Below are 252,735 nucleotides of genomic sequence, written 5' to 3' on the forward strand. Positions count from 1 at the left end.
CACGATCAGCCACCTTGACCACATAGACATATACAGAACACTCCACCCAACAGCAGCCAAGTGTACTTGCTTCTCCAACACACATGGAACATACTCCAGAATAGACCACATATTAGGTCATGAAGCAACCGTTAGCAGAATCCAAAGCATAGAAATATTACGAAGCATATTTTCTGACCATAAAGCCATAAAAGTAGAAATCAATAACTGAAATAGCAAGGAAAAAAAAATCAAGTACATAGAAACCAAACAACACCTTTTTCAAAACTACTGGGTTATAGAAGAAATTAAGGGCGGAATAAAGAAATTCATAGAATCCAATGAGAATGAAAACACACCCTACCAGAACCTTTGGGACACAGCAAAAGCAGTGCTCAGAGGTCAATTTATAGCAATAAATGCATACATTCAAAAAGAAGAAAGGGCCAAAATCAAAGCATTAACCCTACAACTTGAACAAATAGAGAGAGAGCACCAAACGAAGCCCTCAGACACCAGAAGAAAGCAAATAATAAAAATTAGAGCAGAATTAAATGAAATAGAAAATCGAAAAAACAATTGAAAGACTTAAGAAGAACAAAACTGGTTCTTTGAAAAGATCAAAAAACTCAATAAACCACTGACCAAACTGACAAAAAAACAGGAGCACAAGCAAATAACACACATAAGAAATAAGATGGGTGATATCACAACAGACTCAACTGAAATTAGAAAAATCATAACAAAATACTAGGAAAAAATTGTACTCTAACAAATTGGAAAACCTAGAGGAAATGGACAAATTTCTAGAAACACACTACCTACCTAAACTAATACAAACAGAGTTATAACAACTAAATAAACCTATAACAAGAGATTGAAAACGTAATTTAAAAACTCGCAACAGCAACAATAAAAAAGCTCTTGCCCTGACGGCTTCACTGGAGAATTCTACCAAACTTTCAGAGAAGAGTTAACACCACTGCTACTAAAGGTATTTCAGAGCATAGAAAAGGATGGAATACTCCCAAACTCATTCTAGGAAGCCAGCATATCCCTGATACCGAAACCAGGTAAAGATACCACAAAAAAGAAAATTACAGACCAATATCCCTCATGAACTTAGATGCAAAAATCCTCAACAAAATTCTAGCCAATAGAATTCAACAACATGTCAAAAAATAATTCACCATGACCAAGTGGGATTCATACCAGGTATGCAGGGATGGTTCAACATTAGAAAAACAATCAATGTAAGCCATCACATAAATAAAACAAAAGACAAGAACCACCATGATCTTATCAATTGATGCAGAAAAAGCATTTGACAAAGTCCAGCACCCATTCATGACACAAACACTCAGCAAAATAGGAACAGAAGGGAAATTCCTCAACATAATAAACAGTATTTGTACAAAGCCATCAGCTAACATCATCCTAAATGGAGACAGTCTGAAAGCATTCCTCTTGAGAATGGGAAGCAGAAAAGGATGCCCTTTATCTCCACTCTTATTCAACATTGTGCTGTAGGCCCTAACCAGAGCAATTAGGCTAGAAAAAGAAATAAATGGTATCCAAATTGGTAAGGAAGAAGTAAAAGCATCTCTATTAGCAGATACATGATCTTATACACAGAAAACCCTAAAGGATCCACAAGAAAACTACTGGAACTAACAGAAGAGTTCAGCAAAGAATCAGGATACAAGATAAATATACAAAAACCAGTTGGATTCCTCTACACCAACAAAAAAGAACATTGAAGAGGAAATCGCCCAAATCAATACCATTTACAATAGCCCTCAAGAAGATAAAATACTTCAAAATAAATCTAACCAGAGAAGTAAAGGACATATACAAAGAAAACTACAAGACGATACTGCAAGAAAGCAAAAGAGACCTACATAAGTGGAAAAACATGCCTTGCTCATGGATAGGAAGACTCAACATTGTGAAAATGCTTATTCTGTCCACAGCAATCTACAGATACAATGCAATCCCTATCCAAATTCCAATGGCATTTTTTAATGAGATAGAGAAAGAAATTACCAACTCCATGTGGAAAAGGAAGAAGCCCCAGATAAGTAAAGCATTACTGAAAAAGAAGAACAAAGTGGGAGGCCTCACACTACCTGATTTTAGAACATATTATACCACCACAGTAGTCAAAACAGCCTGGTACTGGTACAACAACAGATATACAGACCAATGGAAAAGAATTGAGAATCCAGACGTAAAATCAACCACCTATGCGCAGCTGATATTTGACAAAAGCCCAAATTCCTTTAAATGGGGAAAAGACAGTCTCTTTAATAAATGGTGCTGGCATAACTGGATATCCATCTGCAAAAAAAATGAAACAAGACCCATACCTCACACCATGCACAAAAAATAACTCAAAATGGATCAAAGATCTAAATATAAAATCTAAAATGATAAGGATCATTGAAGAAAAATAGGGACAAAGCTAGGAGCACTGATACATGGCATAAACAGAATAGAAAACATTACTAACAATGCACAAACACCAGAAGAGAAACTAGATAACTGGGAGCTCCTAAAAATGAAACACTTATGCTCACTCAAAGACTTCACCAAAAGACTAAAAAGATAACCTACAGACTGGGAAAAAAAATTTGACTGTGACAAATCCGATCTAAAATCTCTAAAATCTACAATATACTGCAAAACTTCAATGACAAAAGACAAATAACCCAATTAAAAAATGGGCTAAGGATTTGAACAGACACTTCACCAAAGAAGACATTCAGGCAGCTAATGATGCTTACGATCATTAACCATTAGAGAAATGCAAATCAAAACTACAATGAGATTCAATCTCACTCCAACAAGGCTGACATTAATCCAAAAAACTCAAAATAATAAAAGTTGGAGAGGTTGTGGAGAGACTGAAACACTTGCTACTTACACTTTGTCTGTAATTTTCTTTTTTGTGTATCTTTACCTGGTTTTGATATGCTGGCTTCATAGAATGAGTTTGGGAGTATTCCATCCTCTTCTATGCTCTGAAATACCTTTAGTAGCAGTGGTGTTAACTCTTCTCTGAAAGTTTGGTAGAATTCTCCAGTGAAGCTGGAATGTAATATGGTACACTCACTTTGGAAATCAATTTGGTGCTTCCTTAAAAAGCTAGAAATAGAAGTACCATATGATTCAGCAATTCCATTCCTTAGAATGCATGCGAGAGAAATGAAAGCCCTCACACCAATAGATATATACACGTCCATGTTCATTGCAGCACTGTTCACAATAGCAAAAATGGAAACAACCTAGGTGCCCATCAGCAGATGAATGGATAAACAAATTATGATATATTCCCAAAATGGAATACCACACAAGGAAAACAATGATGAATCCACCAAACATGTCATAACATGGATGAATCTGGAAGGCATTACTCTGAGTGAAATTAGTTGCAAAAGGACTAATATTATATGATACCAGCATTATTAGAACTCAGCAAAAGGTTCAAACATAGAAGAAAACATTCTTTGATGGTTATGAGGGTGGGAAGGAGGGAGAGGGGTATTCACTAACTAGATAATAGACAAAAATGATTTTAGGCAAAGGGAAGAACAACACACAGTACAGGGGAAGTCAGCACAACTGGATTAAACCAAAAGCTAGGAAGTTTCCTGAATACAACCAAACACTTCAAGAGATAGAGTAGCAAGGGTGGTGGTCTGGGGACCACGGTTTCAGGGGACACCTAGGTCAATTGGCATAGCAAAGCTTATTAAGATAACGTTCTGCATCCCACTTTGGCGAGTGGCGTCTGGGGTCTTAAAAGCTAGCGAGCAGCCATCTAAGATACATCAATTGGTCCCAATCCACCTGGAGCAAAGGAGAATGAAGAACATGAAAGATGTTAGGAAAATACGAGCCCGAGAGACAGAAAGGGCCGCATAAACCGGACAATCCATCAGCTTGAGACTGAATGAACTAGATGGTGCCTGGCTACCACCAATGACGACTCTGACAGGGAACACAACAGACAGCCCCTGATGGAGCAGCAGAAAGGTGGGATCCAGAACTCAAATTCTATTAAAAAACACCGGACTTGATGGTATGACTGAGACTGGAGGGACCCCAGAAGACATGACCTCTGGACTCTCTGTTAGCCCAGAACTAAAACCATCCCTGAAGGCAACTCTTCAAAGATTATACTGGACTATAAGACATAAAGTGACACTGGTGAAGAATGTGCTTCTTGGCTTAGATACATGTGACTAAACTGGGCAGCTTCTGTCCGGGAGTGCGATGAGAAGGCAGAGGGGGACAGGATCTGGTTGAGTGGGCTCGGGAAGTACAGGGTGGAGAGGAAGAGTGTGCTGTCACATTGTAGGGAGGGCACCTAGGGTCACATAACAATGTGTGTATAAGTTTTCGTATGAGAGACTGACTTGAATTGTAAACTTTCACTTAAAGCACAATTAAAAAAAAAAACAAGGTTGGCGGAAGACTCATTAACAACCTGCGATATACAGATGCAAAAACCACAGCCTTCGATGTATGTTACACCTCAACCTAAAGAAAACAAAAACCCTCACAACTGGACCAATAAGCAACATCATGATATACAGAGAAAATATTGAAGTTGTCAAGGATTTCATTTTACTTGGATCCGCAATCAATGTCTTTGGAAGCAGCAGTCAAGAAATCAAATGACTCATCGCATTAGGCAAATGTGCTCCCAAAAAAAAAAAAAAAAAAGACTTCTTTAAAAAGTTAAAAAGCAAAGATGTGACTTTAACCACTAAGGTGTACCTGACCCAAGCCATGGTGTTTTCAGGCACCTCGTATACATGTGAAAGCTGGACAATAATAAAGACAGCTGAAGAAAAATCGATGCCTTTGAATTATGGTGTTGGTGAAGAATATTGAATATACCATGTACTGCCAAAAAAACAACAAATATGTCTTGGAAGAAGTACAGCCAGAATGCTCATTAGCAGCAAGGATGGTGAGACTTTGTCTCACATACCTTGGACTTGTTATCAGGAGGGACCAGTCCCTGGAGAAGGAGATCATGCTTGGTAGAAGGTCAGTGGAAAAGAGGAAGACCCTCAATGAGATGGACTGACACCGTGGCTGCAGAAATGGGCTCAAGCATAACAAGGATAATGAGGATAGTGTTGTACATATGGTCGCTATGAGCCATATTGACTCTAAGGCACCTAACAACAACATGTGTGCTTTGCCTTTCACTGATTTCTGCTTTTATCTTTATTATACCTCTCCTTCTACTTTCTTTAAGTTTAATTAGCTGATCTTTTTCTAACTTCTTGAGATCGAATTTTAAATAGTGAATTGTAGCCTTTCTTTTTTTCTAATATGTGCCTTTAAAGCTGTATGTGTCCTTTTAAGCACTGCTAGTCTCAGGATTTGTTATATTGTATCTTCATTTTCATTTAGTTCTAAAGATTTTCTAATTTCTATTTTAATTTATTGATTGGTTGTTGATTTAAAAGTTATTGTTTAACTATCAGGCAATTAACATTATTCTAGTTACCTTTTTTGTTGATTTCTATCTTGATTCTATTGTGGAAAGATAACATAGTGAATGATTTTTATTTTCCAATTTTTTGAGGCTTTTTAAAATAATTTTGATAGGCGATCCATTTGCATTTGAAAAGAAGGTAAATTCTATCATTGTTTGATGCAACATTCTATATAAGCCAGTTAGGTTAAGTTGGTTAATTGTGTTGTATCTTTACAATTTTTTCGTTCTTTGTTTTATAGCTCTTTTAATGAGTTATGTTAAAGTTTTACTATGAATGTGGATTTGTTTCTCCTTTGGTACTCTATCATTTTTTTTGCTTTGAATTCTCTCAATTTTTTGCTTTAATATTTGAAGCTGAAGCTCTTTATGGATTGCAGTATCTTCCTGCAGGACTGGCCCTTTTATTATTATGAAATGTCCCTTTTTATGGTTATCCTTTTTGAATTCAAGTCTACTTTGTCTGATATTGGAGCCCTGGTGGTGCAATGGTTAAGAGCTCATCTGCTATCCAAAAGATCAGAGTTCAAATCCACCACCCACTCCTTGAAAACCCTGTAAGGTTGCTATGAGTTGGAATTGACTGGACTGCACTGGGTTTTTGTCTGACATTGGTATAGGTATATCACCTTTCTTTTGTTTAGTGTTTGTGTAGCATTTTTTTTCACATTCTTTATTGTCAACTTTTCTGTCTTTATATTGAAAGTGTAACTCTTGTAGGCACCATATAGTTGTTGTTTTGATCTAACCTGACAATCATGAGCCTTTGTTTTATGAAATCCACTTAGAAAGTTACAGTAATTACTGACATAGTTGTGTTTATATCTAATGCATTAATATTTGTTTTCTACCGGGACCATGATTTTATGTTCCTTTTTTTCTCCTTTCTTTCCTTTTTTTTCAGGTAATCAAACTTGTTATGAAACGATGGAAAGTTTAGCAATACTGTTGCCTGAGATAACATGAAAATTATAAAATATGCTTATTGAACTGGAAGATCTAGCTAAGAGGGCTTTAAGGTAGTGTGTTAAAGGTGTCGCCTGGTGTCTCCTTGCTGTTACTATTAAAATACCAGAGAAAAGAGATAAGCTAAGAACTCTGAAGGATAAAGAATCTAGAATTTGCTGGGTTTAAAAATAAAACAACTTCTTATTCTAAGCCTTTACAGATGGCAAACAATGCTAAAATTAAGAAATAACTTCCAGCCATATATCAATCCAGGGCACTCTCAAGAAAAACATGATCTAAAGATGAAGCAGATGGTGTGACTGTAATACCCTTTGTTAACATTTCAGAAAAAAGTATGAAAATTTCTCATAGAACTCTTCAGTTAGACAAAAATCCCTCCTATAATTTTAAGTATGTACTTCATAGATTCTCTCTGTTAAATAACAAGGCTTCTAAGAATTCTTGGAATATTGTCCTTCAGCATTTTCAGAAGAAGTCTAAGATCAAGAAGGGCTCGTAGCAAAGACATTTGTGGGTGTGATTTTTTTCTAATGGAGTAAACTCCAATTTGACTCATAGGATACCCATGAAATTTTTAAGTGAATTGTATTTGTAGGCAACAGTGCTTGCATGGACTGAAAGAGACAGTACAAAATAACAAGAGAACTTTGGACCCCAAAATTTCTATAGTAATAAAGCAGGTTAATAAAAAAAAAAAAATAGCAACCCTACTCAGCTGTAAATTTGGGCTACCTTTTATAGAAGAGGAAGGATGAGTCAAAGGGCGGAATTAACAGCCCTGAGAGTGGATTTAAGTGCCATAGATAATAATTTCTAGGCAATAACATCAGTGAGTCTTAATAAATGAACTGCCAACGTGTGCCCAGCTAGATTTCAGATTTGCTGAATACCTGTGATTCCTATCTACCTCTCATTTTCTCCCATTTTGAATTGGAAGGTATATAGTAGTTATCCTTTTCCTGCCTCATCATTGTAAGTTGGATGCCTGGGGAGCAGAAAACTTGTCTCTTTACTTCACAGGTCTTTGTATCAATGGAAACTTTAATCTGGAAGGTATACTTCAAGAATTGCGACCAAGGAGTCTCACCTATATCTGGACCTGATTTAGATAATGATAATCTGAGCTTCAGGCTGATGTTTTCATGTGATGAGAATTTTGAGAGCCTTGAGAGAGGATGAGTATATTTTGCACATGAAAGGGACGTGAATCATTGGGAGCCAGAGAGCAGACTGTGGTAGTCAGTCAATACTGCATGGCTATGTGACTTATAGGCTAGGTCATAAAAAGCATAACAATTTTTTCTTGATCTCTTGGATCAATCTCTAGGAAGGACAATAGTCACCATGCCATGAGGTCACTCAAGAAGTTCCACAAACCCTGGAATATATCCTAGAGTAATAAGAGCCGTGACATGCAAACCCATTATTATGCAGCATTATTCACAACAGTGAAAAGATGGAAACAACCTAAGTGCCCATCAACAGAAGAATGAATAAGCTGTGGTACATACACACAATGGAATATTATGCAACATTAAAGAGCAATAATGAATCTGCAAAACCTGTAACAACAGGGACGAACTTGGAGGGCATTATGCTGAGTGAAATAAGTCAATCACAAAAGGACAAATACTGTATGAGACTACTATTATAAAAACTCAAGAAAAGGTTGAACACAGAAACTATCTTTGATGGTTACCAGGGAGGAGAGAGATGGGGAAAAACACTAACTAGATAGTAGACAAGTGGTAACTTTGGTGAAGGGTAAGGCAGTACACAATACTGAGGAAGACTCACAACTTGACCAAGGCAAAGTCATAGAAGCTTCACAGACATATCCAGACTCCCTGAGGGACTGAGTTACTGGGCTGAGAGCTGGGGACCATAGTCTCAGGGAACATCTAGCTTAACTGGCATAATATAGTTTTAAAAAATTGTTATACATTCAACTGTGGTGAGTAGTGTCTGGGGTCTTAAAAGCCTTCAAGCAGCCATCTAAGATACATCTACTGGTTCCATCCTGGCTGGAGCAGAGGAAAATGAGGAAGACCAAAGACACAAGGGAAAGATTACTCCAAAGGACTAATGGAACACAAGTACCACAACCTCTGCCAGGCTGAGCCTAGAACAACTAGGTGGTGCCTGGCTACCACCACCGACTGCTCTGAAAGGGATCACAGTAGAGAGTCTCAGACAGTACAAGAGAAAAATGTAGAGCAAAATTCTAACTAACAAAAAAAGACCAGACTTGCTGGTCTGACAGAGACTGGAGAAACTCCAAGAATATGGCCTCCAGACATCCTTTTAACTCAGTACTGATGTCACTCCTGAGGTTCACCTTTCAGCCAAAGATTAGACAGGTCTATGGGGCCAACAATAATACACGTGAGGGATTTGCTTCATAGTTCAATCACATATATGAGACTAATGGGCACACCAGCCCAAATGCAAAGATGAGAAGGGAGGAAGGGACAGGAAAACTGGAAAAATGGAAAAAGGGAACCCAGAGTAGGAAAGGGGAGAATGTTTACACATTGCAGTGTTGGAAACCAATGTCACAAAACAATTTGTGTATTAACTGTTCAGTGAGAGACTAATTTGCTCTATAAATTTTCACCAAAAGCATAATTAAAAAAAAAAAGAAGTTCCATGAAGAGGCCCACATAGAGCAGAGGCCAGCACTAATGTGCTAATCATGCCACTTAACAGCTTTGAAGGTGAATCTTCAAGCACCAACTGAAATTTTTAAAAAATCTAATGATTGCAGCCTCAGCCAACATCTGACTGTAACTCTATAAAAGACCCAAACCATAACTTTCCAACCAACCTCCTCCCAAATCCCTGTTCCACAGAAACCATACAAGCAATAAGAATACTGATAAATGTTAAACATATTTTTACCACAATTAATAAATAAATAAGCACTGAACTGTAAAAAAAAAAAAAGAGAGAGAAACTGCTACACACATGTTCAAAACAGTTCTATTCATAGTCGTGAAAAACTCAAAGCAGTCCCAATGTACCTCAGCCAAAGAACGAATTAACAAACTGGTGTACCCACGCAATGAAATATTAGTGACAGAAGGAACAAACAACCAATACAGGAAACGACCTGGTTGAATGTGAAAAACATTACGCTGAGAAAGAGTACAGATGTGAAAGAGTACATGCAGTATGGAATTTCATTTCTTTGAAATTCTAGAAAGAGCAAAACTAATGTACAGTAACAGAAAACAAATCAGTGGTTTCCTAGGTCCAAGGTAGATTACAATGACTTCAAAGGAACACAAAGGAACTCTGGGTAGTGATGGAAATGTTTTGTATCTTGATTATAGCGGTGGTTATATGAGTGTATACATTTGTCAAAACTCTTCAAGTGAACTGTTCACTTAAACTAAATACTCCCAAACCCATTGCCATCCAGTTGGTTCCGACTCATAGTGATCCTACGGGACAGAGTAGAACTGCCCCGTAGGGTTTCCAAAGCTGTAATCTTTATGGATGCAGACTGCCACGTCTTTCTCCCCAACCTGTGTATTAGTACACCCTATAATGACTTTTTTTCCCCCCTTTCTCTTTTCCTCACTCCCTTACGGATGTTTTCTGGATTCCTCCTAGATAAGCTTGTTGTCATTGTTAGTTGCTGTTGAGTTGATTCCAACTCATGGCAACCCCACGTGTGCAGAGTAGAACTATTTCATAGGGTTTTCAAGGCTGTGATCTTTCAGAAGTAGATCTCCTGGTCTGCCTTCCAAGTCGTCTCTGGGTGGGTCCAAACCATCAACCTTTTGGCTAGTAGCCCAGCACCTAACCGTTTCCAGCACCCAGTGCCTGTGTAAAACATCCCTCAAAATTCTTCTAAAAGGAAAATGTCTGTGGGATATTGAACTCTAAACAAACAAACAACAAAAACAAAAAAACCAAACCCATTGCGGTTGAGTCAATTCCAACTCATAGTGGCCCCAAAGGACAGAGTAGAACAGCCCCATAGGATTTCAAGGCTATAATCTTTATGGAAATAGACGGCCACATCTTTTTCCTTCAGAGCAGCTGGTGGGTTCAAACTGCCAACCTTTTGGTTAGCAGTCAAGTGCTTTAACCACTGCACCACCAGGCCTCCTTATTGAATTCTGTCATTCAGATATTCACAGCCCTGCTCTCCAGCCTCCCTGTCCACCCAACCCCCACTGCAACACAGCTTCAAATTTAACAAATATCTTGAGGTGTAGACTGGCTCTGTGCTTGAGACAGGATCTCTTCCCCAGCTGATCTTTTTTCCTAAGTTGTGAAATGCAGGAGATGACACTTTACCCTTTAGAAGCCTTTATCCTAACTCCCCAATCTCCTCCACCTCCAGAATTCACAGTGCTTTTCAGACCCTTCAGTTTCCAGTTTCTTACTCCAGTCTACATGGCCACTAATGGTTTTACTGGTTTCTCTTTCCCATAGCAGAGGCACCCCATTTGTGTTAAGTCCAATCTTTATCCTTACCCAGGATCAGCAGATGCCTCCAGGGAAAGAACGATTGGTGATCTACAACTCGTCTTGAAAAGATTCTCCACTCTCTGTGAATTCATCTCTTTCATCTAGTTCTCACTGCTTCTCTGATGCTTTTAAAAATATGATTTTGGGAGACTTATTTGACCGTTTCTAGTTGTTCCAGTGGGAGCATTGGCCTGACATGACCTACCACATCTTATTGGGAAGTGGTATTATTTGTTGAATTTTTTTAAAACTGCATTTTATGTTACTCTTGGTATGCAAATTATTTATTTGGTTTCCTTACGTGCTTAATGCCCCCGCAATATCCAATATGCCTTCTTCCATAGTGAAGGAGCCCTCAGCTGTTAGCTGGGTTCATAGCATTTCAGAAGAAAGACTACATTCTCCAGTAACCTTTGCAGCTGGGTAGGACCATGTGACTAAGTTTTTCCTAATAGGAATAAACAGATTCATCTGGAAAGTTTCCTGGTGGTATCTTCAAAGGGAAAAAGCCTGCTTTCCCTTTCTTCTTTCCCTCTTTTTCCTGGTTGGAATACACATGTGGTGGTGTGCCATCTTGAACTAGGTGGACAAAGGCAACTCCTTGAAAAAAAAAACAGCCAAAAATGTACTTTTTTCTTGTTTAAGCCGTTAATATTTTGTGTTCCTATCACATGTAGCTGAATTTGCATCCCAACTAATATACTTACAATGTCCTCTTTATTTGGGGTTAGACTGTTTGTATTTGTGAATACATTCATTCATTCAACAAAGTATTACGTGTTGTGCCAGGCACTAATTAAGCAAGAAAACCTGTAATCTTGTGGCCAACAGACTAAATCTGAACCTCAGATATGTTTTATATGGCCCCAATTTTTTAAGCTAATGTTATTGATTGAATTGTGTCCCCCCAAAATGTGTGTCAACTTGGCTAGGCCATGATTCCCAGTATTGTGTGGTTGTCTACCATTTTGTGATTGATGTGATTTTCCTATGTGCTGTAACTCCTGACCTCTATGAAGTTAATGAGGAAAGAATAGAGATAGTTTTGTTAATGAGGCAGGACACAATCTACAGGATTAGGTTGTATCTTAAGTAAATCTCTTGAGATATAAAAAGAGAAGCCAGCTGAGAGGAAGGGGACCTCCTACCACCAAGAAGGAAGAGCTAGAAGCAGAGAAGGTCCTTTGGACCCCGGACCCCTGCACTGAGAAACGGCTAGACCTAGGAAAAGATTGATGACAAGAGCCAACAGAGAAGGAAAGCCTTCCCCTGGAGTTGGCTCCCTGAATTTGGACTTCCAGCCTAGATTGTGAAAGAATAAATTTCTGTTTGTAAAAGCCACCCACTTGTGGAATTTCTGTTACAGCAGCACTAGATAACTAAGACACCTAATGTGACAATAATTGCCCGGAGCTAAGTAGAAGTTGTCCCCTTTAGATGACGGTTTCACTTTTTCATTTAGCCTATTTCACTTATTTAAATTGTCTCCTGGTCGTTATTGGAATTAAAGTTTGAGACTGCTGAGTTAGAGGTTCCAAGGTATAAGAAATACTTCCTGTGTTCAATATGCATACACTCTAGAAAAGAGATAAACAGGTATGACAGTCACCATACTATAGCATGGGTTGGCAAACTGTAGCCTGTGGGTCAAATCTGACCTGCCACCTGTTTTTGTAAATAAAATTTTATTGGCTTACAGTCATAGCATTTTTGTGTGTGCGATAATATATACAGCAAAACATGCATCAGTTCAACAGTTTCTACACGTACAAGCCATTTATTTACCTATTGTCTCTGGCTGCTTTCACACTTCTATGGTAGAACTAGGTAGTTATGACCGAGACTACATGAGCCACAAAACCTAAAATATTCATTATCCCATCCTTACATAAAAAGTTTGCCAGGCCTTGCACTATAGTGTATTGCAAAGAAGGCCATCTAACACAGACTGATACAAGTGGGGAGATCAAGAATGTCTTTCTGGAGAAGATGACATTTGAGCTGAATCTTGATGGCTGAGTACAAACCAGCCAGGTTTGGCATGTGTTGGGGAGATACGAGAGTAAATGATAGAGGGAAGATGCTTCCGGCAGACTGAACAACGTGTGCAAGGCCCAAAAGAATGAAACTGTGTGGTACGTTGTTACATAAGTAAATACAAGTAGCTCAGCATGACTAGCATGTCAATTACATATGGGAGGGAGGCTAGAGTCAAATCATGAAGAATTGTAGGGTAAACCAGTATTATACAGAACAGTGATGAATTTTAAACTGGGGAGTAAGATAATGAGACTTGCGTTTTATAAGGATAAGTGACACAAAAATACAGAAAAAAAATTGGAGAAGAGCAAGAGTTGACTCCGGAGACAACTGAAAGACTGTTAACTCCAGACTTTCTAGAGCCCTGGGGGCTGGGTGAACCGCTGGAACTATTGCCCTGAGATAATCTTTAAAACGTAAACCAAAAATATCCCCTGAAGTCTTCTTAAAACCAAACAATAGTTTAACTTAAAAAAAAAAAAAAAAAATTTTTTTTTTTTTTTTTTTAAGTTAAACTATTGTTTGGTTTTAAGAAGTAACAAATGTTGCTTTGAGCATTTTGCTCTTTTAAGGGTTATCTATAGGGACACAGGGGACCCCGGGGTGGAAGGGAGGAGTGTGCTGTCACATTGTAAGGATTGGAACTAATGTCACATAACAATATATGTGTAAATTTTTGTATGAGAGATTAACTTGAGCTGTAAACTTTCACCTAAAGCACAATTAGAAAAAAAAAAAAAAGAAGAATTATCTATATGGGATCTATGAGTCTGAATCGACTTAGTGGGAATAGATTTGTTTTTTGTTTTGTTTTTTTTTTTTGGATTACATGGGATCAAAGTGACAACAGTAACTCAAAGATTAGATAGGAAGTTTAGGGAGTTTATGTTAATGGTGAAGGAATAACTCAGAAAAGGAGGGTGAGAATGGTTATACAACTCAAAGAATGTAATCGATGGCACTTAATTGTACATGTAGAAACTGTTGAATTGGTGTATATTCTCAACAACAAAATGATTAAAAAATAAAGGGCTGTTAATCAATTACCCACAAGTCAATTCTGACTCATGGCAACCCCAAGTGTGTTAGAATACAGTTGTGTTCCATAGGTTTTTCAATGGCTGAATTTTTGGAAGTAGGTAACCAGGCATTTATTCTGAGGTACCTCTGTGTGGACTCAAAACTCCAAACTTTTGGTGAGTACATTAATTGTTTGCACTACTCAGGGGCTCCAAGAGACTGTTACAGGAATTTAAAAGTTGTAAAGAAGGCCCAAACTAAGGTGGTGGCAGTAGAGATGGAGAGGATGTGAGATTCAAGTGTAATTTAGGAGGTAGAATCAATAGGACATGGAGACACATTTTCTCTGAACATGACAGGATTTGGAGAGATAAGATGGCTCCCAGATATCAGGCTTGGAAAAGTGAGTAGATGTCTGTGCTGAATATGGAGATAGAAAATACAGAAGAGCAGATTTAAGGAGAAAGACAGTGAGTTCCATGGCATATCTATTAAAACTGGGGGTAAGATGATGTCTAACATCTTGAACATGTTTAAGTTGTGAATATCCAAAAAAGTCTATTCAGTAATTTCCTATATCCCTCCACAAAGGACCAAAGTCCATTAAATGAGAAAAAAGGTAATCTTTTTAACAAATGGTGCTGGTAAAACTGGATATTCATCTGTAAAAAAATGAAACAGGACCCATACCAAACACCATACACAAAAATTAACTCAAAATGGATCAAACACCTAAATATAAAACCTAAAACAATAAACGTCATGAAAGAAAAAATAGGGACAATGCTAAGGGCCCTAATGCATGGCATAAATATAATACAAACCACAACTAACAATATACAAACAACAGAAGACAAACTAGATAACTGGAAATTCCTAAAAATGAAACACACTCATCAAAAGACTTTGTAAAAAGAGAACTTACAGATTGGGGAAAAAAAATGGATATGACATGTCTGACAAGGATTTAATCTCTAAAATGTATAGAATACTTCAACATCTCAATAAGAAAAAGACAAATAACCCAATTAAAAAATGGGCAAAGGATGTGAACAGACATTTCACCAAAGAAGATATTCAGACAGCTAAAGACACAACATGAGGAAATGCTCGTGATCGTTTGCCACTAGAGAAATGGAAATCAAAACTACAATGGGATACTATTTCACCCTGACATTACTGCTGTCACAAGAATAGATGTATGCCCACCCATGTTGATTCACTGCAGCATTATTCACATTAGCAAAAAGATGGAAACAACCTAAGTGACCATCAGCAGATGAATGGATAAACAAACTATGGTACGTACACACAATGGAATACTACACAACTTTACTACTAAAGAATTATGATGAATCTCCAAAACATATCACAACATAAATGAATCTGGGGGCATTATTCTGAGTGAAATAAGTCAATCACAAAAGGACAAATACTGTATGAGACCATTATTATAAAAGCCCAAGAGAAGGATTTTATACAGAAAAAAATAATCTTTGATGGTTACAAGGGAGGGAATGGGTAAGGAGAGGAAATCACTAACTAGATACTAAAAAAGTGTTAACCTTGGTGAAGGGAAAGACAACATACAATATAGGGGAAGCCAACACAACTTGACGAAGGCAGTCATAGAAGCTTCCTAGACACATCCAAACACCTTGAGGGATGGAGTTGCTGGGTCTGAAATCTGGGGACCATAGTCTCGGGGAACATCTAGGACAGTTGGCATTACATAGTTCATAAAGAAAACTTACATTCTACTTTGGTGAGTAACATCTGGTGTCTTAAAACTTGCAAGTGGCCAACTAAGCTACATCTGTCGGTCTCATCCCATTTGGAGCAAAAGAGAATGAAGAAAACCAAAGACAAGAGGAAAACAGTCCAAAGTACTAAAGGACCACGTGAACCACAGCTTTCACCAGCCTGAGACCCGAAGAACCAGATGGTGCCTGGATACCACCACCAATGCCTCTTACAGGGGTTACAATAGAGGGTTCCCGATAGAGCAGGAGAAGAACGTAGAGCAAAATTCAAACTCACAAAAAAAAGACCAGACTTACTAGTCTGATAGAGACTGGAGGAGCCCCTGGACTATGACTCCTGGACACCTGGCTAACTCAGAACTGAAGCCACTCTTAAAATCCACTACTCAGTTTGTTTGTTATTAGATGCCCTTGAGCCCATTCTGACTCATAGCCATCCTATGTACAATGGAAGAAAACACTGCCCAGTCCTTTGCCATGCTCATAATCGTTCTTATGCTTGAGCCCATTGTGTCAATCCATCTCACTGAGGTTCTTCCTCTTTTTCAAAGACCTTCTACTTTACCAAGCATGATGTCCTTCTCCAGGGACTGGCCCTTCCTGATAACATGTCCAAAGTATGTGAGACAAAGTATCCTTGCTTTTAAGGAGATTCTGGCTGTACTTCTTCCAAAATAGATTTGTTTGTTCTTCTGGAAGTCCATGGTATATTCAATACTTTTCACCGATACCATAATTCAAAGGCATTAGTTCTTCTTTGATCTTCCTTATTCATTGTACAGCTTTCACATGCATATGAGGAGATTGAAAATACCATGGCTTGGGTCAGGTGTACCTTAGTCTCCAAAGTGACATCTTTGCTGCTTTCTAATACTTTAAAGAGGCTTTTTCAAGTAGGTTTGCCCAAAGCATACATCCTTTGATTTCTTGACTGCTACTTCCATGAGCATTGATTGTGGATCCAAGTAAAATGAAATCCTTGACAACTTCAAACTTTTTCCGTTTATCATGATGTTGCTTATTGGTTCACTTGTGAGGGTTTTTGTTTTCTTTATGTTGAGGTGTAATCCATACTGAAGGATATAGTCTCTGATCTTCATTAATAAATGCTTTATGTCCTTTACACTTTCAGCTAGCCAGATGCGTCATCTGCATATTGCAGGTTGTTAATGAGTTTTCCTCCAAACCTGATGCTGCATTTTTCTTCATATAGTCCAGCTTCTTGGATTATTTGCTCAGCATACAGACCGAATAAGAACTGTGAAAGCATACAACCCTGACGGACACCTTTCCTGACTTTAAGCCACACGGTATTCCCTTGTTCTGCTGGAACGACTGCCTCTCGGTCTAAGTACAGGTTCTTCATGAGCACAATTAAGTGTTCTGGAATTCCCATTCTATACAATATTATCCATAATTTATTATGATTCACACAGTCAAATACCTTTGCATAGGGATAAACATCTTTCTGGTATTCTCTGCTTTCAGCCAAGATCCATCTGACATCAGCAATGTTCCATGCCCTCTTCTGAATCTGGCTTGAATTTCTGGCAGTTTCCTGTGTAATACTGCAACCACTAATGAATGATCTTCAGCAAAATTTTATTTGGGTGTGATATCAATGATATTGTTCTATAATTTGTGCAATTGATTGAATTACCTTTCTTTGGAATAGGTATAAATGTGGTTCTCTTGCAGTCAGTTGGCCAGGTAGTTGTCTTCCAAGTATCTTTGCATAGCCATGTGAGCGCCTCCAGCACTGCATCCGTTTGTTGAAACTTTTCAATTGATACTCTGTCAATTCCTGGAGCCTTGCTTTTCACCATCCCCTTCAGTGCAGCTTGGACTTCTTCCTTCAGTACCATCAGCTCTTGATCATATGCTACCTCCTGAAATGGTTGAATGTCTACAAATTCTTTTTTGTACAGGAACTCTGTGTATTCCTTCCATCTTCTTTTGTTGTTTTCTGGGCCGTTCAATATTTTCCCCATAGAATCCTTCAATATTGCAACTTGAGGCTTGAATTTTTTCTTCTGTTCTTTCAGCTTGAGAAATGCTGAGCATATTCTTCCTGTTTGGTTTTCTAACTACAGGTCTTAGGCAAAGACTAGACAGTCCTATAGAACAAACAATAACACACATGAGGAATGTGTTTCTTAGTTCAACCAAGTATAGGAGACCAAATGGGCAACACCTGCCCAAAAGCAAAGGCAGGAAGGGACAAGAAAACTGGACAAATAGACACAGGGAACCCCAGGTGGAAGGGTGGAGACTGCTGACACAATGCAGGGATTGCAACCAATATCACAAAACAATTTGTGTATAAATTTTTGAATGAGAAACTAATTTGCACTTTAAAGTTTTACCTAAAACACAGTGGAGATGCCAGGACTAGGAGTGTACATTTCATTATTATTTTTTATTCCTGTTGAAAGTAATATTTTATTAATTGTCCTTACCTGTTCAAAATTCTTCCATGGAGAGTGAAATATTCATTTTTGTTACCTTGGCAAGATGAAAGGACAGTAGGAAGTTATTGTTTACAATTATATTGTGATATGTTCATTACTATTAAGTAATGAAAATCAACACCACTTTACTCCTGTTTCTCCTCCTACTTTACGAACACTAATTAGTACTTATAGCACTCATGCATGGCGAGTAAGAGCTTCACAGAGATTACTCATATACTTCCTGGTTGCTGGGATCCACTCCATCTGTGTAGTAGGTTGGGCACACAGGAAGTGACTAACACATGTGTTCATTTGCTTGATAAAATAAGCAAAGCAAGTAGAATTTTCTCAATTGAAAAACTCAAAAGAAAGAAAGAAAAATTTTCCTTTTGGAATAGGTGTTCAGATATTATCAAGAACCTGATTATCCAGTTTGTAGCTTATCTGACATATATTTCATCGTTCTGCTTATTGCCCCTCATGCCTATTTGCAAAAATATTTTTTGTGACATCATTCATTCATTCCTTCAGGCACTGTGTTACCTAGTGTGATCTGGGCCCCTTTGTTTAGTGGGTCCTAGGCACTGAAACTGGATTTTTTTTTTAAACACATCGTATTATTTCTGACCTCAAAATCATTGGAGAGCTTTTCACATCATCATCCCCAAATGTCCTAGAATTAAACTGATTCCTTCTCGTCCTTAGATTAGAAAAATTTTCTCCCACCATGATATATTTATTAGTTCACCTGTATTATTTTACCATCAAAGAATCCTGTTTACTGCCTCCTTAGAATTTGGGAATTATCTATTGTTTAAAAAAAAAAAAAAAAAAAAATTTTTTTTTTTGTAGATATAATTATTGTAATTATCTACTCTCCCTGTTTTTTCTCAATCAAACTCAAGAGGAGCTTCATTTTATTGATTTTTTTCACTTTGAATTTATGTTTCAAGTTTTTAAACTTTATTAATTTCTGCCTTTGTATATTAAAATCAAGCTTCTAGTTCTTTTGCTTTATTTTGTTGGTCTTTTTTCAATCTTCTTAAGATGTATACTAGGAGAGGGGGCCAAGACGGTGGAATAGACAGATGTTTCTGGCCAGACCTCTTACAACAAAGACTCAAAAAAATGAGCGAAACGAGTATGTTTATGACAAGCTAGGGTCCCTGAACATCAAAGGCAAACTTAGAAAATGAACTGAGCAACAAGGGGAGGAAGAGACCATTCAGAAGCGGAATCCTGAATCACCAGGATCCCTCAGGCATCATTCCCTGGAGGGACGTGGTGAGCTGGTACTAGCATTTGGCTGCAGTTTCTTCTGGGAGAAGCAGCCAGCCACACAGCCTATTCACACCACCAGAACAAGAAGAATGGCACTTTCCACAAAAGCTAAGTACTTGCACATATTTTACCATGCTCCCTGCCCCCAAGCTGGGGTCAGCGGCTATTGATTTCTCTGGGCCTGAGATAGGCCCTGTTGAGAGCCTAGAGCCATCCTCCTGGTCTTGGAGAAGGAATAAATTTGCAACTGGGGGAAAAGGTAATTTGCCAGCTCCACTCCTGGGGGAGCTCAGGACAGAAACGGCTCCTGTTAAGGCATAAACAGTCCATGGACTTTGAGCATCTTTCCCCCCACATAGACATGTGTAGGCCTATTTCAGGAGAATAAGCCCTTGCTGGCAGACTACAACTGCTTTAGCTGTGTGGTAGGGAGGTGGGTGTTTGATGTTTGACACCACCTTGCCTATTAAACAGGGTCCTCACCTACCCACATCAGGGGCCTAAGGACTGGTGACTCCACACAGGTCGTCCAGTCACCCACGACAGGGGTCCAAGGATAACTGATACCTCCCAGTCCTTACAACCAAAAGCATTGCATGCCCATGGTCTGTCTGCAGAACCCACCCACCTGTACACTTTAGGGAACAGGGACACACTTTCCTCAGAGACACTTGGGAGATGATTCTCAGCCCTCTGCCTTGTTCAGAGTGTGACCCCCTGCTGCAACCAGATACCGGTACCTACACCGATCACCACTGCCCCTCTAAGACTGTAGGACAGAGCCTGTACCACACACTTGATGATCAGCTACCTGGACACCTGGGCTGAATTCGTACAAGAAAAGTGAATGGACTCCTAGACTGGTATACCTGATAACAGCTCTAGCCATCTGAGGACAGGATGTCAGAGCTCCAAAGGTAAAAATAATCAAACTAACACACTCAAGCAACCCATTTGGGCATATCAAAACAAAACAAAGGAAGAAGCTACAATACAGTAAGCAAACATAAAATAAACTAATACAATAACTTATAGATGGCTCAGAGACAACAGTCAATATCAAATCACATAAAGAAGCAGACCATAATCCCTTCAACAATCTCTCAAAACAAAGAATCAAAGGATCTTCTGGATGAAGTTGCCTTCCTGGAATTACCAGATGTAGAATACAAAAGATTAATATACAGAACTTTTCAAGACATCAGGAACGAGATCAGGAAGGAGATCAGGCAATACACAGAACAAGCCAAGGAACACACATACAAAGCAGCTGAAGAAATTATAAAGGTTATTCAAGAACATCATGAAAAATTTAATAAGCTGGAAAAATCCATAGACAGCAATCAGAAATTCAAAAGATTAACAATAAAATTACAGAAGTAGACAACTTAATAGAAAGTCAGAGGAGCAGAATTGAGCAAGTGGAAGGCAGAAATTGGTGAACATGAAAATAAAGCACTTAGCACCAATATACTGAAGGAAAATCAGACAAAAGAATTTTAAAAAATGAAGAAAACTTAAGAATCATGTGGAACTCCATCAAGAAAAATAACCTACGAGTGACTGGAGTACCAGAACAGAGAGGGATGACAGAAAATATAGAGAGAATTGTCGAAGATTGCTTGGCAGAAAACTTCCCTGATATTGTGAAAGATGAGAAGATCTCTATCCAAGATGCTCATCGAACTCCACATAAGGTAGATTTTAAAAGAAAGTCACCAAGACATATTATAATCAAACTTGCCAAAACCAAAGATAAAGAGAGAATTTTAAGAGCAGCTAGGGATAATTGAAAAGTCACCTACAAAGGAGAGTCAATGAGAATAAGCTTGGACTACTTGGCAGAAACCATGCAGGCAAGGAGGAAATGGGATGACTTATATAAAGCATCGATGGAAAAAAATTGCCAGCCAAGAATCATATATACAGCAAAACCATCTCTCAAATATGAAGGTGAAATTAGGACATTTCCAGATAAACAGAAGTTTAGGGAATTTGTAAAATCTAAACTAAAACTACTAACTCTGGGTTTTTTTTTTTCGGGTAAACTAAAACTACAAGAAATACTAAGAGAGTTCATTCATTAGAAAATCAATAATATCAGGTGTCAACCTAAGACTAGAACACTGGACAGAGCCATCAGAGGTCAACCCAGGCAGGAAATCACAAACATAAATGAAGATAAAAAAATGCTCACAACAAACAGCGATGTTATTATGTAAAAGAAAACAACATTAAAACGATAAAGAGGGACTAAGAAATTTAGCCATAGATCTTTCCGAGGGAGAGGGAAAAAAAAGTGATATAAAGAAAAAAGCGTTAGGTTTAAATTGAGAAAAATAGGGGTAAATAATAAGGTAACCACAAAGGAGACAAACTGTCCAACACATCAAAATAAAATACAACAAAAAAACAGAGACTCAGGAGAAACAAAATCAACAACAAAGAATATGAGGAAAAGACAATATATAAAGTACTCAGCACAAAAAATTGAGTGGGAAAAAGAAACTAAATAACACACAAAAAACGACATCAAAATGATAGCATTAAACTCATACCTATTCATAATTACACTGAATGTAAATGGACTAAATGCACCAATAAACAGGTAGTGGCAGAATGGATTAAAAAACACAATCTGTCTATATGCTGCCTGCAAAGGACATGCCTTAGACTTAGAGACACAAACAAACTGAAACTCAAAGGATGCAAAAAAATATATCAAGCAAACAACAATCAAAAAAGAGCAGGAGTGGCAATATTAATTTCTGACAAAATAGACTTTAAAGTTAAATACATCATAAAGGATACAGAAGGACACTATATAATGATTAAAGGGACAATATGTGAGGAGGATATAACCATATTAAATATTCATGTACCCAATGACTGGGCTGCAAGATACATAAAACAAACTCTATCAGCATTGAAAACTGAGATAGACAGCTACACAATAATAGTAAGAGACTTCAGCACACCACTTTCAGTGAAGAACAGGACATCCAGAAAGAAGCTCAATAAAGACATGGAAGATCTAAATGCCACAATCAACTCACTTGACCTCATAGACATATGCAGAAAACTCCACCCAACAGCAGCCAAGTGTAATTTCTTTTCTAGTGCACACGGAACATTCTCTAAAATAGACCACATATTAGGTCAATAAAGCAAGCCTTAGCAGAATCCAAAACATTGAAATATTACAAAGCATCTTCCCTGACCATCAGGCCATAAAAGTAGAAATCAGTAACAAAAAAAGCAGAGAAAAGAAATCAAGCACTTGGAAACTGAACAATACCCTGCTCAAAAAAGACTGGATTATAGAAGACATTAAGGATGGAATAAGGAAATTCATAGAATCTAAAGAGAATGAAAACACTTCCTATCAGAACCTTTGGGACACAGCAAAAGTGGTGCTCAGAGGTCAATTTATATCAATAAATCCACACATCCAAAAAGAAGGAAGGGCCAAAATCAAAGAACTACCCCTACAACTTGAACTAATAGAAAGAGAGCAACAAAAGAAACCCTCAGGCACCAGAAGAAAGCAAATAATAAAAATTAGAGCCAGATTAAATGAAATAGAAAAATAATTGAAAGAATTAATAAACCAAAAGCTGGTTCTTTGAAAAAATTGATAAACCATTGGCCAAACTGACAAAAGAAAAACAGGAGAGGAAGCAAATAACCCAAATAAGAAATGAGATGGGAGATATTACAGCAGACCCAACTGAAATTAAAAGAATCATATCAGTTTACTACAAAAAATTGTACTCTAACAAATTTGAAAACCTAGAAGAAATGGATGAATTCCTAGAAACACACTACCTACGTAAACTAACACAGAGATAGAAAAATGAAATAGACCCATAACAAAAGAAGAGATTGAAAAGGTAATCAAAAACCTCCCAACAAAAAAAAAAGCCCTGGCCCTGATGGCTTCACTGCAGAGTTCTACCAAACTTTCAGAGAAGAGTGAACACCACTACTACTAAAGGTATTTCAGAGCATAGAAAAGGACAGAATACTCCCAAAATCATTCTATGAAGCCAGCATATCCTTGATACCAAAACCAGGTAAAGATACCACAAAAAAAGAAAAGTACAGACCTTTAGTCCTCATGAACATAGATGCAAAAATCCTCAACAAAATTCTAGCCAATAGAATTAAAAAAACATATAAAAAAATTAATTCACCATGACCACATGGGATTTATATCAGGTATGCAGGGATGGTTCAACATTAGAAAAACAATTTATGTAATCCATTGAAAAAATAAAATAAAAGACAAGAATCATATGATCTTATCAATTGATGCAGAAAAGGCATTTGACAAAGTTCAACACCCATTCATGATAAAAAACTCTTAGCAAAATAAGAATAGAAGGAAAATTCCTCAACATAATAAAGGACATATAAGCAGTTGATATTTGACAAAGGCCCCAAATAAGTTAATGGGGAAAAGAGAGTCTTTTTAACAAATGGTGCTGGCATAACTGGATATCCATCTGCAAAAAAATGAAACAAGACCCATACCTCACTCCATGCACAAAAATGAACACAAAATGGATCAAAGATCTACATGTAAAATCTAAAATGATAAAGATCATGGAAGAAAAAATAGAGACAATGTTAAGAGCCCTAATACATGGCATAAACAGTATACAAAACATTATTAACAATGCGGAAGAAAAACTAGATAACTGGGAGCTCCTAAAAATCAAACACCTATGCTCATTCAAAGACTTCACCAAAAGAATAAAAAGATTATCTACAGACAGGGAAAAAGTTTTTAGCTATGACATTTCTGATCAGGGCCTGATCTCGAAAATCTACTTGATACTGCAAAAACTCAACTACAAAAAGACAAATAACCCAATTAAAAAATGGGCAAAAGATATGAAAAGACACTTCACTAAAGAAGACATTCAGGTAGCTAACAGATACATGAGGAAATGTTCACGATCATCAGAGAAATGCAAATCAAAACTAAAATGAGATTCCATCTCACTCCAACAAGGTTGGCATTAATCCAAAAGACACAAAATAATAAATGTTGGAGAGGTTGTGGAGAGATTGGAACACTTCTGCACTGCTGGTGGGAATGTAAAATGGTTACATCCACTTTGGAAGTTGATTTGGCACTTCCTTAAAAAGCTAGAAATATAACTACCATAGGATCCAGCAATCTCAGTCTTTGGAATATATCCTGGAGAAATAAGAGCCTTTACATGAACAGATATATGCACACCCACGTTCATTATGTTTACAATAGCAAAAAGATGGAAGCAACAATGGTGCTCATCAATGGATGAATGAATAAATAAATTATGGTATATTCACACAATGGAATACTACACATCGATAAAGAATGGTGAGGAATCTGTGAAACATTTCATAACATGGAGGAATCTAGAAGGCATTATGCTGAGTGAAATTAGTCAATTGCAAAAGGATAAATATTGTATGAGACCACTATTATAAGAACTAGAAAAGTAGTTTAAACAGAGAAGAAAATATTCTTTGATGGTTACAAAAGTGGGGAGGCAGGAACCGAGGGAAAGGAGTACTCACTAATTAGATAGTGAATAAGAACTAATTTAGGTGAAGGGAAAGACAACACACAATACAGGAGAGGTCAGTACAACTGGACTAAACCAAAAGCAAAAAAGTTTCCTGAATAAACTGAATGCTTCGAAGGCCAGCATAGCAGGGGTGGGGGTTTGGGGACCATGGTTTCATGGGACATCTAAGTCAACTGGCATAATAAAATCTATTAAGAAAACATTCTGCATCCCACTTTGGAGAGTGGCGTCTGGGGTCTTAAACGCTGATAAGCAGCCATCTAAGATGCATCATTTGGCCTCAACCTACCTGGAATAAAGGAGAATGAAGAACACCAAGGACACAAGGTAATTATGAGCCCAAGAGACAGAAAGCACCACATAAGCCAGAGACTACATCAGCCTGAGACCAGAAGAAATAGATGGTTCCCAGCTACAACTGATGACTGCCCTGACAGGGAACACAACAGAGAACCCCTCAGGGAGCAGGAGGGCAGTGGGATGCAGACCCCAAATTCTCATAAAAAGACCAGACTTAATGGTCTGACTGAGAATAAAATGACCCTGGTGGTCATGGCCCCCAGACCTTCTGTTAGCCCAAGACAGGAACCATTCCCAAAGCCAACTCCTCAGACAGAGTTTGGAATGGACAATGGGATAGAAAAAATGCTGGTGAAGAATGAGCTTCTTGGATCAAGTAGACATTTGAGACTATGCTGGCATCTCGTATCTGGAGGGGAGATGAGAGGGTGGAATGGACACGAAAGGAGAGAGCGGAGGGAAGGAGAGGGCTGTCTCATTAGGGGGAGAGCAATTAGGAGTATATAGCAAGGTGTATATAAATTTTTGTATGGGAGACTGACTTGATTTGTAAACTTTCACTTAAAGCACAATAAAAAAAAATTTTTTAATGTATACTAAAAGATGATTCTCAAATTCAAATAGAATTTGCAAGGGACCCTGAATCGCCAAAACCATCTTGCAAAAGAAGATCAAATTTTGAGGACTCACACTTCCCAGTTTCAAAAATTACTATAAAACTACCATATTCAAGACAGTGCAGTACTAGCATAAGGATTGAAAAATCAGTGGAATAGAACTGAGAGGCCAGAAATAAATCCATAAGTCTATGGTCAATTGATCTGGCAAGGGTGCCATGACCACTCCATGGGGAGACAATAGTCTCTTCAACAAATAGCACTGGATAACTGTACCCTCACATGCAAAAGAATGAAGTTGGACCCTGCCTGACTCCATATATGGAAATTAACCCGAAATGGGTCAAATGAGCTAAAACTACAAAACTACTAGAATAAAATATATGGGTAAATATTTAGGACTTTGGAATTGGTAATAATTCCTTAAAGATGACACTGAAAGTATAAGACAGCAAAGAAAATAAATAAATTGTACTTTATCGAAATTTAAAACCCTTGTGCCTCAAAAAAAAAGACACCCTCAAAAATGAAAAGATGACCTATAAAATGTGCTGAAATATTTGTAAATCACACATCTAATAAGGGTCTAATAGCCAGAATATATGAAGAACTCTTAAAATTCAACAACAAAAATTTAAACAACCCAGTTCAAAAATGGGCAAAGTCACATGGGGTTTTTAAAAAAACTTATGGGCAAGGGACATGAATAGACATTTCTTCAAAGAAGATATACAATAGTCAACAAGTATATGAAAAGATATTCAACATTATTAGTCATTACCCATTGCCATCAAGTCAATCCCGACTCGTAGTGACCCTATAGGAGAGTTAAAAAAAAAAAACTAAACCCAGTGCCGTTGAGTCGATTCCGACTCATAGTGACCCTATAGGACAGGGTAGAACTGCCCCATAGAGTTTCCACGGAGTGCCTGGCGGATCTGATTTGCCAACTCTTTGGTTAGCAGCCCTAGCACTTAACCACTACGCCACCAGGGTTTCCATAGGACAGTTAGAGAAATGCAAATCAGAACAACAATGAGATTCTACATCAAAAAATCCATTTAAAAAGCCCTTTTCCATCAAGTCAATTTTGACTCATGATGACCTTATAGGACAGCGAAGAACTGCCCCATAGGGTTTCCAAGGAATGGCTGGTAGATTTAAAGTACCAACCTTTTGGTTAGCAGCCAAACTCTTGACCATTGTACCATGAGGGCTTCACTATATCATAAAAAATAGGATGGCTATAATAAATAAATAAATAAATAAATAAACAGACAATAGCAAACGTTGGTGAGGATGTGGAGAAACTGAAACCCTTGTACACTGCTGGGAGGAATGCAAAATGTTGCAGCTGCTGTTGGAAACAGTCTGGTAGTTTCTCCATGAATTAAACATAGAATTACAGTAAGATCCAGCAATTCTACTGACTAGTAATATGCTCAAAAGAATTGAAAACAGGTGTTCAAACCAAAAACTTGTGCAAGAATTTATTCATAGCGGCACTAATAGCTTCCAAAAGATGGAAACAACCCAAGTGTCCATCAACTGATGAATAGATAAACAAAATGTGATGCAATGGAATATTATTCAGTTATAAAAAGGAATGCTATGACGTGGGTGAACCTCGAAAATATTCTACTAGGTGAAAGAAGTTAGACACAAAATGCCACATACTATATCATTTCATCTATATGAAATATTCAGAATAGGCAAATTCATAAAGACAAAAAGCACATTAGTGGTTACCAGGTGCTGGGAAGGAGGGGAGAATAGGAAGTGATTGCTTAATGGGTAAGGGGTTGTCTTTTAGGGTGATGAAAATATTCTGGAACTGAATAGCAGTGATGGCTGCACAGTATTGTGAGTATACTAAATGGCATTGAATCATACACTTTAAAAATGTTATATGCATTTTACTACAATAACAGAGTAAGTGAAATAAAAGTATCTGGGCTCTTTTTGGGTCATTGCTTCTGCATATAAGGTTTTTTTACATAAGCCTATCAATATCCTTCGGAAACGCAGGTGGCTTAGTGGTGAAGTGCTACGGCTGCTAACCAAAAGCTTGGTAGTTCAAGTCCACCCACCAGGAGCTCCTTGGAAACTCTATGGGGCAGCTCTACTCTGTCCTATAGGGTCGCTATGAGTTGGCGACTCGACCCAACGGGTTTTATCAAGATCCTTGACGTCACTCCAGTTTTGAATCTTCCAATCCATTAACATAGTTCTGAAACAACCAAAAATCAAACCCGTTGCCATCGGGTCGTTTCCAACTTACAGTGACCCTACAGGACAGAGTAGAACTGCCCCCATAGGGTTTCCAAGGAGTGGCTGGTTGGTTCAAACTGCTGACCTTTTGGTTTGCAGCTAAGCTCTTAACCACTGAGCCACCAGTCTTCTTTACATCTGTCATTGGAGTTTTAATGTTTTCTCTCTAAAGAAATTGCATATTTTTTGTTAGATTTATTCCTTGTTGTTGCATGCTGTGGAACTGATTCCTACTCCCAGCGACTTTATAGGACAGAATAGAACTGCCCATAGGGTTTCCTAGGCTATAATCTTTTTTTAAATATTAATATTCTGATGTGTTTTCAGTGAAAATTATGTTCCCACTTGGCAATTCCTATGCAATGTTTTCAGTGACATTAGTTGCATTTTCCCAATGCGTCAACATTCTCTTTCATTGTTTTCTGTTTGTCCCATTTTTGGTACTCTAGTTTTCCTGCCCCCTTATTGTCTCATCTTTATTTTAGAGTAATTATTGGCCTTTTGATCTCATATAGATGTTTTGTTTTTTAATAGAGCACCATACTTACGGGTAATATCTTTTATTTTGTAAGCCACTCTGTTATTTCACTAAAACGTAGCCTCAGGGGATAGTTTCAGCTCAAGGTATAAAACGTATCTCAGGGTGACAGTCTCAGGGAGTCCTCTGGTCTCAGTTGGTCCAGCAAACTGGACTTTTTAAGAATTTGAGTTCTATTACATGTTTTTCTTGCTTTCTATCAGGGTTCATCTATTGTGGCCCTCGTCAGAACAGTCAGTAGTGGTAGCCAGGCACTATCTAGTTCTTCTGGTCTCAGGGTAGATGAGGCCGTGGCCTGTGAAGGGTATTAGCCCTGTAGACTAGTTTCTTCTCTGGAGCTTTGGTTTCCTTCTTTCTCTTTTGCTTCTGACAAGTAGAGACTAATAGTTGTAACTTAGATGGCTACTTGCAAGCCTTTAAGGCCCTAGATGCTACTCACCTCACTAGGATGTAGAACATGAACTTCTTGAACTATATTATGCCAGTTGACTGAGTTTCCCCATGAGACTAAGGTCCTAAGACTTCAAACCCAGAAAACCAATATCTTAAGGTATTAGGTTATGTCTAACAAGTATCTATAACTGTATCTTCTATGATTATATGTGTCTGCACACACATATCTTTACTGACACATATATACAGTTACTTATCTGTGCACATATATGTATACACCAGTACACCTGTATGCCTATATACATACATATGTGACCATACACTTATTTTTTTGGTCATTGTTGGCTTTGTTGCCAAACTATATATGTCAAATTCTTTAGTACAAACATCTTTTTCTCTTCTAGGCTGTAATCTTTATGGGAGCAGATTGCCAGGTCTTTTCTCCTGTAGAATGCCTGGTGGGTTCAAACTGCTAACATTTCTGTCAGCAGCTGAGCACTTAACCATTGCACCACCAGGGCTCTTTGATTTATTCCTTTTTTTTTTATTATTCCTAGATACCTTATATTATACTATAAATTTTGTTTATAGTTAAAAAGGAACAAGTTCTTATGTCCAGCTACTTAGACTAATGGGAAATAAAAGTCATCTTTCTGGAAAACTTCTTATTTCACCATGGCCTTTTCTTTCTCCTTGGACTTTATTAAGATATAGTAATTTCTAGTGGGAAACTTTAAACTTCATCAAAATAGAATCTGAAGAATGTTCACCAGAGTAAATTGAGACAACTGAGAAATAAATTTCCTTTAAGATTTTTATACTAAATACCTCTTCCTACTTACAAGGAAATACACAATAAATAAATCAAGCTGATTGCCTTCACATGGAAAGCCAGCCTGGTATTTGTCAGAGGCCTTTGTCAAATGTAGACAAAGACTATTTTTTACCACTAACAGATGACTTTTCTATTTCCATCCATGGACCAACAAATATTTGGGGAAGTAATAATTCAGTATGTACATTTCTGGTCGAGTGGGAATATTTTCAGTGTGAAACCAGATAGCCTATACGAAAAAAATTTTTAATTAAATGTTTCTTAAAAAAAACATTGGTCTGACTGAGGGGAGATTTCTGAACGAAATAAGTTTGCTAGCATGTAAACCTGTCCAAGGATATGAACCAGCAGTCTTCAGGTTTGGGATCAACTAACAAGGCTGTGAGCACAGAGATATAAAAAAAGAATGCCTTTGGGAGGGCATTCAGCAAGAATTGTCTTTTGTAGGCTGATCTTGGAATAGATTTAATGGAAACTAATATTTCCCTCTATTCCATGAGTTGTGAGGCACCCCTAAGTATAGATCCTAGGACATATGTACAGGGATATTAAAAATACTGTTTACCAAATGTTGGAGCTCCATTCTTTATAACCAATATAATATTGTTGTTGTTGTTAGGTGCCGTTGAGTTGGTTCCAACTCATAGTGACTGTAATGGATTGAATTGTGTCCCCCAAAAATATGTGTCAACTTGGTTAGGCCATGTGTGGTTGTCCTCCATTTTGTGATTTTCCTATGTGTTATAAATCATAATCTCTTCCCGTGGTTAAAGAGAATTAAGGTGGGACATAACACCCTTGCTAAGGTCACATCCCTGATCCAATGTAAAAGGAGTTTCCCTGGTGTGTGGCCTGTACCACCTTTTATCTTACAAGAGATCAAAGAAAAGTGAAGCAAGCAGAAAATTGAGGACCTCATACCACCCTGAAAGCAGTGCCGGGAGCAGAGCGCGCCCTTTGGACCTGAGGTGCCTGTACTGAGTTACTCCCAGACCAGGGGAAGACTGATGACGAGGACCTTCCTCCAGAGCTGACAGACATAGAAAGCCTTCCCCTGGACCTGGAGCCCTGAATTTGGACTTATAGCCTACTAGACTGTGAGAGAATAAATTCTCTTTGTTAAAGCCATTCACTTGTGGAATTTCTGTTACGGCAGCACTAGATGACTAAGACAATGACCCTATGTACAACAGAACGGAGCTTTTCCCTATTTTCAGATGAAGAAATTGAAGTTGATATGAGACTTTTCAAGTCCGCACAGATTGTTTATAGGTAATGATACCAGCAATTCTTTGCTGAGCAACTGCTATGAGGCAGGCAGTATGCCAAGTACTTTTCCAAAATAACCATCCTCATGATGAGCCTGCAAGAAAGGTATAATTATATCCATTTGACAGTTGTGAAAATTGAGATTCGGAAAGCTTAAGTGACCCATATAAGGCCCTACGCTAAGTGCTGTGTGGCTGTGGTTTTGTCAGGGATGGGTCTGGCTCCAAAGCCTATAGTCTTTCTTGTGTATTGTGAAGCCTTGACTATCTTGTGTTTCAGATTAAAATGATCATTTACCTACATTCATATGGGATAATTTTAGAACACAGTACCTTTAAAGTTTTCTTTTTCCTTTTCTTTGTCAATTGTTTTATTTCTTTGCCATTTAATTTTTTTTTAGTTGTAAAAGTAGTGCTCACTTGTGGTTTAAAGAAAGACCAAATAAGAAAGGTATAAAGCCAACAGTAAAACTTCCTCCTTCTCCATTCCATTCTTTTTCCAAGATGATCACTATTAAATTGATGCATAACCCTTCTCTGAAATTATGCACACACATATATATACTCAAGGACACATTATTTTCTTTTACTCAGATGAATTCCCATTTTGCATACTGCTCTGTACCTTTCTTTTTTCACTTATCGTTTCTTGCACATCTTTCCATACAAATGCATACAGTTCTACGTTTTTGTTTTAAAATATGCTTGTGGATTCAAACTACCAACCTTTTGGTTAGCAGCTGACTTCTTAACCACTATGTCACCAGGGCTCCTTGTTTTAATAGATAGATAGACAGACAGACAGATAGGTAGGTAGGTAGGTAATTACCATACCACCCATTGCTGTCAAGTCAATTCTGACTCATAGCCACTCTATAGGACAGAGTAGAACTGCCCCATAGAGTTTCAAAGGAGTGCCTGGTGGATACCAACTGCTGACCTTTTGGTTAGCAGTTGTAGGACTTAACCACATACCACCAGGGTTTCCAGGTAGGTAAATGAAAAAAAAAATTTTTTTTTTTTTTATAGATAGGTAGATATTCCATATTCCATTGTATGGAAGTACATAATCCATGTAACCAGTCCCTACTGATGCTTCCTTTTTCCTATTGCAAACAATGCTGCAAAGATCAGTCCTGTATGAATATCTTTGCATACTTATTTGAGTTTATCTGTTCAATTTGAATCAGATGTTTACAAAATCAAAGGTTGCCCTCTAAGCAAGTTCTAATTTCAGTTATGATAAGTAACAGGGCAAAAATTTCAGGGACACTAGATCCACAAATCAATTTTAAAAAGTTATGCTACTCTATTGTCTACTCAAAGCAACGTTGTTCAAAGCTCAGATATTACCAAATTGGCATCAGTCCACTGCTGGTGAACAGAACTCTTGCAAACATCTAAGCTATCTGGACTTGCCAAGTTTTGCCAGTATGCTTACAGAGGGTTTTGCCTGTATGTGAGTGCCTTAGTTATCTAGTGCTGCTGTAACAGAAATACCACAAGTGGATAATGTCAACAAAGAGAAATTTATTCTCTCACAATCTAGTAGGCTAGAAGTCCAAATTCAGGGCATCAGCTCCAGGGGAAGGCTTTCTCTGTTGGCTCTGGAGGAAGGCCCCTGTCATCAATCTTCCCCTGGACTAAGAGTTTCTCCACATAGGAACCCCAGGTCCAAAGGACATGTTCTGCTCCTGGCACTGCTTTCTTAGTGGTATAAAGTCCCAGCTCTCTGCTTGCTTCCCTTTCCTTTTGTCTCTTGTAAGTAAAAGGTGGTGCAGGCCACACCCCTGGGAAACTCCCTTTACATTGGATCAACGATGTGACCTGAGCAAGGGTGTTACATCCCATCCTAATCCTCTTTAGCCACAAGCAGAGATTATGGTTTATAATACATAGGAAGATCACAAAATGGGGGACAACCACACAATACTGGAAATCATGGCCTAACCAATTTGACACATATTTTGGGGGGACACAATTCAGCCCATGACAGTGAGTGACAGCTTTAAAGAAAGGGTGAGTATGTTCCGGCTCTTTTGATTGCTGTCCTTAAGGCAGAAATCATGTAGGAGGTCTCTTTGAGGTTAGTTCACAGAAATGTCCCTCTTGCTAATTTATTAAAATAATGTTAAACACCACCTGTGAACCAGGCAGTCATGAAAGGGTTATTAACCATCCCATAATAGTTGTTTTCCAGAAAAATTCTACTCTTGTTGCATTTTTGTTACAACTTTTACAGCACTTCACCATGACTGGTTGAATCCCCAGGTTTCTTCTCTTCTTTTGGCAGGGGGCCGAGGTGCAGACACACTAACTCCAAATCGCCCCACTATACAACCTTCCTGGGATGGCAGTAGTAAGCCATCGCCAAATTTTTAGAGCTGTGCACAATATTTTTAGAGCCATAGGCAAAAACTCATTGACAAAAATTATGGGAACTGAGCGTGCATCACAAGACTGAAGATCTCCCCTTGCTGTTCATGCATATGTGTGTCACTCCCTATAAAATGAGCAAATCCGCCCTGGTTCAGGGAGCTGGCAGCCTTAGGTCAAGAGACCCTGCCTGTCTCCCAGTTTGCAAACTGGATAAACTTTTCTGTTCTTCCAATCCCGCGTCTGGCTGACTTCAATTTGCTAGTCTGCTTGACAAAGACCTATTAGTTGACAGCTTCACCTGGAACAATTTTTTTTAACAAACTTTCCAGAAACTTTGCAATTATTACATGTTCAATTTGTGGCAACAATGTGAAGTTGTTCTTTCTGAGAAAGGGGCTTAACAATGATATTACTTCCTTGAGAACAACGATTATCTCAGTTTAATATTTCTCTTTTTTCCTCAGAGAGACACACACTCAAAAAAATCATTAAATGTACAGTAAGTGTTAAAAATGGGCATTTGGCTACAGATTTATTGGGATAAGGGTGAATTCCTAGAGGTGGAAATGCTGAGTTGAATGGGATGCATTTTAAATTTTGATAAACATTATCAAAATACCTTCTAAAGATTACTTAAATTTATGTTCCCACAAGCTTGTATTACCCTCAACCCTGCCCCCCAGCAGCCCTCAACACACAGCTTTCTAATCCTGAATATTATTGATGTTTTAATTGTGGAAAATATAATTTAAAAATATGATATCTTGGTTTTGGATTGCATTCTTAAATTATGAATGAGATTTAATGTCACATATTTCTTTACTTAAGAACTGCCTACCTTAGAATTTAAAAGCAAAGCAAGGGGAATCATCTCATAATGGATAAATATGAAGGAAGACAAGTCCAAATTCCTTTGAAAAAAGTTTCTCTTCTGCAGATCAGCTCAGAATTTTTCATGTACTCACTGGGAGTCTCCAAGAGGGAGTGTGCAAAAGAAGGAATTTGAAGGAAAATCTTTGTTTCACTCCTCCTTTCCCTTCACCTTTCTTATGACAACAGTTTATAATGACTCCATCTATGAAATCTCTGGGTGGCACAAATGGCTAAGTGCTGAGGTACTAACTGAAAGGTTTTTGGTTCAAATCTACCTGGAGGCACCTTGGAAGAAAGGCTTAGTAATCTACTTCCAGAAAAATCACAGCCATTGAAAATCTAATGGAGCACAGTTTACTCTGATACATAGTGGATTGCCATATGTCTGAGTTGACTTATCAGCAACTTTTTTTTTTTTTTTTTGGTTTAATTCCTAGATGCTGTGGAAATCATATTTATGAGTATATATTATTATATTTGGGAACCCTGGTGGTACAGTGGTTAAGCACTTGGCTGCTAACCAGAAGGTCAGTGGTTTGAACCCACCAGCCCCTCTGTGGGAGAAAGATGTGGCATTTTGCTTCCATAAAGATTACAACCTTAGAAACCCTGTGGAGCAGTTGTACTCTATCCTATAGGATCACTAGGAGTCAGAATCAACTCAACAGTGGTAGAATATATTACTATATTTAAAAATAATAAGGTAAAAGGTTATTTGCTGTTAAATGCATTAATTATATAGTTATATATTTATCTTTAAGAACTGTTCAAGTAATGACAAAAAAAGTGGGTTCAGAGAAAATGGTAAATAGTGTGGTAGATTGTGTACAAAGATGACTATCAAACATTTATCCCATCATTGTACAAACAGATAACTCCTTCCATCAAAAGTAGAGTCTATTTCTCCTCCCCTTGATTCCAGCTGGCCTTGTGACTTGCTATAAACTTACAGAATGTGATAGAAGTGAAGCTGTGCAAGCTCTAGGCTCAGCATTTAAGAAGGCCAGCAACTTCCTTTTTCACTGACTTGGAGTCCTCGTGTATGAGAGAGGTCCAGCAGGCACCCAGCATTCTTTCAACCTCCCCAACCTAAGTGCTCGACATGTAGGTGAAGCCATCTTGGGCATTCCAGCTCAACCTAAGCTCTCTGCAGATTGTAGCTGCAGAAAGATCCTAGTCAAGACCATGTCAAGATGGAGAACTGCCCAACTGAGCCTAGCTAACTCACAGGATCGTAAGAAATAAAATAGATAGCTGAAAAACTAAAGTAGAGACTAAGATAGTACCCAGAGAGAAAAATAATCTGAAATATGAAATAAAAACCAACTGTCAAGACAGGGAGCTCAATGCAGATGCATGGGGGAGACCCCAGACCAATGGGAGAGTACAAAACTCATGTCCTGAGTGAAGCTTCAAGAAAAAAAAGCTTCAATAGCTGGGATCAATATCCTAAACCAGTATTTTCTAATAGAACTTTCTGTGATGATGGAAATGTTTACATGTGGCTATTGAGCACTTGAAAGGTAGCTAATGCATCTATGGAGCTGAATTTTAAATTTTATTTCATTTGAATTAATTTACATTTAAATAACCACGTGGCTAATCACGTTTATGTTGAACAGTACAGTCACTACATTATACGTTGAATTTCACCGTGATAAAAATCTCCAACAACTCACCCCAATATTTCATTTTCTGCACCTGATTCACTCTCAGAATTCTGAGAGGAACCTCGCTACTCAGACCTTGATTTGCCTAAAAGTCCGAGAGAGCTTCTTAGAATTACCACATAATCTGTGGGTATCTCCATATCCAAAACCAAGAATCAGAAGAGAGTCCCCCCTTGTTGTGGTCTCTGAGTATTGAACTGAGGTAGGGCTGGGAGTAACAGATTTTGAAGAAAATCTGTCCCTGCCTTCTATTCTAAGCCTTTAGTCTTGAGGTAAAAAAAAAAAGGCTGTTACTAAGGAAATGTCTAAGAACTTTAACTACAATATTCGAAATTCAAACCCATACTTATATATATGTATGCTGTGTTTCCCAAGCTCCTTTCAATATAGAAATGTTTTGTATGTGCGACCTCTATTAACTTCTTGCAACAGCAACAAGACACATTTTGGGAATGCTCTTTTAGAAAACCGCAGAAGAATTTTTATTAAACTGGGCTAAATGTCATAATGAAATATTGAACACTTCAACCATGAATACTACATGATAACTTTTGAAAATCAATTCCATTTCCTTAATTAGAAAATTAATCATTTGAGATTATTAAACAAATATGAGGCAAGATTAAAATGATGATTTTCATTTCCTTACAGGTTAATTTTTAAATATTTTTAAAAAATAGAATAATAGTCTTCTCAGAGAAGGCAAGATTGTAGCTGAGATTTAATTATACAGTAACTATGTTCCAAAAATTTTCAAGCACTATTTTGAAAATTCCTAACTTCTGAAAGCAATATTGACATTAACATGATTAAAATCATCTTTCTTCTATATCGACCTGGCAATGAGCCAAGATTTTCCAAGGAGCCGAGGACAAGTAACTATTTCAAGGACTCTTTCTGCTAGAGAAAATTTCTCACTTTTTTAGGACAACAGAATTTGTTCTGCTTCGCTGTCTAACACCCTAAAAATGTATTACTTCTACTTCCTGTTTTTATGGGTCCTCAATAGACTCTTCTACTCTCCAGAGTATGTTCCAATTGGATCATCAAATGAACGTAAACTGGCTAAAGATTCCAACTGGTTAATGATGAGGTTAAAATCTGAGAAGGTGTCTCTTCTTCTAAATTCTATTCATGGTATTTTATTGTTGGTAAAAGCCCTCAAAGATCTTCTTCATTCAAGATTCTTATCCTGGCTGTATAGTAACATAAAAACAGAATAAAAGGTGGGGAGAGAAGCTTATTAAAATGCTGATTCCTGGGCCTCACCCCAGACTAACCTCAGGCATAGATATCCTTAAAGTCATTCAGGAGATTCTAATGACCACGCACCCTTGAGCTAGTACAACCTGCTCGCTTTATGAATGTGGGACTGAGGACCAGCTGAGAGCATTGTTGCCTTTTCATTTTTTATTCATGAGGAGTGGAGCACACCAAGTCTCATTTTCAAGCCTGTTTACAAGTCACCAGGGTTACAAAGGAGTGCTACAAGCAGGCATCTCCAAAGCCACCTCAGGAGGTGAAAGGCGGATAGTGAGGGGGTAGGCTGCTCCTGATTTCCCACCAGTGTACCCCTCATATTTGGATATATATTGTTGTTGTTGTTAGCTGCCTTCAAGTCAGCCCCCACCTCATGGCAACCCCATACACAGCAGACTGAAATGCTGCCTGGTCCTGGGCCATCTCCATAATCAGTTGGGGATTAGATCATTGTGACTGGTTTTCATTTGCTCATTTTCCAAAGTACATTGCTAATCCTTTTTTCCTCGTCTGTAAACTCTACTGAAACCTGTTTAGCATCATAGTAACACACACACAAAAAACCAACCCCCCCCCCCCCAAATTGCCATCAAGTCGATTTTAACCCATAGTGACCCTACAGGACAGAGTAAAACTGCCCCTTAGAGTTTCCAAGGAGCTCCTGGTAGATTCAAACTGCCAACCTTTTTGTTTGCAGCTGTCGCACTTAACCACTACGCCACCAGGGTTTTTTCGTAGATGCTAATATCTGAGCTCAGATATCCCCTGAGAGCTCATCAAATAGCTGAACAAATGTGACTCGAGAATAAACACTCCTCTGTTCTTTTAAGTGTTTTCACATTTCATTAATATTTGAACTGGTGTCTGGCTCCTAAGATATTTTGATAAACATTTCAGAAATGGACGTTTTCACAGCATGTTCTCATTTTTAAAGGAGTGATTTTCAGGTGGTTTATTTGAGCAGTGGAACCCTCTTTTCAGAGAAAACATTAAGAACTTTGGTGTAAAGAGGAGACAATGGTGGTTCAGTGATGCAACTCTTGCCTTCTATATGGGAGACCCAGATTGGATTCCCAGACGATGTACCTCATGCAAAGCCACTGCCAATCTGTCATTGGAGGCTTGTGTGTTGTTGTTGTTTGTGTGTTCATAGCCTCCAATGACACACTGGCAGTGGCTTCGCATGAGGTACATTGGCTGGGAATTCAATCTGGGTCTCCCATATAGAAGGCAAGAGTCCCACCACTGAACCGCCATTGTCTCCTCTTTATATTGAAGTTCTTAGTATTTTCTTTGAAAAGGGGGTTCCACGGCTCAAGTAAACCATCTGAAAATCATTCCTTTAAAAATGAAAACAAGCTGTGAAAATGTCCATTTCTGAAATGTTTATCAAAATATCTTAGGAGCCAGACACCAGTTCAAATATTAATGAAATGTGAAAACACTTAAAAGAACAGAGGAGTGTTTATTCTCAAGTCACACTTGTTCAGCTATTTGATGAGCTCTCAGGGGATATCTGAGCTCAAATATTTGCACCTATGAAAAATATGTGTAGCAGGTAAGCATCTCAGGCCGCAAGTGCAAGCTTTTTCTGCAATTGACCTAGTTTCTACTTCATGTTCCATTACCCTCATGCCTAATATTGAGGATGCCTTCCTTGCCCCTGCTCCAGGTTGTGACTAACCTGGGGGAATTTCAGCAGTGCCACGACATGAGGGAGGGGCTCTTGTCTCTGATCCTCGCCTGTCATTGCTGGCATTGCCTGAAACATGCCCCTTCCTTCCTAGCCTCTGGTCACAGGTATGTGCAGATCCCTTGTATTCCTGATGGCAAGGCCTCTGAGGTCAAGCTCTCTATCAAGGGCTTCTGCCTAATGCCTGGTATCTCAGGAACACAGCCCTCCTGGGTTTTAGGGCCCATGTGAGGGTGTCTCAGGGTCCTCTGCTCAGATATCCCTGCACCATTTCTCTGTATAGATCACCCACCACACTGGCGAAAAGGGGACCCATTCAGGTTGCTGCCTGTCTTGGCTCCACATTGGAAATGAGACAGAGGTCTTCTCTGATGGTGGTTCTCCAAAGCCATATGGAGAGCAGCCCCAATGGCGTGGACCAAGGCACAGGGTCTTTCTCCAGAGAACACCACTGTTTAGGTTTTCCTCTGACTCTTCTTTCTTACGGAGACTGTACTTGAGGGGGGCGGGTAAAAGGGTTTGAACTGAGAACATTTTCTTCCAGAACCATTATTTTTGTCCTGAAGCCTTTAGAAGCCAGGCTTTTGAAACTCAAAATACGTTTTCTCTCCAGACAATTATTTCTGCCATTATTTCAAAAGCTTCTTTTAAAACTTAAATGCAGAGAATTGCTTGCTTGTTCTTCTTTTCTCTTGTGTCATCTCTGCCCCAGTGGCGGTGGGGAGAATCACAGGAGACAAAAAAGACAGGGGGAAAAAAAAAACCTGACATCGGTTAATACATCTATATTTTATCTTTCTGCACATGCATAAAGGGAAAATATTGATTAGGTTCTGACTTCCTAACAGTACTTTTAGGAGTATCAAGATTACAAAAAAAAAAAATTAAACCCATTGCCGTCGAGACGATTTTGGCTCATAGCCACCCTGCAGGACAGAGTAGAACTGCCCCATAGGGTTTCCAAGGAGCAGCTGGTGGATTTGAAGTGCTGACCTTTTGGTTAGCAGCCATAGCTTTTAACCACTGTGCCATCTGGGCTCCACCAAGATTAGGTGGCTTCTTTATTTCTTCGTTATCTGACATGACCCCCTAAAAAGATACTGCCCACCGGCTGCCAGAGACAATTAGACTTGGCAATATACCAACCTTCTGTGGCATAAGCGTCTCTTTTCAACATACACATTCAGCTATTTAAAGTTTAACCCCTAGGTTTTTATTAAAGATATACCTGCATGTACACAAATAACATATTTATAAGATTATTCATGCTATATTATTTGTAACAGAATTTTATCTATTCCATCAATAATGAAAGTGCTAAATAAATTATTAAGCATACTTACAATGAAATATTCTCCAGAAGACAAATAAATAAAAGAATGAGCACAATTTCTTTATAATAATATAGAAATCCCTATGACATATGTCAAACGGAAGAAAAGATCCGAAACATTACGCTACCTTTCATTTAAGACAAGGGAAAAATAACATTCAGGCTATATATGCACTTTTGCTAGTGATAACATAAAAAGAAAACTCTGGAAAGATACTTAAGAAACCAATTAAAATGGCATCCTTCAGGAGGATGCTATTGGGGGACTAGGAATGGGGTAGATGGGAAAAAAATTTTTCCCGTAAACCTCCGTATACGGTTTCAATGTATGAACCGTGTGAATATTTTACGATAAAAACGAAGCATATTTTAAAAAGTAATAACATTCAACCTCCTATCAGAGAGATTTAAATAGTATCTTTTGTGTGACTCTGATTAAAATGATGAGTCCCTCAGATTTACCTAAGTCTCCCTGAACAGCATCCAGTTGGGGGTAAATTATCTGTGGCAACAGAGTGCAGAGAACTTCTCTGCCTGGTCATGCTCTCTGTGCTGGCATCGGCAGCTGCAGCTGGCAGCTGGTGTACTTCACTGTCTGTTCTTTCTTAATGTTGCCAAGGCCAAGTGGAACTCTTGGCTGACTTGGCCTTACCCCCACTAGTCTCTTCCATATCCTCCTTCCGGCCGCTGCTTTAAGCCTGATCCCACAGCCTGTGCTCTAGAGGCATCCTGCCCAGGCCTGCTGACTTCCACTGAGCAATCTTCTGATTCCACCCCACTCCTTCCCTATCTTCCCCTATTTGTGGCTTTCGGGAACCCCTGGGACTAAAAAAATCCATAGCACCCAGAAATGAGAAGAGCTTTGGAAACCTAAACATCAGTCCTTCCTATACCTACCATCGAGAGGGCCTCCAAGTCCACAGTGATGTGGCCAATCTCCAGGTTGGTGTGTGGGAAATTTGCAAAGCTCCTGCCCGCCAAACCCAATGTGAATCTGGCAAAAACCCTGCCCTTAGCGCTCCCCTCTACTTTTCTTACACATTTGGCTTTGGCCCACAGAGGGCAGATTTTGTTTTATATTCTTAATTTTAAAAAGGAGGGAATTTTATAAAATGTTCATTTTCCAATACAACTGGTAGGAACACAGGAGTTTGATGTATTATTCTTTGTACTCTTCTGAATTATTTCTCTTATTTAAAAAAATATTAAACCCATTCTTATTTTGAATAAAAAAATGTAAAGACAAAAAATGCAATTCAGTCCTAGGTCTACTGAGGGTTCAGGGTCATTTTTAGAACTATTTTGGGGGACAAGCTGGGATTTGATGCAACCAAATGATTGGTTTGTGGTCTGCACAAAAAGTGACGCAATGAGGAGGTGGCCTAGAGAAATTAAAAATGAGAAATAACATACCTCCAATAGCTCAGTCATTGTTTATTTTTATTCTACTATCTAGACAATCGTTTCAGATGACTAGTTTATTTGGCTAGTATAGACCCAGTCTAGAAAGCAGATAAGGAAAAATAACTTATATGGCCCTTCCGTAACTATCTTTTCTCAGTAAACAAAATATGGTCTTGCTTGTCCATCCTGTCTGGTTGAGCGAATGCTGACCTTATTCCTCAGTAAGAGCAGATTTTATCTGAGGTAATAATGCACTTATAAAAAGATCACCTTTTCCCTCCTCCTTTGTGGATAGTTGTGTCCATGCAACTAAATCCTGGGCAATAAGATATAAGAGGAAATGTCAGATGAGACTTCCAGAAAAACAGCTTCAAGAAAGCTGGCTTCCCTTTCCTCTCCCTCCTTCCCCTTTCATGAATGAAACGTGGATATAATGTCTGGAGATCTGGTATCCATCTTGGACCATAAAGTAAATTCAAGGATGATGCTAGCCCAACAGAGCAGAAAGAAGAAGGAACCCAGGTCCCTTTTGACCTCATGGATCCCTCATATCAGTCCTGGAAAATCTACCTCCAGATTTGTTTTATGTACAAAATAACCATTGTGTTTTTAAGCCATTGTAGTTGAGTGTCTTTTAATACCAACGCAATTCAGTTCCTAACTAACACAATCATTCATTCATTTATTCAATAGATTTTTATTGACCTTCTAGGTTCTAGCCACTGTGCTAAGTATGGAATATTCCATTATTAGCCAAAGGAATAGTAAAAACAATAATAATTATGGATACTGTGCTTCACTTTTATTCCAACTCTTCCTGCAAATTCACTCCCCCACAAACCCTGCTTTGTACCCCCAGGGTGCTGACCTCCATAGATGTCATCAATGGGCTCCCTTACTCTCTGACGTCTGGTTGGATTCAGTCAGTGAGGAGTGCCAGTGGGGCACCAGAGGGAAAGAGAAGAGTAAGGATGGGGTATTTATTCCTTCAACTCTCTCCCTATGAGCTTGGTATAAATTGGCTTCACCCTCTACTCAAAGTCCTCTCCGGGCAGTCCTCTCCATACAATTCTCTCTGTCTCCAGGTTATGGTAACTGTTCTCTTTTCTTGTCTCTTCGGGGCTTGGGTGATCATAGTGGCATGCTGCCTGGGCTTTCATTATACCCTTCCCATGCCTTCATAAGATTCCTTTTCAAAACTTTCCTCAAATTAATCATTTGGAGTGGGTCATCTCTTTCTTTCTGGGGACCTTATGACACAGCTATTGTTTATCAAGAACTCCTTTTATGCCAGGCACTGCTAGGAGTATCATATCCTTGAATCTTTACAATCTTGCCCACGCTTTACAAAAGAAGGCTGAAAAATAGAGAGGTTAACTTTGTCGTACTGTGGTGTCTCACATGTTGTTATGATGCTGGGAGCTATGCCACTGCTATTTCAAATGTCAGCAAGGCCACCGATGGTGGACAGGTTTCAGCAAAGCTTCCATACTAAGACAGATTAGGAAGAAAGCTCCAGTGATCTTCTTCTGAAAATTGGCCAATGAAAACCTTAGGAATCACAACAGACTACTGTATGCTACAGTGTTGGAAGATGACCCCCCCTAGGTTGGTAGGCACTCAAAACACACAGTAGCCACACCAATGGACTCAGGCATACAAACAATCTTGAAGATGGTGCCTGACCATGCAGCACTTCAGCCTGTTATACATTGAGTTGCCATGAGTGGGAGCCCACTAGACAGCAACTAACAACAACGAAAGTAAACTATAGCCAAGCTGTTGACTAGGTGTTTTCTTTTCCCCCTTACCTTGAAACTTACAGAGATAAAAACCCTTAGCCTTTGAGTCAATAGATATCCTACCGTCAGAGATAGGCTCGACCTGATATAAAACAGTCCAATAAGCATTTTATCATACATGTACCCTCTGCGCCACGCACACCCCTCCCCTCTCCTCCCCTCCACCCGCCTCAGCTTTCCCTTTTGTGCTTCTTGTTCATAGTATCCTGGAGCTACTTCTTCAAGTTCAAGGTTCCTTTCCACGGCGCCTCCCTGTGCTCTGCCCTTTCAGCAGTGATTCTTGCTCCACAGTCCATATCTATTCTCTGTCAGCCACCGCTACCCTCCCTGAGCCCCAGGCTCTCAAAACCAGCCTTCCTTTCCCTTCAGTAATGGCAGTTACCTGGACAGTAATACTGAGCTCTGCAGTACTTGCTGACGAGTATTAATTATTTCCTCCCTGGAGGAAAACAAGAACACTACCTTAATTTAAACAAAGGGCTTAAAATGTACTGGTAGTTTCAGAGACTGATGTGATGATTAAAAGAGACATTTTGGTGGTTGTGTCCTCATTGGCTGCCTACCAACTTTGTATAAATTGGTCTTGTGCAAGACACAAGAAAAGTCTATCAGTATTTAGTTCTGTGAAAAAAAAAAAATCAATGACAGTTCTCCACCACTGTTTTCCTTTATGTGTCTTTAAAAATTCTGAGTGATACAGTCCACACTAGAAGAGAAATTCTCCAGGCAACACGTGGAATTAACAGAAAATTTAAAAAAAGATCTTTTTAGTGGTGAAACAAGACTCCCTGTTACCTTCCGTTTACGTAGAAAAAGCCCAGACAAGTCCATTTATCATTATCAGCTAACAATATGTAATTTGGCCTTCTCAACACTTTCATGTTCTTTTTCCATATAATAATACATTTTAAGAAGAGTTGACTGTGTCAAAAGTACATATATTTCTCCAGACAACGTATACTCAATAGTTTAAACTTACTTGTCCCTATTATTACCGGGAGGCGGGAAAAAAAATATCCAAATGGTGCAAGTGATATAACCCAACCTACAAGCGAGGAACTTTTACAACTGCAGTTCCAAAAACAGCCCTCCAAAAATGCATGTCCTGTGTCCATTATCCAAACACTGCTTGAGTGATTCAGCAGCACACTCTCCACGGAGAAGCCTTGTTTATATTCAGTGATTCTGATGGCCAAAATTTCTGCCACAAAACATTCTCTAACTGAGGCTCAAGTCTTGCCTGAAGCACAGAACTCAAGAGACATTTGGTTTGGCTTAGTATATTTCATCCTGATTTAAATTTTTAAGAGAGTATGGAATCTCTCACAATATCTTCATCCTATTACACTGGAGGGAAACCCTGGTGGTGTAGTGGTTAAGTGCTATGGCTGCTCCCTCACAATATCTTCATCCTATTACACTGGAGGGAAACCCTGGTGGTGTAGTGGTTAAGTGCTATGGCTGCTAACCAAAGGGTTGACAGTTCGAATCCGCCAGGGGCTCCTTGGAAACTCTATGGGGCGGTTCTACTCTGTCCTATAGGGTCACTATGAGTCGGAATCAACTTGACAGCACTGGGTTTAGTTTATTTTTTTATTACAGTGGAGAGAGATGTTTTACTCAGTTCTACCAATTTTCATTGACTCTTTCCAGACTTCTGGAGTAATATGGCAGACACTGATCAGTACAACTGTGACAGTTTTAAAACATGGCTGCAAATTCTTTGACATTCCTCCCATTGAGAGATGGGGTCTCTTAACCCTTTCCTTGAATCTTGTGCCAGCTTCAACTAATAGAGTATGGAGGAGGGGACACTATGTAGTTTTGAAGGCTAGAATATACAAGGCCCTGTAGTTTCTTCCTAATTTGCTGGAACATTCTTCCTGGAGCCCTGAGCCACCATGTAAGAAACCTGACTACCCTGAGTTTGCCATGCTGGAGAGGCCTGTTGTAGACATTCCAGTTGGCAGTCCCAGCTGAGTCCAGGCTTCCAGGCAGGCATTGCTGCAAGGAGACAGATGTGAGAATGAAGCTGACTTGACCCCCCCAGACCAGCCCATTTTTCAGCTGAAAATATCATCAAATGAACAGGAAAAAAAAAAAGCCACAGGTAAACCCTGCCTGAAATCCTGACTGACAAAATCATGAGATTCTGTTTTGGCCACCAAGTTTTAGGAAGTTTGTTTTATAGCAATAGATAACTGTTTTGTGGGGGTTTTGTTTTAAAATAAATGGACACACGCTCAGGTTTGTTATGCATAAATTAATTTAGTTTATTGTAAGGTAGTCAAGGCACAGCACACAGGTAAGACTCAAAGACATTCATTCAAACCTGGTGAACCGGGGTGGGGTAAAGTTAGTCCAATAATGAAAGTACAAATCTTCAGGCATTTACCTTTAACCAGTGGTGTTGGGAGGAAAGCTCTCTCATCCTCGTTGGAGGTCACTCCTTGCTAGGGTCTAAGGTCAGGGGACTGGGCAGAGTCTCTTCAGAGAGAGTCAGAGACTCAGTTGCTCTTCTCTCACCAGAAGAGCAAAAGCCCGGGGTTTTTATGTTGTTCAGTCCCTCTGGTCTTACACGATAAGGGAGGGTACAGCTCACGTTGCATCAAGGTAATTGATGTCATATCTTTATAATCAGGGATGTTCATTTGGAATGTCTAACTTAGACAAACTAAGGGTCACGTCACACCATATCACAGCAAAGTCATCATCTACAACAAAGAAGTTGCTTATAAGATTCAAAAACCAGTTGCTGCCGAGTCGATCCAACTCATAATGACCCTATACGATAGAGTAGAACTGCCCCACAGGGTTTCTAAGGAGTGGCTGGTGGATTCAAACTGCTGACCTTTTGGTTAGCAGCCAAGCTTTTAACCACTATGCCACCAGGGCTCCACTTATAAGATTAGAAATTGTTTATATGAGAGAAGTTGTTTAGTTGTTGGTTGGTTTTAAGTTTTTTACAACTTAGCTTAAATGTTCAAGAGATACATGTTTCACAGATTTGTGTTTGGGGATCACTACATTGCAAGCATACGTTACAATAACCAGAACAATTACCTCATAAGTCATGTAGTCACTGACGAACACAACGGCTGGTGGGTTCGAACTGCTGACCTTTTGGTTAGCAGTGGAGTGCTTAACCATTGTGCCACCAGGGTTCTGTACCCCACTATTAGGTAATATAAGTTCATTTGACAGACCAAGAAATTGAACCATAAAGTCACATCATCATAGCAATGCAGGGTCAGAGATTGGTTCCACTGATCATTGAGAAACTATGTGCTCACTCTTCGTTGCATCTCTTCCTGTCGATCATAAAGCGTTTAAACTCTAACACAGAAGATAACTAAATCCATTTGCTTTCAAAGTGTGTTCTCTGGAGGCTCAGGTTCAAAAAACGGTAACCCTGGGTGAAGAGACAATTGGGGTAGGATAGCTAAGCAAAGGGAGTTCTGGGCCTGTTTCAAACCAAATCATTCTGCTTTTACTAGTTGTATAAAAAACGTTGGTACTCTGCCTAAGATAGCTTTTTAAAACAAATATTCCATTACTAAAAGAAAGAGTAAAAAAACAAAAAGTTTTCAAAACAGTTATCTAGTCTAAGGTCCTTGTTTTAAAATTGAAAAGCTGCATCCTGAGAAAGAAGGCATCTAGCCATATCACCTTTCTTAGTCTCCTAGTGCTGCTGTAACAGAAATACCACAAGTGGATGGCTTTAACAAAGAGAAATTTATTTTCTCACAGTAAAGTAGGCTAAAAGTCCAAATTCAGGGTTTCAGCTCCAGGGGAAGGCTTTCTCTCTCTGTCGGCCTTCTCACCAATATTCCCCTAGACTAGGAGCTTCTCTGCGCAGGGACCCCGAGTCCAAGGAGTGCTCTGCTCCCAGCACTGCTTTCTTGGTGGTATGAGGTCCCCAACTCTCTTCTTGCTTCCCTTTCATCTCTTGAGAGATAAAAGGTGGTGCAGACCCCACCCCAGGGAAACTCCCTTTACATTCGATCAGGGTGGTGACCTGAGTAACATCACCCATCAGGTTCCCTGACTTCCATTCCAGTGATTTCACCAGGCTTATATAATTAGCCTATATCATGTGTATTAGCAAGTGCCAAGATTGAAATGAGTTCATTTATCCAACCAATGTTTTTTGCACTCCTGTCAGGTACCAGGCCCATTAATAAGTCCCAGGGATATAGTGTGAAACACAATGGCCATGGTTGTTGCTCTCATTGGGTGTACAACTCAGGTAGGAAATAATTATCAGCCGATAATCCATGAGCTTCATTTCTGTCAATACCTTCTGTTTCTGTCCACACCTTATTTGTAACAAGACCTATTGATAGAGGAACTCTTAAAAGTCAGATTACTTGGTCTCTTGCTGAGGACAAAATTTAGGCTATAACAGGTGAAAGGAAGGAAACCCATCCAGTTGCTGTAGGGTCAACACCAACGCATGGCCACCCATACATGTCAGAGTAAAACTCTGCTCCACAGGTTTTTCAATGGCTGATTTTTCAGAAATAGTCGGTGTACTGGGCCCTCCAAACTTTTTGTTAGCAGCCAAGTGTGTTAACCATTTGTGCCACTCAGGGACTACATAATAACCCAGAAATAGGAATAATTAGGTGGAAATTAAGCAGAGTAGGCCCATGTGTATAAGATCGTAAGGCAATACAGAATTTTTAAATTCCTATAAAATTGCCAGGATGAATTTCAAGGAATTTTATCCAGTTCTTTGTATTGTTTATTTAGTTTTGCTTGAGAATTCCCCCTTAATTATTTCAAGAATGTTTTCAAGTACCACACTATTCAGGTGGCATTTTTAGAGTATGTCTTATAAAGCTCAAACTAAATGTAAGTAGGAATGTGAGATAGGTTTTAAAAATAGAAGTAGGCCGCCTGAGAGGATATGTGGACATGGTGATTTTTAAGCTCCTATGGAAACCCTGGTGGCATAGGGGTTAAGTGCTATGGCTGCTAACCAAAGGGTCGGCAGTTTGAATCCACCAGGCGCTCCTTGGAAACTCTATGGGGCAGTTCTACTCTGTCCTATAGGGTCACTAAGAGTCAGAATCGACTCGACGGCACTGGGTTTGGTTTTGGTTTTTTGGTACTGTTATAAAGACAACAATCAAAACATCTCCTCAATTCAGTCATAAAAATTCAAGCCCTTTAGGCAAATCAGTTGTAGAACTTGTGAACCAAATAACAGCTAATGAGTGTGAAAACACCACAGATTCTTCATTCTAAAATGTGCAAAAGGGGTACTTTAAACTTTCTATTTTCATTTTAATTAAAATAGATAAAAGCTCTGCTTCAACACTTGAGAAATTCCAGCTGCAGGAACAATGCTTCCAACTCGTACTCTTCTTTAAAAGATTCCTGTTTTGGCAAAATCATCTTTTGACTCATCGCCAAAACAATAATTCATCATTTAACATAAAATGTCTCTTTTTAATAGATGTTATAGATTGAATTGTGTCCCCAAAAATGTGTGTCAACCTGGCTAGCCTGTGATTCCCAGTATTGTGCGGTCCTCCACCATTTTGTGATCTGATGTGATTATCCTATGTGTTGTAAATTCTAACCTCTGTGATGTCAGTGGGGCAGGATTAGAGGTAGTTATGTTAATGAGACAGGACTTAATCTACAGGATTAGGTTGTACTTTGAGTAATATCTTTTGAGATAGAAAAGAGAGAAGGGAGCAGAGAGGAAATAGCCCTCATACCACCAAGAAAGAAGCACTGGGAGCGGCATGAGTCCTTTGGATTCAGGGTCCCCGAACTGAGAAACTCCTAGACCAGGGAGAGATGGGTGATGAGGACCTTCCCCTAGAACTAACAGAGACAGAAAGCTTTCCCAAGAGCTGGTGCCCTCAATTCGGACTTCTAGCCTCCTAAGCTGTGAGAAAATAAATTTCTGTTTGTTAAAGCCATCCACTTGTGGTATTTCTGTTACAGCAGCACTAGATAACTAAGACAATAGAGAAAACTATATTATATGGTGTGATCATGAAACAGTATATTTTGACAACTAAAACTCTAGAGAGTGACCCTGTTTTAAAAATGAATTACTGATGTTCAAATCTATAAATGCAAACATAAATATATTACGCAAATTTATACTGACAATTATTTAATGTTTGGTAATTGAAATGGCACTGCAAAGACTGGGCTTCAGCATCACCATGAGAAAGTTTATTCTTAGTCTAAGATTAAAAAAAAAAAAAGTCTAAGATAATACATATAAATGACGAAAAAGGTCAGTTTGGGTCTCTACTAATATATCAGCAAAACTTTGAAAAAACTGTTTGCTGCCTCTAAACTTTATCCTTCAAACACCACTCCCTCTCCTTGGGTAATGTTGAAGAGAAAAATCAATTACAGACATTTTACTTTGATTTTTACGGTTTTTCTTACCTCAAAACCAAATATTTACCAAAAAAAAAAAAAAAAAAAAAACTGACCCAAACTGCAAATGCCTGCCGGAAGCTGCTCTATAGCAATGTAAATTTATTTTATCTTGCTAGAAAAAGGTAGTTTGTCAAACCATTGCCTCCTAATGTACATCTCAAAAAGTGTCTTTGCTGCAGGTGGGTGGAGGGCCTAATTATTAGCAGCTGGGCCAGAGGTAAACTGGTATCCGTTGGTCTCAGTAAAGGCAGAAGGCAGGGTTCATTAATCATATTAAAATTACCCAATGGTGATCTTCTATATTTATCCCTCCTCTTGTCTTTATAAGCCCCACTGTAGGTAGCTTCTTAGAGCCATTTGCTTTTTCTGGAATCAAAATGGCCTCCCTAAACGCACATGGACAACTGCTCATTTGATTATTTTTAACAGTTGTTGCAAATTCGTGTGAGTAGTTCACCTCTATTGTTAGCCTAAAAAAAAGAAATTTTTTATGAATAAAATGATGTTCAATCTAAAACCGAAACTCGCTGCTGTTGAGTCGATTCCAACTCATAGTGACCTTATAAGACAGAGTAGAACTGCCCCATAGGGTTTCCAAGGAGCAACTGGTGGATTTGAACTGCCAACCTTTTGGGTAGCACTGAATTCTTAACCACTGCGCCACCAGGGCTCAAATGATGAACAAATGTAGGGAAATTGGTAGCATCCTGCTTGATTCTGTGTTGCACAGTTGTACCCACTAAGTAGAGAACAGTCTGTGAGGTTGGGGGTGGAAACCAAAAGATAGGACAAATTCCCCTGTCCCTGTTGGGCACGGAACATCTGTTCCATTATATTAAATCAGGTTCACCACAGCATGATAACCAACTTCGGAGCTACAATTGGATATTTAATGTTAAAAATAATCGGTATGCTCTGTAAAAATAAACAATTTAACAACTTGCTCTTGGTAAGTGGGACTTTACTTTGGAAAGTAAATAACCTCTTAACACCATTTCAACATTGGATCTCAACATAGACCTAAAAGTGTTTTGTACTCATTTAATCTTAAAATATTAAACAAGGAGATGGCTATCTCCTTTTTATTCCTCTGATCTGGTTCCCAGGTGCACATACTTGTGGACATATTAAACCAATAGGAGCTGAGTATCTATTAAGAGCCATACACTGTAGATAGAAATGATGGTGTCAGACCAACATGGTCCTTGCTTTTGGAGAGCATATACTCCGGAGGAAAGTGACAGTAAAATAACCATCAAATCAATAGCAGAAAAATAAATATGAGATAGAGATGAATGCTGTAAAAACCCATTGCCATCGAGTCAATTTTGACTCATAACAACCATCTAGGGGATGAAAACAGATTGATTTGAGAGCCATTTTAGATTAAGTGATCAAAGAAGCCATCTCTAAAGAGGTATCATTTAAGATGAGATCTAAATGACAAGAAGTAGCTAGTCATGGAAAGGTCAGCAAAGATCGTCATTCCAGGAAGAGGAAACACCTAGGTCAAAGGCCCTGATGTAGAGTAGTGAAACATATTAAGAACAGAAAGATCAATTGGCTAAAGCAGAATGAAACAGGAGATAGTGTTGGTGAGGTGAGCAGAGCAAGTTCACATACGGCTTTGTAAACTGAGGTAAGGCATTTAGATTTTATTCTAGTCATTGTTATATAGGATCCACTGGAGGACTGTAACTTCATTTTATTTACCCATTCTACTGTTGATGACACTGAAGTGTTTCTGGTGCTATAAGGAGGGATTTTATAGTGAAGGGGTGTGTATATGCACCCCAAACTCCCTTGCATATACTTACACTCTTAATCCCTAACACACATTTAGCTAGGGTTTCATACAATTTGTTTTCCATTTAATAAGTATTACATGTTCTTCCTTAAAATATGGGAGAAAAAAAAACTATAAAGAAGAAAATCATCATCACCAATAATCCTATTACCCAGATGTGCCAGATACCTAAAAAGCTAGTCTCCCATTCTCTGTCCTGCTCTGTGTCCTCGGAGAGTGATCTGTATGGGCTACACTGACAACTTCCCTTGCTTTCTGGTCGCTAAGCATATGACTGAAAAACAAAAAACACTGAGTAAATATTAGCCACTTCTGCTGTTATTATATGCAAGGTCTCTAGCTCACACTTTATATCATAGGGCTACTGAAAATAAATTAGGCTACAATTCCATTTTTAAGTAGGGAGAATACTTAAAGGGTGTAGAAAGCACTAAAAAAAAAAAAAACCTACACTTTGTAGGTACCTGAACTATGAACTCAAAGCCATTAGAAAAAAAAACATTCCACTAGTCAGTACGTAGGTGACTAAGGAATTGGCCCCAATTAAGCTATAAGGAAAAACTTAACATTAAGAATAATTGGTTGGTGGGATTTTCAAAGAAAGAATTGTGTTTTCAGGACAATGATTCTGCTTATCCTTGTTCTGCAGTAACTTTCACTTTTTTCCTTTTTAACATTCATCTGTAACTTCTCAAATGCTAAATGAAGCGGTGAATTCTACAAACACAGAAAGCGAATGACCTTTCTCAAATATAACAGCCGTGGAAGAAGCTTAACCATTTGTCAGGAAACAGCATCTCTTCAGCATGCCTAGACTTCAAGGTTTCTTAATCCATCTTTCAAATATAAATTTTCTGCTGAACCTTGCTAGATAATTATGATTATTGCCAATATTATATCCCATGCTAAATGGATAAAGAAAATCAAGTTGTTTGATTTTTAACCTCTTCAATTCTAACTTAAATTAATGAGAGATTTGTGTACCAAAATCCAAAACAGAACCAAAGACGATTAAAGACATTGTTATGGATTGAATCGTGTCCCCCCAAAACATCTGTCAACTTTGGTAGGCCATGATTCTCAGTGTTACGTAATTATCCTCCATTGTGTGATCTGATGTAATTTTCCTACACAAAACCAATAAAACCAAACCCAGTGCCGTGGAGTCCCTAGGTGTTGTAAATTCTAACCTCTATAATGTTAATGAGGCAAGATTAGAGGCAGTTATGTTCATGAGGCAGGAAACAATCAACAGGATTAGGTTGTATTTTGAGCCAATCTCTTTTGAGCTACAAAAGAGATTAAACAAACAAGCAGAGAGATGGACTTCCTACCACCAAGAAAGAAGAGCCAGGAGTAGAGTGCATCCTTTGAACCTGGGATCCCTGCATTGAGAACCTCCTAGACCAGGGGGAGGCTGATGCCAAGACACACGGAGATCTCCAAGGAACACCAGGCCCACAGATATTGAAAGGAGAGAAAAGCCTTCCTCCAGAGCTGATGGAGAAAGAAAGCCTTCCCCTATAGCTGGTGCCCTAAATTTGGACTTGTAGCCTCCTAAACTGTGAGAGAATAAGTTTCTGTTTGTTATAAAGTCATCCACATGTGGTATTTCTGTTATAGCAGCACTAGATAACTAAGACAGACATTAATGTCCTTGTTTTATACTTCTAACTAGATAACTTGAAAGTAAGTTCCTCCAATCAATAGTGTAATAATGATGAGGCTGTTTGTACCCCTTAATAATCATGTAGTCCCCAAATAATGATGGGACTATGAAGTCAAATGTGATTAATTTTAGGATAAATGTATTTATATAGGATGTATGTATTAGAAGTAGAACTAATAAAATTACTGAGGTATGTTAATACACAATAATTAAAAAGAAAATGAACATGTCAAATTTAAGGGATGAAAACATGATTTATAATGTCTAAAAGGATTAATAACTTACAAGAGAACAACTCATTTCTCTGAACAGTTTTGCTATATTAAAAAGTTTAAGTGTGAAATGACTAAGGCTCATTTTATATTGACCTATTTTAGAGGAAAGCAAGTTAATTGTTAGGAAAGCAAATGAGAGCCAAGAGAAATAATCTATCCTAATTGATCAGTAATTAATTATGACTGGTTATTCTTGCTAGACATCTGTATGAAATTATTAATATTGAAAATGCTTCAATAATTTAGCCAAGTATTTGACATAAGTTATTTTAATGATACATGAAAGACATCTTGTTAACACTCTGGAATGAATGACTTCATTCATACAATCATAAATAGGATGATCATAGAAACAGATTCATATTTGTAATTTCATTTCTTTAAACTGATTCTTATAGCAGAAGTCTGACAGTTACCTGGTGTTGTGTAACTTTTCAATATGAGTTTGTCAATTTGAGGTTTGAAATGTAGCTGCAGAAATAAATGACAGTGACCTTGATAAGTTATTTGACTTAACATATAGAATTTAATTTATCATATAGCATTTTACTAAATATATGAGAGTATTGAAACTAGGGATGGAGATGGTCAGGCTTTTTGCTGTTACTTTTCATCTGAAAAATTAAAGGCCAGAAATTCAGCTGATGAAATAATACGTCTAGTCATACTTCTGACCTCTCCAATAAAAGCTGGGAATGAATTCAGCACCGTGGAGGCTAACTCTTGACTTTAGAGAGATAGAGATGTCTGTTGTTCAAGAGCTCTACCTTAAAAGCTAGATTTTGCTTTATTTTCGAAGGGAAAAATTGCTGCTTACTGTAAGGAAGACAAAAAATGATTTTCTCAGTGGACAAATGGATACGTTGCTGTGTGGCGGGGGCAGCTGCACCATTGTACTGTCACAGCACTGTTAAAGAAGCATTTTATTCCAAAGACGTTGCGTCTGTCACAACCACTGAGCTCCTGGTCGATTAATGAATCTCATATGAACTATGACAAGCGGGTATGGAGGGCAGAAAAACAAGTAGCACAGCAGGGTCTTCAGCAGTGGGCATCTTTTCTTTCTCACTCTCTCTTTTCTTCCCCTTTAATTGTCTACACCTTCAAATGCACTTACAACTTAGAAGCTCACAGCTACAAAGACAAACCATGGCAAGAACCCTTTATATATCAGTGTAGCCGAGAGATGAGCATAATGAGATGCCCCTTGGTGAAATAGTGCATTGCTACCTAGAGAAAGCCCTTGCCAATTCTTCAAGCAGCCGTTTTAAAATGATGGAAAAATATTGTGGTAGCCCACCATTAACAACCAATTCATATCTTTTAGTAAATGTCATCGAAAAGGCTACATCAAAACCACTTTGTAAAATGTTCTTTTATCAGATATGGGACTTGTACTTCACGATAACATATAGTACACACTAATATTTATACAAATGCATAATAAATGTACAACAGCAATTTGTCATATGAGTGTACATCTTTAGGGAGAGATTGCCAGTAAGCCCCTAAAAAAATAGTGTATTAAAAGTAAGTTACTACTTTTGTAAGTAACTTTTGTTAGTTTTATGACATTTTGTAACGATTGCATTACACTTACCGTGTTCTATAAAGTTGTGGAATAGAACTAGGTAGATACTCTCTAAGACTTGTTTGAATTTCTAAAATCCATGATTGAATCTTCTTTGCTCTAAAAGTCCCCTAATACCCTTCCACCAAGTCATAAAAATCCTGATTAAGCCTTAAAGAATTGTAAATCTCTTTTGCTACCATTGTTACACAATAGGTTTTATTCTGTGGCTTGGAAAATTGTAGTGTAACATCCACCTTACACATTTTATAATAATTACTAAGTCATTCTTATATTTAAAATAAAACAAAACCTGTTGCCATCAAGCAGCCCTCATAATGACCCTATAGGACAGAGTAGAACTGCCCCATAGAGTTTCCAAGGAATGGCTGGTGGGTTTGAACTGTCGACTTTTTGGTTAGCAGCTGAAGCTCTTAACCACTGTGCCATTAGCCATTACCATATGTATGTTCAAAATACACGTGGTAAAATCTTCTCATTACTCCACAAATCTAACCAGTCTAACCAGTCATATTAAAATGAATTTTCTGGGATAACCTAAACTTACATTTTTCCCTAAAATTTTTTTTATTTGAAAATAAAAATGACAGAAATGTTTCTCTTTTGTTTCCTCTATTAATAAATTAAGGAGCCCTGCTTAAGTGCTCTGCTGCTAACTAAAAAGTTGGCAGTTCGAACCCACCCACTGGCTGTGCAAAAGAAAGACCTGGCAATCTGCTCCCATACAGATTACAGCCTAGAAAACCTCATGGGGGAGTTCTATTCTGTCTACAGGGTTGTTATGAGTTGAAAAACCAACTCAATGCCACATAACAAAAACAACATTAATAAATCATTAGAAAAAATCGATAAGATACACAAAGGGCTATTATGAATTATTTGATTTCTTTCTACAGACATTTTCAATTTCTAAAAATTAATTTTTGTTAAAACTACATAATGTTCAGAGTAATTTATGGTAATCTTGATTCCTTTAATTATTCTTTTTATTTTATTAATTTTATGAATTTGAAATACCCGTAATGAAAGCAAATTTAGTTTCAGTAAATAAGTAATGTCCAAAAAAAGGAAAAACCAGTTTTAATTTAGATAATAAAGTTCATATCATTCTGTAAGTAATTTCTATAATTAGCTCAAATATAAGAAGCTATTAAGCAAAGAAAAGCCAAGTAGAATTTCTATGTACAAAACTACATAGAAAAATAAAATATTGGACAAGTTGTTGTTGTTGTTAGGTGCCATTGAGTCAGTTCCGACTCATAGTGACCCTATGCACAACAGAACGAAACACTGCCCGGTCCTGCGCCATCCTTACAATCGTTGTTATGCTTGAGCTCATTGTTGCAGCCACTGTGCCAATCCACCTCGTTGAGGGTCTTCCTCTTTTCCACTGACCCTGTACTGTGCTAAGCATTATGTCCTTCTCCAGGAATTGATCCCTTCTGACAACATGTCCAAAATATGTAAGACGCAGTCTTGCCATCCTTGCTGCTAAGGGGCATCCTGATTGTACTTCTTCCTATACAGTTTGTTCTTTTGGCAGTCCATGGTATATTCAATCTCCTTCGCCAATACCGCACTTCAAAGGTGTCGGTTCTTCCTCGGTCTTCCTTATTCATTGTCCAGCTTGGGTCAGGTGCACCTTAGTCTTCAAGGTGACATCTTTGCTTTTCAACACTTTAAAGAGGTCCTTTGCAGCAGATTTGCCCAATGCAATGAGTCTTTTGATTTCTTGACTGCCTCTTCCACAGGTGTTGATTGTGGATCCAAGTAAAATGAAATCCTTGACAACTTGAATCATTTCTCCATTTATCATGATGTTGCTTACTGATCCATTCGTAAGGCTTTTTGTTTTCTTTACGTTGAGGTGCAATCCATACTGAGGGCTGTGGTCTTTGATCTTCATTAGAAAGTGCTTCAGGTCCTCTTCACTCTCAGCAAGCAAGGTTGTATCATCTGCATAATGCAGGTAGTTAAATGAATCTTTCTCCACACCTGATGTCACATTATTCTTCATATAGTCCAGCTTCTCGGATTATTTGCTCAGCATACAGATTGAATAGTATGGTGAAAGGATACAACCCTGATGCACACTTCTCCTGACTTTAAAACACTCAGTATCTCCTTGGTCTGTCTGAACAACTAACTGCCTCTTGATCTATGTACAGGTTCCTCATGAGCACAATCAGGTGTTCTGGAATTCCCATTCTTGACAATGTTATCCATAATTTATTATGATCCATACAGTCTAATGCCTTAGCATAGTCAATAAAACACAGGTAAACATCCTTCTGGTGTTCTCTGCTTTTAGCCAGGATCTGTCTGACATTAGCAATGATATCCCTCGTCTACGTCCTCTTCTGAAACCAGCCTGAATCTCTGGCAGTTGCCTGTCATATACTGCTGCAGACATTTTTGAATGATCTTCAGCAAAATTTTGCTTGCGTGTGATATTAATGATATTGTTCATTAATTTCCACATTTCATTGGATCGCCTTTCTTAGGAATAGGCATAAATATGAATCTCTTTCAGTCAGTTGGCCAGGAAGCTGTCTTCCATATTTCTTGGCATAGATAAGTGAGCACTTCCAGTGCTGCATCTGTTTGCTGAAACATCTCAATTGATATTCTGTCAGTCCTTGGAGCCTTGTTTTTCTCTAGTGCTTCCATTGCAGCTTGGACTTCTTCCTTCAGTACCATCAGTTCCTGATCATATGCTACCTCTTGAAATGGTTGAATGTTGACTAATTCTTTCGGATATAATGACTCTGTGTATTCCAAATATTGGACATAGGAAAGAAAATCTTTCCAGCAGGGAGATTTCTATTTCAATTTGATATTTATACAGTATCTGTTTCTGGACACAGAAACATTTTAAAAGCATATTTTGGTTAGACAGTTTTCAAATATGAATCAAGTGTATGACTAGTATATAGAATTCTTCAAAGTATTTGCAGCTATACAGTAAGGAACATACTTGAAAACTACAGGTAAAATCTTACATGGTGGTGCAGTGGTTAAAGTGCCTGGCTGCTAACTGAAAGGTCAGCAGTTAGAACTCACCAGCTGCTCCTCGGAAGAAAGATGTGGCAGTCTGCTTCCATAAAAATTACAGCCTTGAAAACCTATGGGGCAGCTCTACTTTGTCCTTTAGGGTCACTATGAATTGGAATCAACTTAATGGCGATGGGTTTGGTTTTTTGCTTTTTGGGTTTTTTTTTTTAGAGAAAAAAAGGTTGACATTGTTACACCAGTTTCCATGAAACAAAAAGGTGAAACTCCAAAAGATGAAGATATTGTCAGGACATTAAAAAATGAAGATATGTATTTCATGGCTGTGTACTGGGACTGGGATTATCATGCACAAACATCTTTCAAGAATTCAGGGCCCACATTATTTGGGGTTACAATGACAAATGTGTTCTTGTAGGTATTATATGCTATTTTACACTTTATTTATTTCAACAAAATAATTTAGTGCACAGATGATTGTTGTTGTCATTGTTGTTGTTGTGAGGTGCCTTCAAGTTGATGCTACCAGGACTCTTTAAATGGATGATTACTCTTCTGTAAGTAAAAGAAATGGCTTGAAGAAATGAAATCTTATTCATGGCAGAGTTAATAGATGTAAAGAAAATGGAATAGTGACCAGCAAAAGGTAAGCTTTCACTCAGTGTTAGCTAATATTTAACACCTACTTTGAGCATAAGGTCCCCAGGTGGTGTAGACAATTTGTGCTTGACTACTCACCTAAAGATTGGCAGTTTAAGCCCACACAGTGGCACCACAAAAGAAAGGCCTGATGATCAGAAAGTTTATACAGCTCAAAATAAAACCTGAATCATCTAGATTTCCCCATGCAAAAATAGGAGAGAGATAAGTAATCAGGTCCAGATGTCTTAAAAGAGAAGTAGCCCAGGGTTTCATGTACAATTACTCATGACACAACCTCATCATTACTGTGATAGCACCAGTCAACACAGGACTTTATAGAATTAATAGGGAGCCCTGTCCAACCTGCCTGGGCATTCATACCACAGCAAATGCCAAGCCTAAAGCAACAACTCCATATGGCCCCCAGTTCCTTCTCACCGACAGTTTTAGTGATCGGTTCATATTTTTTTGACAATGAAGACAATGAAGAACTGCTAAACAGGCTCATATCCTCTGGAAAGTGGTCACAGGATGTTTACTTGCCTTTCAGTTTTCGGAAAATAATAGGAAGGGCGTTATAGATGACTCTGTGATTTATTCTTTTTAATGTGGAGATTTCAATGGAAGACAAGGGTCAACTCCAGGGCGTCTGAATTTGGGCGTGAGGGAGAGGCAGATGGAGTTTCAAAAAAAGCAGTTTAATAAGCTTGACTCTGGAACTCGTGCTAAGCAAGTCAATTCAATGTTCACCTTGATATCACACAAAGGTATAATTCTTGCTAAGGTAAAAATAAACTTTTCTTCTTCTAAAATTATCTCTGGTTTTCTTTTTATTGGTCACAATTCTTAACTTGTAATTGAATTTCAAGCATTAAAGACTCTTTAAAAGAAGTTCATGATTATAAAAGAAGGTGTGCATAGCCATTTTGATATTTTAAATGGGAATATCAGGACTTCATGCTAACAATATCAAGTCTTTCATTCCACTGTTATCTGCTCTAAATCTTGAGTTTTCATAGCTCCCCCAGTATTTTCCTCTTGCGAATGGCTTTGTATAAGTGGGAATAAACCAATTCAAGATTATTAATGATACTACTTAATGTGAAGCATGTATTTATACATGCTTCACATTTTTCAAATACTTCCACATACACAGGATATTCAAAACAAGGCTGTGAAACAGGAAGAGAAAAAATTATTGGTCCTACATTACGTACAGATGAAGAAACATAGGTTCAGAGAGAGACTTAGGTTCCGTGACTTGCCGTATGGATGTTAGGTAGCGGGGATAAGACCAAACTTTAGATACCTTATCTCACAGTTGTGGTTGGAATCCACCAGCCACTCTGTGGGATAAAGATGTGGCAGTCTGCCTCTATAAAGATTTAAAGCCTTGGAAACTCTATAGGGCAGTTTTGTTGTGTCCTATTGTGTTGCTATGAGTTTGAATCCATTCAGCAGCAATGAGTTATCTTCCAGTTTAGTACTTTTATTAATCGAGACGACTTAGATAATGCTGCTAGAACAAACAATCCCCAGATCTCAGAGTCTCAGAATGACAAAGGTGTGTTTCTTGCTCTTAATACATGTCCATTGCAAGATGGCCTGAGGCTCTCATTAGTTTTCTCACTCTGAAACCCAGGATATTGGATCATCTACTATCTGGAAAGTTGCCTGCCACTGGGATAGAGAGAAAGAAAAGCAATAGCAAATTACACACTTGTTCTTAAAGCTGCTGCACAGACACTTCCGGTCATGGTTTATCAGCCAAAGCAAGTCATGTGGTCATGGCTAGCTTCAAACAGGCAAACCTATGAGGAAGTGAACCAAACCATAAATATTTTGTAAATATCACTGACTAAAACAATCAGTTCTTCTAGTCACTAAATATTCAGTTCATTTTTCTTCCCATAGACAATGTGTACTCATCCCCTTCCTGAAGGAGAAAACCCAAAAGTCCTATTCAGTAAGAATATCAAGCTCAAGGAACATGATCTTTGCATGACACATAGCAGTCACTACATCACAGAGAGATGCATATCACGTCTGAATGTGGCTCCTTATGAACCAAAAACCTATGAGCAAAAAAAGCAAGCCATCTACTTCCCACGTATCTAATATGTACACAGGTGGAGCGATTCTCATTCAGAAAGGAGAAGAATAGGAGGCACACAACAGCCGCTGGTCATGAAATCCCAGTGGGCAGATATCGTAAGGATACTCTACTATAAGGTGTGAAGAATGTTCCTTGATTAGATCCCAAAAGGGGCTCCCCAGTCCATTGTTCTCCAGGGTTCTTTGTTCTACCAGCTGAAAAATTCTTCCTTTTCCATTTTTCTCCTTGGCCATATTCAAACAAGTCATGAAGGAATATGGCTGTGTTGAGACACTGAGCAGCTTTTTCAGTCCCCTGCATTGTAGGAGGAAAAACAAAGATAACATAGTGAGTTTTCCTTAAAACAAAATGTGTTAAGCTTAAAAGACTGCTCTTTGTTCTGCAGTTACCCACTTTCTAGACTTTTGGTGCCAAAACATATTTTCCTGAGGAATTCTTCACCAGCAGTATGGTGAAATTAATGAATAGGGGGTCCCCCCACTATGGAATAAGAGTGCTACCACTGCTAACCAAAGGGTTGGCAGTTCGAATCTACCAGGCGCTCCTTGGAAACTCTATGGTACAGTTCTGCTCTGTCCTATAGGGTCACTACGAGTTCAACAGCACAGGTTTTTTTTTTTTTTTCCACTGTGGAATAATTTTGTATGAAGTATAATTTTTTGCATGAAACATAACTTTTATAGCATCGTTAGGAGTCCAGGAAAAAAGTAACACTTCTAAGGGGTTAAAAATAGAATAACAATAAAAACAACCAACCAAACAAAAAACCTTGAGTTTAAACCAGAGCTGTCGGCATGTGCACGTGTACAGATTGTTTTGCTCTGGCTCTGGCAAGTGGAAGGATCATCACTTAAGATTCTAATATTAAGCTTAGGAACCTGGGCTAATTGTTGGATTCACTTGCTTTGGACACATCATCAGAAGGGATTGATGATTAGAGGAGGGAGTCATATTTTGTGATGTAGAGAGCCAACAAGGGTGTGGGAGACCCTCAGTGAGGTAGATTGACACAACAGCAGCATCGATGAACCTGAACATGTTGGTGATTGTGAAGATGATGAAGGACTGGGCTACATTTCATTCTGCTGCGTATGCATGGTGTCCCTATGAGTTGTGGTCACTATGAGCAGAAGTTGACTAGGCAGCTAACAGCAACAATCTAGCCCCCTTAAGGCTCCCAGCAGAAGTGTATGCAAATTCTCTCTGGAAGAAAACTTAGATTAGCTAAACATAAACATCCAATCAAAGATTAAAAACCCCAAGGAAACAAATCACTATGAGTAAGAGTCAGCAGAATCAATATCAGATTAAGACTCCAAAAACTACAAATATGGGAATGATTAGACACTGAATATAGAATAATTGTGAAAAAGATTTAAAGAAATAAATGATAGAGTCACAGAAGTAAATAGGTGACAAAAGATTACATAAAGTGGCCAGGAAGATTTTTAAAAGTAGTTAAAGTAGAGCTCTTACAAAAGAAAAATGTAACTGCTGAAAAAAAAAAAAAAAAAAAGCCCTCAATGGATACATTTAAGACCAAAAAGGAGAGGAAAGATGCAAAAATAAAATCTCAGAATGTAGCACAAAAAGGCAAGGAAATAGAGAATATAGAAGAGAAGTTAGGAGATAAATTAGAATATTTAACCTAGGTCTAATTGGAATTCCTGAATGAGAGAATAAAGAGAATGGAAAAGAGGCAATTTTAGAAGTTAATGCTTGAGAAGGAAGTGCATAAATCCAAGGCTACAGGGTGAACAACATATATTTAGTAAGATAAAGAAATGGTTAGAGGCGGAGCCAAGATGGCGGACTAGGCAGACGCTACCTCGGATCCCTCTTACAACAAAGACACGGAAAAACAAGTGAATCAATCACATACATAACAATCTACAAACCCTGAACAACAAACACAGATTTAGAGACGGAGAACGAACTAATACGGGAAAGCAGCGATTGTTTCCAGAGCCTGGAGCCAGCGTACCAGTCACGTACGGCACAAGCACAGAGAGCTGCTCCACCCCCCTGAACTAACCCCGGGAGGGGGACCAGCCGGTTCCACGGGCGGCGTGGGGCGCAGCCGGTAGGAGAAGTCCCCGGGAGGCAGTGACTGGTCTTGGAGCAGGAAGAGCAGCGTCCCAGCCGGGCAACCGTCCCGCCGGGATTTGGACTGGACGCAGGTACGGCATAAACACGGAGAGCTGCTCCACCCCCCTGAACTAACCCCGGGAGGGGGCCCAGCCAGGTTGCGTGGGCGGCGTGGGACGCAGCCGATAGGAGAAGTCCCCGGGAGGCAGCGACTGGTATTGGAGCGGGGAGATCAGCGTCCCAGCCGGGACACTCGGTCACGGCACAAGCACAGGGAGCTGCTCCACCCATCTGAACTAACCCCGGGAGGCGGCCCAACTGGTTCATGGAGGCGACACGGCCACGCGGATGGAGGGACGAGAAGTCCCCGGGAGGCAGCGACTGATTTTGGAGTCGAGAGTGCACCGTCCCAGTAGGGGAGCCTTGACGCTGGGCGTGGGGCTGGAAGCAGAGGATCTGACCTTGACTCCAGCGGGCCAGATCCCCCAGGGGCAATCTCCACACAGCCAGCACACATAGGCGACGCGCCCGTGGGAATCTCAGATATAATAGTCATTCTAAGCAAGACAAGCAACTCTGGCTATATTCTGAGGTGCTACTCTCCTATCTCTCTGTTCCCTCCCCCACCCTCCCCAGGCGGCTTCATTAACATCCGAATAGCCTGAGCCAGAGGGAGAACTCTGATAGGGATCTGACTGCATTTTTTTTTTAGTGGATTTTCTGGAAAAACTAGTTTCCCAGTGATGGCTCGGAGACAACAATCTATATCAAACCACTTAAAGAAGCAGACCATGACAGCTTCTCCAACCCCCCAAACAAAAGAATCAAAATCTTTCCCAAATGAAGATACAATCCTGGAATTATCAGATACAGAATATAAAAAACTAATTTACAGAATGCTTAAAGATATCACAAATGAAATTAGGATAACTGCAGAAAAAGCCAAGGAACACACCGATAAAACTGTTGAAGAATTCAAAAAGATTATTCAAGAACATAGTGGAAAAATTAATAAGTTGCAAGAATCCATAGAGAGACAACATGTAGAAATCCAAAAAATTAACAATAAAATTACAGAATTAGACAACTCAATAGGAAGTCAGAGGAGCAGACTCGAGCAATTAGAATGCAGACTGGGACATCTGGAGGACCAGGGAATCAATACCAACATAGCTGAAAAAAAATCAGACAAAAGAATTAAAAAAAATGAAGAAGCCCTAAGAATCATGTGGGACTCTATCAAGAAGGATAACCTGCGGGTGATTGGAGTCCCAGAACACGGAGGGGAGACAGAAAACACAGAGAAAATAGTTGAAGAACTCCTGACAGAAAACTTCCCTGACATCATGAAAGACAAAAGGATATCTATCCAAGATGCTCATCGAACCCCATTTCAGATTGATCCAAAAAGAAAAACACCAAGACATATTATCATCAAACTCGCCAAAACCAAAGATAAACAGAAAATTCTAAAAGCAGCCAGGGAGAAAAGAAAGGTCTCCTTCAAGGGAGAATCAATAAGAATAAGTTCAGACTACTCAGCAGAAACCATGCAGGCAAGAAGGGAATGGGACGACATATACAGAACACTGAAGGAGAAAAACTGCCAGCCAAGGATCATATATCCAGCAAAACTCTCTCTGAAATATGAAGGCGAAATTAAGATATTTACAGATAAACACAAGTTTAGAGAATTTGCAAAAACCAAACCAAAGCTACAAGAAATACTAAAGGATATTGTTTGGTCAGAGAACCAATAATATCAGATATCAACACAACACAAGGCCACAAAACAGAACGTCCTGATATCAACTCAAATAGGGAAATCACAAAAACAAACAAATTAAGATTAATTAAAAAAAAAAAATACACATAACAGGGAATCATGGAAGTCAACAGGTAAAAGATCACAATAATCAAAAAGAGGAACTAAATACAGGAGGCATTGAACTGCCATATGGAGAGTGATACAAGGCGATATAGAACAATACAAGTTAGGTTTTTACTTAGAAAAATAGGGGTAAATAATAAGGTAACCACAAAAAGGTATAACAACTCTATAACTCAAGATAAAAACCAAGAAAAACGTAACGACTCAACTAACATAAAGTCAAACACTATGAAAATGAGGATCTCACAATTTACTAAGAAAAACGCCTCAGCACAAAAAAGTATGTGGAAAAATGAAATTGTCAACAACACACATAAAAAGGCATCAAAATGACAGCACTAAAAACTTATTTATCTATAATTACGCTGAATGTAAATGGACTAAATGCACCAATAAAGAGACAGAGAGTCACAGACTGGATAAAGAAACGATCCATCTATATGCTGCCTACAAGAGACACACCTTAGACTTAGAGACATAAACAAACTAAAACTCAAAGGATGGAAAAAAGTATATCAAGCAGACAATAAGCAAAAAAGAAGAGGAGTAGCAATATTAATTTCTGACAAAATAGCCTTTAGACTTAAATCCACCACAAAGGATAAAGAAGGACACTACATAATGATAAAAGGGACAATTGATCAGGAAGACATAACCATATTAAATATTTATGCACCCAATGACAGGGCTGCAAGATACATAAATCAAATTTTAACAGAACTGAAAAGTGAGATAGACACCTCCACAATTATAGTAGGAGACTTCAACACACCACTATCGCAGAAGGACAGGACATCCAGTAAGAAGCTCAATAGAGACACGGAAGATCTACTTACAACAATCAACCAACTTGACCTCATTGACTTATACAGAACTCTCCACCCAACTGCTGCAAAATGTACTTTTTTTTCTAGGGCACATGGAACATTCTCTAGAATAGACCACATATTAGGTCATAAGACAAACCTTTGCAGAGTCCAAAACATCGAAATATTACAAAGCATCTTCTCAGACCACAAGGCAATAAAACTAGAGATCAATAACAGAAAAACCAGGGAAAAGAAATCAAATACTTGGAAAATGAACAATACCCTCCTGAAAAAAGACTGGGTTATAGAAGACATCAAGGAGGGAATAAGGAAATTCATAGAAAGCAACGAGAATGAAAATACTTCCTATCAAAACCTCTGGGACACAGCAAAAGCAGTGCTCAGAGGCCAATTTATATCGATAAATGCACACATACAAAAAGAAGAAAGAGCCAAAATCAGAGAACTGTCCCTACAACTTGAACAAATAGAAAGTGAGCAACAAAAGAATGCATCAGGCACCAGAAGAAAACAAATAATAAAAATTAGAGCTGAACTAAATGAATTAGAGAACAGAAAAACAATTGAAAGAATTAACAAAGCCAAAAGCTGGTTCTTTGAAAAAATTAACAAAATTGATAAACCATTGGCTAGACTGACTAAAGAAATACAGGAAAGGAAACAAATAACCCGAATAAGAAACGAGAAGGACCACATCACAACAGAACCAAATGAAATTAAAAGAATCATTTCAGATTATTATGAAAAATTGTACTCTAACAAATTTGAAAACCTAGAACAAATGGATGAATTCCTGGAAAAACACTACCTACCTAAACTAACACATTCAGAAGTAGAACAACTAAATAGACCCATAACAAAAAAAGAGATTGAAACGGTAATCAAAAAACTCCCACCAAAAAAAAGCCCTGGCCCGGACGGCTTCACTGCAGAGTTCTACCAAACTTTCAGAGAAGAGTTAACACCACTACTTCTGAAGGTATTCCAAAGCATAGAAAATGACGGAATACTACCCAACTCATTCTTTGAAGCCACCATCTCCCTGATACCAAAACCAGGTAAAGACATTACAAAAAAAGAAAATTATAGACCTATATCCCTCATGAACATTGATGCAAAAATCCTCAACAAAATTTTAGCCAATAGAATCCAACAACACATCAAAAAAATAATTCACCATGATCAAGTGGGATTTATACCAGGTATGCAAGGCTGGTTTAATATCAGAAAAACCATTAATGTAATCCATCACATAAATAAAACAAAAGACAAAAACCACATGATCTTATCAATTGATGCAGAAAAGGCATTTGACAAAGTCCAACACCCATTTATCATAAAAACTCTTACCAAAATAGGAATTGAAGGAAAATTCCTCAACATAATAAAGGGCATCTATGCAAAGCCAACAGCCAATATCACTCTAAATGGAGAGAACCTGAAAGCATTTCCCTTGAGAACGGGAACCAGACAAGGATGCCCTTTATCACCGCTCTTATTCAACATCGTGCTGGAAGTCCTAGCCAGGGCAATTAGGCTAGACAAAGAAATAAAAGGTATCCGGATTGGCAAGGAAGAAGTAAAGTTATCACTATTTGCAGATGACGTGATTATATACACTGAGAACCCTAGGGAATCCTCCAGAAAACTACTGAAACTAATGGAAGAGTTTGGCAGAGTCTCCGGTTATAAAATAAACATACAAAAATCACTTGGATTCTTCTACATCGGCGGAAGGAGCACCGAAGAGGAAATAACCAATTCAATACCATTCACAGTAGCCCCCAAGAAGATAAGATACTTAGGAATAAATCTTACCAAGGATGTAAAAGACCTATACAAAGAAAACTACAAAGCTCTACTACAAGAAATTCAAAAGGACATACTTAAGTGGAAAAACATACCTTGCTCATGGATAGGAAGACTTAACATAGTAAAAATGTCTATTCTACCAAAAGCCATCTATACATTTAACGCACTTCCGATCCAAATTCCAATGTCATATTTTAAGGGGATAGAGAAACAAATCACCAATTTCATATGGAAGGGAAAGAAGCCCCGGATAAGCAAAGCACTACTGAAAAAGAAGAAGAAAGTGGGAGGCCTCACTTTACCTGACTTCAGAACCTATTATACAGCCACAGTAGTCAAAACAGCCTGGTACTGGTACAACAACAGGCACATAGACCAATGGAACAGAATTGAGAACCCAGACATAGATTCATCCACGTATGAGCAGCTGATATTTGACAAAGGACCAGTGTCAATTAATTGGGGAAAAGATAGCCTTTTTAACAAATGGTGCTGGCATAACTGGATATCCATTTGCAAAAAAATGAAACAGAACCCATACCTCACACCATGCACAAAAACTAACTCCAAGTGGATCAAAGACCTAAACATAAAGACTAAAACGATAAAGATCATGGAAGAAAAAATTGGGACAACCCTAGGAGCCCTAATACAAGGTATAAACAGAATACAAAACATTACCAGAAATGATGAAGAGAAACCAGATAACTGGGAGCTCCTAAAAATCAAACACCTATGCTCATCTAAAGACTTCTCCAAAAGAGTAAAAAGACCACCTACAGATTGGGAAAGAATTTTCAGCTATGACATCTCCGACCAGCACCTGATCTCTAAAATCAACATGATTCTGTCAAAACTCAACCACAAAAAGACAAACAACCCAATCAAGAAGTGGGCAAAGGATATGAACACACATTTCACTAAAGAAGATATTCAGGCAGCCAACAGATACATGAGAAAATGCTCTCGATCATTAGCCATTAGAGAAATGCAAATTAAAACTACGATGAGATTCCATCTCACTCCAACAAAGCTAGCATTAATCCAAAAAACACAAAATAAATGTTGGAGAGGCTGCAGAGAGATTGGAACTCTCATACACTGCTGGTGGGAATGTAAAATGGTACAACCACTTTGGAAATCTATCTGGCGTTATCTTAAACAGTTAGAAATAGAACTACCATACAACTCAGAAATCCCACTCCTGGGAATATACCCTAGAGATACAAGAGCCTTCATACAAACAGATATATGCACACCCATGTTTATTGCAGCTCTGTATACAATAGCAAAAAGTTGGAAGCAACCAAGGTGTCCATCAACGGATGAATGGGTAAATAAATTGTGGTATATTCACACAATGGAATACTACACATCGATAAAGAACAGTGATGAATCTCTGAAACATTTCATAACATGGAGGAACCTGGAAGGCATTATGCTGAGCGAAATTTGTCAGAGGCAAAAGGACAAATATTGTATAAGACCACTATTATAAGATCTTGAGTAATAGTAAACCTGAGAAGAACACATACTTTTGTGGTTACGAGGGGGGGAGGGAGGGAGGGTGGGAGAGGGTTTTTTATTGATTAATCAGTAGATAAGAACTGCTTTAGGTGAAGGGAAGGACAACACTCAATACATGGAAGGTCAGCTCAATTGGACTGGACCAAAAGCAAAGAAGTTTCCGGGATAAAATGAATGCTTCAAAGGTCAGCGGAGCAAGCGCGGGGGTCTGGGGAACATGGTTTGCGGGGACTTCTAAGTCAATTGGCAAAATAATTCTATTATGAAATCATTCTGCATCCCACTTTGAAATGTGGTGTCTGGAGTCTTAAATGCTAACAAGCGGCCATCTAAGATGCAGCAATTGGTCTCAACCCACCTGGAGCAAAGGAGAATGAAGAACACCAAGGCCACACGACAACTAAGAGCCCAAGAGACAGAAAGGGCCACATGAACCAGAGACCTACATCATCCTGAGACCAGATGAACTGGTTGGTGCCCGGCCACAATCGATGACTGCCCTGACAGGGAGCACAGCAGAGGACCCCTGAGGGAGTAGGAGATCAGTGGGATACAGACCCCAAATTCTCATAAAAAGACCAAACTTAATGGTCTGACTGAGACTAGAGGAATCCCGGCGGTCATGGTCCCCAGACCTTCTGTTGGCACAGGACAGGAACCATCCCCGAAGACAACTCATCAGACATGAAAGGGACTGGTCAGCGGGTGGGAGAGAGATGCTGATGAAGAGTGAGCTAATTATATCAGGTGGACACTTGAGAGTGTGTTGGCAACTCTTGTCTGGAGTGGGGATGGGAGGATAGAGAGAGAGGGAAGCCGGCAAAATTGTCAAGAAAGGAGAGACTGAAAGGGCTGACTCAAGAGGGGGAGAGCAAGTGGGAGTAGGGAGTGAGATGTATGTAAACTTATATGTGACAGACTGATTGTATTTGTAAACGTTCACTTGAAGCTTAATAAAAGTTATAAGAAAAAAAAAAAATGGTTAAACGTTAGAAGCACTCCTTTTAAAACCAGGAAGAAGACCAGAACGTTCACTATTACCAGTTCCATTTAACGTTGTACTGGCAGCCCTATCCAGTGCAGTAAGATAACTAAATACAACTACAAGAGTTGAAGAATAAAATTGTCATTATTCACACTTGGTTGTCTACTTAGAAAACCTCAAAGACAGAGAAACTACAGACAATTTATTAGAAATAAGAAGAGAATTCATCAAGGCATCTGAATATGAGATCAATATACAAAAATCAACTTTATTTGCATACATCATGCACAAAGAAAAGACAAATTTTTTAATTATTTACGGTAGCAAAAGAGATCTAAGAAATTCAACAATAAATTGAACAAAGATGTGCAAGGCCGATGTGAAGAAAATGTAAAACTTCATCAAAAGACATTGAAGATTTAAATTTGTGGCATATGTGATGCTCATGAATACCAAAACCAAACGCATTGCCGTGGAGTCGAATTCCTACTCATAGCGACCCTACAAGACAGAGAAGAATTTTCCATTGGGTTTCCAAGGCTGTAAATCCTTAGGAGGCAGACTGACACATCTTTCCTTCCGTGGAGCAGCTGGTGGGTTCCAACCACCAAGTTTTGGTTAACAGCCCAGCGCTTAATCATTGCACAACCAGGGCCCCCTTGTTGATGAACAGGAATACCCAATATCCTAACTATATGATTTATCTCCAAATTGAATGCAATTCCAATAAAAATTCCAATACAAATTTTTTGTTCCGTCAGAAGCTGATTCAAAATTTTACCTTAAGAGCAAAGGTCCAATTACTCTTGAGGAGAGTAAGATGGTGGATATCTATAGAGAAGACATTTCTAGAACCAAAGTAGGAAGAGAAAAATTGATGGTATCAACACATCTTAAAAAAAAAATAATAAGTTACCTTGGGAAGGAGCTGGACCTGTCCACAACCTAAACTTTTTTCCATCCAGTTGATTTCCAACTGATAGTGATCCTATAGGACAGAGTAGAACTGCCCCATAGGGTTTCCAAGGCTGTAATTTTGACAGGGAAACCCTCGTGGCATAGTGGCATAAGTGCTATGGGTGCTAACCAAGAGGTCAGCAGTTCAAATCCACCAGGCACTCCTTGGAGACCTTATTGGACAGTTCTAATCTGTTCCAAATGGTTGTTGTGAGTTGGGATTGACTCCATGGCAATAAGTTTGAGTTTTTTTTGGTTTGGTGTCATCCATTTAAAAAATGTATAAACCACTTCATCTTCAGCAGTCAGAAATGTTACATTGTTCCTTTTCCTATTTAAACATATATTTTTATTCCAGTTACCTCACAGAATTTCATCCTACTGTAAAATATATTTATGCTTGAGAGGACTTCACTGCTTACGCTATTTCTTTAAAACAAGCATATGTATGTAATTAGAAATCTTATACAATTTTACATCCACATAACCATAAGATTTAATGTCAAACTTTTTCTTTGGAATTGATCTATTATTAGTGTAGTACACAATTGATATTCTACTGCTATTCATAAGGCTTTCACTGGCTAAATCTTTTCAGAGGTAGACTGCCAGTTCCTTATTCCTAGTCTGTCCTAGTCTGCAAGTTCAGCTGAAACCTGTCTGCCATGGATGACCCTGTTGTACATGAATACCGGTAGCATAGCTCCCGGCATCACAGCAACACACAAGCCCCCACAGTATGACAGACTGACAGACGCATGGGGGAATTAGTCTGTCCAGACTAACATAGACTAACAGTAGGATCCAGCAGGCTACTTCTGAAAAGATTTAGTGAGTGAAAACCATAGGAATAGCAGCGGAACATTGTCTAATACAGTGCCAGAAGATGAGCCCCTCGGGTTGGAAGGCACTCAAAATGTGACTGGGGAAGAGCTGCCTCCTCAAAGTAGAGTCAATCTTAATGACATGGATAGAGTCAAGCTTTCGGGACCTTCATCTGATGGTGTGGCACGACTCAGACTGATAAGAAACAGCTGCAAACATCCATTAATAATCGGAACCTGGAATGCAGGAAGTGTGACTCTAGGAAAATTGGAAAATGTCAAAAATGAAATGGAACGCATAAAGATTGATATCCTAGGCATTAGTGATCTGAAAGGGACTGATATTGGCCATTTTGAAAAGGACAATCATATGGTCTACTATGCTGGCAACAACAACTTGAAGAAGAGTGGTGTTGCATTCATTGTCAAAAAGAATATTTCAAGATCTATCCTGAAGTGCAAGGCTGTCAGTGATAGAAAAATATTTTTATGCTGACATGGAAGACTAGTTAATACAACTATTATTCAAATTTGTGCACCAACCACTAAGGCCAAAGAGGAAGAAGCTGAAGATTTTTACCAACTTCCGCAGTCTGAAATTGATTGAACATGTAATCAGGATGCACTGATAACTACTGATGATTGGAATTCGAAAGTTGGAAACAAAGAAGGATTGGTTGTTGGAAAATATGACCTTGGTGATACAAACAATGCTGGAGATCACGACTGAATTTTACAAGACCAAAGACTTTTTCATTACAAGTACCTTCTTTCACCAACATGAACAGCGACTATACACATGGACCTCCTCAGATGGAACACACAGGAGTCAAATTGACTATATCTGTGGAAAGAGACAATGGAAAAGCTCAATATCATCAGTCAGAACAAGACCAGGGGCCTACTACAGATCCGACCATCAATTATTTATATGCAAGTTCAAGTTGAAACTGAAGAAAATTAGAACAAGTCCACGAGAGCCAAAGTACGCCATTGAGTATATCCCACCTGAATTTAGGGACCATCTCTGACTCATTGAACACTACTGACCCAAGACCGGATGAGTTGTGGAAGATCCTCAATGAGACGGATTGACACAGTGGCTGCAACAATGGGCTCAAGCATAGCAACAATTGTGAGGACTGTGCAGGACCGGGCAGTGTTTCATTCTTTTGTGCATAGGGTCACTATGAGTTGGAACCAACTCAAAAGCACCTAACAACAACAAGACACAACTGATGAAAACCAAATAAGTATATTACAAATTATCATGGATCAATATTAAACATCAAAGGTAAAATTTTCCTGAAAATGAGTCTCATAATGAGATAGGTGAACCTTAGTTTATGTATCCATGAAAAATTATCACTTAATGCTACAATGAGACAGGGGTCAATATCAACTCCACATCTATTTTTATGTTTTATAATGTAAACACTGAGCCCTTGGCTCATTGCTTAGAGCAACTTAAACACCAATAATTTCGATTGCTCTCTTGGCCCCAGGAGGTTTTTAAACCCCGGGGCTATGCAGTAGGGTTAGGTGACAAATAGGAAAGCCAAGCCCAAGTCCCTTGCCATAGAGTGGATTTCTACTCATGGTGATCCATGTGTTAGAGAGTAGAACTACTCCATAGGGTTGTTCTGGCTGTAACCTTAAAGGAAACAGATCACCAGGCCTTTCTTTTGCAGTGCTGCTGGATGGGTTCGAACTGCCAATCTTTAGGTTATTAGCTGAGCACAAACTGTTTGCAGGACCTCAAGAGGGAAAAAGTGATTGTAAAAGGGGAACTAATTCCAGGTCTAGACAGCAGGCAGGTTGTTAGGCAGATCAGTTTTAGGACAGGAAACATAAGGAAGTTGAAGATCTTGAAAGTGATTCTCTTAAAACTGTCCAGGCCAATATAAACTTGGAAAGTCTTTGTGTACCCCAGTTTGAGGACCACTGATTCAAGTCTTACGGCTAATATTTCTGGCTGATTTACTTGCTCAACAAGGAGCCCTGTGATTAAAATGTAATTTAAATTTCCTCAGGCCTGGGTGTAATAAGCAGGTCACAGTAACAGTAATAACCCAAATTGCACTTAATTGTGTCCCTACCTGCTGACAAGACCTCCCCTCCCTTGACAATTCCACCCATCTCTAACTTCGACGGTGTGTCTTAAGTGTTCACAGACAGATACATCCACATAGCCAATCCTGCGCCTCTCACTGGGCACAGGTACCAATGCATTACAGCTGTACTTCTCACACTTTCACTCAGTAAAATTTTACTGGAAACAATGAAATGTCAAGTCAAATTTGGTAAGCCAAGAAAAGTATTCTTCTTATTTTACCGTGAAAGGATCTTTCACAGAGTCTTGGTGGCACAGTGTTTAAAGTACTTGGCTGCTAACTGGAAGGTCGCTGGTTTGAACCCACCAGTGCTCCACGGGAGAAAGGTGTGGCAGTCTTCTTCCATAAAGGTTACAGCCTTAGAAACCCTATGGGGCACTTCTACTCTGTCTTACAGGGTTACTATGAAACAGAATCAACTTGACAGCAATGGGTTGGGTTGGGTTGAAGGATCTTTCAAAATATCATATGTATTAGGTCACTGGGTTATTAGTTTCTTAAGCTGCCAGAACAAAATACCACAAACTGGGTGGTTTATAAGAAAAATTCATTGTCTTACAGTTCTGGAAGCTAGGAGTCTGAAATCAAAGTGTTTGTTGTGCTGATTCCTTCTGGGGACTCTGAGAGAGAATCTGTTCCATGCCTGTCTCCTCACTTCTGATGATGGCTGCTGACCCTTGATTTCCTTGACTTGTAGGCGCATCTTCACATGGTTATATACTCTTTATTGCTGTATATCTTCTCCTCGTTTATCATAAGGACATTAGTCATATAAGATTAGGACCCATTCTAGTATGACCTCATGTTAACCTAACTGATAGCATCTTCAGAGGCCCTACTTCCACATAAGGTCATGTTCCCAGGTATGGGGGTTAGGACTCCAATATATTTTTAGGCAGAGACACAATTCAATCCATAACACTGTACATTATCACCATTGTTGAATTTTTATATGGATATTTTAAATATTTTACAATTATTTCTGATTATGTAATATTTGATCCATATAAAAGAATACATGCAACATACATGTAAGATACCAGGTATCTTAGTTATCTAGTGCTGCTATAACAGAAATACCATAAGTGGATGGCTTTAACAAACAGAAATTTATTTTCTCACAGTTTAAGAAGCTAGAAGTTTGAATTCAGAGCGCCAGCTTGAGGGGAAGTCTTTCTCTCTCTGTTGGCTCCAGAGGAAGGTCCTTAGAACGATCTCTGGAAACCGAAAAGTGCATATATTCAAAAATTTCTGGGTATGTATACTTTTGTGAGCTTTTCCATTGTCTCTTTCCACAGATGCAGTCAATTTGATTTCTGTGTGTTCCATCTGGCAAGATCCATGTGTATAGTCACTGTTTATGTTGGTGAAAGACGTTGGAAAAGCTCAATATCATCAGTCAGAACAAGGGGCCGAGTGTGGAACAGACCATCAATTGCTCATATGCAAGTTCAAGCTGAAACTGAAGAAAATCAGAGCAAGTCCACGAGAGCCAAAATATGACCTTGAGTATATCCCACCTGAATTTAGAGACCATCTCAAGAATAGATTTGTCACATTGAACACTAGTGACCGAAGACCAGACGAGTTGTGGAATGACATCAAGGACATCATCCATGAAGAAAGCAAGAGGTCACTGAAAAGACAGGAAAGAAAGACAAGACCAAGATGGATATCAGAGGAGGCTCTGAAACTTGCTCTTGAGCGTCAAGCAGCTAGAGCAAAAGGAAGAATTGATGAAGTAAAAGAACTGAACAGAAGATTTCAAAGGGTCTCTCGAGAAGACAAAGTAAAGTATTATAATGACATGTGCAAAGAGCTGGAGATGGAAAACCAAAAGGGAAGAACACGCTCGGCGTTTCTCAAGCTGAAAGAACTGAAGAAAAAATTCAAGCCTCGAGTTGCAATAGTGAAGGATTCCATGGGAAAAATACTAAACGATGCAGGAAGCATCAAAAGAAGATGGAAAGAATACACAGAGTCATTATACCAACAAGAATTAGTCGACATTCAACCATTTCAGGAGGTGGCGTATGATCAGGAACCGATGGTACTGAAGGAAGAAGTCCAAGCTGCTCTGAAGGCATTGGTGAAAAACAAGCCTCCAGGAATTGATGGAATATCAATTGAGATGTTTCAACAAACAGATGCAGCGCTGGAGGTGCTCACTTGTCTATGCCAAGAAATATGGAAGACAGCTTCCTGGCCAATTGACTGGAAAAGATCCATATTTATGCCTATCCCCAAGAAAGGTGATCCAACTGAATGTGGAAATTATAGAACAATATCATTACTATCACACGCAAGCAAAAGTTTGCTGAAGATCATTCAAAAACGGCTGCAGCAGTATGTCGACAGGGAACAGCCAGAAATTCAGGCTGGTTACAGAAGAGAACGTGGAACCAGGGATATCATTGCTCATGTCAGATGGATCCTGGATGAAAGCAGAGAATACCAGAAGGATGTTTACCTGTGTTTTATTGACTATCCAAGGGCATTTGTCTGTGTGGATCATAACAAACTATGGATAACACTACGAAGAACGGGAATTCCAGAACACTTAATTGTGCTCATGAAGAACCTGTACATAGATCAAGAGGCAGTTGTTTGGACAAAACAAGGGGTTACTGATTGGTTTAAAGTCAGGAAAGGTGTGCGTCAGGGTTGTATCCTTTCACCATACCTATTTAATCTGTATGCTGAACAAGTAATCCGAGAAGCTGGACTATATGAAGAAGAACGGGGCATCAGGATTGGAGGAAGATTAACAACCTGCGTTATGCAGATGATACAACCTTGCTTGCTGAAAGTAAAGAGGACTTGAAGCACTTACTAATGAGGATCAAAGACCACAGCCTTCAGTATGGATTACACCTCAACATAAAGAAAACAAAAATCCTCACAACTGGACCAGTGAAGAACATCATGATAAACGGAGAAAAGATTGAGGTTGTCAAGGATTTCATTTAGTTGGATCCACAATCAACAGCCATGGAAGCAGCAGTCAAGAAATCAAAAGACACATTGCATTGGGCAAATCTGCTGCAAAGGACCTCTTCAAAGCGTTGAAGAGCAAGGATGTCACCCTGAAGACTAAGGTGCACCTGACCCAAGCCATGGTATTTTCAATCACATCATATGCATGTGAAAGCTGAACAATGAATAAGGAAGACAGAAGAAGAGTTGACGCCTTTGAATTGTGGTGTTGGAGAAGAATATTGAATATACCATGGACTGCCAAAAGAATGAACAAATCTATCTTGGAAGAAGTGTGGCCAGAATGCTCCTTAGAGGCAAGGATGGCAAGACTGCGTCTTACATACTTTGGGCATGTTGTCAGGAGGGATCAGTCCCTGGAGAAGGACATCATGCTTGGCAGAGTACAGGGTCAGCGGAAAAGAGGAAGACCCTCAACGAGGTGGATTGACACAGTGGTTTTAACAATGAGCTCAAGCATAGCAACGATTGTAAGGATGGAGCAGGACCGGGCAGTGTTCTGTTGTGCATAGGGTCGCTATGAGTCTGAACTGACTCCACGGCACCTAACAACAACAACAAGGTGATATGAGTATCACCTTTCATTTAAGCAAGCGCTGCACCTCTGCTTAGCATCTTTACCTTGGCTCCCTTTCTCCCTCTTTATATATATATAAGTTATTGTCAGGTACTGTGGAGTTGGTTCCAATTCATGACAACCCCGTTTATTACAGAACAAAGCCCTGCCTGGTCCTGCACCATCCTCACAGTTGTTGCTGTTTGATCTCATTGTTGCAGCCACATGTCAATCCATCTCTTTGAGGGCCTTCCTCTTCTTCAACTACCCTCTGCTTTACCAAGTATGATATCCTTTTTTAGGGATTGTTCCCTCCTGATAACATGTCTAAAGTACATGAGATGAACTCTTGCCAACCTTGCTTCTAAGGAGTATTCTGACTGTCTTCCTTCCAAGACAGGTTTTTTTGTTCTTCTGGCAGTGCATGGTATATTAAATATTCTTCACCAACAGCATAATTTGAAGGCATCAATTCTTCTTCGGACTTTGTCTTAGTTATCTAGTACTGCTAACAGAAATACCACAAGTGGATGGATTTAACAAAAAGAAATTTGTTCTTTCACAGTCTAGTAGGTTACAAGTTCAAATTCAGTGTGCCAGCTCCAGAGAAAGGCTTTCTCTTTGTCAGCACTGGAGGAAGGTTCCTTGTCATCAATCTTCCCCTGGTTGAGGAGCTCCTCAGGTGCAGGAACCCCAGGTCCAAAGGACACGCTCTCCTCCTGATGCTGTTTTTTTGATGGTATAAGGTTTCCAACTCTCTGCTTGCTTCTCTTTCTTTTTATCTCTTAAGAGATAAAAGGTGGTGCAGGCCACACCCCAGGGAAACTCCCTTTTACATTGGATCAAGGAGGTGACCTGAGTAAGCGTGGTATTACAAGCCCACCCTAATCCTCTTAACATAAAATTACAATCACAAAATGGAGGACAACCACACAATACTGGGAATCATGGCCTAACCAAGTTAGTATACACATTTTTGGGGGGACCCAATTCAATCCATGACAGTCTTCCTTATTGGTTGTCCAGCTTTCAAACACATGTGAGGCAATTGAAAATACCATGGCTTCAGTCATGTGCACCTTAGTCCTCAAGGTGACATCTTTGTTTTTTTAACACTTTAAAGAGGTCTTTTGTAGCATATTTGTCCAATATGTCCTTTGATTTCTTGAATGCTGCTTCCATGGGCGTCAATTACGGAGCCAAGCAAAATGAAATACTTGACAACTTCAATCTTTTCTCCGCTTGTCATGATGTTGCTTATTGGCCCATTTGTGCGGATTTTTGGTTTCTTTATGTTGAAGTGGAAACCATACTGAGGCTATAGTCTTTGATCTTCATCAGTAACTGCTTCGAGTACTCTTCAGTCTCAGCGAGCAAGGTCGTGTTTCTGCATATTTCTGGTTGTTAATGAGACTTCCTCCAATTCTGATGCCACATTCTTCTTCATATAGTCCAGCTTTTCTGATTATTTGCTCAACATACAGACTTAATAAGAATGGTGAAATGATAAAACCATGGTGCACTACTCTCCTGATTTTAAAGCACACTGTATTCCTTGTTCTGTTTAAATGATGGCCTCTTGGTCTATGTACAGGTTCCACATGAACACAAATAAGTGTTTTGGAATTCTCACTCTTCAAAATGTTATCCATAACTTTTTATAATCCACATGAGAATGCCTTTGTGTAGTCAATAAAACGCGGGTGATCACCTTTCTGGTATTCTTTGCTTTCAGCCAAGATTCATCTGACGTCAGCAATGATATTCCTCTTTCCACATCCTCTTCTGAATATGGCTTGAATTTCTGGCAGTTCCCTGTCAATGGACTGCTGCAACCATTTTTTAATTATCTTCAGCAAAATTTTACTTGTGTGTGATATTAATGATACTGTTCGATAATTTCCCATTCTGCTGCATCAATTTTTTTTTGGAATGGGCACAGATATGGATCTCTTCTAGTCGGTTTGCCAGGTAGCTGTCTTCACAATTTCTTGGCATAGAGAGGTAAGCATTTCTAGCATTGCATCTTTTTGTTGAAGCATCTCAATTGGTATTCTGTCAATTCCTGGAGCCTTATTTTCTGCCCGCACCTTTAGTGCAGCTTGAACTTCTTCCTTCAGTCCCATTGCTTCTTGATCATATGCTACCTCCTGAAATGGTTGAACGTTGACCAATTTTTTAAAATATTTTCTCTATCATTCAATATTTTGATGCTTTCTCTGTCTTTTCTTTTTTAAAAATACTTTTTTGATGCTTTCTCTGTCATTCAATATTTTGCCAATAGAATCCTTCAATATTGCAATCTAAGGCTTGAATTTTTTCTTCAGTTCTTTCAGCTAGAGAAATGCTAAGCGCCTTCTTCTCTTTTGAGTTTCTAACTCCAGGTCTTGGCGTATTTCATTATAATACTTTACTTTGTCTTCTCGAGCTGCCCTTTGAAATCTTCTGTTCAGTTCTTTTATTTCATCGTTTCTTCTGTTTGCTTTAGCTTCTCTATGTTCAAGAGCAGGTCTTCTGACATCCATTTTAGTCTTTTCTTTCTTTCCTGTCTTTTTAATGACCTTTTGCTTTCTTCACATTTGATGTCCTTAATGTCATCCCACAACTTCTCTGGTCTTCGGTCATTAGTGTTCAATGCATCAAATCCATTCTCGAGATGGTCTCTAAATTCAGTTGGGATACACTCAAGGTTGTACTTTGGCTCTCATGGACTTGTTTTAATTTTCTTCAGTTTTAACTTGAACTTGCATGGAGCAATTGATGATCTGTTCCACAGTCTCCCCCTGGCTTTGTTCTGAATGATGATATTGAGCTTCTCCATCATCTCTTTCCACAGATGTAATCCATGTGATTACTGTGTAATCATCTGTCAAGGTCCACATGTATAGTCACTGTTTATGTTGTTGAAAAAGGTATTTATAAATAATAAGTCATTGGTCTTGCAAAATTCTATCGCACGATCTCCTGTGTAGGTGTCATTTCTATTGCCAAGGCTATATTTTGCAATTGCAGATCCTTTTTCTTTGTTTTCAAGTTTTGCATCCTAATTACCAGTAATTATCAATGCTCAATGCATCTTGATATCAAGTTTGATCAATTTCAGACTGCAGAAGTTGGTAAAAACCTTTAACTTCTTCATCTTTGGCATTAGTCGTCGGTATGTAAATTTGAATAATATTCGTATTAACTGATCTTCCTTGTAGGCATATGGATATTGTCCTATTACCGGCAGTGTTGTAGTTGAGAATAGATCTTGAAATGTACTTTTTGACAATGAATGCGATGCTGCTCCTTTTAATTTGTCGTTCCTGGCGTAGCAGGCCCTATGATTTTCTGATTCATAATGGACAGCACCAGTACATTTCAGCTCACTAATGGCTAGGATATTGATGTTTATGCATTCCGTTTCATTTTTTTCAACTTCCAATTTTCCTAGGTTCATACTTCGTACATTCAACTTTCCAATTATTAGTGGATGTCTGCAGTGTTTCTTCTCATCTTGAGTCACACCACCTCAATAAATGAAGATTCTGAAAGCTTCACTCCATCCATGTCATTAAGGTGCATTCTACTTTGAGGAGGCAGCTCTTCCCCAGTCATATTTTCAGCTCGTTTCAACCAGAAGCGTTCATCTTTCAGCACTATACCAGACAATGGTCCCCTGCTATTTGTCAGGTTTTCACCAGGTCCTTCTTCCCAGTCTATCTTAGTCTGGAAGCTCTGTTGAAACCTGTCCACCATGGGTGACCCTTCTGGTATCTGAAATACCAGTGGCATTTCTTCAAGCATCACAGTAACACGCAAGCCGCTACAGTAGGACAAACTGACAGACAAATTGTGGATACATACATCAAGAGATGCTCAAATGTTAACTCTCAGATATTTGCGATGGTGAAAGGTAGTATTTCCTACCATTTTTTAAAAAAATTACATATAAATAAAGAATGAGTAAATAAATTCTCAAGCTAATATGCCTAAGTACATGTGAAATCTTTAACCTCTTGGTAATTTCCTTGATGATTCTATTCATATACACACAACATACACCAGGGAAATTGATGTCTGATGAAACTAGCAGTAGTAACAAGAAAGGACCTGGGAAGAAGTAAGGAAAAATGGTCCTACTCTGAGGTATTTTAATTACCGTGTAATAGTTGTATCATAAACATTTCCTGGGAACACCCCTTGATGAAAAATAGATAGTACCACATCATGTCTTCTTTTCCAGAGAGAAACGTCTATAATAAAAACTATCTGTCCTACAGGTAATAATTACTAAATATGACTTTTCCTAGGTCCCTTTCTCTGAGTATTATAAATGAATGCATCTTCAGTTATACCCAGTATTCGTTCAACAAATATTCCTGCGTCAGTGTCCAATTTCAAATTGGTTGGCTTGCCGTTGGCTGACTTTCCATCAAATGATGGGTTCTAAATATATTCTGATCTGAGTCTTCAAGCTGTGTGTCTAATATGATAAATACTACATGTCTAATGATGATCTGTGTGTGTGTATTTCTTTTATGAGTCAGATAATACACTAAGCTCATTCAGCTCACTTCGAGTAGGGGATAATTACACCACAAAGTGCCAAGCCTAAGGAGAGAGGTGTGCACTCTGGAAGGGGAGCCTAATGACTGTGGAATTTAGATCTGTGTTTGGAGACAATAAGGTAAACTCTGTGACTTTAAGCTCTACATATTTTATCATTTATGTAAGGATATGGGAGGTGTCATTCCTAGCTGGGCGGCTTCTAGTATCACCTAATTCAAATGGCATCTAAGATGAAAATTATCCACGTAAACTAAGGGCAGTCATTATATTTTCGGAAGTGTATCTTCAAAACACACCGCTTTAGATAAGGTGACCATGTAATTTAATATCTAAACAAACTTTTCCTGGGACAGTAGTAAATGGGTCAAACATTGAGACAACAGGCCCAAACAGGGACTGTCCCAGGCAAATAAAAGCCATGGTTGCCATTTATAGAAGGAGAGATGCTTTGGGGCCTTCTCTGAGGTGAGGGTGGAGTGTTGATTTTGGAGAAAAAATGGTAGACGCCCAAAGAGGTTTCCTGTTGTCTTTCCAAGGGTAAGTCAGGATCGTCCGGGGACAATAAATTGTAAGAATCTGATAAAAGTCTGAAGTCTTCACCACTTCAATTTTGCTTTTTAAACGTTCCATATTACCCGCATTAATATCAAAACCATTTTACTGAAAACAGTCTTTGCGCTGATGTTTAGGGGCAGTGAGAAATGGGGCTCTGGGGGAAAAGTACCTCATTCCGCTGTCACCTTGGAAGTTGGTGGGAGAATTACAAGGAAAAAGTAGGTAATGAATGGAGTGTTTTGCAAGAAAGGGAAGAGTACTTGGGGTGGGGTGGGGGGTACATCTGGGATTATAAACAGCGGAGGCAAAAGAAGATTTTGTGAATTGCCCAACATGGTGTCTTCAGAGCCTGATTAACAAGGCTGTAATATCTGAGTGACCCTGGGTGCCAACCAGGTGCTCTGTGAGAGGAGAGGGCAAGTTCTATGTTTGACAGCAATGTCACCTGGTTGTCTGGGAGAGAGATGGTCCAAGTGACACCAGTGGTCCTTGAGCTGTTTGTAGGTGCCCAGTGACAGAAGCCTTGAGTCAGCCGGCCCCTGAACGCTTGGGACGGAGTTTGGCGGGATGCAGACAGAAGAGAGATCCCAGTCATGGAAAACGCCACTCTAATTCCCGCGCTGGGTCAGGTCGGCTCAGCACCTCCGATGCTTTCCCTATAGCCCCACCCACTCCCGTCCCAGGACCGCCCACATCCCAATCAGTGCTTTAAGTCAGCTCGCCGCTCCCCACTTCTCCGCCCGGCTGGCAGGGTGAACTCCCGACTGCTTAAGGTCCCGGCTCCGGGAGCTGTGGGCGCGGGACGGGCCCACTGCGCGTGCGCGCACCGTCCCGCATCCCTGGCCCCCTTCCCCCCCGCGCCCGCGACTTGGTACGGCCGGGCGGTTGGCGTCCTCTGCGGCTTTCAACCGGCGGCGGGCTTTTCAAATCTTCCCTTCGGAGGCGCTGCGGCGCCCCGGGCTGTTTGCGCTTGTAATGGAGGCGCCGGCCCTGAGGGGTCCGGAGCTCGGCCTGGCGGGGCTTCCCGCCCAGCAGGTGAGTAAGGACGTGTCCTGGCCGCGGGCGGAGACGGGGACCCCGGCTACAAGGTGTCACGTCGCGTCTTTGTTCCGACGTCGGAAAAGCCGCCCCCTCTCCCGGGCCTCGTATTCCGCTGTGGCCAGAAAAAAAGAGAGCCTCGGAGACTGCACTCTCGGGCTCTAAAGGAGCTTGGAAATCTGCGCACACTGCCACCAACCCCGATTTCTTAGACAGGACACTGAGGCCCGGAATGGGGACGCGATGGCCGGAGTCTCCCCGCGCTTCCGGACGCACCTGCCAGCCGCGCTCCCCAGGGCTTGGACGCTGGTCTTTTGACAAGTGTGGGTGCCCCACGGGAAATGGGAGCCCCAGGATTTCCAAGAAGGCCACCTCAGGCTAGCGTTTGCCTATTCCTGGATTTAATGGAAAGTTCAATTATTGGAGGGGTATTTGCCGTGCAAACTGAGGGGCAGGGTGGGGAAAGAAACCACAGCCTGTGAGTTTAAGAGAAAGAATCAAACCACAAACTCCGAATTTAAAAAGTTGAAACTTTGATAGTGGATTCTTTCACAAATAATTAGAAAAGAGAGGGGAGAACGTTTTGAATTAGAAGTTTCGCGTTTGCTTTTTAGCCATTAAAATGTGCGTTAGACACCTTTTTACTTAACATAGACCTACATTGTTTTTTGACAGAACCAGTTACTAAAATGCTATATTATTATTGTATTTTCCAGTCCTAATCATAACTTTTAGAGTCTTAAAAGAAAACTCTGATGCCTTTAAGCGGAATCTTCACTTCCATTTTAATCTCCACCTTCTCCTACCTGTTTCTGAAGTAGATTAAACCAAATGAAATTGCAAATATTCTACCAATTTTGACCTAGAAATCCAGCAACTTCGTATTATTTAACCTAATATCTTTGTTTAGAAACCTGGAATTTCCTCAGTAGGTAGAAAATTGTTAGGAAGTCTTCAATAATACTGGGAAAAATGAAACAAAACATAAAGATCATTATGCAAAAAAAAAAAAAAAATCCAGTGCATTTATCAGTAATTTATGCTGTTTATGCCAACAATTTCAAAGATTTTGATGTAAAGTACTTTTCAATCCTTTCCTGTTAACGAACTTTGGCTGCCCTGATTGTTAACAAAATCTTGATTTCTGGTAAATTAATGATCTATTGAGGATCTTTTTTTATTGAGGATCTTATATGTATCATATGTTGGTAGAGTTCAAGTGTATGAGCTATGTGTAGGAGTAATATTGAGGGATGGAACAGAAGAGACAATAGAATAAATTCATGAAAGAAGTTTAGCTGCGTGGAACAGATGTAAATGTTTAAATATCAAGTGTACATAAAAACCCGTTGCCGTCGTCAACCCTATAGGACAGAGTAGAACTGCCTCGCAGGGCTTCCAAGGAGGGCTCGTGGATTCAGACTGTCGACCTTTTGGTTAGCAGCCTAGCGTTTAACCACTGCACCACCAGGGCTCAAAGTGTACATAAAGGTTGGATAGTTTACAAGTGGGAAGGTACAATACTTAGTGATTTCTTGGGCAGGATGAAATGTAAATAATTGAGATGTTTGAATCTTGGAGTAAACTCACGAAATAGTAATAGGTTTCAACCTATCAGGAATATTGAGAGTCAGTAAGAAAATTTTATACTTGGCTAACACAGAATTGCCATTTGTATTTCCCTTGGTATTAATAAAACTGCAGTCTAACTGGGATAAAAAACGGGATTTTGAGGTCTTCAAACCTTAAGGAGCCCTGGTGTCATGAAGGTTTAGCGCTAGGCTGCTAACCAAATTGTTGGCAGTTGAACCTGCCCACTCGCTCCACAGGAGAAAGACCTGGCGATTTGCTTCTGTAGAGATTACAACCTAGAAAACCCTGTGGGGCAGTTCTACTCTGTCACATGGAGTTGCTGTGTTGGAATTGACTCCATGGCTCCTGATAGCAATTCATGCCCTGATCTGTGACTCCTCATAGCATAGAAGAGTGGCTTTGGAGTCAGATGAAGGTGAAATTCCACTCGTTGTGTAACCTTGAACAAGTTACCTGCCTTTTCTAATTCTCTGTTTCCACAGCTGTCAAACGGATATAATGCCTATCCCAGAAGGTTGTTGGGACTTGAGAACCACTCTAAAGCACTTAGCACAGCATTTAAGGTAACACTCAGGATATGCTTGAGAGGCGGTTATTCTTATTCTTTGTCCCATTCATCTGAGAAGTTAGAGCAGTCTCCTTCCTTTTTTTTTTTAAACAAATGTTTAAGCATTTGAAATCTCAAAAAATAAAATAAAATTTCAGAAGTGATACTATCTCTGCAGAAAAGTCAGTCTATACAGAAGGAAATGAATTTGAGAATTTCTTGTCCAATTTCATTCCCCAGAATGATAATTATTAACAATTTCCAGATGTTTTCCTGTCTTAAAATTCTTTTTTTGAGAAAAGTGAGATCATACTATATATCCTCTTATGCAGTCTTTATCTTGGTCTCTTAGCCAGTCTGGTTTAACTACTTCCAGCAAGTGGATGATAGTTTCTATCTGGATTACTGTAGCCGTTTTATCGGCGACCTAACTTCAATTTTCTTTTTGTCAGTTCTTAGTACCTACACTAAGGCCATTTTCTTTGCACTTCCTTTGTACCATTCTAGCTCTTAAAATCTAATAGGTTCCTGACTTCTATATATTCTAGATTTTTACTTTCAAGTACTTGATGTAAAGTACTTTTCAATCCTTTCCTGTTAACGAACTTTGGCTGCCCTGATTGTTAACAAAATCTTGATTTCTAGTAAATTAATGATCTGTTGAGGATCCAATATGTATGATATGTTGGTATAGTTGTTCAAGTGTATGAGCTATGTGTAGGAGTCCTATTTGCATTCTGGCCTAGCCCTATTCCTTTTTTAATAGACTATTTTTAGAGCAGCTTTAGGTTTATAGAAAAATTGTACAAAAAATGGAGAATTCCTATATACTCCCTTTCTGCTCCACAGTTTCTCTCGTTATTAACATCTTGCATTAGTGTGGTGCGTTTGTTACAGTTGATAAACCAATACTGACGTTTTTATTAATTTAAGTCCATTGTTTAGATTAGGGTTCACTCTGTTGTGCAGTTCTTTGTGTTTTGACAAATGCTTAGTGATATATATCTACCATTACAGTATAATACAGAAAACTTTTACTGCCATAATGAGGTGCAAGGCTACAATAACGCTGCCTGTGATGATTAAGTTTTCATGTCAACTTGGCTGGGCCATGATTCTCAGTGGTTTGGCAGTTAAGTGATGCAGTCATCCTCCATTTCTGTGATCTGATGTAGTCACCCTCCGTTTTCACATAACACCAATTTCGCCTAACCACCCAGTCTTTGGAACCTGTGTCAATAAGTGAGGAAAGAGTGTAGTTGGGATCATACAATATGTAGTCTTTTTAGACTGGCTTCTTTCACTTAGAAATGTGCATTTAAGGTTTCTTCATGTCTTTTTGTGATCTGATAGCTAATTTTTTTAAATTACTGAATAATTTTCCATTTATGGATGTACCATAGTTTGTTTATCTGTTCATCTATTGAAGGATACTTTTTTGTTTTCAATTTTTGGCAATTATGAATAAAGTTGCTATAAAAATTCCTGTGTAGGTTTTTATGTGGACATAACTTTTCAGCTCATTTGGGTTAAATACCTTGGAGCGTAATTCTGGGTCTTATGGCATGACTATGTTTAACTTTGTAAAATACTGTCAAATTGTCCTCTATAATGGCTGTACCATTTTGCATTTCCACCGGCAATGACTGAGAGTTCCTCTTGCTCCACATCCTCACCAGTGTTTGGTGTTGTCAGTGTTTTGGATTTAAGCCATTCTAAAATGACTAATAGGTGTACAGTAGTGTCTCACGGTTTTAATTTGCAGTTTCCTAATGGCATATGATATTGAGCATATGCTTGTTTGTCGTCCCTCTGTATATCTTCTTTGGTGAGATGTCTGTTCAGTTCTTTTGCCCATTTTGTAATTTGATGGTTTTTCTATTGTTGAGTCCTAAGAGTTCTTTTTATTATTTTGAATTCAATTCTTCTATGTCTTTTCATTCTCTGATCAGTGTCTTTCATAGAGGAGTTTCAACTTACCAATTTTTTTCTTTCACAGAACATGTTTTTGGTGTTGTATCTAAAAACCCACTGCCAAACCCAAGGTCTCCTAGGTTTTTTTGTATGTTATCTCGTAGAAGTTTTATAGTTTTGTGTCTTACATTTAGGCCTGTGATCCATTTTGAGTTAATTTTGTGTAAGGTCTGTATCTAGATTTTTTTTTTACATGTGTATGTACAGTTGTTCCAACACTATTTGTTGAAAAAACTACCCTTATTCCATTGAATAGCTTTTGCTGCTTTGTCAAATTTTAGTTGACTATATTTTGGGGGTCTATTTCTGGACTTCCTATTCTGTTCCGTTGATATATTTGTCTATCCTTTCACCAATATGGAAACCCTGGTGGCTGCTAACCAAAAGGTTGGCAGTTCAAATCCTCCAGGCACCCCTTAGAAACTCTGTAGGGCAGTTGTACTCTGTCCCATAGGGTTGCTATGAGTCGGAATTGACTTGACGGCAATGGTTTTTTTTTCCACCAATACCATACTGTAGCTTTATAGTAAGTTTTGAAGTCAGGTAGTATCAGTCCTTTGACTGTGTACTTCTTCTGTATCATGTTGACTATTTTGGGTCTTTTGCCTTTCCGTATAAACTTTAGAATCAGTTTGTCGATATCCGCAAAATAACTTGCTGGGATTTTGATTGGAATTATGTTGAATCTATAGATCAAATTGGGAAGAACTGAAATCTTAATAATATTGAGTCTTCCTAGCCATGAACCTGGAATATCTCTCCATTTATTCAGATGTTCTTTGATTTCTTTCATTAGCGTATTGTAGCTTTCCTCATATTGATCTTGAACGTATTTTATTAGATTTTTATCTAAGAATTTCATTTTTTTGTGCTAATGCAAATGATGTTGCCTTTTTTGTTGTTTTAAAGTTCAGCTGTTTGATTTATTTATCCACGGAAGTTTCGCCTCTGGTGGAATCATTTAACAAAGCTCAGCACTGAAATTTCAGTTAGCTAATCATCTTACATGTGATATGATATTGCATTTTTAATTTCAAATTCCAATTGTTTATAACTGGTATGTAGGAAAGCAGTTGACTTTTGTATATTGTCCTTGTATCCTGCAACCTTGCTATAATCACTTATTAGTTCCAGGAATTTTTTTATTTATATTTAGGAGTATTTCTACATAGCCAATCATATCATCTGCAAACAAAGACATTTCTTTTCCCTCCTGCCCAATCTGTGTACCTTTAATTTCCTTTTCTTGTTTCGCATTAGCTAGAATTTCCAATATGATGTTGAATAGGAGTGGTGAGAGGGGACATTTTTGTCTTGTTTTCTAGTCTTAGGGGAAAACATCTAGTTTCTTACTATTTTAAGTATGATGTTAGCTGTAGGCTTTTTGTAGATGTTCTTTATCAAGTTGAAGAGATTTCCTTTATTCCTAGTTTGCTGGGGTTTTTTTTTAATCTTGAACAGATAGTGGATTTTGTCAGATTTTTTTCTGCATCTGTTGATATGATCATACGATTTTTCTTCTTTAGCCTCTCGGTGTGTGATGGTTTATATTAGTTGATTTTTAAATGTTGAATTGGCTTTTCACACCTGGAATAAATCCCACTTGGTTGTGGTGTATAACTCTTTTTATACATGATGAGATTTGGTTTGCTAGTATTTTTGTTGAGGCTTTTTGCACCTATGTTCATTAGAGGTATTGGTCTGTAGTTTTCCTTTCTTATAATGTCTTTGTCTGGTTTTAGTTTTAGCATTAGGGTAATAAAAATCAAAAAACCAAACCCACTGCCGTCTAGTCGATTCTGACTCATAGCAATGGCCTCATAAAATGAGTTGCGAAGTGGCCCCTCTCTTTGTATTTTTCAGAAGGAGGTGGTAGAGAATTGGTATCATTTCTTCTTTGAATGTTTGATAGAGTTCACCAGTAAAACCATCTGGACCTCCTGCTTTCTATTTTGGACTGTTATTAATTTTTGATTCAGTTTCTTTAATAGATACAGGCTTGTTCAGATTATCTATTTCTCTTTGTATGAGTTTTGGTAGATTGTGTCTTTCAAGGAATTCGTCCATTTCATCTAATTTATCAAATTTGTGGACACCGAGTTGTTCATAATATTCAGTTGTTGTTCTTGGGATCAGTAGTGGTGGCTTGTGAGTTTACGTTTATCATCCTGACTTTAAGTATCTATAAGATAAGGACAATGGCATAGGATTCTGTTTGACTTGATTACAAGCAAGCCCAGAATCAGAAAACCAAAAAGGAAGAAATAGCAAGAGGACAACTCTTCCCAGGCCTCTGCTCTTCCTGGAGACTTAGTGTGTACAAGGAAACATGCTTTTGCCATTGGTCCTGACCATTCTTGACTTTCATCTGTCAGGCCATTGTGGCTGAGGCAGCAGTGGTGATGCTTTTGGCTCTCCGCTTCTCCTCTTTAAGGTCGATATGCATCATCACTGAATACTCATTACGTCATTGTTCTCACTGTGGACAGCACTGGATGTCATTTCTTTCCAAAGAAGCACTTTGCAGCCCTGTTAACTAAAGACAATTCCCTTTGGTTCCTAAAGCCTTTCTGGGCTACAGCTAGTCTAAATTGCCCAGAAAGATGTTTTTTCTGCATGAGGTATATATGTGTACTTAAAGAAGCTCATGGAGAATGCAAAAGTGACTAAAACAACCCTCTCTTTTTCACTCTAAATACGTTCAGTGCCGTGCATATATTAACCCATTAATTCTGCTTGTGTCAGCCCATCTCGACCCGCTTCGTTCACATTAGCCTGAGACCTGCCTCTGCAGGGGAGATGGGGCTGCAGTTCACTGTATATGTTAATTTGTCTGGGTTATGGGGCCAGCAAAGTATTTCAGTAAGAAACCAGGTATTAAATATTTTCTGCATTGTGGGCCTTCTAGTTTCTGTGCTGAAATTACTGAATTCTGCCATCGTAGTTTGAAAGCAGCCCTGGGCGATATAAATGGATTTGTCTGTGTTCCAGTACAACTTTATTTACAATAACAGACAGAGGACAAACCATACTTTACTGACCCCTGCTTTGAAGGATAGAATTCTAATGCTAATATTTGGTAAGCATACCTTGTTTCCTTATGAATATTAACTTGTATTACAAATAAGATTAAAAAAAAAAAACTAATTTTACATTTCCTTTCTCCATTGTTTCTCAAGCCTCTGTGGTTTTATGCAATCTTCATCAGCAAATGAGGGAGAGAAACCCTGAGATTAGAAACCCTAGCAACTGAAACTGATTCTTCAGTGTGGCTGTTGCCACCTGCTGGTTTCGTAAGGTGGTTGCAGCTTTCAAGGTTGCGGTGGAATTTGAAATAGTCCAGCAGTGGTTTTCTACCCTGGCTGCTCATTGAATTGTCCCAGGAACTTAAAAAAAAAAAGGCAGCTCAGGCTCCACTGCCAGACGTTCTAACTGGTTTGGGGTAGGTCACAGGCTTAGGTATTTTTTATGAGGCCCTTCCTCTCTGCCCCGAGGTGATTGAATGTGCAGCCCGCTTTGAGAACCACTGTGTTAGTTTAACTGGCTGCCTCACTGCAGCATTTAAAAAGCAAAATTGAATTTAGAAGTGCCAGATGGTATTTGTTTGTATTTGAGTTGTGGGGTAAAGCTATTCATTCCAGCTTCAAGTTGCGCCCTGTGTGCGCTCTCCAATACTAACCAGCCTGCCAGAGTTTATTTCTATAAACATATGGGTCACATAGATAATTCTTATAATTAATTGCTAATTACATTAAAGAAGAATTTACTTTGGGGCTGACAAGACATAAAAAGATGAAATGGAGTTGTTGAAATTCAATGATGTGTAAAGAAGGAAAACCAGCAAATGGCTGCATTTATATAGCACACCAGTTTTGAGTTACAGCACTACACGAGAAGGTTTTTATGTGATGATTACATGATATAATTACAAAAAGTAATTAAACATATCTGTTTTCTGCATGTGAATAGTACAGTTGTTTAATCTGGGTAGTCAAGTCAAATCGTTTACTGCAGCTTCTCTCTTTTTAGATCGTCTCTATAAAATACTAGCTCTACTAACTTTCATTTTTTTTCTTTTTGCCAAGATTGTCTTTTTCATATCTGAAACTTTTGTTATTATATTCCATATATATTTTTCAAATTTATATTTTGATCTAATTAAAAAGTAAATGATACTGCTCATTTTTTTTTTTTATCACAGAAGCTTGGAATGGTCACTTTTGGAAATAGACATACTGGAAGCAATATTACACGTTTGTGGAATAGTGAAGAACATCCTATGATTTATAATTTTTAAAATGCCACTGTGAATTAAATCAGGACAGTGCAGTCAGTTTATAAAATTTTAATGTTACATATGAAACTCAGATATAGAATCAAGCTATTGTAAGATTATCGAATAAAAGACTTGCAAAACTAAAATGTTTTAGTAGTTTCACAGTGACTCTTAAAACTAAAATAAATGGCTTCAGAATGACATTCTAAATCTCTATTCCAGGTTGCCAAGGCTTCTGACATTTTCTAAGTTCAGTGCTTTCACTCTACGGCTTCGGAGATTTTATTTAAACTGTATACCATGACAAATAGCCTGTCACCTCGTTGCTGCCAAGCTATGGCTCCTTTATTCAATACCTGTTCTTTCAGAGTTCTTCCTTGGTTAATTCAGTGTCACCAACCATATCTTGCCATCCCATAATATAGCTTATATAATATCTACATATGCTGTATTACTGAAATTAATTAACATGCCTTAACAAAGCACTATAAACTGACTTAAACAATAGAAATTTATTCTCTTAAATTTCTAGAGTGCGGAAGTCTAAAATCAAGGAGTGGACAGGACCATGTATCCTTTGAAGGCCCTAGGGAAGAATCCTTCCTTGCCTCTTCCATTTTGTGCTAGTTGTAGTCAATCCTTGGCATTCCTTGTCTGGTGGATGCATCGCTCCAGTCTGTTTCTATCTTCACATGTCATTCTCCTCTTTGTGTGTGTCTCTCTGTGTCTTCACATGACTTTATAAGAACACCCATCATTTGGTTTAGAGCCCACCATAATCCAGTATAACCTCATCTTAATTACATTTGTAAAGATCTTATTTCCAAATAAGGTCACATTCACAAAGGACATGAATTTGGGGGGTGGGGGGTGGGGAGATGTTATTTAACCTAGTATAGTTATGGTAAAGGAGCTATGGTAGCACAAAGGTTAAGCGCTCTGGTGCTAACCAAAAGCTTGGGGGTTTGAACCTACTTCGCACCTCCAGGGGAGAAAGACCTGGTGATCTGCTCCCATAAAGATTACAGACTAGAAAACCCTGTGGGGCAGTTCTACTCTGTCACATGGGGTCACTCTAAGTCGAAATCTACTCCACAGCACCCAATAACAATAATAGTTAAGGTAAGAACATGTAGCATTTCTCACCTTTGTTCCTGTTTTATCTAGTAGGTTGTAAAGACTTCCTGATAAAGTAAGAAATAAAAGATTTTGTAAAGAGATTTTGTAAAAATAGATATTTTTAAAAAAAATACCATCACATATTAAACTTTTTTTGCTTTCCCAATGCAGTATAAAATTATAATGACATCTAGTACATTTTCCTTCTACTAAGGGAAAAAAAGAAATTTTATAAATCTGGATTTCTGATATTTTTTTGAAATAATTTTTTTTTTCCTTTTGTTTAGGACTGCAGCATCCAAGAAAAAATTGACTTAGAAATTCGAATGCGAGAAGGAGTATGGAAACTTCTTTCTTTGAGCACTCAGAAAGACCAGGTTTTGCATGCAGTTAAGAATCTCATGGTATGCAATGCTCGAATAATGGCTTACACATCAGAGCTACAGAAATTAGAAGAGCAGATTGCAAATCAAACTGGAAAACGGTTAGTAGCATAGCTCACCTATGGATTTTAATGTCCTTAAATAGTTCAATTAAAAACATAATGTAATTTAACCTTAAGTATAAGTCGAATTACCAAAGCTTTTAAAAAATGAGTACACTGAAGTAGCAACAGAGACCATAAACATTCTTTTGACAGTAGGGCTCGGCGTGAACTTACTATTTAAAGCACCATTTTTCACTGGGTAGTTTTGTTGTTTTTTTTTTAGTTTTGTTGTATTCAGTACTCCAGATTGTAAAATAAAAGTGGTTAAGAAGGAAAGAATGAGAAAAAAATTTTAACAAGAAAGGACAAAGGACGGAGAGTGGATAATTGAGTATAGAGATATATAGATTTAAAAAAGCTGATTGCTTAGAGATAGCTCCGGCACTATGCAAAGTTTCTTTAGACATTCATGCTGGTTGGGCTGGTAACAGTGCACCTCCATTAAATTGTTGAAAAGTAAGGAAAACATAGGGCAGAGAAAGGGAGCTCTATAAAAACAAAATAATGATGGAGTTGTGATATAATAGAGACCTGGGTAAAAAGTGACCAATGTTTATTACCTGGAGATAGATATTTAACCATTTTGTGTCTCAGTTCCTTCATCAATACAAGGGAGACAATCATATTTACATTTTGAAAATCGAGATTATATACAGAAAAACCTAATACAATGCATTTTGCGTACTTAACTCTTAACAAGTATCAAATAACCTTCGTTATTATGTGTCCCGAGCATTGTAAAATAAAATTGTAGTATCATAATCTAGGAAAATATTTTTTAGATAGACTTAGATTGGCTTAAGTCAGTGCCTCCCAAACTGGATCATAAGTATCACTGGGAGCTATCTCAGTGAAAAGCCCTATCACCCAGTGATACACATGGTGCATCTTTTTAGAGCATCAGTTTTTAAGCTAGTGCCTGAGAAATTCAGTATTGCAACATAGTTTTGGGTTATGATGCTCTTCTATTCATGGGAAGATATGTTCCTTCTCCTCAGCCTTTATTATATTGTTCATATAAAAACATTGTTTCCTTTAATTATCGAATTATTTCTGGTATTTAAAAAATCTTGGATGTTCTATATAGGTTCTTTCATTTACAACTTCCTTGTGTATGCACAGATATAAACTGATCAAATATAACTGGAGATTATAGTATTTGCCTTCCATATTACAGAAAAATGATCTGAAGATTAATGAGAGTCTTTGGTAGTTTTCTGAATTCCTTGAAAGAGTGATGTGAATTATGCCGTTTGGTTAGTCAATCAAATATTTATCAAATATCTTCCACTTACAGGACACTTTTTTTTTTTTTTAATTTTTATTGTGCTTTAAGTGAAAGTTTACAAATCAAGTCAGTCCCTCACATAAAAACCTATATACACCTTACTACCCACCACCAAAGAAACCCACTGCCTTACTACATACTCCCAATTACTCTCCCCTCAGTGAGATGGCCTGCTGCCTCCTTCCACTCTCTCTTTTCATGTCCATTTTGCCATGACCCTTCTAACCCCCTCTACCCTCCCATCTCCTCTCCAGGCAGGAGATGCCACATAGTCTCAAGTGTCCACCTGAATCAAGTAGCTCACTCCTCATCAGCGTCCCTCTCCAACCATTGTCCAGTCCAATACATGTCTGACGAGTTGGCTTCGGGAATGGTTCCTGTCCTGGGCCAACGGAAGGTTTGGGGGCCGTGACCACCAGGGTCTTTCTAGCCTCAGTCAGACCATTAAGTCTGGTCTTTTTATGAGAATTTGGGGTCCCCATCCCACTGTTCTCCTGCTCCTTCAGGGGTTCTCTGTTGTGTTCCCTGTCAGGGCAGTCATCGGTTGTGGCCAGGCACCATCTAGTTCTTCTGGTCTCAGGATGATGTAGTCTCTGGTTCATGTAGCCCTTTCTGTCTCTTGGGCTTGTAATTACCTTGTTTCCTTGGTGTTCTTCATTCTCCTTTGATCCAGGTGGGTTGAGACTCATTAATGCATTTTAGATGGCTGCTTGCTAGTGTTTAAGACCCCAGATGCCACTTTTCAAAGTGGAATGCAGAATGTTTTCTTAATAGATTTTATTATGCCAATCGACTTAGATGTCCCCTGAAACCATGGTCCCCAAACCCCTGCCCCTGCTTCACTGACCTTCAAAGCATTCAGTTTATTCAGGGAACTTCTGTGCTTTTGGTTTAGTCCAATAGTGCTGACCTCCCCTGTATTGGGTGTTGTCCTTCCCTTCACCTAAAGTAGTTCTTATCTACTATCTAATTAGTGAATATCCCTCTCCCACTCTCCCTCCCTCCCTCCCCGCCTCGTAACCACAGAAGAATGTGTTCTTTCCGTTTATACTATTTCTCAAGATCTTATAATAGTGGTCTTATACAATATTTGTCCTTTTGCAACTGACTAATTTCACTCAGCATAATGCCTTCCAGGTTCCTCCATGTTATGAAATGTGTCAGAGATTCCTCACTGTTCTTTATCGATGCGTAGTATTCCATTGTGTGGATATACCATAATTTATTTATCCATTCATCTGTTAATGGGCACCTTGGTTGCTTCCATCTTTTTGCTATTGTAAACAGTGCTGCAATAAACATGGGTGTGCATATATCTGTTAGTGAAAAGGCCCTTATTTCTCTAGGATATGTTCCGAGGAGTGGGATTGCTGGGTCATATGGTAGTTCTATTTCTAGCTTTTTAAGGAAGCGCAAAATCGATTTCCAAAGTGGTTGTACCATTTTACATTCCCACCAGCAGTGTATAAGCGTTCCTGTCTCTCCACAGCCTCTCCAACATTTATTATTTTGTGTTTTTTGGATTAATGCCAGCCTTGTTGGAGTGAGATGGAATCTCATTGTAGTTTCGGTTTGCATTTCTCTAATGGCTAATGATCGAGAGCATTTCCTCATGTGTCTGTTATCAGCCTGAATGTCTTCTTTAGTGAAGTGCCTGTTCGTATCCTTTGCCCATTTTTTAATTGGGTTGTTTGTCTTTTTGTGGTTGAGTTTTGGCAGAATCATGTAGATTTTAGAGATCAGGTGCTGGTCAGAGATGTCATAGCTGAAAATTTTTTCCCAGTCTGTAGGTGATCTTTTTACTCTTTTGGAGAAGTCTTTAGATGAGCATAGGTGTTTGATTTTTAGGAGCTCCCAGTTATCTGGTTTTTCTTTGTCATTTTTAGTAATGTTTTGTATTCTGTTTATGCCTTGTATTAGGGCTCCTAAAGTCCCTATTTTTTCTTTGGTGGTCTTTATCTTTTTAGACTTTATGTTTAGGTCTTTGATCCATTTGGAGTTAGTTTTTGTGCATGGTGTGAGGTATGGGTCCTGTTTCATTTTTTTGCAAATGGATATCCAGTTATGCCAGCACCATTTGTTAAAAAGACTATCTTTTCCCCAATTAACTGACACTGGGCCTTTGTCAAATATCAGCTGCTCATATGTGGATGGATTTATATCTGAATTCTCAATTCTGCTCCATTGGTCTATGTGTGTGCTGTACCAGTACCAGGCTGTTTTGACTACTGTGGCTGTATAATAGGTTCTGAAATCAGGTGGAGTGAGGCCTCCCACTTTGTTCTTCTTTTTCAGTAATGCTTTACTTATCCGGGGCTTCTTTTCCTTCCATATGAAGTTGGTGATTTGTTTCTCCATCACATTAAAAAAAGTCATTGGAATTTGGATCAGAAGTGCATTGTATATATAGGTGGCTTTTGGTTGTTTTTTTTTTTTTTTTTTTGGTAGAATAGACATTTTAACAATGTTAACTGTTCCTAACCATGAGCAAGGTATGTTTTTCCACTTATGTAGGTCCCTTTTGGTTTCTTGCAGTAGTACCTTGTAGTTTTCTTTGTGTAGATCTTTTACATCTTTGGTAAGATTTATTCCTAAGTATTTTATCTTCTTGGGGGCTACTGTGAATGGTATTGATTTGGTGATTTTCTCTTCGATGTTCTTTCTGTTGATGTAGAGGAATCCAAGTGATTTTTGTATGTTTATCTTGTTAACTGACACTCTGCTGAACTCTTCTATTAGTTTCAGTAGTTTTCCTGAGGGTTCCTTAGGGTTTTCTGTGTATAAGATCATGTCATCTGCAAATAGGGATACTTCTACTTCTTCCTTGCCAGTCTGGATGCGCTTTATTTCTTTATCTAGCCTATTTGCTCTGGCTGGGACCTCTGGCACAATGTTGAATAAGAGTGGTGGTAAAGGGCACCCTTGTCTGGTTCCTGTTCTCAAGGGAAATGCTTTCAGGCTCTCTCCATTTAGGATGATGTTGGCTGTTAGCTTTGTATAAATGCCCTTTATTATGTTGAGGAATTTTCCTTCTATTCCTATTTTGCTGAGAGTTTTTCTCATGAACGTGTGTTGGATTTTGTCAAATGCCTTTTCTGCATCGATTGATAAAATCATGTGGTTTGTTTTATTGATGTGATGGATTACATTGATTGCTTTGCTAATGTTGAACCATCCCTGCATATGTGCTATGAATTCCACTTGGTCATGGTGAATTATTTTTTTGATATAGTGTTGAATTCTATTGGCTAGAATTTTGTTGAGGATTTTTGCATCTATTTTCATGAGGGATATAAGTCATTAAAAAAAAAAAATTACAGGACATTTTTTAAGTACTGTGCTGTGCTGTCCAAATTTAAATATCAGAATTTGTCAAAATCTGAGAATATATGTCTCTTACTTTCCTAGGGCTGCCATTACAAAATACTACAAAAATGGGAAGCTCTGAAGGAGTTTGTTTTTTCACAGTTCTGGAGGGTCTGAATTTATGGCATCAGCAAGACTATGCTCTTTTTCTGTCAGCTGCAGGGAAAGACTCCCCCTTGTATTTTTCAGCTTCTCTAGCCACAGGTATTGTTTGGAGTTCCTTCGTTTGTAGGTAGATCTTCACATGTTGTCTTCCCCTATGTGTGATATTGTTTTTGTGTCTCCTCTTTTATGAAACACCACTTAGAAGGGATTAGGATTAAGACTTACCCTGCTCCATTATGACTTCATTAATGTAACTGATAACATCCGGAAAGAACCCTATATTCCAAACAAGGACATCCTCACCAATGTAGGGATTAGAACTTGGATATATTCTTCAGGTGGAACACAATTCAGGCCATAACAATATGCATATTCAGCAGTCAAATATTTTGCCTTTAAAGGTCCAGCAGTCTGCTCCTTAGCATGGTTTTGATAACCCCTAAGGTAGAAAAATGCTATTTTTACTTTGTTACCAGACTTATCTGACTCTATTAGTGAACTGGTTAAATAAATAGCAATTTAATGAGAATGCTAGCCTGCCTTCTTGAAGTTTTGAAGATAGCTTTGTGGCCAGCTGACTGGAAGAGATCCATATACATGCCTCTTCTAAAGAAAAGTGATCCAATGGAATGTGGAAATTATAAAACAATAGCATTAATATCACATGCAAGTAAAATGCTGAAGATAATTAAAAAATGGTTGCAGCAGTACACCAACAGGGAACTGCCAAAAATTCAAGCAGAATTCAGAAGAGGATATGGAAGGAGGGATGTCATTGCTGATGTCAGATGGATCTTGGCTGAAAGCAGAGAATACCAGAAAGGTGTTTACCTGTGTTTTATTGACTATGCAAAGGTATTCAGCGATCTGGATCATAACAAATTATGGATAATATCGTGAAGAATGGGAATTCCAGAACCCTTAATTGTGCTCATGCAGAACCTCTACATAGACCAAGAGGCAGTTGTTCGAACAGAACAAGAGGATGCTTTATGGTTTAAACCCAGGAAAGGTGTGCATCAGGATTGTATCCTATCACCATACTTATTCGATCTGTATGCTAAGCATATAATCCAAGAAGCTGGACTATATGAGGAAGAACAGGGCATCAGGATTGGAAGAAGACTCATTAACAACCTGTGATATGCAGATGAAGAGGACTTGAAGAACTTACTGATGGAGATCAAAGACCACAGCCTTCAGTAGGGATATACCTCAACATAAGGAAAACAAAAATCCTCACAACGGGACCAATAAGCAACACCATGATAAACGGAGAAAAGATTCAAGTTGTGAAGGATTTCATTTTACTTAGATCCACAATCAAAGCCCATGGAAGCAGCAGTCAAAAAATCAAGTAATGTATTGCATTGGGCAGATCTGCTGCAAAAGACACTTTAAAGTGTTGAAAAGCAAAGATGTCACTTCGGGGACTAAGGTGTGCCAAACTCAAACCATGGTGTTTTCAGTTGCCTCATATGCATGTGAAAGCTGGACGATGAATAAGAATGACCAAAGAAGAATTGATGCCTTTGACTAATGTTGTTGGTGAAGAATATTAAATATACCAGGGACTGCCAGAAGAATGAACAAATCTGTCCTGGAGGAAATATAGTCGGTGTGCTCCTTAGACGCCAGGGTAGTGATGATTTATCTCATGGACTTCAGACATGTTTTTAGGAGGGACCAGTCTCTGGAGAAGGACATCATGCTTGGTAAAGTAATGGTCAGGGAAAAAGAAGAAGACCCTCAATGAGATGAGTTGACATATTGGCTGCAACAGTGGGCTAAAACATAGCAATGATAGTGAGGATGGTGCAAGACTGGGCAGTGCTTTGTTCTCTTGTACACAGGGTCACTATGAGTCAGAACCAACTCTATGGAACCTAACAACAACAACATTAGTGATCTGCTTAAATAAATACAATTTTATAAGAACCCTAGTCTGCTTTCTCTTGACTTTTACAATAAAATGTAAAAAATATAGATAATAAACCTAGACTTTTTCAAAGAATAATTAAATCAATATGAAATGGTAGAATTAAGAAAGGTCTAATGGAATAATTAGGTCTGGATCTGCTAGGTCGTGAAAGATGGATGGGGCTTGGTTAAGTAAGTAGGAGGAAAACAGCATTCCAAGAAAGAGAAATAGCAAAAATAAAAGCTTAGGATGAAAGATCGGCTTGAATTGTTGAAAAGCAGTAAAGAGATAATGTTTGGTTGAGCTGAGGATCAAGCCAAAGATGAAAAGGAAGGATGAAGCAAGATTCAAGACAGCCTAAAATGTTGTGAAGTTAATTGGTAACACCTGGAGCCTTTCTGTGTGCCAGTTGTTGTGCTAAGATGTTTATAAATATCTTCTTAAAAACTGAGAAAAGTACAACCTTTCTATTAAAGTCTAGGAAACTGAGACTTATAAACTTTAGGTAACTTTTTCAACGGTACATAGTAACTAAATGGCTAGGACTTGAACCTAGAGGAGTTAAAAGCCCATGTACTACCCCATCCCCACCTGCTAAGAAAATCTCGTGTACTTTCTATTACCTCAGGCTGCCCTGGTGAGCCTTTATAGGGCTTTGCATTTATTTATCTAGCAATTAATTTCCCTTTATCGTTTTATTTTAAGCAAACAAGAGGCATGGTAAAATGGGTATTACAGGAAGGTTATCAGGCAGTAGAGTATTCAAAAGGATGGTAAGAGAAAGTATTAATCGAAAAAACCAATTTTTAAGGAAAATATTTAAGAATAGGTAGGCAGAAATGAATTAATAATGAAATAAGTTTTGAACAGAGAAACGAAATCAAAACTAGTACATGAGTTTCTTTAGGGCTTTTCTAATAGATCTTCATTCAAGGTACACTCTATGCAGAAACAGCCTTTCTGTCAACAGTTTTCAGTCATTTCTCAGTCTGATGAATTTATTTATTAAAGTAAACAAATAACCGTACTTCATTTTACAGCCTTTTAAAACTACGAGTCCAAAAAAGAATTAAACCATAATATCCTATGACATCTTACATGAAAATGATTTAACTTCTGTATATCTAGAATAGGAAACCCTTGTGGCGTAGTGGTTAAGTGCTACAGCTGCTAACCCAAGGGTCGGCAGTTCAAATCCACCAGGGGCTCCTTGGAAACTCTACGGGGCAGTTCTACTCTGTCCTGTATGGTCGCTATGAGTTGGAATCGACTCCACGGGACTGGGTTTGGTTTTTTTGTTTTCATATCTAGAATAGTAGTAGTTTTGTAACATCCTTGGAAGAATTAAGAAAAGAATCACCCTGGATTAGACAAGGAACACCAGTAAAGAAATCAGTGATACAGTCTTGCCAATCTTTTTTAAAACCACATATCTTTTTTGAGAATACTGGTAACTGTTGAATATTCCATTGCCATATTCTAATAATGAGCAAGCACTTTGTTCTCCAAACAGCTTCTGTTACACTGCCTTTTTTAAAAATGCCTAAATCTGTAAAAGATTCCCAGGTTTGTGTATAACTTATAACTCAAAGTGAGCTACAAAAGTAGAATGTAGAAAGCTTTGTGGGTTGGGTAGACAGTAGATACGTGGGGTGAGGGATAGAGCACAGACTGCTTGCTGCCTCAGTTTAGAGGGTAGGATGGCTTGCTTAGAACAATCCATTAATTTACTGGCCTTGACTAGTAAACCACACAATCACCCTAGCTTTTTCCTGCATGCTATAGGGTCGCTATGAGTCGGAATCGACTCGACGGCACTGGCTTTGGTTTTTTTTTTTGGTATAGCCAGATATATCTGCTTAAAAGATACCTTTTATCAGTCCATTTCTCAAAAAAAGGTAGTTTCCCTTTACCAAAATTCCTTAGTCATTCTAAGATCTTTGTGCTCTGATTCCAAACTACTTTCAGAGTCTTATCTCTTAAATTTCTACTTCACAAATTTCGTTCAGCCAAATATGAAACGTTTCGTACATTAGAAAATGTAAGAATAGTACAGTGAACATCATGTGCGTTCTCTATCTAGATTTAAGTTAATAGTTTGCCATATATGTTCAAGCTTCACCTGTATCCCCTAAATGTTGGCTTTATCCATCTCCATTGCTGAAGTGCTCTATTTTCTGTTCTCACTTAACAAACCTCTTTTGTTCTGCAACATCCAACCTGAATCATCAAAGTTTCCTTGACGATCATTTCTTCGTTTAATCCAATGTTAAGGATTCAGAAAATGATTATTTGCTTCCCCTTAGTTTTAGTAGCATCTGAACCATATCTCACTATAACATACTACATTTTAATAGAGCTATTTATGAGCATATCTTTTAAATTAAATTGTAAACCTTTGAAGGCAGGGACAATGTCTAGTTCTTATATCTTATTAGTGAAATAAGATAATATCACCACTCCCTTCATAGGGTCATTGTGATGATTCAGTGCCTGAAACTTAGAATCGCCGTCCAAGCTGAGGCAACTGAATTAACGTTGGTTCTCTTCCTCTTCTTTGCTTCCTCCTGAACAGCTAACAGTGCTGTACACTTACATAAGAACAATTTAACATGCATTTCATAGATAATATTTTTCCCTGTCTATGTGTATGATGAGTAAAGAGGGCTTAGAACTTAAGAATTGTTAATTATATGCCAATTGACTGTTTTTTGGTCATTTCCTTGCACATTCTCAGGTTCTTACTGTCTTTTGGTCTAAGCTTCTATGTTTGCCATATTCCAGATTGTCATTTACTCCCTACTTTGTTTGCTTTTTTTTAACAAATGTTTTGTTATGAAATTTTTCATATATTAAAAAATTGTGAGAATAGTACAATGAACATCATATACATTCTCCACTCTCCCTCTCTTTCTACACGCACACATACACATTTTTCTTTTTTGTTGTTGAACCGTTTGAAAATAAGTTGCAGGTCAAATGGCATGTACAACTATATAGTTTGCCATGCCTCTTCTAAAATTAAGAACATTCTTCAACATAACCAAAATGTAATTATCATATGTAAAGATATTAATAATTCCATAAAAATCACCCAATATTCTGTCCATATTTAAATTTACACAGTTATCAGAAGAAAATCCTTTATAGTAATTTTTTTCCCCAAACTGGGATTCAATCAAGATTCATGCAGTACATTTGGTTATGTCTCTTTGTTGTTGTTGTTAGGTGCCATCAAGTTGGTTCTAGCTCATAGCAACCATATGTACAACAGAACGAAACACTGCCTGGTCCTGCGCTATCCTCATAATCCTTGCTATGTTTGATCCCATTGTTGCAGCCACTGTGTCATAAGGTTTTCACTGGTCAATTTTTTTAGAAGTAGGTTGCCAGGTCATTCCTCCTAATCTGTCTTAATCAGGAAGCTCCATTGAAACCTGTCCACCATGGGTGACCCTGCTGGTATTTGAAATGCTGGTGGCACAGCTTCCAGCATCACAGCAACATGCAAGCCACCACAGTATGACAAACTGACAGACAAGTGGTGGTATGTCTCTTTAGTCTCTCTTAATCACCATACCTCTTTGTAAAATCCAACTGCTACTAATGCTTTAGAGTCTAGACCTTAAAAAATATTATCCCACGTTCTGCATTTGTCTAATTGTTTCCATATGGTAGCTATCATTGACTCTTTCTCATACCCCGTTTTTGCTGTTACTGGAAGTCACACTCAGGTTAAACCTTTTTTTCTGGACTTTTCTAGGTTGGGGTATTAGGTACTATAAACTCCCCCAAACCAAATCCTTGCCATCGAGCCAAATCCTACTCATAGCAACCTTATAGGACAGAGTAGAACTGCCCCATAGGATTTCCAAAGAGTAGCTGGTAGATTTGAACTGCTGACCTTTTGGTTAGCAGCTGAACTCTTAACTACAGTGCCACTAGGACTCCATGGTAGGTAGTATATATATACTCCTAAATTGAAGCAATATGATAGTTTTACTACTCAATTAATGATGCTGAGTTTGATTCTTTGGTTTAGATTGAAATTACTAGCTTTCTCCTTTGTGATTTATAAGCAGTCTACTGGAACTGGGCAAATACTCTGCTATCTAACCACCTTTCACTTAATGGTGTTGTCATCCATTTATGATCTTTGCCTAAATCATTTATAATGGGGGTTGCAAAACAGTGACTATCTAATTCTGTTATTCCTTCTACATTTATTAGCCACTAGTCTTCTCTAAGGATATTATGCTGTAATCCTTCAGATAATACTTTTGAGAGTCACTGTGTGGTAGCACGTTCCTCTTAATTGATGAGTAGTATTCCACTGTGTGAGTATGGTATAGTGTCACTTCTGTCTTCTAGTGTTGACTCTAATCCATGTTCTGCCTACTTTTGACACAGTAGAACTGCCCCATAAAGTTTCCAAGGGATGCCTGGTGGATTTGAGCTGCTGACCTGTTGATTAGCAAGCATAGCTCTTAACCACTACACCACCAGGGTTTCCATTAAAAAAAAAAAAAAAAAAAGACATTGCTGTCGAGTCAATTCCAACTCATAGTGACCTAATAGGACAGAGTAGAGCTGCCCCATAGAGTTTCCAAGAAGCGCTTGGTGGATTTGAACTGCTAACTTTTGGTTAGCAGCCATAGCTCTTTACTACTATGCTACCAGGGTTTCATTATGCTATCATCCTTCAGATAATACTTTTGAGATTCACTCTTAATTGATGAGTAATATTCCACTGTGTGAATATAACATAGTGCCATTTCTGTCTTCCATTGTTGACTTTAATTCACTTTCTGCCTACTTTTGGTCACTTGTCAGTTCCTCCAGATACTTGGTTTTAAAATATTTTTTCCAGATTTTATACTGTTTTCTGTTGGAGAATTTCTCCAATATGAGCTACTCTACCATTACCAAAAGAGGAATTCATTTTGTTGCATCTCGATCAATAAATTTTAATTTTTTCCACTTTATGGAATATTTTGAGATTTTCTTTGTGATTTAGCATGGTCCAATTTTCCTGACTGTTTCCTCTACTCTTGAAAATGTTATATTTCTTTTTGTCAGGGTACAAAGTTATTATATATGTTAAAAAAATTATATTACTGATTTTGTTTTCAAGGTCTTCTATAAACTTATTTTTTGGTCACTTGACCTATCTTGGACTGAAAGAGATAAGTTAAGGCTTTTGGTTAGGGTTTTTGTGCCTTTATCCGCTTTAGCCATGTGTTTCCTGTACTTTCTGCTTTATGAATGTGCTACTGTAGTATTTAGTACATTAGTACTTGTTGTGTATTCATTATCAATTGCAGCCTTTAGCATTATAATATGTTCTTTTGTTGTTACTGTTACTGCTCTCGTCTCACGTAATGCTTTGAGGCCTAAATTCTATCATGCCTGATAACGAGATCACATCCCCTACTTTCTTATTGTTTCCATTTGTTTGATATTTCTCTGTCCATCCATTTTTAGCCTTTCTGAATCACGTTGTTGGAGGTGTGTTTCTTGTATTCATCCTAGAGTTGGGTTTTACATTATGAGCTAATCTGAAAATCCTTCTAATGTCTAATAAAAAAGTTAAGCCTATTTACATGTACTGATATGACTAATAAATTTGGTTTTAGCTTTGTCATATTTTATGTCATATTAACTATGTATGTGTAGTTTTAATTATGCTGTACCTTTTACTATATGGCCTATTTCTTTTTAATTTTTTTTTTCCTAATTTAGGAAGGGTTTTTTTGGTCATTGTAGTTACTATAACTTTATATACTGATAACTTTATGTAATACCCTTAGTTATTTTTTTCTTACTTAAAACCAAACCTGTTGCCGTCAAGTCAATTCCACCTCATAGCGACCCTATAGGACAGAGTAGAACTGGCCCTGTAGGGTTTCCAAGAAACAGTTGGTGGATTCGAACTGCTGAGCTTTTGGTTAGTAGTTGAGCTCTTAACCACTGATTTTCTGCTTTAGGTGATAACATTTTGTTACCACTCATTTACATAGAGATCAATGAATTTATTCTCTTCTCTCCTTCACTACTCCTTTTTTTTTTTTTCAAGTTGTATTATTTCTGCTTTGGGGTAGTGGGTAATAGTTACATAATAATCTTTAACCTGTGGCTCCATCTTTGTTTTAGTTTTTGATCTGCAATTAAATATGTATAATATAAAATGACCGATTTTTATTCTTTGTAAATGACTTTGTCTCTTTGCTTGGAAGTGCAAATGATTTTCTTTATTTTAAGTTCTGATAATTATACTGGAATATGTTTAAAGCTGATTATTCTGGCTCATTTAGGGCCTTTTCAATGTGTATATTCAATTCTTTCATTTCCAGAAAGTTTTCCTGAACTACAAATTAAAATATTAATTCTATCTCATTTGTTTTTCTTATTCGGGAACTCCAATTATACATAAGTTGGACCTTCTTTGCCTGTCTTCTGTATCTGTCGCTGTTTCTCTGATCTTTTTTAACTATTTCATTTTTGTTCATTTGGTTCTTTCCATTCCTATCCCCTAAGCCTATTCCTTAATATATTTCAGTTTTATCTCTTCTTCCTTGGACACCATGCATCATTTTAATCTTCATTTCTGAAATAACTTTTTCTTCCCCCTCACAATTTCTTTCCTTGTCTTTTTCTTTCATTCTTTCCTATCATTGCCAAGATGTCTTTTGCTTGTCCATTACTAGTCTGAGGTTTTAGATTTCAGAATTTTGGTTTCTTTCATATTTGGAGTAGTTTGTTTAACTGCATTTAATTCATTTTGGAATATCATATTACAGTTTTTGTTGCATCATTTTTGGAGGGGAGTTGATATGTAGCATATTTTTATCAGCTGAAGAATTTTCATTATTTCTGTTTTTATTCATGTTTCATATGGATGTTGGGGTTCTATTTTTGTCCTTAATGAAGTGTATAGAATTTTCCTGGGCCAAGGGATCCATAGGAGAAGGAATAGTAGGAGGGCTTACTTGGTTTCTTAGTTAAGAGTACATTCTATTAAAGCTGTGAAGAACAGTTTCTTTAGTAAATGGTACCTTTTGGGATGTGGGTTGATTGGTTTTCTGATTCTTTGATACTATTTTGTTTCTTGGTATTTTTAATTTTGACTCCTTCCTTCTTTTTCATTTCCAAGCCTCCAAAGGACATCTCCTCTGTTGTGTCTTTCTCTTCTCCAAAGTACTAATACAGAGTACTTTTGGAGCCCCTTTCTTTCAACTCCCCATAACTAGCGCTATAATATCTACCAAGTCTTATAACCATTCTCTCTTTTCCCAGGGGAGACCCTAAGTTGATTATTATTTGTGTTTTGCGATACCCACCTGACTCCTTATTTGTATAGGCCTCCAAGAGGTGGCTTTCATGGTTTCAGATGTTAATTTCTCTACTAACATGTAAACTGAAGTTTATATTGTCTGTATTCTAGTTTGCTGTAGGATGGGCTATGGGTGATTTTACTTGCTTTCCTTGTTGATATAAAGGCTTTTGGAGAGTGTGTGAAGAAATTCTAGTTTAGGTGGCCACCATTATTTTACAGGAACTGGGTAGTTACAGTCTAATCACTTTAACAAATGTTTTAGTGCCTCTTCTGCATAAGCTCTAAGCTAAATACTTGGGTCAAAAATATAAATATTCATAAAGTAATCTTCGTTTTTGTGTAACTTTTTTTTTAAATGCCATACAATACATTTTAAAAAATAATTCACTCAATAGCTCTGTGAAGTAGGTAAATACTTCCTCATTTTACAGATTAGGGTGCTGAGGCTAAAAGGTTAGCTATAACTCACTAATAATTAGTTATTGATGTATAAGATCCAAACCCAAGGCTTTACAGTCTAAATTTAGTATCTTCTTCATCAGAATGGTCATATCCTCATTTCACTTGATTCAGTATCTACTAAAGATTTATTCAGTGCCTTAGAATGTCCTGACATTTATACCAGATATTGGTGATACAGCAGTGAACAAAATAAAAATCTCTGTGCTCATGGAGCTTATATTTTAGCAATAATATTCCACTCCACTTCCCATCCATCTCCTTTTGTCTTAGCTTGGCTTTGTAAAAATAATACTAACCAAGGTCATTTATAGGACCTTTTTTTAAATTATGCATATGCCAAGAAATTTGGAGTACAGTTACCTGGCCAACCAACTGGAAAAGATCTATATTTGTGCCCATTCCAAAGAAAGGTGATCCAACAGAATGTGGAATTTATTGAACAATATTATTAATACCACATGCAAATAAAATTTTGCTGAAGATCATTCAAAAGTGGTTGCAGCAGTGCATTGACAGGGAACTGTCAGAAATTCAAGCCAGATTCAGAAGAGGATGTGGAATGAGGATATCATTGCTGATGTCAGATGGATCTTGGCTGAAGGCAGAAAATGCCAGAAAGATGTTTACCTGTGTTCTATTAGCTGCGCAAACACATTCGGCCGTGTGGATCACAACAAATTATGGACATAACATTACAAAGAATGGGAATTCCAGAACACTTAATCGTGGTTATGTGGAATCTGTACATAGACCAAGAAGAGGCAGTCTTTCAAACAGAACAAGGGGATACTGCATGTTTTAAAATCAGGAAAGGTGTGCGTCAGGGTTGTATCCTTTCACCACACTTATTCAGTCTGTATGCTAAGCAAATAATCTGAGAAAATTGGCTATATTGAAGAAGAAAGTGGCATCAGGAATGGAGGAAGATTCATTAACAACCTTCATTATGCAGATGACACAACCTTGCTTGCTGAAAGTGAAGAGGAATTGAAGCACTTACTAATGAAGATCAAAGAGTACAGTCTTTAGTATGGATTTCACCTGAACATAAAGAAAACAAAAATCCTCACAGCTGGACCAATAAGCAATATCATGATAAATGAAGAAAAGATTGAAGTTGTCAAGGATTTCATTTTACTTGGATCCACAATCAACTCCTATAGAAGCAGCGATCAAGAAATCAAATGATGCATTGCATTGGGCAAATCTGCTGCAAAAGACCTCTTTTTAAAGTGTTAAAAAGCAAAGATGTTACTTTGAGGCTTAAGGTGCACCTGACCCCAAGCCATGGTATTTTCAGTTGCCTCGTATGCATGCGAAAGTTGGACAGTGAATAAGGAAGACCAAAGAAGAATTGATGCTTTTGAATTGTGGTGTTGGCAAAGAATATTGAATATGCCAGACGAACGAACAAATCTGTCTTGGAGGAAGTACAGCCAGAATGCTCCTTAGAAGGGAGGGTGGCCATACTTTATCTCACATACTTTGGACATTTTATCAGGAGGGACAAGTCCCTGGAGAAGGACATCATGCTTGGTAAAGTAGAGGGTTAGTGAAAAAAAGACCCTCAGCGAGATGGACCGACACGGTGCTTGCAACAGCGGGCCCAAACAGCAATGATTGTGAGGATGGCGCAGGACCGGGCAGTGTTTCGTTCTCTTGTACTTAGGACCGCTATGAGTCAGAATCGACTTGACAGTATCTAATAACAACAACAATTATGGGTATCATTCAACATAATTGTGATTTAGTAGTGTCAAAATAATTTCATGAGTTTTATGTGATTATTATGCTAAATAGTTTCTTATACTTCAGTTGCCTAGTTTATTGCTTATGTACTATAACTTAAGAAAGAAAGTAAAGAAAGCATAGGTTAGAAATGAAAATTGCATACTCTTGGTATTTCCACAATAAAATGTGAAATATTTAGTGACATTTCTGATTTTATTTTTTAAGCTTTATGTAGTTTAGCATCTGTTAAGAGAATTTGTTACGTCAGGATTTGAAGTAGAAAGCTTATCTGCTCATTAAGATACTTACGAAGCTGTTAATTTTATGCTACATAATTTTCGGAAGGCTTAAAATTTCATGTTAAGCATTTTGAGTGTTTTAGTTTTCACTCATGTGCATATAGGTGAAGGATTTTATAACCTGCTTTCAAATAATTGAATACTATTTAAAATTATCTTAGTACTTCATTAAGAAAATATGAAGTATTTTAGTCATTATGCTATTTCCTATTATAGCTTATTAATTTTGGGAAAGAAATGCTATTTTAAATTCCTATCTATCTAAAAAAAATATCTAGAACAGTATAAATTAGGATAATCCATATTTACTCAGTCGATTTTAAGATAGTTTTTGAGCAACAAAGCTAATTGGCACCCTCTTTTGGTCATTTTATTTACCTACAGACAGAAATATCTTAGAAGTTAAAATTTTGTCCTTTAAATGCTTATCCCTCCCTGTCTTGTAAATTTAGCATTTCCTAGTCTTTTAGTCTTACCTAGATAACTGTCTAAACAGGGTTCGTAAGAATAAGGTACAGTATTATTTAGCTGGCTTTTGTTTGGGTAATTTTGTGGGTATTTGCTTTTTCCTCAGGCTAGCTCTCTAGTTGTAGCATTCAGAATTGGTGTTAACATTGCAGATTTTCAAACAAGCATTTGTTTAACTGAAACAAACTATTAGCTACAGTAGCACATTATTAAACAGATAATGTTTAACAATTTTATTGTCAATTTGGATTAATTAGAAAAACACATTTTAGCACTAAAAATAACAGTTCTGGGAGATATTTGAATTGAAAATAACTCCAGCTTCAGAAAGTTGGAGCTGAATTACTTCAGCTCATCTAGTCTCAATTTTTTAAAAGACAGCCTTAATTATCCTGTACGATTATGTGGTTAATTGGGTTTATATTTTGTTTTGATAATATTTGCATATAATGAATTTGCTGACTGGCCCTAGAAATGCTTTTGCAGGTAAGCAAGCTGTACTCTGCCATGTGGTTGAACAGTTTGGAAGGGAATTTTTTTTTGGTAAATAATAAGTTTGCTTCTGGTGGTTCTAGTATTTCAGAATTTTACTTGCCTGCCAAACGCTCAAAGGCTCAAGTTTAATTCAATTTAATAATACCTAATGGGCTTTAACATAATCTATGACTTAGTCTGTTATATCAAAGTTACTCACCATATTAGAGCTTCCTTATCTTTTTTCACTAAAATAAGTACTTTAAGAATTTATATGATGCATTACTCATAGAGAAGTAATTTTTTAAAATGTTACTTACAAGTGCCAACAATATAAATACAAATGTATTTATATTGTATTTCTTGTACCAATTTGAAGAAATTAAGAGTTGTGTTTGATTTCAAGTGGGCCTTTCAGCATATTATTTTCACCAAAATATAAAACAAGACATTCATTTGAATTTTTTGCTCTAATGAACTAAGCAAGTTAATGTGCGACATAGAAAATGTTAAACTTGACACTCTTTATTTTATGATTCATTGGAACATTATTTTGAAATAATCAGTGAATACTTATATTTTTCATTCAGTATAGTCTCTATGTTAACTTATGTGTTGGGTGTGATCTTAAGTAATTAGATAGGATTCTGAGAATATATGGTTTTAAATGTACTATAGTGCTTTAGTCATACCTCATATGTGGCTCTATAAGTACCATATAAATGTCCCATATAAACTTAAGCACCTTAGTAAATTATCTTAGCTCATTTGAAATATATTTTACATATAATACTTGTATGCCTAATCCAGAAAGGGGGTAAAGAAAGATCATATTTTGTTGTCAAATTTGGAAGCATGATGATGAATACATAGATAGTCTCTTGTACAAAGCTACTGACATGGAATGAGATGGGCTAGAAATTAGAATAACTTCCCACTCCATACTCCCACCTGGTCTTTTTCCAGAAGCCCTCTTAGAATCAAGCATTATTAACAGGAAGTTTATATCTTGTCACATATTTGAAGTACTTAATTAAGTTAGCTGGCAGTTAATTAGCTAACCAAATAAAGACCCCTCCTCTCCAAAAAAATGCAAAAAATACTCTTGGAAATGTTGCCTCAGAAATCAGAGTGCTAATCTGTAAGTGCAGGTTATTAGGAAGCAGGATATTGGGGAGCTTATTTAAGGATGGGGTTGAGCTTGTCTAGTGGGAGTTTTTTTTTAAAGGTTTTTTTTTATTGTAGTAAAATATATACAATGAAATTTGTCATTTTAACCATATGAAAGGGTACAATTCAGTGGCATTAATTATAGTCGCAATGTGCAACCATTGCCACTGTTTATTTCCAGGATGCATTCATCACCCCAAACAGAAACTCAGTGTCGCTTCAGTAATAACTCCCAGTTGTCCTCTCCCCCAGTCCCTGGTAACCACTAAACTACTTTCTTACTCCATGGGAGATACCTATTTTGAAAGATGTTTTTTCATGGTAGTTGTTTACTCTGAAGTCAGATCTGGAAATATCTTATATCCCTGGAGTTTCCTTTGAAATTTTTTTCTGTTGTCATAATAATATTTTCCTCTCTACATTTTATTTTCCCTTCAGAGCCACTCCCTTCCTTTCCCACCTTAGTTAATTTATTGTATGTTTTAGTATCTGCTTAGTTCTTTGTAATTGCGGAGAATGAAATGTAATATTAACTGTATATAAATATATTGTTAGTTGCCATCAAGTCGATTCTGGCTCATGGCAACTCCATGTAGGAAGAGTAGAACTGCTCTGTAGAGTTTTCAAGGCTGTGATGTTTTGGAAGAAAATCCCGGGCCTGTCTTCTGACGTACCCCTGGGTGGGTTCGAACTACCAACCTTTCAGCTACTAGTCAGTCACTTAGCTGTTTACACCACCCAGGGACCTTTTATGATAAAAAATATAAATATATAGCAGAGAGAAATTTTCTGATAAAAACTATTTTCTGGTAAAAATTGCAAATATATAGCAGAGATAAGTGTTCTGATAATATGTAAAATTCTGTAAGGATAAGTTACTCTTGGTCAGCAAGTTACACGATTGGGAAGTTCACTAACTTTTTCAGGCCATTGTATCCAGTGGGAAGCCATGGTGGCGTAGTGGTTGAGAGCTACGTCTGCTAACTAAAAGATCAGCAGTTTGAATCCACCAGGAAACTCTATGGGGCAGTTCTACTTTGTCCTGTAGGGTCACTAAGAGTCAGAATCAACTCGACGGCAACGGGTTTGGTTTTTTGGTTTTATGTTGGGTAAGCTGGAAATGTAATTTATGAAATGGTGATCCAAGGTACTCTACTTTTAGAACCTGGGGAAATATTGTACTTCTTATTTATGAATGTAAGTAATCACAAAGGACTTTCATTATAGAGTAAACCGATATACAATCAGCAAAGAATATAAAGTTTATATGAAAAATCAAAGAGAATGGCTTTGTGTATTTCTGTTAAAACAAATCAAGTAAAAAAACCCACTGCCATCAAGTTGATTCTGACTGATAAGTTTGAGTCAAATCGTTTACATTAACTGGAAGTCATTATTATTTATAGGTACATGTTTGTTTTGAAATTTATTGTTTTGCAATAATTGTTAAAACAATTGTTTTTTGGAAAAGATGTATATGTTTTTTTAATAAGGCTTTTTCTTTTGACAGCAATGTAAATTTTGAAAGTCAAGGACGAACAGCATGTAAAGGGAAGATTGCCATATCAGGTATGCTGTCGATGGATTAATTTTATATTGGTTAGTGAATTGTATAAAGTGACTTCCTCAAGTTGTTTTTTTTTTTAACTTCCTGCTTCCCTTCAGTTTTATTTTGCATATCTCTATCAGAACAGTTGTCCTAAAACACTGTTTTCATCATTATGCTCTATGTTGTGTAGAGCTTTACAGTTTAGGGAAACCTTCATATACATTGCATACATTATACAGTTTTATCCTCAGTGCAGCCTTGTGAAATCAGGAGGGCAGTTCTCGTTTTCTGCATACACAGAGCTTAAGTTACTTGCTGCCGCTGGCTGAGCTGGGCAGCAAATCCAAGCCTTTTGACTCTCCATTCCTTTTCTGCTCAGAAGCTTCAATGTTTTTTAATATTTGTCTAGGCCGTAAGTTCGTGAGGGTTGGAATCATGTTTGTTTTGTTCATCACTATAGACCCAGAAGCTAACGTAATGCTTGGTACGTAGTAATTGCTCAGTGAGTATTTATTTATTGGATGGAAGATGGCTATTCAATGACTGCAGGATAAAGACCAAACTTCTTTCCCTGGAGTATTCTGTTCTGACTCAACTATTTTATAGACCCAGAAGCTAACGTAATGCTTGGTACGTAGTAATTGCTCAGTGAGTATTTATTTATTGGATGGAAGATGGCTATTCAATGACTGCAGGATAAAGACCAAACTTCTTTCCCTGGAGTATTCTGTTCTGACTCAACAATTTTCTAAGCATATCTTCTGCTCTACATGGACTGTCAGCTTTCACCAGGCATTTCTTTCTTCGTCCTGTGAACACACCCCATGATCCTGATATCCAATTAGCTCTTGAAATAAATATATTTCATTCAAGATCTACTTGCTCATCCATAAAGCCTTTCTGGTTATCATTCTAAAAACACCCAGTGCCGTGGATTCTAGCTAGGAATATTTCCTTTCTCTGACTGCAGTTAAGAGACTCTTTACCACTAGGTGGCACTTATGCTGTGTATGGCTTATTCGTGTGTCTGACCCTTAGATAATTTACCTCTACAAACATTGTTTTATTGGCATATTTTGGAAACAACAGTGTCTGCCTTTATGGGTCCTTAAGTACTAAATAGGTGTCTTAGTTATCTAGTGTTGCTATAACAGAAATACCAGAAGTGGATGGCTTTACCAAACAGAAGTTTACTTTCTCCAATTTAGGAGGCTAGAAGTCCAAATTCAGGGTGCAGGCACTAGGAGAAGACTTGTTCTCTCTGTCACCTCTGGAGGAAGGTCCTTGTTTCTTCTGAGTTTTTGCTCCTGGGAGATCTTCATGTAGCTTGGCATTTCTCTTCCCCATCTCTGCTTCTTTCTCTTGCTTGTTTACTGTCTTTCATATCTCAAATGAGATTGACTTAAGATACACCCTATACTAATCCTGTCTCATTAATATAACAAAGACAAAGACAAAAACCCAAACCAAACCCACCGCCATCAAGACTACACCGACTCATAGTGACCTCATAGGGTTTCCAAGGCTGTAAATCTCTGTGGAAGCAGACTGCCACATCTTTCTCCCACAGAGCCGCTGGTGGTTTCGAACTGCTGACCTTTCGGTTAGCAGTCAAATGCTTTAACCACTACGCCACCAGGGTTCGTTCCTTTAACAAATACAACCCATTCCCAAATGGGATTATAACCACAGGCCTAGAGGTTAGGATTTACAACACATATTTTTGGGGGACATAATTCAGTCCATAACACTCAAAAAAAAAAAAAAAAAAGGTTATTTTATTGGCCAAAAGCCTTGTTCTCTTAGTATCAGAGAGCCCGCTGCCACACTTCAGGATCTCTCACTCAAAGAACTGTTTTTAGAAATGTTTTTATGAAGAAACAAAAATTCTCATGCAAGAATAGATCTAAATCTTATACAGGATATAATTGGCCCAAATCAGAGGAATTGCCCTCAGCTAAGCAAAAAATTCTTCAGAAAAATAACTATATAAAAATCTGTTGCTTGTTTTATACTTATACATGTTTTCATCTTTCCAATTATAAGATTGGGATAAAACATGTTTTATACCTCTGTATCTTTTTGATACCTAACAGTACATTTACGTTTTTTTTTATTCACTATGTTCAATACATTTTAACATGAATAAATAAAATATTGTGTCTTTAAAGATGATTTCTAAAAATACTTAAACATAATCCTCCATTTCTTGCATCTAATATGGTACCATGGAGTATACAAATGAAATATATTAAATTGCAATTGAAGACTCAATGACATGATAGAGTTAACATCTCTTGTCATTTCTTAATAAAGAGTTTATTGACTATAGCAATTCATGATCTTGGGATTAACTGTATGTACATTTAGAAAGGTGCTTAGGTGAAAGCTTCTGAAGTAAAATTTTATTTTCCTCCATTTTAAATAAAATATTTTCATGACCACAAATGCTCTAAGGGCAAAAATGGAGCTTATTTCTTTATGTGTTCCTTCTTTCCAAAAGATAATTTCAAATTAAGGATCTGAAAGCCTCAGAAAATGGAATACATGTGTAATTTCTTTTCATCTTTGCCTAGCCTTAGTTATATTTTGTCTATGTACTGGTAAAAAAAAAAAAAAAAGACAATTAAAAATTTACTTTTATAAATCCAATTTCTTTTGGCTTTGAGATGGAAATGTGACTTGTTTTGGTCAAAATGAATATTTGTAACAAAGTTTCATAATTTTTCTGAGATTACATTGACAGTGAAGAGATACCCAGGTTTTTCGTTTCCAGCTTTACCACTCACTGACCAGTTGTTTATAAAAGTAAAGGATAATGATTGCGGCATTTATCCTTATTATTTCTGCTGAACGCCAAATAATTGTGTTGCAGTAGTGTCTCCGTTTATTCACTGATTACTGAGTCTATGACTAAAAGCCAAATTAATCCACCAAATACCCCAGTTTTCACCTTTGAAAATGATAGACTTTTAGATCCTGATAGCATTAAGCTAGGCATCCCACCGTGGCTCTCTCAGGTTACCAATAAAATATCAGCGAAGATATAAAAATGAGAAAGGCAAAAATCCTGTAAAGTAAAACAGTCAACCATTACAAGAATCTGCAAAGAATTTCTACTATTTGAAGCTGGGTTGAGAAACATGATTGGTGGGTTACATATCTTTTACTGTCTGAACAGTACATGAGTACCTGGGAAATAGATAAGAAATGTCTGCCTCCCCTTTTTGGGGTTCTGAGGGTGCAAGACTAACCAACAGCTTTGGGTGTACAGCAACGGAAGTCAGAGAGCCCATATTCTTTTCATGATGATGTAAATAGTGCCACCCTGACAGGAAGAACAACTGTAAGAAGAACAGTTGTGAAATGTGCCAGCAACTACGGTCAAGCGGAGGAAATGAGCTCATTTAACAGGACGTTGGCCAATCATAATTATTTAAAAAAAAAAAAAAGCATCCCTATTAAAATCAAGAACAAAATAATAATATCTATTTTTCATCAATATAATTGAACACTTTTAAAAATTATAGCAAAAATGGTAAGAATAAAAGATGAAATTACTGAAAAGAAATGGACATTGAATACCATTTGAATATAATAGATTGCAGACCCAGAAAATCTAAGGTAATTTACTGAAACACTATTTGAATTAATAAAGAATTTAGTAAAAGTGGCTAGGTTTAAGATAAATATACAGAAAACAGTATGTTCTCTCAAAACCAACAATAACTAAGTAGAAAACATAATGGAAAAAAAATTCCATTTACAATAACACCAAAAAACAGAAACACTAAATAACCGAGGCTAACCTTAACAAAAGTGTAAGGGCAGATGTACCAAACATATTAATATAAAGGTATCAGTTTCCAAATTAATTTATATAGTAGTTTCTGATGAAATATTAGGTCCCTGAGTGGTGTGAACAGTTTGCATTTGTCTACTAATCTAAAGGTTGATGGTTCAAATTCACCCAGCGGTGCCACAGAAGACTTTGCAATTTGCCTGCATAAAGATTACAGCCAAGAAAACCCTATGGAGTAGTTCAATAAGTCAGAATCAACTCAATGGCAATGGTTTTGTTTTTGTTTTTTAATGACACATTTGGGAGGGAGAGATTTTGACAAAATAGTTCTAAAATTCATTTGAAGAACTTAGCAAGTGAGAATAAGATGTTTTTTAAAGGAAATATATCCTCTAACAGATACTAAAGTGTGTTATAAAGGTATGATGATTACAGTTTTAATATTATGATAAACAGAGTAATTGATAAATAATTAGGTCCATAAAACATATAGCCAAGAAACAGACACTAAGAATGTCATATGTGATAAAGATGGCATCATAAATCAGAGGAAGAGAAAGACTATTGGATTTATAAATAGTGCTGGAACAATTATTTTTCTAAGATTTGTATTCTTACCTCACATACCCAAAAATTTCATGTAGATTAAATAGTTAACTTTTAAAAGTACAAACCATAAACAATATCTAGAAAAAATATAGATGAATAGTAACTTATCTATGTCACCAAGAGATCTCTGAAACATGAAATAATCAAAAGATTGGCTTTTTTCATTATATAAAAATTTTAAAAATATATAATTATAATACAAAAGGGACCAATTATAAACAATATGACAAAGCATGAATATTTTTATTAAGTAAAGAGCTCTTAAAATTCAGTAGAAAAATGGTTTATGGATATGAATAGATTCACTAAAGTTGCCAATAAATGTATTAACATGTTTTTGTTAGTCGAGAAAATAGAAATCTAAACAGTTAAATCCTGTCACCTGAGTGTTAAATTGGTAAATATATTTTTTAAATTATTAGTGAATAAGATGTATGTAAAATGCTTAATTTGGATGTGGAGAAAGCCCAGTAGGTGTATTTATCAACACTGATAAATACATATCTGCTGGATTAGGTGGTGGTGGGGACGAGGACTAATATAAAGTTTTTCTAAAAAGAAAATTAGAAATAGGCATTAAAAGCCTTAAAAATAGAATTTTTAGGGGGGAAAAAAGTAGACAAAGTATCATCTAACCTAAAATTGAAGCACATAAATCTAGCCGAACACCTTAATTTCATAAAGATTTATAATTAATTGAAAATGACATAATTAATAGCATGAAAAATTCGCTATAAACTTCCTAAGTGGTAACAGGGAATTGTTTTAAAAAGAGAAATTTTCCACAAATCAATTGAAGAGAAAGTTTGAGCTGGTGTTGAGTCAGTCCCTAACTCGTGGCAACCCTGTGCACAATGGAACGAAACTCCTGCCCTGTTCTGCACCATCCCCTTGACTGATTGCAAATTGAACCTTTGTGATCCACAGGGTTTTTCTTGCTGATGTGTACTCCCCAGGCAATTAAAACTAATTTCACTTGTCCATTGAAATCTCTTTACTATGCTGCGTTTTACTGTCATTCATACATCCTAATCTATTTGATAGAACCTTGATCTCTAACTTTGAAAATACTTAAATGTCTTAGTTATCTAGTACTGCCATAACAAAATATCACAAGTGGACGGCTTTAACAAACAGAAATTTATTTTCTCCAGTTTAGGAGGCCCGAAGTCCAGATTCAGGGTACCGGGTCTTAAGGGAAGAAGATTTTCTTTCTCAGTTGGCCCTGGAGGGAAGTCCTTGTCTCTTTGAGCTTCTGCTCCTGGGTGATCTTCATGTGGCTTGGGATCTGTCTTCCCCCATCTCTGCTCTCTAGCTTGCTTGTTTAATTTCAGTTATATCGCTAAAGAGATTGACTGGAGATATACCCTACACTAGTCCTGCCTCATTAATATAACAAAGATAACCCATTCCCAAATGGGCTTATAACCACAGGCATAGAGGTTAGGATTTACAACATATTTTTGGGGAAAAGAGTTCAATTCATAATACATACCAAAGGAATGTCATAGGAAAATCGTTACTACTATCAACTGGTATTAAAAGTAAAGGTGAGGCACTATTTACAATAGCCAAAAGGTGTAAACAACCCAAGTTTCCATCAACAGATGTGAGGATAAACAAAGTGCGACGTATACATATAATGGGATATTAAAAGTGAAGTTCTGATACATGCTGCAACATAGATGAACCTTGAAAATTAAAACATGCTGAGTGAACTAAGACACAAAAGGACAAATACTGTGTAATCCCACTTATATGAAATACCTAGAACAAGCAAATGTATAGAGACTAAAGTTTATTAGTGGTTACCAGTGGCTAGAGGGAGTTATTGCCTAAGGGGTACTAAGTTTCTGTTTGGGGCAATGAAAAACTTTTGGAAATAGCGGTGATGGTTGCACAACGTGGTTAACATAATTAACGTCACTCAGTTGTACATTTAGAAGTAGTTAAAATGGCAGATTTTTTGCTATACGTGTTTTACCACAATAAAAAAAGATAAAAAAAAAAAAAGTAGAGGAAATAATGGAGGAAACTAGGAAGTAAAAATTTAGAGTATGTCAATGGTCTAGATTAACTTCTGGAATAAGGACCATTAGCACAATTTCTTTAGTGTTTAAAGACTGTGAATAAGAGAAATTACGTTTCAATGACTTTTAGAGCATATGTTGTTTCTTGGCTTGAAAAAAAGTGGTATAGTCTTTCTAGTTTTATGTCTTAAGGAAAATACTACAGTGTGCACATGAATATATAAAGATTTTCAAATTCTTTTGTAGACAAATGTTATTTGAAAAACCTTGACTCTGTCAAAAGCTGGGTCTCTACCAAAAACCAGTGATCTTAGACAAGCTCCTTATTTTCTTGGAAGTTTGCATATTGGACAAAAGCACTAAAGTCACTTCTCCATCTACTATTCTATGCCTTTAAAATGTATTTAACTACAGTTGCTGTTACTGCTTACCAAAAAATAGAAATTCAACAAACTAGATTGCCCATAATTCACCTATTTTTAAAATGTAGATAACAAAATGAAAATGTTATGGTATAGGCTTATTACAGATCACTTAGTAAATCAATTATTTGAGTAATAATTGGTTGTAAGAAATGGTGTGGTGGAGATGTATGATCTCCTCCAACTTCATGATGGGGAGAGGGAATCACTGTCAGCATCAGCAGCCCAAGGCTGATTCCTGTGACGTGGAGGTCAGACACGCCTCCTCTCTCCAGCCTTTTTAGCAATTCTCATACCAGCCATCCCTCCCACGGCTCACTCTGCTTCTCTTCAGGGTTCAGTAATTTGTTGCAATGGCCAAGATACTCACAGTTATGGGGTTCATTAGCGAACTAGCAGGTTATAATTTGGAGCCTTGGTGGGGCAGTAGTTAAGAGCTCTGCTGCTAACCGAAAAGTCAGCAGTTCAAATCCACGAGCCGCTCCTTGGAAACCCAATGGGGCAGTTCTACCCTGTTCTGCAGGGTCTCTTGAGTTAGAATTGACTCGATAGCAGTGGGTTTTGTCTTTTTTTTAGGTTACAATTCAGAAATGACTCAGGATACAGTTCTTTGATTAGGATATCCTCTTCTTAGCTATGCCCACAGGCAGGCCTCCCTTTCTAGCCCTTGGCGCCTCGGCCCCTTGGCCTGTCTTCTGCTCTACTTGGGCAAGTGTTACAGATCTCTTTAGCTCTGCCTGTAAGTGCCCAGGGACATCCCACTCCTCCAGTAAGCCTCTGCTCAAAGGCCCCCAGCTCTTTTGCTCTGTGGGTCAGCAAGGCTAGCTTTGTCAACAAGTGCCTGGAGGCACCCCACTCTGCCCAGAGGTGCTCAGCTTTCTCACTCCATGGGCCAGGAAGCTCATCACCTAGTGGGATGGCAAAACTGACCAATCCCTTCATTAGAGTTCCATACACTTTATTTTTATGATCCCACCCCCATGAGGATGCCATGCAACTTATTTACATTATTAGCAAGTTATATAATCCCCTTAGTGGGCCACAAGCACCTCATTTGCATAGTTTCACCTTTCATTTGATGGAAGTTACAAAGACTATGGCTAGCAGGGCCATATTAAGTAATGCATTGCACTGTGTTGGTGCTTTTGCTTTTTATTAGTTTTTTAAATAAATGTAACTGATTTTATGTTTTTAATTCATTATGGAATTATCAGAATACATTATCAAATGCATTGTGGGATCCATAGGTTCATGTCATGTTAAGAAATAAAATGTTGAAAAAAATTATACTTGTAATTTCTTTTTCCCTCTTCTATAGATATTCGAATACCACTAATGTGGAAAGACTCTGATCACTTCAGCAATAAAGAACGTATGTATGATTATGGTTGAAATGTTTAGTATCTGGTAAATTTGTGATTATTGGGGGAAAAAAGGCTGCTTCCACACTGAAATAAATTGGTGCATTCAATAGAATAAGCAGAACCTTGCAAAACTGGTTTTTCTGATTTTTAGTATAAATATGTTATAGTCACTTGATACTAATCAAGATAATGCGTATCTAGCGTACTTCTAGTTGTTGATAGGAAACTGTACAAGGATGGTAAGTAACGGATGGTGGGGGCAGGGTAGAGCAAAATGAAGTTTAAGAAGTAAAAGTAGAGGCAGCATTTCTTTTATTTGACCAGAATCTGGGAGATCTTTTTTGTGCCTTACTTTATTGTTTCAGATTATTTAACAGGATGTAAGAAGGAAAGATTTTTTTTTTCCTCGGCATTCTCTGGCTTTATATAGTTTTTATACATCCATGTATTGCTTAGGTCATGGGAATTAACCTGAAATTATTTCTAGCTGTTAGAGGCAAAGCAGAAAACATATGATAATCCTTTTTCTTTCTTGTCTATTGTGATAGCTTTGTTCCTCTTACTTTAAAAACTGAATCATATTGAGCATAGTTTTATATGAAGAATACAAAATCAATTTAGTATATTTGTTATTCAATTAAGAAGTATAATTTACTTTAAAAAGGAATACAAGTGGGAATAAAGTAAGATTTTTTGATTACTATAGAGAATCAGTTTTTCTGGAGCAGCATTTTTTCAATAATAAGGATTTAGCCCTTTAATTACCTAATACTTTTTAAAAACATCACCATACTTAAGGGCCCAGCAGCTATGTTTTCAATGTTCCCATGACTACTTTTTATTGTTTTTTGTGGTTTCCTCTCTTACTTTTAGTTTCATGGAAATTGTTTTGCTGTTATTAGTGTGCCTACTCTTAACCTCTTCTAATAAAAAACATCTTTTATTAAGTAGACTTAGAAGCTCAAACTACAAAGGTAATAATATATTTATAATAATACATTTGCTATTAATAAAAGCTTAAAATTTTTTCTAGGAAAAATATATACGAGTTTGGTAGTTTCCTTAGGCTGCTAAGAAGTCTATATATTTAACTTTACTTTTTGGTACTCCCTAGTTTAATTGTTGTGTTCTAGTTGGGTGTCCACCATTTATCTGTCAGTTTGTTGAACTGTGGTGGCTTGCGTTTTGCTGTAATGCTGGAAACTGTGCCACCGGTATTTCAGATACCTGCAGGGTCACCCATGGTAGACAGGTTTCAGCAGAGCTTCCAGACTAAGACAGACTAGGAAGAAAGACCTGGCGGTCTACTTCCAAAAAAGATTGGCCAGTGAAAACCTCATGCATAGCAGTGGGCCATTGTCTGACACAGCGCTGGAAGATGAGCCCCTCAGGCTAGAAGACACTCAAACGACGACTGGGGAAGAGCTGCCTCCTCAAGGTAGAGTCGACCTTAATGATGTGGGTGGAGTAAAGCTTTCAGGATCTTCATTTGCCGACGTGGTGTGACTCAAAATGAGAATAAACAACTGCAGATATGCATTAAAAATTAGAACATGGAATATACAAAGTATGAATCTAAGAAAATTGGAAATCGTCAAAATAAAATGGAATGCATAAAGATCGATATCCTAGGCATTCATGAGCTGAAATGGACTGGCACTGGTTTTCAATTGGATAAGGTTTTTTTTTTTATGGTCTACTTTGCTGAGAATGACAATTTGGAGAGGAAGGACGTCGTATTCATCATCAAAAAGAGCATCTCTACATCTATTCTGAAGTACAGAGCTATTAGTATTAGGGTAATATCCATATGCCCACAGGGAAGACCAGTTAATACTACTATTGTTCAAATTACACACTAATCACTAATGCCAAAGATGAAGAAACTGAAGATTTTTACCAACTTCTGCAGTCTGAAATTGATCAAACATGCAGTCAAGATGTACTGATAAATACTGGTGATTGGAATGCGAATGTAACAAACGAGGAAGGATCAATAGTTACAAAATATGGTCTTGGTGACAGAAACTATGCTGGAGATTGCATGATAGAATTTTGCAAGACCAACAACTTATTCATTGCAAATGCCTCTTTTCAACAATGGAAATGGTCACTATACACGTGAACCTTGCTGGATGGAATACACAGGAATCAAATCAACTACAACTGTGGAAAGAAATGTTGGAGAAGCTCAATGTCATCAGTCAGAATGGCCAGAGGCTGACTGCAAAACAGATCATTAATTGCTCATATAAAAGTTCAAGTTGAAGCTGGAAAAAGTTAAAACAAGCCCTCAAGATCCAATGTACCACTTGAGTATATCCCACCTGAATTTAGAGACCATCTCAAGGATAGATTTGATACATTGAACACTAATGACCGAAATCAGACAAGTCGTGGGATGACATCAAGGACATCATACATGAAGAAAACATAAGGTCATTAAAAAGACAGGAAAGAAAGACCAAAATGGGTGTGAGAAGAGATTCTGAAACTTGCTCTTCAACAAAGAGTAGTAAAGTGAAGAGAGGAAACAATGAAATAAAAGAGCTAAATAGAAGATTTCAGAGGGCTGCTCAAAGTATTATAATGAAATGTGCAGAGACCTGGAGTTAGAAAACCAAAAGGGAAGAACATGCTTAGCATTTCTCAAGCTGAAAGAGCTGAAGAAAAAAATTCAAGCCTCAAGTTGCAATATTGAAGGATTCTATTGGCAAAATATTAAATGACACAGGAAGCACCAAAAGAAGATGGAGGGAATATACAGTTACTGTACTAAGAAGAATTGGTCGATGTTCAACCATTTCAGGAGGTAGCACATGATCAAGAACCAATAATACTGAAGGAGGAAGTCCAAGCTGCTGTGAAGGTATTGGTGGAAAACAAGGCTCCAGGAATTGATGGAATAACAATTGAGATGTTTCAACAAACAGATGCAATGCTAAAAACACTGCCTCACCCATGCCAAGAATTTTGGAAGACAGCTACTGGGTCAGCTGGCTGAAAGAGATGCATATTCGTGCTCATCTAAAAGAAAGGTGATCCAACACAATGTGGAAATTATGAAACAATGTAATTAATATCACACAAAAGTAAAATTTTGCTGAAGATCATTCAAAAGTGGTTGCCACTGTACATTGACAGGGAACTGCCAGAAATTCAAGCTGGATTCAAAAGAGGATGTGGAAGGAGGGATATCATTGCTGATGTCTGATGGATCTTGGCTGAAAGCAGAGAATACCTGAAAGATGTTTAAACCAAAACCCATTGCTGCTGAGTTGATCCTGACTCATAACGACCCTATAGGACAGAGTAGAACTGCCCCACAGGGTTTCCAAGGAGCAGCTGGTAGATTAGAGCTGCTAACCTTTTGTTTAGCAGCCAAACATGTAACCACTGTGCCACCAGAACCACAAAAAATGTTTACCTGTGTTTTACTGAGTATGTAAAGGCATTTGACTGTGTGGATCATAACAAATTAGGGATAACACTGTGAAGAATGGCAATTCCAGAACACTTAATTGTGCTTGTGTGGAACCTGTACATAGACCAAGAGGCACCTGTTCGAACAGAACAGCAGGATACTGCATCGTTTAAAATCAGGAAAGGTGTGCATCAGGTTTGTATACTTTCACTATACTTACTCATCTGTATGCTAAGCAAATAATCCAAGAAGCTGGGCTAGGCATCAGGATTGGAGAAAGACTTATTAACAGCCTGCACTGTGCAGATGACACAAACTTGCTTACTAAAAACAAAGAGGACTCGAAGCATTTACTGATGAAGATCAAAGACTACAGCCTTTAGTATGAATTCCACCTCAACATGAAACTGAAATCCTTATAACTGGATCAATAAGCAACATCATGATAAACAGAGAAATGATTGCAGTTAAGGATTTCATTTTACTTGTATCCACAACCAACGTCCATGAAAACGGCAGTCAAAAATCCAAGGATGTATTGCTTGAGTAAATCTGCTGCAAAAGACCTCTTTAGAGTGTTAAAAAGCAAAGATGTTACTTTGAGGACTAAGGTGCACCTGACCCAAGCCATGGTATCTTCAGTTGCCTTGTATGCATGGGAAAACTGGAGAATGAATAAGGAAGACCAAAGCAGAACTGACATCTTTGAATTATGGTGTTGGCAAAGAATATTGAATATACCACAGATTGCCAGAAGAACGAACAAATCTGTCTTGGAAGAAGTACAGCCAGAATGCTCCTTGATAGCAAGGATGGCGAGTCTTTTTCTCATGTAGTTTGGACATGTTATCAGGAGGGACCTGTCCCTGGAAAAGAACATCATGCTTGGTAAAGTAGAGGGTCAGCGAAAGAGAGGAAGACCCTCAACAAGATGGATTGACACAGAGCAGTCACTATAAAATGTTGAGTTGCAGTGTACAATATGTGAAAGCAAGAATCTGTTAACAAATAGTTACGGTGATTTTTTCATGTTCTATTAGATTTTAATGTAATGTAATGGATCTTTGCTTTAAATGTTTTTCTTCTCTAGAATCACAGCGCTATGCCATTTTTTGTTTATTCAAAATGGGAGCTGAAGTTTTTGACACTGACTTGATGGTTGTGGATAAAACAATTACAGATATATGCTTTGAAAATGTAACCATATTGTAAGTATGTTTTTAATCTTCAGAGAATGAAAGTAATCTAAAATTCTGTCTTTTTTTTTTTTTTAAGTAAGGCATAATTATTGGGTTTTGGATTATATTGGTAGCATTAAGATCTTAAATATTTAAAGTGATTTTTGAAAATTATTTTATTTCAAAGAAGCCTGCTTCTACATTTGAAAATGTAAAATAAAATGATAATCTTACAATTAAACTAGTCATAAATATTTGACTCGTTGGATTTGATAAATGTTTGTAAATTTTATAAAGATTTATAGTTCATTCTTACCTAAGCTATAAATACAGTGGAACCACATAATAACGTTATTTAATATTGAGTGAATTGGAGCGTAAAACAGGTTCTTTGATCTCATATAGGAGATTTAGTTAGAGAAATACTAAAATAGTATAACAACTTCATTTATAAGGTAGGAATGAAATATGTACCATAAGAAAAGCACTTTAGTAAAATTTTGGTGTGTTCTTGTTTCTTATGGTGCCCTTTTTTCATGTACTCCAAAACAATGAAAAATTGGGTGATCCTCAGGGCTGTTTTTATTGCCCCTGCTCTTTTACAGGCTCATTTTATTTTGGTCATGATATAGAACGAGAAAGAACTCCTCAGATAGCTGTAGAAATCATTTTTAACTAACATAAGTTCTTCCTGGCCTCTTTCAAAGGTTCTATTGGCCTGAAATCAGTTTGTGATTTGTATATCTTTCAGGGTTTCAAAGTCACTATTTTCGTGACTATGTGTTAATAGCTATTGAACTATTAAGATAAAATCAATATACATTTTTTTATTTTTGCCATTTTAGCTATGGAGATATACAATTGTGATTTTAAAGCAGTAGTTTTGCTACTCACATAACATTAAAAAAACTATTGCAAACCATATTTTATGGCTTCTGTCCAGTGCCCCATGGTAATTGTATAGCACAGAAAAATAAAATGCATTGTTCTGGCTTACTAACAGTAATGTAAACCTTCTTACTCACCAGCTGTATTATGCCAAAGGAATTTGTTTAGAACCCCCAAAATATCCCCAAATGCTTAGATAATTGAGGCTAAAAAATAAAATTTTCCTTAATTATCTGAATACATTTATTTCCACTATTAAGTATTGCTAGTGGATTGTTTTCCACCAAAATCATCCTGTTAATGAGCTTTTTCTTCATTTCACTTTGTTATTGTTTATCTTTACCACAAAGACAAAAATCAAAAAATAATTTTTTCAGGGAAAGACCAATGCAGGTTGCACATGATTTATAATTTTAAAAATATTCCGTAAATATTTTAAATTGTTTTAAAAATAACTGCTGACAAGTGTTTTAAATGTTTAAAAATGTGCTTTTTGTTATGATGATTGTTTCTTTAATGAGAATTCAATATTTATGAATCCTTGGTTTTCCTCTAAATATTGACATTTGTTAGTCATTACCAGGAATACTGTATGTTTAAAAGTTGCCAAATAGTAAACTATAAAAATATCTGGAAGCTATTTCTTGGATTTATCCAAAGTATAGATTGGCCATTTAAATCTTAAAAAGTCTGTGCTGCATTTTTAAAATCTCTGAGGCTGATGAATCCTCGGCCTGTAGGCAGCATCTGCTGCTGATGGATCTCTTTTGTGGCTTTAGTATGTTTTATTGTTAGTAACACTGCCACAATCTCTTATAGTGAAGGTAGTTGACTGTGTCTGGAAAAGGGCAAAGCCAACTTTAGCATTTGCTAAAATGGCAGAATTTCTGCATATTGATTTAATAAGTATGTACTGAGTATCTTTTATCTTGTAGGCACAATGCTAGGTTAAGAATACAGGATTACCAAGAGAGCCCCTGCCCTAAAGAAGTTCATGCCTTGAAAGATATGTCCCTTTGTGTTGTTTTTTCCCTATATAACCAAGCAGTGGAATGTTGTTTATAGTTATTTGGTACAAAAGTGTAGTGGGTGTTGGAGGGCAGCTTCGAGTGAACTTTAAATGAGCTCTTGTGAAGTAGAAATGAGAACTAAAGGTTTCAGCAGATTTCGTTCTAGAAGAATAGTCATTTCACTCACAATCATTAGCCATTAGAGAAATGCAAATCAAAATTACAATGAGATTCCATCTCCCTCCAACAAGGCTGGCATTAATCCAAAAAACAAAATAATAAATGTTGGAGAGGTTGTGGAGAGACTGGAACACTTATACATTGCTGGTGGGAATGTAAAATGGTACAAACCACTTTGGAAATCGATTTGGCGCTTCCTTAAAAAGCTAGAAATAGAACTACCTACAATCCAGCAATCCCACTCCTTGAAATATATCCTAGAGAAAGAAGAACCTTTACATGAACAGGTATATGCATATCCATGTTCATTGCAGCACTGTTTACAATAGCAAAAAGATGGAAGCAACCAAGGTGCCCATCAATGGAAGAATGGATAAATAAATTATGGTATATTCACACAATGGAATACTACACATCTATAAAGAACAGTGATGAATCCATGAAACGTTTCATAACATGGAGGAATCTGGAAGGCATTATGCTGATTGAAATCAGTTAGTTGCAAAAGGACAAATATTGTATGAGACCACTATAATAAGAATTTGAGAAATAGTTTAAACAGAGAAGAAAATATTCTTTGATGGTTACAAGAGTGGGAGGGAGGGAGGGAAAGGGGTATTCACTAATTAATAGACAAGAACTATTTTAGGTGAAGGGAAAGACAACACACAATGCAGAAGAGGTCAGCACAACTGGACTAGACCAAAAGCAAAGAAGTTTCCTGAATAAATTGAACGCTTTGAAGGCCAGTGTAGCAGGGGCAGGGGTCTGGGGACCATGGTTTCAGGGGATATCTAAGTCAATTGGCATAATAAAATCTATTAAGAAAACATTCTTCATCCCACTTTGGAGAGTGGCATCTGGGGTCTTAAATGCTAGCAAGCAGCCATCTAAGGTGCATCAATTGGTCTCAACCCACCTGGAGCAAAGGAGAATGAAGAACACCAAAGACACAAGGTAAATATGAGCCCAAGAGACAGACAGGGTCACATAAACCAAAGACTACATCAGCCTGAGACCAGAACAACTAGATGGTACCCAGCTACAACCGATGACTGCCCCAACAGGGAACACAACAGAGAACCCCTGAGAGAGCAGGAGAGCAGTGGGATGCAGACCTCAAATTCTCTTAAAAAGACCAGACTTAATGGTCTGACTGAGACTAGAAGAACCCCAGAGGTCATGGTCCCCAGACCTTCTGTTAGCCCAAGACAGGAACCATTCCCAAAGCCAATTCTTCAGACAGGGATTGGACTGGACTATGGGATACAAAATGATACTGGTGAGGAGTGGGCTTCTTGGATCAAGTAGACATAGGAGTCTATGTGGGCATCTCCTGTCTGGAGGGGAGATGAGAGGACAGAGGGGGTCAGAAGCTGGCTGAATGGACATGAAAATAGAGAGTGGAAAGAAGGAGCGTGCTGTCTCATTAGGGGGAGAGCAACTAGGAGTATATAGCAAGGTGTATATCAGTTTTTGTATGAGAGATTGCCTTGATTTTTGTAAACTTTCACTTAAAGCACATTAAAGAAAGAAATAAAAAGAAGTCATTTCAGAAAATCAAACATATAAATACCTTAAAAGTGGTGATATTAAAGGAATTACAGGAGAAATAGCATCGGTAACAAGATGACCAGGACATTGTATTCTGTTTCTTTAATTAATAAGCCTGTATGTATTGGTTAGCTCTGGAAGTTGCAGTGACTCAGGCCATTTAGATATTAAATAAACACAGGGAGATTTTTGTCTCTTTAGCATATACTAACATAAACTTATTTCAAGCACTAATTTTAAATATTACGAAAACATCAAAAGATGTGATTTTATTTTCTGCTGAGTTAAATTTCTAACATTATGAATGCACTTGTTTTTAGTAATGAAGCTGGCCCAGACTTTCAGATAAAGGTGGAAGTGTATAGTTGCTGTACAGAAGAGTCTTCAATAACCAACACACCGAAAAAGCTGGCTAAGAAACTTAAGACATCTATAAGTAAAGCTACCGGAAAGAAAATAAATTCAGTGCTTCAAGAAGATGGTCCTAAAACAGACTTGTTCTTCAGTTCAGCTGTTTTGTAAGTTTCTAATAAAATATTTATGGTAACATAATAGGATTGTATACTGTGACAGTTAAAGTATTGTGTTTGAAGTAAGTTTACATTTTAAATGTAAAAAAAAAAAAAAAAAATCCAGAAACAAAACTTGGTAGTCTGACGTTTACCCAGCTGAGTCATCTTGAATACCTTCCTTTGAAGGGGGGAAGTTGGATGACAGTTGGAAGTTTTTAGTGATTTGGAATTCCAGTTTCTACCAGAAAAAAACGCTTTCCTTGAAAAGGGACTATGTGTATGTCAGAGTGTTTACTACATTATCATTTTACTAATTGGATTTCTTCTTGTATTTCATGCTTTATTCTTATAAGGTTTTAAGAAACTTTTTTTTTAAATAAAACCTTATTACCATTATCACATCAGTCAAAATAAAAATAAGCTCTTAATATCATCTAACAGCCAGTTTGTTGTATTCAAATTGCCCCAATTCTGAAAAACATCCTTTTGTAATTTGTTTGTTCAAATCAGAATTCAAACAAGATCTATATGTTGCATTTAGGTGAATCCTCTGTCTCTTTGAATCTATTATGATTCCTTGCCCATTTTTTTTTGCCATTATTTATTGAAGAAACCAGGTCTTATAGAATTTCCCATAATTTGAATTTAGCTGATTGTATCTTTGTGGTGCTTTTTAACATCTTTTTCCATCCCCTATGGAAACACTGGTGGTGTAGTGGTTAAGCACTATGGCTGCTAACCAAAAGGTTGGCAGTTTGAATCCACCAGCTGCTCCTTGGAAACCCTGTGGGGCAGTTCTACTCTGTCCAATAGGGTTGCTATGAGTCGGAATCAACTCAGTGGCAACGCATTTGGTTTTATGTTTCCTGTAACTGGTAGTTAGATCTAGAGGACTGATTAGATTCAGGTTCTCTTTTGGGGTAATAGTACTTCGTGTTATTATGTATACTTCCTGTTGTATCCCATTAGGAGGCCTTGTCCCATTTTTAGTGATGTTCAAATTGATCAGTGGCTTCAGCTGTTACCAGCCTGATTCATCATTAAAAAGTTCCCTACCGACCTTTTATCTAATGGTTTTAGTAGCCATTGCTAATCATTCGTTATTTCATTAGGGTTATAATTTGGTGGTTTTCCATTTGGAAAGGGGGATGTAGTGGATATAACTGAATGTAGCAAACACAACAGCTTCTTGTATTCAACAGGTATATCTTGTGTCTCTTGTATACAAAGGATTGTGCTGCCAGGCATATAATGGTAGAGTAAATTGTAGAGGGAGCTAAGATGCCCTAGCAAATAATGTGGTGTTCACACAATGTCCAAATCACACAACATCCTGTCATAGAACGTATCCTGGACGTTAAGCGACACGTGACTGTATTTGTGTTTCAGTCTATTATAATCGGTGCCCAAAGTGTCCAATCCGTAATCAGTGGGAATCTTCAAGTTGTTGCCTGTAGCCTTTTGACACAACACTAATCTTTGATAGCTCATTTGCTTTCTGACACAAGATGTCCTAATCTCCCCTTGTATGTTATTCCCAGGCTTAGAATTACCATTTCTCCAGGGAGCCCAGGGTTTCCCTGGGATACCTTCTTTAAACATTGGTGCCTGACAAGTTTATGTTTATATTTCTTTGTGAAACCAGTGATCAGGCTCTGTTCCTAGAATTTTTTGCATGTGTAGTAGAGTTGGCTCTTTAGCATCTCAATAGTTTCATAATAAATACAAAAAGCAAAATACTTTAGGTATTGATGCTAGAAATGTCGGTCATCACAATGTAATCCAATAACATTTTTTTGTCAGATATTTTTAAATATAACATACGTCTTGGAACTCTAGTGACTTTCAGTCTATTTGGCTTGAGACCCACACTAAGAAATAGATTTTACACCATGACTGAGTACATAGCCACCTAAGCAGACAGATTTCATGGAGGAATACTTAACCGTAATATTTGCAATATAATCCAAAAAAAACAAACCAAACCCATTGCCATCGAGTCCGTTCCGACTCATAGTGACCCTATGAGTAGAACTGCCCCATAGGGTTTCCAAGGAGCGCCTGATGGATCTGAGCTGCCAACTTTTTGGTTAGCAGCCGTAGCTCTTAACCACTCTACCACCGGGGTTTCCAATTTGCAATATAGTTACCAGATTTTTCTTTTTTTTCTAGCTGTTCCCAGTCTTTTAAAAACCATTATATAGGTTTCATGATCTAATGAGTCCAATCCCACAGTCTGAAAAGCAGTCATAGAATTCAAGTCCTTCCTAAGTATTGTTAAAAAGGAGGGAAGGGTCTCTTTAATTTTCTTCCTTTAGAACTAAGACCATCCTAAAAATTTTCTAGGTTAAGATTATGCTAAGATTTGCTAGAAGGTATTTTAGTTCAACTATAAGATAGTGGAGCTATTTATTTTTAATGTTTAGATAAACAATAATATTTCCAGATAGAAACAAAGATTTTAGAACTGAAAGAGGCATTAGAGATAATCACCTAGTTTCAGTAGTTTTAAAACTTTTTTAAGCTTCAAAATTCCATATTAAAAAATAAATCTTATGGAAACCTTTAAAGCATGTAAAAGCAATGAGTGGACTTCTCGAGCAGTTTAAGACTCCATTGCTTAGCAGTATATACTTAATTTTTTTTATAAAACCCTAGAAATGTCTCTAAAGAGCCTTAAAAAAAAAAAAAACAAAAAATGTGTTTAAGCATCCTTACCTCTCATATAAGAAAATCGAAACCAAGGAAATAATGTAACTTGTCCAAGGTACTGGGTAGTTAGCTAAGAGTTATACTGGCCTAGTCATTTATTACTTGTGTGACCTGGGGCAGATGAATTTACTCTCTCTGGGTTTTGTAGTTCTCTCTGTAAAATGGAATGGTAATAATAATACAATAATACCTAACTGCACAGGATCATTATGAGATTCAGTAAGATAATTCATGAACCTACCTGTAAAAACCTATTGCCATAGAGTCAATTCCAACTCATCGTGACCATATAGGACAAGGTAGAACTGCCCCACATAGTTTCCAAGGAGTGACTGGTGGGTCTGAACTGCAGCCTTTCAGTTAGCACCTGAGCTTTTAACCACTGCGCCACCATGAACCTACAGTAAGCTTTTAATACATTTAGCTCATACAAATTTTGTTACTATTTTTACTCTACTCAGGCCAGTGCTTTTTCTGAACTTTTTTTTTTTTTTTTTAACTCCTACTGAAGCACTGCAGTTTAGAAACTTGACAGGATTATAATACGTAGACAGTTTTTTTTTTTTTTTTAATTTCAAACCACTGTTTATAATTCCATAAGAGCATGAAAATAATCTAAATGATGTTAGATCTTATATTTAACATATATTCCTCTTTGAAGCCTAGAGGAATTTTTGGAAATAACATTGTTATTGTATACAGCATTAAGTTCTTTTTAATAAGGATTAGTATATTTTTCTTGACATAGTCATTCTCCTGTTTAAATTTGTCATTCTTCTTGGTTTATCCCTGAATCCAAACACTAATTTTCTTTATGACCTTTTCCCATAAAACCTGCATGCCATTTGCTTATTTTACACTGCTAAGATTTTTTTTTAAGATTTGGTCAAAAGATAATAGTAAAACCTTTTACAACGTTTCACCAAGTTTTCATAATACCAGCTGTTGACTTTCTGGTGTGAATCCAAAATATACAGGGTTAAACTCGTAGCCCAGGGCTCTTCTTACCTGATACATCCTTAACTGACTGCTTCAGTGCCGTGATGGGGGTTTGAGAATAAGCATAAAGATTTATAATAAGGGGATCAAATGGGTTTCTGTAATAGTGGTCTAGTTCATTTAGAAGATTTCTAATACAGCTTTTAGTCTTGAGCCAAAATGAGCATAAAAGGTCAAAGTTGAGCAATATGGATCCTCTACAGTAATATGGCATGTGACCAAATATAGCTGTTCTTTGTGGGGGGGAAAAAAGTGAATTTTTTTCAGGCTACCATTTCAAGTCATCATTTATTTTTTCATAACATTTTTCATAATATTTGTATCCCGAAAAATGTTATAACAATTAGCCTATTTGATAGAAAAAAAATGTAGCTGATTAAACTTTTGGGAACTCAATATTAGGCTTGGCTGAAAGGAATGAGTGTAATGTTTTAGAAAGAAAATGTTATCCTGACAAGAATGTTTTAAAAGTGAGGTCATTGTTGATTTTGGAAGCATTGGCATTGTAATTAGTCGTGGTTTAAAAATGAAGTAACTTGAAATATCATCACAAAGTATTGTTTGATCTGAAAGAAGACAGTGAACATTTTTGGTAATTTTTAGTATGCTCCCTGATGTGATTCATTTATCCATTTTATTTGTGGAATTTAGCCTACTGAAATTCCTTAAGCTAGATTTTCTCAGTGTCTGTAATAGCTGAATTAACTGTTTTATGGCCCTTGAGAACTATTTCGTACATTATCCTTCATTGTGTATATATAATTTTAAACAATCATCTCATGAAAACTGATAAATTTGACAGTGATTATTTACTTGATGAAAAGATTAATATTTTTCTAAATAAGCCACCATACTACTACATTTTAAATTAAATCTAAGTTACAAAACAAGTATCCCAGCACTTGTCTGGAATAAATGGATTATTTTTGTTTTAAGGAAGAATGGTGTTAAAAGTTTGGTGTGAAAGATAATGTAGTTTTCAGACATAATTAAGGAGTTAGGTACTGAGTATAATTTATTGATTTGATCATCCAAACATGATTATTCAGCAGTTAACGTCCTGTGGTGCGTTAGATTTAAAGGTTAATAAGTCATGATCCCTATGTTCAAAATTCTTGGAATATAGTAAAATTTGAGTCATTATGTGTCTATTTTAACAGAAAAATATCTTAATTTTAAATAATTTCTAAATGAAGTGTAAAGATAGTATGATATAGTGGATTCTCTTTCCAATATGCCACTTATTACTAGCTACAGGGAAGTCAGTTACAGTCTGTGAAGCTCTCTCAACTTCAGCTTCCTCATAGGAAAAAGTAAACCAGAATAACTGCCCTACCTATCTGAAGTAGGTGTTGTGAGCATTAAAAAGATACTGCGTGTCAAAGTGCCTTAAACTCTACGTAAGTAGTTGTAGTATTATAATGCCTTATGTTTCTCTGAGTTTTAGGGAAGATTTTATCCTGGTACTTTACCACATTTATTACTTCATTACAAAAGTAATATAAACTTGAGAAATAAAACTTCGAAGAAAAAAAAGTTACTCCTAATTCAACCATTTTAACCCAAATACTGTTTTTTATCATTTTTCAACTGATATTTTCTTTCCAGATTTCTAAATACCTAGGTTTGGGGGATATTTAGATAATAGAAATTATACTGTCTTTTCTCCACAGTAAACAATTATACTGTGAGGCAGTGGTGGTCCAGTGGTAGGATTCTCCCTTTCTATGTGGGAGACCTGAGTTCGATTCCTGACCAGTGCAACTTACGGGGAGCCACCACCTGTCTGTCAGTAGAGGCTTGTGTGTTGCTGTATTGTTGAACAGGTTTTGGTGAAGTTTCCAATAACTAACACAGACTAGGAAGAAAGGCCTGGTGATCTAGTTCCAAAAAATCAGCCAGTGAGAACCCATTGAATCACAATGGTCTAATTCCATCGTGCATGGGGTCGCCATGTGTTGGGTGCCAACTCAAGTATAGCTAACAAAAACAAGTCAAGCAGAGTAAAGTGATTAAGCTGATGGGAGGTTGTTATTTCAGAGGGACAATCAAGAGGAAGGTAACATTTGAGCTGAGACCTGAATGACAGAAATGAACCACAAGAAGGAAAAGCAGAGGGAAGGGAATTTCATACAAAGGAAAATAAGTGCAAAGACTAAAACAAGCACATGCTAGCTGTGTCTGACCAACAACAAGGCCAGCACGGCTGGAGTAGAGTGAGGGAGTGATAAGAGATGTCCAAAAGGGAAGTAGGGGGTGGACGCTGTATAAGCAGTGCCTTACAGAGCATGATAAGGACGGCTGATTTTATCCTGGTGAGATGGGGAGCAAATGGAGGATTCCGAGCAGGGAAATATGCTATGACCTGACCTGTATTTTAAAACGATCCCTCTGGCTGTTGTGTGAAGAACAGACCACAGGGGCCAAGAGTGAAAATGGAGAAGCCGGCCAGAAAGCTACCGCGCTCTGATTTGGAATCAACATGAACAGCTTTGATGGTTTGAGTTTTGAGATTTTACTGTTTCAGAAAATAAAACCAAGAAAAATCAGAAAATAAAATAAAGATTACTAGCACAGAAAAGACACATATTACTGAACAAAAACTCACTTTTTATCACCACAAAGTGCCAGGATATGAAATTTATTCTTAGATTTTCTTGGTACAAGAGTGCTATTTTTAAAAAAGCAGCATAAAGGGGATTATAATGGAATGGGGAAAAAAAAGTGTTATTAATGAAGTCTATCTTTCCCCTCACTGTAGATAAAAACCTTGCATTTTTGAAGTAGGTAGCCCAAACCAATGAGATTAATTCTTACTCCCAGGAAAGAAATATGAATCAGTTCCCATTAGTCTCCTCCTTAACAACTGTCGTTGACTTCCCGTTACACTTAGACTTAAATCCACCCTCTTCCAAGGCGCACAGGCCCTGCATGACCCAGCCGTGCCTAACACATTTCCACTTGCTCGCCGTGCTCCAGCCACACAGGTCTTCTCTCGGCCCTCCCTTTGTACATGCTGTTCTCTCTGCTTGGCATGTTTCTCTGCGTTCTTTGCATGGCTAGCTCCTTTTACAACTGCAAGACTGTTACCTCCTGAGACACCTTTCCTGATTCCCCTACCTAACATAGGTCCTCAGTTTTCTTATCCCCTTGTTTATTTCCTTCATAGAAAAAGTTGCATTGCAATGTGCAAATACCAACATTTTTTTTTTTTACCTGCCCGTACTGGAATATAATGCTGGGTGTTATTCACCATTAAATGCCTATCACCTGGCCCATACTAGGTTTTCAGTAAATATTTTACTGAGTGGATTGATGGAGCTCATTCAAAGAAACATTTGTATGTGAATTCAACCAAATAATTTGCAGATTTTATTAAGACAAAACATCATAAAGAGATAAACATGGTAAATTTATTAATAACATATGTTGACTAAAATCTGTCATCTTTAACATTCAAATGTTTTATGTAATAGAAAACATGAAAATATTTAAAACATGTCTTGTTTCTCACTATTAGTGGTGCAAAATATAATTTGCTAGCTCATGCTACTCTGACATTGGAAAGTACTGAGAACAGCTTCAAGACCCATAACCTGTCTATTAATGGAAATGGTAAGTACATTCTATGTTTTACTTATCACTTATATTATGCATATATGTATGTGGTGTCAGTAATTCCTAATTTTTATATGTTCCCCTGAAACAGATATTGGCTTAAATATTGTAAGCATGAGTGACCCTGTGGGTTCTTTGAAACACGTCTATCCCATTTTCCCAAGGGAGCAGAGTTTATTTTCCTCTCTTTATGCACTTTGCCAAATATTTGTGAAGCTAACTTAGTGACCACAGAAAAGTTTTAGGTGTTCTGAGTCCCTCTCTTTGACTTGAAATTGATGACCTCACCACTTTGGCTGACAAAGAACTGTTTTACTTTTAAATATGAAATACTATTGGTAGGAAGCAGAGGATATGAAAGAAGATAGGGCTACGTTAATCGTAACCTTTTTCTCTCTGGAGATAGTAATAGCTGCAGTTTATCCAAGAGAAATATATAGGAAGTTGAAGAAAGTGGTTAGATGATTAGGGAGGTTTGTAAAACTTGGTATGAGTACTGTCCACTCTCCCAGATTATTTTTATCTATGGTGAAAAATACAGTATTTTGGAAAGGTGATTTGGATTTACATTTTTGTTTTCTGAATATGTAAATTATGTGGTAAGTGCACTCACTACCTTGTGCTACTTTAACTTTGTAAATATTGGTGGCTCCGTACTGATGAGATTGATGGTTTTACAACAGTATATTTTTTTTAATTTCACAATGAAAGTTAAAAATAGAGAGAAGTCCATAAAATGTAAATGTTCAGTTTAACAAATAATTGTGAGATGAATAGTTGTGTAACTGCCTCCCACATCAAGAAATATATCATCACCAACACTAAAACCCATGCCAAACATGTTAATGTCAAGTCAATTCTAACACACAGTGACCCTATAGGACAGAGTAGAACTCTGCCACAGGAATTCCAAGGCTGTAATCTTTGCAGGAGCCGACTGCCACATCTTTCTCTTACAGAGCAGCTGGTGGGTTCAAACCACCAACTTTTTGGCAGCTAAACACTTAACCACTGCACCACCAGAGATTCTCTTAACCTAGGGGTAAATATGTGTCATCTTTTATGGTATTTGTTTCGTTGCACTCTCTTTGTGGTTTTACCACCTATGTCCCATTACCGGTTGCCATCGAGTCAATTCCAACTCATAGTAACCCTACAGGACAGGGTAGAACTGCCCCATAGAGTTTCCAAGGAGCCCCTAGTGGATTTGAACTGCCAACCTTTTGGTTAGTAGCCATAGCACTTACCCACCACGCCACCAGGGTTTCTACCACCTATGGCTTCCCTAAATGATATAGCTTAGTTTTGCCTGGTTTGAACTTAATGGAATCACATTATATGTCTTCTTAATGACTTGCTTTTTCTGTTCATCATTATGTATGCATTTTCACTGCTTATATTATTTCATTGTATGATTATATCACTATCTCTTATTCTGATTCTATTATTTTCAAAAGTTAAAGGAAACTTCAGGTTTTCTGTTTCTTCTTGAGTCCATTTCAGTAAGTTTTATTTTTCTAGATATGTATCCATTTGATGTAAAATTTGAATTTAGTAGCATTAAATTCTTCATGATATGTTCATACCTATTGAATTTCTGCAGCATGCATGTATGGTGACGCCCCTCCGGCCTGCCTTTTCAATTCCTGGTATTAACTTTTTGTGCCTTCTGTGAATGTTTTTTGTTTGTTTGTTGTTGTTGTTGTTTTAATCATTTTTGCCAGATGTTTGTCAATTTTATTAATCTTTTCAAAGAACCTTCCTTGGACTTTTAAAAAATTTTCCGTTATAAGCTTTTTTACTATTCCATTAATTTTTTTTAATTTATTTAATTTCTTATTTCTTTCCTTTTACTTTTTTGAATTATATCTCATGATACTTTTTCTGTCTTCTTGAGTTGATGCTTAGCTTGTTGATTTTCAGCCTTTCTTGTCTAATATTAATATGTGCATTTAAATTTATAAATTTTCCTATAAATACCGCTGTGTTTATCCTGTAAATATTGCTGTATTCCCAAAGTTGTGATACATAATGTTTTTCTACTTTAGAATATTTTCTAATTTCTATCGTGATTTAAATCTTGAGCTATTTTAAAATATATTTTCTAATTTACAAAATGTAGTATCATACAGTTTTCTAGCTTAATTTAAGCATTGTGGTCAAATCACATACTTTATTATTTCAGACCTCTGAAATCTGTAGAGACTGTATTATGGCTCAGTATATGGCCAGTTTTTATAAATGTGCCATTTATCTTTGAAAAGAATATATTTTTGAAATTATTCAGTAATGCATTCTGTGTATACTAATTATTTGTTAGGAATACTGTTCAAGTTTCTGTTCTTAGTGATTACAGTCTACATATTCTGCATTACTGAGCAAAAAACCCATTGTTGGAGGGTGTGATAAAGTCTCCTACTATGATTGTGAGTTTTCTAGTTCTCATTGTTCTGTTCATTTATTTTTATAACTTGAAGCTTTGCTGTTTAATGCAAAGAATTTGAATTGTGTATTTTCTTCTGTTATTTTACCCCGACCTGTACTTATTTTTAAGTTATAGACATGCCTGTTCAAATAGCATTATATCGTTGCTGTTTTTAGGTGCTGTCAAGTCGGTTCCAACTCATAGCAACCCTGTGTACCACAGAACGAAACACTGCCTGGTCCTGCACCATCCTTACAATTGTTGTTATGCTTCAGCCCATTGTTGCAGCCACTGTGTCAATCCACCTCGTTGAGGGTCTTCCTCTTTTCTGCTGACCCTGTACTTTACCAACGATGATGTCCTTTTCCCAGGATCCTCCTGACAACATGTCCAAAGTACATAAGATGCTGTCTAGCCATCCTTGCTTCTAAGGAGCGTTCTGGTTATACTTCTTCAAAGACAGATTTGTTCGTTCTTTTGGCAGTCCATGGTATCCTCAATATTCTTCACCAATACAGTTCGTGGGGGAGCATTATACTGGATTTTTATTTTTATCCTTTTGACATCCTCCTTCCTTCTTTTTTTACTGTGGCATTTTATTCTTTTACATTTAATGTCAAATAGTTAAATATTTGGTTTAAATCTACCATCACACTCTCTGCTATTTGTCCGCCCAATTCTGTGGTTCTTTTTCAAAGACCGATTACTTTTATCATTTCAATTTTTCCTTGTTCTAATTGACGTTACACATTTTTTTCTCATCTTAGAAACTTTAATCATACTTATTAATCTAAAGGTAAAAGATAGTTTGACTTTTTCTCAGACTTATGCTTCAAACAACAAAACCTAAAACTGGTACCAAACTTACCTGACATTGGCACTTATAGGTTCCACAGAACAGATTTTAAGGAACACCAACCTCTGTGCTTAACTCTTTTTATGTGATAGGCATATTCCAGGAAGTGTGTGTGTAAATTGATGTCTTAAAAATTAATTGTACCTTGAAAAAGAAGAAAGCCTGTTATTAAAAAGAAACAAAATTATATAAAGAAAAAAACTCACCCCCTAATTTATCCATTAATGTAAATCTGTATGTTAACATGCTAGGCTTACCAAATAGATTTATACCAATGTCTCCTAACTACTATACCGTACCATACCCATTGCCATCAAGTCGATTCTGACTCACAGCGACCTTATAGGACACAGTAGAACTGCCCCATAGGGTTCCAAGGAGTGGCTGGTGGATTTGAACTCTGACCTTGTCATTAGCAGCCGAGCTCTTAACCACTGTGATACCAGTACTTCTCTCAATACTGTAGAATCAAGACAAAATGCAAAATTTTTTAAAATTATAACTCGGTTTTATTGTTCTTGCTAGTTGAAAGGAACAGCTAAAATGATATCTTACAGTTTATATTTGGTGTCAAGAAATTTTTATACTTTTTATAAGATAATGAAACCACATGATGAAGGGCTGCCTCACATGGAACTGAGATGTTATCTGGCTTCTTTTTCCTGCCTGTTTTTCATTGTTGTTGTCCTTTTTAAACTCCTTGTTACCCATTTGAAAATACGGATGAATTACATAAAATCTTCAAGTAATGAAAGTCAAAATTCTCTTTCGCTTCCTGTTTCATCGGGCCCTAACACTTTCCCAGGTTAGAAAAGAAGAATTAAGTATTTTGATAATATGCTGTACAAAGACTTAAAGGCAGCACTGAAAAATGGAAAGGGCATGGTTTTGGGAGTCAGACTACCCTAGATTTGAAATTATGGAAAACATCTTTTCTATCTCAGACCCAATGATAAATGTCATAAACACATTATCTCATGTGATTTTCACAACAATTCCCCTAACTAAGATGAGGTGGTATTTTAAAAATGAGGAATTGATACTCAGATAGGTTAAGTGACTGGCCGAGATGCCATAATTCTTGCCCCAGAGTATAAAGAAGAACCTATGACCCTGCATGTTATTCCACAGTGGTCCCGAGTTGTAAAGAAACCTAGATTAGAAGCAACAGGTGATTGCAGGGTATGTGGCAAGAGAGCTGTGGAGCAAGGAGTTCTAAATCCAATATCCCTATCAGAAAGTAATTGTTTTTCTTGGTGTGCAATGAAATCTGAACTTATTTTGTCTGAGAAACAAATTGTTACACGTGGTATTTAGGTTCCAGATATGTTATTAATTGCCCAATTTTTATGGACTTACCTGAGAATTTAATCATCATTTATGATTCTATTACTTTAGGAAGTGCATTCTAACTTAAAAACAACTAGTTTACATATATGTAGAACATAAGCCATTCATAAATCAGAAAGTTGATTTCAGATGTATTACTCAGATGCATGCTTTTATTAGAATTTTTATTTCAGATCCTGCCTATTCTCTGAAAGAGATTCTTATTTATTTATCTCTGTGTTTTGGAACCACTGCCTATATTAATTATATGAATCTATTTCTCCCAAGTCAAACCCTCCATTTCTAAAAGCTAAAAGCTTTAATAAGGTATTAATTAAAAAAAAAAAAAAAAGATTGAATAGTCAAGAAAATTTGTGTGCTGTTCTACAGTAGAATGTTGGGTATATAAGTTGATAAAATCTTTTTTGTTTTACTTTGTACTGTTCATTTAGATAGCTGTTCTTTTGTCTTTAACTGATGTACCAAACCTTGGCTACTTTGCATTCGTATAGCTAATAACTGTATTTTTACTAAAAAAAAAAAAGTAATAATACTCAGAGTGAATGGCTAGCCATTTTATAGGCACTCCTAACAAACAGGGAGAACAGGTTGCGTACATGGTGATGCATTACGTTCAAATATGTTAGTATGTATTTCCTACTAACAGGACATTCTGCTACATCACCGCAATACAACTATCCAAACCTGGAAATGATACTGAAATGTTACTACCATCTAATCCTCAGACTCCATTCAAGTGTCCCCCATTGTCCCCATAACGTCGTTTATGGCAAAAGGATCCCGTGCAGAATCATGCATTGCATTTAGTTATCATGCCTCTTTCGTTTCCTTTTATCTGCAATGGTCTCTCCTTGACTTTCACTACCTTGGCATTTTTAGAGATTATAGTCAGTTATTTTGTAGAAGGTTCCTCCATTTGGGCTTGTCTGACGTTTTCTCAGTAGTAGATTCAGGATATGCATCTTTGGCAGGTGTATTACTAAAGCAAGGCTGTGTTCAGAAGTTATATGTCTATCAGATGGCACATAATTCCTATTTGCTCCATTACTGATTATGTTCACTTTGATCACTTGATCAAGGTGATGTCTGCCAAGCTTCTCTACTGTGAAGTTACTCCTTTTCCCTTTGTAATTAATTTCTGACGTCTGTGTGTGTTGGAGGGGTACTATGTAAGTATCCCATCTGTTATTAGACTTTCAGTTTACTCATTGATTTATTTATATCAGAATGGACTCATTTTTCTATATTTATTCAGTAGTTCATAGCCTGTTAATATTATTATTTGTCTTGAGGTTTATATTGTCCCCAGTTTGGCCAGTAGGAGCACATTCATTATGGCTTCTGTGTCTTTTTGATGTGTCCCCATAATTCTTTGGGCACTTCCTTGCTTTATGGCATAGCCAGATATTCCAGGCTCATTATGTACTATCTGTGTCCCTGCCCTGAAATCAGCCATTTCTCCAAGGAATCCTGGTTATTTTTAGTGGAGAATTTAATTTAGAAGACAGCATATGGGCTTTAGGTATAAACCCATCGTCATCGAGTCAATTCTGACTCATAGCGATCCTATAGGACAGAGTAGAACTGAGCCATAGGGTTTCCAAGGAGCACCTGGTGGATTTGAACTGCCAACCTTTTGATTAGCAGCTGAATCCTTAGCCATTGTGCCACTGGGGCTCCCGGATTTAGATATACTCATTGTTGTTAGCTGCCATTGAGTTGGCCCCCAACTCATGGCGACCCCATGCACAAGAGGATGAAACACTGCCTGTTTCTGCACCATCCCCATGATTGGTTGTGGATCAGACTGTTATGATCCATAGAATTTTCACTGGCTAAGTTTTGGAAATAGGTCTCTGGGCCTTTCTTCCAAATCCATCTTGTCTGGAAACTCCACTGAAGCCTGTTCAGCATCATAGCAACATACAAGCTTCACTTGACAGATGTGTAGTGGCTACACATGAGGTGCACTGGCCAAGAATTAAACCCGAGTCCCCCACATGGAGAGCTAGAATTCTACCACTGAACCACCACAGCCCCAACTCATTGCTACTAGGGCATTGCTATTCCTAGATCGTTTCAGTGGACAGAGCTAAGCACACACACACACACACACACACACACATTCCATATCTATTTATTTCTGTAGCTCTGTATGTTGTTGAAAACCATGAGTTCACACCAGCACATCCAGTTCTAAACCAACACCTCCAAGTTTATTCTAATCATTTGTAACCCCTTCTCTTGACAATGAGAAACTTGTCTTCTAATATCCTTAATACATTTTCTTCTTTGATCAATCTCCCTCAAGTGCCAGTTGTCCATCTCCTCCACGTGAGTGTTTTCCTCTTCCTGCTGGGGCTCTGACTCCCCATTCTGGGTTGCCCTAACCTTGTGTAACTCCTCACCTTGCTCAGGCTCTGACAGCCTACATCAGACCGTCCCCTACACAGGGCTGCCCCCTTTGCCCTGCTTAGGCTCTAAGTCCCCATGCCTGGCTGCTCTCACTTTCACCTCATGTGGACACCTTCCTCAGACTCCCCCTCTGCTTGAATGCCATTCTCACTTAACTCAGGGCTCTGACACAGTGGACTGAATCACCCCACATGTGGATGGCCTTCTCATGACTCCCATGGCTAGGCTGCCTCCCACGATTACCATGGCTGGGCTGCCCCCCCATACATGGAACTCTCCGTACTTTGGTTCTGATGCCTCACATGGGGCAGCCGCCTGCACATAAACACCCTCCTTACCCTGCTTGGGCCCTGACTCCCCACCTTAGGCTACCCCCCCCCACCCTGAATAGACACCCACCTTGGGCTCTGATGTCCTAACGCAGGCTGCCCTTCTACAGTGATACCCTCTTCTACCTGCTCAGGACAGACCTCCCCATTATAGGCCGCAATTGTCCTCGTCGGCTCATTCAGGCTCTGACACCTTGTGCAAAGCAGCCCTCTTACTCACTCCTCTCATCCTGCCTGCCCCAGCACTCAGCTATGGCACACCGTAGCTTCTCGCTAGCCCCTGGCACAACTGCTTATTTTGGTGGGCTCCACCTGATGGCTGAAGACTGTGTCTCACAACTCAGCTCAAACTCAACATAGCCAAAATTGATCTTATTATTTCCATCCCACTCCCAAAAATTCTTCCTGCTGCTACTTTCATCCTTAATTCCACTCTTCCTTTCATTTACTATACCCTGCCTAACACAAAGTCCTGCTATTTTGCTCTTTAAGTACCTCCCAAATGTATCCCTTTCTCTTCATTTCTGCTTCCACCACAGCCCTTATTTAGGTCTTCATCTCGCACCTGAGTTGTTGCCAGATGTGTAACTTGCTACATGGCTACCATGGTTCTAAAGTGCAAATCTGTCCGGCTTTTCATGGATGGCAGAGCTGAGGTCAGGGAAGGGGAAGGGCCAAAAAGATCTATTAAATTATTACTCTAAAATTGTGTACTACTTTGATTAATTACATCCTTAAAGATCAAAAAAGAGATTAAGAAACTAAAAGTTTCATGTCTTATTCTAGGTAATAGCATGCCATAAACTATCAGTTTAATTTTATCCTTTTCATTCTACGTTCCCCTATTTGATTTTCTCATTAAATACGGTGCTGGTATTTTAAGATGAACTTTTACATAAAAATAATTTAAAAATATGTCCTCGTACAAAGCAAAAAAAAAAAAAAAATTTGTGAAAAGCAATTAAAATGTATAATGACCTTAAATAAACACATGTTTGTAACTTGATTTTTTTCTCTCCCCTTTAATTAGAGGAATCTTCCTTTTGGCTTCCCTTATATGGCAACATGTGCTGCCGATTAGTTGCCCAGCCAGCTTGCATGGCTGAGGACGCACTTGCAGGATTTCTTAATCAGCAGGTTAGAGGACTTTTAATAACCTACAATAATAGTAACTCATATTTAAACGTTAATATACTGGCTTTTTTTTTTATACTGGCAGTTGTTTGGTCTTCTAATATTGGGAAATAGTTCTTGAAGTCTTTTTTAGATGTCTGTTTTCTAAATGTTATCATATATAGACTGTAAGGGGTCTGGGAGTCAGAAGAGGGTACAAGGTGAGGGGTCTAATGCGGTTTTGATGGCTAAGGAGTTACCATGTCTCCATGTTTCCCTGCTGCATGAATAGCAGTAACAGCACAATCAGCACAGCCAAGGACTCCCCGTGGAAACTGATGGGAGCTGCAGCACACCTTTACATAAAGGCCTTTCTGGCAGGCAGCTTTTGGCACAGTGTAGCCCTCTGGGCTTCCGAAACTGCCTCTCTGCCACCTACTGCTGATTTATTTATAACCGTAGTTATTTATAGCCAGTAAATAATTAATTACAAGCTTCAACAAATCAATAGCTTTTTCTGAAAGATTCCATTAGGAGGAAAGAAAATTTGCATTCTTACATGATAGTCAACATTTTTCAGGGTTCTGAGAACAGTAAGGGAAAATTATATTTTGAACATTGAGGGTTATTTTTGTAATTTTCCCGAGTCACTTGATAAATTGCCATGGAATTCTAAGCACTCATTTTTAATAGACTAGCTTTTCCAAAATTGCACTGATTTATGATTTTGTGTGTGTAAAAGTTATTTGATAATTATTACCTCCATTTTGCTTAACGCTTTTGAGAATTGCAAACTTCCCTGATATTAACTTACGCTGATTTGGGGCAGTTGTCTTATTGCACAGTAAATTCATAGGCAGTTCTATCACATTTTAAAAAGTCTGGAAATGAATTTAACTGTGAAGATTTAAATATTTTGTTGAATTTAGTGTTAAAATTATAAATAATGATAAAATTGGTAGTTTATTGATTGCTTTTCTTTTTCAGCAAATGGTAGAAGGTCTGATTAGTTGGAGAAGGTTATATTGTGTTTTGAGAGGGGGTAAACTCTACTGTTTTTATACCCCAGAAGAAATTGAAGCTAAAGTGGAACCAACCTTGGTAGTGCCCATTAACAAGGTAAATGAAGTGCTATTTTAAAAATAAAAATATGACATCTGATGAAGTTTGTCCTTTTCTATACAATTTACATCATTACCATCTGATAAATAAAAGGGAATGATTGCTAAATATAGCTTAGTTCATGCAGATAATCAAATCTGTTCTTACTGTTTTTCTTTCCATTACAGAGCTGCTTGGTTAAAGGAAATACTGCGTATTTTCTAAGAAAACTTAGTAGTGGCAAATCTATCCCAGTAAATAGCTTTTAAACCAAAGACTGTAACTGCATTAACACAACATTTTACATTTTTATGGGCTAATTTAATCAAGATTATATAAATATAAGTTGTTCACATTATAGTCATGTTCTTTTTAGTTACTATTCAAATGAACCCACAGCAAGACTTTCTGATTTTTTATGGGATCGATGGGCAATTGTCCAACCTTCCCTCAGGAGAAGAAAGCCTGATGGTCTGTTCATGTTGAATAGTTGAGTGCTTGCCCTGCATTTAAAAAGTAGCGCTGTCCCACCTATAGAATCTTGTCAAGTATATACGTACTGGTTTGATACAAAGGAGGCTACCTGAAACTCTGTAAGAAAATCTGTCCATCAAAGGCACACTTATTTTCTTTTATCCCACTCTTCTAAATTTATCTTCATCTTTCATCCCAATCTAGGGTTTATTAGAGGGTTCCCCCACCAACCCCCACCCCCCACGGACTTTTTATAGCATTCCTGCTCTAGAATACTTTAATGGCATTTCTGGAGCTGGATACCATGTTTCCTGCCTGAGGACTGCACCTAACTGATTCTGGTTGGTTTACGTTGCTTGCCTTTGCAGTAGTTAAATTGAAGTGTCTGATAAAATATGAACCTCATGGTTAACATCTGTTAACTGTATATGTTCTACTTGTATTTGAAGTTTCCTTTAAAGAAGTATTAAGTTGTGTATCGTTCTACATAATAGTTGTAGTCTTGAAAACATGTGGGTACCTGTCTGCCAACCTATGAGGACTTGAGTTAATTTCTATGGTCTTTTCCAGCAACAACATTTTTGTCTATTTCTGTCCTGCTTTTAGAAATTCCACTACTTGTTACTTAAAGGAAATCTGTCAGCGAGATCTTTTATTATACAATTATGTCCACCTAATTTATCTGTTTTGTGTATCAGGAAAATTAGTGTTGCCCTTAAATAACATAAATAAATAATACCTTAATATTATAACATAGAAGCCCTGGTGGCACGGTGGTTAAGCCCTTGGCTGCTAACTAAAAGGTTGACAGTTCAGACCCACCATCTGCTCCTCAGGAGAGAGATGCGGCAGTCTGCTTCTGTAAAGATTTACAGCCTTGGAAACCCTATAAGGCAGTTCTACTCTGTCCTCTAGGGTGGCTATGAGTCAGAATTCAACTCCATGGCAGTGAGTTTGGTTTTTGGTTTGTAATGTTATGTTGTTGTTGTTAGGTGCCATCGAGTCGGTTCCGACTCACAGTGACCCTGTACACAACAGAACGAAACACTGCCTGGTCCTGCACCATCCTTACAATCGTTGTTATGCTTGAGCTCATTGTTGCAGCCACTGTGTCAATCCACTTCGTTGAGGGTATTCCTCTTTTCCGCTGACCCTGTACTCTGCCAAGCATGATGTCCTTCTCCAGGGACTGATCCCTCCTGACAACATGCCCAAAGTATGTAAGATGCAGTCTCGCCATCCTTGCCTCTAAGGAGCATTCTGGCCGCACTTCTTCCAAGAAAGATTTGTTCATTCTTTTGGCAGTCTGTGGTATATTCAATATTCTTCGCCAACACCACAATTCAAAAGCGTCAACTCTTCTTCCGTCTTCCTTATTCATTGTCCAGCTTTCACATGCATATGATGTGATTGAAAATACCATGGCTTGGGTTAGGCTCACCTTGGTCTTCAGGGTGATATCTTTGCTCTTCAACACTTTGAAGAGGTCCTTTGCAGCAGATTTGCCCAATGCAATGCGTTTTTTGATTTCTTGACTGCTGCTTCCATGGCTGTTGTTTTCTTTATGTTGAGGTGTAATCCATACTGAAGGCTGTGGTCTTTGATCCTCATTAGTAAGTGCTTCAGGTCCTCTTCACTTTCAGCAAGCAAGGTTGTGTCATCTGCATAACGCAGGTTGTTAATGAGTCTTCCTCCAATCCTGATGCCCCATTCTTCTTCATATAGTCCAGCTTCTCAGATTATTTGTTCAGCATACAGATTGAATAGGTGTGGTGAAAGAATACAACCCTGACGCACACCTTTCCTGACTTTAAACCAATCAGTATCCCCTTGTTCTGTCCGAACAACTGCCTCTTGATCTATGTAAAGGTTCCTCATGAGCACAATTAAGTGTTCTGGACTTGCCATTCTTCACAGTGTTATCCATAGGTTGTTATGATTCACACAGTCGAATGCCTTTGCATAGTCAATAAAACACAGGTAAACATCCTTCTGGTATTCTCTGCTTTCAGCCAGGATCCATCTGACATCAGCAGTGATATCCCTGGTTCCACGTCCTCTTCTATAACCAGCCTGAATTTCTGGCAGTTCCCTGTCGATATACTGCTGCAGCCGTTTTTGAATGATCTTCAGCAAAATTTTGCTTGAGTGTGATATTAATGATATTGTTCTATAATTTCCACATTTGCTTGGATCACCTTTCTTGTGAATAGGGATAAATATGGATCTCTTTCCAATCAGTTGGCCAGGAAGCTGTCTTCCATATTTCTTGGCATAGACGAGTGAGCACCTCCAGCGCTGCATCTGTTTGTTGAAACATCTCAATTGATATTCCATCATTTCCTGGAGGCTTGTTTTTCGCCAATGCCTTCAGAGCAGCTTGGACTTCTTCCTTCAGTACCATCGGTTCCTGATCATATGCCACCTCTTGAAATGGTTGAATATCGACTAATTCTTGTTGGTATAATGACTCTGTGTATTCCTTCCATCTTCTTTTGATGCTTCCTGCATCGTTTAATATTTTTCCCATGGAATCCTTCACTATTGCAGCTTGAGGCTTGAATTTTTTCTTCAGTTCTTTCAGCTTGAGAAACTCCGAGCATGTTCTTCCCTTTTGGTTTTCCATCTCCAGCTCTTTGCACATGTCATTATAATACTTTACTTTGTCTTCTCGAGAGGCCCTTTGAAATCTTCTGTTCAGTTCTTTTACTTCGTCAATTCTTCCTTTTGCTTTAGCTGGTCGATGCTCAAAAGCAAGTTTCAGAGTCTCCTCTGTCATCGATCTTGGTCTTTTCTTTCTTGTCTTTTCATTGACCTCTTGCTTTCTTCATGGATGGTGTCCTTGATGTCATTCCACAACTCATCTGGTCTTTGGTCACTGGTGTGCAATGATCAAATCTGTTCTTCAGATGGCCTTTAAATTCTGGCGGGATATACTCAAGTTCATATTTTGGCTCTCGTGGACTTGCTCTGATTTTCTTCAGTTTCAGCTTGAACTTGCATATGAGCAATTGATGGTCCATTCCACAGTTGGCCCCTGGCCTTGTTCTGACTGATGATATTGAGGTTTTCCATCATCTCTTTCCACAGATGTAGTCAGTTTGATTTCTTTGTGTTCCATCTGGCGAGGTCCATGTGTATAGTCGCCGTTTATGTTGGTGAAAAAAAGCTATTTGCAATGAAGAAGTCGTTGGTCTTGCAAAATTCTATCATTCCATCTCTGGCATTGTTTCTATCACCAAGGCCATATTTTCCAACTACTGATCCTTCTTCTTTGTTTCCAACTTTCACATTCCAATCACCAGTAATTATCAATGCATCTTGATTGCACACTCGATCAATTTCAGACTGCAGCAGCTGATAAAAATTTTCTATTTCTTCATGTTTGGCCCTAGTGGTTGGTGCGTAAATTTGAATAATAGTCGTATTAACTGGTCTTCCTTGTAGGCATATGGATGTTATCCTATCACTGACAGCGTTGTACTTCAGGATAGATCTTAAAACCTTTTTGACGTTGAATGCAACACCATTCCTCTTCGAGTCATCATTCCCAGCATAGTAGACTATATGATTGTCTGATTCAAAATGGCCAATACCACTCCATTTCAGCTCACTAATGCCTAGGATATCAATATTTCTGTGTTCCATTTCATTTTTGATGATTTCCAATTTTCCTAGATTCATACTTCGTACATTCCAGTTTCCGATTATTAAGGGATGTTTGCAGCTGTTTCTTCTCATTTTGAGTCGTGCTACATCAGCAAATGAAGGTCCCGAAAGCTTTACTCCATCCACATCATTAAGGTCGACTCTACTTTGAGGAGGCAGCTCTTCCCCAGTCGTCTTTTGAGTGCCTTCCAACCTGGGGGCTCATCTTCCAGCACTGTGTCAGACAATGTTCTGCTGCTATTCATAAGGTTTTCAGTGGCTAATGCTTTTCGAAGTAGACTGCCGGGTCCTTCTTCCTAGTCTGTCTTAGTCTAGAAGCTCAGCTGAAACCCGTCCTCCATGGGTGACCCTGCTGGTATCTGAATACCGGTGGCATAGCTTCCAGCATCACAGCAATACACAAGCCCCCACAGTATGACAAACTGAGAAACTGACACATGGGGGTGTAATGTTATAACATAGTTATTTTATTTTGGTTTAGAAAATCAAGTTCCTAAAATGTATAATTTTATTGAAAAATGAAATTTTTTTTATTTCTTGCCTAACTTTTTGTTTTGATTATCCAGTAGTTTATTCTCCCCTCTTTCCCTGCCTTAGTCTTCTTTTGAAAACTTTGAAGCATACAGAAAAGTTTAAAAAAAAATAGAATAATGAACACCTGTATACCCTTAGGAAACCTTGGTGGTGTAGTGGTTAAATACTATAGCTGCTAACCAAAAGGTAAGCAGTTCAAATTCACCAGGTGCTCTTTCGAAACCCTATGGGGCAGTTCTGTGCTGTCCTATAGGGTCTCTCTGAGTCAGAATGGACTTGACAGCAACAGGTTTTGTTTTTTTGGGTATATACCCTTCACCTAGATTCTTTAGCTATTGTTAGCATTTTGCCACATTGGCTTTTTGTCTAGATAGTTTAAAAAAAAAAATTTTTTTTTAACCAATTGAATGTAAATTACAAATAGTGTAGTATTTCTCCTCTGAGTATTTTGGCATATTTCTTCCAAAGACAAAGACATTTTCATTTGTAACCATAATATTATTATCACACTCAAGAATTTTATTGATAATATTATCTAATATACAAAGCAGATCACCCCAATTGTCTTCAAAATGTTCTTACTACTTTTTGTTTATCACTTGATGCAGGACTCCATCAAGGATCATGTTTTCAATTCCTTTTCATCTAAGTTGGGCCCTTCACACATACACTCCCACACATGTAGACACAAGCCTATTTTTTTTTGTGTGTGTGTGAAAGGGATTGCCTCTTTTTATTACATTGACGTCTTCGTTAAATGTAGGCCAGTTTTCTTTCTAGAATGTTCTCAAACTGGGATTTGACTAATCATTTCACTGAATTCAGGTTAAATATTTTTGGCAAGAGTTCCACAGAAGTAATTATGTCTAACATGATTTTTACTGGATAACAAGATAATAAGAATTGAATCTTACCTATTTCTTTTTTTCCCTTACATATTAGACCATGGAATATGGATAGCCATAAACCAGATTAAAATGTAATTTAAACAAATGATATTTTTTAAATCATTCGATTTATTTGAAAACAGTTTTCAAAGTATTCATTACACCTTCTCTCAGCCATTTATGGTGGGCCAAGCCAGGTATGTTGTTAACTCTTTTTCAAATATATTATTCTTATTTTACAAGTGATGAAACAGACTCAGAGATCAGATTGAACTTGCCTAGCTGGTAAGGAAAATTACATAGCTCACTCTTTTCCTAATGGGTAGAAAAAAAGATAAAAATTCATGGGCTGTTTTCCCATTTCCCCAGAGACATATTCCTGGACTGTACTTAGAGGACAAAATTAGACTTTTTGTATCTCCATACTTAGTCTGAATCAGAGTTTTGAAAGTAAAAAGTAGCTTTGAAATAAGATTCTGAACCCGAAGCCACAATTGACCTATAGACAACGGCTTAGGCATTGTGTTTAACTTTACCACTTAAATTTAAGAGGACAGTTATAATGAAACTCCTGTGTTATTGTAGCTTAGTGCATCTGTATTTTTCTGTCTGATGATGAGGATTTCCTTCCAGAAAAGTGGCAACAGTGTTTACATGGCCTGACTGAATTGACCTTTCTCCAATTGATTCGTTTTTCCTGTGGTAATAAAGGCGGATGGCCAGGCAATTGATGGGATTCTATAGTCAATCAATTCCATTATTAAGATGACTGAAATCGGTACAGTTCAAAATCCCTGTGGTTGTTCCACAATTGACCATTACAAATTCACAGGAAAATGATTAATCTAGTAATTTGTATAGGCTTAGCCTTAGACTTGGGGACAAAGTAGGCTGTATTTGGCCCTGAGGACTGATGACATAAATATCTCTTCCATTGTACGTGACTTTTCTCTAAAGTACAGAAGAGAATTTTAAGATTAAAACCTGAGGTAAGTGTTAACATTGGGAATATAATTTAATTGCTGATCCCAAAGGTGAAGCTGATGACAAAATCTTGCATTCTCCAACTTTGCAATACTGCCATCTTAATGTTTTTCTATTCTTCCTCGGTCTTCCTTATTCATTGTCCAACTTTCACATGCATATGAGGCATTTGAAAATATTATGGCTTGGGTCAGGCCCATCTTGTTCTCAAGGTGACATCTTTGCTATTTAACACTTTAAAGAGGTCTTTTGCAGCAGATTCACCCAATGCAATAAAAAAGTGCTTTTGAATGATCTTCAGCAAAATTTTACTTGTGTATAATATTAATGGCATTGTTTGATAATTTCTGCATTCTGTTGGATCACTTTTCTTTGGAATGGGCACAAACGTAGATCTTTTTCCAGTCCATTGGCCAGGCAGCTGTTTCCCAAATTTCTTGGCATGAATGAGTGAGCATGCCAGTGTTGTATCCATTTGTTGAAACATCTCAATTGATATTCCGTCAGTTCCTAGAGCCTTGTTTTTGCCAATGCCTTCTGTGCAGCTTGGACTTCTCCTTCAATACACCATCAGTTCTTGATCACATGCACTTCCTGAAATGGTTGAATGTTGACCATTTCTTTTTGGTGCTGTGACTCTGTGTATTCCTTCCATCTTCTTTTGATGCTGCCTGAGTCGTTCGGTATTTTTGCTCATAGGATCGTTCAATATTGCAACGCGAGGCTTCAATTTTTTCCTCAGTTCTTTCAGCTTGAGAAATGCTGAATGTGATCTTCCCTTTTAGTTTTCTAATTCCAGGTGTTCGCATATGTCATTATAATACTTTGTCTTCTCAAGCCGTCCTTTGAAATCTTCTGTTCAGCTCTTTTACTTCATCATTTCTTCCTTTTGCTTTAGCTACTCTCCATTCAAGAGCAAGTTGCTAAGGTACATAAATAACAGTTCTGTTATTTTAATCATAGGATCTGTTCTCCAACTATAATTCTTGTCCTTCTGAATGACATTTCCTGTAAAGCTAAGTCACTTCATTAATTTTCATAGGGAGCCACCTGTGGAAATAGTCACATTAAGAGAAGAAAAGCCTAAAAGCTATTCGCCTCCCCTTTTCAATCCAAATTTGAAAGGGTGATTTACTTCAAAGTGATTGCTTCAACTTCAAAAAAGCTTCACTGTGAATATTGTTGAGCAAGACATTCTCAATAATGGGTACTTAACTGGAGCCACTGAATCGCCTGGACATGGTAAAAAGCATTTTATTAGCCAAAGCTTTATCCATTGCCAACGGGGGTTGAGGGTGAGAAAGAGAAGCGCAGGTCTTTGAAAGCAATAGTCTTTTCCTGATTTAAATAACTATATGTCACTGCATTTTAATTAATAACGAAATTTGTACTAAACAAGTCCGAAACGCTACTTGGTATGATAGGCCTGTATTAAATTGCCTTGAAATTAATTTTCACCATTGTATTTATCATGGACCTGGAAAACAAAATTATTATGAAGTACATAGGATTTTCTTCTGATTATTTTAGTCTTCTCAATATCCAAACCCTAACAATTATTCGGATAGTACCCTATTAAATACAGCAAAAATAAACTATTTTAAACAGCCTTTCCCTTAGGAGCTGATATCTTACTGACATAAATTAAAAATAATTATACCCAAGTGATATTAGTCATATACCCAATGCTGGCTTAATTTATGGCTTTGCTTTATGTATTTCAAACATTCCTTTCTGTATATTGTGAAAGTAGTCTTTGTTATTAGAGTAAATAAGATCTGAAGCTTGTTTTTAACCAACATTTTATTTGTCTTCAACCCTGATTAACAGGGCTTTAGATCGAGGACCTTTCAAAGAACTTGACATTTTTCACAGGTATTATCTCGTTTATCCTTATGACATGTTTGTTAGTGAAGTGTGAAATAAATATTATCTCTGCATTATAGATAAAAAAGCAGGCACTTGTAGACTTACATTGCTTTTTGTACTTGTATTTTGTTTTTTAAATTGTTTTCTAGAAAGTTTCAAGGTAATCAATAGAGAGAATAATATAAATGAACCCATCTGTACCCTCACACAGTGCCTCTACCCTAGAATTATTTTGAAGCAAATACTAGAGACCGTGTCATTTTATGTTGTGGATATTCCATTTGTCATACTTAAGTTAATTTATAGTCTTAATATCATCAAAAATCCAGACTATGTTCAAATTTCCCAGTCACATAAAAATGTTTTTAACAGTTTTTTGAATCAGGATCCAAATAAGACCCATCCATTCCAGTTGGTTGATTAGATTGATTCGGTCTCTTAAATCTTTTGGCTTTGCTCACCTCCTACCCGACCCCACCGCCTACCTACGTACCTCTCTTGTCTCTTTCTCTGTCTTATCATTTATTAAGAAACTGGGTCATTTATCCTACAGAGTTTTCTGTAGACTGGATTTTGCCGATTGCATCTTCAGGTTGGTCTTTTTTTTCCCCCTTCTCTTTTTTCATCAGGTTCATGTTGATTGGTTGGTTGGTAAGAATACTTCTGAGGAAGTGTTGTGTACTTTTATCAGCAGGCACATATGTCTGAATCTTCTGTTGATATTAACATTGGTTAGATCCTTTATTTCATTAGGAATTACAAACCGATGCTATTTTTACATGCGTTCTTTGTTTATTAGCTGAGGTACCACTACTTTACCACTACTTCATCAGCTATTTGGTTACCTTGAGGTACAATTATCCTGTTTTATATAGAAACATAGGATAAATGCTTGATACTTTGCTTTTAGTTACTGCTGTCAAATAATAACATGGTTCTCTAGACTCCTTCAATGAGTTATTTTTTAAATATCATTGTGAATTTATGGATTTAAAGGTATTTGACATAACAATCCCTTGCCACTGTTATCCTCATTGATGCTCACATTGTCCCATCTTTGGCGAGTGGAAGCCTCTTCAAACCGACTCTTGAGTCCTTTTGACACAGTCCTAGTCATCTTTGATTTCTGGTAGCACAGATGTTTCAGGATCATCTTATACATTCCCTGATCCATGCTGGGAATCAGGCATTTCTCCGAGGGTCTCCGATTCCTTTGTAGGAAAGAATATTTACAGATCGTGGTCTGAGTGCTACAATCAAAAACCCGACCAGTCGCCATGGATATGATTCTGACCCATTTTGACCCAGTGTGTGCCAGAGTAGACCTGCGCTCCGCATGGCTTTCAGCGGCTGACTTTCTCCTGAAGCGCCTCTGGGTGGACTCAAACTCCTGGCCTTCCAGTCAGCATCCAAGCTAGGGGTGTTCATTCCAGAAGCAGACTTTTTTAAAGATCATGTAGTCACAAGTAAAATAAAAAAATTCATAAGTCTACTTCTGGTCAAGAAATTTTCCATCGTTCACAGAAATGGAGCGGTAAAGTACAGTTTTGATTCGGAATAATGAACAACCTAAAAGAAACTTTCCTTTGAATTCCTATTTGATATGTTTTGTTGTTACTTCTCCTTTGTCATGCAATCTTTTAGTTTAATAAAAAGTTTCCCGTTAATTACGTTATTCGAGATGATAAAACACAGAAGTTAAATGTTTTATTCTGCATTTTACTTGCACCTTTTGAAAACCTCTCATGTTTTAAAAATTTAGTTGTATATGGTCATCAGAATTAATGGAGTACATAGCATTTATGAGTATATTGCTGCATTGTATTCTCTAAGGAGAATATGAATGACTTCAACTCATCAGATTTTCTATGTAGCTGTTTTCATTCGAAATGGTACCTTAGCGTTATGCTAAATACACATTTCCATCTATAAAAGTCACATTTTCATTATTCAAATGTTAAATTCGTTTTAATCCTATATAGAAAGGTAGTCATAATTTGCATTAAAATGGGTGGGGGGGAACACAATTTAAGTTACAAGAATATTTCATATTTTATTATTATTTTTAATACTATCAGCAATAGAGGGTCACCCCTCCCCCCAGCACACACGTACTGTGATTCAGCTCTCAGTTAGTCTGATAGAATAGCATATCAACGATTCTTCCTGGATCTTGAGTCATTCTCTGATAGTGACAATAAGCTGTATATTGAAGATGTGGATTACATGGATCTTTCAGCTCCAAGGATGCCATTTAGGATAGCATTTTTTATGTTGTATAAATAATTACTTAAAAGAGTTAATTTACAAGGTTTTTTACCAAGTGATAGGAATGTAAAAAGACCCTATTATGACAAAATTAAAATGCTGACCATAAGTCCCATTGTAATGCACTGAAGACGCTTACGTTCCTGCACGTCTACAATGACAGGATAGACGAATTATCTCTAAGATTGCTACCAATCCTTATACAGTCATGCTCTGCATAACATCCATTCAGGCAACTTCCGAGTGCATATATGTCTGTGGTCCCATAAGGTTATAACAGAGTTCAGAAATCCTAATGGAAGAATGAGATGTAGCGAACATAACTGAACATAGCAAATGCAACCGCTTCCCACACGCAACATGTGTATTTCATGTCTCATATTCAAAGCGATTGCACTGCCAGGCGTCTAATGGTACCAAAACCCGTTGCTACCAAGTCAGTTCTGACTCATAGTGATTCTACAGGACAGAGTAGAACTGGCCCATACAGTTTCCAAGGAGGGCCTGGTGGATTCGAACTGCTGACCTTTTGGTTAGCAGCTGTAGCACTTAATCACTATGCCACCAGGGTTCCCGTATAATGGTACAGTACACTGAAAACCAAACTCATTGCTGTTGAGTCGATTCCAGCTCATACAGTATCCCATACAGCTTTGCTAAGTACAGGGAGTCCCCAGATTACGAACAAGTTCTATTCCTAAATTTATCTTTAAGTTGAATATGAGATGCAGTTTGTACCTAACATCAGCTAGTCAAGTGTTTGTCTTAGCATACAGTGTACCTTTCTGTGCATAAAAAACATTAAAGAAACACTTCCACATATACTAAAACATCTTTAAAATAATAATACAGTAATAGTAATGTTTTGATGCATATCTCAAAGTAACACTCATTTGTTGTTATGAACCTTTGTATGGGGGTTGATTTGTAACTACACATTGTACATAAGTCAGACATTCGTAACCAGGGACTGCCTGTATATAAATACATTGTTCCCACAACGTCCAAATCACATAATGTCCTATTTCACAGAATGTATCTTGGCTGTTAAAGGACACATGGCTGTATTCTTTGATACTCCAAAGGTTCTAAGTTATGTTGCAACTTTTTACAGCATACATTTTGCCCATGTGGTTTTGAATAAAAATTTCTTCCTTCAGAAATGAGCTTCTTGGGTAGTGTATATGGTGTTCACCTGCCTTTATGTACTCACTTTCAGGAAATGGTTAGCTTTTCTTCATAACTCTTTTCTACTTCTCTAATACCCCCGTAGACATCATTATACAGTGAAACGTATAAGAGCCACAACTCAACAGGACTACCTTGTTTTTCCAGGTCTCACAAGTTTTCTGCCTTTGGCATGGTGAAGTCTTACTTACTTTTCTATTGCTATTAGTGAAAATATTTGAGCGTTCCTTCTCTGACAGTTTTCTGCCTGTAAAACAGCACGGAGGCAGTGTCTGATCTCCTCTAACTTCACAAGGCGCAAGGAGAACCAAGATCAACAGCCTAGGGCTGATTCCTCTGAGGTGTAGGTCAAACATGCCTCCTCTGTCCACCATCTTTACCAATTCTGACACCAACCATCCCTCCCACAGCACTCTACTTTTCTGCTGGGTTCGATAATTTATTGCAATGACCACACAGAACTCACAAATAATACTTATAACAATTATGAGGTTTATTAGGGAATTAATAGGTTATGATTCAGGCTCAGGAACACTCAAAGATACAGTTCTTCCATCAGGACAGCCTCTTCCCAGCCATGCCCTCAGGCACACCTCTCCCTAGCCCTAGGCCTCTGCCCAAAGGCACTCAGCTTTCTCTCTCCGTGGTCCGGGAAGCCTACCACATTGTCTCCTGCTGCTAGGTCTCTGCTGTCAGGTCTCTCCTCCCACCTCTTCTCACTATCATCAGGGTTACAGCTTGCTTTCTGGCTCCTGGGTCCAGGGGCTTCTCAGTGCAGACATCCCAGGTCCAAAGGATGTGGTGGTTCCTGGCTGTTATTCCTTGCAGGTGCTGGGATTCTCCTCTCTGCTCTGGAATTGGCTCTCTTTTCAGGCAAAACTGACCAGTCTCCTTGGTGGGCCATCATTCCCCTATGACACAGTCCCACCCAATCACTTGGGTGGGAGTTACAAGACCATGGCTAGAAAGGCCACACAGGAGTAATCAATTGCACTGCACTGCCTTACACAGGTTCCAGCTTTTCAGGATTTACTGTATATGTGAGTATATAGGTCTTAGTATATGACTGTACGTACAGTCTCTCTTCATCCTTAGTCACCTTTTGGAACTGCTACCCAAAATGCTCTTCTGCCTGCATTGCATTAGGCTTAACCGTGTTCCTCTTAGAATTGCTCTGTCCAGTGGAGAAGCCACTAGTCTCAAGTGGCTGTTAGGCACTTAAAAGGTGACTGGTCTGAATTGAGATGTGCTGTAAGAGTACAGACTGAATTTGGAGGTTGCTTATGAAAAAAGAATGTAAAATGTCTCATTAATTTTTATATCGATTACATGTTAAAATGATAATATTTTAAAAACGGAACAAACAGATGGAAATAATGAGAATGTTCACACGTTGTGAAGAATGTAACCAGTGTCGCTGAACAGTTTGTATAATTGTTGAACGGGAGCCTCACCTGCTATGTAAACCTTCACTGAAAACACAATAAAATATTTTGTAAAAAAGGTAATATCTTGGATAAAAATATATATATTTTTTAATAAAATATTAAAATTAATTTCACCAGTCTCTTTTTAAAAATGTAGCCACTAGAAAAATTTTTATCGCATATGTGGCTTACATTATATTTCTATTGGACAATATTCTAGAATAATGTAAAACTCATCATTATTCAAGCAGCGAAATCCCTATTTCTGCATACTGTCTAGTTCTAGTCCAGATTTTTTCCCCACAAGATTCCTTGGCCTGAACCGCATGTAGGTGCTAGCCTGCCATGTGGCATGGCAATGCCTGCGTGTGACTTAGGAATAGACTTCTGTCTTCTACATGTAGACACGTTAAGTGTCATCATGGTATCATACACAGAGCCACTCAGAAGAAAAAGTTTGAGACAATTGACATGAATTGAAACCTTTGCCTTTGTTGTATTGTATCATTGTATCACTAAAAAAGAAAAGAATTTTAACATTGTGAAGGTTATATTGCTTTATGGATCTTTAGCTATGAGCTCTGTAAATGAATGTTACATAAAAAATAAATGTTAATGAGGAAACCTAACTGTTTTGTTGCAGGAAACATTACGTTATGGTTTTACTGCTTAAACTGATAATACTGTATTTCATGCACGAATATTAAAATAAGAAACGTGCTTTTACTGACTCTTTTATTGCTGTTGGAAATACAGTTAGCATGTAATCCACATTACAATTATGACCTGCTGTATTTGTTTTATTGCAGATTTTAAGATGTATATAAAAGACAGCAAACTCCCCCTTGAATTGAGACAGCTCGAAACAGAGGTTATGTTTTAACTTCATGTAATTTTGCATAACTGCTAGATATAGCGTGGCTTGAAACATTACCTCAGCTTTTTTAATAGAAAACATTTTTTAAAAAACCTTCTGGATTTGAGTTTGAATATTAAAACTTCTCAAAATTACATATTTTAAATTTCAGATGATCAGCAATAAGCTTATAATTACATCTGGTATAAATATGGTTGCTAAGCAATAAAACATTTGTTTGATCATTACAGAAATGTTCTCTTGTAAAACACAATTTTGTCTTAATTTTTAGGAAACTAGAATTCGGGCAATGGATAAGGATGCCAAGAAAAGAATCCATAGTTTCTCTGTCATCAACCCTGGTTCTGGACAGGCTATCACTCAGATTTTTTCAGCTGACGATAGAGAAGATCTTCAGAAGTGGATGGAAGCCTTCTGGCAGCATTTCTTTGATCTTTGTGAGTAGATGTTTGGAGTTTTTAGTAGTATATTCAGGTAGCATGAGAAGATGCACACAGCAATCTGAATATTGAAATTATAATTTTACTGTTTGGATGATCTTACTTATTTTCTTTTATGCTTTTTAATAAAATAGTAGTATATCATCAGTGTACCCTGTGCTTTTTTCTCTCAGCTACTCCCTAAAGACATACTGACTAGTTGCCCTTTGAATTTCAGCATCTCTACTTCTTACATTTCAGTTCCTGAATCCCTAAAACAACCAAACAGCGTTTTCTCAGAATATTAGGTTTTAACAGCTTAAGGCAATGTATTTTATCCAAGGGATAAGGAGCCATTTGAGAAGTAAAAAAACTTCTTCAGGATGCTGAAATGTTAAAATGTTCAGAGGAGCCTCATTTTTATGTAACCTTCTGTTAACTCCAGATTCATTATAATACCATCTTGGACATCATCCAAAGCGTTGTTTTTTTTTTTAAACTGCGCATATGGTTTTTCAGTCTCAATAATACAATCCAGTGGCACGGATTATAAAAACAATGTGATAGTCATATAATAGGGTTCTAGTATGTAAAATATGTGAAGCTCTAAAAAAAGAAAAAATATATATTTATTTTTATTTATAGTATGTAAAATATGTGAAGCTCTAATTGTTATTTCTCAACTTAAGGAGGAATTTCAAGAGAAAAATATTAAAATTTTAGCAGTTTTTTTTTTAACTGACAAACTTAACAGCTTATTTATTATATATAATTTTGTATTGAAAATGTAGAATATTAACAATGGCTATTTCTAATCAAAGTAAACCTGTTAGGTTCAACTAGTATTTTATGTTTTTAGAATGCTTTTCTATAGAATCACAAAGTAGAGAAATAACCTTGGTTTTTCAAAGCAGCCATTTCCAAACAATGAAAAGTTATTTCTCCAACTCCTAGAAATAATTCTACAGACATTTTAGGAATTCTTACTAGCTGTTTCTGGAATGTTGTGGTTACATACCTGCAGTCCTTAGGTTAATTTTTATAAGTCTGCTCTGATCCGTGTCCTGTTTAAGAATTACATTGATAGGGAGAGGGGGCAAGTAAGGGAACCAAATTTATTGTTTACCTCCCATATACCAGATGGGTTCATTTATTTCTCATAACATGCCTGTGAGGTAGAAATAGTTTTTCTCTGCTCTACAGATAAGATGAGCCCTGAGGAAGTTTCTGGTTCACTGCAGGGAACCAGAGGACCTCCTTCATGGCATTCTTGGACTCTTTAGGACTTTTTTTTCCCTTAAGTACTGTCCCTAGGCACTCAACAAATGCTCACGCACTGCATTTCTTTTTTGTAAGTTTCAGTGGATCTTAAGCGTGTAACACACAAGATAGCAGCTTCCTTTCTTTTGTTGATCACAGCTGAAATTTTAACTCCTTTCCTAAATGCTTTGATTTAGATGGTCTGTCATACAAAGACATTATTATTTTTAGAAATGATTCTGGTATTTTATAATTTTTATATGCATAAAAACAGGAAGGAAAGGGGTAAGTGAAGGCAGAACTACAGAAACGTTGTAGTCTGGACACCAGCTACAACTTGATTATGATCTCATGTTTTCATTCCCTAAGTTTATGTGAAATAATTTATCATGCTAAAGTAAGCAGTTGGAGGGATAAGAATCTCATGACATTTTTGTACTGTCAAAGTAATAAGAAAGTGATGACAACTGAGTTCTCAAGTCTGGTTATTTCTTTAATATTTAATGCTTCTTGAATAAAATCTGCCAATCTACTTAATTCTTAAAGTACAAATTGTATCTCAACTGTTCCTTACTATTATGTTTACACTTTAGAATTCATTGTGCTTGGAGAAATGGAAGGAAAGATGGAAGCATATAAACTGTCCTAAAAATTGACTTATATTTTAAAATCTTTTACGCAGGAGCCCTGGTGATGCAGTGGTTAAGTGCTCAGCTGCTAACCAAAAGGTTGGAGGTTTGAACCCATCAGCTGCTCTGGAAGAAAGATGTGGCAGTCTGCTTCCATAAAGATTATAGCCTCAGAAACCCAATAGGACAGTCTGCTCTGGCCTATAGAAGGTCGATATAAATTGGAGTCGACAGCAACAGATTTATGTTCCTAGTGGTAGATAGGTGTAATCTCTTGTGATCTTAGTTGAAGTATGGTGTTTAGAGCAAAGTAGAAGATAGATAGTCAGGGAAAAATAAAGTAAGAGTAATTTAATATTTGGACCAGTGTTCAATTCTTTGGTCCCACTTTAAGAGTGAAAAACCAGGAAGGTGATATAAATAGAAATCATAAGGAAACATTGAGAAAACTAGGTTCAGTTATACTAGAGGAGAACAGAAGGGGTGGTGATGGTGGGGATGAGAGAAAATGATAAAAAATTATAAGGAAACATTGAGAAAACTAGGTTCAGTTATACTAGAGAAGAACAGAAGGGGTGGTGATGGTGGGAATGAGAGAAAATAATAGCTGTCTTTAATATTTAAGAGCTAACAAACATGTAAAAGAGGAATGATGCTTGTTCTGGATAGTCAGAAGGGGTGGAATTAAGAATGATGGTTCAAAGATACAGAAAGTTAAAATAGATTTGGAACATTAACTTTTCCCCAAATATTTAATAATATAAATAATATATTGTTTTGTAGATGTATTATAAACAATACAAATATTGAGTTCCATTAGCGGCTTAGCATAATGGATTGTTTTGACTGGGAACATTATAACAATAAAGAGTGTTGTGGGAAACATTTTCTTTGTATACATCGTTATGTGAGTAAAACATATCCATTTAATATTTCAGATTGGGCCTTTGTTTTCGTGTTAGCATACTGACTATCACATATAACTATGCATACTAATTTATTCACTGGCAAAATAAATGTTCCAATTGTAAAGTCTTGACCAGTGAACATGCCACATTTGCACCTCTGACTTCAGTAACACACAGGATAATGTGGCATTATATTCCAATTTTCAACATGGTTGGTATTCTGCTACAAGCTTAAGAGTGAGAGGCTTTCATCTATCAACAAAGAGAAAATACTGTACCTTATAATTTGTCTAAGAATGTGACAGAAAAATATTTGCTAGTCTAAAATCTTTCATTATTTTTCCATTAGATAAAGGTTTTTTGTTTTGTTTTATGTCCCCAGGAAGTAAAATCTGGCTTTTATATATTTATCTAAAAAAGGAAGTAGAGGGGAGGAATTAGTTATTAGATCTCAGATCCTACTAGATTTGAAGCCTTATACTGAGGGTTTTATTCCTTTTATGAGTTGCTATGTGGGCTATTTGAAATTTTTACTTAGAAGTAGATAAAATATAAGTATATTCTGTACTTAGCATTGTAACAAGACACACTGTAAGGTTTTTGTTTCTGAGCTATTCAAGGTGATGAATTTTTAACTTATGCTTGTGCTACTGTGACTAATTGTTAGACTAAAAACAATATAAACAAATAGATAATTTGACTAAAAATGTAATGTCTTTAATTTTTAAGCCATGGAAAATTAGTTGGATATTGAATATGAATATTGAGAACATAAAAGACAGAGAATTATAGATCATAAATCAGTCTAAAAAGGCACGTATATGTATTATATTTACTTTTCTACTAGTATAAATCGGGTATAAGAATGGGGAACCTCAGTAATTTATAATACATAGTATCTATCTATTGCCGTCGAGCCGATTCCGACTCATAGTGACCCTATAGGACAGGGTAGAGCTGCCCCATAGAGTTTCCAAGGAGTGCCAGGCGGATTTGAACTGCGGACCTCTTGGTTAACAGCTGTAGCACTTAACCACTACACCACCAGGGTTTCCATGTGATATATAGGCACATTGTATCTATTACCTTTGCTGTCTATCATGCAGGTACATAATAAGTATGTGAAAGATTAAATTTTTTTATATCTAATCAGGAGAAATAATCTGAGGATTTTATTTTAAGATGAAAATAATAAAACATAATTTAAAAGAAAATAATATTTACCACATTTACTTAACTTACTAGTTGAAACCAATTATTCAAGAGCATTTTTTTCCTTATTCTAAATTCATAATGACTTTAAAGTATCTTTCCTAAAATAAATTAGACCCAGTTCGTATTTCATTGAGTGATATATCTTTATAGTGATAGGCTTTTATGAGTATCTTTTACTTAAGTGGAAATACAGTGTTTTTCTAGAATTAAGTAATCTTTAAAAGTATGATGATCATCTTAAAGAGAATAATTGTTAAATAATTATTTCTTAATTAAATTTTTCACAGTTAAAAACTGTTTTTGAGATCCACCACTCGTTTTTTCTACTTCCTTCTACATAATTATATTCCAGTGGATTGTTTACCTTCCAGCTGCCTTAAATACTGCATGTTTTTACTGAATATTTAAAAGAAGAGGACCTTTTCAAACCTTTACCATAAGTAGAAATTTTCGAGTAATTAGTGAAACGGTTTAGTATTTAACAGCCTAGAGATCTTAGCTTAATATCTGTACACAGAATTTTATTTTTTAAATAGATTACCTTTATCTCTTGACTTGGACTTTGAAATTATAGGTAGTACTAAGTTTTTGTGGAAGCTTGCTTAAGCAGTACTTTACAAATTTACTGTTATTTGTTTTAACAAAAAAAGGTGTTTATATTTGTTGAAAATGGAATTTATATCTTCACATTTATGTTTAAACCCAATGCCTTCCTTTTTATGGTTTTTTTATGGTTCTTAGGCCAGTGGAAGCACTGTTGTGAAGAATTTATGAAAATTGAGATTATGTCACCAAGGAAACCACCTTTGTTCTTGACAAAAGAGGCGACCTCAGTCTACCATGATATGAGTAAGTGGGGTTTGTCTTTCTAAGCTGCAGGGTAACAAAAACAACATTGTCCATATTCAAGCAGCTTATTCTATTGACATTAAAATGCTAACATTTTCAGGGCACAGTCAAAATGAATGAAAAAAGACTGTGATTATAGACTAAGGAATTCATGTTTAATAGATGAATTAATACAAAATTAATGAATACACATTTTTTATAGTTTGAATGCTTAAGATCAAACAAAAACTTTAAGGCTTCAAAATGAATAAAGGTGCAGTGGAAATAAATACCAGCTGAGGAGCTGATGAAAATTCTGAAAATGTAAGCTTATAGATTCTAAAATATGGTCATGTTCATTTTTCTGTATTTTATTAAATTTCTTTTTAAGTAGTCTTCTAAATGAATATTAATGAATGGAAGCTTTCATCTCAGTCCAAAAAAATTGGTTAAGTTTAATACTTAGGAAAATTTAAAATTTTTATACTCATTAATATTCCATTTTTCCACATATCAAAGGGGGTTTATTTATCTTTGTAGGGTTGTCTCATTTAATGTGTTGTGAACAAGCACAAGTCACTGCTAAATTCTAGTCTAATTTGTCTCTAATGTACCTATACTCACATATACTTTAAGATGTTAGATTAAATATGATAAATTTGGATTTATACATTTGGAAATACCAATGATTCATTTAATAAAGATATTTATCTTTCTTCTCTTATTTTTCCCAAAGAAAATTTCAACCCACACCCTTATCATCACCACAGTAATATCAGAGCTTTACCTATTTTTCTGTTTTGTTTTTTTTTTTTTCCACTCTATTTCCTGGTTTGGGGTTTTTTGTTCTTTTGTTTTTTTCCCCTTTTAAAATAAATTTTGCTGGTTTACAGGAAATAATCCTAATCCAATTTCAGTAGTCCTGGTTTTTATATCAGACTTTTGTAAAAAAAGGGAATGCACTCTTACATAGAAGTCAGAATAGGTTTTAAGTCCAAGAAAAGTTATCTAATAAATACTTAATTTATAGAACCAAAAAAAAAAAAATACTCATCTAACTCCACTCTTTTGCAACCTAGATTTTACTCATTTGTTTAGGAATGTGTGTGTATAGATAGATAGATAGGCAGGTAGGTAGGTAGGTGGGTGGGTGGGTAGGTAGGTAGAACAAAAAATCTCTCCCTAATATTTGGTTATATTTCATGTAGTTATTTTTAAAAGTAAGTGTTTCATTGCTTATGCTAGTCTAAATTTTTGATGACCATTACACTAGTACAGTTGTTTAGAAAAAAATAACTTATTCAGGTAAAAAAGTGTATACTGCTTTTGAATTTTTCCCATGTATTTTTTCCTAAAATTAATATAGGCATTGATTCTCCTATGAAACTTGAAAGTTTAACTGATATAATACAAAAGAAAATTGAAGAGACGAATGGACAGTTCCCTGTTGGTCAGCATGAAGAGTCCTCGCCACCTCCATGGGCCTCACTCTTTGATGGTAATCATCAAATGGTTGTCATTCAGAAAAAAGTATTATCTCCTGGAAGTGAGCAGTTACATGACGGGAAAGGGAAAAAGAGACGGGCTCCCCTTCCTCCTTCTGATAAACCTCCATTCAGCTTAAAAACGCAATCCAGCATAGATCAATTGGTTAAGGACAAGTGGGGAAAAACTAGTGTATCTCGGACCTCGCCATTGGATGCCAAATTATCGACTCTAATGCATCACCTGCAGAAACCAGTGGCTGCTCCTCGAAAACTTCTTCCTGCCAGGAAAAAGAGTTTAACTGACAGTGAGCACACAGACACTAAAGCCAGTTTTGAAGCCAAGCCAGTGCCAGCTCCAAGGCAGAAATCCATCAAAGACATTTTGGATCCTAGATCATGGTTGCAGGCACAAGTATAGAAAACTCTTAATGTGTAAAACATTTATCAAAATCTATAACCGTGAGGTTTAATTCAGAGGCATTATAGATGTAATGACATGTAATTATGTAGGTAAATGTGACAGTGATTTACATCAATGATTAATAATCTACTAGTTATAGAAAAAAATGTGAGTGATTTCCCCAGCAAAGTGCAAGAGGCAGTTCCTAGACAATATCCTAATTGTTGGAAGGGTTAATGTATTCCTAAATTAGTACCAGGAAGTGAACAAGAACTACGCAGAAAAAAGCATTCAAATTTCTTTTAGGGAGAGACTGTCTAGTAATTTAAAATGTGTTAAATATGAGCTATATTCTCATTGTGAGAATTTTAATAGTAATGGAATGTTTCGAATGTTTTATTCAAGCCACAAATTATAAAATCCACCGAAGAAAATTTCTTCTTAGCATTCTGGAATTCTCATCTAATGGTTCACTGGCTCTCATCTATTGTTCAGCTTGGTAGTTTATAGGCCTGACCTTTTTAAATTCCTGGGATACATTTTGGAATATTAAATTCTTCCATCTTTAAAGAGAATTTTAACATGTTGTTCAAACTTGTTTCCTTGACGAGCCCTGAAATCCTGTTATTAACTCTTATTAGTGAAGCATAACATTTATTAGTTTAGAAGAATGATAGATGAAATATTTTTTACATCCACTTTTCTATGTGTGATGCTAATGTCCATTGTGACTTTGGAATTTGGGGAAGTGGGTAGCTGATTAACGCCTTAAGATCCATTTAATACTTATTTTAAAAGCAGATAGCAAATTCAAAAATAACAAAAAATTTGGCCATGATAATAATTTTCAGGGTTCATCTTTTTTTTTTTCTTAATTACCGTATGCTTATGCAATTAACGCGCACCCTCTGTGTTTGTTTGCCAGCCATGCATCTTCCCCCTCCCCCAACCATGAGGTATTTTCATAAGCACACTATCCTTTTTTTTTTTTTTTTAACAGCAACTTGGAAGAGAATTGGCATGGCAGCCTTGTGAGGGAGCCTCGCAGGGGAAGGGCGTGGCCCACAAACACACAGGCATTATTTCCATAAAAATACAGTAGATGTCAGCTATTGATATTATTCATTTAAAGTCATATTTTTACAATAGTGACATAGGAATCATTTCCATAGGGGGTAATTTCCATAGCAACTAATCATAGTGACCCAAACAGGATTATGAAATGGAGTGAGGAGTAAATAGCAAGAAGATGAAATTTCATTTCTTACAATAATGCTTCTTGTAAACAAGAGCTTAACAGTTTGAAAATCTAATCAGAATTTCCAAATAAAGCAGTTTCCATAAGATGTCACCAACAACACTAAATCTCAAATCACACCAAACCCTAAATGTCATTGGAAGAAATAAAAATAAATGAATTAAATTACTGCTCTACGTGTAATATTTAGAGATCTTTTTAAAGCTAGCAAGAGCTCTATTTGGATCAGAACTACATTATTTTAAAGTAAAATGAATACTTGTCAAAAATAACTTAATAATTGAACCTTTTGTTATTTTTAGACATGTCTTTTTTTTTCCCCTGCTTATGTAGAATGACGTAACTGCTATATTACTTTTGTGTTTGCCCAGGACTCCTGGTAAAAATTGGGACTCAAGGGAGTAATGATACAAAAGGTCTATTGTGACTGGCAACACCAGGATAGACTTGGTGAGAAGCAAACCGTAATATTTGCCCAGTTTTAGAGACAGTCACACGTATGAAAACTTTAAAAAGTAGGATTAATTTACTTTTCTAGCCAGAAAGATCTCATAAATTTCTGGTGCAATTGCCATTCCAGCAAATGACGTATTAAAAATCAAAAGGATATTATTTGTTTATTTTTTAAACCTCAGTGCTGTTTTTGACAGCATTTGTGCTTGTTGTTGCCACTAAATTATGGAGCTAGAAGATGCTGCAGGCAAAATTGTTTCTGAAACTGGCATCCAAGGAATTCTTTTTTTCATAGTTGGTGCCTTCTTTTATAATGAGTCAGTATTTTAACTTCCAAACTATATTCTTGTCATTTTTCCTCATGCAGATTTTAGCAGAAAGAATTTAAGTAAATCAAGGAAGAAAATATATTCATAGAGAACTTACTGAGCAGTTGTAGTTGTGTCCTCAGTGTGGAAACTCTGGAACAGGACTGAAACCGTTCTTCTTGGATCCATGTAGGTGAAGCCTGACCAAGGACTACCCACCTCCACCCTTGAAAACAATGCTGTTTGTTTGTTTCTGGGAGATCCATCTTACTGCATGCTACAAAGCCTTGGAAATCATCCTGAAGCTCTTAGCTGCAGGTCTTCAGGCCATAAAAAAACAGTCGTCCAGTCGATTCCAATGCATGGTGACCCCGTGTTGCAGAGTAGAACTCGGCTTCATGGAGTTTTCAAAGTCTATGACCTTTCTGTAGCAGATCTTCAGTCCCTTCTTCCTAGGAGCCTCTGGGTGGGTTCAAACCACTTACCTTTCAGTTAGTAGTTCAACTGCGCTGTCCGAGGACTCTTCTTTGAACATAAATAAATTAAAAAAAAAAAAAACCCAAACCCATTGCTGTCAAGTCCTAGAACTGCCCCATAGGGTTTCCAAGGAGGGACTGGTGGATTCGAACTGTCCAACTTTTGGTTAGGAACAGAACTTCTGACCACTACGCCACCAGGGCTCCTCTTTGACAATGTTGTTGTTGTCGTTAGGTGCCACTGAGTCCGTTCTTACTCATAGCGATCCTATATACAACAGAATGAAACACTGCCCCGTTCTGCACCATCCTTACAATTATTGCTATGCTTGAGCCCATTGTTGCATCCGCTGGGTCAAACCATCTCATTGAGGGTCTTCCTCTTTTTCACTGACCCTCTACTTTACCAAGCATGATGTCTTTCTCCAGTGACTGTGCCCTCCTGCTAACATGTCCAAAGTATGTGAGACATTGTCTCCCCATCCTTGCTTCTAAGGAGCATTCTGGTTGTACTTCTTCCAAGACAGATTTGTTCGTTCTTTTGGCAGTCCATGGTATATTCAATACTCTTAAACAACACCCCAATTCAAAGGCATCAGTTCTTCAGTCTTCCTTATTCATAATCTAGCTTTCGCATGTGTATGAGGCAATTGAAAACATCATGGCTTGGGTCAGGCGCACCTTAGCCCTCAAGGTGACATCTTTGCTTTGAACACTTAAAAGAGGTCTTTTGCAGCAGATTTGCCCAATGCAATGCATCTTCTGATTTCTTGACTGCTGCTTGCATGGGTGTTGATTGTGGATCCAAGTGAAATGAAATCCTTGACAACCTCAATCTTTTCTCCGTTTATCATGACGTTGATTATTGGTCCAGTTGTGAGGATTTTTGTTTTCTTTATGTTTAGGTGTAATCCATAGTGATGGTTGTGGTCTTTGATCTTCATCAGTAAGTCCTTTAAGTCCTCTTCACTTTCAGCAAGCAAGGTTGTGTCATCTGCATATTGCAGGTCATTAATAAGTCTTCCTCCAATCCTGATGCCCTGTTCTTCTTCATATAGTCCAGCTTTTCAGATTATTTGCTCAGCATACAGGTTGAATAGGTATCGTGAAAGAATACAACCCTGACACATACCTTTCCTGACTTTAAACGATGCAGTATCCCCTTGTTCTCTTCGAACGTCTGCCTCTTGATCCATGTACAGATTCCTCATGAGCACAATTAAGTGTTCCGGAATTCCCATTCTCCCCAATGTTATCCATAATTTGTTATGATCCATAGTCATTAAAACACAGGTAAACATGTTTCCGGTGTTCTCTGCTTTTCAGCCATGATCCATCTGACATCAGTAATGATACTCCTCGTTCCACATCCTCTTCTAAATCCAACTTGAATTTCTGGCATTTCCCTGTCAGTATACTGCTGTAGCCACTTTTGAATGATCTTCAGCAAAATTTTGCTTGCATCTGATATTAATGATATTGTTTGATAATCTCCACATTTGGTTGGATCACCTTCTTGGGAATAGGCATAAACATGGATCTCTTCCAGTCGGTTGGCCAGGTAACTGTCTAACAGCGCTGCATCTGTTTGTTGAAACATTTCAATTGGTATTCTCTCAGTTCCTGGAGTGTTGTTTTTTGCCAGTCCCTTCAGGGCAGCTTGGACTTTTCCTTCAGTACCATCTATTCCTGATCATATGTTACCTCCTGAGGTGGATGACCAATTCTTTTTGGCAGGGTAACTCTGTATTCCTTACATCTTCTTTTGATGCTTCCTGTGTCGTTTAATAGTTTCCCCATAGAATCCTTCGGTATTGCAACTCAAGGCTGGAATTTTTTCTTCAGTTCTTTCAGCTTGAGAAATGCTAAACGTGTTCTTCCCTTTTGGTTTTCTATCTCCAGGTCTTTGCACGTGTCATCATAATACTTTGGCTTCTCAAGCCACCCTTTGAAATATTCTGTTCAACTCTTTTAGTTCATCATTTCTTCCTTTTGCTTTAGCTACTCAGCATTCAAGAACAAGTTTTAGAGTCTCTTCTGATATCCATTTTGGTCTTTTCTTTCTCTCCTGTCTTTTTAATGACCTCTTGCTTTCTTCATGTATGATGTCCTTGATGTCATTCTACAACTCATCTGGTCTTCGGTCGTTCGTGTTCAATGCATCAAATCTATTCTAAGTTCAGCTGGGATATGCTCAAGGTCATAGTTTGGCTCTTATGGACTTTTCTAATTTTCTTCACTTTCAGCTTGAACTTGCGTATGAGTAATTGATGGTCTGATCCGAAGTCAGCCCCTTGCCTTGTTCTGAATGATGGTATTGAGCTTTTCCATTGTCTTCCTTCCACAGATGTAGTCAATTTGATTCCTGTGTATTCATTCTGGTGAGGTCCATGTGTATAGTGGCCATTAATGTTGGTGAAAAAAGGTATTTGCAACTTAGAAGTCACTGGTCTTGCAAAATTCAATCATGCAATCTCCAGCATCGTTTCTGTTACCAGGGCCATATTTTCCAACCTACCGATCCTTCTTTTTTACAGCTTTCGTACCCAATCACCAGTAATTATTAGTGCATCCTGATTGCATGTTTGATGAATTTCAGACTGCAGAAGTTGGTAAAAATCTTCAATTTCTTCATCTTTGGCCTTAGTGGCTGGTGCGTAAATTTGAATAATAGTCATATATACTGGTCTTTCTTACAGGTGTATAAATATTATCCTAATACTGACAGCACGGTTCTTCAGGATAGATCTTGAAATGTTCTTTTTGATGATGAATGCAATATCATTCCTCTTCAAGCTGTCATTCCTGGTATAGCAGACCATATGGTTGTCCAATTCAAAATGACTAATACCACTCCACTTTAGCTCACTAATGTCTAGGATATCGATCTTTATGCATCTCATTTCATTTTTAATGATTTCCAATTTTCCTAGATTCATACTTTGTACATTACAGGTTCCATTTCTTAATGGATTTTGCAGCTGTTTCTTCCCATTTTGCGTCGTGTCTCATCAGCAAATGAAGGTCCTGAAGCCTTGTCTCCATCCGTATCGTTAAGGTCAACTCTACTTTGAGGAGGCAGTTCTTCCCCAGCGGTATTTTGAGTGCCTTGCAACCTGTCAGTTTGTCATACTGTGAGGGTTTGTGTGTTGCTGTGATACTGGACGCAATGCCACCAGTATTGAGATACCAGCAGGGTCACCCATGGAGGACAGCTTTCAGCTGAGCTTACAGACTAAGACAGACTAGAAAGAGGAACCCCAGTGGTCTTCTTCTGAAAAGAACTAGCCAATGAAAACCTTCTTAATAGCAGCAGAGCATTGTCTCTTTGACCATAGATAAATGCTAGTTCACTCCCCCACAAAAGGTATTTATAAAACCAAGTTGGCTTTTTTCTTCTTTTTTACTCTTTCTCATTATTTTTTACAATTAAAAAAATTATCTCAAAATATTGAGTTAAACACTTTGTCAAGGAGTTAATCAAAAGAAGTATTTGTTTTCTCATTTGCTAAACCAGAAGTTTATAACAGAAAAATATGTCAGGTAGTAAAAGATGTTTCAGTTTTTTATGAGCTGGCTTTTCACATTCCGTGTTTGCCCTTTTAATTTGTTTCTTGATACAGGATGACGATAAACTTGAAACAAAGAGTTAGCAGTCAGATCTTGATAATAATATTACAATTGGAGAAACATAATAGAAACAATAGGTATTTCATGCTTTCATGATAATTCTGCTGATCTGAAGATAATGTTTTAGACAATTGCATTTACATTTCAAGCACAGGGATATAAATTACTTAGAACAGAATTAAAATAGACTTATTCTTCATTGCTGCAAAGTGATAAGCTTCTTTTCAAACATCTTGCAAGGGCAAAGATGGCATTTTGTTAGTATAAACCTCCTAAGGTAAACAGTCTTTCAAAAATATCAGGCATGCCAACTCTTGCTGAGTTTTGTTAAATCCTCCTTAGCTGTCTGCAGTGCCCCATGACCTCTTTTAAATGGGTGTGAATGGATGTGGAAAACTAAATCCATTTATTATAAATGCCTTTTCTTTACCCTTTAGGGTCCTACTAAATGTATTTTACCTGGTATTATTTATTAAAAATGGAAGCCACCGTGATTTAGAGACAACTCATGTAAGGTAGGTTAAGCAGTCAAGTATTTCTTCAGGCTTGTGTTCAACACCTCAGCCACCTACCGAGAAGTTAATTAATTTAGTCCAAAATGGAATTATAGGGCAGTTTGGTGCAATTTTATGTTAAATGCCATTTGAATGTAATCACCTGTGTTACCACAAATGTGGAATGGTACTAGATACAGACTGCAGCACCACAAACAAGAAGAGAAGCGCTTTTGCAGGAAAAAATGTCCCTATGGCTAGAATTTATCAGAATGCATTGTCTTTTTAAAGAATGAATTATTGAACAGTAATAAAACTTTAACTGATGACCATTTATATTCTAGTAGTTATCTTCAGTATTCTGTTAGTCTTAAACTGTAATGTAGATAGAGTTGATTTTTGCACTTAATTTTAGGGGCGTTAACTATTTTTAAAATGTTTACATGTTTATGTGTAATTGCTTCTGTTTCATTGCTAATGGTTATATGAAAACGGTTTATTCTGGATCATGCGTATTTTTAGTTAACCCTAGGAAGAATGCCACCTTTGAATTATTAAAAGACAAGATTACATTTAAAAATAAATTAGGGTAAATAACATATTTTCTATGACAACCACTTGTGTAATTTGCATTGTTTGTAATTTTTATTTTTTAATTGAATGTGGTCATACTTCTGCATTAAAAAGTATTATATCATGGACGTACATTTTCTTAAAGCACCAGAGATATTTGGTAAGGAGGCCGATGTCACGTGATTACAGCTTCTCTAAATTAGAACTGATGGATGAAGATATTTTCTAGCATGTTTCCCTGGGATACCCTGTTAGGGCTAGACTGATGGAAGCAAAGGCGCGTTGGAATCAGTTTAACCAGAGAAAGACACACCCAATAACTGGGACTAGTTATTATACGACTAATATCCTGATATCCTTGGTATAATTAACATGGATAAAATGTTTGCATATAATCATTCTTACAGTATACTCTTTTAAAAATTCATTGTTGTAACCTTTCTTTTAGTTTAGTGATCCAGAATTTCCCCAGAGCTTAAGTCACTCTGATAATAAATTAGGCACCTAGAATAGTCAGTCACCATTAGCCACAAGGAGACTCCTTATTTTAATGTCCCTTCCTCAGTACTTAATTTATTCCCATGGAGCACCTCGGGAGGGGGAGAGAAATGAGTGAGGCTGCCTCGGTTATGTTGCATTTTATTTCTAAATCTGTAGTAGAACTAAAAATATTTAACATATCTTTTTAGAAAGACTTCCTTTTCTCAATGTATCCAGGTAAACTAAGTACCCTTAAGTTTCGGTTAGGAAAAAAAAAAAAAACTATTACAGAAATAGTAAGATTTTTATTTATCTGAGTATAGGAAAAAATACCAGTCCTGGCATGCTTGATAACTAGAAAGCTGGGCGAGATCATTTCAAATTTTACTACAATTTGTATCGTACTTTAAATTAAAGCAGTTCTCCATTACTGGACATTTTGATCAGATTTTATAGAAGAATCCTGATCAAAAGGGGGAAATGCAGAACAGAATTTCTAATTCTTATGGAATCCAGATTTCTGGAGCCGTTGAGTCTGGATGAACCCATGAAACTATTGCCCTGAGATAAACTTTAAACCAAAAATATCCTTGAAGCCTTCTTAAAACCAAACAACAGTTTACCCAAATAGTAAAAAATGTCTGCTGTGAACATTATGCTCTTTTAAGAACTATCTGTATGGGATGTAATTGATAATAGCAACTCGAAAGATTAGCTAGGAACCTTAGAGGGCAGTGAATTTTTGTTAATGGAGGAAGAACAACTCAGAAAAGGCAGGTGAGAATGACGGTACAACTCAAAGAATATGATCAATGTCACTGAATTGTGCTTGTAGAAACTTGAGTTGTATTTTTGCTGTGTATATTCTCAACAACAACAAAATAAAATTATATAAGAAATTTATAGCAGTTTGCTTTTAAAGATATGATAGTCTCTTAATGTGACTACTAAAGGAGAGGCAGATTGAAAAGATCTTGAATATATATAATTATGCTGTTTTATAAGCATGTTTCAAGATATCAGAATAAATTGTTTTGTTGAAAATGTGTTGTGTATCAAATATTTTTAATCTACCGTTATGGATTGAATTTTGTCCTCCAAAAATATGTGTCAACTTGGCTAGGCCATGATTCCCTGTTTTGTGTGGTTGTTCTCCATTTTGTGATCTGATGTGATTGTCCTGTGTGTTATAAATCCTAATCTCTGTGTTGTTAATGAAGCAGGATTAGAGGCAGTTATGTTATGAGGCAGGACTCAATCTACAAGATTAGGTTGTGTCTTAAATCAATCTCTTTTACAATATAAAAGAGAGATGTGAGCAGAGAGGGCCCTCTCATACCACCAAGAAAGCAGTGCCGGGAGCAGAGCGTATCCTTTGGACCTGGGGTTCCCGCACTGAGAAGATCCTAGACCAGGGGAAGATTGATGACAAGGACCTTCCCCCAGAACCAACAGAGAGAGAAAGCCTTCACCTAGAGCTGGCACCCTGAATTTGGACTTCTAGCCTCCTAAACTGTGAGAGAATAAATTTCTCTTTGTTAAAGTCACCCACTTGTGGTATTTCTGTTATAGCTGCACTAGATAACAAAGACATCCACTCAAAAGAAAAGAAATTGGTATCCAGTGAATGAATACATTTTTGTTAACAGTCTTAATAAACATATTTTAATTAATTGTGGCAATTTTACAGTTTTCTATTAAGTGGTAGAAGAGTATTAAGAGGAGTTATTCACTTACCTCAAATATTAAAACATACATATACACACACACATACAGTTTGAGTCTTCAAATCAGGTATTTTCAATTATTTTTTTTAAATAGTTTAAAAATATGTTGGCACTGCAAGCAGAATATAAGTCCAAACCTCTTTCCACACCTTGCAGAAGTTATTGCAACCCAGCTCCAGCCTGCCATACCCTGCTAGGCACGTTACACTCTTGCCGCTCTGAGGTTTTGGACATTGCCTAAACGGCCTGTACAGTTTCTGCTTGTTCATCGTTTTCTTATACTATTATGTTTTCTTAGAATGCCTTTCCCCTCTTTCTTCATGCAACCTTCCCCTAACCCACAGTCAACAAACTTTGTTCATTCTTCACATGGTTTGTTGTTTCCATCAAGTCAGTTTCGACTCATGGCAACCTTTATGTACAATGGAATGAAACTTTGCCCAGTCCTGTGCTATCTTCATGATCCCATTGTTATGGCTATTTTGTCAACTCATCTGTGTTGGTTATCTAGTGCTGCTATAACAGAAATACCACAAGTGGATGGCTTTACCAAAGAGAAACTTATTCTCTCACAGTTTAGGAGGCTAGAAGTCCGAATTCAGGGTGCCAGGTCCAGGGGAAGGCTTTCTTTCTATTGGACCTGGGGGAAGGTTCTTTTCATCAGTCTTCCCTGGTCGAGGAGCTTCTTAGCGCAGGTACCCCAGGTCCAAAGAACACACTATTCTCCTGGCTCTTGTTTTTTGGTGGTATGAGATCCCCCATGCCTCTCTGCTCACTTCTCCCTTTTATATCCCAAAGGAGATTGGACACAACCTAATCTTGTAGATTGATTCCTGCCTCATTAACGTAACTGCCTCTAATCCTGCCTCATTGACATCATAGAGGTAGGATTTATAGCACACAGGATAATCACATCAGATGATAAATGGTAGACAATCATGCAATACTGGGAATCATGGCCTAGCCAAGTTGGAAGACACAATCCAATCCATGACACTATCCCACTGAGGTTTTCCCTTGTTTTCACTTACTCTTTACCTAACAAGATGTCCTTTTCTAGCAATTGGTCTTTTCTGATGACCTGTCCAAAGTATGTGAGCCCAAATCTCACCATCCTCGCTTCTAAGGAGCATTCTGGTTATATTTACTCAAAATGGTAGCACCTCTAAATTTGCCAAGACTACACATCCTCCTCATCCCCTCCACATAGGTGGAGTTATACTCCCTTTGTGCTTTATATCTCTTATCTATATCCTAAGCCCTTGTTTATATTTCTATGTTCCCCTGTGTATTGGTTTTGTGGATTTATTCCCTGTGCAACAACTTACCATAAACTTAGCAACTTAATACAACACCCATTTATTATCTCACATTTCTGTAGGTCAGAAATTTGAGTGAATTCAGATGGATTCTCAGGATCTCACAAGGCTGAAATCAACGTGTTGGTCAGCTCTGGGGCTGGAGGGCAGGGGAGGGTGGAATTCTTTTCTAGGTTTATTCAGGTTGTTGGCAAAATTCAGTTCCTTGAGGTTGTAGGACTGGCTGTTGGACAGGGGTCGCTCTCAGCTCCTAGATACCACTGTTCAGTCCTTGCACCTGGTCACTTCAATTTCAGTGCAAGTAGATTCAGATCAAATTCTTCTTGTGCTCTCAGTCTCTGACTTTCCCGTCTGCTACCAGCTGGATTCCTGTGATTAGGTGAGGCCCACCGAGATAATCTCTCTTTTGATTACTTCAGAGCCCACTGATTAGTAAACTTAACTACATCCAGAATATCCCTTGTGTGTGTAATGTAACATAATCAAGGGCATGATATCTCATCATGTTTATAGGGTGGGAAAACTTGGGGTGCCATTTTAGGATTCTCCCTAGCACACTGTGGTGGATAGATTTTTTTTAAGGGTAGGGAACTTGTCTGATTGACCTTTTAACCCTGTTATAGTATAGTGTAACGATATTGAGTGCAAATTATTGGGTATGCATTATTTGTAGGAGCCCTGGTGGTGCAGCGGCTAAGAGCTTAGCTGCTAACCAAAAGGTTGGCAGTTTGAATCCACCAGCAGCTCCTTGGAAACCGTTTGGGGCTGTTCTCCTCTGTCCTACAGGGTCACTATAAGTTGGAACCGACTTGAAGGCAGTGGGTTTTTTGTTTTGTAAGGTGCTGTGCTGTACTTTAACTCATCTAATTCTTACCATAGCCCTCCTATGAGTCCCACTTAACAAATGTAGATTTGCCCTGGGTCACACTACATGGCAGTTAAGAGTATGGATTCTGGAATTAGACCGGGGTTAAATTTTAGCTCTGCCACGACTTAGCTGTGTGATTTGGGGCTTTTTTTTTAAAACCTCTTCTAAGTTTTTTTTTTTTTTTTTTTAAGATAAAAATAATATGTACATTATAGGATACTTGTGATTATTAAATAAGGTTATACATGTTACACATATCCCAGGACCTAGCACCTAAGTTCTTGCATTGTTTCTACAGCGTGGTGATTAGCATATAACAAATGTATAAAGAGGGGAGTGAGAAGATGTAGCTGCCATATAGAGAGAGAATGACTTAAAATAACTTATAACCCCTCTCCCACACAGAAGTTAAACACATTTTCTGCTTCATAAGAACATGTTGGACTTAACAATATGAAAGAATTTATGGTATATGTGTGTGTGTGTATCCAAATATTTATTGCCTGTTCTTTTTAAAACTCTATATTAGGCACTACTGGGGCCTATAAAATTAAAAGAATACTTATTTTTGAGAAGTTCAATTCCAGTTGGAGGGACCAACTATACTAGAGAATATTAAGTTGAATTGCTGCTTGACCTGTCTCCTGAATAGCTAGTGTAAATCCGTCTGGATACAGACATTTAAAACAATCCCTACCTACCATTAGGGAATTTAAGAATCTAGTTGAAAAGATTAAATAATATATAAAACAGCAGTGGGCAATATAAAAAGAGTAGAAGGTAAGCATTAATTTTAAGTGCAATGAGGGGATTAGTGGAGGATATAAGAACTTTTATAAAGCAATTCTTAACTACTGCAAAAGGACTTGTGTCTTTTTATTACTAAAATAATGAGTTAAGCAGTACAGAATTATATACTGTATCTTGTCAAGACGAGTCATATCACGAAAATTTTTTAAATCTAGAAGGGACAAGTAAAATACACAATTCATCCTGGAGGAGTTTAATTTTACAGCATTCAAACTTAAGGGCAATTAATAGTCATGGAAGTCATCAAAAGGAATGGATTGGGAATGGTGGTTGGCCGGGAAGAATGGAATGAGCATATTGTTAAGGCAAGAATTAATAAGACATGTCATGTGCCGTTGAGTCAATTTCAACTCATAGCGACCCCATGTGACAGAGTAGAACTGCCCCAAAGGGTTTTCTAGCCCGTAAATTTTACGGGAGCAAATTTCAAGGTCTTTCTCCTGTGGATCCTCTGGGTGGGTTCCAACTGCCAACCTTTTGGTTAGCAGCCGAGTGCTTAACCATTTTGCCATCAGGGCTCCTTCAATAAAACATGTAGGTCAAACAAATGGGTTAGTATGGCTGAAACAAAAGTGGACATCAGGGAAAGGCAGGGTATATTAGACTACATGAAGGAACTTGAATACTGATTCAAGATAGTAAAACGGGTTACATGAAGTAGGAGTACTTGACATCAGGACTAGATTTGGCAGAGTTAGTGGAAAGAGCACTCAGTTTCTCAGTTGGAGGAACTGGATCTAGTCCCTGGTCTACCAATAACTATCCACACTGCCTTGGGCAAGTTATTCTGTTCAACTCCCTTATCAGTACCCAAAACCGAAACCAAACCCATTGCCATCAAGTCAATTCCAACTCATAGTGACCCTATAGGAAAGAGTAGAACTGCCCCATAGAGTTTCCAAGGAGTGCCTGCTGGATTTAAACTGTCAACCTTTACGGTTAGCAGCTGTAGCTCTTAACCACTATACCACCAGAGTTTCCCCCTTATCAGTAAAACAGCAGGAGAGGCTGTGAGTTTGCTCAAACTAACTTAGAGAGCCCTAGGCTAGTGAGTTGATGCCCTTGGAGATGGCAATTACTAAGGGTCACCTCAAGTGAGTGAACTTCTAGGTCTCTCCTAATTCAACTACAGCAGCTCATAGTTTATCTGTCTTTATGAAGTGTGGTCTTCTGTGTAAGATTGGTTTAAACAGAAGAGCTTTGCCATTAATGTTAAGGGCAATGGTGGTTCAGTGGTAGAATTCTCATCTTCCATGTTAGAGACCAGGGAAGATTTCTGCCCAAAGCAAAAAGATTACCAGCAAAACATAAAAGTGTTTTGCCGTTAAAGATTTGAAAACTACTGGACTAGGTAAACTCTGGGGCCTCTTTCATATCTCTAATAATAGTAACCATGACAATGATAAATTACTTACAGGTACTGTTTTAAGTGCTTTGCAGATATTAATTCAATCATTGACCAGCGATGCGAGGTAGTAGTAGAGCAATCTCCATTTTACAGATGAGCAAATTTAGGCACAGAGCAATTAAGTAACTTGCAGGTTAAGTGGTGACGACAGGTTTTGATCTTAATCAGTCATGATCCAATGTCAGTGCTTTCAACTTGTCTTTTTTCTAGTAACTACCTAAACCAAACCCATTCCTGTCGAGTCAATTCTGACTCACAGCGACCCTATAAGACAGGGTCGAACTGCCCCACAGGGTTTCCAAGGAGCACCTGGGGGATTCAAACTGCCGACCTTTGAGTTAGCAGCCATAGCACTTAACCACTACGCCACCAGGGCTTCCACTTTGTACTAATAAAAAAAAAAAAAAAGGTTTTTTTTAAATAGCCTCTGATAAATATGAAACAACAAGAAAAAAAATTGAGAGCAAATTTTGCCAGATAGCCTCCAAACTCTTTGTTCCTGGTGATTGTGGTCACTTGGTATATCTGTGTTAAAGCCCCAAATGAAAATCCATATCATTCATAATTAGATTTAGCATATGCTAGTCTAGCATCAGAGCCCTGGTGGCACAGTGGGTAAGAGCTTGACTGCTAACCAAAAGTTCAGCAGTTCAAATCAACCAGCCACCCCTTGGAAACCCTATGGGGCAGTCCTATAGGGTCGCTATAAGTCAGAATCGACTCGACGGCAATGGCTAGCATTGTGCTTGGCTCTGAGCGGAGGGAACATTTGGGTATATGTAAACCTGACTTTACTACCAGGCTGTGAAAAGTGTTAGAAATATGAAGGGAAGGATAAGATAAACTCCATCCGAGGAGATCTGGTAGAATTGGAAGACGTGGCCTTTGAGCCAGGCATTGAAATATTAGTTGGTCTTTGTTAATTACATTTCTTTCACAGAAAGCAACAGAGACTGGCTAACTTAAGCAAAGAGGAAAAAAAAAAAAGGACAGGAGGAGGGAATTTATTGAAAGGCTATTGGGATAGCTTATGGGACTGAGGTTGTCTAGGGAAGGCTGGACAGGACAGCTTTGAAGTCCTTATCAGCCTAGTAAAATAAAGATTGAAAGAAGAAAGTTTGTCTGTTGTTCTTCTGCAGTGACTACATCAACATGTTGTATTTAATACTGGAGATACTAAATGAACCACAGAACTCAATGCCTTCCAACAGGGGCCCTTTACCAGGTGTGATTTTTGCACCCTTCCCCCAGGGAACATTTGACAATGTCTGGAGACATTTTTGATTGTCATGATTGGAGGGCATGTGTTGCTCACGTCTAATGGGAGGAGGCCAGGGATGCAGCTAAAGGTCCTACCGTGCACAGGACAGCTTCCCACAGCAAACAAGTATTCAACACAAAATGTCAATAGTGCCGAGGCTGAGAGATACTTGCCTGGAATGCATGAATAATGATAATCTAAGACAAAAAGCATAAACATAGTAAAAGAAGCAGAAAATATAATGGGAGTACAAAGAAAGGGAAGGCATTTTGGAAGAAGTTAATAGTTGAACGGGATCTTGAATGTCATGTATGATTAGCCTAGGCTGCTATGGGAAAGGGCATTCTGAGCAGAGGGTACAGAATTAGCAAAGGACAGGAGCATTTGGGTGGATTTAAAACATGTTCACAAATTCTTTGAAAGTAAAGCCCAACTCTCCTGCCCTTGAATATGGGCCAGACTTAGTGACTCGCCTCTAACTAATAGAATATGGTGGAAGTGGTACTGTGTGACTTCTTAGGCTGGGTCATAAAAAAGGATAGGTCATAAAAGGGACAGCCTACACCTAGCACTTTCTCTCTTGGAGGAAACCAGCAGCTGGTCTCAGACAGTCCCAGGAGAGCCCCATGTGAGAGGAACTGAGGCCTCCCACCAACAACCCGTGCCTCCTTGTGAGCGAGCCACCTCACAAGCAGATCCTCCAATCCTAGTCATGACTGCAGCCTCACAAGAAACTCCAAGCCAGAATCATCAAGGCAAGTTGCTCCTGAATTCTAGACCCACAGAAACTGTGAGGATAATAAATGTCTACTTTAAATCATTAAGTTTTGGGGTAATTTGTTTCACAGCAATAAATAACTAACCAGCTAGTTGCTATCAACTCGACTCTGACTCCTGGTCCTCCCGTGTGTGTGAGTAGAACTGCTCTCAGTAGGGTTTTCCCATGTGTGTGAGTAGAACTGCGCTCTGTAGGGTTTCCAATGGCTGATGTTTTAGAAGTAGGTCACCAGGGCTTTCTTATAGGTTCAAACTGCCAACCTTTTGGCTAGTAGCCAAGTGCTTAACCGTTTGCACTTTAGGAAGGCATAAAAGTATAGGGTATATACCAAGAACTTGAAACAGTCTAGTTCGCTATATAGGAGATTTGTGAGAAATAAGGTTTAGTAAGCAGGTGGGGTCAGATCATGGCAGGCCTTGATTGTCAGGCTACAGTGGTAGCCGTGCAGGCATGGTTTATCCAGCTCACATCTTTGACCTGTTCTCTACTGGGGTAATAAGGGCAGAAACAGATACCAACAGTATCAGGAAGCATATTCACCACTAAACTGTCTCTAGAAAGATTTTTTTTTTTAATGTCCTGTAAGTGCCACCCTACAGATTAAATTCATAGAGGACAGGGACCATTTTTTTAGACATGGCTTGTCAATATAAAGGTACTGAGAGGATCATGCCTCACCTAGCATTATTAAAAAAAAAAAAAATTTGTTTTCAAAAACCTCATAGAATCCAGGTCACTAACGTGACACCGTTCGCTTGGGTTTTCTTATCTGCCAGCTTTTTGCAAGGGGAGGGTGACGTTAAATTGCATGCACCTGTGACATCCTGGCATGACTGAGTTTATCCAATTCTCTTAATAGCAAGACGGAAAGAGAGGCCTGGAGGGTTGTAAAAGGCACACAGAGAGTGGAACAGACTGAAGGGAGGAAACGTCAGGGGCCTAAGGCAAACCTTATTTACATGCATCCACACGAGGACTTTGAATGGCTTCCATGCTCTTGCTCTGCTCCCGTCTGAGGGAAATTCAACTGCACACTTTTTTTTTTTTTTTTTTGGTAATTTGTAATACCAAAAATGTTTCTTAACTTGTTAATTATGAGAACAAAATTGCCATCGTCCTCAAATCAACATCTCAAGGTTTCTCTGAGAAATTAGAGTAGCCTGCCTGGTATACTTCACTGACGCTCTTTGTTATCTCATGCAGCAAAGTATCCCAAGAAATTAAATTCAATAGAACTTTGGAGATAAGATTCCACTTTAGTTTTATTTGAACCAAAATCGATTACTAAAATAAAATACTTAGAGTGGAGAACTGGGAAAATGTTGGACTAAATGTACCACACAGTCTTATCGACACCGGTGAAAATACTCTGTTGTTTAATTTTCTGCCATGAACTTCCTGGAAGGCAGTTGATAAATTTGTACTATATGAAACAAAATATTTGGGAAACCATATACTCAGCCAATACGTTGCTAACATGGTTGCTCTCCAGTCAACTCCAACTCATGGTGACCCCTGTGTGTCAGAGTAGACCTGTGCTCCATGGGCTTTTCAATGGCTGATTTTTCAGAAGTAAATTGCTAGGTCTTTCTTCCAAGGTGCCCCTGGGTGGACTTGAATTTCCAGCCTTTTGGTTAGCAGCTGAGCTGTCTGCACCACCCAGGGGTCCCCATCATGTGTACAACTCTGTGAGCTGCCTGAGCGTGTGAAGATGGAGGATGAAGGCCAGTCTATCCTCATGGAGATTGTTAATCATTTGGATTGATTCATGGGGTTTAGTTCTAGGGCCAGAAAAAGTTACAAATGTTTTTCTGTCCAATAATCAGCTTTGAAATGACAATTGTACTAAGTTGTGGGGTTTTTGTTATTTGTTTTAGCAGCAGAAACCCATTTTCAAACAAAATCTTAGGCAGACCTTTAATATAAAACACATCAAAGTAGAACTGCTCTAGGGGGGTAAAGCGGAAGGAGGGAGGAGCACTTGGCCTCCCCACGTCCAACCCCAGCATTCCCAGAAGGACCTTAGGTTTTCCCAGAACAGTTTGAAACCCGCTGGCCTCATGTATTGCTTGATTAGTCTTAATGAAGTCCTGCTATTCATTCAATTTGGAAGTTGACAAGCTTTAGACTAATTCCACTTTTTTCTTGTTCCAGTTAATTGGCCTTCTAGAACCTTACATTTTGACTGCTCAGTACTGGATTATTTAGCAGCCAAAACTAAGCAACGTTCAATCCAGCAACCAACGCCCGTACATGTGCGTGTAAAAGACTGCCAGATTTTTCAATAAGAAAGAAAAAAAAAAAAACTTAATTTTAGCACATGTGTAAGTTTTATATTTTAATGGGTTGGTATTGTCTGCTTCTGTCAAGATTACAGCCCTGGAAACCCTGTGGGGCAGTTCTACTCTGTCCTATAGGGTCACTATGAGTCAGATGGCTATGGGTATGGTTTTGCTGTACTGTATTATTTTTAACTATATGGGAAATGTTTTCAGTGCTTCAAAACCAAACCTGTTGCAACTGAGTTGATTCAATTGAGTTGACCCCATGTGTTACAGAGTAGAACTACTCTATTGTGTTTTCTTATCTGTGATCTTATAGGATCCCTGGTGGCACAGTGGTTAAGAGCTTGGCTGCTAACCAAAAAGTTGGCAGTTTGAATCCACCAGCCGCTCCGTGGAAACCTTATGGGGCAACTCTGTTCTGTCCTGTAGGGTCACTATGAGTCAGAATTGATTAGATGGTGATGGGTTTTGGTTTTTTGTAATCTTTATGGAAGCAGATCGCCAGGCCTTTCTCCCGTGGAGCTGCTGCATGCATTTAAACCACCATCCTTTAGGGTAGCAGCTGATCACAAATCACTTGCACCACCCAGGAACCTTTTTTCAGTGCTTACCAAAAACTGAACCTGTTGCCATCAAGTCTCATAGCGGCCGTGTAGGACACAGTAGAGCTACCCCATAAGGTTTCCAGGGAGTGGCTGGTGGATTTGAACTGCTGACCTTTTGGTTAGCAGCTTCTTAACCACTGCCCCACCAGGGTTCCTATAAAGATTACAGATTAAAAAAAAAAAAAAAAAAAACCCCAGTGGAGCAGTTCTACTCTGTAGCACATGGGGTCACCATGAGTTGAATCAGCTCAACTGCAAAAGGTTTGGTTTTTAAACACTGAGAACGTTTTGGTGCCCCTCCCCCCATATAATTAAAAATAATACAGTAAAAAAAAACAAAACCAAACCCATAGCCATCTAGTCATATCCAATTCATAGTGACCCTATAGGACAGAGTAGAACTGCCCTGTAGGGTTTTCAAGGCTGTAATTTTGACAGAAACAGACAAAATACCAACCCATGGTCAGTCACATACATCTCAGTCTTCATCCATTGCAGTGCAGAAAGCATGCGGACCTGGGTTTGAGTCCCAGTGCAGCTGCCTTAGCTGACTGGCCTTAGGCCAGCAAACCTAACTCCACTAAGCCCAGATCCTACAAAACAGTAATAATAAGACCTACGTCAGCAGGTCAGTGGGAAGATTCAATAAGAGAGTGTATATAAAGCAATATGTGAAGGTCCAAGAAAACAGTAAGTAATCAGTAAATGTTAGCTACTATGGCTGTTATCATCCACGTGTCTGTCAGTTTGTCATCTTTGGGGGCTTTCATGTTGCTGTGATGCTGGAAGCCATGCCACCATTATTCACATACCACCTGGGTCGCCCATGGTGGACAGTTTTCAGCTGAGCTTCCAGACTAAGACTAGGAAGAAGGTCCTGGCAGTCTACTTCTGAAAGAATCTAAACAGTGAAAATCCTACGAATAGCAGCAGAACATTATTTGATAGAGTGCTGGAAGATGACCCCTCAGGTTGGAAGGTACGCAAAAGATGACTGAGGAAGAGTTGCCTCCTCAAAGTAGAATTGACCTTAATGATGTGGATGGAGTCAAGCTTTTGGTACCTTCATTTCCTGATGTGGCACAACACAAAATGAGAAGAAACAGCTGCAAACATCCATTAACAATCAGAACCTGGAATGTACGAAGCATGAATCCAGGACAGTGTTGGAAATTGATCCAACATGCAATCAGGATGCATTGATAATTATTGGAGATAGGAATTCGAAAGTTGAAAACAAAGAAGAAGGATCAGTAGTTGGAAAATACAGCGTTGGTGATAGAAACGATGGTGGAGATCACATGATTGAATTTTGGAAGACCAACGACTTCTTCATTGCAAATACCTTTTTTCACCAACATAAACGGTGACTATACACATGGACCTCACCAGATGGAATACACAGGAATCGAATCAACTACATCTGTGGGAAGAGATGATGGAAAAGCTTAATATCATCAGTCAGAACAAGGCCAGGGGCTGACTGCGGAACAGACCATCAGTTACTCATATGGAAGTTCACGTTGAAACTGAAGAAAATTAGAAGCCGACAAGAGCCAAGATACAACCTTGAGTATACCCTACCTGAATTTAGAGACCATTTTCAAGAATAGATTTGATGCGTTGAACACTAAAGACCGAAGACCGGACGAGTTGTGAAATGACATCAAGGATGTCATACATGAAGAAAGCAAGAGGTCACTAAAAAGTTAGGAAAGAAATAAAAGATCAAAATGGATGTCAGAAGAGACTCCGAAACTTGTTATTGAGTAGCTAAAGCAAAAGGAAGAAATAACAAAGTAAAAGAGTTGAACAGAAGATTTCGAAGGGCGGCTCAAGAAGACAAAGTATTGTAATGACATGTGCAAGGACGTGAAAATGGAAAACCAAAAGCGAAGAGCATGCTCTGCATTTCTCAAGCTGAATAAACTGAATAAAAAATTCAAGCCCTGAGTTGCAATATTGAAGGATTCTCTGGGGTTAATATTAAATGGTTCAGGAAGCATCAAAAGAAGGTGGAGGGAATACACAGAGTCACTATACCAAAAAGAATTGGTTGACGTTCAACCATTTCAGGAGGTACCATATGAGGAGAAACGAATAGCACTGAAGGAAGAGGTCCAAGCTGCACTGAAGGCATTGGCAAAAACACAGCTCCAGGAACTGATGGAATACCAATTGAGATGTTTCTACAAATGGATGTAGCGCTGGAAGCACTCACTCATCTATGCCAAGAAATTTGGAAGACAGCTACCTGGCCAATTAACTGAAGAAATTTATATTTATGCCTATTCCCCAGAAAGGTGATCCAACTGAATGCAAAAATTATTGAACAATATCATTAATATCACACACAAATAAAATTTTGCTGAAGATCATTCAAAAGTGGCTGCAGCAGTGTATCATGCCAGAAAATCAAGCCAGATTCAGAAGAGGCCATGGAACCAGGGATATCATTGCTGATGTCAGACGGAACATGGCTGGAGCAGAGAATACTGGAAAGATGTTTACCTGTGTTTTATTGACTATGCAAAGGCATTCGATTGTGTGGATCATAACAAATTATGGATAACATTGTGAAGAATGGGAATTCCAGAACCCTAATTGTGCTCATGAGGAACCTGTACATAGATCAAGAGGCAGTCGTTCAAACAGAACAAGGGGATTCTGCATGGTTTAAAGTCAGGAAAGCTGTGCATCAGGGTTGTATCCTTTCACCATACCTATTCAATCTGCATGCTGAAAAACTAATATGAGAAGCTGGACTATATGAAGAAGAACAGGGCTTCAGGATTGGAGGGAGACTCATTAACAACATGTTTTATGCAGATGACACAACCTTGCTCGCTGAAAGTGAAGAGGACTTGAAGCACTTACTGATGCCTTCAGCCTTCGGCATGGATTATACGTCAACATAAAGAAAACAAAAATCCTCACGACTGGACCAATAAGCAACATCAATGATAAATGGTGAAAAGATTGAAGTCGTCAAGGATTTCGTTTTACTTGGATTCACAATCAACACTCATGGAAGCAACAGTCAAGAAATAAAAGATGCGTTGTATTGGGCAAATTGGCTGCAAAAGTCTGCTTTAAAGTATTGAAAAGCAAAGATGTCACCTTGAAGACTAAGGTGCGCCTCATCAAAGCCATGGTGTTTTCTGTTACCTCCTATGCATGAGAAAGCTGGATAGTGAAAAAGGAGACTGAAGAAGAATTGATGCCTTCGAATTGTAGTGTTGGAGAAGAATATTGAATATAGCATGGACTGCCAAAAGAACAAATAAATCTGTCTTGGAAGAAGTACAGCCTGAATGCTCATTAGAAGCAAGAATGGCAAGACTACGTTTCACATACTTTGGACATGTTGTCAGGAGGGATCAGTCCCTGGAGAAGGACATCATGCTTGGCAGCGTACAGGGTCAGCGGAAAAGAGGAAGACCCTCAACAAGGTGGATTGACACAGCGGCTGCAACAATGGGCTTAAGCATAATGGCGATTGTGAGAATGTCACAAGACCAGGCAGTGTTGTACATAGGGTCTGTTGTCCATAGGGTGGCTATGAGTGGAATTGACTCAGTGGCACCCAGCAACAACAACAACATGGCTATTACAGAGTCCTGGTAGTGCAGTGGTTAAGAGCTTGGCTGCTAACCAAGAGGTGGCAGTTCGAATCCACCAGCTCCTCTTTGGAAGCCATATGGAGCATTTCTACTCTGTCCTCTAAGGTTATCATTAGTCAGAATCCACTTGACAGCAACCGGTCTGGATTTTTTTTTTTTTTTTTAGCTTCATGTTTTAAATCGTCTCACATGCATGCAAAAGTTGGACAATGAATAAGGAAAACTGAAGAAGAATCAATGCCTTTGAATTATGGTGTTAGCGAAGAATATTGAATATACCATGGACTGCCAGGACAGCTAACACATCTGTCTTGGGAGAAGTATAGCCAGAATGTACTGCGTCTCACATATTTTGGACATATTATCAGGAAGGATCAATCCCTTGAGAAGGACATCACACTTGGTAAAGTAGAGGGTTAGCGAAAAAGAGGAAGACCCTCAAGGAGATGGATTGACACAGTGGCTGCAGCAATGGGCTACAAGCGTAACAATTGTGAGGATGGCACAGAACTGGACAATGTTTCGTTCTGTTGTACATAGGGTCGCTATGAGTCAGAAATGATTAGACGGCACCTAACAACAACAACAACGTGGGTATTATTATTTTCCCATCCCCAGAGAATTGTTCTGAGCACAAGAAACACCTGGTATGTTATTTAGGAGACCCACAACTTTGTATGGCTGCAAGATGAAGTCAGTGGTCACATGTTACTGTACCATGAATTCTGGTGTTAAGCTGCCTGTTCTCTTCCTAAAGGAACTAAAAACCAAGAGCTTCCTCCTTTGATGTCTCACCACAATCTCAAAGTGAGACCACACCTTTGCCAGATTTGTTTGAACCGGAGCCCAGGGAGCTGACGTAATCAGGTGCTCATTAGGAAGCGCTAGTTAACTTGGAGAGACTGCCAACCAAAAATGTGAGTTTTTCTTTTAACTGTGAGGGTAAAAAGAAAAAAAAAAAGTTTGCCTTCGAGTAGATTCCAACTCCTGGCTACCTCATGTGTGCAGAGTAGAACTGCCCTCCAACAGGTTTTCAAGGCTGTGACCTTCCAGAAGCAGGTCACCAGGCCTTCCTTCTGAGGCCCTGCTGGGTGCGTTCAAACTGCCATCCTTTTGGTTAGTAGTCAAGCGCCCAAGGGTGGGGAGGGGGTCTTACTGATGACAAATTATAGAAATGAGGCACGGCAAGTCATGCTATTATAAGACAAATAGAGAGTCATCCGAAGTTGGTAGTGAAATAAAAATGTGGGTGACAGACGAGTTAGAGCAGGAGGGCAAAAGTGATGGGAAGGATTTCAGGAAGATGGCTGGAGAGTTGAGGACGGTGGTGGTGGAAGTGGGTGGCCGTTTACCCATCGGTGGTTTCCCTATCAGACGCCACAGACTTTTTTACCACTGAATGGTAAGTTTTCTAATTAAGCTTCAGGCAAAAGAATATTTGGTAAAAGCTATACTTTTAATTTTCTCTTCACTAATTAACAAGGCCTGTTTGTTTTCTTGCCTTATCTCTTGTTTGAGGTCATTGTTAAATAATCGTAAAATATAAATAGAATATTAGCATCTTGGGTGTAATTTGGTCGTTGAAAAATCTTTCTCTAGAGAAAATATAATTTTGTAGTTGCAGTACGTAATTATAAGCTCCATTAGACTACAAAGGGGATTCCCTGGGTGATGCAAATGGTTAACGCTTTTGGTTCTAACTGAAAGATTGGAGGGCCAAGTCTACCCAGAAGCACCTCGAAAAAAAGGCCTGGCTATCTACTTCCAAAATATCAGCCATTGAAAACCCTATGAAGCACAGTTCTACTCTGACATGCGTGGGGTTGTCATGAGTTGGAATTAACTTGACAGCAGCTGGTAGACTAGGAAGGAACCTCAAAGGTAATCTACTTCAATCTCCTTCCCGAGGTAGAAAGACCTCTCCTCCTCGCCATAGCCCATGATTCTCACGTTCAGTGAATTACCAGCTCTATGTGACATGGTTTTTATGTTGGAATTTTTTTTTTCCTCTTTTTTAGGTTGTTTCTGTGTTTTTAGAAATTTCAACCTAATTTCTTGTAAGTTCCTATTCTGAGAAAGGTCTTACATATTGAGATGACTTGTTTTTTCTGAAACTTGCAACCTTTTGCATGGGCTCTCCTTTGTGATTCTGATTGGTGGTGGCTTTCTGGTTTTCTCCTTACCTTTGTGTGATGAAAGGCCTCACCCTGCAGATTTTTTCAAAATAATAATAATCAGCTATATAACTACCTGAAACTGATACTGCCAACAACCTCCCAATTCTTCACATAGCGCCCCAAATACTTCATTAGACTAATTCTGCAGACTCTTGAAATACATCATGCCATCTCTCTGGCTGAACAGAAGCTTTGTGAAGGAAACGGCATGGGTTTTCACCCTATATTCCTGGCACCTAATGTAGTACCTGCCACATAATGGTAATTAACGGCCTTAGAAGAATATTAAAGAGGCATTAAATGAGTGGTTTGTGGAGCTGTCATTCGTTATTTTCAATCCAGCATTTACCAGAACTTTCTTCTAAAGATATCTGCTATTTGGACAGTCATTTCATTGTTCATTAGCACATGACTTTGGTAAGTATAACTCCTGTGAAGAGAAATATTATAACAAACTATTATGGCATTCAAGGGTGGTATTTCAGTTACTCAGCTAATCCACCCACTGATAGAGTGAACTTTGAATTAAATGCTTTGAAGAGTTGAGTCAAGTAAACCTTGATAAAAATCAAAGGCTGAGGAAATCTTGTTTGACAGAAGGCATGAACAAAAACGCTAAAATGAATGCCGTTTGGGGAGAAACACTTATCCCATGGCAGACTAAATGAAGAGTAATACTTCAAGAATATCAAAATGCTTATGGGATAAAAAGGCAGGAACAGCTTCTTTTGACTGTGGCTTTTAATATTCCAGGACTAACAATATTCTGCCTTCATGAGCACCTGTCTTTGTGGTAACTCAAAATATTTGAACGCCTTATCTCTTCCAACCTCAAATTTCCTGTGAGGTAAGTAAGCGCTGAGAGCTCTGAGTACTGTTTTCAAGATGAGGTAAGTGAACCAGGGAGTCTCTTCACACACTCAGAATTCGATGGTAGCCTGTGGAGGAAGTGAGGGTCAGAATTAGCAGTTACTCCGCATCACAGACATCACTGTCAGAGCTGGAAAGGACGTTGTGGAACTCATTGCCTGACGTGGGCTTTCCTGATAAGATTTTTATTTTTGGTGACTAGATTCATTTTACCAACCACACAAATTTTAAGTAATTTTTTAAATCATAAAAGTAATGCGCAGAGATGGTAAAATCAGTAATAACCAACTCCCTCTCCTTACATCCCAGTGCCACTCTTAGAAGAGTTCTGTTACCCAGAGGTAACCACTGCTTACAGTTTCTTTTCTTTTTGACTTTATTGTGCTTCAGGTGAAAGTTTACAGTGTGAATTAGTTTCTTATTCAAAAATTTACACACAAATTGTTTTCTGACATTGGTTGCAATCCCTCCAATGTGTCAGCACTCTCCCCTTTTCCCTTTCCACCCTGGGTTCCCTTGTCCTTTCGTCCAGTTTTCCTGTCCCTTCCTGTCTTCTTGTTTTTGCTTTTGGGCAGATGTTGCCCATTTGATCTCCTGTACTTGTTTGAACTAAGAAACACGTTCCTCACGTGTGTCATTGTTTGATTTATGTGCCTGTCTAATCTTTGGCTGAAAGGTGGACATTCAGGGGTGGCTTCAGTTCTGAGTTAGCAGTTGTGTCTGGTGGCTATAGTCTCAGGGGTTTCTCCAGTCTCTGTCAGACCAGTAAGTCTGGTCTTTTTTTGTCAATTTTCATTCTGTTCTACATTTTTCTCCTGCTCTGTTCGTAAACCTCTATTGTGATCCCTGTTAGAGCGGTTGGTGGTGGTAACTGGGCACCATCTAGTCTTTCTAGGCTCAGGATGGTGGAGGCTGTGGTTCATGTAGTCCATTAGTCCTTTGGACTAATATTTTCCTTGTGTTTTTGGTTTTCTTCATTCTCCTTTACCCTAAACATGATGGGACCAATAGATGTATCTTAGACGGCTGCTCGCAAAGCAGGATGTAGAAAATTTTCTTTATAAACTGCGTTATGCTAATTGACATAGATGTCCCTGAGACCATTGTCCCCAGCCGTCAGCCCTAGTAACTTGGTCTCTCAAGGTGTTTGAATGTGTCTAGGAAGCTTCTAGGTGGGATATACTCGAGGTCGTACTTTGGCTCTGGTGGACTTATTTTGATTTTCTTCAGCTTCAACTTGAACTAGCATATGAGCAATTGATGGTCTGTTCCACAGTTGGCCCCTGGCCTTGTTCTGACTGATGATATTAAGCTTTTCCATCGTCTCTTTCCATAGATGTGTCAATTTGATTCCTGTGTATTCCATCTGGTGATCCACTTATATAGTTGTCGTTTATGTTGGTGAAAAAAGGTATTTGCAATGAAGAAGTCATTGGTCTTGCAAAATTCTATCATGTAATCTCCAGCATCATTCCTATCACCAAGGTCATATTTTCCAACTGCTGTTCCTTCTTTATTTCCAACTTTGATGTTCCAATCACCAGTAATTATTAATGCATCCTGACTGCACGTTCGATCTATTTCAGACTCCAGAAGTTGGTAAAAAATCTTCGATTTCCTCATCTTTGGCCTTAGTGCTTGGTGTGTAAATTTGAATAAAAGTTGTATTAACTGGTCTTCCTTGTAGACGTATGGATATTATCCTACCACTGACAGTGGTGTGCTTCAGAATAGACCTCAAAATGTTCTTTTTGACGGAGAATGTAATGCCTTTCCTCTTCAAGTTGTTATTCCCAGAAGAGTAGACCGTATGATTGTCTGATTTGAGATGGCCAATAGCAGTCTATTTCAGCTCACTAAATGCCTAGGGTATCAATGTTTATACATTTCATGTCACTTTTGACAATTTCCAATTTTCTTAGATTCATACTTTGTACATTCCACATTCTGATTATTAATGAATGTTTGCAGCTGTTTCTTCTCATTATGAGTTGGAACCAACTCAAGGGCACCTAACAATAACAACAGTGAGCTTTTATGGCTTCTCTTGATCAAATTGTGCTGACTTCCACTATATTGTGTGTTGTCTCTCCCTTCCCCAAAGTTAACACTTATCTACTATCTAGTTAGTGATTTTCCTTTCCTACCTCTTCCCTCCCTCATAACCATGAAATATTGTTCTTTTTTCTGTGTGTAAACCTTGAGTTTTTATGATAGTCTCATACAATATTTGTCCTTTTGTGATTGATTTATTTCACCCAGCGTAATGCCCTCCAGATTCATCCATATTGTGAGATGTTTTATGAATTCATCATTATTCTTTATCATTGCATAGTATTCTATTGTGTGTATGTACCAATATTTATCCATTCATCTGTTGACGGGCACTTAGGTTGTTACCGTCTTTTTGCTATTGTGAATAATCCTGCAACGTACATGGGCGTGCATCTGTCTATTCACGTGACGGCTCTTGTTTCTATAGGATGTGTTCCTAGGAGTGAGATTGCTGAATCGTATGATATTTCTATTTCTAGCTTTTTAAGGAGAAGCTGCATCACTTTCCATAGTGGCTGTACCATTTTATATTGCCACTGGCGTAAGAGTTCCAATCTCACCGCAACCTCTCCAACATTTGTTATTTTTGTTTTTTTGATTCATACCACTAATGTTGGGGTGAGATGGTATCTCATTGTAGTTTCGATTTGCATTTCTCTTATGTCTAATGATCGTGAGCATTTCTTCATGTGTCTGTTAGCTTCCTGAATGTCTTCTTTGGTGAAGTGTCTATTCATATCCTTTGCCCATTTTTAAATTGGATTATTTGTCTTTTTGTAGTTGATGTGTTGAGGTATTCTATAGACTTTACAGATTAGACCCTTGTTGGATATGTTATAGCCAAATTTTTTTTCCCAATCTATGGATTCTCTTTTTATTCTTTTGGTGTAGTCTTTTGTTGAGCATTAAGTGTTTAATTTTTAGAAGCTCCGAGTTATCTAGTTTATCTTCTGGCATTTGTGCACTGTTAGTTATGGTTCGTATCGTATTTATGCCATATATTAGGGCCCCCACTGTTGTCTTTATTTTTTCTTCCATGATCTTTATCATTTTAGGTTTTATATTTAAGTCTGCTAACAGTTTTTAGGAGCCCTGGTGGTGCAGTGGTTAAGAGCTACAACTGCTCACCAAAAGGTCAGCAGTTCAAATCCACCAGCCGCTCCTTAGAAACACTATGGGGCAGTTCTGCTCTGTCACAGGGTTACTGTGAGTTGGAATCAACTCGACAGCAATGGGAACGGTTTCTAATGTGTGTTTCCAAAAGTTTTCTGTGTGTATAGAAGTGTGTGTGTTTATACATGTACATACACACAGAATTATATGTTCCATCTCCTATTAAATATCTACACTTGGAAGTCTCCTTTAATCTTGATAGCCTCTCTGCTTAAAACTGTAACTCCATCCCCAGCCGACCTTCCTACCCACCCCCCCCCCCCCCGCCGGCTTCAAGTTTTCTCCTCAGAACATACCACTTTTCCTGTGAGAATTCACTTGTGGTTAACTGTCGTATTTATTATCTGTCTCTCTGTGGTACATTTTGTTTCCAAAATGGCTACAACATCAACTCCTATCACACATGCTCTTTTCTAATATCACCTTGCAACTCCCCCATCAAGAGATGAAGTCTATTTCTTCTCCACTTGAACATGGGGTGGACCCGTGACCAGTTTTGACCAGGGAGAAGTGATGTGTAGCTTCCAAGGCTATGCCTGAAGAGATCTGCAGCTCCAGCGTTTTATGCCTGGAAGGCTTCCTCTTGGAATCCAGCAGCTGTGAAACAAGACCAACTACCCGAAGACCACCATGATGCGAGGAAGCCCAAGCTAGCCTGGTAGAAAAAGTCCGTATGGAGGATGGCTCCAAACCAAGGCTCCAGACATATAAAGCCTTCTTGAGCCTTCCAGTTCACCACAGCCACCAGTTGAATAAAATCAATTAAATCACCAGGTGACAGTATATGAAACAAAAGAACCACCAAGTCAGACCCTGCCTGGGTTCCTTTCCGATAGCCTTATGAGGAAATTGATTTGTTACTTGAAGATACTACATTTTGAGGTATTTTGTTAAGCAGCAAGAAATACTTGAAACATTCCCATACTAGAAAGTACACTCCACAGGGAGAGGAATTTTTACTGGTTTTGTTCACTGCTGTATCCCCAGTGCCTAGAATAGTGCTTGGAACAGGTAAACTTTTAGGACATACCTACTGAGTGAACAAATATAAGAATGAAAGAGGGAAAATATAATGAAGAGAGCATTACTAGTGGATATGTGTTTCTTTTCAACGCCATGGAAGAATAGGACATTATGGCGCTGAGAAGAGAAATTAGGGGCCATGGACAAACTCCTACAGGGCTGGCTTCCCAGGCTGGCCAGGGTGCAAAAGGGGCTCAGCACTGCAGCTCAGAACAACCAGTTGCACAGGCATTGTTTCAAAATTTTTATTAGATACATTCAATCAACCTTTTTATAAGCCAAATAATCTTTTAGCATAGAGTTTGTCTTTTCAAACATAAAAGTAATACAGCACATGGTAAAAATCCTAACCTAGCAAAGAAAAGTGTGCAGCAAAAAGTGAGTCAACAGTTTCTTTGGTAGTGGTCTAGAAAACGTCTAGACATAAAATAGCATGTTTTTAAATTTTCTTTAAGCTGTATTTATTACACGTGTCAAATAGAAAACAAATCCAGACGTTGATGGGGAGAAGCTTTATTCAGAAAGAAAAGTGGGGAAAGGGAAAGGGGCTACTGCAGATTTGGGGAGGGTGACTAGTTCAGTAGGGAGACTATTCCTACCTTAAGATCTGCAAACAGCTCAGAGAAATGGGTGAAAAGCATTTTCTTTTATGGAGACTGAGAGTAAACAAGGTTAGGAAAAATCCAGGTCTGGGAAGTGGGCTGAGCAGGTGACATCCTCCGACAGTACATCAGAATGTTGTACGGTTAGCTCAGCCTATCCTCCGGGAGCAACCTTTAGAGAGGGGTGATACGTTGGCCCAGGCTGCGGGTGGGCCAAAGTTCAGGGACTTGGGGGATGGAGAGAAGCTGAAGTTTGTTTGGTTAAGCAGTTTGGTTAACAAGCATTTTGTTTCTGATTGATCAGCAGTGACAAGCGATTCATTTACTCAGGAGGTAAGGACTGGGAATTTGGAGGGTCAAGGAGCCCTGGTGGCACGGTTGTTAAGCACTCAGCTGCTAACACAAAGGTTGCTCCATGGGAGAAAGATGTTGCAGTCTGCTTCCGTAAAGATTACAGCCTTGGAAACCCTATACTGAAGTTCTACTCCGTCCTCTAGGGTTGCTATGTGTCAGGATCAACTAACTCGTTGGCAACAGGTTTGGTTTTGAGTTTGTTTGTTTTTTGTTTTGATTATGTCTGGCCTTGTCATAAGTGAACAAGGGGGTGTGCGTGAGTCGTATCTTAAGTCGTACGGAAAGGGTGGTTATTTGCAGTAAGCCATTTTCCTGAACACAAAGTGTGGGGAATTTTTTCAGCCATCACTGTTTTCTAGGATCATGGGCTTCATGTAAAATTCAATATTAACACATAAGTGAGGACTTAAGAGTCATTCTATTTTGTTCCTTGTTTTTTTTCTCCATACATAGTATATTAAATAGGTTTTCCTAAAGGTGTCTGTAACAATAGCTACCATTGATTGAACACTTACAAAAACCACCACACAGCCCATTCATTCCTCCCAAAGAGGTGGGTATCATTATTTCCATTTTATAGATAAAAGAACTGAGGCTTCAAGAAATGACATAACTTACCGGAAGCTGAATACTTTGGAAGCAATGGATTCCAACTCTGACTCGAGAGTCTATGCTCTTAACTTCCTTCCTCTACTGCCTCTGTCACAGAGATCCAACACATTGTCTTTAACTGTTGCCTTATTGTGTTCCATTGCATTGACTGACAGAGCAAGGAAATATATGTCTGTGCACTAACCCATCTATAGATCCATAAATATTTCTGTATGTAAGCATCTATATCTACATCGTGCTGAACATGAGTTCAGACTGATGTTTCCAACTCTAACCCATTACCACATGGATCATTCTAGCCTCCGCCCTTGCTTATTTGTAAGCTACCACTCAAACAGTGAGAAACCTGACTCCCCCCATCCACTGCCATTTACCTGTTTGATTTTAATATACGTGTATGATAGTGGCCAGTCTTTTTAATTTTAGCCATTCTAATGGGTATGTATATTACCTCTTGAGGTTTTAATTTCCATTTGCCTAATTTTTAAAGATGTTGAGTATCTTTTAACATGCTTATTTGCTATCGGTATGTCTACTTTGGTTATGTACCTGTTCAAATCTTTTGTCTAATATAAAAATTGGATTTTTGTTTTCTTTTTATGTTTTGAAGGTTCTTTATATATTCTAGGTACAAGTCCTTTATCAGGTACATGATTTGCAAGTATTTTCTCCCAGACTTGTTCAATTTCTGAACAGTGCTTTTAATTTCGATATATCAGTTTTGTCTTTCATGGACCATGCTTTTGATGTCATATTTAAAAACTCTTTACCTAACTGACCATCCAAGGCACAACAATTGGTCTCTATTCACCTGGAGCAACAGGGGAAGGAGAGTCAGGAATAGAGAGAGGATATGGAATGTGTGACTAATTGCCTCCATGAACAATTGCCTCCTTTGCCATGAGACCAGAAGAACTGAATGGTGCTCGGCTACCATTACTGAACATTTTGATTGAAGATTCCATAGAAGAATCGTGATCAAAAATGTAGAACAGAATTTCAAATTCTCATGGACTGCAGACTTTCTGGAGTCATGGAGGTTGGATGAACCCCTGAAGCTATTGCCCTGAGATAATCTTTAAACCTTAAACCAAAAATATCCCATGAAGTATTCTTAAAACAATAGTTTAGCTTAACTAGTAAAAAAGGTCTGCCTTGAGCCTTATGCTCTTTTAAAAACTATCTATCTATATAGGATCAAATTGACAACAGATAGAAACCTCAGGGGGCTGTGAGTTTTTGTAAATGGGGGAGGAACAACTCAGAAAAGGAGGATGTGAATGGTTGCATAATTCAAAAAATATAATCAATGTCACTAAATTGGACATGTAGAAACTGTTGAGTTGTATGTTTTGCTGTGTATATTCTCAACAACAACAAAATGAATAAAATTATGAAAAAACAAAAAGTCTTAGCCTAACCCAAGGTCACTGAGATTTTCTCCTATATTGTCTTCTAAAAGTTCTATAGATTTTAGATTTAACAGTTGATCTGTGGTCCATTTTATGGTTTATTTTTGTATATGTTGTGACATATGGATCAAAGTTCATTTTTTTACATGTGAATATCCAATTATTTCCACACTATTTTTGAGAAAACTAACCTTTCTCCTCTGAATTGCCTATGCACTGTTGTGAAGAATCAGTTGCCCATGTATTTGTGAGTCACTATAGACTCAGACACATGGTAATTATGCATTATCCTTTGTAATAAAGTTGATTTGCTAAAATTTTGCTAGAAAGTTTTGCATCTCTGTTCAAGAAGGATATTGGTCCGTATTTTCTTTCCTTGTAATGTCTTTGTTAGGGCTTGGTATCAGGGTAATGCGAGCCTCAAAGAATGAGTTGGGAATTAGTTTATCCTCTTCAATTTTCTGGAAGAGTTTATATAGACTTGGTATTATTTCCTCCTTAAATATTGTAGAATTCACCAATAAAACCATCTTTGTTGGAAATTTTTAAATGACAAGTTTAATTCCTTTGTTAAATACAGGGCTATTCTGGTTATCTATTTCTCCTTGAGAGAGCTTTAGTAGTTTGTGTCTTTCAAGGAATTTATGTATTTCATCCAAGTTGTTGAATTTATTGGCATAAATTTAATCATAATAATCCCTTATTACCTGCAAAATATCTGCAGACTCTATAGTGATACCACAGATATAGTGGCTCTCTCATTCCTGATTTTGTTAATTTGTTCCTTGTCTTATTTTTCCCTTAGCCTGGGTGAAAGTTTATTAATTTTATTGATTTTCTCAATAGACCAGCTTTTATTTCATTGATTTTCTTTATTGTTTTTATGTTTTCAAGTTCACTGATTTTTGCTTGATTGCTATTATTCTCCTTCTTCAGCTTAGCTTGGATTTTATCTGCTCTCCTTTTTCTAGTTTCTTAAGGTGGAAGCTGAAGTCATTTATTTGAGACCTCTCTTCTTTTGTACTACTATAAGCATTTTATGCATAAAAATTCCCCTCTAAATACAGCTTTAGCAAAAAAAATATATAAAAATTTAGAGTCCCACAAATTTTGATATGTTGTGTTTTCATTTTCATTAAGTTCAAAATACTTTCTAGGTTTCCTTATATTTCTTCTTTGATCCATGGATTATTTAGAAGAGTGTTATTTAATTTCTAAATATTTGGTGATTTTCTAGATTCTTCCTGATGTTGATTTTTTATTTTAATATCACAGTGTCAGAGAACGTATTTTGCATAACTCAAATTCTTTTAAATTTATCAAGATTTGTTTTATAGGCCAAAATGTGGTCCCCCTTGGTAAATGTTTCATGTACATTTCAAAATAATGTCTCTTCTACTGTTATTGGGTAGAATGTTCTATAAATGTCAATTAAGTCTAGCTGGTTGACTGTGTTATTCAAACCTTTTTTTTTTTTATATACTTACAATTTTTTTTTTTTAAATCTACCTGTTCAGTCAATTACTATGGGAAGAGTTTTAAAATATCTGATACAATTATGGATTTGTTTATTTCTTCTTGCAGTTCTGTCAGTTTTTACTTCACACATTTTGAAAATTTGTTATTGGGTTCATAAATATTTAGAATTATTATGTCTTTCTGATGAACTGATCTCTTTGTTGTTCTGAAATGATCTTCTTTCTCCCTGGCATTACTCTTTGCTCTGAATTCTGCTTTTTCTGATACTAACATAGCCACTTCAGCTTTCTTTTGATTAATGTTAGCATGGCATATCTCTTCTCATCCTTTCACATTTAACCTATTCTTTATATTTAAAGCGCATTTCTTGAAGGCCATGTATAATTAGGATCTTGCTTTTTTTATCCATTCTGACAATCTCTGCTTTTTAATTGGGCTGTTTTGATCATTTACATTTAATGTGATTATCAATATGCTTAGGTTTAGAATCTATCATTTTGCTATTTTTTCTCCCCTCTTCCCCACTGATTCTTTATTCCCCTTTTCCTCTTTATTTTGGATTAACTGAATTTTTCATAATTCCATTTTATTGCCTTTGTTGGCTTATTAACTATAACCCTTTGTTGTTTTAAGGTTTCTTTACAGTGAATGGGAGCCCTGGTGGTGCCATGGTTAAGTGTTTGGCTGCTAACCAAATGTTGGCAGTGCAAATCCACCAACTGCTCCTCAGAAACCCTGTGGGGCAGTTCTACTCTGACCTATAGGGTCACTATGAATCAGGATCTACTCAACAGCAATGGGTTTGGCTTTTTGGTTTAGGGTGTACAGTAAAGACCATCTTGTTAGATAACTAATGGGTTTTTCCTGAATATATCACTGCCTACCTCCAAAAAATTTTACAGGAATGGTATTTTTAATATCCACTGTGTGCTGGAAGGAGTCCTGATGGCACAGTGGTTTAAAGCACTCGGCTGCTAACCCAAATGTTGGCAGTTTGAACCCACCAGCTGTTCTGCAGGAGAAAGATGTGGCAGTCTACTTCTGTAAAGATTTACAGCCTTGGAAACACTGTGGAGCAGTTCTACTTTGTCCTATAGGGCCACTATGAGTCAGAATCAACTGGATGACAGTGGATTTAGTATTATGTGCCAGGCACTGTTCAGCACTTTAAATACATTAGCTTATTTAATACAATAATACTGTGTGATATGAAGTCTTACTCTTATTTTACAGATATGAAACTGAGCCCAAAGAGGATATGGTAACATTTGCACAAGGTCACACAGCCGTTAAAGGGTTGAGCCTAGATTAAACCACTCTTTCCTTAACTTTGGATCTGAGTCTTAGTAATTCATAGTGGTGAACTCCGATCAATACTATGTGTGGTAAATGCTCCGTTTGAAAATTTAGTTTTGTTATTGTTTTTATTATTATTGCTTTAATTCACGAACCAGTTTGTGGTAGCTTAAGCATTAAGGATTTCCTTGAATTTTTAATTTTACGTGATTTGGAACATTGCCATATCACATGGTTCCTGGTGTGGCCTTCTCAGTTACTACTGAGTAATCCATCAAACAGAAACCATGGCATTTATTGTTCTAAATATTCTCCCACTGGATGTTATGTCGAGCCTCCATTATCTCTGAGGTTCTTTACCAACTGTAAGTCTGAGTTTTTAAAATCTCCCCAGAACTGATGGCTAAAAAGTAACAATTTTCAAATTATTTTTTAAATGTAGAATTTTCCCATTTAATATGTATACACATTTTGCTTGTTGTCAGGAAGTTATTATACCAAAAACATAAGATTCAATTGTCCAGTGATTTCAGCTAATATGAAAGCATGTTTAGCAGATTGAAGTATAACCACCCAAAAAAACCAAACCCATTGTCATTGAGTCAATTCTGATTCATGGTGACCCATGTGTTACAGAGTAGAACTGACTGCCATAGGGATTTCTTGGCTATAATCTTCATGGAAACAGATTGGCCTTTCTTCCGTAGCACCGCTGGGTGGGTTCAAACTGCCAGCCTTATGGTTACTAGCCAAGCGCAAACTTGAAACATAACAGTGATTATCAAAATGTGGTCTGCAGATCTTTAGCAATGGGGGAGGTGGGCGGAGTTGTGAGGGTGTGCCTCTGAGATAGTTTTGGCAGAATAAATTAAAACTATTTTCACAATAATATGAGGACAATATTTGCGTCCTTCACTTTGTTGACATTTGCACTAATATAAAAAAGCAATGACGAATAAAATTGCTGGTGCATTGCATGAACCAAAGCGTTTGCACCAGGCTACACTACTAAAAAAAAAAAATTATATTCTTTACTTCCAAGGATCCACAAAAGGAAAAAAAAAAGGACAGTTTAATATAATGTCCTTGATGGAGCACTTAAAACCATATTAATTTTATTAAACACGGACCCTTGATTCCATGTGTTTTTAATATTCGATCTCATGAAATGGGAAGTAAGTATAAAGCACTTCTTCTGCGTACCAAAGTATGATGATTGTGGCAAGGAAAAGCATTTGTGTGAGGCTTGAGTTGTGTGCTAAACTAGCCTTCTCTTTTTTAAATGGAACATTATTTTCACTTAAAAGAATGACTGACAGACAAATCATGGATATTTAGATTTGGGTATTTGGTAGACGTTTTCAAAAACAGACAATGTCAGCCAGTTAGGTGTTTATTATGAATTCTGAAATGTAAGCTTTCAACTGAAAATTAGAATTTTTGAAAACATATATCTGTTCCTTTGAGTGTCACAACTTCCCAATGCTTTAGAAACATTTCTGATGAGATTGCTAGTGATATTAGAAAATGTGTTTGAAAATGTTATATTTTATAATAAAACATATCAACATTTGGAAAATCTGCATGACTCAGTCAACCAGTATTTTCCAAATGACCACGGCATGACATTGCAAAATCAAGCATGGTTAAAAGTGCAAGATAAACCGATTAATACTGTTGTAACTGAGTACGAAATGTTCTCTGATATGGTTTCGGATTCCACATTACAAATATCACGTGTCTGGTTCTGGTATGCTTTCAAAAAAGAATACTCATTATTATATAAAAAGCCTACTAAAATACTCCTACCTTTCCCAAATATATATCTGTGTGAGGCCATATTTTCTACATATACTTCAGCCAAAATGACAACACATTAAATGCAAAAGCAAATATGAGAATCCAGACGTCTTTTATTAAGCTAGACGTTAAAGAAATTTGTAAAAATGTAAAACAATGCCACTCTTCTCACTGATTTCTCTGTGTTAAGGAAAATATAATATAGTTATTTTTAATTAAAAAAAAAAACACTGATGTTAACATATACATTAGTAGGTTTATTACAATTTTTTAAGTGAATTAAAAATTAAATGTTTTTTTTTAATTTCCAGTTTTAATTTCTAATACGGTAAATATTTTTTTTTTTTTTTTTTTTTATAACCTACATAAGCAAAAGCTTTTTGGTGTTCTCAGTAATTTTTAAGACCGTGAAGGAATTCTGAGGCCAAGTTTGAGAAGTGCTGGTGTAGATATCCCAACTCATGTTGATCCTTCTTGTCTGATGATTGCCCCTCCGTCTATCCCTGGGGGACGTTTATTTAGCTAGGCTATGATCCCTTTCCTCCTCCCTGGGTACAGCTTATTTGGGGACAGAGGAGTTGAGGAATAGAGGGATGATTGCCTGACCCCAGCTAGGCTTATCTTATTCTCCTCTCAATAATTCACATGGGACCAAAACAGTGTTTGGTGTCTCGCCAGTGCCTGATCCTATAATCCATGATGTCAGTTAGCATGAGGCTTCCCCCTTTCTACGTAGTGGAGAGAACAAGGCAGAAGTTAGGCTGCGGACTAAGAAGAGTATGACACAGACATACAAGGAGAAGTGGAGATGCATAGATTTCCAGAGTTTCCCACAGACCTCCACTCCTTGATACCAGTTTATACCTGATTCTGGGCTTAGGTGCTGTGAAAGAGTCCAGTAGCACAGTAATAAATGTCATCTTTTCCTTCAGCCAGCTTGAGTGGATTTCTCTTACTTGCAGCTTCATAAATCATTCATGGCTAATAAAGTAGGACATGGGTGATCCATTGCCAACCTCTGTACAGTTTATGATGTGCTATACATTTTAGAGTACGATTATGCTGGAAACACAAAGCCAAAATTTCCTGGAAATGCAAAGATACTATCTCTATACTGAAGTTAAGAAGAATTACCATAAGCTACGCGTGGATTAATTACCATCTTCAAAGAATTAGGGCTCTATCAAACATTCTTACCACAAAATTATGCTGAACAAAACTTAATCTTTCCGTGACTATTCCAAAGAATTTAGGATCTTGTAGTGCTCCAGGGGCATTAGCATCTTTTTAAAATGCACCAAAAAAGCTCTCATTATTTCACCTTTCTGGTAGTTTGGATTCAGAATAAATGGGAATTTACTGTAATTCTTTGAATTATTAAATTCTGGGGAGCTCAAAGTACTTCAAAGATACATGCATTATATCACTTATCTTTCTCAACAGTAGGATGAAATTTACAAATGGAAACAGTAATGGGTGGATTCAGGATATGAAGTCATGTTTCTCGATGTTCTAATGAGTAATCCTTCCATTTGGCTATTCTGAACTGATACTGGCTTCTTTTTCTGTTTCAAAGTATATTTCTTTCTCAGCTAACGATCAAATGTAGCTGAGGCCAACAGCAAAGAATTCATGCTATAATTTTATTTTATTATTAAGGACATATTTATTTGATTATAGGTTTCAGCTCATAAAGTTTTAGATGAATCTGGATCTCTGCAGTTCATTTTCACACACACAAAAAGAAAAACTCAAACATAATGGTAGAAAATCAAAAGTATTTACATATACTCCTGGCTTTAATCAAAACTAAAAATATAAAAATGTACAGGAAAAAGAAACAATTTTTTTTAATAAAAAAAATGTTCTAGCCTTTAGCTTCACCTCAGTAGGATATAGTTTGACTTTCTATTTATGGATTATCTGAGACCAAACATAACATGTTTAATATATAAATGGCCCTCTTTTCACCCAAACCCCCTTCTAACACATCTCCCTCTTACAATGTAATTAGTTTCTTTCTGCTACTAAAAACTTAATGCTCTCCAAAATCAAAGCTTATTTCGCCATCACCTGCTGTTTTGGAGTATCTGTACTTTTCCTCCTGCCAGTTAGCGTGAATAATCAAAAGTGAACTGTGAGAAGATGTCTTCCATTTAAGAGATATCAATGTGTACTAAGCCTAATCTAAAAGATTAATATGGAGCATGTGGTACATTCAATAGGAAAATGGCATTTAAATATTAATACTAGATAAATACACTCTTGCTGCTATCTTTGATAATTTATAAGTCATACACTTCTAGCAGGAAGTAAATCCCCCCTTTTTTTTTCTTAAATGTTGTGGCTCAGTTAAGGCAACATGTAAAATAAGGGACCATTTTTCCTAGTCAGATCTGACAGGGGAAGTTAAAAAAAACTGGGGTCCAATTTCGAGCTCATTTCCTTACAGCCTAGACACGTGTCACGTGTTTGATCGTAACGGGTGCTTTCCAAATTAAATGTATATTTCTCAAACCAATATCTTAAATGGTAATGTTCCAACAGTCCAAATGTCAATTACCAAAACAAACATTTGTTTCTCCAGCAAGTGTTTTCACACAAAAGCATTTGATTCGTGTACTGCAGCAAACAAACATTTGCTTTAGGCAGTTAAGGCAGCCAAAAGTTCTCGCAGAAACATTTCACAGGCGGGCTGGCATCCCTCCTGGAGCAGGGCTTGCCAATGTCCGAGAATGCTTGTGAGGCCAGTTGCTGACCAAGAGAATCCTTTGCAAGGCATTGAGGCCATTAAGACACTCAAGCATTTCCAGAACGCATCTTTTTAGAAAATGTGCTTCTAGTTATGATGCTTCCATTAGAAAATGTCTTCACGTCTTCACAATGCTTCGTTTGCTAACAGAAATTCAGCCTTTGATGTAATCACAAAGCCAAGTTCTTAGGAAAGTTCGCAAAGGCGGTTTTCACATTAAAACATTCACATAGTTCAGGAATCATTATTTATGTAACAGCCCATGAGAGTTTACTACATAAATAGCATTATTACTACATCAGAGTATTTTCTGTCTTGAACAAGATGTAGATTTTCTGTGTAAATATGTTTTTCTTAAGTGCACATTTACTGCACTGTCAAGATTTGACTTCCACATAAAAATCCTCTTGTTTTTCATGTACTTTAAATGCTTTTAGAATAAATTAGTATTTCTGAGCAAGCCTTTTACTTAAATACGTGTTCTTTAAAGCATGGAGAAGTTAACTTCTGCTCCAAAGACAGGGTTTCCCACTACCAGGGTCAGGATTGATTCTTTGGCTAGTCGAGAATAATTACTACCCTTGTTCAAAGCAAACCAAGGGGAGTTCTTTTTAGTAAAACAATGAAGAAACAAACATAGAAAGCAATGCGCACACAAGCACACGTGAAGTGTCAGAGTGGTATCTGATGGCTTGGTATGACAATTTGAACCTCTAACTAATTAACCTGGGTTTGATTCTATTTTGGCACTTACCAAACAGACAGGACAAGTATGGTGCCAAGAATGGGTAAAAAACCATAATCATCAAAGTAACAATTGATTTAGTACATATTGTGAGCCAGTGTATACAGATAAAGTAACTTGAAACACAGCTGGAAAGTGGCAGAGTGAGGTCCAACCCAGGCCTGTCTGCTGGTAAAATCCTGTGAAATATATTACCTTTATATAGGACACCCAAATTATTTCTCATCTTCAAAAAACTTTCACTTGTAAAAAAAAAAAAAACACCCAAAGCAATTAGGGAGCAACTTGAAAGAGTAGATGTTTAAGGGTTAATAATATTAACCCTGGTGGCACCATGGTTAAGCATTTTCCTGCTAATGGAAAGATTGGTGGATTGAACCCACCCTGCAGCTCTGCAGAAGAAAGACCTGGAGATCTTCTGTAAAGAGTGTAGTCTAAGGGGTGGTTCTACCCTGTCACACAGGGTCCCTATAAGTTAGAACAGACTCCATGGCACCAACAACAATATTAACGTGTTAGCATTTATCAAGCCCTTACCTGGTGGCATGAGTTAGAATTGACTCCACGGTATACAACAACTACTACGTGGTGGCAGGGCTGTGTTAAGGACTTGACATCATGTTCAGAGAGTTCAGAAAAGAAGCCTAGGGATGGGTGAAGACCTCATGGAGAAAATGGAACTTGGATGGGGCCTTGAAAAGGCAGGAAGCCTGGCAGGTTTGAGAAGACAGGTTGGTGTTGGGGAGTAGCACTGGATGGTGGGTCCAGATTAAGAAGGGTATTGCAAACCCAGGAGGAAAATGGGAATGCACTCTAAATTCCTGAACATCAGGGTCATAATCACTTCCCCCTATAATTACAACAACAAGGGAGTATACGTTTTCTATTGAAATAGCTACTGCCAAAGTTCATTTCCACTACTACCAATATGCCAACAGTTTCTTGGAGTGCTTTGGCCACCTGCACAGTTTCAAACATTTTAATGTTTGTTAATTCTTTTTTTAAAAATCTCATTTTTTAATGTGCATGTCTTTGAATTTTGGTATGATCGTGTACCTATTTATATGTTTATTGGTCATTCGTGTTTCCTTTTCAGTGAACTGCATTTTTTTATCTCTTTGTTTAAGGATCCCTGGTGGTGCAGTGGTTAAAGCACTCAGTTGCTAACCAAAAGGTCGGTGGTTTGAACTCACCAGCTATGCCACAGGAGAAAGATGCGGCCATCCGCTTCTGTAAACATTACAACCTTGGAAATCCTATGGGGCAGTTCTACTCTGTCCTATACGGTCTCTATGAGTCAGAATCTGCTCAAGAGCAATGGGTTTTCTGGGGGATTATGTCTTTGTTTTCTCATCTTAATGGACAGTTTGAGGTTTTCTCTTGCTAATTTATAGAAGCTCTTTATGTATTGAGTTCTGTCTCTTTCCCCAGAACATTGTTTGTCTTCCATCTTGGATTATAGTGTTTTTTTTTCCATATAGAAGTTTTAAATATTTAGGTAACTGAAGGTACAAATTTAAAAAGAAAAAAAAAGATTCTGGGCTTTATATGCCTAGAAGGAAATGCCTTACTTATTCTGAAATTATAAAAATATCCCAATATTTTATCCTAGTATTTAAAATTTTGATGCATTCACATTTTTAATCCATCTGGAATATATTTTGGTTTAGGTGTGAAGTGGAGATTTGTTTTTGCTGCTGATTTGACATGCCTACATTACCATATGCTAATTTCCTTATATGGATCTGTTTCTGGTCTGTATTCTGTTTCCTTACTCTGTGATGAAGTGGCACCACATTGGTTTAATTACCATCATTTTATAAAAAGTCCTGATACAGCATAACATAGATCCAACACAGTAGATAAGAACATAGACTCTGGAGCCCAGCAACGCTTACCACATACTCGTACTTCAGTTTTTCCATCTTTAAAATGGGGATCGGGATGGAGTGATGATGAGGATTTAATGTTCTGCTAAGGAACCCTGGTGGCACAGAGGTTAAGCGCTCAACTGCTAACCAAAAAGTTGGCAGCAAGAACTCACCCGGCGGCTCTGCAGGAGGAAGACCTGGCAATCTGCTTCTGTAAAAGTTACAACCAAGAAAACCCTATGGGACAGTTCTACCCTATTACATGGGATCACTATGACTCAGAAGCCACTCCACAGCACACACAACAACCTATGTAAAGTGCTTGAAACAGTGCCTGGCATATAAACCACCCAGTGCCGTCGATTCCGATAGTAAGCACTTAAAAAAGGTGTTGGCTGTTATTATTTGTAGTGATTTTTTCCCAAAATTTTCTTGCTTTCCTCACTCATCCTCTGGATGAATTTTATTATGTCTCTAAGGAGACTTATCAAGGGATTGGTCATAGACAGATCCCTTCCTATGAGGAATTTTCATGGCAGCTGTTAAGAGAATTCTTTTCATCTCCTGGCATATAAAAAAAAAAAAAATTTTTTTTTTTTTTTTTGGCATATAGCTACTGGCAAATATGAGGCACTCAATAAATGGCAGTCATTATTATAGTTATTATTTTTGAAGGACCAGCAATTGTGCAAATTTAATACATTCTCCTCCAATGTAGCTTTCTCCTCAACCCCTGTTGGGGCCCAGAATCACATCAAGAGGAGAAAAAGAGAAAGCAGAGGGGTAGCATAGATGGAGCAGCTCTTCTTAAATTCCCTTGGAGGACTCTAGGTCAGGATCTCTGTTGCCCTCCCTGCAGCCTTCTGTAGCTCTTGCCTCTACAGAGTGTTCATGGAAATCATGAGTTTCATGCCCCCTTCTCCCCAGGCCAGATATGATGGTTCCTCAGAGACCAGCAGGAGATGATACTCCCAGGAAATGCATTTTGGAATTAAAATACTTGAATCAGTAGTTGCTGTGAAGGTGATTCTTATTCATGTCAACTTCATGTGTGTCAGAGTAGAACTGTGCTCCACAGGGTTTTCTTTCTTTCTTTTTCTTTATTTTGTTGTTGTTGTTGAGAGTATGCACAGCAAAACTGACACCTGTTCAACAGTTTCTACACATACAATTCAGTGATATCGATTATATTCTTTCAGTTGTGCAACCATTCTCACCCTCCTTTTCTGAGTTGTTCCTTCCCCATTAACACAAACTCATTGCCCCCTAAGGCTCTTATTTAATCATTCTAGTTGCTGTTGTCAATTTGAACCCATATAGATAGTTCTTAAAGGAGCATAATGCTCAAGACGAGTTAAGCTAAACTATTGTTTGGTTTGAAGAAACTTCAGGGGATATTTTTGGCTTAAGGTTTAAAGATTATCTCAGGGCAATAGTTTTGGGGGTTCATCTAGCCTCCATGGCTCCAGGAAGCCTGGATTCCATGAGAATGTGAAATTCTTTCTATATTGATCAGGATTCTTCTAGAGACTCTTTAATCAAAATCTATCCATTCAGTTTTCAATGGCTGATTTACTAGAAGTAGGTCACCAGGACTTCGTTCTGAGGAACCTCTAGGTGGACTCAAACCTCCAACCTCTCTGTTAGCAGCAGAGCTCATTAATCCTTTTCACCACCTGGGGACTCCACAAAGGCTTTAGCATAGAGGTATTCAATTTTTAGCCCTTGCTAGATACCCGGATAAAGATGAGATCACAGGCGAAAGACCTATATTAAAAAAAAAAAACCACAAAACCAAAAAAATCCATTGCCTTCAAGTTGATTCCAACTCATAGCAACCCCATAGTACAGGGTAGAACTGCCCCATAGGGTTTTCAAGGCTGTAATCTTTACACAAGCAGACTGCCACATCTTTCTCCCGCAGAGCGGCTGGTGGGTTCGAACTGCTGACCTTTCAGTCAGCAGCCGAGCACTTAAGTGGTACCAAGTCTCCTTATTATAGGGGCTGTGAGCGATGCAAATCAGTGGTCATCAAACTTTCTGCTCACAAACCTCCTAAAAGAACTTTGAAAAACCATTTATTCCTTATCATATTTTTAGGTTAACATCTAAAATTTTTAAACATAAGTTTAATACTTATAAAAACTATATTTGTAAAGAGGGACATTTTAAAATAAAAATTTCATATCACTCCAATAGAATTTAAACCCCATAACAGTTTGATACCTACCACCTTCCACCATAAAAATAAACAAAGTCTTATCTCACACACAGGAACTTTACTTTTTTCCCTTTTTCTCCTTGCACTTATATTTTAATTCCTCTTCCCCCACAAAACTATTTTAATATATGTTTGCTTTAAAGTACATTACTCATCAAACTATCAGACTTCTGTACAACATGAAAAAATACAAGTTGAAATTTTATTTCCTGTGATCATAAGCCCGTAAGTGTTAAAAATTTGTCTTCTAAAAAAATTGATCAAAATAACCTAAATATACTTTACAAATTTGGATGAATAATTATTAAACATAAAATTAAAATTTCTTTAAAAACACATACCTGTATGTGATGGATGGGGTTTTATTTTTTTCCAATTTGTTCATGTAGGCCTGAGTGAATATTATTTAATGCTAGAATGAAATAGAGTCCAGCTCCAAATCTGTTCCCAGTTTTGGTGTTTATAGATACAAAAGCTGAGAAACCTGGTTTATAAAAATAAGTAAATGGGAATAGAAACAGTTTTGTTCTAGCAACATCAGCATCAATATTTTCAGTTTTCTTATCACCCAGAATATTGTAACATCTGGGTAACGCACAATAGTAAGATTTGAGATGGATAAAACGTGGGTATTTCTTTTCCATGGCAGGTTTGGTTCTCCAGTAGCAGACTCTGAGACAGAAAGGGGGTACAAAATCTTTATTGGGGGTCAACACCTGTCAAAGAAATGGGAGGCAGCTGACCCGGGTAGAGAAGAAATTGGGGAAGTCTTGGCCAGCGCAGCATGGAGTCTCTGGGTGGTACAAACAGTTAAGCACGTGGCTACTAACAAAAACGTTGGTGGTTTGAACCCACCCAGAGGTGCCTTGGAGAAAGGCCTGGTGATCTGCTTCCCAAAGATCACAGCCTGGAAAACCTTGCAGAGCACGGTTCTATTCTGCGACACATGGAGCCACCATCAGTCAAAATCGACTCGACAGCAACTGGTTGACCAGCTCAGCAGGGAGCTCTGGAGCTAGTATTGCCCATCAGGTTTGCTTGGTGACAGGTTGTAATGGCAGGTCTTCATAGCCACGCCCACTCAGCCTCCAGGTATAGGCTGTCCTAGGGAGAGTGTGACCTCTGCCGGCGTGGGTCTCTGCAGCTGAGGTGGACCCTGAAGGAGCTGGCTCTTGGAAGTTGGTCGCTAGCCTTGCGCCCCACAGGATATCAGTTTCCTGGCAGTGTATTAGTTTCTTATGGCTGTTATGAGAAATTACCACAAACTTGGAGGCTTAGAACAACAGACATTTCTTTGCTCACCATTTTGGAGCACAGAAGTCTGAAATCGAGATGTCAGCAGCGTCGGTTCCTTCAAAAGGTTCTGAGGGAGAATCCATTCCATGTCTCTCTCCTAGCTTCTTATGGCTCCTCGCAGTCCTTGGCATTCTTTGGCTTGTAGGCACATCATTCCAATCCCTATTTCCACCTTCACATGGTCTTCTCGGTGTCTTTGGGAATGTTTTCTTCTCTTGAGTCTCTCGTAAGGATACTCATCATTAGATTTAGGATCACCCAAATCCAGGATGATCTCATCTCAAAATCCTTACCTTAATTACAGCTACAAAGACCCTTATGACAAAGAAGGTAACATTCTGAGGTTCTGGGTGGGCATATCTTCTGGGGGTTACCATCCAACCCACTACAGGCAGCAAGTCCTTTGTTGAAGGGGTGTCTGGGCCACACATCTCTGTGTCTACCTTATTTTATAAAGTGGGAAAAGGGTGACTGTAAAGGGGCACTGAGAAAGGAGGGTAAATGTGAGGTTCAGAGGGCAGCAGGTTGCCAAGCACATCAGCTTTAGAAAAGAGAACATGGAAGCTGAGTGCCTGGAAATTGATACTCCTTGGAAAGCCTTTGTAACCTGCAGGGTTGTAAGTAACTCAGTTTCAGGATTCAGTTCAAGCTGATTATCTCTTCGCAGGATTACAGGTTGCTAGATCTCCAATTATTTAAAAGAATTAGAAATTCACACTTTAAGTGATATCTCCTTTTTAAATATCATCTAATAATTAAAAACAAATTGTGTAAGCCCAAGAAAAAACATTCCCGGACTGAATGTGGCCACTGAGCTAACACCTTTGCTTTAAAATGTTTCTAACCCCATTGCTGCCAGAGTAAGTAGAAGAAATATCAGTCATCTTCCTTTCATAGCCATGGTTCTTGCTCTCCCACCTTAGGAGCCATTACTCACCATGTTGAATGGAAGAAGCTGAGAAATGGAAGGAACTTTTCAGATTAGTTGGCTTAATGGCTTCCTGTGGTACAGAGGAGGACAGTGAGGCCCAGCCAGGGGAAGTGACTTGTTCAAGGTCACACAGCTGCTCGTGGAGCAAACGCGCCAAGCAGTCCTTTGACCTCCAAGCACAGTGTTGTTGTTAGTCGCTGTTGAGTTGGCTTCAACTTGTGGCAACCCCGTGTACAACAGAAGGAAACATTGCTCAGCCCTGAGCGATTTTTACGATCACTAGTATACTCAAGTCCATTGTTGTGGCCACTGTGCATTTTGAGTACCTTCCAACCTAGGGGGTTCATCTTCCACACTCTATTGCACAATATTTTATTGTGATCTATACGGTTTTCTCTTTTTTTTAATTTCATTGTGTTTTAGGTGAAAGTTTACATTGCAAATTAATTTCACATTCAAAGACTTATACACAAATTGTGTTGTGACATTGGTTGCAATCCCGGCAGTGTGTCAGCAGTCTTCCCCTTTCCACCTCGAGTTCACCATGTCCATTTATCCAGTTTTCCTCTCCCTTCCTGCCTTCTAGTCTTTGCTTTTGGACAGGTGTTGCCTCTTTGTTCTCGTATACTTGATTGGACTAAGAAACACATTCCTCACATATGTTATAATTTGTTTTATAGACCTGTCTAATCTTTGGCTGAAAGATGGACTTCAGGAGTGGCTTAAGTTTTGAGTTAGCAAGGTGTCCAGGGGCCATAGTCTCGAGGGTTCCTCCAGTCTCTGTCAGACCAGTCAGTCTGGTCTTTTTTCGTGAGTTAGAATTTTGTTCTATATTTTTTCCCCCGCTGTCCAGAACCCTCTATTGTGATCCCTTAAGAGCTGTCAGTGTTGGTAGCTAGGCACCATCTAGTTCTTCTGGGCTCAGGCTGGTGGAAGCTGTGGTTTATATGGTTTTAGTCCTTTGGACTAAATTTTCCTTGTGTCTTTAGTTTTCTTCATTCTCCTTTGTCTCAGACAAAAAAAAAAAAAAAAACTAGTGCGGATGGGACAAATAGATGTATCTTAGATGGCCACTCAGAAGTTTTTAAGACCCCAGACACCACTCACCAAAGTAGGCTGTAGAACAATTTCTTTATGAACTATGTTGTGCTAATTGACCTAGATTCCCTGAGACCATAGTCCCTGGTCCTCATACCCAGTAACGGCCCCTCAAGGTATTTGGATGTGTCTAGGAAGCTTCTATGGCTTTACCTTGGTCGAGCTGTACTGACTTCCCCTGTATTGTGTGTTGTCTTTCCCTTCACCAAAGTTAACATGCCTGCTGTCTGGTTAGTGATTTCCTCTCCCTGTCCCTCCCCTCCCTCATAACCATCAAAGATTGTTTTTTTTTTTTCTGTGTGTAAACCTTTCACTGAGTTTTTATAATAGTGGTCTCATACAATATTTGTCTTTTTGTGCTTGAATTATTTCACTCAGCATAATGCCTTCCAGATTCATCCATGTTGTGAGATATTTCATGAATTCATCATTGTTCTTTATCATCGCGTAGTAGTCCACTGTGTGTGTATAGCATAATTTGTTTATCCATTCATCTGTTGATGGGTGCTTAGGTTGTTTCCATCTTTTTGCTATTGTAAATAATGCTCCAATGAACATAGGTGTGCATATGTCTATTCGTATGATGGCTCTTAATTCTTCAGGATATATTCCTAGGAGTGGGATTGTTGGATTATATGGTATTTTTCTATTTCTAGCTTTTTAAGAAGTCACCATATTAATTTCAATAGCGTTTGTACCATTTTACATTCCCAGTAAGAGTTCCAATTTCCCTGTAATCTCTACAACATTTGTTATTTTCTATTTTTTTGATTTGTGCCAGCAACGTTGGGGTGAGATTGGTATTTCATTGTCGTTTTGATTTGCATTTCTCTCTAATGGCTAATGATCTCAGACGCAAAGAAATATCTTCCTTGGTGAAGTGTTCATATTCTTTGCCCGTTTTTTAATTGAATTATTTGTCATTTTGTTATTGAGGTGTTGAAGTATTCTGTAGATTCTAGAGACTAGACCCTTCTTAGATATGTCATAGCAAATTTTTTTTCCCTGTTCTGTAGGTTTTCTTTTTACTCTTTTGGTGAAGTCTTTTTATGAGCATAAGTGTTTAATTTTTAGGAGCTCCCAGTTATCTAGTTTACTGGTGTTTGTGTACTGTTAGTTATATTTTGTATTCTATTTATGCCATGTATTAGGGCCCCTGGCATTGTGTATTTTTTTCTCCCAGGATCTTTATCATTTTAGGTTTACATTTATTTCTTTGATCCATTTTGAGTTAGTTTTCGTATGGTGTGCAGCATGGTTCCTGTTTCATTTTTTTACAGATGGGCATCCAATTTTGCCAGCACCATTTGTTAAAATGACTGTCTTTTCCCCATTTAATAGACTTCAGTCCTTTGTCAAAGATCAGCTGACCATAGGTGGATGGATTTACATCTGGGTTCTCAATTCTGTTCCATTGGTCTATGTGCCTGTCATTGTACCAGTACCAGGCTGTTTTGACTACAGTGGCTGTATAGTAGGTTCTGAGATCAGGTAGTGTGAGATACCCTCCTTTGTTCTTTTTCTTCTATAATGCTTTGCTTACCTGGGGTCTCTTTCCTTTCCATATAAAGTTGGTGATTAGTTTTTCCATCTTGTTAAAGAATGTTCCTGGTATTTGGATTGGAATTGCATTGTATCTGTAGATCGCTTTGGGTATAATCGACATTTTCACAATATTGAGTCTTCTTATTCATGAGCATGGTATGTTTTTCCATTTATGTAGATTTCTTTTGGTTTCTTGCGATAATGTTTTGTAGTTTTCTTTGTATAGGTCTTTTACATCCCTGGTTAGATTTAGTCCTAAGTATTTTATCTTTTTAGGGTCTATTATAAGTGGTATTGATTTCTTTTTCAAAATTCTCTTCCTTAGTGTATAGGAATCCAACTGATTTTTGTAGATTTATCTTGTATCCTGCCGCTCTGTTGAATCCCTCATTAGTTCCAGTAGCTTTCTTGTGGCATCTTTGGGGTTCTCTATGTATAGGATCATATCATCTGCAAATAGGGATAATTTTACTTCTTCCTTTCCAATATAGATGTACTTTATTTCTTTTTTTTCTTGTCTTATTGCTCTAGCTAGGACTTCCAGCACAAGGTTACATAGAAGTAGTGGTAAAGGGCATACTTGTCTTGTTTCTGTTCTTAGAGGAAATGTTTTTAGCCTCTTTTCATTAAGAATGATAACGTTGGCTGTTGGTTTTGTATAGATGCTCTTTATTATGTTGAGAAATTCCCCTTCTATTCCTATTTTATTGAGAGTTTTTATCAGAATGGGTGTTGGACTTTAGCAAATGTCTTTTTTGGTCAGTTGAGATGATCATGTGATTATTTCCTTTTGTTCTATTTATGTGGTGGGTTACTTTGATTTTCTAATGTTGAACCATCTTTGCATACCTGGTATGAATCCTACTTGGTCATGGTGTTTTTTTTTTTTTTATGATGTGGAATTGTATTGGCTAGAATTTTGTTGAGAATTTTTGCATCTATATTCATGAGAGACATTGATCTATAATTTCCTTTTTTTGTGGTTTCTTTGCCTGGCTTTGATATCAGGGTTATACTGGTTTCATAGAATGAATTCAGGAGTATTCCTTCCATTTCTATGTTCTGAAATAGTTTGAGTAGTGCTGGTGTGAGCCAGCTTCTCTGAATGTTTGGTAGAATTCCCTAGTAAAGCCACCTGTTCAAGGGCTTTTTGTTGTTGTTGGTCCATAGGGTTTTCACAGGCTTATTTTTGGAAGTAGACTGCCAGGCCTTTCTTCCTAGTTCATCTTAGTTTGGAAGCTTTGCTGCAACCTGTCTGCCAGGAGGGTGTCTTAGTTATCTAATGCTGCTATAACAAAAATACCACAAGTGAATGGCTTTAACAAACAGAAATTTATTCTCTTACCATCTACCATCTAGGAGTCTATAAGTTTGAATGCAGAGCACCAGCTCTAGAGCAAATCTTTCTCTCTGTGTAGGCTCTGGGGGAAGGTCCTTGCCATCAATCTTTCCCTGGGTTTAGGAGTTTCCCAGCATAGGGACCTTGGGTCCAATGATGCGCTCCATTCCCGGCTCTTATTTCTTGATGGTAGGAGGTCCCACTCCCCTCTGCTCACTCCTCTCTTTTATATATCACAAGAGATTGACTCAAGGTACAACCTAATCCTGTAGACTGAGTCCTGCCTCACTAACATAACTGCCTGCAATCATTAAGATAGTGGCAATTAGGATTTACACCACATAGGGTAATCACATCAGATCGCAAAATGGTGGGCAAACACACAATACTGGGAATCATGGCCTAGCAAGTTGACACACATTTTGGGGGGATAAAATTCAATCCATAACAATGGGTGACCCTGCTGGTAGTTGAAATACTGCTGGCATGGCTTCCAGCATTGTAGCAACACATAGTACACCATAGTACAATAAACCACCATAGTACAACAAACAGACAGACAAGTGGTGGCCCAGTACAGTACTGTTTCCACTATTGTACTACTGTGAAACTCCATGTCTCAGGACCAAAAGCAGGGCATTTAAGAGCACAGAAAGTCCCTCAGAGGTTGTATGGCTCAAACACCTCATTTTACAGATGAGAACAATGAAGTCTAGAGACATTAAATCATTAAAAGCTGAGTTTTTTTTTGTTCCCAGTTCAGAGCATTTTCTATCACAACACTTTGCCTTCCATATAAGAGACAGATGATTATGCTCAAAGTCAACAAATTCCTGTATTTTTTTTTTTTTTTTAATTTCAAATCATCTTCTCTAACAGGGGCTAGTTTTGTTATCATTGGCTTCCTATGAGTGTGTAACGGTGAACAAAACAAAACAAATAAAAACTGCACTCGTCTGATTAATTGAAAACAGAATTCATTGGGTCCCAATGAATGTTTTTCCTGAAATTTTTGATATTTACTGGTTATACTTCTGGAGCAGCAAGAACAAGAATTACAAAGTTCCTTTATGGACAGGCCTTTCAACTTACTCACTTTCTGTTGCAGTGGTTGTTTTCCCAGAAGACCACAGGAGTGGCTCCATTTTAGTATATCATATTAAAGTGAAATCCAAGTCTAGTGAGTGTTATGCCATATTATACCCATTGCTCTGGCTGATTCAAATATCATAAGTCACATTTTCGAACTACGTTCTCCCATCATATGCCTCAAACTCAGATGGCCACAACCACACAGGCCAAAAGGAATTATCCCTACAGTTAAATTTTCTCATTTTCAAGCGTGGTTGTAATTCAACCTAACATGCATGTTACAATCCCAGTATGGCTGGAGACGGTCAAGGGCATATTAGTGTGATGAAGGGAGGCCAGTTTGAGGCTCTCTAAGAAGTGATGCCAGAGTTCCTTCTATTTCTGAGGTCCGGAGGCAAGAGGGCATGTTAGCCCAAGGCATCCCTGGGAACCATAATGGTGAACAAGTCCTTCCCTTTCCTAACAGCTTTTCTGCGATGATGATCCCAATTTCGTTTCCAACAGAGCCCTGACATTTCTAATGTGTTTTGCTTATTATTTGAGGAAGGTATGAAATCTGAGGCTTTTTGTTTGTTTGAGAGAGTGCGGAAAAAATGATATATTTATAGGACTCAGCTGAAGGAAATGCAAATTCCTAAGGCCACATAATCTCCTTTTCCTGCTGCTGCTCTTTCTTCACCCTTAATTTAAAAAAAAAAAAAAGGAGGGGGGATTTAAGAATGACTATGATTTTTACAGTAGCATGAAATTTACTGTTTCTTTTTTTTTAAGCAGGGAAGGGGACAATCAAGTCTCTGGATACCAAATATCCTCTGAAATAACAGTGAAGGAAAAATAATTTAGCAAATTCTATTTATTTTCACAGGCAAAGTCACGATTCTCTTCCCAAAGGAATCAAGGCCTAGAATCCCGATATCAAAATTAACAATACCAAATTCTTTATTTTCCAGGGTAAATAGGTTTGTGAAATGGCCAGTGGAATTTTCCACTTCAGTTAGCCACAGTGTGGAGTTTACATTGTTACACAACTGCAGTGAAGTTTAGTAATGAGCATCACAATGGAAAATTAATAAAAGCTCAGTGTAGCCCGGTCCGTTCAAGTGATTGTCAATTAAGGCTACAATCAATACCGAGGTAATAGCTCATGAACAAGGATAAATTGGATACTTACTTCATTAACGTTGCAAATCGATATCGACCATTCGGAAGTAAGTGCAGAGAGATGAGCTTATGTATAGGAGGTAATCATAGTTGGAGAATTTTTTGGCTAAAAGGAGACTTAGGGAACAGAGCCTACCAACAGACAAATGTCAGGAAATGCCCAATCTGGTTAATAAAATGTTCTGGTCACTTCAAGGAAAAGTCTTCTTTGTTCCAACTGTTGATACAGAAATCCTTGGAAAATACCTTAGTCTCCTTTTCTATACTTGGGCACTGATCAGTTTGCATTTATTTCTATCTGCCGTTTGCCTTAAGTCCCCTGTAGATATTTGCGTTTTCTCTCTGCTATAAGAAATGGCTATATGAATGTATTTCTTCCATAGTCCTGTGTAGCACCAGACAACCCTCCCTGAGCCAAGCCTGTGTATTCAACAGGTGGACCTTCAGGAGGCACTTGGTTAGAGAAATAATCTCATTAGAATCAGCATTGGCAAGTGCCGTGTCTTTCCCCTCTCCTCACCAAGAGCACCTAAACCAAATACGCTTTTGTTGTTAGTTGCTGTCAAGTTGGCGCAAATTCATGATGACCCCATGTATAACAGAGCAAAATGGCGCCTGGTCCTGGGCCATCTCATGATTATTGGTGTGTTTGAGTCCATTGTTAGGGTTATTGTATCAGTCTACTCTAATTGAGGGTTTCCTTCACCTTTGCTGGCCTTCTGCTTTACCAAACATGTTGTTGGTATTGGTCCCTACTTATGTTGCATCCAAAGTAAGTTGAAGTCCTGGGTTTTCATTGGCTAATTTTGGGAACTAAATTTTCAGGCCTTTCTTCCTAGTCTGTTTTAGTCTGGAAACTCCACTGAAACCTGTCCATCACGGGTGACCCTGCTGGTGTTTGAAATACCAGTGGTATAGCTTCCAGCATTATAGTAACAGGCAAGTCACCACAGTACGACAAACTGACACAGGTGGTGAAAACAAATATGTATATAATATGAAATCAGAATGTCTTCCCAAACCTGGAAATAATTTTTAAATTATATACCTAATGGAAGGAAAAAGACCACACAGATCAAAAAAAAAAAAAAAAAGTACCCCAAATAATTCATGATTGTCAACTTTCTAATCTAAGCTGAAAAAATTTATCAGTAAGGTTATATCATACTAGTAAATTTCAACCTCCTTATTGTCATGCAAAGAATTTATTTCCTTGGTCTTATTGTCTGAGAATTTCTGGATTCCATTCTTGCTTCATATTCCCACCAGAATGTGTAGGCTGTGGTCTGCACACGTGCTTGCATCCCTGTCTCTGTTCTCCCTGTGGTCACTCACGGCTCCATCCTGTTTGATAGTTCTCTCCAGTACCTCAGTTCAGATGTAAGCACTCACAAAATCCTTGGGGTATTGGGAATGGTGTATGGAAAAGAGGGGCATGGTGACAGGTCTGGGGTCACAGAGTCAGTAACCAGCCTGGATCAGAAAACTAAGAGGGGTTTCTAAGGCCAACCTTATGGATTTGAAGCTCATCAATCCCCCACGATCCTAGTTAGTTCCAAGGTGCTTCATGAAGAACAAACCTTTAGAGCAATTCCAGTTGGGACTCACGGAAAAGCTGATACCTGACAAAGTGGAAATAGCAGCCTCGGACCATGTAAGCAACTGCCATCTTATCCGTCAAACCAAGAGTATCTCTTTAGTAGGAAAGTGGGGGAGAGGAAGGCAAAAGTTGGGGGAAATAACTAACTACTGGGTTCCTGCTGCTAGTGCCAGGCGCTGGGCTAGCTACTTTGTTCACAGTGTTGTTGTTAGGTGCCATCAAGTCGATTCTGACTCATAGTAACTCCATGTGACAGACTAGAGCTGCCCCACAGTTCTAGACTATAATCTTTACAAAAGCAGATCACCAGGTCTTTCTCTTGCATAGCATTTGGGGTTTCAACAGCCAACCTTTCAGTTAGGAGCTGAGTGCTTAACTGTTGTGCCACCAGGGCTCCTTTCTATTGACATTTTCTCATTTAAAGAGCTTTCAACTAGGAGTTAAGAAATTGGAGACCCAGAAACAACCTTGTGTGGCCTTGGAGAAGTCACATAACCTTGCCTGAGACTCCATTTTCCCATCTACTGGCAGTGTCAGGATCCAACAAGACAATGCACTTGGCAAGAGAGAAAAGTCTCTCTTGTCTAAAATGTTCCCCATCCTTTAAACATAGCCCCGGTGATGTCTGCACACACAAATCTAGGTAGAAAATCCAGCAAATTTAAACAATGGTGATTATTGTTAAAAAAAAATAACAATACAAAAGAAACGGGATTTTTTTTATATTGAATTCACCATGATTTTCTTTTCCAAACCAAGTGTTCTCCTCCTCCACAAGGAAGCCATTTAGAGTTCATAATTACACAATAGCTCTGGAGTCATCTGCCCTTGCTAATTCCAGAGGAGCTGTAAATTGGAGCACGCACATGCAGCCAAAGGAAACCATTTCCTTGCCTCTCACCTCGTATGTTAGCCATCAGTCAGAAGCACATTTTTATGGCCCCAATAGAAGAGCCAGGAAATGGGGACCCTGACAGAGCCGCAGCCAGGCCCTGGATGACCTCGCCACTCACTGCACACATTTTGTAAGCTTGTCTGCCAGGAGATGCTTTTTTCACAGAATTAAAATATGTGGTGTTTACTATAGCACTTCGTGAAGATTCCCTGCTCCACAGACCCCTCCTCTACGGAAGCCTCCCTCTCCCTTATTTTGTCCCAGGAGGGCAGAGTGGTCTAAAGGCACTCCACGTACAATGAAGAAAAGATATCTCTTACATTCTGTGTCTCTCCTTTGTAAAGGTGTGCAAAAAAAAAAAAAAAAAAAAAAAAAAACCCATTGCGGTCGAGTCAATTCCAACTCATAGCAACCCTATAGGACAGAGTAGAACTGCCACATAAGGTTTCCAAGGTGCACTTGGTGGATTCAAACTGCTGACCTTTTGGTTAGCAGCTGTAGCTCTTAACCACTATGCCAGCAGGGTTTCCAAAGGTGTGCAAGGTGTGTTTTTATACCTGCGTCCACCAAGCTCCACCACTGAGTCCAATCGGATCCTCGTCTAGTACTCTAGGTTGTTGTCACCAGCAAGCTACCTCTTTCTCCATGGCCCAGTTGCCTTGATGGAATTATGCTCAGATGTGCCTTTTTAATACTCTTCGGGGGCAGAAGGGAAGAAAAGAGTTGAAGAAATAGCCATTTGAGTCTCACAACTGTATGTTTTTTTTAGGGATGCTGTTATTTACTATATCACAGAAAATTTCTTTATGAAGACCCATAAAAACATTCCTTGACTCAGTACTAGAGAAACCAAAAAACAAAACAAAACCCTTTGCTGTTGAATCGATTCTGACTCATGGTGACCCTGTATGTGTCTGAGTAGAACTGCTCCTTAGGGTTTCCTTGGCTGTAATCTTTATGAAGCAGATAACCAGGCATTTCTTCCTTGGTGCCACTGGGTGGGTTCGAACTGCCAACTTTTAGGTTAGTAACCCATTGCCATCGAGTTGATTTTGACTCAAAGCAACCCTATAGGACAGAGTAGAACTGTCCCACAGGGTTTGTAAGGAGCGGCTGGTGGATTCCAACTGCTGACCTTTTGGTTAGCAGCCAAGTTCTTAACCACTGTGCCACCAGGCCTCCATTTCTCATATAGACTACTGAAGTAATCTGGTGATTGCACAAAGCCAAGTTTACTATTTAGCTTGGTAAGGGAGACCACTACTTTGATGGAATCATAGAAGCATGTTGGAAGGGGGAAGCCAAGGGCAAGATATTGATGAGATTTGTGGGGTGGGGAACCCTGGTAGCACACCGGTTAAAGTGCTTGACTGCTATCTGAAAGGTCAGCAGTTCGAACACACCAACTGCTCTGTTCCCGTAGAGATTTCAGCCTAGGAAACCCTATGGGGCAGTTCTATGCTGTCATATAGGGTCACTATGAATCAGAATTGACTCTACAGCACACAACAACAAGCTTAAGGTGAGTATTTCAATGTGGAAACCTGATTGGATTTGTGCAACATCTGTGATGCAATAGTTTAGGGCTGATGCACAGTGAAGTGACGGTTTTGCTGTGAACCTTAAGAAGACAAACCAGTTGAGTTGTTCTGAGAAGGGTGCTACTACCTTGATGAGGGCTAGTTAAAGACTCTGTTGTGCAGATAAGTGAATTTTCAGGAAGTTCCTGAAATAAACAATAACATGATTTGCAACTTTGTCTTTTGGGGCCAGAATTTTCTGGAATAATGTAGTCATGTCAGTAAACCAAGTATCAAATAGTTTAATCATATTAGTATGGACAGTAAGCTGTGTGTCTAAAATGGTTCAGTTCTCATTCATCACTGTAAGGAATTAATGTGTTTATTTCATTACTCTTTTCGTATGTGTCTCTCCACCACCACCACTACCACACCATGAATGTAATTTCCCATAAATGTAATTCCTCCATCCTGTTCATTTCTGTATCCCCAGTACCTACAATGAAGCCTACAAAACACATGCTGACTCTATGAAATTTAAAAAGAAATCAGGGCTTTGCCTATGTACAACACAAGGGGCAGTTGCTGAAGTCCAAGTCCCTCTTCTTCCATCCAGCAGGAATCTGAACAGTGGAAAGGTGGGTATTGTCTTTGGGCTAGGTGCCCACAGAGTCAAAAGGAGTTCATTCACTTATTTATTCATTCAACCCTCAAATATTTCTTGAACTCTTCCTACGGATCTAGCATGGTGATAGGTTTTTGCCACATCAAGCACGTGATAACTAATGGCTGTTTGCAAAAATGGAGGGTATCCAAGAAGATCCATTCTTTCCCCTTCTGTACATTCCTAACTTGGGAATAAGTGTGAGAATAAGGTGAGCATTTTTCAGCCTTTAAAGGAACTGCTAATGAAGGATATTTAAAGACATAAAATATATACCATTAAACAGATATGTAAAAATGGTAACAGCAACTTGAAAGATTCGATAGGAAACTTAGGTGGCAGTGAGTTTATGTTAACAGGAGAGGAACAACTCAGAAAACGAGGGCGAGAATGGTTACACAACTCAAAAATGCAATCAGTGTCACTGAATAGCACACGGAGAAACAGTTGAATTGGTGAATGTTCTGCTGTGTATATTAAAACAATAAAACATAAAATAAACACAATAAAAATAAAATAAATTTATAAAAAACACATATATAATGATACGTAACATAAAGCTTTATATACTGACGCTTTAAAGTTTATATTAAAACATTATACATTAGTATACATAAACGTTAGAAACAGCTTAATACAAAGCTGTATATTTGATATAATCCAAATTTATAATTTTGGATTATTCTGATTAATCCAATTGTATAATACATGACTGATAATAAATTTTGTATATAGTGACTGACAAGGAATAGACCAAAATGTTAAATTAGTTAACTCTGGGCAGTAAAATTATGACTGGTTTTTATTTTAAATTTTCATACTTCCTCTGCTTCTCTGTATTTTCAGCAGCAAGTGTGTTTTTTTTAGAATGGTATTTTAAAATGTCAGTTTCCTGTTTAAGGGTGGGGAGGGTGATAGAGCTGCCAGATTAAATACACAATGCCCAATTAAATTTGAATTTCAGATAAACTTTTTTTTTAAGTATAATTGTGTCCCAAATATCACATTGTTGTTGTTGTTAGTTGCCTTTGAGTCAATTCCGACTCATGGCAACTCCAAATGTTACAGAGTAGAACTGTTTCATAGGTTTTTCTTGGCTTTAATTTTTTTTTCTAATTTATTTTATTTTTTGTTTTTATTGAGAATATACACAGCAGAATGTAACACCAATTTAACCATTTCTACATGTACAGTTTGGTGACATCGATTACATTCCTCGAGTTGTAGAACTATTTCTACCCTCCTTTCCTGAGTTGTTTCTTCCCCATTAACATAAATTCACTGCCCCCTAAGGTTCCTGTCTAATCTTTCGAGTTACTGTTGTCAGTTTGATCCCATATACTGTAGATAAATCTTAAAAGAGCACAATGCTCAAGGCAGACATTCTTTACTAAAAAAAGCTAAACTATTTTTTGGATTTAGAAAGACTTTAGGGGATATTTTTGGCTTAAGGTTTAAAGATTATCTCAGGGCAATTTCAGGGTGGGCTGCAATCTTAACGGAAGCTAATTGCCAAGTCTTTTCTTCCATGTTACCACTCGGTGGATTCAAATTGCCCACCTTTAGGTTAGCAGTCAAGCAAATATCACATAAACCCATTGCCACCGAGTCGATCTGGATTCATAGTGACCCTATGGGACAGGGTAGAACTGCCCTATAGGGTTTCCAACGCTGAGATCTTTATGGAAGCATATTACCACATCCTTCTCCCATGGAAGAGGCTGGTGGGTTCAAACCACTCACATTTTGATTAGCAGCTGAGTGCTTAACCACTGCACCACCAGAGCTCCCTAAATATCACATATAGGACATAAAAAAAGAAAAAAATTTTTTTTTTTTTTTTTTTACATGCACCAAAATGTATTCATTGTATACCTAGGCATCTTGCATTTTGATTTGCTAAATCTGGCAACCTCAGAGGGTAGGGCAGCTCATTAGAACCATCCGGGGAACTTTTTCACAGGGGTTGTCTGTGCTTCCCCCAACGAGATTCTGATGTGTCTACCCACCTACATTCAGTCTCCTTCCACGGTTATGTCAGAAGCGGGGGGTGAGAAGTGGTGCCGCAGGGGCACTGTGCATCGTGGCGTGCTGTAGTTCCATGCTTCAAGGCTGCCTCAGTCCAGCCTCTCCTTCCCCTAGTGGAACTTACTGCATTGAACACTCTGAGGACAACACTTGGGAAGCCACCAGGCCCTCCTGAGTGTGTTCTCACTGGTCTGTTTTTATAGTTCTAATCCCCGAGGAGGCATGGTGGGCCCACCAGCACTGGGGAGTCTACACAGCAGATACGGGCAAGCTAGTTGGCATGGAAGCTCTCCAGGCTGCCTGAGGCCTCCTGGCATAAAGGTCCACTTCTAGATTTCTGATCTCCGATCAGTCTGGGTTTGGGATGAAGGGAGGGCTGCCTGCCCTGAGTATAGGCATCTGGCAAATCTACCCGCTAAAGGTCAGGAAGCCTACTGAACAGTTCCCAGCCTCTGTGAAGCTCTCTCTTCCAGCTTCACCGCCATGGCCATGGCAGAATGCGTTTCTACCAGAGAACATATGCATGCCTTCTCTCAGGAAGGATGTACCTGGGACCCAGGGCCGGTGGCCATGCACTGGCTTGGCATCTCTGGAGAGCTGTGAGGAATCCACACTATTGCCCTTTTAGGAGATCATTGCATAAGACCTGAAACAACCCCGTATGGCACTACCTCACAAAATAACATTGAAGGTACAAACAGCTAAACATTAACCAGGTTTCGTAAACACTAACTTTAAAAAAAGGTGGTAATTACGAGGCATAAGGCAAACATCAATAGAGAGAAACAGCAGGCTTTGAACACGGCCCCCGAGCCCTCTGGGCCTCAGTTTCATCATCTGCAAAATGGGTAGATTGAACAAGATGATATGAAAAACACCTTTTAATTTTAATGTTCCAGAATATTAACTTTGGGAGTTAATTGGGGTCAGTTTTCTGGACCAGGGAATCAGAACGATGAATCAAGTAATCCCAACGTCAATTAATGAAGCAGTACAAAGGGAAGAGGAGGAAACGACAAATATTTTTCAGGTGTTTACTTGGTGCCAGCCATTTGTATATGTTTGATCTCATTTCTGCGCTTTATAATTTCTCTCAGATGTCAGTATCATTATCTTCATTTTATATCCAAGGAAATAGAGGTTAAGAGACTTTCTCAAGGCCACACAGCTAGCAAGTAGTACGGTAGAATTTGAACCAAGCTGCTCTTCTGCTGAATCTGACGCCTCATCCATCATCCCAGGTAGCCTTCCCTGGACACTCTGTGAAGCTGAAATAACCAGCATTTATGAGCTCTCACAAGCACCAGGTGAGTTACAGAGGCTTGGGCAGGTGGAAGTCCATCTAGAAAGAGAGCAACTCCCCCTTCCGTTGTGGTTTATCTGTACACTCTAAATAAGGAATGGCTTACAACCGACTTTCACTTACACAGGGACTGATGCCAGGGGGTAACTTTAAAAGCATTTATTCTCAAGCTTCTCCTCATACCTGTTGTGTGGTACTTAAAATACTTTGAACAAGTTCCAGAGCTTTCCATATGTACTGAAAGAATATATTTTAATTACCCTGGCCTTCCCCTCCCCATCCCTTATTGAGAGAAGAAAAGTAGAAACTGTGCATTTCAATCATTGACTGGTTGAATTATTTCCCATGAATAGGTTTTGACTGGGCAAGGGGGGAGAGAGAGAATGAAAGTACTGAGAGAAAGATAGGGGCTGGAGAAGGGGAGTCAGAAAGGCTTAACTGACATCACGAGTAAATATTCAAGCACGCTTACTTGAAAAGAGAGACGAATCAAATGAATTATTCGGCTACTGTGGGCCTTGTCCTTTTCAGGCCTGTGAGGGCTAGTCACAAGAAAAATATTAAGCAAAGTGGTTGGACATAACCAATAGCAAAGAATTTGAGCAGAAATATAATTTTTTGGTTATTTATTTATGTGAGAAGCTGCCATTTAAAACAGATCAGCCACTTCCTTGGAGGAAGCAAATCACTTTGGAGTAGATTGAGAGATCCTTCTAGTTATGGAGATAGAGACCAGAAGACTTTCACTGCCTTGGGCCCTTTGGATAGTGTCTTAAGTTGCGCAGACTCTGAGATGAGGATAATGAAGAAGTGGTTGATTAAGGAAGTACTCCCAGGGAAGTTGGGTAAGGGTACAGAGGAATTAGAACAAGGAAGGGAAGGAAACCTAGCAAGGATATGAGGAAGCTTCAGCCTGATCTTGCAAAGGAACTTTAGAATATAAATTATACTTCACTGTTGTTGTTGTCCAGTCTGAGGCAAGGGAACCTGGGTTCCACAATGGTAAAGGGCTATTTTGGTGGAGGGGAGGAGAGGGGGAACCAGCAACCAACCGGTTGCATTAGAGTCTGTTCCAACTCACGACTATCCCATGTGTGTCAGAGTAGAGCTGTGCTCCATAAGATTTTCAATGGCTGATTTTTTGGAAGTAGATTGCCAGTCTTTTTCCTGAGGTGCCTTTGGGTGGGCTTGAATCTCTAACTTTTTGGTTAGCAGCTGATCATACTCAAGGCACGTGGAAATTCCTGGACACTTCTAGTTCTATGTAAATGCAATCAAAGTGGCTCCAGCCTCAGGTAGTCTCCTGGATATCTGAAGATGCATTAACGATACTGCGTGTCCCTATACCTCTTGGTATACAGAATGAGTCTTTAAAGAGGAAGAGGGTAAATCAAATGAAGCTAGATCTAGAACCTCCCCCATCCTTTTTTTTATTGTGGTAAAATACACACACACACACACACACACGAAGTGCTGTTGTAACATTAATCGCTTTCATCACTCTGTGCAACTATCACCACTATAGATTTCCAAAAAAATTTTATCACCCTAAAGAGAAAACCAGTACTTATTAAGCAATAACTGCCTATTTCCTCCTTCTCCTATTCCCTGGTAATCACGGGTAATTTGTCTCTATGCATTTCCTGTTCTAGATATCTCCTATAAGTGGAATCATGCAATATTTTTCTTTTGAGGCTCATTTATTTCATTTAGCATAATGTTTGCAAGGTTTATCTATATCGTGACATGTATCAGAGCTTTTTTTTCTTTAAGGCAGAATAATATTCCTCTGCATGTATGTATCATATTTTGTTTATCCATTCATCTGTTTTTGGACATGTGATTTGTTTCCACCTTTTGGAGCCCTTTCTTTTTGAAGTTCTGATGAACTGAGGTGGTCTTGATTGAGGTCTGTTTATACGAAAAGAAGTTCAAGTGAGAGGGACTCCACCATGAAGTAAGGAGATTTGGGTTGCATATGCCCCTGTTAGCTAGCACCCTTACCCTAGCATGGTGGGCCTACTTTGCAACATTGGTAAATGTGTGAGTGAGTAGTTGTGACCTCAGGAGACCAATGGTAGAAAACAATAGGCAGTTGTGACACTGAGGTAATAGAATCATCCTCCTTCAAAAGTCTGCTACAGTCTAAAGTGTGAGTATCGTTATGGTAGCAGTGGACAAGGAAGCACTGGCTGGGAGGGCCATCTCTTCAACAGTAATAGCACAGTTTAACATAGTCATAGCAATGACATAAGCAACAATGGATAAAAAGGACAATCCGTTACTGGACTAATCAGATTCTGCAGTTCCTTCCAGTGAAATATTTGAGAATTCATGGGCTAGACGGAAAACTCTTGAGGATCTTGGACAATCCAGCTATGAAATTCTAAGATAGAGATATAGGACTTCCTGTTAATATGAACTTATAGTGACTTGAGATGTGAATTTAATGATCAAAAATAACCTGACAGACACTAAAGTGAAAATAAATTGATTTTAATGTTTTGATAAAATGGACAAAATTCTTGAAGAACACTATTTACCAAAATTGACATGAGACAGAAAATCTAAATAGTCCTTTATATGTTAAAGAAATTTAATACATAATTTTAAAACCTCCCCATAAAGAAAACTCCATGGCTTCACTGGTAAATTCTTACATTAAAGAATTGGTAAATTCAAACACTTAAAGAAGAAATAATATAAATCTTACATAAATTCTAGAGAATAAAAAGAGAAAAAGAGAAAAAACACTTCTCAACTAATTTTATGAGGACAACATATCTGGATACAAAAGCCTGACAAGGACATTAAAAAGAAGAAAAATTAAAGGCCAATACACTTAGTGAACATAGACACATAAATCTTATAAAATATTTGCAAATAGAATTCAATAATACATTAAAAATGGAACTCGTTCCTGATATGCAATGTTAAACATTAAAAAATGATCAATATAATTAATTGTATTAATAGAATGAAGGAGGAAAACCATGTGATCATTTCAGTAGATGCAGCAAAACATTTGTTAGAATTTAGCACTCATTCATTAAAAAAAAAAAAAAAACTTTCAGCAAAAAAGGAATAAAGAAAACTCCCGTAATCTGATTAAAAAAAATCTGATAAAGGGTACAGTTAATGTTATAATCAAGGCTGAAATATTGAATGCTCTTCCCCTGAGATTGGGAATGAGACTGGGATTTCCACTATTACCACTTCTATTCAACATTTTATTGGAGATTCGAGCCAAATCAATGACGCAAAGAAAAGATATAAAGATGAAAAAGAAGGAATACTCCTTTGTTCTCAGAAGATATAATTGTGTTCGTAGACAATCCAAAGGAATCTAAAAGAAGACTATTATAATTAGGAAGTGAATGTAGTAAGGTCACTGGATACAAGGCCAAACCTCAAGAATCAAGTTAATTATAATATATTTTCAACAAACAAGAAAATGAAATTTTTTAGAAGTATCATTTACAATAGTATACCAAATACCAAATGTGTAGGAAAAAATCTAGTGAATTTGTAAAAGACCACTACATTAAACTAAAAACCATTGTTTGAGAAAATTTTTAAAAGACCTAAAGAAATGGAGATATATATCATGTTCATGAATTGGAAGATTCAATGTTGTTAAGATGCTACTTTTCCCCAAATTTATTAGATTCAGTGCAGTCCCAACCAAATCCCAGCAGGTTTTTACTTGTGAAAATGGATAAACACATCCTAAACTAATTTTTAAAATGAAGCTGGGAAAAGACCTAGAATAGTTAAGAAAATCTCAAAGGCAAAGTTGTAGAATTTGCACAACCAGATTTCAAGATTCAGTATAAATTATAGTATTTAAGACAGTGTGATATTGGTACAAGGACAGACAAATAGGCTGAAGGAACAGAATACAGAAGCCATAAATAGATGCACATATATACAGTCACTTGATTTATGACAAAGGAACTCCTTTAATTAAATGGGGGAAACTATGTCTGTTTCAATAAATGGTGCTGGATTATTTATCCATATGTAAAAAAAAAAATTGATCATTACTTCACATCATATACAAAAATTCATGCAAAATGGATACAGACCTGTGATAGTTACCATTTTATGTTAGGCTATGATTCTCAGTGGTTTGCCAGATACTGTGTAATCATCCTCCATTTTTTAATCTGATGTGAGCAGCCAATCAGTTGAAAGGGGATGTTTTGGGGGGATAGAGCCTGCCTCCGGTATGTAAATGGTATTCTGACAAAGCTCTCTCTCTCTCTACCCTGCACTCTTCTCGTCATCTGACCTCCGGTTCTTGGCACAAAGCGTGCAGAAGTCTCCGGCCTGCCATCTGACCTACAGATCTTGGATTTGCCAACCCCCACAACCCTGTGAGCCAGTAGAGGCCTCCAGTGTGCCTCTCAAATTGTAGGTTTTGGATACATTAGCCCCTGTAACCACATGATCCAGTAGAGGTCTTCAACCTGTTGCCTAATCCAGAGACTTGGGACTTGCCAGCCTCCACAGTTGCATCAGCTATTCCCTCACAATTGTGTGAGCCATTTCCTTGAAGTAAATTTCTCTCTATACATATTTATATACACTTCTTTGGTTTTGCTCCTCTAAAGAACCCAGACTGACACCTAAAGCTGGAAATTTCTAGAAGGAAAATATGGGCGTCTACGTTAATGATCTTGGGGTAGGCAAAGATTTTTTTAAACAGGACACAAAAAACACTAACCATAAAAAAGTTAATAAATTGGAATTGATTAAGATTAAAAACTTCTCATCATCAAAAGACTTCATTAAGATAACAAATAGGCAAGGGTTTGAATCCAGAATATGCAAAGAACTCCTACAAATGATTACAAAAAAAGATGAAAAATCCCCACAATTAAAAAATAGCAAAACACTTAAACAGGCAATTCAAGACGAGGCTATCTAATAAGTGTATGAAAAATTACTCAATATCATTATTCATCAGGGAAATGGAAACTAAAACCACAATGAAATACTAGAACATACCCATCAGAATGACTAAAATTTTAAAACTGGAAATACCAAGTGTTTTTGAGAATGTGAAACAACTGAAACTTTTATGCATTGCTGGTGGGAATGCAAACTAAACACTTTGTAAAACAGTTTGGTAGTAAGCACTAAAGCTAAATTTATTCCTACCCTATAGAAATTTCACTTCTAGATATATCCCCAAGAGAAATGAGTGTATATGTTCATAAACAGTCATATATAAGAATGTTTATAACACCTCTATTCATCATAGTCCAAACCTAGAAACCACCAAATGTCCAACAGTGTGGTCTATTCACACAATGGAATGTTAACCATCAATAAAAGAATAAAATACAGACACATACAGCAACATTGATAAATCTCAAGAATTGTGTTAAGGAAAGAAAGAAAAAGGCTCTGTTTATGTGAACTTAAAGAACAGGAAAATTAATTAATTGTGATAAAGTCTGGGGTGGGGAGATGACTGGGAAGGAAGTTGAGGGGAGCTTTCTGGTGAGAAAAATGTTCTATATTTATATTTGGGTGATGGCTCAAGTGTGTGGACATATGTAAAAATTCATCAAACGGCACACTTAAGATTTGTGCACAATACTGTAAATTATACCTCAATTACCCTGGTGGATTCAGCAGTTGGAATCTACCAGGAGCTCTTTGGAAACCCTATGGGGCAGTTCTACTCTGTCCTATGGGGTCGCTATAAGTCAGGGTCAACTCGACGGCAGCGGGTTTGGTTTGGTTTTTTTGGCTTAAAAAAGTAGAAAACAATTTAGACCTCATACATAGTAGGCATTCAATAAGTATTTGTGAATGAATAAATGAACAAACTTCAAAGGACATCAAGGATTTTTAAGACATTGGATTAGAAACACTCGAAAGCCTCTTCTAACGTGAACAAACTCATATTACTGATGAGGATATTGAAGTTAGAATGACTCAGGCTTTTTTGCCCGTGAGCTAGAGACAGGGCCAGGATACAGCAGGAGTTTCCTGATTCCTTCTGCAGGACTTTCTACCACGTACTGCCCTACCTGAGAGAGCCCAAGGCCATAAATTTTCTAGAAGTAGACCTTCTAATTGGGTAGATTTAAAAAGGGCTGTGTGGCCCCAAATCATTGCTCCATTGCTAGGAACTCCATCATTACAGTTTTATTCTTTTACATCAGAGGCTCCTGAAAGACTGCAAATCAGGTCAAGGCAAGGAGGGAATCCAGGTAAGAATCCTGCTGAAGGGTTAGGAGGCAGTCTCACTAAGGGCACAGGTTTCAGAGGCAGACATTGCCAAGTTCTGTCACTTGCTTGCTGTGTGACTTTGGGGTAGATACTTAACTTCTCTGAAGCTCTATTTCTTCATTTGTAAAATGGGGATCATAATAATACCTACCTCAAAGAATTAAGAGGATCAATAGGATCATATATTCAATGTACTTAGCAGGGGAAGAGAAGAGAGGCCTCAAATTCTCCTTTTCAGGCCTACTTCTCTGTTCCAAGCCAGACAGGCTCATGGGTCAGGGAGTGGAGCTTGTGAGTGTACTGGGAGCCCTTCCAACCCAAAGTCTAGGGACCTGAGCCAAGAATACTAGGGGCAGAGCCAAAGGCAGAGGTAGGCAAATGAAAAAAGTAGAGCGCTTCTTTCTAGAACCGTCAGAGTTGGAAGAGACCCAAAGAAAGAGAAAGGTGATGTGGCCTTCAAAACCAGACTGGAAGAAAAAGATAATTTAGTAGCACTGAAAATGGAAGCTCCATTAAAACCCTCTGTTCTTCGTTCTTCTAACCCAAGAAAAATGTTAGCGAAGAGGGCCCACACCAACACACAGCAGGTTCTTTGGGTTTTAACTTTTCTTCCTCAAGTCCTACATTACATAGGCTTATATAAACTGCAGGAGAAAAATCAGATTAATGCGGATTTTGATTGATATCTTTACTTGTTCACCTTTTTACCCACTAGTGTACCCAAGACTTATTTAAAGAGTTGGCCATTGGGTAAACTTGGCTTCGAATTCTTGCGAGGCCACACACCACCTTTGCTTACTGAATGCTATGATCAGCACTCACTCCTCCTTCTCCAGTAGGCCACAGCTCCTGACACCAAACCCTGCCTGGGCTTCGAATGTGATTCCAGCTGCCTACAAGCACTAAGAAAGGTCCTCCGTACCTAATGATGGCAAGTAGGTTTTGTCTTATGCTAACACCCATTTGCTGACATTATAGCTACAGAAATGTGTTGAGAAGGATCTTGAGCCTGTGTCTGGTCTCAGTGGGAAGATTTTGTGATATCTGCTTTGAGAATGACAGTGAGAGTTACAAGAGGACGGAATTGGCCATTTCTGGACTATTGCAAGAAAAATGCTTATTTGAATCAATAAATGAAAAAAAAAGCACCATTGAAAATTTAAAAAGATTCAGTGAAAATAAAAGTTGTTTATCTGCAATTAAATTTTATTTTTAAAACAAGGAGCCGGGGGCCAAGATGGCAGACTAGGTAGACGCTACCTCAGATCCCTCTTGCAACAAAGACTCGGAAAAACAAGTGAATTGATCACATACATAACAATCTACGAACCCTGAACAACAAACACAGATTTAGAGACAGAGAACGAACAAATACGGGGAAGCAGCGACTGTTTTCGGAGCCTGGAGCCAGCATCCCAGTCAGGTAACCTTGGCGCCGGGCTTAGGTCTGGGCCCAGGGAAGCTGAACTCAAAAATCTTGTGACGGTGCAAACAAGGGGCGCAGCCCTACCCCCCTGAACTCATCCCGGGAGAGGGCCCAGCCAGTCCGCACAGAAGGCATGGCGACGCGGCTGGTGGGAGAAGTCCCTGGGAGGCAGTGACTGGTTTGGAGCCAGGAGTAAAGCATCCCAGCCGGGGAACCTTGGCGCCGGGCATTTGACTGAGCGCTGTCACGGCGCAAGCACGGGGCGCAGCCCTACTCCCCTGAACTGACCCCGGAAGGGGGCCCAGCTGGTCCGCAGGGGCAGCGCAGTGAAGCCGCTGGCGGGATGAGGAGGCCCTGGGAGGCAGCAACTGATTTTGGAGCCGGGAGTGCAGCATCCCAGCAGGACTTTGGACTGGCGGCGGAGGATCTGACCACGGCTTCAGCGGGCCAGACCCTCGGGGGCAATCTCCACACAGCCAGCACACATAGGCAACACACCCCTCGGGAATCTCAGATAAAATAGTCATTCCAAGCAAGATAAGCAACTGTGGCTGTATTCCGAGGTGCTACTCTCCTATTTCTCTGAACCCTCCCCCACCCTTCCCAGGTGGCTTCATTAACATTGGAATTTCCTGAGCCAGGGGGAGAACCGCTCTGGCTCCGTGGTGGCTTTGCTTTCCCCTCCTTTTTTTTTTTTTGATCTTTTCCTAACCCATTCTTCCGGCCTGAGAGAAGGAAACACAAAAAACTCAGGGACCAAAAATCCATCCCTAATTGGACTAAAAACACAGAACCAGCTACAGCCAACCATATATGATCCAAATCTCGGACTTTCATCCTTACAGGGAACAAGGTGGTGGTTATAATCCAAAGGCAGTTCTGATAGAGATCTGACTGCATTTTTTTTTTTACTGGATTTTCTGGAAAAACAAGTTTGCCCAGGTCTGATATCTCTGCTTATTCAACAGAGCCCTAACTGACCCACAACAGGGAACTGAGGGCTGAAGCTCCCCCCAGACCACCTAGCCTCTTGCCTTAGGGGTCTAAGGTGGGTGACATCTACCAATCAGTAGAGGTACTTTCATTGGGAGCCTAAGGTACAGCTGCAGTGCCCTCCCACCAAGGTGCTATAGGAATAGAGACACACCTACCTCACTGACACTTGGAGGAAGCCTGTCAGCATCCTGCCCCCCCTGGAGGGTGAACCCTAGCTGCTAATAGAATCTGGTGCACACAACTATTGCCACTACTTCTCGAGGTGGATACACACACTTGATGACTCAAAATCAGATTCTACTCAAGAATAGTGAACAGACTCAGGCATATATATCTGGCAACAGCCCAAACAAGCTGGTAATAGGTCATAAGTAAGTCAAGGGCTACAACAAACAAGACAGCACAATCTAGTAGCCCATCCACGTATATTGAAAGAAAACAAAACAAGATAAGACTCAGTGAGCAATTATAGAATAAACCACTACTATATCTTTTTTTTTTTTTTTTCTTAGTGATGGCTCGGAGACAGCAGTCGATATCAAGCCACATAAAGAAGCAGACCATGACAGCTTCTACAACCCCCCAAACAAAAGAATCAAAATCTTTCCCAAATGAAGATACAATCCTGGAATTATCAGATACAGAATATAAAAAACTAATTTACAGAATGCTTCAAGACATCAGAAACGAAATAAGGCAAACTGCAGAAAAAGCCAAGGAACACACTGATAAAACAGTTGAAGAACTCAAAAAGATTATTCAAGAACATAGTGGAAAAATTAATAAGTTGCAAGAATCCATAGAGAGACAGCATGTAGAAATCCAAAAGATTAACAATAAAATTACAGAATTAGACAACGCAATAGGAAGTCAGAGGAGCAGACTCGAGCAATTAGAATGCAGACTGGGACATCTGGAGGACCAGGGAATTAACACCAACATAGCTGAAAAAAAATCAGATAAAAGAATTTAAAAAAATGAAGAAACCCTAAGAATCATGTGGGACTCTATCAAGAAGGATAACTTGCGTGTGATTGGAGTCCCAGAGCAGGGAGGGAGGACAGAAAACACAGAGAAAATAGTTGAAGATCTCCTGACAGAAAACTTCCCTGACATCATGAAAGACGATAGGATATCTATCCAAGATGCTCATCGAACCCCATTTAAGATTGATCCAAAAAGAAAAACACCAAGACATATTATCAAACTACCAGGGAGAAAAGAAAGGTCTCCTTCAAGGGAGAATCAATAAGAATAAGTTCAGACTACTCAGCAGAAACCATGCAGGCAAGAAGGCAATGGGATGACATATACAGAGCAGTGAAGGAGAAAAACTGCCAGCCAAGGATCATATATCCAGCAAAACTCTCTCTGAAATATGAAGGCGAAATTAAGATATTTACAGATAAACACAAGCTTAGAGAATTCGCAAAAACCAAACCAAAGCTACAAGAAATACTAAAGGATATTGTTTGGTCAGAAAACCAATAATATCAGATACCACCACAACACAAGGTCACAAAACAGAACATCCTGATATCAACTCAAATAGAGAAATCACAAAAACAAATTAAGATTAATTAAAAAAAAAATGCTCAAAACAGGGAATCATTGAAATCAATATGTAAAAGATCACAATAATCAAAAAGAGGGACTAAATACAGGTGGCATAGAACTGCCATATGGAGAGGGATACAAGGCGATATAGAACAATACAAGTTAGGTTTTTACTTAGAAAAATAGGGGTAAATATTAAGTAACCACAAAGAGGTATAACAACTCCATAACTCAAGATAAAAGCCAAGAAAAATGTTAACGACTCAACAAACATAAAGTCAAACACTACGAAAATGAGGATCTCACAATTTACTCAGCACAAAACATCTCAGCACAAAACATCTCAGCACAAAAAAGTAAGTAGAAAAATGAAATTGTCAACAACACACATAAAAAGGCATCAAAATGACAATACTAAACACTTATTTATCTATAATTACGCTGAATGTAAATGGACTAAATGCACCAATAAAGAGACAGAGAGTCTCGGACTGGATAAAGAAACACGATCCGTCTATATGCTGCCTACAAGAGACACACCTTAGACTTAGAGACACAAACAAACTAAAAGTCAAAGGATGGAAAAAAATATATCAAGCAAACAATAAGCAAAGAAGAAGAGGAGTAGCAATATTAATTTCTGACAAAATAGACTTTAGACTTAAATCCACCACAAAGGATAAAGAAGGACACTACATAATGATAAAAGGGACAATTGATCAGGAAGACATAACCATATTAAATATTTATGCACCCAATGACAGGGCTGCAAGATACATAAATCAAATTTTAACAGAACTGAAAAGTGAGATAGACACCTCCACAATTATAGTAGGAGACTTCAACACACCACTATCGCAGAAGGACAGGACATCCAGTAAGAAGCTCAATAGAGACATGGAAGACCTAATTACAACAATCAACCAACTTGACCTCATTGACTTATACAGAACTCTCCACCCAACTGCTGCAAAGTATACTTTTTTTTCTAGGGCACATGGAACATTCTCTAGAATAGACCACTATTAGGTCATAAAACAAACTTTTGCAGAATCCAAAACATCGAAATATTACAAAGCATCTTCTCAGACCACAAGGCAATAAAACTAGAAATCAATAACAGAAAAACTAGGGAAAAGAAATCAAATACTTGGAAAATGAACAATACCCTCCTGAAAAAAGACTGGGTTATAGAAGACATCAAGGAGGGAATAAGGAAATTCATAGAATGCAACGAGAATGAAAATACTTTCTATCAAAACCTCTGAGACACAGCAAAAGCAGTGCTCAGAGGCCAATTTATATCGATAAATGCACACATACAAAAAGAAGAAAGAGCCAAAAGCAGAGAACTGTCCCTACAACTTGAACAAATAGAAAGTGAGCAACAGAAGAGTCCATCAGGCACCAGAAGAAAACAAATAATAAAAATTAGAGCTGAACTAAATGAATTAGAGAACAGAAAAACAATTGAAAGAATTAACAAAGCCAAAAGCTGGTTCTCTGAAAAAATTAACAAAATTGATAAACCATTGGCCAGACTGACTAAAGAAATACAGGAAAGGAAACAAATAACCTGAATAAGAAACGAGAAGGGCCACATCACAACAGACCCAACTGAAATTAAAAGAATCCTATCAGATTATTATGAAAAATTGTACTCTAACAAATTTGCAAACCTAGAACAAATGGATGAATTCCTGGAAAAACACTACCTACCTAAACTAACACATTCAGAAGTAGAACAACTAAATAGACTCATAACAAAAAAAGAAATTGAAAAGGTAATCAAAAAACTCCCAACAAAAAAAAGCCCTGGCCCGGACGGCTTCACTGCAGAGTTCTACCAAACTTTCAGAGAAGAGTTAACACCACTACTACTGAAGGTATTTCAAAGCATAGAAAATGACGGAATACTACCCAACTCATTCTATGAAGCCACCATCTCCCTGATACCAAAACCAGGTGAAGACATTACAAAAAAAGAAAATTACAGACCTATATCCCTCATGAACATAGGTGCAAAAATCCTCAACAAAATTCTAGCCAATAGAATTCAACAACATATCAAAAAAATAATTCACCACGATCAAGTGGGATTTATACCAGGCCTGCAAAAAAAAAAAAAAAAAAAATTTTTTTTTTTTTATTATGCAAGGCTGGTTTAATATTAGAAAAACCATTAATGTAATCCACCACATAAATAAAAGAAAAGACAAAAACCACATGATCTTATCAATTGATGCAGAAAAGGCATTTGACAAAGTCCAACACCCATTTATGATAAAAAACTCTCACCAAAATAGGAATTGAAGGAAAATTCCTCAACATAATAAAGGGCATCTATGCAAAGCCAACAGCCAACATCACTCTAAATGGAGAGAACCTGAAAGCATTTCCCTTGAGAACGGGAACCAGACAAGGATGCCCTTTATCACCGCTCTTATTCAACATTGTGCTAGAAGTCCTAGCCAGTGCAATTAGGCTAGACAAGGAAATAAAGGGCATCCGGATTGGCAAAGAGGAAGTAAAATTATCTCTATTTGCAGATGACATGATCTTATACACAGAAAACCCCAACGAATCCACCAGAAAACTACTGAAACTAATAGAAGAGTTTGGCAGAGTCTCAGGTTATAAGATAAACATACAAAAATCACTTGGATTCCTCTACATCAACAAAAAGAACACCAAAGAGGAAATAACCAAATCAATACCATTCACAGTAGCCCCCAAGAAGATAAAATACTTAGGAATAAATCTTACCAAGGATGTAAAAGACCTATACAAAGAAAACTACAAAGCTCTACTACAAGAAATTAAAAAGGACATACTTAAGTGGAAAAACACACCTTGCTCATGGATAGGAAGACTTAATATAGTAAAAATGTCTATTCTACCAAAAGCCATCTATACATACAATGCACTTCCGATCCAAATTCCAATGTCATTTTTTAAGGTGATAGAGAAACAAATCACCAGCTTCATATAGAAGAGAAAGAAGCCTCGGATAAGCAAAGCATTACTGAAAAAGAAGAAGAAAGTGGGAGGCCTCACTCTACCTGATTTTAGAACCTATTATACAGCCACAGTAGTCAAAACAGCCTGGTATTGGTACAACAACAGGCACATAGACCAGTGGAACAGAATTGAGAACCGAGATATAAATCCATCCACATATGAGCAGCTGATATTTGACAAAGGCTCTGAGTCAGTTAATTGGGGAAAAGATAGTCTTTTTAACAAATGGTGCTGGCATAACTGGATATCCATTTGCAAAAAAATGGAACAGGACCCATACCTCACACCAAGCACAAAAACTAACTCCAAGTGGATCAAAGACCTAAACATAAAGACTAAAACGATAAAGATCATGGAAGAAAAAATAGGGGGAACCTTAGGAGCCCTAATACAAGGCATAAACAGAATACAAAACATTATCAAAAATGACGAAGAGAAACCAGATAACTGGGAGCTCCTAAAAATCAAACACCTATGCTCATCTAAAGACTTCACCAAAAGAGTAAAAAGACCACCTACAGACTGGGAAAGAATTTTCAGCTATGACATCTCCGACCAGCGCCTGATCTCTAAAATCTACATGATTCTGTCAAAACTGAACCACAAAAAGACAAACAACCCAATCAAGAAGTGGGCAAAGGATATGAACACACATTTCACTAAAGAAGATATTCAGGCAGCTAACAGATACATGAGAAAATGCTCTCAATCATTAGCCATTAGAGAAATGCAAATTAAAACCACGATGAGATTCCATCTCACTCCAACAAGGCTGGCATTAATCCAAAAAACACAAACTAATAAATGTTGGAGAGGCTGCGGAGAGATTGGAACTCATACACTGCTGGTGGGAATGTAAAATGGTACAACCACTTTGGAAATCTATCTGGCGATATCTTAAACAATTAGAAATAGAACTACCATACAACCCAGAAATCCCACTCCTCGGGATATACCCTAGAGAAATAAGAGCCTTCGCACAAACAGATATATGCACACCCATGTTTATTGCAGCTCTGTTTACAATTTTTTAGAATAGCAAAAAGCTGGAAGCAACCAAGGTGTCCATCAACAGATGAATGGTTAAATAAATTGTGATATATTCACACAATGGAATACTACGCATCGATAAAGAACAGTGACGAATCTGTGAAACATTTCATAACATGGAGGAACCTGGAAGGCATTATGCTGAGCGAAATGAGTCAGAGGCAAAAGGACAAATATTGTATAAGACCACTATTATAAGATCTTGAGAAATAGTATAAACTGAGAAGAACACATACTTTTGTGGTTACGATGAGGGGAGGGAGGGAGGGTGGGAGAGGGTTTTTTACTGATTAGTTAGTAGATAAGAACTGCTTTAGGTGAAGGGAAGGACAACACTCAATACATGGAAGGTCAGCTCAATTGGACTGGACCAAAAACAAAGAAGTCTCCGGGATAAAATGAATGCTTTAAAGGTCAGCGGAGCAAGGGCGGGGGTTTGGGGACCATGGTTTAAGGGGACTTCTAAGTCAATTGGCAAAATCTATTATGAAAACACTCTGCATCCCACTTTGAGATGTGGCGTCTGGGGTCTTAAATGCTAACAAGCGGCCATCTAAGATGCATCAATTGGTTTCAACCCACCTGGAGCAAAGGAGAATGAAGAACACCAAGGTCACACGACAACTAAGAGCCCAAGAGACAGAAAGGGCCACATGATCCAGAGACCTACATCATCCTGAGACCAGAAGAACTAGTTGGTGCCCGACCACAATCGATGACTGCCCTGACAGGGAGCAGGAGATCAGTGGGATGCAGACCCCAAATTCTCATAAAAAGACCATACTTAATGGTCTGACTGAGACTAGAGGAATCCCGGCGGTCATGGTCCCCAAACCTTCTGTTGGCACAGGACAGGAACCACCCCCGAAGACAACTCATCAGACATGAAAGGGACTGGACAGTGGGTAGGAGAGAGAGGCTGATGAAGAGTGAGCTAATTATATCAGGTGGACACTTGAGACTGTGTTGGCATCTCCTGTCTGGAGGGGGGATGGGAGGATAGAGAGAGTTGGAAGCTGGCAAAATTGTCACGAAAGGAGAGACTGGAAGGGCTGACTCATTAGGGGGAGAGCAAGTGGTAGTACGGAGTAAGATGTATATAAACTTATATGTGACAGTCTGACTTGATTTGTAAACGTTCACTTGAAGCTCAATAAAAGTTAATAAAAAAAAAAGGAAAAAAAGTCACTAAGTATATGGTTAGCTTGCATTAACTATATAGTCAAAATTATTTGTAATGGCATGTGATATGACTGATAAAAATATTCCAATCGTGCCCATATAAGAATATAGGGATGTGAATTACCATTCTTTATGATCTATGATTCCTGATTCGTTTCTTAATTAAAATTTCCCTAAGTACCTGCTAGAAGAATTGTACAAAACAGAAAGTGTTCTATAAATATTTCATTGTATTCAGAGATTATTCTTCTGACTTGGAAACTGAAAAAAAAAAAAAAAAACACACCTATCACCTTCTGTTTGTGGTTTAAAGATCACGCTAGCTGTCCCCAAAAGGTTGTAGCAAAATCCAATGTAACTGGATCTCCTTGTAGAGGATTTCCATCCCCCTTAATTTTCAGGGGAAACCCTGGTGGCGTAGTGGTTAAGTGCTACAGCTGCCAACCAAAAGGTCGGCAGTTCCAATCCACCAGGCGCTCCTTGGAAACTCTATGGGGGCAGTTCTACCCTGTCCTTTAGGGTTACTATAAGTCACAATCGACTCGATGGCAACGGGGTTGGTTTTTAATTTTCAGGAGCCCTGGTGGTGCAGTGGTTAAAGTCCTTGGCTGCTACCCAAAAGGTTGGCAGTTCAAACTCACCAGTCACTCCACAGGAGAATGATGTGGCAGTCTGCTTCTGTGAAGATTTCAGCCTTGGAAACGCTATGGGGCAGTTCTACTCTGTCCTATGGGGTCACTACGAGTTAGAATTGACTCGACAGCAATGGGCTTGGTTTTTGGTTTCAATTTTTAAAGTTTTATGATATCATTCTTTAGGTAAAACACTAGATGGAATGCACTACATTTGATTAAAATATACTTACAAGTTTATTCCCAGTAGTATCGTCTGAACAGACAGTTCTAACAACTTTCAAGAACAGACGCAATGGATGACCTTGAAATAATTCAGTGTGCCTTCCAAACCCCTCTGAAGCCCTGGAGCAAACGGTGCCTTTGGGGAGGTTTTTCAAATGCAGAGTTGGGGCTGGCACTCACGGGTAGCTGGCACTGACCTCCCTCTCTCCAGGAGCAGGGAGCCTTGATCTGACCATGAGTCCAGTGTTTTGGCAGCTTTTCACTGGAGGCATTGAAGGACTGGCATTTGGATGAAGATACATTAGACTTGGTCTCTGCCCTCAAGGAGAGCTGCCAGTTGGATTGAAGAGACACAGCAAACTCAACAAAAGTGGTTGGTGAACAGTGTATTCTAGGCTACCGAAGAGAACGTAAATGCACTTGGTGGGGCTTCAGTCATCTGTATGCTGCCAGCAGGCAATGGGATGCACTGAAGCTCTCGGGAGCTTGATAGATCTGAGAGGTATCTAGTGGTAGGGCAAGTGGGAAATCTCCCTGGGAGTTAGAAGAATCTGAGGAAAGGGAGCAGAAAATCAATCTAAGGCATTCATAGCCTCATCATAAGGTGTCTAAAAATCAACAATAGGACCTTTGACATTATCTTTTACTCAAAGTGGAGGTATTCGAGCAGAAGGGTGACACCATAGAACTGCTGATTAGAGGATTGTTCTAGCAGCAGAGCGGGGATGAGACAGAAAGTAGACAGAGCAGGTAGGAGGGCCTGTGTATTCCGTAAGTGAGGGGCTCCAGACTTCAGACTACCCCAGCAGTGACAATAAGGGCTTCCCAGAAATACATCCCCCTTTGTGTATGTATGGAAAACCTGGTGGCCTAGTGTTTAAGTGCTATGGCTGCTAATCGAGAGGTCAGCAGTTCGAATCCACCAGGAGCTCCTTGGAAACACTATGGGGCAGTTGTATTCTGTCCTATAGGGCCGCTATGAGTCAGAATTGACTTGATGGCAATGGTTTTTGGTTTTTGTGTATGTATACTTCTTGCCCCTTTCTATTATGTTACACGGTGCCCTTAGGCCTCCAGCCTCCTAACAGCACATGCCTGTCCTCTGGCAAAGCAGGGCTGTTGAGTGCAGCCTTCCCTGCGTTCCTCTCTTCACACTACCCACAGCAAACTACCCACCGTAGCAGAGAAGAGGTCCATGGCCAACTTGGAGTAGGAGTCAAACTAATCCTTGTAGTCTAGACTCTCCAGTATAAGACTTTCGAACTGACCTACAATCCTGCCCATTTGGTGAGTGAATACCTTAGCCAGAGGAAAAAATCAGAAATGACAACTGCCATAAAGGAAAAAAATTTTTAAAAACTACTATAATTCCTATAACTAGAAGTGTCAGTCAGGATAGATTAGGTTTTGCTGAGGTAACAAACAATACCCAAATACCAGTGCCTTAAAACAACAAAGAAGCCAGAGCTGCTCCTACCATTTGGAACACTGCTTGGTGTGGCAGAGGGAAAAGAAGAGCTCCATGGAAAGACGGACATCCCAACAATGAAGTGCTTAGCCCAGAAGTGATACGTGTCACTACCACTTACAATTCATTGGCCAGAATTCTTACATGGTCTCACTCAACCACAATGAAGCTAGGAACTACAATCCTACTATAGACCTAAAAGGTGGGAACCAGAAATATTTATCCAGCAGCACAAGTGACTATCATACCAGGGACAATTAGAGCTATCTGGCTAACATTTTAGAGTTTATCCTCTAGGCCTTTTCCTTTATGGACATGTGTCTACACAGCCATTCCCACACAAAAGCATAGACATTTTATGTTTGTTTCGTTTCTACAAAATTGGGTTCATAATATATGTACTATTCTGTGACCTGTTTTTTGCACTGAATATATCATGATTGTATTTACTTATCACTGGGCACATTTGATGGCTGAATAACATCCCACTATATGGATGTTGTGTTGTGTCGTATTGTCTGCCGTCAAGTCAATTCTGACACATAGTGACCCTATAGGACAGAGTAGAACTGCCCCACACGGTTTCCTAGGCTGTGATCTTTATAGGAGATCCCCAGGTCTTTTCTCCCACAAAGTCACCTTTTGGTTAGCAACCAAGCACTTAACAATTGTGCCACCAGGGCACTATGTGAATACCATTGTATATTTAACCAGTCCCCTGCTGATGGACATTTAGGTTATTGTCCATTAAATCATTAAATGAATTAAATAATTCTGTACTGGATATTCTCAAAGGATACCTGACGAAGCAGTGGTTAAGCATTTGCCTGCCACCTGAAAGGTCAGCAGTTTGAACCCACCAGCCGCTCTGCAGGAGAAAGATGTGGCAGTCTCCTTCCATAAAGATTAAAACCAACCAAACCTGTTGCCGTCAAGTCAATTCCAACTCAAAGTGATCTTGTAAGACAGAATAATACATTTGCCCCATAGGGTTTCCTAGGCTGTAATCTTTACAAGAAGGAGCACTGGTGGCCCATGGTTAAGAGATCAGCTGCTAACCAAAAGGCTGGCGGTTTGAATCCACCAGCTGCTGCTTGGATAGGGCCACTATGAGTTAGAATTGACTTGATGGCAATGAGTTTGGTTTGGTTTTGGATATTCTCGTGCATATATGTCTATATACCCTTGTGCTACTATAGGATACATTTCCAGAAGTGAAATTACTGATTCCAGAGGTGCCATATTTTACACTTTGATCGATATTACAAAACTGTACTCCACTAATGAGTGTCAATTTAAACTGTAACAGTGGCATTTCAGAGTCCCAAGAGCCTGGTTTCGGAAGGCCTCCACCAGATACGCAGCAGGAATGATTTGGTTCCTCCAATGACCAATGACTGCTTTTATAATAAAGGTGATGTTACTGTACTAGGTCAAAACCCAAAACCCAACCCTCTGCCATCGAGTCGATTGCAACTCATAGCAACTCTACAGGACAGGGTAGAACCGTCTCCTAGGGTTTCCAAGGAGCAACTGGTGGATTCGAACTGCTGACATTTTGGTTAGCAACCGATCTCTTAACCACTGCACCACCAGGGTTCCACTGAACCCGGCAGTGTAAACCAGCAATGTGCTAAATATTTGATAAACATTATCTCATTTAATCCTTACAAAGTGTATGATGCTTAACGTTATGTGTCAACATAGCTGGGCAATGATTCTCAGTGGTTTGGCAGAAACTATGCTTTTACCTTCCATTTTGTGATCTGATGTGAGCAGCCAATCAGTTGGAAGAGGAATTTCCTTGGGGGTGTGGCCTACCTCCAGTATATAAGTGGATGTTCTGGCAAACCTCTCTCTCTTTCTTTCTCTGGACACTACAGTCTTCTCAGTATCTGACCTCTGGTTCTTAGGACTTAAGGCAGTAGAGGCCTCCAGCCTGCCATCTGACCTGCAGATTTTGGGTTTGTCAGCCCCTGCAATCACATGAGGCAGCAGAAGTCTTTAATCTGCTGCCTGACCCTTGGAGTTGGGACTCGCCAGCCCCCACAATTGTGTGAGCCATTTCCTTAAAGTAAATTTCTCTAGAAATTAAAAAGATGAGTTTAAAATGTATATATATATATATATATAAAACAGAAGTGCAGTATTTCAGCCTACCTTCCTGGATTGGTTGGCACGCCCGGGCTTCATCAGACTCTTATTTGGAGACCCAGGCTCACCTGAAGGACCTTTGGTGGCACACTGACTTATTTCACTCAGCTAAATGCCCTCCATTATGTGAGACGTTTTGTGGGTTCATCATTATTCTTTATTGTTTTATTCCATTGTGTGTGTACGCACCATAATTTGTTTATCCCCATTCATCTGTTCATAGGCATTTAGACTGTTTCCATCTTTTTTGCTATTAAATAATGCTGCAATGAACATGAGTGTGCATATGTCTATTCACGCTCTTATTTCTCTTGACTATATTCCGAGGAATAGGATTGCAGCATCATATGGTATTTCTATATCTAGCTTTTTAAGGAGGAATCATATAACAGTAGTTGTACCATTTTGCATTCCACTAGCAGTGCATAAAAGTTCCAGTCTCCCCACAACCTCTCCAACCTTAGTTACTTTCTGTTTTTTGGCTAGTGCCAGTAATGTCAGGGTGCAATGCTATCTCACTGTAGTTTTGATTTTCATTTCTCTAATGACTAATGATCACGAGCATTTCCTCATGTGTCTGTTAGCTGCCTGAATGTCTTCTTTGGTGAACTGTCTTCATATCATTTGCCCATTTTTTAATTGGACTGTTTCTCTTTCAGTTATCGAAGTGTGAAAGTATTCTATAGATATGTCATAGCCAAAAAATTTTTCCCAAGTCTGTAGGTTTTCTTTTTACTCTTTTGGTGAGGTCTTTTTATGAGCATAAGTGTTTAATTTTTAAAAGCTCCCAGTTGTCTAGTTTATTTTCTGGTGTTTGTGCATTGTTAGTTGTGGTTTATATTGTATTTATGCCATGTATGAGGGCCCCTAGCATTGTCCCTACTTTTTCTTCCATGATCTTTATCATTTTAGGTTTTATATTTTAGTTTTATAAGCTGACCATAGGTGGATGGATTTATATCTGGGTCCTTGGTTCTGCTCCGTTGGTCAATGTGTCTGCTGTTGTACCATTACCAGGCTATTTTGACTACTGTGGCTGTATAAGTAAGTTCTGAAATCGGGCAGTGTGAAGCCTCCTCCTTTGTTCTTTTTCTTTAATAATGCTTTGCTCATCTGGGGCCTCTTTCCTTTCCATGTAAAGTTGGTGATTAGTTTTTCCATCTCCGTAAAGAATGCTATTGGTACTTGAATTGGGATTGCATTGTATTTGTAGATCACTTTTGGGTATAATTAACATTTTGACAAGGTCATGTCTTCCTATCCATGACATTTACGTAAGTCTCCTTTGGCTTCTTGCAATAGTGTTGTGTAGTTTTCTTTGTATAGGTCTTTTACATCCATGGTTAGATTTATTTGGAAATATTTTATCTTTTTAGAGGCTATTATAAATGGTATTGTTTTCCTGATTTCCATTCTGAAGTTCTTTTTGTTGGTACATAGGAATCCAACGGATTTTGTATGTTGATCTTGTATCTTGTTACTCTGCTGAATCTTTCTACTAGTTCCAGTAGTTTTCTTCTGAAATCTTTGAGGTTATCTATGTATGGGATCATATCATCTGCAAATAGGGATAGTTTTACTTCTTCCTTTCCAACTTAAAAAAAAAAAAAAAGTTTATTTCTTTTTCTTTCCTTATTGTTCTAGCTAGGACTTCCAGCACAATGTTAAATTAGGAGTGGTGATAAAGGGCATCCTTGTCTTGTTCCTGTTCTCAGGGGGAATGCTTTCAGCCTCTCTCCATTGAATGTGATAATGTTGGCTGTTGGTTTTGTATGCATGTCCTTTATTCTGTTGAGGAATTTCTCTTCTATTCCTGTTTTATTGATAGTTTTTATCAGGAATGTGTGTTGTGCTTTATCAAATGCCTTTTCTGCATTGATTGAGATGATCATGTGATTCTTTTCTTTTGTTCTATTTGTGGGATGGATTACGCTGATTGATTTTCCAATGTTGAACCATCCTTGCATTCCTGGTATGGATCCCACTTGGTCGTGGTATTTTATTTTTTTGACATGATGCTGAATTCTATTGGCTAGAATTTTGTTGAGAATTTTTGTGTCTATATTAATGAGAGAGATTGATCTGTAATTTTATTTTTTTGTGGTGTCTTTGCTTGGTTTTGCTTTCAGGGTTATGCTGC

The 252,735-nt window shown here is 38.1% G+C and overlaps 1 protein-coding gene across 6 annotated transcripts; it reads left to right on the top strand.

Moving 5' to 3' along the window:
* The first annotated feature begins 83,695 nt into the window (after positions 1-83,695).
* Positions 83,696-227,264, top strand: RTKN2 (rhotekin 2). 6 transcript variants are annotated; one of them, XM_049855658.1, is made up of 15 exons: positions 83,696-83,983; positions 86,062-86,142; positions 93,783-93,979; positions 114,113-114,171; positions 114,758-114,781; positions 122,333-122,386; positions 126,893-127,010; positions 130,933-131,130; positions 138,356-138,450; positions 146,859-146,965; positions 147,929-148,060; positions 162,491-162,656; positions 167,392-167,499; positions 168,845-168,976; positions 227,134-227,264. In XM_049855658.1, exons 1-15 carry the CDS (start codon positions 83,924-83,926, stop codon positions 227,172-227,174), a joined length of 1,572 nt encoding a protein of 523 aa, XP_049711615.1. In that variant the 5' UTR covers positions 83,696-83,923; the 3' UTR covers positions 227,175-227,264. The 6 variants fall into 6 exon arrangements, with proteins under 6 accessions (XP_049711615.1, XP_049711614.1, XP_049711610.1 ...); XM_049855657.1 differs by lacking the exon at positions 227,134-227,264 and adding an exon at positions 171,444-178,701; XM_049855653.1 differs by lacking the exon at positions 227,134-227,264 and having other exon boundaries at positions 168,845-178,702.
* The last annotated feature ends 25,471 nt before the right edge of the window (positions 227,265-252,735 follow it).

Source organism: Elephas maximus, chromosome 16 (assembly GCF_024166365.1).
Source record: "Elephas maximus indicus isolate mEleMax1 chromosome 16, mEleMax1 primary haplotype, whole genome shotgun sequence".
NCBI lineage: Eukaryota > Metazoa > Chordata > Mammalia > Proboscidea > Elephantidae > Elephas > Elephas maximus.

Coding starts and splice junctions, on each gene's coding strand:
- RTKN2 (XM_049855653.1), top strand. CDS start 83,924: ATGGAGGCGCCGGCCCTGAGGGGTCCGGAGCTCGGCCTGGCGGGGCTT. Junction 131,131..138,355: donor TTCTTCAGTTCAGCTGTTTT/GTAAGTTTCTAA, acceptor TCTCACTATTAG/TGGTGCAAAATATAATTTGC. Junction 138,451..146,858: donor CCTGTCTATTAATGGAAATG/GTAAGTACATTC, acceptor CCCTTTAATTAG/AGGAATCTTCCTTTTGGCTT.